The following is a 251348-nucleotide window of genomic DNA, read 5'->3' as shown; positions in this document are numbered from 1 at the left end:
AACTGTTGCTTCCTGATCTGCATACAGGTTTCTCAAGAGGCAGGTCAGGTGGTCTGGTATTCCCATCTCTTGAAGAATTTTCCACAGTTTATTGTAATCCACACAGTCAAAGGCTTTGGTGTAGTCAATAAAGCAGAAATAAATGTTTTTCTGGAGCTCTCTTGCTTTGTCCATGATCCAGCGGATGTTGGCAATTTGATCTCTGGTTCCTCTGCCTTTTCTAAAACCAGCTTGAACATCAGGAAGTTCACGGCTCACATATTGCTGAAACCTGGCATTTTTTTAAAGAATTTTGAGCATTACTTTACTAGCATGTGAGATGAGTGCAACTGTGTGGTAGTTTGAGCATTCTTTGGCATTGCCTTTCTTTGTGATTGGAATGAAAACTGACCTTTTCCAGTCCTGTGGCCACTGCTGAGTTTTCCAAATTTGCTGGCATATTGAGTGCAGCACTTTCACAGCATCATCTCTTAGGATTTGAAATAGCTCAACTGGAATTGCATGACCTCCACTAGCTTTGTTCGTAGTGATGCTTCCTAAGGCCCACTTGACTTCACATTCCAGGATGTCTGGTTCCAGGTGAGTGATCACACCTTCATGATTATCTGGGTTGTGAAGATCTTTTTTGTGCAGTTCTTCTGTGTATTCTTGCCACCTCTTAATATCTTCTGCTTCTGTTAGGTCCATACCATTTCTGTCCTTTACTGAGCCCATCTTTGCATGAAATGTTCCCTTGGAATCTCTAATTTTCTTGAAGAGATCTCTAGTCTTTTCCATTCTATTGTTTTCCTCTACTTCTTTGCATTGATGGCTGAGGAAGGCATTCAGATGCTTATATCTTTCCCTTTCTACATCATACAAAGTATCTTACACATTTATGTTTTGTTATTTTGTTTCATTTTTTAATTTTCTGCTTTTTGGCTTAACAACAGGCTTTGGCTTCCCCTCAGCTTTTTTGAAATATAATTGATAAATAAAATTGTATATATTTAAAGTGTATAGCAAGCTGAATTTACATATGTAGACTTTCCAAAGTGATTACTACAGTCCAGTGTATTAACATATCCATCACCTCACATAGTTGCCTTTTTTCTATTTTTAACAATAGATCTTAAAGATCATTTCAGATCAATGCAAAGATCTACGTCTTTCATTGAACAGCTGAGAATGTTCTGTATTCCACTGTATTTGGGATACCCTACAAAGCATTTAACTGTCTGCCACTGATGGAGTTTCTATTCTTTGTTCTAAACAACACTGCAGTGATTATCCTTGTACATTCATCTTTTCCCCCTTGTTGTGTCAAGAGGAAGGTGCAGTTTCAGTTTTGATAGGCACTGCCAGCTTGTCTCCTGCAGATGGTGACTTTTACAATAGCCAGTTATTTCTCTAATCAAGAAACAGACAGTAATCTGTGGTGCCAGCTCTCTAGAAGTTTGTATTTGATGAAACCAAGGAAATTAGTTTATTTTTCCAAGACAGCCAGCTTGGGCCATCATTATTTCAAACAGCAAAGTGGTTTAGAGTCCAGATGTTGGGAGACACACTGCCTGGTTTTAAATCCCAGCTCTGTCATTTAATGAGTCTGACTTCAGGCAAGGTGACTTAAATTCTCCATACTTAAGTCTCCTCATCTATCAAATGGGAATATAATAATCCTGTCTACTTCGTAGGGTGACTGCAGGGTTTGTCAAGCAACCTCAGCGCTACTGACATTTAGGGCTGGATACTTCTCTGGTTGAGGCTGTCCTGTGCATTGTAGGGTGTTTAGCAACATCCCTGGTCACTACCCACAAGATGCCAGTAGCATTTCCCCTTCAATTGTTATATCCAAAAGTACCAGTGTCCTCTAGGGGGTGAAGCAAAATTCTCCCCTTCCAATGAGAATCAATGGATCGCTGTGAGGATTAAGTAAGTTACTGTATAGAAAGAACCTAGGACGGAGCTGGGACATGGTATTTTGCTATAGAAGGGACCACATTTATTAGCATTATTATCATTCTCAAGCCCTAGCTTACCTTATGGAAAAGAAATGATTTTGAAAATATGGGGGCTTACGGAAGACAGTTAGTATCTGTTCTACTTCCAAATGGGAATCCAAGTCCCTCTTCTAAGATCATAGGTCAGCAATGTCAGTATTTATTATAGTTTGATCCCTCTAGGATTCCACTGTAGGGCTCACTGTATCCTGTAGCAAACTAAGACGACTGCATGCTAATGGCCAGCTCAGCTGTCACCTGTGCTGCACGCATCCATTTTAAATCCCCTCCTGCATTCTCCAAATGGTGCATACCTCACATCTTTCGCCTTCCATAAATCTGTGGCCCCTGAAATAACAGGCTGTCCATGAAATTCACCTCCCCAAAGGAGGGCAAATGAAAAGAAAAAGGAAGAACCAGAAAAAACCAAAGGCTGAGTTTCTTTAAATGTCTGGCTCTGCATAGCACAAGCATTTCCAGTGAAAAATAAAGAATTCTTTCTTCTGTGTCTATTTCAGCTGGCATCCAGCTCTTGCCTTGTGAATAATGTCACTGCATCATTATTCTGTCCCACAAGGTAAAACAAAACGAGCAACTTAACAAGCAAAAGTGTGCTTGTGTGGAGGAAATGGCTCATTTAAAAGCTTTTCAAATAATGTTGCTGTGTTCCCTACTATTTTGTCACACCCCTCTGTTTTTTCATACCTATGGGAAAGTCATTACTTTGCACACAAGGTGTGTAAATAATGCCCTCCTGGAAGCATCACACCACACACTTTTTCCTTTTTTAATTGCCTTTAGCCTTTTGGGATTCCTGGAGTGTCTACAAATAGATTAGCCTCTAAGAATTCTGAGTAACCATGGTTAGGAAAAAACACTTGTTTAATTAGCCATGGTCCTATTTTTGAAATTACATCTGCTCTTCTTTTCCTTTTTTTTTTTTAAATGAGGGTTGGTCTATGCAAAAACTTGAAGAGGATGGATTTTGGGGATGCACATTAGTTTTGATTTGAATTAATCTTCCTGCTTTTGAAAGTGAAATCAAGAGTATTGAGTGAATAATGTATCATCATACATTAAACATGTTCAAATGAAGAGAGCTGAAAAGAAATGATTGCAGGGAAATGAATTGCTGGAAATACTGGATCATCTGATGTGTGCTGCTATACTGAGTGATCACAAATCACTCTTCTCATTTCTGCTTTGCATGGCTACATCACTTTTTCATCTCCAAATCCTCAGACTTGATTAATCATTGCTATGTTGAAAATTAAAGGGCCATGTGGCTCACTGAAGGGTCACTGAAAATCAGAAAGCAAGTATAGAATCCACAGGACTAGAGTCCCAAGTTTGAAAGTCTTTATGGTTTTCACTTGGTACTTCTTTCATTTCTTTTAAAATTCTGTATTTATTTGGCTGCATCAGGTCTTAGTTGTGTCATGTGGGCTCTCTAGCTGTGGCACGTGGGCTCAGTAGCCCTGAGGCATGTGGGATCTTAGTTACCCCACTAGGGACTGAACATGTGTTCCCTGCACTTCAAGGTGGATTCTTAACCATTGGACCACCAGGGAAGTCCCCTTCTTTCATTTCTGAAATAGTGGTTGAAATGGCCACAGCTATTTTTGAAATATTTGAGCAATATTTCTCTATACCTGAACTCTTTCAGGACGACATTCTTCATTGTCTTTGATGACAGCTCCTCAATGACACTTGTTGGTTTTGTTTAAATAGCTGCCTGAAAATCATCTGGGGAGGGAGAAACATTTAAAAATTCAACTTCTACTGGATATACTACTAGTTCCTGACTTCAGCATTTGTCTGTAAAGAATTCTGAATGCACATGGAAATCACAGGAAATGAGAAATGTACTTTTTTCCTGGGGGGGGCGCGGTTCATGTGTATCAGTTAGCTATTGCTGCATAATAAATTATCGAAAAACTTAGTGACTTAAACAACAAAAGAGTTAAAGGAGTCTGGTACAGTTTAACTGAGTGTCTCAAGCACAGGGTTTCTAACAATGTCTAATAAGGTAGACTGACCAGGGCTACAGTCATATCAAGGCTTGACTGGAGGATGATCCTCTTCCAATCTCACTCACAAGGCATGTTGGTGGCCATGAGGTTCTCCCTGTGGCTGGAGCCATCAGTTCCCTGCCATGTAGGCCTCTCCATAGGGCAGTTCACAACATGGCAGCTAGCCTTCTTCAAAGTAAGTGAAAGTGGGCAATCCAATACAAAAGCCACAGTTTTTGTAACCTAATCTTAGCACTGAAAAGCCATAATTTTTCTCCAACTTTTTGTTAGAAGGAAGCCACTAATCTCCTTCATATTCAAGTGAAGGGGATTTTGCAGGGTCTGAATACCAGGAATACATGATCATAGGGGGTCACCTTTACAGCTGCCTGCCACACTATTTTATCTTTTTTCTCCCCCAAGATTAGTTCTCAGACCAGGGATCAAACCCAAGTCCCCTGCAGTGGAAGCATGGAGTCCTTACCACTGGACCACCAGAGAAGTCCCACATACCATTTTGTCTTAAGGTGGATTATCCTGGCATTTTCTTCTAAAGCTAAAGCCCTCTGACATCACAGTTGTTGTTAAATCACCATGTCTTCAGAGATCCAGAATTCAAAGGGTTTGCAATAAGCGCTAGTCCTTCATTTTAGATGGTGAGCCTCCTTCCACAAAGAAAAAATAGTAAATTGTGTAGAACACAATCAACAATAGAGGCTCCCTTGGTTTCTATTTTAATATAAAAGCAGAAATTTAAAAAAAACTTTTTTTGGCCTAGTCTCATGGCTTTTAGGATCTAAGTTCCTTAGGATCTCAGTTCCTCGACCAGGAATTGAACCCAGGCCATGGCAGAGAAAGCCCGGAATTCTAACCATTAGGCTACCGGGGAACTCCCAAGAAATCAAATTTTAATGATGAACTCTCAAACACTGCAGACGTGGATGTAAAATGGCACAGTCACTCTGGGGAAGAGTTTGACAGTTACCTTAAAAAAAAAAAATTAAAAAATTTAAATTTATTATATCACCCAACATTCCATTACTAGGCATCTGCTCAAGAGAAGTAAAAACATATGTCCACAAGAAGACATATGCTTACAATTGTTCATAGTAGCATCATTTATAATAGCCCCAAACTTGAATCAAAATGTCCACCAACTGGTGAGTAGATACACAAAATGTGGTACAGTCATCCTTCAGTATCCTCAGGAGATTGGTTCCAGGAACCATATGGGTATCAAAACCCAAGCATGCTCAAGTCCCCTATATAAAATGGTGTGGTATTTGCATATAACCTATAATATAGACTTCTGATTTTAAATCACCTCTTGATTACTTGTAATACCTAATACAACGTGAATGTTAAGGCAATAGTTGCCGGAGTTGGCCAATTCAAGTTTTGCTTTTTGGAACTTTCAGGCGTTAAAAAAAATTTTTTTTTTCTGGTTGGAGGGGGGATTCCCTAGCAATCCAATGGTAAGGGCTTGGCCCTTTCACTGCCAGGGCCTGGTCAGGGAACTAAGATCCCACAAGCCACATGGCACAGCCAAAAAGACAAAACAAAACCTGTAAAAAAAAAAAAAATTTCTTTCAATCCATGGTTGGTTGAATCCAAGGATGCATGGATCCCGTGGATATGCAGGGCCAACTGTATATCCATATAATGGAATACGACTCAGTGATAATAAAGAATAAAAACGCTGACATGCTATGACATAGCTAAGCCTCAAAAACATTGTCAAGTGAAAGAAGGCAAAAAACACTTTCTGTAAAATTCCCTTTATATGAAATGTACACAGTAAATAAAGACAGAAAGTAGATTAGTGGCTGCTTGTGCTGAGAATGGGAACCAGGAGTACCCCGGGGAGATAGAAATGCTCCAAAATTAACTGTGACGGTGGTATAACTGTGTAAATTACTGAGAATCACTGAATTGTCGAATTTCATAGTATATAAATCACACTTCAATAAAAGCATTAAAATATAGTTTCAATAATAATAGAAGAAAACCTGAGCTTTCTCGGCATAAATGAAATCAAGTTCAGCTACCTCAGCTTCAGGTCTTCTTATTCCGCTTTTTATTTTGCTCCCACATGTCTGGAATTTGGTCCTAACATTGAATTTTGGGAGCTTGGTCTCAGATATGGCTAACTGTCAAATCATTAAACCAGAGAAAGTTGACTGTATTTTAATTATGGTCTCTCCCCCTCCCCCACAATCTGGCTTTTTAGTCTGTTTCCTTTGGCTTAATTTTTAAAGGATTTTGCAACTGTTGGTTTAAAAGAATGCTCTTTCCTCTCTCAACCTCCTTTTTATCTCAGATGGAAGATAAAATTGATATCCCACTTTTCACGTTTGCAGAATAGGATAACCACTTTTGCCCCACCTACGAGATTAATTTCAATTTGGCTACTGGAAGTTCATGGCTTAATCATTTTCTAAATTTTTAAAAATATCTTTACCTTTATCTGACAATTCTGGAAGACTGGGGTAAACTTTCGTGTTTCTTCCCTACCATTTCCTGAAGTAATTTCAGTTCTTAAAAAACTGAAAAGCTTTTAGTCACTCTCCCCTAAAAGTTATCTGCTTCCAGTTTAATTGAAACACATTAAAAAACATCAAATAAATAAATAAATAAATAAACAAAAAGAAAGAAAAGAAACAGGGACTATTGTGCTGGCTACCAGGCTAAGTTAAAGTAAAACTTCTAAAGGGGCCAAGGTCTAAAGTTCGCACATTCTTGTGAGGTCTGTTCTGTCTACACCGAAGGAGACCCCATTATCCATAGCTCTACCAATCATGTACAATTTCCTTTTGAGTCTCATGAATGAGGAAAAAGAAGTTCAAGTGAGGGAAACTGGGTTCAAATGAAGGTCAGATACCCAAGAGAGTTTTCTGGTTAGTGTTGCTGGGGTTGAAAAAGTGGGGAAAAGGTAACCAGATGTGGGTGTCCCCGGGAGGTTGTTCGATTCCAACCGTGTAGGTCTTGGCAAGGAAAGACAGGACGGCCTGTCTTTGACACCTGGCTGACACAGTGAGAGCCTACCGTGTGTGAGGTGCCGGGGATACAAAGAAAACTATGGCATGCTTGTGTTCAAGCTGATTTATATGTAGCAAGACAGTCTCGTCCTAAAGACACTCGCAGTCCATTTTCGAAGTTGCATCAGGTGGGGCCAAACACGGATTTTCCTAGCAGTCTAAGAACGTTGAAGGCTTGAGGGGGGCGGGGCAGAAACGCTTCGCTTCGGTCTTCTACACTAGGCCCGCCCTTCAGGCGAAGACAGACACGCCCTCTCCGAAGGGCAGACCCGCCTCGAGGAGGGCGGATCCGGGTAGGGCCGGCGGTCGGGGCCTCACCCGACCCCCGCGAACGCGACCCAGCGCGGCGCCCGCTCCTCACGTGTCCCTCCCGGCCCCGGGGCCGCCTCACGTTCTGCTTCCGCCCGACCCTTCCGACTTCCGGTAAAGAGTCCCCACTCCATACCTCCGCGCCCACCCGGCATCGCCACGCGGCACCTCTGTGCCCGACCCCCGATGCGCCCGACGGCCGCAGCTCCTCGGGGCCCCGCGGTGGCTATCGAGCCTCGTCGCTTCGCTGCGGCCAGGTGGCCTGGGCGGCGCTCGCTCCCGCGGCCGGCGCGGCGGGGCGGCGGCGGCGGGGCTCCGGGACCGTATCCATCCGCCGCCCCTCCCCCGCCCGGCCCCGGCCCCCCTCCCTCCGGGCAGCGCTCGCCTCCCTCCTCCTCAGACTGTTTTGGTAGCAACGGCGGCGCGGCCCGGCCCGGCTCCCGGCGACTTCTCGGTTTCGGCGGGCCTCCCCGCCCGTTCGTCGTCCTTCTTCTCCCCCTCGCTGGCCCGGGCGCCCCCCCGGCCGCGCCAACCCGCGCCTCCCCGCTCGGCGCCCGCGCGTCCCCGCCGCGCTCCGGCGTCTCCTCGGCGCGCCCGGCTCCCGGCTGTCCCCACCCGGCGTGCGGGCCGGTGTATGGGCCCCTCACCATGTCGCTGAAGCCTCAGCAGCAACAGCAGCAGCAGCAGCCGCCAATGCCCGCGGCCGCCAATGCCCGCAAGCCTGGCGGCGGCGGCGGCGGCCTTCTCACGTCGCCGGCCGCCGCGCCGTCCTCAGTCTCGTCGTCCTCGGCCGCGGCTTCCTCCTCCTCCTCCTCAGTGGCGGCGGCTAGCGCAGGCGGCGGGCGGCCGGGCCTGGGCAGGTGGGTGTCGCGCCTCAGCCGCCTCGGCTCGGGGCCTGGACGAGCTCGGGCCTGACGTCCCCTCCCCCGCGGCCCGCACCGCGGTCCCCGCCCCGTGACCGGCGGGACTAGGGGCCTGCAGTGGGGGTGGGGCTCCCGTCTAGAGCCTGGGGGGGTGGGTCGGGTGAGTGGGCGCCGCGGGATCCCTCTGGGAATGGCGATGTCTCTTGCAGCATCCCCACCCCCCTCCGCCAAACGGTCAAGATGGAAGGACTGGGCAGCCTCCCCCTCTCCATTTAAGTGTTTGGGAGGGGTTCACAGGTCTCGGCGATTGTCAGCCCTTGATCACCTTCTTTAAGGCTCCTCCGCCCCCAACGGGGGGATGCCTGGGGACAGCTTCCATCCCCTTTAAATGTTAACATGGAAGGGTCTTTAGGTTATCTGCCGAAACTTGCCAACTCCCCCGTTTGGGAATAACGAGGGAGGGGGAAAGTTAGGGCAGCATCGTCCCCCCCCCCCAAGCCCCCTGCCTGTTAAAGGGGCAGCCGCGGGCTTATCTGGAATATCATTAGGGTCTGTCCAGTCTTCTCATCCACCCGCTTCCCTGCCCAGGGAGAGATCGAAGGACCGGGTTGAGGTGAGTGGACAGGGAACCTCCTCACCCCTCCCCATTTAAGTCTAAGGCGGCGGCCCGGGGCTCCAGAGCTGCTCTGAAATTGTGGGGCTCAGTGCAGTCTCCCGCAGCGTCCCGTCCTCCCCCACCTAAGGAAGCGGTGGGGAGTGTCCGGCCCCCTCCAGGCCTCCCTCCTTCCCCCGCAAGGCCTCTCCCGCGCGGGTGGTGGCTGAGCCGCATTGCTGTTCTGAGGCCGCGAAGAAGGCCCCTTTGAATAGTGGTGGGCGAGGGCTGGACTGAGGACCGAGGGGGTGGTGGTGGTGGCGGCGGCAGGGCGCGGGCACGCTGTGTATTTTTCCTCAACCCTTGCCCCAATTTATAAATTTCAAGAGGAGAGCAATCGCAGCAGGAGATACGGTGGGGTTCCGGAAGGCAGAAATGCGGGTGTTTACTTGCTTGGTTTTCCCCACTCCCCACCATGACCCAGGTTTGTGGTACAGACTGAGGGCTCAGCGTTGTCTCAGTGACGTGGGTCTGGCTCTGGAGGGGGTGTGTGTGTATGTGGGGGGGTTGTCAGTTCGTATTTCACGAACTACGAAAATGCTTAGTGTTCAAACGGAGTAGCAAATGTCAATAGACTCCATTCCATTGTGGCCAGTGTCCTTAATTTGGGGAGTGCCGCCAGAGCTCACCAAGGGCACGCAAGTCCATTTCCCCGTGCCCCATCCATGTTGCCGGCACTGCCATGCTTCCCTTAGGCCTAGGCGGGGTTGGCAGGCTCGGATAAGGGCCCTCCTTAGATCTCCTGGCTTTAGAAGGTGAGATAAGGGGATTTTTTCATGCAGAGTTTTCTTTTTGAAAAAAGGTTTTTAGCAGTCGATTTCCAAACAATTTTCATTTGTGGCAGAAGTTATCCATCAAGATGATTCGGAGTTGATTTTTTAAGGAATTCTGCCTCCATGGCGGGGCAATCGGGAACATTGATTGACTTGCTTTCTACCCTACCCACCACCCGTCCTCCCAGTTTCTCCTTTGAAGCATCTACAGATGCTTCCTGTCAAAACTAGTTCAGAAAAGTGGGGGGGAATGCTTATTTTCCCAGTTCTGTCCGTGTAGGGTTCTGTAACTTCAGTTCCCCATTTTCCGTGGCATCAATAGAGAGAAAAAAAAAAAGGAAAAAATTTAAACATAATTTTTATAAAAAAGGGTGCACTGTTTTTTCCTTCTTGGGATCAGATAGGAATCTGGGGATTTCCCTGGTGGTCCAGTGGTTAAGACTTAACCTTCCAGTGCAGGGGGTGCAGGCTCCATCCCTGGTTGGGGAGCTAAGATCCCACATGCCTTGGGGCCAAAAAAACCAAAACATAAAACAGAAGCAATGTTGTAACCAATTCAATAAAGACTTTAAAAATGATCCACATCAAAAATCTTAAAAAAAAAAAGGAATCTGGCAGATGTATTCAACTTGTTCAAATAATTAAAAATTAAAACTTAGTTTGCATATGCTTTCTTAGGCTTAAAAATTATAACTGTTTGTTCAAGAGTGGCTTGAGTGATCAAAACTATTTGGAATGTTTTCCTACCACAGATCGTTTTTTGTTCCTTGAGACTTTATAAACATTTAAGATTTAGAATCTTGTTTTAAGTTTTTTTATTTGAGGCATGAATAGTAGCCCTTATTTTTCGTTGATAAATGTGTGATGTTTCATTTAATGAGTTGAATTCATATAGTGTGAAATTTTGTTCCTTTACATGTTTAATGTCCTTGTAGAATTCCTTTCAAATTTGAATCACTGTTACTCATGTCTTTGTAAACTAATAACAGTTTCTAAAGTTTCTTCAGTTACACTTGGGTGTATCAGCAGTTAATGTGTTTCTGGGACCAAAGGTGAATTTTAAAAAAAAAATGCAGCCTTGGGTTTGATATGTTTAGAGACAATAAAATATTCTTGAAAGTCTAGAAATTCACGTCTGCTTTAAATAGTACTACATTTCATCATATTTGACCTTTTTTTCTGTTGTAAATAGTGGATTTTCGTGGCTTTCAAAAATTCTTTGTCATATGTTTTAAAGGTGGCTGTTTTCTCTTAGAAAGTTTGGTTATAATTTTACCTTAATCCAATTCTTATTTTTGCCACTTTGATTTTTATATAGTTTTAGTAATTGTATATGTTATTTTGTATTCAGCTCTTTTCTTCTTTAACACCACATTATGAATTTTCTTAAATTTTTCTTAACCATTCTGTTGTGGGGATTTGGTCTTCCACATTTTTTGCTATTGTAGATAGTGGTGCAGTAAGCATCTTTTTATTAACAGCTTTTTCTCTTGGTCTAAGTATTTTCTTAGAGAAGGTTCCCAGGAGTGGTTTTACTGGGTCAAAGGGCTTCAAGATTTTATGCTTGGTAGTGCCATAATTCTCTTCAGAAGACTTGTGTGTTCAAGAGGTGGCTCTTTTATAGAATGGTTTCTTTGTAGGTTGTTGAACTTTGGGGGATTTTCAAGGGAAAAGTTGGATTTACTGTCAAGTGCATACACAATTTAGTGCTTTTGTTATCTGTTTATCTTGGAATTCAGTGTCTCTGAGGATTTAATAATGCATGTGAAAATGTCTTGAAAATTGTTAATACTCATGAGGACACATGGTATAACTATTGGGCTGATGATTCTCATTAGAGGAATGACAGTCTTGAGGACCTTATTCTAAAACTTTCGTATTTTTTGGTTAACCTTCCTCATTCATCTCAAAGTATTTTTTAATCAGCTGCTAGTTTATGATTGAAATATTTTTGGTAACTTTTTTTAAATTTCATAATACTTTTGGGAATTATCACTAGTTAAACCTTATCTCTTTCTGTTCCACATTCCCTTCCCCAGTTTTAAAAAAGAAATGTGTGTGTGTGTATGTACATAGATATAGATATGAGTTTACAGTCCTATTACTGTATTCCAGACTCTAAAAAACGGGCTTCCACGTTGGCTCAGTAGGTAAAGAATCTGCTTGCAATGCTAGGAGACAGGAGACAGTGGATTTGATCCCTGAGTTGGAAAGATCCCCTGAAGGAGGAAATGGCAACCCTCTTCAGTATTCTTGCCTGGGAAATCCCATGGACAGTGGAGTCTGGCGGGCTACAATCCATGGGGTCACAAAGAGTCGAACATGGCCGAGCACTTACACGTTATTAGAATTTCTTTGGATACAGGATTAAGTGTAAGTGAAAATTTTCAGTAATTTTCAGTTTAGGACCTGCTTACTGCTGCTTTCTCTTAAGGCATTGTGATTTAGAAATTATGCTGCAGTTCATTGTAATTATTTATCATGTTTCCTTTTAAATATTGGTGAGATTTTCATGTCTTTAAATTTCTTATATAAGAGCCTAAAGAAAACTGCATTCATTCAATACATAGATTCATTGAAAATCTGTGTACAGTAGAGATGTAGGTGCTTGGGATATTTATAAAAGAAAAGATAGCTCTCTGCCATTGTTTACTTCTTTGAGTCGCTAAGTCGTGTCCAACTCTTGCGACCCCATAGCCTGTAGCCAGACTCCTGTCCGTGGGGTTTCCAAGCCTGGAAAACTGGAATGGGTTGCCATTTCCTTCTCCAGAGAGTATTCCCCACCTAGGGATCGTACCCTTGTCTTCATCTCTTGCACTGGTAGGCAGCTTCTTTACCACTGAGCCACCTAGGAAACCCTTTTACATTCTGATGTGGCATATTAAGGGAGTGTGGGGGAAGAGAACGGGTTGCAATTTTAAATGGATCAGGGGAGGCCTTGTTGAAGAGATAACGTTTAAACAAAGTTTTGAAGGTGTGGTAGTTAGCCATTTGCTTTTAATCAAGATTAACTAATCATATGGCCCCAATTATAGTTTATAAGGTTTAAACTGCATCATCCTTTGCTAATTCATTCTTTTATGGGGATATTGATGGTAGTCAAATTTGAAATTAATCCAGAGATAATATAGATGGCTGTTAAATGAGGTACGTTTTTGTTTTTTAGTTGGCTTTTTAATTTTACCTTATCAGTTTAATTTTCATTTTAAATATCTAGAGAAAAATACACTTAAAATTTTTTTTATTGATAGTATCACTGACTCAATGTATATGAATTTGAGCAAACTGCAGGAGATAGTAGAGGACAGAGCTGCAGTCCATGGGGTCGCTAAGAGTGGGACATGATTGAGTGACTGAACAATAGCAAGTTGATTTACAGTGTTGTGTTAGTTTCAGGAGTACAAATACACTTTTTAAGATTTGGCAAAAACCTACAACAAATGGGTTATCTTTGACAAAGGTAAAAGTAAGACTATAGTTGCTTACACATTTTGCATTCTGAAAAGTCAACACAGTGCATGCTATCGGTCACGGTGCTTCTCTTTTGGTTAAATGTAAATTTGTATTTTCTCTGTTTCTCTAATTAGAGAGACAGTTATACTTTTACACAGGGGATGTTAACTCATATCATAGCTATTTAATAGACATATGTTTCAACTTAAGGGAGTTTTTTTTTTCTAAGTTGTTACAGCTGTGTTAGCACTTATTTTCATCATTGCAGAGTGTGCTTTTATACCTTGAAAAGGATTTTTAAGCTTTCATAAAATTTTTTCCCCTAGAATTGTAATTTTCTATTTTGATGAGATAGTAATAGTATTTTGATACCATATTAAAGGTTTAAGCCTAAAGAAAACCCTGTCTTTGTATCTATTTTAAATGATTGTGACTTTGATGGAGATACAGTTTATTAACAGGTCTACCTGCTACTGTATCTTTTTAATTGAAAGTACTTGCTTTTTTTTTTTAATATATCTGGGTCATCTATGACTGTTAACCATACCATTTTAAGAGGTCCAGACAGTGATCTTTTAAGGAAGACTGTCATTAAGAGTAGATTGCACGTTCCTCTTGAAGTCTTTTTGCCTCCTAAGATGTTAGACTTCAAAAATAAGGATATATTCATCAGAAAATTTACTCATCAGTGAACATGAAGCTGGTATCAAGCTTTTGAAAGGTTGTAGCACCTAAGTCTAGAATTTGTAATGTAGACATTTTTGATACCATAATCTTTGCTGACATTATTTATGATTAGAAATACGTTGAGCTGTATCTTAATTATTTTTATGTATCCTTAAAGTATAATTTTCTACTAAAAATTTTTCTTATATATATATTGCACACACACATATTGCTTTAGGGCATTCAAACATGCAGAATGTGGTCCGCACTGCTTACAGTATAGATGAGAGATGTACTTAAACCATTGTCCAAATCAGATTTTCTCTTGAAATTGAGAAAGTCCTTGTGTATTTCCTCATTTGTATTTGAAAGTTCTATTGTTTATAAGTTGAAAAACTGTGTTTTTAAAAAAGTGCATTTTAAACATTTAATTGTAGAAGAGTACAGAGGATTTTTTTAAAAAGTCCAAATTCATTTATTTAGCATTAAAAAAAAATTTTTAAACACTATTTATTTATTTAGTTGGCTGTGCCAGGTCTTAGTTGCAATATATGGGATCTAGTTCCTTGACCAGATATTGAACCCAGGCCCCCTGCATTGGAAGCATGGAGTCTTAGCCACTGGACCCCAGGGAATCCCCCCAAATTCCCTTAAATTAAAATCTCTCACAATCTTTTCTTTGAGATAACCACTGTTAGAAATTTGGTGTATGTCTTTTCAGACTTTGTGAAAACTGTTTTGGAATCAAGAGTATATATTGTCTTTGTCAATATTTTTTTCCCTAAAACAAGATTTTAGAGCATAACAAAATAACAGAGTATCTTGTCTTAGAAGGGAAGAAATTTTAACCTTTGAGAGGTTAGGGCACTTGCCCAGAGCAAAAAATTTGTAGAATTTTGTTACATCTCCTTCATTTTCAATAAGTGCTGCTGCTGCTGCTAAATCACTTCAGTCGTGTCCGACTCTGTGTGACCCCATAGATGGCAGCCCACCAGGCTCCACCGTCCCTGGGATTCTCCAGGCAAGAACACTGGAGTGGCTTGCCATTTCCTTCTCCAATGCATGAAAGTGAAAAGTGAAAGGGAAGTCGCTAGTCGTGTCCGAATCTTAGCGACCCCATGGACTGCAGCCTACCAGGCTCCTCCATCCATGGATTTTCCAGGCAAGAGTACTGGAGTGGGGTGCCATCGCCTTCTCCGTTAATAAGTGCAGACAGAGACATAAACAAGATCATGCTGCCTCTCAGGATATGTTTTGTAACCTCGATCTTGGCTCGATGAAATAGAAGGTCTGTTTGCTCATCTTTTTAAAAAAATACGTGATTCTGTATATATGTGGTGTAAAATCTGCTTAAATGTTAAATCCTTTGTTTTGTTATTTTTAGTAGTATAGTATTGTTACAAATCTGGGTTGTTGATGAAAATTTACCACAACTGTTAATCTTAGGCTTTATTTGCTTAAAATTATTTGCAGTTGTATTCATGTGAAAATTTGAAATTCCTTTTAATTTAAAATAATTCTTACGTAGTTTACTTATACTTTAAGCCTTGAAGTTGAGTCAAGTTGCTATAAAATATCAGTTGCATGCCATGATTAGTAGTTAGCAGCATTTAGGGAACTGGATAAAATGGCATGCTATATTGGACTCTTTGTAATTCTCATCAGTTTTGTGGTGCATGGCTTATTTTTACTGAGTTTCAGAACTTCAGAATGTTGTCCTCTTGAAAGTGTTACCTTGAGAGAAAGACTATCTACAAGTGTTGTCAATGTCAAATTTTTTGATTGCCACTTTGTTCATATTGCCTTTTATAAGTCGTATGTTAAAAAATATTCTTAGAGGTAATCTTTGTAAATAATCTAGAGTAATCCTGATTATAGTCTTAGTTTTTAAAAAAGAAAAGTCTTGTTTTGAATTAAATTGTACATTCTTCTTTTGGAGCTCATAAACATTTTTTGTGGACCTTGGGTAGTAACTATTTTCATTCCAAAACACACTTGAAAATAAGGTAGAGAAAAGACTTAAGGTCTTTATGTTGAACCTTGTGCCGATTACAGAAAGGGGAGCACTTCAGGGCGTCTTCTCACTTCATACATGGTTCTGCTTTGCTTGTTCTTTTTATATATATATTTACGTGTATGTGTGTATAGTTTTGTTTATTTTTGGCTGTGCTGGGTCTTCATTGCTAAACACAGGCTTTCTCTAGTTGTGGCCAGCAGGGGCTGCTCGCTAGTTACTGTGCAAGGGTTTCTCATTGCAGTGGCTTCTGCAGAGCACTGGCTGTAGAGCTCTCAGGCTCAGTAGTTGTGGCACGTGGGTATATATGTCCTGCAGCATGTGGAATCTTCCAAACTAGGAGTTGAACCTGTTTCCCCTGCATTGGCACGTGGATTCTTAACCACTGGCCCATTAGCCAAGTCCCTTAGCTTGCTTTTTTGATTTACAGATTGCCAGCAAGTAAAATGTTTTAGGGGCAAACATTGGTAGCAATGAGAAGTAATAATAGTATGATAGGAAGTTAAGAGATGGGAAAATAATAAAAAAAACAGACACAAGACCTCAAAAGTTTATTACCATCATGGGTGTTTTGACTATAAATTGGTAACTCCATACTTTTGTACACCCCAGAGGCATTACTATTTTATGGCATAATGTAGTTAATTGATGTGCTCCTAATGGTGACTCATAAGACAAGGTTAAATTGTTTTTCATCTTTGAAAGGAGTATTTCAAACTGTAGGTGATGAACACTTAGTAAGTTGTAAGATCACTTTAGTGGGTCATGACAGGCCTTTTAGAAACATTTTTTTAAAGTGCAGTGCACTATAGTATCTTATTCTAAGGGTGAGAATTGTTTTAAGGAACTTATTTCAATTACTGTATATATACTGTGTTACAATTTAAACTGTAATTTTTCATTAGTGTAGTCAAAGTCACTGATTTAGAGGCACTGAGATACAGTAAAAGGATTGAGAAAGGGTTTTGCCGTTAATATATACACTAAAGTTGCCAGATTTAGCAGTTAAACTTGCATTTTTATTTTTTAAAAAACAGTTGATTTACAATGTTGTGTTAGTTTGAGGTGTACAGCAAACTGATTCAGGCATGTGTATTCTTTTTCAGATTTTTTTCCCCTCATAGATTATTATAGAATATTGAGAATAGTCCTCTGTGCTGTACAGTAGGCCCTTGTTGGTTATCTAGTTTATATATAATGGTGTGTGTGTGTCAGTCCCAAACTTCTAGTTTATACCCCCCCAACTGGAATTTCTGATAAACAACCACTAATTTTTTTGTATAAATAGATCGAAAATTGCATGGAACAAAATTATTTATTACCTGAAATCCAAATTTAACTGTGTATCTTTTATCTGATAACCCTAATCTGGACTAGAATTGGAGTTCATCCCCTCGTGACTAAAATTGAAGTTCTGAAGACCGCAACTTCATTTTGTTCATGATTGTGTAGTAGTCTTCTGAACCATGATTGACACTTAAGTGGTCAGATGGTTGAGTGACCGAATCGGCAAGTTACTCTCAGGCTGTTTCTGTACTTATTAAAGTGGGAAAGAATACCTTCCTTAAAAAGTGAGATTCTGCATTTTATATATTAAGCTTGTCAGTATTTTATGCTTTTTGGGTCACTCCCATGCATTTGTGGGATTTTTATTTCTGTGACCAGGAGTCAAACCTGGGTCCTTGGCAGTGAAAGCATAAAGCCCTAACCATTAATAAGCCAGGTAATTCCCTCAGTATTTTAGAATTACACAGATTTGGAGTTGGAAGTGACTCTGGTGAGTTTTTAGTTTTCATTCTCTTTACTGTTGAAGAAATTAAGGCCACAGACATTATTTGCGAATATTCTCTCATCATTGGCTGCATAACTGACTGTAGAATCTTTTTCCCTCTTCTCTGTATTAATAATATGTTTCTTAAGAATTGTTTTCAAAATTTGATACTAATTTAGTATTCTAAGGAGAAATCTACCTATCTAGAAAAAGTTTCTGTATGTGTTCCAATTAGACTTTGCTATTTTTTGTTTTCTGACATATAAGTGGCAAAGTGTCTCTTTAGTCCTTTTAACTTAGGAACTGGAATCCAAAGTGAAGTTCCTCTGTTTCCACCGGGCATGCTTTTCCTTTCTTGATCCTTAATCTGGCTGGCAAATAGGTTTCACTTTGTCTGTTAATTGTGATTGATAGGTGTATTGTTTGGAGGATTCTGAGATTTCATTTGGCTTTAGAGAAGAGATGTAGATAGACAAAGGGGGTGGATTGAGTCTTTTTATCATGGTCACCAGAGGGTATTTGCTGACTGTAGCTTAGTAAACTTCCTAATTGGTTACTTCATGGCCAGATACTTCCCACATACTCCACAGCCATGAGAAATCTCTGTCACCACCTCAAAAAAAAAAAAAAAAAACCCTCTCCTAAACATCTTTAATTGTGTACTGTTTCTGTTAAGAAACTTTTAATGGCTCTCATTTCTAGCTGAATCAAATCCAGACTGTTAATGAATAATATGTTAGTCAAGTCCCTCCACAGATTGGGGATACTGTATTCTCTAGAATAAATCAAGTTGTGTCAGTCTAGTTATCTTGTCCTCCTAAGCATAGGTTTTTGAAGGCTTAGCCCAGATTCTCTTTTGCATGGTGTTTCACCATATTTGCCCTAGGAAAATGGGATTCTTCCTGTGCCCCTGTAGCTTTTGACAAGTTTCGTTCCTGTGGTATTCAGTGTATGGTGTCTTTTTATTGTTATTTATTTGGCTGCATCAAGTCTTAGTTGTGGCACTTGTGCTCCAGAGTATGTGGGCTCAGTATTTGTGGCTTGAAGGCTTCATAATGTTCCATGGCATTATGTTCCCCTACCAGAGGTGGAACCCATAACCCTTGCATTTCAAGGCAGATTCTTAACGACTGGACTACCAGGGACATACCATATACAGTGTCTTGTATTTAAGTGTAGCAGCTCCTCCACTTGGCAGGCTTTCTCCTTAGGATGATCTCTGAAACAGAAGCAGAGCTACACCGCAGAACAAAAGTGGGTTCATCCCACCAATAGAGGGCCTTTTTTTTTTTTTTTTCCATTTTGGGGAGGGGAATGGGTTTATGGTCAGTGACCCTTGTCATTTTAAACTTCTCTGTGTTTATTGTGTTTGAGCTTAGTTTGTTGTTGTTAAAGTTGTCATTTTCAGAGAGAGCAGCAGCAGTGAGGATTGATAGCTCCAGTCAGAAGAAAGCACTTAATTATGATAGAAATGAGAGATTTTAAAAAATAAGTAGTAGGAAATGATAGCTTGGGATGAGACGAATTATTCTGAAGGACAGAGAGCAGAAAGTACCATGCTTATTGAGTCAGTAATAATCAGCTAAAGTTAAAGAGAATTAGTGGATGAAATGGAAAAACTTGGAAGTTTGCAGGGAGTAGTGTTAATTTGGGAGAAGGCTAAAGTAGTTAAAATGCTATTGCTGAAATTTTTGTAGACTTACAGTGATACAGGTTCACAGTTCTGAATAAAGAGTCTAAAGCATTTCTAGTGATAACAGAAAAGATTATTAAGCGATTGTCTTTTGGGAAAAGATGCCAAATAGAATGTTCATATATTGGGTCTTTAAGTGTTTAAATTTTCTCCTGTCCATTTTGGACTTAGGATCACAGGGATATGCAGAAGAAATTTTTAAAATTTCATTGCTCAGTGTGCTGTGGTTTAGCTTAAATTGCTAGACAGTTATTGTAGTAAATTGTGTTTTAATTAGACATACTGAAATACAATTTACAAAAAATAAAGTTCACCCTTTTTAGTGTGGAGAGGAAAATGGCAACCCACTCCAGTATTCTTGCCTGGAGAATCCCATGGATGGAGGAGCCTGGTGGGCTACCTTTCATGGGGTCACAAAGAGTCAGACACGACTGACTGACTGACTCTAACACTTTTTAGTGAATAGTTCTTGAGTTTTGAAAAACATAGTCATAAAACTACCACCACAATCATAGTATCAGCCCATAAAGTTTTCCTTCTTTTCAGTCAGTCCCCTTCCTCCAAACCTGGCAATCACTGATCTATTTCCTAACATTTTGAAAGTGAAAGTCATTCAGTCCTGTCCAACTCTTTGTGACCCCATGGACTATACAGTCCATGGAATTCTCCAGGCCAGAAGACTGGAGTGAGTGTCTTTCCCTTCTCTAGGGGATCTTTCCAACCCAGGGATCGAGCCCAGGTCTCCCGCATTGCGGGTGGATTCTTTGCCAGCTGAGCCACAAAATTTTGTCTTTATACAGCCTTTTATGATTGCCTTCTCTCATGTAACAAAATACTTTGAGATTCATGTTACTGCATGTAACAGTTTCTACCTTGTTGAGTAGTATTCTGTTGTGTGCAAATACAATGGTTGTTGATCAAATGACAGACTTTTAAATTGTTAGCAGTTTTGGCTATTATGAAAAAAGCTGCTGTGAATATGTACAGGTTTTGTGTGGTCATAACAATTTTATTTCTCTTGATTAAATACATAGAAATGGTAAGTTGTATAGCAAATGTTTATTTAATTTTGAAAGTAATTGCAAAACTTCTAAAGTAACTGATTTTTTTTTTAGGATTTTCATTTGTAAAGTTCATTTTTGGCTGTGCTGGGTCTTTATTGCCACACACATGTTTTCTTTAGTTGCAGCAAGTGGGGCTACTCTCTAGTTACAGTGCATGGGCTTCTCATTGCAGTGACTTCTTGTTGCAGAGCACATGCTCTAGACCATGGGCTCAGTAGTTGTGGTGCACGGGCTTAGTTGCCCATGGCATGTGGCATTTTTCTGGACCAGGGATTGAACCAGTGTCCCTTTCATTGGCAGGTGAATTCTTAACCACTGGACCAACAAGATAGTCCTAGTAACTGATTTCTAATTTCTCTAATTTCTTGGCAACGCTTGGTATTGTTGTTCAGTTGCTAAGTTGTGTCTTGACTGTTTGTGACTCCATGGACTGTAGTGCACCAGGCTCCTGAGTCCATGGAATTTCCCAGGCAAAAACTGAAGCAGGTTGCCATTTCCTTCTCTAGAGGATCTTCCTGATCAAGGGATTGAACCCAAGTCTCCTGCATTGGCGGGCAGATTCTTTACTACTGAGTAACCAGGGAAGCCCAACACTTGTTAGGCTGGTTTTTAATTTCAGTTATTCTGGTGGCTATGTAGTGATATTTCATTGTGGTTTGACTCCATTTCCTTATGCCTAATGATATTGAACATCTTTTCATGTGCCATTTGTTTATTATCTTTGGTGACAAGAAACTGTTTGGGATCTAACTTGTTTGAAAGAAGAGGAACTTCTGTATTGCGTTGTCTGCCTTGTGGATTTAGAGCATCCTGAAGACAGGGACAAGTGCTTTGTACTACTGTGTATACACAGTAAGTGGTAGATTATTTATTGACGCTATGAATATTGGTTTCATTATTAAGCAGATGAGTTTACCCTACCAAGGAAAAGTTGTCATCTCAAATGGAACATGGCATCTGTTTTATAGGCAAACCATAACTTTCTGAGTACCTTGTGTTTGCTTGGTTCTGGGGAGTACAGTGGTAAATAAGCTAGACGCGGTCTCTCCCTTCCTGGAGCTTATATACTGTTATTAAGGGAAACAGGGCAGAAAGTTCAAACCTTTGATTCCCCACAATATGTTTGAGTTGCTAATGCTTACTTAATATGCTTCTGCTGCTGCTAAGTTGCTTCAGTCGTGTCCAACTCTCTGCGATCCCATAGATGGCAGCCCACCAGGCTCCCCTGTCCCTGGGATTCTCCAGGCAAGAACACTGGAGTGGATATCTAATAAAATATTGGAAGGAAGTCTTTCAGATGAAGGGAGAAAAGGCTTACTGCTTTTTCAGAAGATTGGCCCTCTTAGTAGCATTCTGGTATGTTGCTAAGGGTCTTATTCCTTTTAATGCTTTTGGGATAGCCACTGATGAGTAACAGAAATCACTATGTTTGGGAAGCCTCCTGGTCTAAGCTTGTGAAAGCCGACTAGGGTCGTAATTGAAAGGGAGAGGAAAATGAGCTTCCTGTTCTGCTGGGGCATATACATACCTTTTATATATATATATAAGGTATGCACTTTTTTTTCCTCATTTGATTATCGCACAATCCTGTTAGATAATCTGTTGGGCCTTCCCATTTTACCTGTGAGGAAGCTAAGGCCCAGAGAAGCTAAGTGACCTGTTTTAACTTAGCTAGAAAGTGGCAGAGACGGAATGACTTAACTATTGTTTACTTTAGGATCTCTGAAAAAGTATATGCAAGTGAGAATAGGAGAAAACTGGTGATGAATTTAAGGAATGTTACAATTAGTTTCTTATTTTAACTGACCAGGAATTGCGTCACTAGCTTCACTGAGTGAAGGAATGTACATAAACAACCTCCTTGGGATGAAAAGTGGAAAAGAAAATGACGAATTTACATTTGTGACAGATAAGGAATTTAGTTGTTCATAATCTGTAAATGTTACATAGGAAGTCTATATATTTTTAACTCAGTCTAAAAGGTTAGAGAATAAATGAGAATTCCTATTTATTATAACGCTTTTTTCCCTCTGTAAAACATGTTAGAAAAAACCAGCATTTGTGAGCCAAATGGAAGCCATTTTTCTGAAGGAAAAAGTCTATAGATATGTGTATATGATGTAAAAACAGTTTGTGGAGTGCTTTCTATTTATATAATGATAGTTAGCATTTGTTTCGTGCCTATTGGGTTTCAGGAACCGTGCCAAGTGCATTACTTATATATCCTTTAATCCTTAGAACAGCCCAGCCTGTCATGTTGGTAGTACCATATCCACTTTACAGGAAATGGTGGTTCAGATAAATTAAGGAACTTGTCCAGGGTCAAGGGCTAGGAAGTGATAAAGCTGAGATTCTAACCCTATAAGACTTCAGAGCTTTTGCTTTTAATAACTGTGCCCCACTCCTTCTAGTTCAGCTCTATGATAAAATAAAAGCAGATAAAAATCAATGAAGAAAGCAATTTATTCATTATTAGCCATAAAATGGCTTCAATTAAGCATGCCTCAGTCCTAGCAGTTCTCTTAATAAATGAATCTGATAAGCTCAAGATTTTTATTTTAAAATTTGAAAGCAGTGTTATAAATGGTGGTGCTTTCTGCATCTGCCTATTTTGTAATTGATAGTTGTTATCCATAATTAATTTGAACTCAGTAGTACTGTACTCTTGTGGGTTAAGAAGGCATTTTTGACTTGATCTAAGAATTCCAATACCACTTATGTTTCTGTAGGAGAATTAGAGTGCTAGGACCAATTTCTCTACTCTGTCTTAGTCAAACTGGATACTGCATAGCCCTGAGGCTAGAAGGACACACTGAGTGAAACTTCAGCAGCACATATTAGTCCTTCAGAAAGAAGGGATTGAATAGTTGAAGAAATGATTCCTCTGTTCCGTGGCTTTTAGAGAAGTTTCTGGCTATGGTACAGTTATTTCTGTGGGCCAGATAATCATTTTAGCTATCATATATTTTATTTGTGTTGTAGCACATTAATTTTTCACACCTGTTTAACCTAGCCTTCCTTTTGCTATTAGATTTAAACTCTATTTTTGTTGGGCCAACCGTCTGTTCAAAAATCATCCTATTCCCAAGCCTGAGGTCCTCTTCACTCTCAAAACTTGCCATAATCTAACCCAGGGGTTGGCAGACATCTGTAAAAAGGCAAATAATAAATATTTTGGGCCTACAGGCCTCAAACCATCTTTTTCGCATATTCTTTTTTTTTTTTTTTTTAACGTTTTTAAATGTAAAAAGCATTCTTAGCTCTGGGCCATGTAAAAACAGACCACAGAACCATGGACATTTGCCAATCCCATTTTATCTTTCTGTCATGTTTTTCATTAACTCTTCAGAACATGCTGCTGCTACTAAGTCGCTTCAGTCGTGTCCAACTCTGTGTGACCCCATAGATGGCAGCCCACCAGGCTCCGCCATCCCTGGGATTCTCCAGGCAAGAACACTGGAGTGGGTTGCCATTTCCTTCTCCAGTGCATGGAAGTGAAAAGTGAAAGGGAAGTCGCTAGTCGTGTCCGAATCTTAGCGACCCCATGGACTGCAGCCTACCAGGCTCCTCCATCCGTGGGATTTTCCAGGCAAGAGTACTGGAGTAGGGTGCCATCGCCTTCTCCACTTCAGAACATGACCTCCATTTAATCATCATGGTCTCCTTTTCTCATTGCCTCTGCAAGTATCAAGCTCAGCCTCTACTCTCTGCCTGCTCTTCTATCACTATTCTCCTTTTCCACATCTTTATACTTAGCCTCTAAGATCCGGTTCACATGTTCCATGAAACTAATTCTCATTTATTTTATCAACTCCTGCAGAACTTTGCTTGTCCTATATATATTAGCTTTCTTATTTGAAAACATGTTCCATGTTTTACCATAGTAGCTTGCTGTAAACTATAAGAATGAAAAGATTCACATTTCTCCTGAGACTGTTTTCTGGTAAATGCCTAAAGTAACACTGTTTCTTTTCACAAGTCAGTGTTCTGCTCCTCCTCCAAATCTGAATTTTAGAATTGGAAGCTTGCATTTGAGATCATCATGACGCATCCTCTTTGTTTTACACAGGAACAAGAATTTTAAAATGGCTTGTCCAGAGTTGCACACTATTTATTTGGCACCCAAGGTCTTTTCTTACTTAGTGACTTACAGCAGGTTATTTCACTTGTGCTTGAGTTTCTTCCTCTGTGAAATGGGAGTGATGACGATTAAATGAATTACATGTGAAAAATACTTAAGTCAATGCCTGGCATGTGGTAAGTGCTTAGTAATTTTTAGCTGTTACTATTAATGTGTTTGGAAATCAGTAAAAACGACTTGAACAACTGAATGCCGAAACTGCTTGTTAATGGGTTTAGGGTAATACTATTAATATAATAGTAGGAGAAGGCAATGGCACCCCACTCCAGTACTCTTGCCTGGAAAATCCCATGGATGGAGGAGCCTGGTAGGCTGCAGTCCATGAGGTCGCTAAGAGTCGGACACGACTGAGTGACTTCAGTTTCACTTCTCACTTTCATGCATTGGAGAAGGAAATGGCAGGCCACTCCAGTGTTCTTGCCTGGAGAATCCCAGAGATGGGGGAGCCTGGTGGGCTGCCGTCTACAGGGTCTCACAGAGTCGGACACGACTGAAGCAACTTAGCAGCAGCAGCAGCAGACACAGATTAACATTTCATTGAGCTGGTATGCATACTATTGATTACTTCATTAAAAGTTTGAAGCTATCAGACTGGAATAGTTAAACAATGAATGAGCAGCTCTGCTTCCAGGTTACCCAGTGAGTGTAGTTGGGAATGGCAGGCATGTAGGGAGTGTAAACTGGTAGCACTGAGAAGCGAGTGAATGACTGCTTTGGGTGTTCAGTTCAGTCACTCAGCCGTGTCCGACTCTTTGCGACCCCATGAACCGCAGCATGCCAGGCCTCCCTGTCCATCACCAACTCCTGGAGCTTACTCAAAACTCAGGTCCATCGAGTCGGTGATGCCATCCATCCATCTCATCCTCTGTTGTCCTCTTCTCCTCCCACCTTCAATCTTTACCAGCATCAGAGTCTTTTCCAGTGAGTCAGTTCTTTGCATCATATGGCCAAAGTATTGGAGTTTTAGCTTCAGCATCAGTCCTTCCAATGAACATTCAGGACTGATTTCCTTTAGGATGGACTGGTTGGATCTCCTTGCTGTCCACTGGACTCTGAAGAGTCTTCTCCAACACCACAGTTCAAAAGCATCATTTCTTTGGCATTCATCTTTCTTTATAGTCCAGCTCTTAAATCCATACATGACTACTGGGTGAGTAGTGAAGAAAAAACCTTTAAAAAGCAGTGAGGGTTGAGATGGATCTTGAAGAATGATAAGCAATTTCCAGTAAGGCCGTGGAAGAGAAGAGGAAGTTCTAGGCAGGGAAAAGTTTGTGCCAAAGTACAGAGATGCTTATAAACATGATTGTTGGCTGAAAAATTTGGTTCACAGTGTGAAAGAATTGGAGGAGATTAAGTATTAAAGCAGAGAAGGCAATGGCACCCCACTCCAGTACTCTTGCCTGGAAAATCCCATGGACGAAGGAGCCTGGTAGGCTGCAGTCCATGGGGTCGCTAAGTGTCGGACACGACTGAGCGACTTCACTTTGACTTTTCACTTTCATGCATTGGAGAAGGAAATGGCAACCCACTCCAGTATTCTTGCCTGGAGAATCCCAGAGATTGGGGAGCCCCGTGGGCTGCCGTCTGTGGGGTCGCACAGAGTTGGACACAACTGAAGTGACTTAGCAGTAGCAGCAAGTAGTAAAGCATGGAACAGATTTGAAAGTCTTTGTAGTCAGAGAAGAAATGAAGTGAGCTTGAAATAAGTGCTAATTAGAATTTTTTTAATGAGAATTTTTTAAAAGAAAATTTCAACATATATAAAAGGAACAATTTAAGACCCTACAGTTATCAGTGAATGGCTCATTTTGTTTCCCGTTACTCCCTTCCCCGTTATCACTTGTCTTTTGAAAGGGATTAAAGTTGTTCTGAGGCCCCAGGAAAGATAAATGACCAATGGGTAAAACCGTTGGGAGAGAGACTTGAGTTCAGTATAAGGAAGCACTCCTGGTATACGTCAGAGGGAATGGATGCTTTGGAAAGTAGATAACACCTACTCCTGGAGAAGCTCAAAGAAAGGACTGCATTGTCCAATATGGCAGCCACTATCTACATATGGCTATTAACATTAAAGTTTTTTAGTGTGTCCTGCATTTTAAATTTAATTAATTTTCGGCCATACCAGACAGCATGCAGGATCTTGATTCTCCAACCAGGGATCAAACTCATGCTCCCTGCAGTGGAAATGCTGTGCACAGTCTTAACCACTGGACTGCCAGTGTTATGTCCTGCTGTTTACATTTAGAATTAAGTTAATTAAAATGTAAGAAAAATCAGCTTCTCAGTCACACTAGCCTTATTTCAAGTGCTCAGTTGCCATATGTGCCTAGTCGCTATTGGGCAGCATAGATATAGAAGTTTTTTTTTAAATTCATTGTAGAAAGTTCTGTTGGACAGCACTGAACTTGAACCCCCAGGATTCCATTTTATCCAAGATATGTGTAACTTTTGGAGTATCTAGGCCATATCTAATTGTGCATGGCTTTGTGGCCAAGCCTTCCTCTGAGTAAAACTAATATGAGGTAAATAATTGTATTCAGTTCAGTTGCTCAGTCATGTCCGACTCTTCGCGACCCCGTGACCCGCAGCACGCCAGGTCTCCCTATCACCAACTCCCAGAGTTCACCCAAACCCATGTCCATTGTGTTGGTGATGCCATCCAACCATCTTATCCTCTATCGTCCCCTTCTTCTGCCCTCAATCTTTCCCAGCATCAGGCTCTTTTCAAATGAGTCAGCTCTCTGCATTTCTCAGCATCAGTCCTTCCAGTGAGTATTCAGGACTGATTTCCTTTAGGATGGACTGGTTGGATCTCCTTGCAGTCCAAGGGACTCTCAAGAGTCTTCTCCAACACCACAGTTCAAAAACATCAGTTCTTCGGTGCTCAGCTTTCTTTATAGTCCAACTCTCACCCGTACATGACTACTGGAAAAACCATAGCCTTGACTAGATGGACCTTTGTTGGCAAAGTAATGTCTCTGATTTTTATTTATTTGTTTATTTTATCCCAGTCCCCCCATCTCTGCTTTTTAATATACTGTCTAGGTTGGTCATAACTTTCCTTCCAAGGAGCAAGCGTCTTAATTTCATGGCTGCTGTCACCATCTGCAGTGATTTTGGAGCCCAGAAAAATAAAGTCTCTCACTGTTTCCACTGTTTCCCCATCTATTTGCCATGAAGTGATGGGACCAGATGCCATGATCTTTGTTTTCTCAATGTTGAGCTTTAAGCCAACATTTTCACTCTCTTCTTTCACTTTCATCAAGAGGCTTTTTAGTTCTTCGCTTTCTGCCATAAGAGTGGTGTCATCTGTATATCTGAGGTTATTGATATTTCTCCCGGCAATCTTGATTCCAGCTGGTGCTTCCTCCAGCCCAGCGTTTCTCATGTTGTACTCTGCATATAAGTTAAATAACCAGGTTGACAATATACAGCCTTGAAAGTGAAAGTGAAGTCGCTCAGTCGTGTCCGACTCTTGGTGACCCCGTGGACTGTAGCCCACCAAGCTCCTCCGTCCATGGGATTCTCCAGGCAAGAATACTGGAGTGGGTTGCCATTTCCTTCTCCAGGGGACCTTCCTGACCGAGGGACTGAACCCAGGTCTCCTGCATTGCAGGCAGATGCTTTAACCTCTGAGCCACCAGCCTTGACTTACTCCTTTTCCTATTTGGAACCAGTGTTTGTTCCATGTCCAGTTCTAACCGTTGCTTCCTGACCCGCATACAGGTTTCTCAAGAGGCAGGTCAGGTGGTCTGGTATTCCCATCTCTTGAAGAATTTTCCACAATTTATTGTGATCCACACAGTCAAAGGCTTTGGCATAGTCAATAAAGCAGAAATAGATGTTTTTCTGGAACTCTTTTGCTTTTTCCATTATCCAGCGGATGTTGGCTAATTTGATCTCTGATTCCTCTGCCTTTTCTAAGACCAGCTTGAACATCTGGAAGTTCATGGTTCATGTATTGCTGAAGCCTGGCTTGGAGAATTTTGAGCATTACTTTACTAGTGTGTGAGATGAGTGCAGTTGTGTGGTAGTTTGAGCATTCTTTGGCATTACCTTTCTTTGGGATTGGAATGAAAACTGACCTTTTCCAGTCCTGTGGCCACTGCTGAGTTTTCCAAATTTGCTGGCATATTGAGTGCAGCACTTTCACAGCATCATCTTTTAGGATTTGAAATAGCTCGACTGAAATTCCATCACCTCCACTAACTTTGTTCGTAGTGATGCTTCCTAAGGCCCACCTGACTTCTCATTCCAGGTTGTCTGGCTCTAGGTGGGTATGAGTGATCACACCTTCATGATTATCTGGGTTGTGAAGATCTTTTCTGTACAGTTCTTCTGTGTATTCTTGCCACCTCTTCTTAATATCTTCTGCTGCTTTTAGGTTCATACCATTTCTATCCTTTATTGAGCCCATCTTTGCATGAAATGTTCCCTTGGAATCTCTAATTTTCTTGAAGAGATCTCTAGTCTTTCCCATTCTATAATTGTATTAAGTAATAATTATTAAGAGGTTAGTAATGTGCCAGGCATTGTTCTTAAGCCAGGCTGTTTATATGGAATATCATTTTCACAACCTTGTGAGAAGATACTATTTTATAAGACCATACTATTTTTAGCACCATTTTGTAGATTCCGAAGTTAAGATACAAAGAGCTGAAGTCAAAAGGTTAAGCTTACAGAGCTGGAAAGTGATAGGGCCAGAATTTGAACCCAAGCAGTTTGCAGCAAGCTGAAATAAGTTCTTGTGGGAATAGTTCTTGAAGCATTGATCTAGATGATCTCATGGGTGAGTTAATCTGGCAGTTGTTCTATTTGAATTTAGAGTTGCTAGCCTCCTCAGTTTGCTAAAAACAGAGAGAGAGAAAAAGAATAATCTCATAGATACAGAGAGGAGATTGATGATAGTCGTAGGCAAGTGATGGGAGAAATATATATATATATTTTTAATTTTATTTAAACCTTTTGTGATTAGGTTATTAATGTATTTTGAGTTAGCCTTGCCAAGCTCTCTTACTTCTAGTAGGGTATTTTTGGGTAAATTCTTTGCGTAAATAGCCATGTTGTCATTTATTAATGACAGTTTCCCTTCTTTCTATCCAAACATTGTGCCCCTTTTTTTTTTTTAAACATTGTGCCTTTTATTTCTTTTTCTTGCTTTATTGCATAAGTTAGAATCTCCAATTCGAGTGTCTCATCACCTTAATTTTCTTTTACAGTTTGTTCAAATGAGAGTTCACAAGTTGTTTACTATGACTCGTCTGTTTTAATCTACAGTTTCATTACAAAGTCCTTATCTTTCTGAAACTTGCTCAGTGTTTTCAAACGTACATTAGTAAAATACCTTTTTTTAAAAATAGATAAATCACCTTCAATTGAATTACATTGTAAAGCCTAAAAATAAACGAGAGCAACAATACTTTCATGACATTTCTCAATTGTGTACGTTAAACTTTCGTGAAAAGTAGTGCTATTAAGTTTCTTGTAGAAGAACTAATTTGTGTGAAACAGCAGTAGACTTCATTTTTAAATTGCAATTATTGACATAGCAGCCATATTTTTCGGTTCAGAGGTCAGCAGATTTTGCTTGTAATGACCCAGACCTTTTGCGATTTTATGAGCCATATAATTTCTCTATTGCATATTGTTCTTGGCTTTTTTGTTTGTTTGTTTTTTCCCTTAAACTCTTCAAAAACTTAAAACCATGTTTACTCAAAAAGCCCAAACAAGAACAAATTGTGGGCTATAGTTCGCTGATATTTGATTAAAGAATTATTACAGATGGTTCCTGACTGAGGATGGTGTGAAAGCAGTAAGCATTCAATAGAAACCCTACTTTGAATTTTGATCTTTTCCCAGGTTACCTTTATATGGTAAAATACTCTCTCATGGTGTTGGTCAGTGGCAGTGAGCTGAGCTCCTAGTCAGCCAGACAATTACAAGTGGTAAGAACTTACAATCATTCTGTACCCATAGAATCACTCTGGTTTTCACTTTCAGGGCAGTGTTCAGTAAGTTACATGAGATGTTCAATACTATTATAAAATAGGCTTTGTGGTAGATGATTGAGCCCCACTGTAGACTAATGTAAATGCTCTGAGTACCTTTAAGGTGGGCTAGGTATATACATGTATTTTTGACTTTCACCTTATATAGCAGGTTTATCAGGACATAATCTCATCATAAATTGGGGGAAGATCTTTACTTTGAAAGCTTTCATGTTCATTTTTTTTCTTTCTTTTTTGACTGGGCTTATTTAATTCACAAAATACTTATTGTATGTATCGTATATGAGGCACAGTTCCTCTGTGCTGATTTTGGTAGATGGTACAAGGATGGACAAGATCCTGTTTGCCAGTATTGGTTATTCCAGTTTAATTTCATCGAAGAGCTCCTGGCCAAGGGCATAAGTGGGTGTTGAAATCTAGTAGTTTCTTTGCTATATGATATGCCTTTTGGGACTACATTTGTTTCTGATACCTCTTAATTTTTACAAAGGCATTGTCTACTGACTGCACGGTTTTTTCTAGTGTGGGACTGTGACTTCCTGGAGGAGGCATCATTTTCTGGTCTGCACAAAAACACCATGTTGTCAAATAGATGGCAATTAGATGGGGAAAATGTAGAAACGGTAACAGATTTTATTTTCTTGGCTTCAAAATCACTATGGACAGTGACTGCAGCCATGAAATTAACAAATGCTTGCTCCTTAGAAGAAAAGCTATGACAAACCTAGATAGCATAAAGAAGAGACATCTTTGCCAACAAAGGTCCTTATAGTCAGAGCTATGGTTTTTCTGAATGTACGAATGTGAGAGTTGGACCATAAAGAAGGCTGTGTGCCAAAGAATTGACACTTTCGAAGTATGGTGCAGGAGAAGATTCTTGAGAGTCCCTTGGACAGCAGGGGGATCAAACCAGTCAGTCCTTAAGGAAATCAAACCTGAATATTCAATGAAAGGACTGATACTGAAGCTCCAACACTCTGGCCACCTGATATGAACAGCTGACTTATTGGAAAAGACAGTGGCCCTGGGAAAGATTGAGGGCTGGAGAAGAGGGTGACAGAGAACGAGATTGTTGGACAGTATCGCCAACTCATTGGACATGAGTTTGAGCAAACTTTGGGAGATAGTGAAGGACAGGAAAGCCTGGAGTGCTGCAGTCCATGGGGTTGCAGAGGATCAGAAATGACTTAGTGACTGAACAACCACCACCACCGTATTGTCAGGTGATGGCCCTGAGTTGGTGGGCATATGATAGGTTCCCTATTAACTACGATTATGATAGTTAACATAATGATTGTGATAAATTTCAGTCTAGCAAAGAGAGCACTGTTTGTTTGATTGGATGACATAAATCTAAGAAAGATTTCTTGAAAAGGTAACATTTAAGGCTAGGCAAGTATTTTTTATTACAGAAATGTACAGACACTTTGGACACTAAAGTAGAAGTTAATAAATAGCTCATAGTTAATAATTTTTAAAAATTTGTTATAAATAAAAGTTACAGTTATACAAAGAATTCTTCTATATCCTTCATCTGTATTCCTCAAGTAGCATCTCATTCCACTTTTTCGTTTTCTGTTGTTAAAATTAATGTATAAATATGTATTTGAGTGAGTAAAGTCCCTCAGTCGTGTCCAACTCTTTGTGACCCCGTGGACTGTAGCCCACCAGGCTCCTCCGCCCATGGGATTCTCCAGGCAAGAATACTGGAGTGGGTTGCCATTTCCTTCTCCAGGGGATCTTCCCGACCCAGGGATCGAACTCAGGTCTCCTGCATTGCAGGCAGACGCTTTAACCTCTGAGCCACCAGGGAAGCCAAAATATGTATTTAATGTAAAATTTAAATAATTTTATTAAACATGAGAGACATGGTGCCCCTTAGTTCTGAATACTTGAGTGTATATCCTAATAACAAGGATATTCTTAGAAAATTACAGTACAGTTGTCAAAATAAGGGAATTAATATTGGGCCAAATTATTATCTCTTGACCTTATTCAGATAGTACTAGTTGGTTTTGTATTATTCTTTACAGCTCCCCTGACCCCCTGCACTCCAAAAGAAAGCTGATCTAAGAACTAATCCAGGATTATATGTTACATTCAATTGTCATGCCTTGTTGGTCTCCTTTAATGTGGTATAGTTCCTTAGTCTTTCATGATTTGACAGTTTGAGTATTACAGGTTATTTTGTGAAGTGTCTCTCCATTAGGGTTTGTTTTAGATTTCCTCATGATTAGATTCAGATTATATACATTTTTGGCAAAGATATTGCAGAAGTGATACATGTATTCTCATTGCCTGAGAGGAGGTGCATGATGTATGTTTGTCTCATTGCTCATACTGTTAACTGTAATCACTTGATGATGCTGGGTTCCTTTTCTATAAAGTTATTTTTCACTTTATCATTAATCAGTATCTTGTGATGAGTTACTTTGTGACTTTGTAAATATCCTGTTTCTATTGATACTTTATTAAACTAGCATCCATTGGTGATTTCGGCCTGAAACAGTTACTACTATGGTGGTTACTAAATAGTATCCAATTCCATCATTGCTTCTACATTTATTAGTTGGAATTGGGTTGTCAGGTTGATTGTATGACAAGGAGAATGGAACATGATACACACTTTCTAGGTGAAGGAGCAAGGCTCTGGATCAGGTTTATACAGATAATTTCTGTTAAGAGTTCATCTCCATTGGCTATCAAATTCATAGATACAGAAGGGGCTGTGGGAAAGTTGGAATTGGAAGCAAATGCTTAATATGCATAGGTATAAATACGTTGAAAATGAAAAGACATAGCATGCAAACAAGAAAGCAAGAGTGGCTATACTAATATTAGACAACATAGATGTTAAAAAGTTACTAAAAAGGGACTTTTTATAATCATAAAAAGGTCAATCCAACAGGAAGAAAAAAGAGTCATTCCTCCAGGACTCTGTGTACCCTTTTCACATGAAGTCCTGGAGGAATGACTCTTTCTTCTTCCTGTTGGATGTCTTATTTTTCATGTTGTCAAGAGTCATTCATGTTATAGAATGTATCAGAACTTCATTTGAATAATATTCCATTGTATGGGTGATAGCATACTGTGTTTACCCATTTATCAGTGGACATTTGATTTTTTCCCACCCTGAACTGCCATACTATTTTCCACAATAGCTGCACAATTTTGCATTCCCACAAGCAGTGTACAAGGGTTTCAGTTCCTCCTCATTTTTGTCAACACTTGTTATTTTCTTGGTTTTGTGGGTTTTTATTTTTTTGGCTTGGTTATTTATAATAGTCATTGTAGTGGGAGTGAAGAGGTAGCTCATTGTGGTTTTCATTTGAATTTTCCTAATTAATGGTGAGGTTTAGCATCTTTTCATGAGCTTATTGGCCAACGTATAAATTTCTTTGGAGACGTTTTTTGATGTAGAATTATAGGAGTTCTCTATGTAGTTTAGATATTAACCCCTTATGAGATATATGCAAGTATTTTTTATTATTCTGTGGATTCTCTTTTTATGCTGATACTGTTTTTTGCCCAAGTTTTTAATTTTGATGAAATCCTTTATAGATATAGATATATATATTTAAATGTTGAATGCCTTTGATGTCACAGTTAATAAATTATTGCCAAATTCAAGGCCATAAAGATGTTCCCTTTGTCTTTTTCTGAGAGTTTCATAGTTTTAGCTTTTAAATTTAGGTCTTTGGCCCATTTCTTAGTTCATTTTTATAATATGGTGTAAGGTAAAGTTTCATCTTTTTTTGCATGTGAGTATCTAGTTTTTCCAGCATCTTGATCCCCTTGTTAAAGATCAGTTGCCCATAAACATGAAGGTTTGTTTCGCTGCTCTCTATTCTATGCCATTGATTTTTCTGGCTGTCCTTAATGCCAGTACCATACTATTTTGATTTCTTTAGTTATGTGATAAGTTTTGAAAATTATTTATATAGCTGGGGCTTTACAATATTGTTTGTTTCTGCTGTACACCATTGTGAATCAACTGTAAGTATACATATATCCCCTACCTCTTGAACCTCCCTCCCACACCCCTAACCCCACCTGTCTAGGTTGTCACAGAGCACTGAGCTGAGCTCCCTGTGTTGTAGAGCAGCTTCCCACTAGCTGTTTTACATGCAGGCGAATTCTTAACCACTGGACCACGAGGAAAATCTCTGTAATAAATTTTGAAATTGGGAAGACACATTTTGCTTTTCATTTTGTGTATCTTTAAATGTGTAATAATTTTTCCTCTACATTGTTTTTTCTTGACATGCCAAAGTGTCATCTGTTGAGTCAAATTTACCACATTCTGGATTTAACTGACTTGTAACCTCATGGTATAAGTTAATTTACTGTACTACCCAGTGGTCTCTGTAAATTGGAAGATCTATACCCTTGATTGCATCCAGACTCCCTTTGTGTCATGTCAGAAGACTTTTTTAATTTAAGGAAATTTTGAAAAGTAAAAAGAATGATATAATGAACCCCTGCATACCACTGTACCTGGCTTTAGCAGTTATCAACTCATGCCAGTCTTGTTTCATTTTTAACCCTGTTTCCTCCCTACTATATTATTTTGAAGCAATATAAGCTCTTTATTATTATTTTGTATATTTATATTTATTTGGTATTTTGATTCACATTTTAACCTTATGTTCAATGAAAATTTAAAATCCTGGATATTATTGATTTGCGAAATCTGATCTGTTGCATTAATACTTACATTTAGAACTAAAATATCTTGGTTGAGTTTTTTTTTAGATTCTTTTTTTTTTTCTATATGAAATATTAGAATGCTTGTCCTGAAATACCAAAGGAAAAAAAACTAAAAGTCAACCATAATCTGAGTGGATTCAAAAAGAAAAAAACAAGAGTGAATGTGGGCTTTTTATCGGGTTCAGAGAATGCTGCTGTTGTTTGCTAACATCCCCTTTGGGTGTCCAGCCATCTGGTAGAGCAGTGGAAATCAGTAGTTTCTATACTTTTATACCACTATATACCACTGTGAGTCTTTGATTATTTTCCTGTTGACCAGTTTGTTCTACTGAGTAAACTGGATTGTTCAACAGTTGCTCTTTATTAGTCAAAAATATAACTGTGTGTACTCAATTTTTTTAAAAAGTGTGATTTCTGTCACGGAATTTTATGTTTTAAACTCTTTTAAGTAGCCTTGTGGGTACACTGCATGAATTTAAGGGCACTTAATTGGTGTCATTTGTTTAAATCTTTTAACTGTAGCATCTCAGCAACCACTAGGATAAGATAAAATGGTAATACTTAGACATTTTATAGCCTTTGACTACCGACTACAAATAAACAGAAAAACATAATACATTTAGATGGCTTTTGAAAGATTCAGAGATTGGACTAGGCTTTATTGTCAAGTTAATTTTTTGTGATACAATTTCAGAGAAGGAGCATAACCTAGAAATGCAAAGTCTATACTTGGGATCACCTGGTTTAAATATCTGCTCTGTTGCTCATAAACTAGATGACTTTGGTCAAGACATTTAGCTACTGTTTCCATTTACTCACCTGTAAAGTAGGGGTGAGAGATTTGACGTGGTGCTTACTATATACTGTCTGGTTTGTAGTAAGTTTTATAAATGATGAATTATTGGTCAAATTCCTTAGACTTTAGGACTTTATCTGTGTTGTGTGAGAGGCAGAAATGATAAAAATGGAAGTAATCTCAGGTGATTTGGTCAAAGACATTATTTTCTAGATGGGAAAAGGTAGATGAAAGTTAGAAACAAAACCAGCTGACCTCAGAGTACTAGTAAGTCCTGCTTTTCTGGGAATTTTCACCATTCATACTGCTAGGCTTTTTCACCTGAATTGTGCTGCTTTGAATGTTTTTAAGTTTGTGGTTTTGAGTGTTGTGATTATTTTATTAGAATGAGATTCTAATACTGTTCCTCAAGAGTAATGTTTATGAGCTTATAACATTTTACTTTATTTATTTTTTTAGTCATAATAGAGGGGCTAATTTTTTCCATTGGAGCAAGCCTTACAGTAAACTTTGTTCTCTAACTTGATAATAGACTCCACATTACTGGCAATCACTTGACAACTGACATAGGTGTACTGCATTGTTTCAGAGGGAGTGGTTTGGCAGGGAGAGTGGTTTGGTTTGCCATATAGTTCCTAACAGGAGCACTTAGTATTTAAAATGAAAATGCTTTGAATGATTTAACTTAGTTTCAAATGTTTTTCTGCAGTTGTAAACACAGTACCTACTTTAAGAGGTGAGGGGAACATGGAGGTATCTTGCTGTTATTAGTCAAGTATGTCAGTTAAATTGGGAATCTAATCTGTATTTTGCTCCTGAGTAGTTTTTTATTACAAGAGTGATTGGTTAACTTTTGGAGAGGCGATTATTGTTTTTGGTATTGGTTATTTCTGTAAGTAGGTTGTTTTAATTTTTACTTTATTTACTTGATTTTGATGATGGTCACATTCTTTCCTCCTTCCTCCCTCCTCTGACCCATACCTGTTGCAGCCCTCTGAGCCTGGAAAGCACAGCAAGCGTCATGCTTAGGTAGCCCTTATACTTCACATTGGATGATCCTCCCCACAGATAGTGTATTTTTTTTTGGATGGGATTATAAGGTATTTTAAATTTGAAAAAATATTTTAGCTTGCTTAGCTTGTTGAATTTCATAAGTATTTAATCTTTTCAGAGGCCGAAACAGTAGCAAAGGACTGCCTCAATCCACGGTGAGTAATTTCAGTGTTACTTGTTTGGAAAAATTGGTAACAGAAATGTGATTTCTAAATCCCACAGATGAAAAGCCAAGACACCCCCCCCAAATTGCCTTATATCTCAGATAACCTTTATAGATTAGTACTGCTTAGCATAAGATTATTAGGTATAACTGTTTTATGATGATGTGTAAAATGCAGAACTATTGCAAATAGTATTTTGATTTTTCATACTTAATAATAACTCATTTGTTTTACAAATGACTAAAGGCAAATAAAAATGATTAATGAGATGAATGGAACACTAGGACCACAGTTGGCAAAACTTTGGGGTTTTGATTTTGAAATAATGTGCTGTCTTTTATTTCTTTCATTTTTCTCGTTTGGAAAATGGTTTTAGATGTTGAAACTTTATCAGTGAAGTTAAGCTAGGCACAAAGGCCAGAAGATGTAGGTTCCACAAAATGCAAGAAATAAATGAGAAGCTGTCACTAATTTTTGAGACTTTGCCTTTCTTATACATAGATTTTCTTTAGAATCAGGACACATGCTTATGTGGTATGTAATAAGAAGTGATGTGGTTTATTAGACCTTAGAGCAGTATCATTGATTGAGATGTACTAAGAGAAAAGATAGTCAAGGGTCTTCTACAGAGATTCCCCCTCCACCTCTATTTATTTAATAAGGTATATTTAACCCTATTTAGTATACAGTTCTTTGAGTTTTGATGTATACATTGTGTAACCACCACCACGGTCGAGATAATGGAACAGTCCTGTTACTTCCAGAAATCCCTCATGCCACTTTGTAGTGATCCCTACTCTTAAGTCATCGATCTGTCTTCTGTTCTGTGACTTTGTCTTTCTTCATATATGGAAGTCCAATTTTGCTTTTTTTTAAAAATGTCATAGATAGTTAGAGTATTGTTAATTGGCATGATTGATTTCACCTTTGAGAATTTATACATTGTAAGGAGGAAAAGATTACAGTAAGCCAAATCTTCCTTTAATGGTATGAGGTATAAACCTAACTAAACATTTTGTAACAGAAGTAGTATTAACTGTAATATATATACAGAGATAAATAATGAGTGCCAATAATGTTTTTTCTTAATATTACAGATTTCTTTTGATGGAATCTATGCAAATATGAGGATGGTTCATATTCTTACATCAGTTGTTGTAAGTTTTCAGAGTATTGGGGAGAAACTGCCTTGTGAGTGGAATAAAATAATTTCTTGAAGTTAAATGTGAATGAATGATAAACGTAACATTTCTTAGATCATGTTTAATCAGGATGATGTAGAAAACAAATTAGGACTCAATTCAAGTCATTGTAACTCACTGTAAAAGCGATCTTGTTAAGTCTGCTGTGTACAAAATAATATTACTAGTTGATTGTCTTTAGTGCATTATTTTGTTATTTAATAGGCTAGAGTCAAAAATAGTAAATTTCCCAGTTTAAACTTATACTGCAGACTGAGCAGGACCTCCTAAAGAATTTTGAGAATTAAGTGTATTGTTAATGTTTTAAAATTTTTTATTCTGTCATTGATTACCTAATATATTGAATGAAGCTATAAAAAGTAGAATGAAAGGAGTTATTTCCATGACTGCATAGCACACTGTTTCTTTGATAAATTAATTATGTGTTTTTAGGGATCCAAATGTGAAGTACAAGTGAAAAACGGAGGTATATATGAAGGAGTTTTTAAAACATACAGTCCTAAGGTAATTTTTACTTTTTTAAAAAATAATGTAAAACCCTGAGAATCAGCAACTGGTGTGTATGTTTCCATGTGTCCGTTAGTTTCTGATTTAGCAATTTATAGTTATGAGACAGTGTGTTTGTCACATTTTCATGCTTAGTACATTACCTTTAATGCACTTCTTAAAACCACTTTGAATGACTTTACTCTTTGGTTTCAAGTACTGATTACTTTATAGACAGATTTGTATAATCAGAACAACTTCTTGCTCTTCGTGCTTATTAAAATATTTTGGCCTTTGCAAGCATTATGGACTAGAAGAGGGATCCTAGTGGTTTATTATTTTCCTCTTTACTACTGTTGTGCTTAAGGCAAACCATGGAAGCAAAGACCAACTTTTAGATGAGAGAATTTTTAAATTGGAATAATAGGTCATATTACTGAGAAAACAGTATGATTATAAGGATCTCTTGAGATAATTTTTTACCAAAGGCATATAAGAAATAGTACCTTGATGTGCAAAGGAATTCCTGTTGGGTTTTATTTTATAAATGTTTTAATTTTTTTTTTTTTTTCCTCCTTAGTGTGATCTGGTACTTGATGCTGCACATGAGAAAAGTACAGAATCCAGTTCGGGGCCAAAACGTGAAGAAATAATGGAGAGTATTTTGTTCAAGTGTTCAGACTTTGTTGTGGTGCAGTTTAAAGATATGGACTCCAGTTATGCAAGAAGAGGTGAGTTTTGATTTCCTAAATATGCTTCATAGTTTATTAGATTTATTCAAGAAAAGATTCTACATTGATTGCAGAATTTTCCTTTTTCTCTTTTTATTTTTAAAAAGAAATAAGGCGAATGGGAATTTAAATGCACTTTTGCTGGAAAATATTTAAAACTTCAGAGGAATATTCCTTGGTACTTTGGATAATGAAGATTTGTATTCTATTAAAAACAAGTTTGTGAAGAATTTTCTGAAGTTTTACTGTCAATAATGCTAATAGTACTCAACTAAAAATTTCTTGTCCTGTTTGACTTAAATGTTTAGCTTATGTATTTTTCATTTTATAATGTTTATAAATAAGAAGAAAATGTGGGAATTGCTATCACTCATTTGGAGAGCATACTCTGTAATACTGAGTGTTCAATAACACATTGAAAGGCTCTCTTGGGCGATTTTGAAACTGGTTCTAAAATTCTTAAATGATTTTTTGTTGGGGAGAGCAGCGGTGGCATTCAAATTTTGTAGTCATCTCTGTTGCAGCTTATAACAATTTTTTATTTTCATCATTCAGTCTATACCAACTGTTTTCATGGTTGCACTGATACTTCTACACTGTTATTTGGAAATTACAAGCCACCAGAAAGTTAAAGCCTTTCTCTTGGACCTCTTAATAAGGTTCTCAGCTTTAGTTATTTATAGATTGCTTTTTCAGAAACAAGCTGCTCTAGGTACTATGAAACTGCTTTTGCATTGTTGATGAAAGCACTGTGCTCTGATCTTGTATCTTCTTATATTGTGTCTTTGATTCACAACTCTGAAGAGTCCTTCAGTGCAAACAAGTCTTTCTGGGTTTTTTGGCCGCTAACGCCATGTGGGATCTTAGTTGCCCAACACTGGAAGTGCAGAGTCCTAACCATTGGACCACCAGGGAAGTACCAAGTCTTTTTTAGTAATTGCCTTTGGAGTTCATCTTACTTATGCCTAGGAGCACAAAATTATTTATACTTAAACTATTGAAATATTTCACTGTTTTAAATTTAAAAATTGAATTGGATCGTAAGTCAAAAGGAAAAATAAAATTTTAGTTGAGTGTAGCACTCAGCACTGTGGGAAAAAAGTATTGGCTACAACGGCAACAGATGTCCCCTGATCTGTTGGGTACCAGGCCATTTAGCTTGAAGCCATTCATAACATGCTTTGTTATTATTCTTAAAGAGAATTGACATTTCCTGGTTTGAAAGGATAAATACTACTTGAAGACATTTATGTCCCATTCACTGATCCTTGTAAAAGTTAGTCTTTAAATTTTTATTATTTTGTTTATTATTTTATTATGCCTTTATTTCTCACGTAAACTGTGTTCATTGTGGAAAGCCAAGAAAATCCAAATCAGAGCAATAGCTTTGATAGTGTTCAGTACATTCATTAGGGGATGCATGTATTTTACTATATACATAATAGTTTACTTGATGAGAAAATTGAGTACTGGAGTAATTTTAGGTATTTTATTTAAGGACTGTAGGAGTTTAGTGAATTATACAATTGTGTCCAGTGTTCTGAAAATAGTATCAAGTCATGTATTTAGGATTTCAGGATATTTAGGATTTCAGTTCTCTTAGTCCTGATTCTTAGCACTATCCTGGCAGAAGTTGCATCTATAAAAGTATTGTTTTGGAGATTCTAATTCTATAGAGAAAACTTTAAAAATAATTAATTGGCATGATTTATTGTTGTTGTTCAGTTGCTAAGTCGTGTCCAACTCTTTGCGACCCCCATGGACTACAGCACGCCAGGCTTCCCTGTCTTTCACTATCTCCCTGAGTTTGCTCAAACTCATGTCAATTGAGTCATTGATGCCATCCAACCATGTCATCTTCTGTTGCCCCCTTCTCCTCTTGCCCTCAATATTTGCCAATATCAGGGTCTTTTCCAGTGAGTCAGTTCTTTGATCAGGTGGCCAAAGTATTGGAGCTTCAACATTAGTCCTTCCAATGAATATTCAGGGTTAATTTCCTTTAGGATTGACTGGTTTGATCTCCTTGCAGTCCAAGGGACTCTCAAGAGTCTTCTCCAACACCACAGTTCAAAAGCATCAATTCTTCGGCGCTCAGCCTTCTTTGTGGTCCAACTCTCAAATCCATACGTGACTACTGGAAAAACCTTAGCATTCACTATATAGACCTTTGTTGGCAAAGTGATGTCTCTGCTTTTTAATACACTGTCTAGTTTTGTCATAGCTATTCTTCCAAGGAGCAAGTGTCTTTTAATTTTGTGGCTGCAGTCACCATCCACGTTGATCTTGGAGCCCAAGAAAATGAAATCTGACACTATTTCCACATTTTCCCCATCTATTTGCCATGAAGTGATAGGACTGGATGCCATGATCTTACTTTTTTGAATGCTGGGTTTTAGGCCAGCTTTTTTGCTCTCCTCTTTCACTGTAATCAAGAGGTTCTTTAGTTCCTCTTCACTTTTCTGCCATTAAAGTGGTATCATCTGTGTATCTTAGGTTGTTGATATTTCTCCTGGCAATATTTTTCCAGCTTGTGATTCATCCAGCCTGGGATTTCACATGATATACTCTGCATATAAGTTAAATGATGATTTATTAATTAGGAAAATTAAGTCATTTAGTACTGCTTTTAGATTAACATTATTTGTGTTAAACACATACTCAGATTTCTAATCTCCTTGAGTAAAGGAAGGTAGGATGTAACCAGTGATTCTTAGTGTTGGTTTCACATTCTAGTCACCCATGGGTTTAAAAAAATACCTAGTTTTCACTTTTAGAGATCATGATTTCATGATATTTAGCCTGGGTGAGGCTCTGAATGTTTGATTCTGAGGTGTAGTTGGGCATGTGAGCCATGAATTTCATGTGATAAGATCCTAGGAATGGCTGTGTTCTGGAGATCTTGAGGATTTGTACTCTTTCCTTACCTCACAGTGTCTCAGAATTGTACAGTATCTTGAAAAGTCCCAGTTGGTATCAGTTTGATACCACTTTTCTGCATTTTAAATGGGTAGATGGTTGAGGTTTTTTTTTTGTTTTTTTTTTAGAAATAATAGAAATGAATAAGTCATAAGAACAAAGCTAGTATTACATTGTAGCTTCCTAAAAGAAGAGGGAGATTTATTTCCTTTGTGAGTTTTTATCTTGTAATAAATAGTACTGTCAAAATCTTAAATTGGCAATATATAACTAAAATTCAAGTGCCAATTCTATGTATTAGACTCTATGCTAAAGTATTTTATGTTCATTTTTTCATCTAATCATATCATAGCTTCTTTCTGAAGTGGGTATGATTATTTATCCACATGTTGTAGGTGAGGGAACTGAGACATGAATTTAATTAACTTGATGAAATGAGGACACAGACCCAAGTGCTATCTAACCCCAAGTCATGTTCTTAAACATTGTCCTATAGTGACATAAATTGTGTGTGTAATTTATTGTTTAGCTGAGCTGAATCAGAATTAATCTGAATTTACCTTAAAGAGTTTCTCCACAAACAAAACCGAGAGTGGGGGAAAAAAAACCTCAGGCAGTATAAATATGCACATTATTATACTGTTTGAAAATTCTTTTCATTTTAAAATCTTTGCCTTTATTTTTGGGGAAACTTTTTAAATTAGTAAGATGCGTGTGGCTTTTAAGTTTTTAATGCTAACTACATTGATTTTAATAAGGTTTAAGAGTTGTCTTTCATACATATGTTCAAGTGAATAATAGGCCTAGCAGTAATTGATATCTTAGGGTATAGTGAATAAGTTTCATCTGATCTCTTGAATGTTGTATATATACCAGTTTGATTTATGGGCAAAAGGAAGAACAACTTTGATCTTGTAGGCTGTTCCTTTTGTACAAGCATAACTAGAAGAGACCATCAAATTATCACTGGAGAATTAATGTGTGTTTTATGTGAATTCCAGTGCAGACACATCCTGGGATGCTCTCATTTTCCTCTTCTCATTTTGCATCTATTTTTAACGCATTCAGTTGCCTTTGTATATGTCTACCTTGGAATTGGCATATTATTACTACTTTTTACATGGTTTTCCTGTCTTTTTCCAATATCTCTTTCTCATCTCTTTTTTCCCTCTTCTTGTCTTACAGTTCCTTTATTCTTTTTTTTTTTTTTTTTTTTTTTAATACCCTAACTCAACTGTATTTTAGTTCTATGGCTTCTCTTCTACTTCCTTATTCCATTCTCATTTCCTTTGTACTGTTCTCAGCCTGTAGAACAGGGATCAGCAGACTTAAGGCTTATGGCCATATCAACTCATCAATAAATAACGTTTTATTGAAACACGGTTATGCCTATTCAGTCATGCATTGTCTCTGGCTGCTTTAATGCTGCATTGATAAAGTTGAATAATTGTATTAGAGACTATATGACTTTGAAAACTAAAAAAAAAAATTTACCGTCTGCCCCTTTATAGGAAAAGTTTGCCAAGTCTAAAACCTAGATCATTTTCTCTACTGCATTTCAGCTGTTACGGTTATTCAAAAATACATATTGTACTGGCTTCAGCGAAATAAGAATGTATTTTGTAGTTAGTAACACTCATCCTTTGACTCTCATCTAGTACTGTGTAATTTCACATGATTTCTTATGTCAGGTTAGATTTAGTCTTAAGAATGACTTTTGCTTGCCAGCTCCTTTGTTACAATAAGTAAAAAATAATAAATGAGAAAATTGGTTATCTTGAATTCTTCTAATTACTATTCTGTATTCCTTTCTTACCCAAACTTCTTGACTCTCATTTTCTGCTGACTCTGCTTCCCATAGTTGTCTTTTTTTTTTTTAACCATTTATTTGGTTGTGTCCAATTTTAGTTGCAGCACATGGGCCCTTTCGTTGTGGTACATGGGCTTCTCTCTAGTTGGGGCATATGGGCTCAGTAGTTGCAGTGTTTTGGCCTTAGTTGCCTGAAGCATGTGAAATCTTAGTTCCTTGACTGGGAATTAAACCTGGGCTATGGCATTGAAAATGCCAAATCCTGACCACTGGACCACTAGGGAATTCCTGTGTTGTTTGCTCACTGTTCTTAGCACATGTAGTCACTTATATACTCTCATAATATCAGCTACCAACCACATACAAACCTCCTCTCGAGTGTCTCCACATCATTTCCCTTATACTGTGTTGTGTTATATTAAGATGTTTCTGTCTCCTCCATTATGCTTTGAGTTCCTTGTGTATTGTATGTTTTTTATCCTTGATGTCTAGTATAGTGTTCTGTCACACAGTATGGTCTCAATATAAATGTCTTTTGAATAAATGAAATTAGAGCCTTCACATACTTTTAAAGAAGCACTGTTTCATGCAAAGAACAGGAAATGTATAAATAGTCTTAATGTCTACAGCCAGGCAACGAATACTTTTTATGCTCTGAAATGTATTCATTGCTTTGCTAATTGCTATAGACAGTACAAAGAAATTCATATTCTTGGTTCCTTTTGAGAACTTAGGGATGCTGTATATGTTTACACAGAGACTTTTACATTTAATTCTGTATTATTTCCTAGGAAATTCATGTGCTCCATGTTAAGAAGCTCTGCTCTAGGCATTTTTAGAGTTAGATACCAAAGCATGTGAGAATTCAGGAAAAGTGGAAAGTTGATAATCAAAGTTTTATTTAAAATTAGAGAACACTTAAAAATAGTATAATAGGTTTTAATGTGTATTGGGACATAGAAAAATGCTTTCAAATATACTAAAACCTTTGATTTTTTACCCTAAAGTGTGCTACACAGCCAGTCGAAGTCCTTGGACAAGCATCACTCTCTACAGATGACTGGGGTAGGAGGTAGGCTGTGGAGTTGCCTGCAGGGGTTTCCTAGTCAGATTGGCAGTGCTTTTCTTGTGGCTCTCAGTCACGCTTCTCAGCACCTCATCCTGGCTGAGATCAGACATTCTCACATCTGTGTGGCTACAGCCAATTTTCAGGCAACAGGGCTTTTTCTTCCTTTTGTGCTTAGACTCAATCATGCCAACAATGGCTTCTTCTTCGTAGGTGTGCCCACGTGTTTTATTTTTCACTGGTTTCTTCATTTCCAAGTGTGTAGATGGGGCAGATGAAGTTGGTCTGACTTTGGGTCACAGTTATATCTTCATCAGCTCCTTCTGTGCCATCATCCTGTCTGCTTGAAGACCATATTGCTTCTTTAGTTCTTTCAGCTGATGTTTAAATTGTACAGATTTTTCATTATTTTGAAAGTCTACATCAGATTTCTTATTCTATAAAGCCAAAAACAACTTCACTAATAAATTTAGATTGGATTTTTTTCTGGACATTCTTTTACATGGTTTATTGTACGGCCTTTAAATAATGGTTTAGTTCCCGATTCATCATTGCAAATTCAACCATTGCTTTATACATACTGTACTCACTTCTCACTTAAGTATAAGTTTCCATGAGATCCAAAGGAACGCTAGAAGCTATCCTTTCCAAAGCTGATGCAGGATTGAAAGTTTTTCAAGGAGGAGAGTGCAGATTCTCCACTCCTGAAGGATATAAAACCAGTTGAACCTGAACTTGAAGTGGAACTACCCCTGCATCTTGAAAGTATTACCTGGCTGCCCAGTGTAGCTCCATCTGGCTGTACTTGGACTTCCCACACCCACACCCCAACTCCATCCTTAATTCCCTTCTCATGTCAGAAAGTTGAAATTGGTGGCATTAAATCCCAAATAAAGTTCAGAGACATAAAGACTTGTGTCTGTTGTAGTAGTTGGAGTAATTCGGGTTGTGAATGGGTGATGAGAGAACAGTGAGAAATAAAATTGTCTGGATTATTTTATTCTGGTGTTGCACTCTTCTGTTTTCATGTGATTATCCTATGTGTCTGATAGGATGAGGTCCTCTGAATAACAGTGGAATCTTTTCTGAAGTGCATGACATTAGGAATGCCACATCAGTCTCAGGAAGAGGCAGGTCCCAGAGCAGCGTATAGCCTGCAAAGCCTTAGATTCTGAGGAATCTAAATGTGTTTCAGGTTCATTCATGTCTGGCACGCCAGTGTGGTTGGCAGGCCACAGCCTTGCAGCTGAGTAGGCATCTTGGAGCAAGGAGTGCAGGAGGTTCTGTAGCTGAGCAGCAGCTGTTAACATTGGACAGGCAGGCAGGCAGCTCTAACACTGGGCAAGTGATGGGGGTTGACAGCCTGCCTTTTTGGCGGAAGGAGGATAGGCCCTGTGGTGGGTAGGCAGGTGGGGTGATAGAGGCAAGTGTTCTTATGGCTGTCTAGGAAGCTGATTGTCTTGGGCCTATGGCCATTGGCAGTAGGGTTTTTTTTGTTTTTAAGGAAGTAGGTTTTCTAAGTCAGTCCATGTTCTAATAGTCTTCTGTTAAAACTGTACCATTATAAGGTTTACTGCCTCAGCCTTGCTGTAGGCAAGTTAGAGAAGGATGTATGTCCATGCTGGGCCCAAGTAATAAATGGAAATGAATCAGCATTTACTGAGGCCAATATGGAGGTGGTACAGAGATTGAGATTTAAAAAAACATGTATAGTGGAACAGGTGATGGAAAACTTAACACATAGGGTAGTTTGAGGTACATAATAGGGAAGTATTGCATGTTATTTCTTTGTATGTCTTTGGAGCATACACACAGTATCTGCTGTATTCTTCGTGTTTATAACTCTTCTATATTCCTTGAAAAGCACCTACATACTGTTCTCCGTAGTGGCTGCACCAGTTACATTCCCAGCAACTGTGTAGGAGGGCTCCCTTTTCTGCACACCCTCTCCAGCATTTTTTATTGGTAGACTTTTTGATGATGGCCGATCTGACCAGTGTGAGGCGATTGCTCATTATAGTTTTGATTTGCATTTCTCTAGTAGTTAGTGATGTTCAGCGTCTTTGCATGCCTATTGACCTTCTGTATGTCTTCTTTGGGAAAATGCCTATTATGGTCTCCTGCCCATTTTCTGTTTGGTTATTTGTTTTTTTGATACTAAGTTGTGTTGAGCTACTTGTATATTTTGGAAATGCAGCCCTTGTCAATCTCATTGCAAATTTCTCCCTTCCTGTGGGTTGTCTTTTCATTCTGCTTGTGGTTTCCTTTGCTGTGCAAAAACTTAAAGGTTTGATTAGGTTCCATTTGTTTATTTTGGCTTTTATTTATATTGCCTTGGGAGACTTAAGAAAAACGTTGCTACGATTTATGTTAGAATGTTTTGCCTGTGTTCTTTTCTAGGAGTTTTATGATGTTATGTCTTACATTTAGTTTTTGAGCCATTTTGAGTTTAATTTTGTACATGGTGTGAGGGAGTGTTCTAACTTCATTGATTTACATGCAGCTGTCCAGCTTTCCCAATACCACTTGCTGAGGAGACCAGCTTTTCTTTGTTGTATAGTCTTGCCTCCTTTGTTGAAGATTAATTAACTATAGATGTGTGGATTTATTTCTGAGTTCTCTATCATGTTCCATGAATTTATATGTCTCTTATTTGTGGCAGCAATCTCCTAGTAGGTAATTCAAACAAGTCCAGGACATTTTCAGGAAGACCATTTACTTGATAGTATTGTGTGTAAGGCTAGAATACCCAGTTACTGTATGGTTTTAGTTTTGTTTTTTGTCTTGACCTGTACAGTCTCAATGGAGTCTTATGAATAGCAAATATATTAAAACTAGTAATAAAGCCAGGCAATGAAAGAATATGGATGAATTGTCTCCACCTTTAATTTCCGTTCCATCTGACTGTAAATAGAAATTGATTGCTTTTTTTTTACCTAGATCAGACGTCACAAAGAGTTTTATATATCTGCCAAGGACACAGAATGGTGTTTGTATAGATGTTTAAGAATTGGAATTAGCTTTTGCTTAACCTATTTCCAAACACTTTTGTTACAGGCTTAAGAGTTAGTTGTTGTAAAAAGACTACTGTATTCCCTAATAGTATTGGAAATACAGTTCCCACATTTTGTTTTTTAATTCTTGAATATTTCTGAATTTACGTGGGATTTTTTTCTGCTACATTTTCTACAAAAGCCCTTTCTTTCCCTTTTCCTTTATCTTTAACTTTTGAGATGAAAACAGTACCTTTTATTTTTAAAAACTGCTCAAACAGAATTAGATCATTTCATTCTTTTGGACGGCACAGACTAAAGGTTCTGTTCACCCCTCAGAATGGAGTTCTGAACCAGGACTAATGCGGAAGCTGAAAATAAAGTGTTCACCTCTGGATATCACTGCACCAAGTGTACCTTTCTATTGAGGTTTTTGTTAGAATTTATCTTCTCTCTTTTGGAGATAGTGTTATCTCTAATTGACTTTTATCAATTAGAAATGTAACATTCTGTGGGATCTAACACTTTATTTTTTTAAATACAGCAAGCCTCACAAAGTTGCCTTCCATTTTTCCCTTGTTCTTCTGTAAGTTACATTAACCTGGGTTTGCTGTAGAATTTGGTGTGCATTTGGTCCTATGGAGTCTTGACTAATGATCTTCATTCAGATCTTTCAAAGGAATCTGGTTTGTAGGTTTAAATTTTTTTTCCCTAATAACTTGGTTGATACTTTGAAGTTAGATATCCTCAGTTCAACTTAATTTAGCTAATTTAATGTTTTAAGAAAATTACTTTTCAAATTTAAATTCCTAATTATAGTGCCTTTTATGTTATATAGTGGGCCTAATAAAACTGGGAGAAGGCAATGGCACCCCACTCCAGTACTCTTGCCTGGAGAATCCCATGGATGGAGGAGCTTGGTAGGCTACAGTCCATGGGGTCGCTAAGAGTCGGACACGACTGAGCGACTTCACTTTGACTTTTCACTTTCATGCATTGGAGAAGGAAATGGCAACCCACTCCAGTATTCTTGCCTAGAGAATCCGAGGGACGGGGGAGCCTGGTGGGCTGCCGTCTATGGGGTCACAGAGTCGGACACGACTGAAGCAACTTTGCAGCAGCAGCAGCAGTAAAACTGAGATGAAATATTTTATCTTAAAAATATTTTGCCAGAGTTTTAACTAGGGAATCCCAATTTTTTCATGTCACAAGCAGTTTATTAGTAGGGAAAATAAGAAATACTACTTATTCATTTATGGCTACACTGAACAGCATGTGGGATCTTAGTTCCCCAACCAGGGATTGATCCCATGCCCCTTACAGTAGAAGCCAGAGTCTTAACCACTGGACCACCAGGGAAGTCACCAGAACTTAATATTTAGTAGGATGTATTTTCCCTCAGGGATATTTATCTCATTTTATCATAGTATGATAAAATTTAATAATTCATTTTGTATAGGAAGAATATGAGGTTTCTTCATTATTGATGCAGTCTGGTGCAAGCTGGTGCTGCCTAAATGAGCTACTGGGTCCAAGTGCTTTATTCAGACTTGTGTATATTGTATATTGTATTGTATACCAAGTATATTGCAATATCTAAAGGATTTGTATCGTTGTTTATTGTGGAAGCCCTGTTGTCCTGTGCATGTTCTGAATGGTGTACTGATTGAGATGTCTGTCCTATTTTTAGTCATATTCTAGGCTTTTCTGTTGGTCTCCTTCAGAGGAACAGAAACATAAATTAATTTGCAAATTATATTTTTAACAAGAACAGAACTTTGGTATTTGCTTTTCTGCATCAGTTTATTCTTTCCAGACTTTGGTCAAAGGGGTATCTGGGTCAGATCTCAGAAAAGAACAAAAGAAAATGCTTTGGGTGGTTTGGTTTGATTTTAACTAGAAAACCATAGAATCTCTTTTAAGATTTTTAACTTTTTTGCACAAGGAGTGATGTTTGGACTGAAAATAAAAACTCTTAACTTGATATAGTTTACTTTTCCTTGGAGGTGCTTGTTGCTCAGGAAGGAACTTTTTCAGGGGGTTACTGTGTTTCTTCAGTTCAGTTCAGTTCAGTTCAGTCACTCAGTCGTGTCTGACTCTTTGCGACCCCATGAATCGCAGCACGCCAGGCCTCCCTGTCCATCACCAACTCCCGGAATTCACTCAGACTCATGTCCATCGAGTCCGTGATGCCATCCAGCCATCTCATCCTCGGTCGTCCCCTTCTCCTCCTGCCCCCAATCCCTCCCAGCGTCAGAGTCTTTTCCAATGAGTCAACTCTTCGCATGAGGTGGCCAAAGTACTGGAGTTTCATCTTTAGCATCATTCCTTCCAAAGAAATCCCAGGGCTGATCTCCTTCAGAATGGACTGGTTGGATCTCCTTGCAGTCCAAGGGACTCTCAAGAGTCTTCTCCAACATCACAGTTCAAAAGCATCAATTCTTTGGTGCTCAGCCTTCTTCACAGTCCAACTCTCACATCCATACATGACCACAGGAAAAACCATAGCCTTGACTAGATGGACCTTAGTCGGCAAGGTAATGTCTCTGCTTTTGAATATACTATCTAGGTTGGTCATAGCTCGTTAATGCTGCTTTTCCTCTCCTGTATTTGCACTTTTGAAGCTGATATCTTTGAGCTCTCTTGCCTACTTAAGCTATTCTGATAGTCTCCACCTAGGTTCTCTTGGTAAGGCTTTGTCGTTTCTTCTTCCTTGAGTGGTGAATTTTCTTTGAGTTATAGGACTCAGAAACTTTTTATGAAGATCACAGTCAAAATAACTATTGCTCTAGGCTATATAATTTTGTTGTCAGACATCTCATCCTGTGTTAAAAAATCTACAGTAACCACTGTTGCTTATAGAAGAAAGTTGAGATGCCATACCTTGGCATTCAGGGCCGTCTTCAATGAAACTTTTCCTTTTCAACCTCACCTCTCATTCCCCAGTATTAATTTGCTTCTTGACCTAAGTGGCATTTTCTGCATGCTGCTGCTAAGTTGCTTCAGTCATGTCTGACTCTGTGCGACCCCATAGACGGCAGCCCACCCGGCTCCCCTGTCCCTCAGATTCTCCAGGCAAGAACACTGGAGTGGGTTGCCATTTCCTTCTCCAATGCATGGAAGTGAAAAGTGAAAGTGAAGTCGCTTAGTCGTGTCTGACTCTTAGCAACCCCATGGACTGCAGCCCACCAGGCCCTCCGTCCATGGGATTTTCCAGGCAAGAGTACTGGAGTGGGGTGCCATTGCCTTCTCTTTCTGTATGCTAGCCATTTATATCTTCATCTTTGAGCTCAGTTATCTCACTGCTGGATTTATTCTCCACTCTGAATACCTTTCTTCCTAACTAGAATTTTAGATACTTCTTCAAGACCAAGCTCAAATCTCCTTTCCTCTTTGGAGTCTTCCGTGACCTTTCCTGCTCACTGTGGTTGTCTTTTTTATTGCCTATGGCAGTGACTTCTATACTTTTAATTTTATTTTCAGCACAGAGTAGTTTACTCCCCCCTGTTCCCAAGGAAATCTCATGCTGAGTCCCACTTACAAAGTAATGGTCGGGGAGGGGATTGAGAGTTTACGCTAGAATCTTACTTATTCAGCTTTTGCTGTCTGCTGAGATACCTGTAAGAAATTGGATTTCATGGAGCACAGTTGGAGAATCAGTTGTCTTACATCATGTATTGAATACTCAGCTTTACAAAGTAGTGTATTTTGTCTCTCTCAAAGCATTATAACTTTCTGGAGTTTAGAAATCATGTTTATAGAACCTAGGGATGTGTATGCCCTGTTGTATCTTAGCATAATGCCTTACAGATCCATAATAGGTATTCAACATATGCTTATTCTTTCAACTGATATTTTTAAAGTTTTATATATTTTTATATACGCTACACCCAAACCAGGGAAAAACTAGTAGGTTTTGTTTTTCTTACATAGACATTAACTGGTAACTATCATTCATTTCCAGGAAACTCAAGAAAGCAGTTATTCCTAGCCAAACTAAAAGCAACTTTCCTATAACATAACATATTCAGAGTATATTTTTCTGACAAAACGTTACTTCTAGTAGGCATTTTAATACCCTTTTGAAATACAGAAAACAAAATCCCAAGTTTTTCTTTGAAAACAAGGCCCAGATGATTCTGGTACAAGTGAGAAAAGTTAGAAGCACAGGTGAAGGAGTAAAGTATTAAAACATGCATGTGGGCTATTTTGAAAGTCTTTTAAAATAATTAAGTTGCATTAGTTGCTGTATATGTTAGAAATGTATACATACTTGAATATAAATATCAATGTATGTAATGTTGATTTTTTTTTTTAATTGTATCTGTGAAGAATAGTATGAAATCAACTTTGGTTCAATTTGAAATCACATGATTAAAAGGTACCACACCTTAGAGATTCACAAATTTTTGTGTTAACCAGGGTAAAAATGAAGCCCTTTCTACTTTCGGGTCACAAAACTCATTTTCCTTGTTCAAGTGCCCTGGAGGCAAAGATATAATTAGGTAGTTCTCAGTTTGGAAAAATGACATTCTGTTCTACCAAGGTAAGAAATTATTTTAAGAATTATTCAGAATTTTGAATAAAATGCAGGGTGCAGGTTTTTGGCCTATTGTTCTTAGTTAATTTTGCTGTATCAGTCCATCCTGTTCTGTGGAATGTTGTTAGGCGTTTGCTTGCCAGTGTGTTCACCTATATTGTTACGTCTCCATCTTATAGAAAGTCATGGTTTTGTCACTGTTGGCTTTTATTTTATTTGCACAAAAGACTTGTGTCCTGTGGCATGTGGGATCTTAGTTCCCAACCAGAGATGGAACATGCACACCCTGCAGTGGAAGTGCGGTGTCCTAATCACTGAGCTGTCAGGGAAGTCCCTCCGAAGATTAAAGCTTTTAAAGACAGGTGTTTGATTGAGAATTTTAGCTGCTGAGACAAGAACAGATCATAAGCATGGAAGCCTCTGTTGTCTGTTTGAGGTTGAGGGGATGGGAAGGGTGCTGCAGAGACAGATCCTAGTTTCCTGTCCTGACCCTATTGCGTGTGAAGTCAGGATGGACTTGTGTTTTGTTTCGAATGTTTTATAGTATTAGTTCTTCCTGATTCATTCTCTCCTTACGTTTCTTTTTAAAGTTTAGATTTAACTGACCTCAGTGGATTTAACTTCAAAGACTTGAATTTTGTAGTTCTTTAATTCCTGTCACATGGTATATCAAATAAACCACTTCCAGCATTTTAATTGGGCTTCCCTGGTGGTGCAGAGGTTAAAGCATCTGCCTGCAATGTGGGAGACCTGGGTTCGATCCCTGGGTCGGGAATATCCCCTGGAGAAGGAAATGGAAACCCACTCCAGTATTCTTACCTGGAGAATCCTATGGACGGAGGAGCTTGGTGGGCTACAGTCCACAGGTCGCATAGAGTCGAACACAACTGAGTGACTTCACTTTCACTTTCAACATTTTAATTGTTAAATAGTTCTGCTTAATAGGCCCAAAATTATGATTAGAAAATAGTTGTGGATATTCAGAATGACATTATCCACTTCTGCATTTTTGTCTGATTTATAGGCAAGTGCTGTTGTGTGATTTATTCTGTAATATAACTTGATATTTAGAACAGAGGGGTATATACACTTGGAATGCGTTTACGTTTCACATAGTTTTGTGACTTAGACCCTTATATCTTCAGATATTAGTTTGCAAGTGCTAGATTTTGAAAAATTTATTTTCAGGTTGATCATTTGGAACAGAACACTATTCCTGTGAAAATTTAGCTCTGTTCCTTAAATACTGTTTATTTCCATCTTATTTTCGCAACCTGCTTTCATGACTTTGTCACCACTCGTAACTGCTTCTCTTCCAAAATCTACTACTCTTGACTATGGCCACCTTCACATTTACACCTACTTCTTTTTTTCTTGCCCCTCACAAGGTTCTCTGACCCTTCCCTGGCCTTCTATTTTTAAACTCTCTACTCCTTTAATTAGGAAAAGGAATGTGACTGGGAAGATATAGGGATGTAGAGTTTCTAGCTCTTGCCAGAGCTTAGGCTCTGCCAGACCCTTTTCTAACCTGTTTCTGCAACCTGATGACTACCCCCTGCAGTTCCTTACTCTGTGTACCTCATTTCCTTTATCCACAGCAGAATACTTTTTTTTCCCCCCTGCTTTTAAGAACACATAGCCAGTGTTCTTAACCTGGTTCCATGGATTCCCCATGGTTCACGAAGATTCAGAGCATTCATGACCTTGGATAGAAAAAAATACTACATCTTTATTTTCATTAAATTTTTATTGAAATTTAGTGTTTCCTTCCATTATTAATGTAGACAACAAACCACTGCATTATCTGTGACTTCAGCACCTATAGAATTCAGTTAATTTCATACCATTTGTATAGATTTGAATATTTTTATGCTTATTACTTCTAAAATTATAGTAGGTATTAGATTTGCTGTTAGATCTGTTTAACGCATCAGTAAAGAAGCATATATATTAACTGTGGCACAGATTGGGTTTTTCAGATTTGGTAACTGCATTTCATTATATTCCATTACGACCCCATGGACTGTAGCCTGCCAGCCGCCTCTGTCAATGGGGATTCTCCAAGCAAGAATACTGGAGTGGGTTGCCATGCCCTCCTCCGGAGGATCTTCCCAACTCAGGGATCAAACCCAGGTCTCCCACATTGCAGGCGGGTTCTTTACCATCTTAGCCATCAGGGAAACATCATTATAATTGGTCTCCTGTAGTTTTCTATGTCTTTTTTGCATTTATATTTGTAAGCTCCCCTGTATGCTGACGGGGTCCATAGATCAAAGAATAAAGGTTAAGAATTCACTAATCTAGAGACTCCCTGGGTCCCATTTCTCTGTAATCTTCTCTTTTTTCTCTCTCTTGCCTAGGACAATGCCTCGACTTGTCCCCTTGCTTTTGTTGTTCTGTTCCACACACCTTGAGCCCTTAGTTTGTTCACTATGCCCATCTTTTCTGTTTATACTTTTCTTTAATACTGTGTTTTTTAATAGCTGTATAATAAAATTCATGATTTAGTGTATATTCATAGTATAAACACTCATACAGAACAGAAGAGTATAAAACAAAAATGTAATCTTCTTCTGGCCTCAAATTCCATTTCCCCTGGGGAAACCCTTGGATTTGTGTACAGTTCAGAAAAATATTACTTTTTATGTTACTCTAGTCTGTATTGAGCCTCCAAGATGGTCAGTGGTAAAGAATCCACCTGCCAATGCAGCACATGTAGGAGATGTGGGTTCGATCCCTGGGTCAAGAAGATCCCCTGGAGAAGGAAATGGCAGCCCACTCCAGTATTCTTGTCTGGAAAATTTGTGGACAGAGAAGCCTGGTGGGCTACAGTCTATGGCGTCGCAAAGAGTTGGACACGACTTAGGACAAATGCATGCTGATCTGTATTAGAATGCCTTTTGAAGTGAAAGTGAAAGTGTCGGTTGCTCAGACGTGTCCAACTCTCTGGTCTCTTAGTTGCTAGCATAGCACCCACTGTAACTGATGCTCTGTTGTGTATAGATTGGTCCATATAAAACTCATGGTATATGATGAGAAAATGTGTTTTTAAAGTCATTGAAAAAGGTCACAGTATTAATAATTGATCTATTGGAACAATATCATTGAAATGTTTTTAATCTGGAATTTTAGTGTTTGAAGAAAACCAGATTTAATTGAGAGATGACATGAGTAGCTGAGGATTTTGGTGAAGGCTTCTCTGAAAGCACATTTGAGGGCTTCTGATGTGAAGTCTGATAATGGTTTTTTAATTTCATCTAGTTTTATGTCATTTTGTAGTTTTAGTCAATTTAAATTTATTTTTGTTAACTTACAATAAGTGTTACTTTTTCGCTACTTTTCTGGCCATTTAAAAAAATTCTCAGGCAGCTTTGATTTTTCAGAGTCATAATTGACTGAGATAGAGGGAAAAAGTTGAGCAGAGCTCATTCCTGGGCATGGGACTGAGGAATAGAGGCTGCACATTGGTTGAGACATTTCTTTCTGATCACCACCAGGTGGCACCACTGGCTCAGAAAAAGAAGGGAATATTTGGAGGCAGGGACAGTATTAGCCTTTTCTATCTCCCCTTTCCCTAAATTGGATGCCATCAGGCAGGGAATGAAGCACATCTTTGTCATCTTTTATTATCTCATCTGATCCCTTTTATTCTTTTATTTTTATGCCTGTAGTTCTTTCAGAAACAGGTTAACATTTTTCTCACAGACACATTGTCTGGCATCTTGCTTTTTTAATGCTTTTGCTTCTTACCATAGAGGATAATGGGAAATTAATACACTATGATTTTATGGCATTGCAAAATTTGCATAATTGTAATTAAATTATAGCTAATTGATTTTTTGAATTTTGCAGAAATCCTAGCACTAACATTGTACTGTTTCATACCAACAGTGGTTCTTTTCAAAAATCCAAATGCAGCTATTAATAAAATAACTATTCAGGACTTAACAGTAGTGGATATTGGTAAGAATATAGAATGAATACCCAGGTCTGGCCTCCTTCTAACTAATGATAGAATGTTGACCTGAAATACAGTGTTTATTAATATGACCAGGCTTTCTCCTGCCGTCTTGACACTATAGCCTCATTTTGCTGATTCTCCATCTTACACACATCTTTCCCTAAAATATTTACTCATGTTTATACAGAGACTTTTTCTTTGGGAGAAATGTTTGAATCAAGGAATATCATTCCTTACCAATACAAACATACTTTTGTGTTTTCCCTCCCACACCTTTTCTGTCCTGAAAGAAAAATGGGATGCTAAGAACCACTGTGTGAACAGTTAATTCATTTATAAGGTTGATTTAAGATAAAAATCTAGCATTTTTTTAAAGATAGGTAGTTTAATAATGGTCTCTTAATACAGCCTAAATTGTAATTAGCAGAGTAAAACTTGGTTCAGTGAAGTTTTTAGACTCTTGCTTTTTCACATTGGTTCCCTCTTCAAGGATCCTTTGTGGTTTTGTTTAAAATAATACCAATAGAAGTATATTTAAGCTGTTTGTATCGTATATTTCATTTTTTCAATTTCAGGACTGCTGACTCAGTCCTTAGTCTTTTCTAAATACTTTGACACACACACACACACACCCTGCAATAACAATAAGTCCATTTATGTGGATCTGTTTCTGCTTCTTTTTTTTTTTTTAACCTTTTGTGGTTCTGGGTTTTAATTTCTAGAATAAAAAGGTATTGTCTTTAATTCTGGGTTTCCATCTGAGTAAACGCCTTATTTATTTAAATATATGCTTTTCAACGACTAGTGTGATTAAAACATTAACAGGCTCTTAAATGAGAATTAATCCCCTTGCTGCTTGTATGACTGATTCGTGATTTTTACATAGTCTTAGTTTTCTGTTCTAATTTTGTGAGAATTAAAATAGGGAATTTCAGCCACCTATTGTTAGTTATTGTTTGATGTTTTTCTTGGAGCATTTCACATTCTTGAAAATACTCTAAGGCAAAATTAATTTTACCAAGAATTTGTGTAACTTTAAGGTGACATAAAGTAGAACTTCAAATTTGTAGGGTCTTTCAGTGACTTACAGCTGAGGATGGTATTGTGAAAATAATATCAGTCTGTTAGAACTCCTAAGAGAACTTTCCCAAAATGCAGTCATCTTCCATTGAGTGCTGATCCTACTCTCAGCTGAGACCCGCTGCTTTGGGAATCCCCCTTGGTGCGCTCTTGGCTTGTATAACTGCTAGCAGCAGAAGCCATGCTGCCTGATAGGGCTGGTAGCTAAGCCCATATGTGCAATTATGCTTTTATTCTCTAGTGTGCGTGAACACACACCCACATGCACTTATCCACCCCTAGTTTGAGATGAGAGGAGATAAAACTAGCTAGACTTAGAGTGCCATGCGGCTCAAGTTTCTTATTTCACTGTTGCCGTGCCCATTGGGTAGCCAGTGACATTTATAGAAACAGTACCAAATCAAAAATCCCCCTGGAATTGTCTCTTTTGAAGAAGACATGAGTGTTGATTTTTTTGACTGGCTGTGCCCGAGTACTGGCTCCCAGAAGTATTACTCCACAGCCTTGTGGTGGGGGATACCCTTTAGGCCCAGACATCTAAATGTAAGCTTGTATCTCCAAAGCATTTTCTAACGCTGTCATTGCCCAAGTAGGCTTTTATTTAGCTGAGTCCTGACTTTGAACTGGAGAAACATTTTCTTTGCTGGACAGCAGCCATGGGATAGATAGATCCTGCCAGTGAGCATACAGATGCCATAGCATGCTGCTCTCAAAAGCTAGTGCTCCTCAGTAACATTAGCAGAAGAGGAGAGAGGATAGATAGATTAGGTGAGAGAGTGCTGATAGAAAGTCTTGGTAGGCCTTTTTGAGGACAGGTAACACAGTAGGGCCTGAACTTTGTAACAGAGTGGCTATGGGGAAATAGGGTTCTGTGTGGAGATGGGTCACTTAAAATGACTTTCGTTATTAATGGCAAGGGTATGTTAGAATATTGACCCCTGCATGTAGACATGGAGTTGGAAAGTTAAAAGATCTGCATATGTTTGGCTGCAGCAGCTCTGAGTGCATATCTAATTAATGTGTCAATTAAACATGAGAGATCTTGTTTTAGATGAATTCGTAGAAAATTTCTGGATCAATTCTGAAACACAAACTAATAATACTTTAATATACTTAAATATATTTTTATGACTTTTGTGAATACATTATAACACTTCATGTGGCTTAAAATTATATGTATAAAACATACCTTCCTCCAGTAGTCATCTACAGTGCCACTTACTGAATCAAGTTAAGTGTTTTGAACATAAAAGCATTAGAAGCATTACACAGCTGAAAGCATACTGTTAATGAATGCTATTTTTTCTGTATTATAAAGTCACTTTTCATAATAATTTTTTAGCATTTTTGTTGATAATTCATGTGTGTATTCTTGTAGCTCAGTGTCTGGTTGTATGATCTTTCATCCAAAACCATCCTTTGCAGATGCTTTTACTGACTCTGCTATCAGTGCTAAAGTGAATGGTGAACACAAAGAGAAGGACCTGGAGCCCTGGGATGCAGGTGAACTCACTACCAATGACGAACTGGAGGCTTTGGAAAATGATGTTGTAAGCAAAATCTTTTCAATTAGTAACAGTATGGTCCTGTGATACAGTATGACATCCTGTCACTTGGTTTTAAGTATGTTGTTGTGACTGTATTTAAATTAGCTGTTTTATTGTGTAGAAACTTCACCCTAGGTAGTATATACAGAAAAATGTTTCTTGGGGAGGCATATGAACTATTTGTATGTCTTTAAAGTGAATCCTAATATAAACAACTTAAAAATTTAGATTAGAAACCATGGGAAACTAGAAATGCCTGCATATTTAGTTTTGAATGCCCTGCAGAATAGGGCAGTCTGAGGAAAAGGGTAACTTGTTTGTTGTCTTTACCAAGAAGTGATGTAAAAGTGTGACTTTCAGGATTCTTGTCTGTCAAAGAGGTATTCATTATTAAGCTATATCATTAGGTTACATTAGAATTACAGCAAAAAGTAAGTTTCTTTATCTTAAAATTAGGAGAAAAAGGCTACTTCCAAAAGCCTCTTGACATATTATTTTTACTTTTCCCATAACACATCATTTGTAAATCAACGCTTAATAATGACTTTGTCATTAGGATTCTTTAAATTCTGTTTCTAAACGCTGGAGATACAAGCAAAGTGTCTTGCCAAAAATTAGTATTTAGGCAATAAAATTTGAATGAGATGAATCTTTCATTGAATCTTACAGGGAAATCTTATTTAACAAACCTGTGTTTGATGTTAAAGTCATTGTCCAGTTGTAAAACTGGAAATTCATAGACAACATACAATAGTTTCCAAACTTTTCAAACAACCACATATAAGTTAATGTGAAGTTTCTCAGGTTTGTGTAGCACGTCACCTCTGGAGGATAAAGAGAAGCAGGCATTCTCTGTCTCTTTTTTTAAAATTGATAGTGAAGCAGTTGAATTGATAGACACCTTCTAGAGCACATTCTGGCGATGTTTTCAAAATTTAAAACTTACAGTTTGGTTCAGCAATTCTGTCTCTGTGAATGTATTCATAAGACATTCAAATAATATTAGGATGTTTTTCACATCATTTTTTTCTAATAGTGAAAAATAGGAAATATCCTAACTGTCCATCAGTAGGACATGGGTGATTTATTATACCTCCATTCAGTTGAAGTAATATATGTCCGCTTGAAAGAAAGGTGTTCTGGGAAGATACCTAAAACTTATTAAAACAAAAAGCAAGCTTTAGAATAAGAAGATCCTATTTGAATGTCTATAAAAGAGAGCTGATGATAATAATCACATTCTTACATATGCACGAAGAGTGTCTGGAATTATGCCCAAGAAGTTGTTAATGGTGGTTGTCTGTACACACTGGGATTGGCAGTTTTGCTTTTCACTGGATATGTTTCTGCACACTTAAAATTTTTTACATGGAGCATATACTAAAAGAGCATGTTTCTATAGGTAACTCATTTCCTGCTCCCATATATTAGGTTGAAGTAGTTGATAGAGTGGTAGATTTGTATTACAGTTCTATCTGAAGTAGCACAGAAGGAGCCACAGTTGATGGGTGATCTTAGAGTCAAGCTTTTGTCCTGAAATTGCCATCGACATTGCTCAGATGATGCTGTGCTCTCTGCTGACATGGATGATGATTATGTGCTGTATTTTACCGCTTTTTAGCAATTGGACCTGATGATCAGTTCACTCAAAGAGGTTTCAGGTAAAATACCTTGTAGAAAGATCACTGTAAGGAGTAGGAAAAGGAGAGAACCCTGATCTGAGACTCATATTTTATGAAGTAGCTAAAATGTTCTGAACTTATAACATCTCAAATAACTGTTTCAAACACAGTTGAACCTTGAACAACACAGGTTTCACCCATGCTGGTCCATTTATACACCTAGGTTTTGCAATAGTAAATACTGTAGTACTGCACGATTCAAGGTTGGTTGAATCTACAGGTTTTGCACTTGTGCAGGGAGTTGGTACACCTGACACCCCACCCCCCAAATCGTTCAAAGTTGAGCTGTATTTACCAACTTGTAGGAGCTGATGTGTAGAAGAGAAGTTTTTCCTTAAGACATTTTTAAAGCAAATTTTTGCCTATTTTTTACTTTTGCTAGGTTTTGCTTGAATAGTATGATAGATAATTGTTAATGTAGATCTTGATTATAACTGCTTTAAAGACAAATACTTTATTATTTTGAAAAATGAGTTTTGTTCTCTTCTAGTCTAATGGATGGGATCCCAACGATATGTTTCGATATAATGAAGAAAATTATGGTGTAGTGTCTACATACGATAGCAGTCTGTCTTCATATACGTAAGTTTTTAAAGCTTGCTTTTGTTTTAGTGCATTTGCCTTTGATTTTCATTAGCTTAAATTATGTTGAATAAATGTTTCTGTTGGACTTTCATTTTTAACTTGTTTTATTTTTTAATATTTATTTATTTGGCTGCTCAAGGTCTTAGTTGCAGCAATTGGGATCTAGTTCCCTGACCAGGGATCGAACCCAGGCCGCCTGCTTTGGGAGCATGGAGTCTTAGCCACTGGACCACTAGTGAAGTCTTCTGTTGGATTTTAAGTTAAACAATTACGTGACTAAATTATTGTTACTTCTTACACTGATAAATTCCCATTAAAATAGGGATTAAATGTAGCTTATTTATACTCTGATTTTTTGTTCTAAATAAATTTTATTTTTGCACTGTAAAAACTAAATTGACAAATGCAGAGGTTATGGGGAAATAGGTAATTTAACCAGTTTTGGAAATGTTATATTACTGTAAGGAAAAAGTAATAGGAAAATTCAAATTTTGATTTATAAGTAGATGACTATAGCTCTTTACAGTTTTTACCAGCATTTTAAACTAAATGTCTTAATAGTTGCTTGTGACAGATATGTAAACTGTTACTTTAAAATGCACACTTTGCTTTTTCTTTTCATTGTTTCAGGGTGCCCTTAGAAAGGGATAACTCAGAAGAATTTTTAAAACGAGAAGCAAGGGCAAACCAGTTAGCAGAAGAAATTGAATCAAGTGCCCAGTATAAAGCCCGGGTGGCCCTGGAAAATGATGATAGGAGTGAAGAAGAAAAATACACAGCAGTTCAGAGAAATTCCAGTGAACGTGAGGGCCACAACATAAACACTAGGTATTTAAAGGAAATCATGATGCAGTATTTTGGATACACAACTCAAGGTCTGTGTGAGAAGGTGTATTATTACTATTATATTTCATCTTCCTTTAACTTAGCTTAGGTAGAGAATGCAAATGGAGTTGGTTTCAGGTTCTGTTAGTGAAAAGATTATAGTAATCTTGGAAAATAGTTTTTGAACATCACCTCCGTGGAGCCAAGTGGTGGATATACAGTGACGAGCAAGCCAAGGTCTGGAAGAGCTTGTTAAAGAAAAATGAGCAGGTTGGGGGAGGGATGCATATAACATAATTACAGTTCAGTATGATTTCCTAGTTTAGAGGTGTGATCAGAGTACTAGGAATATGCAAGGGAAAAGGAACAAGCGTAACCTTGTGGGATCAGAGTATATCTAACAGATGAGGTGATGTTTTATGATAGGATAGTAGATCTCTCTGTCATTCAGAGAAGCATAAAATAGGAATTCCTTGCATGGTGAAGACAGGTGAAAGAACTTGTCCAATTCAGGAAAAACCTTGTTTCATATGTCTGGAATACAGGGTGTATGTTGACATTGCAGTGGTAGTAGCTGGTGATAGGAACCAAGGGAGTGAGACTCTGTGTGTGTCATGTTAAAGAGCACCTTATAGGCAGGGTATGGGATGAACCAACTCTGGTGACATTGAGAACTGGCTGAGACATAGAGGCCAGTTATTGCATTGAAATAGTTCAAGTGTGAGAATGAGACCAGGACCAGTGATAGAAAGGTTAGAAAAACCAGGGGTGATCCTGAGTTTATTTGATAACCAAGCAGATTGGTGGTTGTACCAGTATTGGAGACAGAAAACACCAAGCAAGCTTGAGGGGAGATACAGTGAGTCCATTTGTGCAGTTTATTGTGTTCGAAGGGCTCACAGATCTTTCATGAATTTATTCGTAAATACATGTTGTGAGAACCACCTGCTATATACCTGGTAGAATAAGATACACATTCTGTCTTAAAGGCACTTGTAGTTTAGGAATCGTGATTTGAATTAAAGTGTTCAGTGAGAGATACTCAGACTGTGAGGCTGACAGTGTGGATTTGGGGGATCAGTGTGAAAACCATGAAAAGCTAATGAACAGCCACAAAGAGAAGAGATCGCAGAGAAAACCATGGAAGAAGAGTTCCAAGAAGACAGATGATGACTGATAGAGACAGCCATAAAGAGATCAAGTAGGACAAGAATGAATGAATACATGTTTGTTTTATTTTGTCCTTAGGGGGAAAATCTGAGGGAAAAGAAAGGCCAGACCTAGAGCTTAAAAGAATAAGGGTGTCTGGAAGTGAGGCCATTTGGTTTGTTTAACCTCTTAATAACAAGCGTTCCCTTCTCCCTAAATTGCTTTTAGATATGTTTCGTTGGTCTGGTATCTATTAGGATAAAATGATTTAGAGGATCTCTCATTTCTAGGGAAAATAAATATATTCCTCCTGGACAAAGAAATAGAGAAGTCATATCCTGGGGAAGTGGGCGACAGAATTCACCACGTATGGGCCAGCCTGGATCGGGCTCCATGCCATCAAGATCCACCTCTCACACTTCAGATTTCAACCCGAATTCTGGTTCAGACCAAAGAGTAGTTAATGGAGGCAAGTATTTTGACCAAATTTGTCAATCTCATTGATCAAATATATAATTTTCTGAATATTTACACTTTTACATAGTTGATAAGAGGATGCATACCTTTTAATGATTTCTGTGGAGTAGTTTTCAGTAAATATTTAAAATTTGCCTTTGTGGATATCAAATTAGTAAAATTGTAAAAATTAGTATGTTGTTGGCATATACGGAATTTTATGAAATACTCATGTATTAAGGTAACATGCTAAATTTAACCAAAGACATTCACTTGGCCAAAAACAAAAAAACACTCCACATATAAAGAAATTGGAAACTGGGTAGGTTCTCAATTTTAAAAACACTGGATGATAAAATTATTTAGACATAGTTTACATGGAAAATCCAAATCCGTGTGAAATGCTCAATGCTCAGTGGTTAATATAAATTCATTTTTATGAACTGTTTGTTTATATATTTATATTCTGCTTACTTCAAGAGGATTTGAGGTGCCTTGCAGTATAAGACATGGCCAACAGTCAATGTGAAGATGGTGGGGAAAAAGTGCTTAAAAAAATAAAAACTCAGTATAAAGGCAGATATTGTAGTTTAGCTTAACTAAAATACGCAAACTTGTATCTTTAGTAGAAAGATTTTTTTTTTTTTTCCTATTCTCCCTCCAAATCTAGGTTAAATATGGCTCATGGGTCATAGCTCTCTCATACAAGTCAGGGATACTGGAAACAGCAGTACCATAGACTGTATGGAACTATGATAATTAAAATATTGATGGTGTATTAGATACTAACCTGGGGGGAACAGTGGGCATTCAATTTTAGGTATTTACGTTTGGAAAGATAGACAAATAGAGAACACTAAGTTTCCAATTTCATTTGTTTTCATTGAGTCTTTCTCCAGAATTCCTCTCCAAATGAACACTCTTGAGTATTTTCTATACTTTGTATTGGGGTGAGATTTCTTTGCTCACTGAGTAAAGAATTTTAGTTGTTTGTGAACAGAATTTTCAAAGTAAAAAACCTGAAAGGGGCTGGGAAATGTATGATACTCAAGTGTGTGGAACCCTATGGAGAGGAGACCTGGACTGTTTCCTAAGATTAAGGTAAGTGATGTCATGTTACATGTTAGCTGTATTTTGACCTGTGGATATCCCTCAGTGTCAGTTTATTTGGTGATGACTGCTTTGTAGTTGGAATGTTTATTATGCAGTCTCTTAAATAAATGTTTAACTGCATAAGTTATTTAGAAGATCCCCCTTCTTTTTCTAACTTGATAAGGTTAAAATATGTTTTTTGAAAAGGCAGTGAATATTAATCTGTCACTCCTGTGACTCTGGAAAATAGTAGAAGTAATGTTCTACTTAAATGTGCCTATTTAATGTGATTTCAAACTCAACCTTATATTCAGGTATAGACTAGATGAAAACCACAGTTTTAAGAAACTAGCATTTTTAATGGGATTATAATAGCTGTTGTTTCAAAAGATAAAACTTCAAATGAGAAATAATCTTATCCCTGAGTTTTGTGATTTATTGTGTGAAATTACCTAGTGTATGTTATTCTCCTTTTAACAATTGATTTTCCAAAAAAGAGTTATAGAAGCAGGTGAATAGGCGAAGTCTTAACTGTCTTCTTCAATAGTATGTGTAGATCCTAATTAACCCTTTGGGAACGTGTATTCATTTAAACAGACTTAATTTTAAGGAGGTTAAAGTAAAAGGTGAATTTATGTCAGTTAAGTTATGCTAAAACTTACCACAAATCAAATGACTGTCCTCAAAGGGTTAAAATGTACAAGAAATCATTTTTGTCATTTTACTTTTTTTTTCTGTTTACTTTTTTCCCTCATTTTTTTCTTTAGTTTTTATACTTTCCTTCATATCATTTGTTCTGTCAGGTGTTCCCTGGCCATCGCCTTGCCCATCTCCTTCCTCTCGCCCACCTTCTCGCTACCAGTCAGGTCCCAACTCTCTTCCACCTCGGGCAGCCACCCCTACACGGCCGCCCTCCAGGCCCCCCTCGCGGCCATCCAGACCCCCGTCTCACCCCTCTGCTCATGGTTCTCCAGCTCCTGTCTCTACTATGCCTAAACGCATGTCTTCAGAAGGTACAATACCACAATTTGTTCATGTTTTTGTTTGTCTTTGTTTAACTCCTATGTGAGTTTATAATTACAAAATAGTTTCCTCTTCATTATTTAATAACCTATAATTTCTGTGTTTTAACTTTAGTTTATTAAAACTATTTCTATTAACCTTTTGTTTATTAGAAATTTGATAAATGCTGTGTGAAGCTATGAACTATCCTGAATTGTGAGAATGGGGGTTTGTCTCTGCCTGGTAATGATGCTCTTTTACAGCCCAGGGCCTTCTCCCTCCCACTTTACAGTGTATACAGTGGTTAATGGTAAACAGTGAACCTTCTTCATACTAGTGAGTCTGCCTGTTGACCTTAGGTAGGAGTGGTGGCTTAGTGGTCCTTTTTGAGAGGGACATTGCATATGGCTGCCTTGGTGTGTTTACCCTTAAATTAAAATACAGAGTTTGATTTTGTGTTTGGGATTTTTTTAAATTAGTTTTATAATATTTTGTCGTGAAAGTCTTTAGAGGAGATTCTTAATCTAAGATAAAATTGTTATTGTAGAAAACAGTGTATGAATCTTTAGGGGTTTTTTGTTTTGTTTTTGTTTACCCTGTCAAAAGAAAAAAAAAAGAATAAAATCCTGTAATTCTCATTCATTGTAATTACAGTTGGTATTACTTATATTGAGACTAATACAGCTTTCTGGCAGAAAATGCTTCCCTGGAGAAAACTGTATTGGCTGCTTTTTTAATAAATTGTTGCCATCCAGGCAGCGAGGTCATGTGATCTTAACTAAAGCAGCTAACCTTGAACAACATGTTACGCTGATTTTCAAGGTGACTTCCTTACTCAAGTGCCTATGATGGTGGCCTGTAAATGAGTTAAATTCTGTTGACATATTTTGTTGTGGTCTGTTGTTTGTGTAAGTGATGTTCATATCATGAGAACGTGTTAGATAAAAGTCATTAGTGAATGTGAGCTTGTTCACCACTGTTAGATGTACAGATTCACATAAAAGTTTACCTTTTGCATGTTCAGGGAAGCTACATTATTCAGTTTTTCTTTTTAACTAATTTGAATTAGTGTTTTCTAGTCATGTAGTTAGGTAACACTGAAGCATTTTTAAAATGTGAACCTCAAAATAAAACTATGAAATATAATGGTTTTCTGTGTTTAGAATAAATTTTCTCTCTATAAGTATTTCACATGTTGCCAAAGACTGAACTTTTTAAAGTTAGTTTGATTTCATTGAGCTGTGTCAGCCATCTTTCTTGGTCTTTTCCTGTAAAAGGATGTAAAAAATATGTATGAATATTTAAATACTCAGTTGTTAATTCATCTTCAATATAAATTATATCTCCAGTTAAAAATTATATAACATTAGCACTCTTTGCAAGACTGTGCTCATGATTGTATTCCTACTGAGGACACAAATTAATATGACATCCTAAAGAGTTTGGCAAGGGACTTACCTGATGGCCCAGTGGTTAAGACTCTGGTTTCCACTGCAGGGGGTACAGGTTCGATCCCTGGTCAAGAAACTAAGATCTCACACGGCAACGTAGCATGGGCAAAAAAAAAAGGGTGAGGAGCATTGGCTTTGGCATTAAGATCGAGTTTGCCAAGTGTCACCACTGTCAAGTTTCTGTCGTAAGAGTCATTGTATTCACTGTTTTCACCTGGCACTTTTGCTTCAATGCATAGTAGACTTCTTTATAAATAGAAATCACCAATGTGACAGAATTGACTGATGTGGGATTTTGATGATTCATATAGTGCAAATTTCTTCCCCAGATGTAAATTACTGTAGTATACAAGCCAATGCCTTAGCCGTAGAATTTTCAGTTCACAGCCTGTTTAGTCTGAGGCACTCTACAGGTGAGGACTGTTTTTTTTTTTTTCTTTTTAACTGCTACAAAGGTGTATCAAAGTAGTTTTTTGTTTAATAATTTTTTTCCTAGTCTTAGAAGTAATACAGCAAATTTGAGGGAGAAAGCTAAAAGTGTATGTTAAAAATTTATTTCATCATATAGCTATAACTTTATTAACATTTTGTTATACTTATTTTTATATACCTACAAATAATGGATATAGATTAAACAGATTGCTAAGATCTTTGAAGAGCTGTGACATCTTATTGTTTGATTTCTTACCACCAACTGCATCCTTCCCTTTTTTAAAAAATAAAAGAGAACAAAATAAAATTTATTTATAAAATTTTATGGCATTCCACAAAATAATTCTGAAAAAGTATGGCCAAAAATATGTATGGTGCTTATTTTCTTTTTTTAAACCAAGAATGAATGAAAGAGAAAGTGGGAGAATGTGTGTGTGTGTGTGAGGGAAAGGGAGGAAGGGAAAGAGAAAGAATGGGCTGTGTGTATTTAGCAGAAAAGTAGTACTGATGGACATTGTGGCATTTATGTGATGTTCACTGTTCCTTTCTTAGGGCCTCCACGGATGTCCCCAAAGGCCCAGCGACACCCTCGAAATCACAGAGTTTCTGCTGGGAGGGGTTCCATTTCCAGTGGCCTAGAATTTGTATCCCATACCCCACCAAGTGAAGCAGCTGCTCCTCCAACAGCAAGGACCAGTCCTGCAGGGGGCACATGGTCATCAGTGGTCAGCGGAGGTAGGTGACACTTGGCTTGGAGCGTAATAACAGTGTTCATTTTGTTACTCTACTGGATGTGAAAAGGGCTGAGCTTGAGCTCTATGTGAGGAAGTCTATGTGTATAAAAAACAGTGGAGTAACCAGGAATTGAGAAAATTATTTTTATTTTGGCCTCTACCAGTTATTCACCGTATGTTAAGGGCAAATCATGTGATCATCCTGAATTTCAGTTTTCTCAGTGAGTAAAGTAATTTTTCCCTAGTCTATTGTCTGATTTTAGGTGAGATTCATATGGGGTTCATAAATATGAATATACTTTATAGTTTTATAAAGTTCCACTCAAATGGAAGGCAAATATAGTACATAACAACGTTTGGAGGAATCATATTTCATGTCTTCTTAGCAGCCTTGTTCATTGATTCTTTCATAAACATTTATTAATATTTTGGGCTTACAGTGCTATGTATTTCTTTCCTCTGCTCCCCATTCTCTCCATACATTTTTGTTGAGATATCCTACTTTATGCCAGGCAATATTCTGGGCCTGGGTCCTGTAGGTTTCTTTAGTATCTATATATGGCACTAATTCCTGACCATATTTCACTTTTAAGGAATAACAAACACAGGAGCCCAAATTTTATGTGATTAGCCCAAAGAATGTGCTGATGGAAGCTATGAAAGTGTAAAAAATATACTTTGACAGGATCTTAGAATTAGGTTAAAACTGCTTTTGCTACTTAATGTATTGCTTCCATGATAACTAGAGTTTGAGCATGTAATGATTGCGGTCTTTTTGGTCATAAACTATGTTAATCAATGCATGGGACTTTTAAAAGAATAAAGTCTTCAAGCTTAAACAAAAATATACCCAACTCCATTAAATATCTTTAGTTGATACACATTGCTCACCTTCATATATAATTTTAGGTTTAAGTTTACTGTAAATTCCTTTGAGTTTTCTATTTTCTTCTTTGGAAATGATTAACAAAAAATAGAATTTCTAAAATATTTATTTCTTCAGTGTATCATTATTTGATATTACTCAGGTGACCCGGAAATGAATTTTGAAAGTAACAGCATTATAGAAGTGAAAGAGTAAAATCACAATTGTTAAGAGATACACACAAAATGGTGTTAGAGGTTTACTCTATACTAATTAGAAAAAAGATAGTTGTTAAGTAATACTTTCTTCCATGATCCTTTTGACATAAAAAAGTAGAGAACCACTAAAGTGAAATAAATTGAACCATTTTCTATAGATCTTTGGAATATGAATAGGTTTGTAATGAAATATAAAACCTGTTAGATACTTATTTCGAAGTCATTGAATATGAACCCCACCTTGGATTATCTCTCAGCTAAAGTGAGTTCCTGATTTCCTTAGTTACTGCAACGTGAATTTTGATGTGTTAAGAAGGAGTATATAGGATTGGCTGCAAACTGCTAAAAGATGTTCAAGTTTATTATTTGAAGAAGGAACAAAGAAGAACTTCTTAGGGATCCCCACAACACCTGCCTGCTTTAAAGAGACAGTCTCACTTTTTAGTAGCGAGTGTTGTTATTTTTATCCTAAAAAGTAGCATTTTTCCTGCCTTAGAAATCCAGTTTCTAAATTAATTTAAAATGCTTTGTTTTAAAATTAATATATTTAGTTAGAAAACTACTGTTGGACATAGGTATTAGTAATAATTGCTTTCATTTTTGAGATATTTGTTGTTTCCATCATCACCTCTATTCCTGAGACTTTGGAAAAGAAAACAGAATGATGGGATAAAGAGTAATTGGGGGAGGAGGTCAGATAGAACTATTTTACTTAGATCTTCAGAGACACTGTTTTGAGGTGACATTTAGCTTGAGAATATAATGGGTAACTTTTCTCTTTCTTGTAGTTCCAAGATTATCCCCTAAAACTCACAGACCCAGGTCTCCCAGACAGAATAGTATTGGAAATACTCCTAGTGGGCCAGTTCTTGCTTCTCCCCAAGCTGGTATTATCCCAGCTGAAGCTGTTGCTATGCCTGTACCAGCTGCATCTCCTACACCTGCCAGTCCTGCATCCAACAGAGCTGTTACCCCATCTCTTGAGGGTATGTAAGAAAGGGCTTCCAGATCCACAGTGTCTTTTATGAAGTTGTGTGTTAGAGGTTTAACAGTTTACAAAAAATGTCTGTGTTGTTTTATTCTTAGGTATGTATTTGAGGGTGACTTCCTGGTAGCTCAGTGGGAAAGAACCCGCCTGTCAGTGCAGGAGATATTGGTTTGATCCCTGGATTGGGAAGATTCCCCTGGAGAAGGAAATGGCAACCCACTTCAGTATTCTCGCCTGAAGAATCCCTTGGATGGAGGAGCCTGGCAGGCTGGGATCCATGGGGTCCCAAAAGAGTCAGACATGACTTAGCAACTAAACAAGAACAACAATGTATTTGAGAGCACATTTTAAATTTTATGTAAATGAAGTTAGTTGTTTAAGTAATACTACTAATCTCATCTGTTATTCTTAAATGTGTGTTGTTAAGATAGTTTACATTCTTGGGTAGTAAATATCAGTATAAATATGTTCATTTTTCATATGTCTGCAAAGTTAGAAAGCCTCTATTTAAATGGAAATGTTCTTTTGTAAAAACATAGGCTCAAAATTGTTGAATATTTTCTCATTTTACTTTTATAGCTTTTATCTAACTTTGAGTTTTTATAAAATATAATTTTCTAGCTAAAGATTCCAGGCTTCAAGATCAGAGGCAAAACTCTCCTGCAGGGAATAAAGAAAATATGAAGCCGAATGAGACATCATCGAGCTTCTCAAAAGCTGAAAATAAAGGTTAGAGCTTTAAAAAGTCTTTAGAAATAAGAGAGAATATGTCTTAATCTCATGCCCAGTATTGAGTATTTTTTGGTCAATACTTTTTCTTAGGATTGTACATATTTAAATGTGTAATTTAACATGTCAAAATCCATAATTAATATGTTGAGTTTTTAATTATTTTAATAGAATTTATTTTCATTTCTAGCATCCTATCCTAAAAGAATTTTAAGTTAGATCCAGATTTATTTCTAATCTTCAGCTTAAAATTATTTTAGATCTAACACTTCCTTAATTTTGTAGGTATATCACCAATTGTTTCTGAACATAGAAAACAGATTGATGATTTAAAGAAATTTAAGAATGATTTTAGGGTAAGTATAGTATTTACTAATGAATTAGAATTTAAAAAAATTTTTTTAATGTACTAAAAAATGCATTTTATATACACCCAGAATAATCAAACCATGTTTATAGAAAGCTAAACATTCTCATAGTTGTCTTTGCCTATGCTTTATGTGAGGTAATTACAGTCATGAGACTTGATAAGAACAACAGATACTAAATGAAAGAGAATGTACTTCTGATGTTGGAAGTCAACATATTATTTGCTACTCATTTGATTATATTATTTGATGACAGTAGAACAAGGCTAAGGCATTAGGGCTCCAAAATCACTGCAGATGGTGACTGCAGCCATGAAATTAAAAGACGCTTACTCCTTGGAAGGAAAGTTATGACCAACCTAGATAGCATATTCAAAAGCAGAGACATTACTTTGCCGACTAAGGTCCATCTAGTCAAGGCTATGGTTTTTCCAGTGGTCATGTATGGATGTGAGAGTTGGACTGTGAAGAAAGCTGAGTGCCGAAGAATTGATGCTTTTGAACTGTGGTGTTGGAGAAGACTCTTGAGAGTCCCTTGGACTGCAAGGAGATCCAACCAGTCCATTCTGAAGGAGATCAGCCCTGGGATTTCTTTGGAAGGAATGATGCTAAAGCTGAAACTCCAGTACTTTGGCCACCTCATGCGAAGAGTTGACTCACTGGAAAAGACTCTGATGCTGGGAGGGATTGGGGGCAAGAGGAGAAGGGGACGACCGAGGATGAGATGGCTGGATGGCATCACGGACTCGATGGACGTGAGTCTGAGTGAACTCTGGGAGATGGTGATGGACAGGGAGGCCTGGCGTGCTGCCATTCATGGGGTCGCAAAGAGTTGGACACGACTGAGCAACTGAACTGAACTGAAGGCATTATCTGATGTGACAGGTAGAAGATGTATTGGACCCTCGTTGCAGACTTACACTCGTGCACAAATGGATTGTGATAGACATTTTTCTACAGTATCATTTCTCTGTGACTGTTCATTCTTTTGCCTAGCATTTACTATAACATACTGTGCATATCAAGGTATATTTTGAGACCAAATCAAGAAATCATCCTGAAACATCACTTTAATGGGGAAAAATCTGATTAACTCAGCCCCCCCCCCTTTTGTTTTCAGAGGCTGATAAAAGTTGAATGGATCAAAGGCAAAATTAGCCTTTTCCTTGCCTGTGTTCTGGCTTCCTAAAAATTTAAGTTTTTGCCAGTAGCATCATTCTTAACTTCTTGGCACCATTCAAAATATTAAATTTAAATACTACTTCATACTTGTAACACATTTATTCTACTTTAATGCTCTTAACAGTTGTGAATTTAATTTTTTAAGCTGTGGTTAATGTATGGACACAATACAAAGAAAAATGACTGACTGCCCAAATGCCCACTACCAGCTTGATATGTCAAGCACTCCAACAACACTCTCCTGTGTAGTTGCCCTCCTCAGCTGCATCTCCTACTTAGTGAAGGGTTTCTTTCCTTGCAGTTCTTTACACTGCATGTGAATACATCCCTAAACCACAGATGGTATTATTTTGTTTAATCTTCAGTTTGATATAAATGTTATGTCCTTGCCCATTTACTTTTATTTCGCCAGTTTTTTTTTACAGTCAATCGTTCATTCTCTTCTTATAGTACACTTGCATAATTTATTACGTTATGAAGGAAAGAAAATTTTTACTTTGAAATATATGAGATAGTACTTTTTTTTAACAGTTTTATTAAAGTATAACTTATATATCATACAATTTATCCATTTAAAGTATACAGTTTAGTGGGTTTTAGTATATTCACACAGTTTATACAACCATCACATAAGCCCTTAGCAGTCAGTGCTCATTTGCTTTCAAACACTTCTGCCCGCTCCCACGCCTGTACCCCCCAGTAACCACTGATCTACTTTTTCTTCATGGATTGCCTCTTCTGGACATTTCATGTGTGTGGAACCATGCAATAAGTGGCCTTTTGTGAGTGGCTTTTTCACTTACCATCATGTTTTCAAGATTCGTCCATGTAGCCTATGTTAGTACTTCAATACCATTGTGTGGCTAGATCATATTTTATTTATTCATTTATCATCAGTTGATGCATCTTTGGGTTCTTTTTGACTATAGTGAATAATGCTGCTGTGAATATTAGTATACAGTTTTTGTGTGACCATATGTTTTCATTTCTCCTGAGTATATACCCTAAGAGTGGAATTTCTGTTTTGTCTGGTACCTCTGTCCTTCACCTTTTGAGGAAAACTTGATTCTTCGCCAGAGCAACGGCACTATGTTACATTCCCACCAGCAGTATATGAGGGTTCCTGTTTCTCCACATCTTTACCAGCACTTGTTACTATTTGTTGTTTTGATTGTGGTTTTGACTTGCATTTTTCTGACAGCTGATGCTGTTGAGCATCTTTTTATATACATGTTGATTGCTCATTTGTATGTCTTCTTTGGAGAAATGTTTATTCAGATCTTTGCCCATTTTAAAAATTGAGTTATCTTTTTATTGAATTGTGAAAGTTCTCTGTTTATTCTGTGTACCAGTCTTGCATCAAATGTGGGGTTTGCAATTTCTTCCTTTCTGTGGGTTGTCTGTTCACTTTCTTGATAATGACCCTTGAAGCACAAAATTTATAATTTTGATGAAGTCCAATACATCTTGGTTTTTTCTTCTGTTCCTTGTGCTTTTGTTGTCATATCTAATAAACCATTACCTAATCCATAGTCATAAAGATTTACTGTTGTTTTCTTCTAAGAGTGACAATTAGAGCTGTGATCCATTTTGAGTTAATTTTTTAGTTGAGGTGTAGCTGATTTACAGTGTTGTGTTAGTTTCAGGTGTATACCAAAGTGGTTCAGTTACATGTGTGTGTGTATTCTTTTTTGGATTCTTTTCCATCGTAGGTTATTACTTGATATTGAATGTAGGTCCCTGTGCCATACAGTAGTTCCATGTTTTTTTGTATTTCATTTTGGTAGCATTGTATCTATTAATCTCAAACTCCTCATATATCCCCACCCTTCCCCTTTTATAACAATGAGTTGTTTTCTGTGAGTTTATTTCTGTAATATAAGTATGTTTGTTTGCCTCATTTTTTTATATTCCATGTCATATATTTACCTTTCTCTGTCTGACTTACTTCACTTAGTATGATAATCTCTGAGTCCAGCCATGTTGCAAATAATACAAATGACATATTCTTTTTTTATGGCTGATTGTGTGTGTATACACAGCACACATCTTTATCCATTCACGTGCTGATATATATATCTAGGTTGCTTATGTGTCACGGTTATTGTAAATAGTGCTGCTGATGAACGTTGAAGTGTACATATCTTTTCGCATTAGAGTTTTTATCTTTTCTGGATGTGTCACGGTTATTGTAAATAGTGCTGCTGATGAACGTTGAAGTGTACATATCTTTTTGCATTAGAGTTTTTATCTTTTCTGGATACATACCCAGGAGTAGGATTGCTGGTTCATATCATAACTCAGTTTTGGTTTTTTTAAGCATCCTCCATACTGTTCTCCATAGTGGCAGCACCAATTTATATTTTGAGTGATTTTTAAAACATAGTGTTGAACTATGTGTTGAACAATTCATAGTGTTGAACAAATTCAGTCTTTTACCAATGGATATCACTTGTCCCAGCACCATCTTTTGAAGAGACATTGAATTGAATTGACTTTGCACCTTTGCTGAAAATCATTTAACCACAAAGTTGGGAGTGTATAATTATACTCACTTCTCCTGCATAGATCTTTCTATGTCTGTCCTTTTTGCCAATACCATACCGTCTATATTAGTGTATTTTTTAAAGTTTATTGTTTCTTCATTTAATAGAACACATTTTGGCTCTTCATATTATCAGTTCACAACTTTCTGTAAACCTTTAATACTTGACTCTCTGAAGTTCTGTGTAGTTGCAGCCTTAGAACTTATTTCTTTGAGACTTCTCAATATTTTGGGGGACCTGAAAATTCAAAAGCATTATTAAGTCTCTTATAAATAACTGTCTAGTCTATAAGTGAAGACTAGAAAGCAAAGAAATGATTGTAAAAGAATGTTTGAGGATGGGCTTTATAATTATCTTTAGATAAAGGAATGTTATTAGTTTAAATATTATTTCCTATGTATCAGAGACTGTTCTAAGAGCTTATGTAATAAATCCTTTATTGTCATCACTTTGAAGAAGGTTCTATGTGTTTCTGAAATGTGTATATCAGGAAACTGAGGCAAAGATAAATTAATTTACCCCCATGTCACATGGCTAGTAAGATAGGGCTGACCATCTGTATGTTTCATCCTCTAGCAGTGGTTTGGACAGTAGCTAATGCATTCTGTGTACTGCAGTGTTCAGTGAATGAATCATCATAGCCACTCTCATGGTGTGCACATGGCCGTAAACTGTGATGGTTCACAAAATCTGTGGTCTTTCACTCAGACAGAAGTAGGAGTATCCTGCAGTTCTGGGGTCCCCCTACTCAGCCATCAAGAAGTTCTAATATAGCTCTGTGCAGGGTGCTGATAGCTTTATTTGTATAAAAGAATTGCTAGTAATTCAATTTGTTACAGCTTAATGGTGTGGATTTTGGAGATAAGTATATGATCTATGTCCTCAGTGTTATCTAGATTCCCCTGAGCCCAAATGGGATAATTGTAGAACCTACTTCATAGTGTTCTTGTGAGAATTAGTGAGATATTGCCTATAAACTGTTTTAATACCATTCTTGATTCATATTATATACTCAGTAAATATTAATTATTACAAAAATATAGATAAACCAAAGTTATACTGGAAACCATGGGTTTTTTTCTGAGTCACATAATTTTAGTTTTCCCGTAAAATACCCATTGTCCAAAGCAATCTACAGATTCATTGCAATCCTATCAAAATTCCAATGGATTTTTTTCACAGAAATAACACAAAAGTAGAATTTGTATGGAACCACAAAAGACCCTGAATAAACAAAGCAATCTCAAGAAAAAACAAGCTAGAAGTATCACACTCTCTGATTTCAAACTATATTGCAAACGTATAGCCTCTGCAAAACATTAAGTACCTATATTGTGACTTAAATTCTGACTGTGTCCAAATGTTATCACTTTCTGCCTTCAACTACTTGAGGCTCTGTAACTATATCAGTGATACAGTGAAACTTGAGAAGTCCCTGAGATGTGTGGTACTGCTTGCCAGGATACCAAGGCTCCCAGTAGTGAGATTTTGATGATGGTCTGCCTTTCTTGAGGCTCAGGAGATAGTTTGTCTCTCTCTAGTCTTGCAGCCTCTTTTTCTGTGCAGTTGCTCTTTAGCTTATTCTTACTGCCTTGGGCTGTTGCTTGGATTTATTCTCATTTCCACCATTGATGCCTAATGATTCCCTTTTTCTTCTCTTTCCCTTCAACTATTCCTGTTTTCTTTCTTCTATGGAGTAAGGCATCTTAAGTCATTATCAGACAGTAGTAGCATTGCTTGCTTCTAGTCTGCAAACTTAAAAACCCCATCACTTATGTTACCAATGTGTTTGTCTTCGGCTCTTCTTGTTGGTGCTTCTGTTTTGTGGTTTCCTATACCTTATAGGTTATAAAGTCTTAACTGACCTGCATGTCTAGTCACATCTCCCTCTGAATCCACTTACTTCAGAATTTCCAACCCACCTCTTCTCAAGGTCAAGCCCAGGTCTTAGTTCAACATGCATAACAGTCTCTCTACACCCTTACTCAGCTTCCTCCAGTTCATTTTCCACAGGGCTGCTACACTCATCTTTGTGAACTGTAAATCTTGCTTAAAATTTTTCAGTGACTTCTCATTATCCTGAGAATTAAAAGCTAGAATCCTGAGCATAGCTTTCAAGTCCTTTTATCATCTTATTCCTCTTGGGTGAGTTTATCATTTCTTGACTCACTTTGTGTCCATTCTTGCTCCAGTTACCAGTACTTTGCTATTTCACCCAGGGCCATCTTTTCCCTTTCCTTTGGGTCTTTAAACGTGCAGTTTCTTTTCTTTTACTTAGTGTATTACTCCCTTTTCGAAACTCTCCCCAAACCCCCAATATCTTTGACACTTTAAATGACATTTTCGTTGAGAAGCCTTCTCTTTCCATGAGTTGCTTTTTCCTCTGGAATCCCCATTTACAATAGTTGGTTAGTGTCTGATCTCATCCAGATGGAAAGCTTTGGGAGGATAGGAACTATTTTATATTTCCATTCCCAGCACACACAATTTCTGACACATGGTATGCACTCAATACAAAGTTTTCAGGCTAGGACATTTGAGTGCTTACATTACTATAGTTAGATTGTATAGACATTTCATTATTGTTGCCTTATAATGAAAACATTACTTGTAAAGTATGAACAAAGCGTTACTCAGAATATTTCATGCTTACAAATACTAGTTTGTGCTCATGGGAAAAAATGATTACTAGAGTTATTTAAAATATTTAAGTATAATTATTTCCTTTATTTAGTTACAGCCAAGTTCTACTTCTGAATCTATGGATCAGCTGCTAAACAAAAATAGAGAGGGAGAAAAATCAAGAGATTTGATCAAAGACAAAATTGAACCAAATGCTAAGGATTCTTTCATTGAAAATAGCAGCAACTGCACCAGTGGCAGCAGCAAGCCGAGCAGCCCCAGCATTTCCCCTTCAGTCCTCAGTAACACGGAGCACAAGAGGGGACCTGAGGTCACATCCCAAGGGGTTCAGACTTCCAGTCCAGGATGTAAACAAGAGAAAGAAGATAAAGAAGAGAAGAAAGACGCAGCTGAGTGAGTAAACCTGGAATTTAGCACACCCTTTTGCTTCGCTTTTCCTTAAAGTGTCCAAGACCTTCCAACTCCAGAATGTATCTAGACTTTTAGACTGCTTTATATGTAGCCCTCAACTTAAATACAACTGGTCTTAACAAATGACATTTTAAGTCAGTTAGGTCACTGCACCCTATACTCTTCCCTCCTCCCATGTTTTTCCATCCCTTGGCAAAAAAAAAAAAAAAAAAAATGCATAAATTAAGAATGGCTAATTTATAAATGTACAGGGAGTTGAAAAATTACTGGCTTTCGAACTGATATCCCCTGTATGCTAGTCAGTACCCACCTCCTTGCTGTGCTGCTAGAGCTAAGAACTGCCACTGCCAAGAAGAGAGAAAATTTTGGTGCCCCTTATCAATTAAGTGGGGCTTTTGTGGGCCAGTCTTATTTGTTCTGCATTCCCTACAACACTGTTAAACAGCTGAACTTTTGGAATTCAGCTTGTTGATATGTCAGGGAGCACTTATTCTTGATTTGAGGCAAAAGTTTTTATTACAGTCATGATTTTTCCCAAGATACTTTATAGGAAACACTGTCACAGAAAAAAATTACTACATGCTAGAGACTTGATATATTAAGGATGGCTTTTAAATATATTTTATAAGGGGCAGTAGTCTTCGGGTTGTTTTTGTTGGTTGCTTTTGAGAGAAGCTTTGCATATTTCACTTTTTAAAAAATTGTCCTTTTTTGACTAGCAATTATCAGATTAAGCAGTGGAAAGCATGTATGTGTGTGTTTTAAGGCAGAGAATGATCTTCTAGTGAGAATTACTTAAGTTTAGCAGTTTTTTAAAAACTGTCAGGTATAAAAGACTTTAGTAGCATAAGTTCCATGCAGATTTCACTGGCCTTTATTTTTTTCTGGTGTAGGCAAGTGAGGAAATCAACGTTGAATCCCAATGCAAAGGAGTTCAACCCTCGTTCCTTTTCTCAGGTAAGTTTTCTCTCTCTCTTTGAAGTAAATCTAGTCTCTTAAAAAAAAAATCAGTAGTAGTAATACTTCTTTTCCCATACCTGCCATCTAAATTCAGTTACAGTATGCTGAAACAACTTCTAGTTAAAGTTCCTTTTTCTTATGTGGTAATTAATGTATATTTTTGAACTACAAGAAAAAAGTCCTAGTTTTATCATCAATTAATAATGTGGTCTAAGGCAAATTTTTTAATCTTTCTGACTCAGAATTTAAAGATGGTTGGTCTGCTAGGCTCTCAGGTTCATAGATATACTGTTAATATTTTCCTGACTTTGAAAGATGTTTTTAAAAGTATTTTTTAATTTTTAAAAACACTTTTTTCCAGTTCTTAAAGATATCACTGCTATTTTTAATAGCATTGTTGATTAATTGATATAACATTTACATTAACTTTCTACCAAGTATTTCTTTTTTTATTTGAAACACTTGCAGGTTTATTTTCTGTGAGATAACTTTCATTAAGAGATACTAATTAACAGTGAGTAAAACTGAGACAGATGGGGGAAACCAGTCCTCAGATTCTAGTAATAGTTACCTTTTCACCTTAAGATAGTTGATTTTTGTTTTTGTAGCCAAAGCCTTCTACCACCCCAACTTCGCCTCGTCCTCAAGCACAACCTAGCCCATCTATGGTGGGTCATCAGCAGCCAACTCCAGTTTATACTCAGCCTGTTTGTTTTGCACCAAATATGATGTATCCAGTCCCCGTGAGCCCGGGCGTGCAAGTAAGTCATAGAATTTGACTTGTTCATTTATCCTCTGTAAGTTATTTATGTTTGACACCAAGTATTCTGTAGGTGCACAGTGACTTGCAGTGATGGTATAACAGAGATATTTAAAAGTGGAGCCATGAGACTTCCCTGGGGGTCCACTGGTTAGACCTCTGTGCTTCCACTGTAAGGACCTGGGTTTGATCCCTGGTCGGGGAACTAAGGCACTTCTCTAGTGGCTCAGATGGTAAAAAATCCTCCTGCAGTGAGGGAGACCAGGGTTCAATCCCTGGGTTGGGAAGATCCCCTGGAGGAGGGTATGGCAGCCCACTCTAGTATTCTTGCCTAGAGAATCCCCATGGACAGAGGAGCCTGGCAGGCTGCAGTCCGTGGGGTCGCCAAGAGTCAGACATGACTGAGCGACTAAGCACACACACAGGGAACTAAAATCCCACATGCTGTGTGGTGAGTCACCCTCTCCCCCCCATCCCCGCAATTTTTCTCTAAAAAGTGGAGGCATGCAGTATGGTATATTGTTGATATAAGGACCTAAATATGAAAATGTTTTCTGGTCGGAAAGATGATTTAGATTTACTGTAGTTTGGATTTGTCCTTTTAGCTGTGGGTGTGATTTTATCTTTTTAATGACTGCTAAGAATCAGGAAACTTTAGAGCTAGCTCTCTAGCAATATACAATTAGGAGAGAGTGGTAAGATACATTCCTAATATCTTGAGAGCTTAATCTTCATTTTCTTTTTATTTCCTTAAGCCTCTATATCCTATACCTATGACGCCCATGCCAGTCAATCAAGCCAAGACATATAGAGCAGGTAAAGGTGAGAATAATCCTGCCTGTGTTTGCTTGTAGTCTGCATGCTGCATGAATAAAATAACTCATTTTATAATGAGTAAATATCTGTGGTTCAGTTTTGACTTTTCATAAAACTTCATTCACTTTTGGATGTTCAGCGTTACTTAACATCAGGTATTTAAATAGATTTTTATGAACAAAAACGGGAGGAGAAATACTCACGAGTCGTCAAGATCCTCTTCACAAAAAATAATTGAATTTTGAAATATTCAGTGTTAAATTTGTAAAGATGGTTTGCTGAATTAACTCTTTGCTCACATTCTTATACAATATGTAATTTCTCCAAAAAATTTAAAATTTCTTTGTGAGCAGAGATGGCTCACTTCAGAAATTGTCAAAATGCTATTAGAGAAATGTTTCTTCATCTTTAAAATGAGAGTGTTGCAATCTAGTACTCTGTGTTTGTGCAGAAGAGACTTCATTGAAAAAAAACACATACTTATCTTAAAAGGAATGTTGAAAAAATTAAAGGGTTCCTCCTTTTGCCATTTAGGTAATTAAGAGCAGTCGTTTCTATCATTTTATTGAGAATAGAAAGTAGAATGGTTTGTATAATAAAATCACTTCTCAGTGCCCAGTAATTACCTCCATCACAAAAATTTCACTTTTTTTTCCCCATTATAGTTTATTGCAAGAGACTAACTTTGGTTCCCTATGCTATGTAGTAGGGCATTGTTGTTTGTTTATTTAATATATAGTAGTTTGTATCTGCCAGTCCCAAGCCCCTAATTTATTCTGCCATCTCCACCACTCTACCACCTCTTTACTCTTCAGTAGTCATAAGTTTGTTTTCTGTCTGAATCTGTTTGTTTTATAGATAAGTTCATTTGTGTCGTTATGTTAGACTCTCATACATGATATCATAAATGTCCTTTTCTGACTTCACTGTTAGTTTGATAATCTCTAGACTCATCCATGTTACCACAAATAGCATTATTTCATTCTTTTTTTATAGCTGAGTAGTATTCTATTGCATATGCATCACATTTTCTTTATCCATTTACTCTTTATCAAAACACTCTTTATCCATCTGTTCATGGACATTTAAGTTACTTCTGAGACTTCCCTGGCTATACATTGGTTTAAAACTTGTGCTTTCACTACCACGACTCTGGGTTCAGTCCCTGGTTGGGGAACTAAGATTCCACATGCCATGCACATGGCGTGCCCAGATAGATAGGTGGTAAGTAGCTTTTGTTTTCCCTTCTTAATAAAATGCTGCAGTGAACATTGGGGTACATGTATCTTTTTGAATTAGAGTTTTCTTCAGATATATGCCCAAGAGTGGGACTGTTGGGTCATTTGGTAACTTTAAAATTTTTCACTTCTTAATAAGCTTTCCTCAGTGTTTGAAGCAATTGCAGTTTTGTGCATGTTAGTAATTAAAACTCTTTTTATTTTTTTATTTTTTATTTTTTAAAAGGCTTAAAATGTATTTTAATAAGTTCATGTTGCATTATTTCATTTCTCAGAAAAACTTCAAAGGTATTAGGGACAAATCAAACATGGTACACCAATAAAAAATGCACAGCATAACTAACTACCTAAGATAGGCAAAGCTAAGAGCTACCGTCTGACATTCAGCATACAGCAACCCTGTTCTCAAGATTGTACTAGGCCTATCAAGAAAAGCTGTGAATGGCAACATCACAGACACAAAAGGGCCATTTTTGGGTTGTCCTTACCCAAGAAAAAGATGGAGGCAAGTTTAACAGAAGATTTTTTAAAGATACACTAAATGAAAATCTCTAAGAGAAAATGTCTTCCTTGGGACATGAAAGGGTAATATATGGGACATAACAGAACCGTATGTATGTTGTCTGTGACCTCTGTGGACATGTGCCTGAATTCCCACCTGGGAGTGATTGGAACAGTGGGGCCAAGGTCATTGGGGGATGTTTGGTTTTTGTGGTATATGTGGCAGGATCTCTGGGGTAAGACAGTGCACTAAGTCGTGTCCAACTCTTGTGACCCCATGGACTGTAGCCTGCCAGGCTCCTCTGTCTACAGGATTCTCCAGGCAAGAATACTGGAGTGGGTTGCCATTTCCTTCTCCAAAAACTCTGTTTTTAAAAAAGAACATGTAAGAGGGGAAATTGCCTGGTGGTCCCTTGCTTAATTAGGACTTGGCGCTTTCAGTGGCAGGGCCTGGGTTCAGTCTCTGGCTTGGGAACTGAGATCTGGCAAGCCTCACAAAGCAGCCAAAAAAAACAGAATATATGATATCCTATGTCTTTCCTTTAGAACACTGAAACCTATTGGAAGAATTCTACCTTAGATCATTTAAAGTTATCTTGTGGGATAATCTTATTCTGAGGGCCTGCTGTTTCATTTCTACATACTTTGGGTGTATCATATTTAAAATATGGATATTTTTATTAGGTAGCCAGAGTGCTGTTATCACACTTTATAAAAATAAACTAATTCTTTTTTATCATCTAATAACCATCATAATAAGATTACCCTGATTGAGACAGGAATATATTTTTATAGTTGGCTTGTTTTGAGTGTGGATCAAAATAAGATCTTCACATTATTACATTTGTTATATGTCTTTGTTTTCCCCTATTTTTACCCCTGCTCTTGCTTTGTGATAGAAATTGATTGTTACGTAGTATATCATATATTCTAGATTTGTCTCTTCTTGTGATGTCATTGATTACATTCAGGTGTAAATTTTATGGGAAGTGATAAGAATACGTGATAGACTGGGCATACACACTGAGGAAACCAGAATTGAAAGAGACACGTGTACCCCAGTGTTCATTGCAGCACTGTTTATAACAGCCAGGACATGGAAGCACCCTAGATGTTGTCCATCAGCAGATGAATGGATAAGAAAGCTGTGGTACATATACACAATGGAGTATTACTCAGCCATTAAAAAGAATACATTTGAATCAGTTCTAATGAAGTGTATGAAACTGGAGCCTATTATACAGAGTGAAGTAAGCCAGAAAGGAAAACACCAATACCGTATACTAACGCATATATATGGAATTTAGAAAGATGGTAACGATAACCCTGTATATGAGACAGCAAAAGAGATACAGATGTATAGAATAGTCTTTTGGACTCTGTGGGATAGGGAGAGGGTGGGATGATTTGGGAGAATGGCATTGAAACATGTATAATATCATATGTGAAACTAGTCACCAGTCCAGGTTTGATGCAGGATACAGGATGCTTGGGGCTGGTACACTGGGATGATCCAGAAGGATGGTACGGGGGGGGGGGGGGTGTTGTTCAGGATGGGGAACACGTGTACACCCTTGGCGGATTCATGTTGCTGTATGGCAAAATCAATACAATCTTGTAAAGTAATTAGCCTCCAATTAAAATAAATTTATATTTTTTTAAAAAGAATACTTCATTTTTTAAAAAAGAATAGATATTTGTGAGTGCTCTTATGTTGGATCATTTAAGAGGTACAGTATCTGGTCCTACTTGGAATTATGGTAAGATTTATTAAAGGCTCAAGTGGTGATAGCCTGGTCCTCCCCTCTCCAATTGTAAAGTTTTCTGTCAAATCTGTCATTGTATTTATTGATGATTGGTACTTAACAGCATCTTTTCATTAGGGCTCTGTGTTGTCATGTCCAACTCTTTGTGACCCTATGGACTATAGCTCCTCTGTCCATGGTGTTTTCCAGACAAAGATACTGGAGTGGGTTGCCATGCCCTCCTCCAGGGAATCTTCCTGACCCAGGGATTGAACCTGCAGTTCTTAGGTCTCCTTTATTGGCAGATGGGCTTTTTATCACTAGTGCCATCTGAGAAGCCTCTTCATTAGGGCTGTGGTTCTCAAATTCTAGTGTACATTAGAATCACTTGGAGAGTTTGTTTAAAAAAAAAAAAAACACAAGTTGCTTGGCCCTATCCCCAGAATTTCCAGTTCAGTAGATTTGGGGCATAGCCTGGTAATTTACTTTTCTAGTGCAATTTATTAAAAAAACAAAAACACAATTCCCCAGTGATCCTGTTGGTACAGGACCATACTTTGGAAAGCACTTTAATTAAGAGTTTGAAAACAGTGATTTCTGAATTTCTAGCATTGCTTCTCCACTTACTAGCTAGAATCATTCAGTAAGGGACTTCTTTTTAACCAGGACTGTTTGGGTATCTTGAAATAGTTTGTACAGAAAAGTTATGAATACAGGTAAAATTTTATATATTGTTAATATACATATTATATATATTATATCATATATATTCTTGTATAATTTTATATATATCCATTGTATTTCAATTAAGTTTTTTTTTTTCTCTTCTCATTGTCCCATCTTTGATCAATGATAATCGCTTTACATTGGCTCCTGTCTCCTTTTGGTACTACTTATTTGTCTCTGATAACTTCCTTTCTGCTATGAGTAAGATGTCTCAGGCTAATCTTCTAACACTAGACCTGGATCAGTAATCCTGCAAGCAACTCTCATTCTCTTTGCTGGGAAATAGTGTTTAGAAACCATTTTCTGTTCATTGGGTATGCTCATTGCTATTGAATTAATAGTATCTGTATTTTAACAAATTATCACAAAGCTTAGCTGCCTAAAACAGCAAACATATTTTATTTCACATGGTTTCTGAATGTCAGCAATCTAGGAGCCTCTTAACTAGGTGGTTCTTCCTTAGAGTCTCAAGCAGTTGCAAAAAGATGTTGGCTAGAGCAGGAGTTATCTAACCCAGAGGTGGTGGATCTGCTTCCAGATTCAGAGCTGTTGGCAGGATAGTTCTGGTCAGAAAATGTCAGCTGGCTTTTCCCATAATGAGAAGCAACCTAAATGGAAGCTACAGTTTGTTTTACAATCTAACCTTTGAAGTAACCTAGCTTCATTTCTGTCATTTGCTTTGATTATGTGGAGCAAATCTGGTACATGTGGAAGGGACTGTATTAATACAAGGGTGTGGAAACCAAGAGGCAGAATCACTGGGGGCCATCTTAGAGCCTGGCTTATTTACATTTTCCTATAATGTGTATAAGATGTTTTCAGAATATTTGTGGTCTAACTGTTGCTCTACAAGATAAAATTTAAGATTTCTTTCGTATCTCACTAAGAATTCTTGTAAGTGTCAGTTTTCAGAGTCAGAAATTGCTACCCATGATACTTCGAAAATGCCATTTTCTGTAGTCACTGTTAGGTAAACAATTGGACACCTAGGTAGGTTAACCTGATTGAACTTGTTAACATTTGTAATGATAATTTTTTTATTGTTTTAATTTTATTTTTTACGTGTGGAATATTTATTTTCAAAGTGAAAATTACATAAAAAGATTGTTTAGAAAAGTCTTGTTTTCATCCCAGTCTCTTACTTTGTACTTTCCCTCATCACTTCCATCCCATTAAGTGAATTGTCCCCTCCACCATTAGCAGCTGATGATTTAAAATTAATTTCTGTTTATCCTTACAGTATCTAGTTTTACAGTTGTTTCCTTGCAGATGTTCTGTTTTTAAAAAATAGCTCTATTTGGATTGTTGACCTCTCGTTTATATAGTTGACCTTTGAACAACTCAGGGGTTAAGGGTACTGACCCTCTGTGCAGTCAGAAACTGAATATAGTTTATAGTCAGTCCTACGTGTTCATAGTTACAAATCATCCAACAGTGGATGGTTTAGTGCTGTAGTATTTACTATGGGAAAAAAAATCTGTGTAAGTGGACCCACACAGTTCAAACTTGTATTTTTCAAGGGTCAACTGTAATTCGAAAGCCATAAAATTCATCTCCTTGAAGTATATACAGTTTAGTGGTTTTTAAGATATTCTCAGAGCTGTCCAATCATCACCAGTCAATTTTAAAACATTTTTATCACTCCAGAAAGAAACCCCTTATCCTTTAGTAACTATTTTCCTCCCACGCCATGCATGTACACACTCATATCCTAGACATGCTAATACACTTTTCTCTATAGATTGCCTGTTCTGGATATTTCATGTGAATGAAATCATATTATATGGAGTCTTTTGTGACTGGCTTCTTTCATTTAGCATGTTTTCAATGTTCATCCATGTTGGAACATCTATCACTATACACTTCATTTCTTTTTATAGATGTATAGATACTAGTAACATTTCACTTACCCATTCATTAGTTGATGATTCTTTGGATTGTTCCACTTTTTGATTATTACGAGTGATGCTGAACATTGTACAGTTTGTATGTGGACTTAGGTTTTCATTTCTCTCAGAGTGGAATTACTGTGTTCACAGTGTGCTACACTGTTTTCCAAAGTGACTATACCACTTTTTATTCCTGCCAGTAGTATTGTTATTGTCTGTTATAATCCTCGTGGTTATAAAATAGTACTTCATTATGGTTTTGATTAGTATTTCCCTAGTGACTGATCATGTTGAGCATCTTTTCATTGACCATTTGCATACTGTCTCTAGAGAATTGTTTATTCAGATAATTTAATTAAAACTAGGTCAAATATTTGCCTGTTAATCACTGACCTGTAAGAGTTTTCTATATATTCTATATATAGATCTTCTATCAGATATAAGATTTACAGATATTTTCTCCATTTTATGGTTTTTGTTATTTTTTACTTGATGGTGGGCTTTGCAGCACAGAAGTTTTTAATTGTGGTGGAACCTCAGTTTATTTGTATTTTGGATTGTCACTTTTGCTTTTGGTGTCATACTAAGAAACCATTTCCTGACTCAAGATCACAGAGATTTACCATGATTCCTTTTAAGTAAGAGTTCATTTTTAACATTTAGGTTAGTGATGCATTCTGAGGTAATTTTTCAGATGGCACTAGTGGTAAAGAATCCACCTGCCAATGCAGGTAGACATAAGAGATGTGGGTTTAATCCCTGGGTCACAAAGATCCACTGGACAAGGAAATGGCAGTCTGCTCCAGTTTTCTTGCCTGGAAAATCCCTTGGACAGAGGAGGCTGAAGGGCTACAGTCCATGGGGTTACACAGAGTTGGGTACAGCTGAAGCAACTGAGCAAGCACGCACGCATAAGGACAGAGTCCACATTCATTCTTGCCTGTGTATATCCAGTTATCCTGGCACCATTGTCTGAAAAGTGTTTTTTCCTCATTAAATTGTCTGGGCATCTTTGTTGACATTTACTTTTCTTCCCTCGTATGCAAAGTGAAGTACACTATATGTACCGTACTGCACCCATGGGGGTTTTTGTTTGAAGACGTCGTATTGTATTTCCTAGAAATTACCATGTATTACTGTATCAAGATTTTCCTTAGACCTTTTTAAAAAAAAATTTTGTATATTTATTTGGCTGTATTGGGTCTTAGTTGCAGTGGGCAGCCTCTTTATTGCCCTGCAGCTTGTGGGATCTTAGTTTGCAGGCAAGGGATTGAACCCATGTCTCCTGCATTGCAAGGCAGATTCCTAACTGCTGGACCACCAGGGAAGTCCCTCCTTAACACTTTTTTTTTTGGCCGAGGCATATGGGATCTTAATTCCCAAACAGGGATATTCTGATTCATTTGGAAATTGCCTTATATACAGTATAAGGTATGGATCCAGTTTATCTTGTTCCAAATAGCTCTCCAAAATTTTTAACCAGTTTTGTTATTCTATAGTTTACATACAATAAAATGTCTTTAAGTGTACTTTTTGATGAAAACTACTCCAGTACCACCCACTCCAGGCAGCCACTGATCTACTTTCTCTTACTATATTAGATTTGACTTTTCTAGACATTTTTTAGTAAGTAGAATCGTGTGTTGTGTTTTTGTGTGTCTAGCTGATTTGAGAATATTTCATATTGTCATCTGCATCATTTTGTTCCTTTTTATTGCTGAATAGCATTCCATTTTTATGATTATACCATGATTGGTTTACCCATTACCAGTTCATGGGTATTTGGATTATTTTCCGTCTTTGGTTGTTCTCATAAAGCTTTTAAGAGCATTTGTGAACTAATGTTTGTGTGAACATTTGCTTTCATTTCTCTGGGTTAAATATCTAGAATTAGAGTTGTTTAGTTGTATGGTAAGTGCAATTTTAAATTAATAAGAAACTGATAAATTGTTTTCCAAAGTGGTTGTGTCATTTTATATTTCAGCTGATCAGCCATGAATGAGCATTATGGTTACTCTACATCCTTGCCAACTTTGGTATTGTTTGTTTTTTTAATTTTAGCCTGTCTAGTGGATCTGTTACCTCATTGTGATTTTAATGTGCATTTCTTTGATGATTACTGATTTTTTTTTTAAGAAATTTTATTAATTTATTTGGCTACCTTGGGTCTTAGTTGCAGCACATGGGATCTTCATTTACTCATGCAGGATCTTTCATTGTAGACTCCCTAGTCGGAGTGTACCAGCTCAGTGGTGGTTGTGTACGGGCTTAGTTGCTTCACGACATACGGGATCTTTGTTCCCTGACTGGAGATCAAACCTATGTCCCCTGCGTTGCATTACCTATACATTTGTAATCATTGCTTTAGCTGCATCCCTAAAACTTGATGTGTTATATTTTCATATTTCATTCAGAATATTTTCTGTCTTATGATTTCTTTATCCAAAGGGCTTTAAATCTTAGTAATGTGTTTGTAATCTCCAAATATTTGGTTATTTAGGATGTATTGCTATTTCTGTTTATTTTTTCATTCCATTAAGATCAGAAAACAGACTGCTACGGAATGCCATTTTCATCCTATATTAAGTATCCATGTATAGCTAAATCTGTATCTGGATTTTCTCTTCCATTCGGTTAAATTGTCTGTCTTTAGATAGACTACTTTCCCACCCATCCACTACCAATACTGATTTTTTTTCCTCAAGTGTTTTTGACTTTTCTTTCAGTTATTTTTCCATATGAACTTGATATTCGTTGACTACTAAAAAATCAGTTGACTTTTAAAAAACCTTTTTATTGAGAATTTCAAACATATACATATAAGCAGTTTGAATAGTACATCAGTGTAAAAGTACTCATCACTCAGCTTTTGTTTCATCTACAACACCTCTCCCCCGCCTCAGATTGTTTTGAAGCATATCCTTGATACACTATTTTATTTGTAAGTATTATAATTCTTAAAGAGTCTTGTAAAAACAAACATAAAACACTACAGTTCTCCAAAAGTATCCCAGTTTTTAGCACCCAGAAACTTGTTATCCTCTGCACATCTGCCTGCTGTAGTCTCATTTCCATATTAAAGTCCTTTTCTAATGCCAAAAAAAGCCAAAAAAACTACAATGCCATTATTATACCAGAAAGAGTTAACCAGGAGTTCCCTAATATCCTCAAATTTCTGTGGCTATTGTTAAAATACACATTTTTTACAGTTAATTTGTTCCAGTTAGGATTCAAGTGAGGTTTGTAAGTTGCATTTGTTTTTCATGTTTAAGCCATTTTTAAAGTTATTTTATGTTGTAAATTTTTATTACAAAAATTTAGACAAGTTTTGTTCATTTATACCCTTACACTGTTAGCCTAGGTACCATCGTCATTTCATTAATCAATACTTTTGTATGTATCTTTAAGAGTTGTGGACTATTTCTTTTTTTAAACCATAGTTAAGGTACCATTCAGTTCAGTTCAGTCGCTCAGTCATGTCCTACTCTTTGCGACCCCATGAATCGCAGCACGCCAGGCCTCCCTGTCCATCACCAACTCCCAGAGTTCACTCATACTCAACATCCATCGAGTCCATGATGCCATCCAGCCATCTCATCCTCGGTCTGTCCCCTTCTTCTCCTGCCCCCCCAGCATCAGAGTCTTTTCCAGTGAGTCAACTCTTCGCATGAGGTGGCCAAAGTACTGGAGCTTCAGCTTTAGCATCATTCCTTCCAAAGAAATCCCAGGGTTGATCTCCTTCAGAATGGACTGGTTGGATCTCCTTGCAGTCCAAGGGACTCTCAAGAGTCTTCTCCAACACCACAGTTCAAAACCATCAGTTCTTCGGCGCTCAGCCTTCTTCACAGTCCAACTCTCACATCCATACATGACCACAGGAAAAACCATAGCCTTGACTAGATGGACCTTAGTCGGCAAAGTAATGTCTCTGCTTTTGAATATACTATCTAGGTTGGTCATAACTTTTCTTCCAAGGAGTAAGCGTCTTTTAATTTCATGGCTGCAGTCACCATCTGCAGTGATTTTGGAGCCCCCCAAAATAAAGTCTGCCACTGTTTCCACTGTTTCCCCATCTATTTCCCATGAAGTGATGGGACCAGATGCCATGATCTTCGTTTTCTGAATGTTGAGCTTTAAGCCAACATTTTCACTCTCCTTTTTCACTTTCATCAAGAGGCTTTTTAGCTCTTCACTTTCTTCCGTAAGGGTGGTGTCATCTGCATATCTGAAGTTATTGATATTTCTCTCGGCAGTCTTGATTCCAGCTTGTGCTTACCAGCCCAGCGTTTCTCATGATATACTCTGCATATAAGTTAAATAAGCAGGGTGACAATATACAGCCTTGACGTACTCCTTTTCCTATTTGGAACCAATCTGTTGTTGCGTATCCATTTCTAACTGTTGCTTCCTGACCTGCATACAGATTTCTCAAGAGGCAGGTTAGGTGCTCTGGTATTCCCATCTCTTTCAGAATTTTCCACAGTTTATTGTGATCCACACAGTCAAAGGCTTTGGCATAGTCCTAAAATAAATTATAAATTATTTCTTGCCATCAAATATCTAAGCACATTTTTCTTACTGCCTTAAAATTTTTTCTTAATAGTTGGCTTGTTGAGCCACAATCCAAAATCCACACTTTTCATTTGATTGCTGCTGCTAAGCTGCTAAGTCACTTCAGTCGTGTCCGACTCTGTGTGACCCCAGAGATGGCAGCCCACCAGGCTCCCCCTTCCCTTGGATTCTCCAGGCAAGAACACTGGAGTGGGTTACCATTTCCTTCTCCAATGCATGAAAGTGAAAAGTGAAAGGGAAGTCGCTCAGTCGTGTCCGACTCCTAGCGACCCCATGGACTGCAGCCTACCAGGCTCCCCCGTCCATGGGATTTTCCAGGCAAGACTGGAGTGGGGTGCCACTGCCTTCTCCGTCATTTGATTGCTATCTCTCTCTTAATATTAACTCTTTTTATTTATAGTTTGCCCCTCAGGTTTTCCCCTTTACATCTTATTTAATTCCAATTTGTTTGGCCTGCATTCTTTTCCACCATCTGAACTTCATAGATTGGATCCCTGTGGTATTGGTTAAAGTGATCCTCTGTCTCCTGTAGGTCTCTGATAGTATATAAATAAGAAAGACTTGTTAAGTTTAGGTTGTATTTTTTTAAATTTAACATGGAATGTTTCATAGATAGTGTTTGTAGTTTTATTAGAAGTCAGTGTCTGATCTCCTTTTTTTTCTTTCTTGGATAGTAGGAGTAACTTGGCTGCCTTATATATCTAGGATAACATTTCATACCAGCTCTTCTCTGTTTCTTTTAGCAGCACTGGCAGTGACTGTCTAGCGCTAGATTCATTATTTCACTAAGGATTGCAAAATGATGACATTCTCATTCTGTCATCTCTCTGTCAGTTGTTAACTAGACTATTTCTATAAAGAAAAATTTTTACCTTGTTAAGCTATTTGGTTACCATGAAGTACAGCTTGTAAAAGAAAGGTTACTAAACTACCCATATTTCAAAGCAATTCTCAAAATAATGAGTTGGTTTCCTATTATCTCCGTGACCGATGAGGGTCTGTTGTTCTGTTAGTATGAACTTCTGGATGTTAACATTAAGTTTGCCAGTTGGCATTTTCATTAGAACCACATTAAATTTATAAATATATTCTTTAGACATTAACTTAGGGGAGGATTGTTATCTTGTCTTCTTATCCACAAACAAATTATGCCTTTCTGCTTGTTTAAATCTGTTTCTCTGTCTTCAGTAGTGTTTTTTTCAGTTTTTGCCTCAGGTAGTTTCTTTTTTTTTTATTGTTAATGTAAACTGGGTTCATCTTTCCATTGTATCTTCTAAGTAGTTACTCATGAAGTAAATTTATGAAGTGTGGTATATGAAGGCTCTTGGCTGTCTTTATGTTAACTTTATATCCTGCTACTTTACTCCGTCAAATAACATGGAAAATTAAGGACTTGCTTCTGAAACACAGCCATAGATCATATAGGGCATATCTTTCCTTCATGATAGTAGTATCTTTTTGCACAAAACGACCTCTTTGTCTTCTTGGTGCATGATGCAGTTCTCATTTTTGCATCCTGTGAGAAAAATTGGGTTTTGTTTGAAAATATGCTGAAGTCAGGAACATTTGGGGAGATATTCTTGGTGGGGTTGGGGGGTGGTTAAATAGGGTGGGATCTGAGTATTATAGAATGTTGATTGGCGTCCTTGGCCTCTACCTATTAGATACTGGTAGCGTCCTCTCCTTCCTTAACTGTGAGAACCGAAAATGTCTCCAGACATTGCCAAATGCCCCTTGGAAGGCAAAATTATTCCCAGTTGAAAACCACTGACAAAAGGAAATGGCTAAAGTATGGCTGATCTAAACTGTGGTTTAAGATGAAGGTAGATTCAAACTGTAGGGAGTGGGACACGACCATAAAACCAGGTCTGTCTCTGTATAGATTTAAGATTGTATTCATTGTTTTTATAGTTAGAATTTTTCTTTTAGAAATCCATAAAGTTGACTAGCTTTTGGAAAAAAAAAAAGTGAGAATTATAAATATAAAAAGAAATACACAAACTTTCATTGGATATTTGAGTTTGGGATGGTTTTTCTTTCTTAAAGGATATGCTTTTTCAATATGAGGGAACCTCAAGATTGAATTCAGAAAAATATTAGCTAGTTTCCTCTGTTTTCAGGCTTGCTTTTCTAACCAGATAATAAGTGTATATAACCAGCTTTCCTACATACCAGCAACAGTCAAATGTTTAGCAAAAATTTCAGGTGTTTTTAAAAAAATTTATCTCTACCTTAGCAATTTGTTCTGATGATTTTGTGAACATAATGAAATTACACATTCTTTGTGTCCTGTGGAATTGGTGGTTTACAGCTTTTTCCCTTGAGTGATTTAGTTAACATAGCACCATAAACCCATCACAGGCAACAGTCAGTGCTATAATAAACATGTGAGAAAAAGGTACACAGAGCATGTAGCTAGCTGTTTTGTAGGGAACTGGGAAAGACATTACAGAGATGGCAGTTGACCTAAACTGTTAATGAGAGCTTTGATGGGGCAAGAGCTCTTATTATAAGAGCTTTATAGGCAAGAGCTCTTACTTAGAAACCTGCAACATGATAGCGTGTGAATACTATAGGAATGAGCAAGAATTTAGTGGTGGAAAACTTTTAAAGATGGAGTTAAGATTAGTGTTGGGTCTCTTTTCACTTATTTTGTTATATTTTTGTTTTTCTTTGAGTAAAATCCAATGCCCTTCTCTAGCCATGGCATAATTTAGTGTATCAAACAGGGATGATCTGAGAAGTAATGTGGGAAATGTTTCATCGTGCGGTAAGAGTCCGGTAGTTATAGGGACTTGATCAACTCTGGGGGTCATAGCAGAGTGTCTCTCTGAGAATGTGGCTTTCAAGCTGACCCCTCGAGGACAAGTAAAAATTTTCCAACCTGGCAGTAGGGAATTGGGGATTGAGGCTGAGGAATAGCATAGATGATAGGAAAACAGCCCATAGTGACAGAAGAGGGGTGGGTGTGGAATAGCATGGCATTTGAGAGACAGGCAGAAGTGTCAAATCGTGCAGAGCCTTATGGACCAGTTCATGTATTTTATGCTAAGGAGATGCTGTTTTCTAATATTACATCGTTTTTTCCTGCAGTACCAAATATGCCCCAACAACGGCAAGACCAACACCATCAAAGTACCATGATGCACCCAGCCTCAGCAGCAGGTCCACCAATTGTGGCCACCCCACCAGCTTATTCCACACAATATGTCGCCTACAGTCCTCAGCAGTTTCCAAATCAGCCTCTTGTTCAGCATGTGCCACATTATCAGTCTCAAGTAAGCCTGATATGACCTAATAACTCTTAACTGTTGTTCCATTTAAGTAAGTTTCAGTGTGATAAAAGGGTTTTCCTTACATTTTGTGTTATGTGCTATGGTGGGGGTAGACAGCTAAGGATTTGGGGGCCCCTTTTAACAGAAAGGTGCTGATCAGTATAGGTGTTTCAAAGAAAATAACCAAAAACAAACTGATTTAGAATTTTCTAAATTCTGTATTTAGAATTTAGAAGTTCGGGAAACCTGCAAACCATGAAGTTAAGACATAACTAAAATCTACTTGATTATATCCGCTAACTTTAATGTTTTTTCTTAATTTTTTATTTGAACACAGCATCCTCATGTCTATAGTCCTGTAATACAGGGTAATGCTAGAATGATGGCACCACCAACACATGCCCAGCCTGGTTTAGTGTCCTCTTCAGCAACTCAGTACGGGGCTCATGAGCAGACACATGCGATGTATGGTAGGAAACACTTTTTGTTTTTTCTCAGTGTGTGTCTTAATGTGTTTTAAACTTCTGTTTAAGAATAACTCTGCCTTTTATGACATTGAGGGTCAAGAATCTTAAAAAAAGAAGAATCTGTTTCTCTCTAACCTAGTCTGTAAGTCTTGGCAAATCATTTCTGCTTCTGTTCTTGAAATTTCTCTTTAACTAAAAATGTAATAATGTGTGTAACAGAAAGCATCTTTTGTAGAGAAAGGTATCTTCCTTCTCTTCCTCATCAGTAACATCATTTGGTATACTCTTCCTAAGGCATGCAGGAAGGATTTTCCGTAATGAAAGCACTCTCTAGCAAGAAAACATTCTCCCTCACTCTTTACTCTGGGGGCCACTGACATTGCATATTTTTGATTGCTATTTGTTATAATACTACTGTGTTTCTTCATTATGCTGTATTTTAAGTGGTCAAAATTGTGTAATACTAGATCTGCTTTAGACAGAGTCATACTGTAAGTGTAATCAGTATGCAATGATAAAAGTATTCTATATAAAATTAAACCATATATATAAGACTACGAAGCTAAAATTGCCGTTTTGTGGCCAGAGAACTTTGTACAAGTTAACTTTGCAGCTGTCTAAAGTACTAAAATAATACCATTTTCAATGTTGAGAATTTAAAATAAAATTCCCACCTTATATTTTGTAGTATAGAATTAATGAGTTGTCTCATATTTTTCAAAATGCACCTTTAATTATTAATAGTACCAGTTTTATTGAGATCTGAATTTTGTTTTGAACTTTTCTGAGAACTCCTTTACTGTCATTTAAGTTTTCCCACTGGGATTTCAGTTTGTTTTGGAGTGGGAAAAGAGAAATTTAAATTTATTTGCACAGTTGAAAAGACAACCCCTATGAGAATGAAGTTAATATTACATGCAGTTGCATGGACCTTTTCTTTTTAAAACCTCTTTAAAAAATAAAATAAAATAAAATAAATAAAACCTCTTTAAACTTTCTGAATGACTAAGAATGTAAAGACTTTCAGTTTTTTTAACTTTAGATTACAGTTTATAACATTTTGTAGTTTAATAGGAATAGGACTCAGGCAGCAACAACCATTCTTCTTGTCACCCGGAACTCACTTCTAATGTTTACTTTTTCGAGGCATGCTCCTTTCCCACTGGTTCACTAATCATAGAAATTTTACGTGACTTTTTTTTTAATATAAAATACTTGCCGGATCTTACTTTTCCACACTTAAAATCTTTTATTGTTGATTATACTCATTTAAATTTAAATGATGTGCTTGCAACATTTTGAAAACCTTTCAAGAAACCCATCCATAATTTAATTGAAAGGTTGACAGACTAATTTGGTTTATGATTTTAGTTATGATCTTCTGTCATTGGGTTGTCTTAACCAGAACTAATTATGTGTGAAAAGCCATCACTGATTTATCATACTAAGTTTTACACAGTTTAGATATATTTCAACAATTTTCCAGTTTGCTAAAGTCTTAGGTGAAAAGTTCATAATGATTGTTTATACATACATTCCTGAATATATCATGATATAACAAGTGGAAAAAAACATTCCTTTCTTCCCATTTTCTGGCATACTCCCTTTGGAATAAGATCTGAAACTTTTGAGCTAAAATTTCCATTGCTTTTAGAGAATAGCTGTTTGTGTGCCCATGCCTTTTGAGATACTGTAGTAATACTATTGAGCAGAATCTTCCTCTTCAGTGTATTCACTCACGACCAGCATCTGGCTTTGTCTTTTGAATGGATATTCATTGGCTTGAAACAGCCAGTATAGTACAATAAATACTGTATTTGAGGCACTAATGGTTTTATAACTACTTTCCAAAATATTTCCATTTGAAAAGCAATTGGTCTCAGACCGTGAAGTCCATTCAGGTGTGGGTAAACAGAAAAATACTGCAAAGAAACAAAATACTAGACCTAATGTCCAGTGAAACTTAGAACGAACTAGTCATCAAAGCTGCTTCTTTGATGCCAGGAGAAAGTTGGCTCAACCATATCTGAATAACTCTCCTATGATTCACACAGATTGAGTTTTATTGATGTCTGTTGATGAGAGTAGGCTAGGGGCAAAGCGGCACATAGATTCGGTATGATTATTTTTGGTTCTCTTTTGGACACTTCATAGGCTGAAGACACCAGGAAATGAATTATTTTGTTATTTACTGCAATAAACCATAATTTAATCTGCTGTAGCAAGTTTATTAATTCGTCCGTGATTTATTTTAGATCTTACAGATTTTTAAGACTTTAAACTTTTACAAATTTTTGTACATTTTCTTTTGTCTGTAAAGAATACAGATTTTTAAGTACATTGTTTTAAACTGTAAGATAAAATTTGCATAGAAATGCTAATTTTATACTCATTTCTCTTAAACAGTTTATATTTTATATTCCAAAAGGAACTAGATATTTTTAGTATGGATTATTTTTTAAGCTACATCCTATCTAGATTTTTTTTTTTAATGCAAACAAAAAATATGCACCGAGATGTTAATGACAGTTGTTATATTACCTTTTTATCGTTTATTAATCATTATGGTTATAGCAAAAGCCTTTGAGAATAGAAATGACTGCAAAATGAAAGGCTGGTTATTGTTTTAAAATTTTAGGGGATATTTACTATAAGTATGCCAACAAATCCTTGAACATTTATTTAAGGTACTAGGAGAAATGTATTCTAAGTTTGTTGACCTTGTATTCTTTCTAGCTATCTTAGGAGAGACTTTGATCACAAACTTCATCTCTTTGACCTTAATTTCACTTTCATCATTGCGTCTGCCCTCTTCCTCCAAATAAGTTACTTTTTGTTTCCTTAACATCTAGTCTTAAAATTCATCTGATTTTGTTTCATTCATCTTGTTTTGTTTTCCCTTTTAGAAATAGTAATAATGAAACTTTCTCTGCTAACTAAAGCCATCAGGAAGAGTTAAATCCAAAATCTTTTTCTTTGGGTTTATTTTTGGTAGTTTAATGCAGATAAATTCGAAAGTACAGTAGGCGAAAATACGTAAAGTACACCTGTTAATCTTCTTCCTTACAACCTCCTGTTAACGTTTTGGTGCGTATGTTTCCAAGTGTACTTATGCACCCACACACACCCCTTTATGTAGACAGTTTAATAAGAAATGATATCATACTTTTGTTTAATATTAATATTACTATGTTTCTCAATTTTTGGATCCATTACCAGATGCCTAGTAAACACCTTACAGAACAAGATGTAAGGTGACATTTCTGTTAGTAATGATTTGCAAAATTGGACTAGTCTTTTGAATGAAACTTGGTAAATATTGTTTTATATTGGTATATTTTTTATATTAGAGTTGTTCAATGGAATGCAATGTTGGTCTTTTTATTAGATAATTACTTTATTCCTTTCATTTAAGCAAATGAGCAAGTGGAACTCGACAGCCCAATACAGAAGAAAAGTGTCTTTCGCTTCAGCTCTATCTTACTTAATTTTGTAGTAATGTTTAAAGTGCTTGTCATCTCTTATAAGAAAAATGAATTATGCATGAATACAAAAAGAAATTACTAAATATGTCAACCTTTCCAGAAAATTAGGAAAATGCACACCTTAAAAGGCTAATTAACCTTTCTATTTCCTAAATTCAGCATGTCCCAAATTACCATACAACAAGGAGACAAGCCCTTCTTTCTACTTTGCCAGTGAGTTGGGTTTTTTATACTAATTTTAATTTGAACAGTAAAACACTTTTTAAAGAATACATGTTAAGGGAGTAGACTTGTTGAGCAATCTTTTCCTTGTGCCAGACAAAATCATTAAAAATAGATATATTTGAAAATAATTCAGAGTTTTTAAAAAGGAAGTAAACCCAGCTTAAGAAAGCTGGAGTTAATTTAAAAATTGACTTGTTTCAGAAATAAATTTTTGCATACCAAGCAAATATGTGACTGTTTTGGACTGCTTAATACATTCCTTGTTCAGAGAAAATTTTCCTGAACAGCCTTTTCTCATAGCAAAGCAAAACAAGCCACAAGTGTAAAATATACAATTTTTAAAAAATATATATCCTGGTAAGAAAAAACTTATTCTTACAAGGATTTTTATTTGAGTAGGGTTGAAATACTAGGGGAGAAGCGTTCCTGTATTTTCAATCTTTGCATGACTACAGGTTTAAAATATTCAGGTAGCAGACACCTCACGGATGTCTTGAGCTTAAGCAGGAAAACATGACCTAGCAGCCACCAGAGATTACGTTGGGTAACACCAGCCTCTCTCAGCAGTGGAAAGGTAGATGATTGCTCTTAAATGGAGAAAGTCTGAGCAGGGATTTTCTTTGGAAATGAACTTGGAAGGTTTGTTTTCTCTATTTGTAGGGAAATCTTAAGGCTTATTCATGGACTTTTGGTATTTGGATGGGGAAGTCACTAACTTGCAGAACCGGATGATAGCATAGTATGTGGTCACTTTATGTGAAATACTGTTTTCTCAAGACTATTAAGGATTAAAATGTTATCATAGAGACTAAATTTTAAATTATTTTGGAATAACTGAATGTCTGAATATACTAGGTGGCAAATTTTAAAAAGCATTGAGAAAACATTTTGACATTAATTGTGCCTTGGTATCCAAAAATAAGTGTGTACATATTATTTATTTGGTGCTAGGAAATGTTAACAAATTTAATCCTTTAATAGATGCTCTTTAAAAAGGAGTCTTGCTGTGTATATAACTATTGAAGAGGAATTCTGTATGTGGTATAGTATATAAAAGACAGTGTCAGTAATTCTATTAATGTACTCAGTTTGAGGTCTCAAATGTAGTTATCCTCACCATCTTACTGTCTCTGTTAGTAGATTTCGAGTCAGTTTCCTGGTAAGTAGCTAAAAGCTTAATCATCACACCTAAGCATTAACTGCCTTAGCACAAGTTTCCCTAAAAGAGAATATCAGTATTTTTTAAAAGAAACTAATAGCGGGGCTGCAGTTTGTAATTTAATTTGCTGCTTTATACCCCACCTCCTTCTAAATAAGCTTTTTGCCCTGTTTTTTTGGTCTAGTTGCCTTTTATTCCCCTTTTAAAAAGTTTTCAACTTTCCTTCACTTCTTTGCTTCTGAGTTTACCATCAAAACTAAAAGTTGGGAGATTTTGTTTCATTTTTGAAGTTTTGCCGTGCTGGTGATCTCTCATGACTTGTGCATCCAAGGCCAAAAATGAGAAAACCTAGTTAGAAATTAAATGCATAGCTCTGTGGACTCAGTTGGCTTCGGTAGGATCAGTTATGGCTTAGAAAACTTTTTGGACTATGGTTGTCTGGTGGAGAGCTAAATCAGAGTTTTTAAGAAAAACTTTATTTTTAACCTCTCTGGAATCTTTAGCTAATGAGTATGTATAATAATAACAGTTAAATGATAGATTTAGTTTAAGAAAGCCCAGAATTTTCTGCCTTTCACTCTCCACTTTTCCCTTTCCCTAATTCTCTTATTTTCCTCATTTACTCTAACTTGGTTCCTTTCTCTCTCTCTCTCTCTCCGCCCCCCCACCCCAACCCCAACCCCTCCTCCTCTTTTAAAAATTTCCCTTCTACCCTAGCTGTGTTTGTTACTTTCTTAAGTGAGCTTTCAAGGAACCAAAGTATATTTTTGTTCTTACTATTAAACTCTATTTTCTACATTTTCCCCAATTAGCTACTCAGTTTTCATATTTGAAGGAGAAAAGAATTCCTGGATAAGGTACTTGCTTAGCAAGCATCTTTTCAAAAAGATGATAAACAGAGGAAGATATTTCTAATCAGACATGCTTACATTTTATTTCCAGCCTATGATGTCTGTTTAAATCTGCTTATTCTTATAATGCATTGTAGTTTATTGATGTTTAGATAGGGAGAAGATGGGGTTTTTTAAGCATGCAGCTCGGACTACTTGAAGTATTTGTGCTGTGAATGTAAATGAGATATAGATAGCCTTTCAGTATTGGCAAATAAATCCAGAGGTGCCTGTTAAAAATGCATGATAAAAAATACTTCTGTCTTTATTTTTCTCAAAGTAATTTCAAGGTTTTAACATTTTCTAATTGGTGGATAATTAATTATGAGACTTCATGGGCATAATTATTCTTTGTAATGGCCATTCTTTTTTTTTTTTTTTTTTTTAATGTGTGAAAATCAAATAGCACCCAGCTAGAGTTGGTTGATGTTACTTTTTATTTTCTTATTACTTTGCTTACAGGGTAATTAGAAAGGAAAGTTAAATTTTCAGTACAAAAATTTCTTGAATAAATCTGTTTAAATAAGTAGAAACTCTATGCGATTCTGTAGTCTATCTCTATGAAACTTTATAAATAAGAATTTGGATTCAGGAATTGCTTTCCAGTTTAAGATTTACAAGAGCAGAGGTTCAAAATTTATGTCAAGTCTTTTAGACAAGTGCCTAGACAATTTGTGGGGATCTGCAAGTTAATTTAAATGATGATGAATGCCTTTTAATAAGCCAATGAAGTAGGAAAAAAGACAGTATTATCATGGGATTGTGAAACCCAAGAAAGCTGTTAGTACATTATTTTTTTCCACCTCCCAGGTAACAGTCACTGACTTGTTAAAAAAAAACACCCAGAGAATATGTTGCTAGTTTTTCTGTTAATATGTTCCAATGTATGTTGACTGTTATAGTTAGGGGATTTTCCCAGTGTATAAACAGAAGTGCTTTGTTGAATCTAATCTAGATGTTAATTTAGTATATACTCCACCAGCTGTTAGCTGTGGATGCACAGGTGATCCTAGCGCTGGCTCTTTGCCTCTCCTTCTCTCTTTAAAGGGTACCTATGCAGTTGGTAGCCCCTGGCCCTACAATGTCAAGTGTTACAGAATTGTTTCATGTGCCTAACCTTCTGCATAACATTTATGTGGGATTCACCCAGAGCCATCTCTGCTGGTGACTCTCAGCAGCTGGCCTGCTAGACTACTGCAGCCAGGGTGCCTGATCCCAAGGGTGCTTGCTTCTCCCTATCAGTCCCCTGCGTGTAACATCATATGAAGAACGTGAGGAAGTATTTTGAAATTGTTTCTGTGTATGGGCATAGCTTCTCCGGGATTTCAGGATTGATTTGAGAGAAGGCTGGAAGTCACACATTGACTTCTAAGAGGTATGTCTCGGGAAGACTGTCCTCAACTCATAGCCACATCATGGTTAGATTTGTATCAGGGTGCTATATTAATAGTCACTGGAAGCAGTGAACCCGTCTTGTGCTTTTGATTCTCAGATTGCTGTATTGGGATGACATGAACAAATATCTGATCTCCCTGTTTTGTGTCAACGTATGGTCAGTGCTGACAGTTATAAAGAATTGGCTTTGCATTCTTACCTTTAATGAACACATTTTTACTTAAACTAAACCATCATATTTCCTTTGAAGTTACCCTAACTAGTAAAAATTTTTTCTAAAGGCTGTGATGCTTAGAAGGGAGTTTGGTTTTCCTAAATACATAGTTTAGGTAATCCTAAACTATAAAACAAAGATGAGAGATCTTGAGCGGGGAGGCCCAGGGAACAAAATGAGGAGCAAAGTGGCTTCTGTAATCAGCTGAGAGACATTGTGGTCATTTGGCCCTGAAGATAGAGCCCTGACCTTGCCACACACCTTATCCAGCCCCTTACTGCAGCCTTGATACCATCTGGGCCCATAGGACACTGCGCCAGCTCCAGGGCAGTAGCATGGTGAGGTTAGCCAGATGATGGCCTTGAGCTACAGTGTGTGTGTGTGTGTGTGTATGAGATAGAGAGAGATTGAATTATTTCTGTCTGTGCTTTTAAGTTGCTTTTTCAGGAAAACCTAGTGACTGTTATAAAAGTAAATTTAAACTGATTAGATTTTGATACAGTATGTTATTTGAATAAAATGCTAGTCTGATTGGTAAGCAGTAACTTGACTTTTTTTTTTTTTTTTTTTCCAAGAAGTGGATGGATTAAATGGAGTCAAATATAGAGATGGGTTAGGCATTGAGCATCAAGAAAGCTGTTGATGAGGCATAGAAGAGCAATGAAGACCACCACACACGTCAATTATACACACTCCTTTTTATTTCACTTTAGTTTCCACTGGCTCCCTTGCTCAGCAGTATGCGCACCCTAATGCTACCCTGCACCCACATACTCCACATCCTCAGCCTTCAGCTACGCCCACCGGACAGCAGCAAAGCCAACATGGTGGGAGCCATCCCGCACCCAGTCCTGTTCAGGTAAGACGCTCGGGGGCCTCCACCAGAATTGCTGCATCCTTCTGCTTACTGAGTGTTTTTCCCAGTGCCAGGCGAGATGCTAGGCACCACGTGACCAAAACACCTAGCAGCCCTGCCTCACCTAGGAGCCAGCGTATAGCTCTGCAGGCTGTGCCCCCAGGTTTAATCACTTTAAGGTACATACTGAGAATAAGGTGGTTGGGTAAGTTTTGAAAACTTTACCAATATAGAAAAATCTAACATAAAGTAAGGAATTTGCTTGGAACTTTTTAAAACTCTCATTTCTAATGTTTATGTGATACGATTTTGTTTGTTTGTTTTCCTGTTAGTTTCTTTAGTCGTGCTTTTTAAGAAGGCACTTAAGGAGCTCTTTGGCATCTGGAGCTCTTTGCTCCAGTTCCCTGGAGCAGTACTCTTGGTTCCCACTGCTTGGTTGAGGGCTTGCAGTCTGATAATCAGGCTTGTATCCCAGAAAAGAATGTCTCTTAATCTGTACTCTTTGCTGTCACTTTGCAGCACCATCAGCACCAGGCCGCCCAGGCTCTCCATCTGGCCAGTCCACAGCAGCAGTCTGCCATTTACCACGCGGGGCTTGCGCCAACCCCACCTTCCATGACACCTGCCTCCAATACACAGTCTCCACAGAACAGTTTCCCAGCAGCACAGCAGACCGTCTTTACCATTCATCCTTCTCATGTTCAGCCGGCTTACACCAATCCACCCCACATGGCCCATGTACCTCAGGTAAACCTGCTTTAGCCAACTTTTTGTGAAGACCGAGTAGGATATGAAAGTTATCAGATAAGCAGCAAAGAGCCAGATGCTCTTCAAGCTAGGAACCCCTGTGTGTGATGCCATCTGCTTGTCTCTTCTTTCCCACTCAAATACATGTGATCTGGCCTTAAATGAATGTTTGTGTGGTTTTGTAATGGAATCAGTGAAGTTGCTGATTGGTCAGTCTTTTGACATTTCCCAACTGAGGCCTTAAAAATACCTTTGACTCTGGAATGCAACCTAGTTCTTTCCTTACTGTGTCTGCATTGCTCTGTTTGTTTATATAGCTTTCTCGTTGCTATATATACACGTATATGTACACATATTCCCCCCACACCCCTCACACACACACACACACAGGGCTGGCAAAGAAGATGGGGATTTCACAAATTCTCAACTCTGAGATGACTGCCCTGGGACTGTCCACTTGAATGTTAGTCACCTGAGTTCCTCAGAAATCTCTCCATTTGTTTCCCTGGATATTCCTAAATCTGCTTTGACCATACGTTGTACTTCTTGAAAGGGCTTGGCCTTGTACATTGGTGCTGTGTGATTTGAAGCTGAAAGCGCCCAGGTGTTCCTATTTTTCTTAAAGAGCAGATCTGGAAGCACTTGGGGCTCACCTCTAGCGTAAGTTTCTAAAGGTTGAAAGGTGTGTTTGCTGCTGACTAAAGTCCAATGCGATCCAGGGCCAATTTGAACTGTCTTAATGAGGAGAAGGAGCACTGAAGTTGGACTTTTAACTCTGTCCTTTGAGGCCCTCCCTGGGGCTGTTAAGGGTGGATCGGCTGTATTTGATGTCTCTTTTATGCTGCTTTCATAACAGAACTCTCTTAGGCAGGTCTCAGCTTAAACTGCCTCACTGAACTCCGTTTCATGTCAAGCAGTGCACCCCTGAGGCTCTGGCGTGGTGGGGCTGGAGATGCTGCTCTGTTGGAGCTAACTCTCAGAAGGCGACCTTATAACTAGAGTTCCACAGCTCTGAGAAGTCTGGGCATCCTCCCCAGCAAACGGGCAGGTTCTGTAGTGTGGTGCACTGCAGTGGATGAGTTGCTTTTGATGGTGGGGAGGGGAGCTGGTTTGGTCAAGTGTGGGACAGCATGGTTTGGCTGAATCAGGAGCTTCATGAGACCGGGGGCCGGTAGATGTCTAGCCGAGGCTGGTAGCTAAGTAGTTATGTGAATTTATATGTAAGTTGGGGTTCTTAACACCTCACTTTTGTGTTTTTGTGCTGAAAGAACAAAAAGGTTAACATCTGCAGGGAAGTCCAGATGTGCCCTGGGTCTACTTGAACGTGTTAGAGTCAAAACAGGGTTTCCTTCAAGGCTTATCATGGTCTAGAACAGTGCACAGTATTGGAGGAGGAATTGAGGACTCATCCTCCTCGCTCTGCAAATCCTTGCAGAGCTGAGGTCCAGCTCTTTGGGCTAAAACCTTTCCAGCTTGACAGGGAGATGTGGTTGAACTCACTATCACTTGATACAGGGAGACTGGGTTGGCCCAGATGATTTCAGATTACCCCTCCCCACCTCACTGGAGCCATTCACTGCAGCTCCTCCTGCTGCTGCCTTATCGGCGGATCTTTCAGCAGAGCAAAGGGGCCTGAGAGTCTTTCTCACTGCCTTGACTCATTCTTCACAGAGGTGTGCTGATGAGCAGGGGAGGAGCAAAGAGAATATAGAACAGGAGTTAACAGTTCCCACTTATAATGTAATAATCTGCTTTCTTACCTGAAAGGAATGATTCAGGCCCCACATAGAAGCCAGAGTCTAGAAGCATCATTGCATGTAGCCTCCTATTAGTCTGAGAAAGCTGCACTTGGATCAGGGATCTTCTTACCTTTGTGAAGACCTTGCCCCATACATAGAATCCAGTCATCAGAAATGCTGAAGCCTAGGACATGGCAGCCCTGACTTTTACCAAGGCTTGTTGGTTGCCTGCCCCCTCAGCCTTGCAGAATCTGCCAAAAGGTGAAGTGTGTCTATAGGTCCACTAGGGAATGTCCCCAGAGGAAAGAAAGGGCCCTGAGGGCCCACTGTTGCCCTTTCCTGAGAGCCCCAACCCAGTGAAAGGAACACAGTTGACATGTTGTTTAAGCTGGAGATGTTGCCTGTATGCGTAAAAGAGCTCTCTGTTTCAGGCTCATGTACAGTCAGGAATGGTTCCTTCTCATCCAACTGCCCATGCGCCAATGATGCTAATGACGACACAGCCACCCGGCGGTCCCCAGGCCGCCCTCGCTCAAAGTGCACTACAGCCCATTCCAGTCTCGACAACAGCGCATTTCCCTTATATGACGCACCCTTCAGGTGAGGCGTGTGTGTGCAGGGGCCGCCGGGCACCCCAAAGCATTCTGCTCGCACAGGTCGAATGGCAGGCAGGGCCAGCGCTTCAAGCCCCGCATCCAAGAACTAGCAAGACCCGTCAGAGTGTGCACAGTAGGGACTGTGATGATCAGTTCAGTGTCAGGGCCTGAGGCTTCCGGGAGCCTAGGCTGTGTGTGTTCTGATGGTATACAGGATCTGGCTTGATGAGAAGCAGCAGCAGCATTCTGTGTAGCTGATGCATGCTTAGGACTCAGTTGGCCTTCCTTGTTACGCTAGGCTGGACAGGGCAGTGTTTTCCTTCCTGAGTCCCAACAGTCTGACATGTGGGGGGTTACCACCATGGCAGAGTTTGACTGTAGCTCTGGAGACTACTACTGATGAGAAAGTGCTGTGTATGGATTGGTTCTGAGTATAGAATTAGCTCCAGTCTATGCCCTGACAGGGAGAGAATGCCCGTGATTGTGTGTTAGTACTTGATGGCGGCCATGGCGAGATCTCACAGTCTAACCTGTTACTCTGAAAGCAGCACTGGTGCTTGGCTATTATTTGGGGAGGGGATATGTTAAGGCCTTTTTTGTACCCCATGAACAACAACTCTTCTGGGAGTTTTATCTGAAATGGTTTTATGTCTGACTGGTCTGTTTCTACCCACCCACCTGCCTCTCCCCATTTTGGTACAGATGCTGGGGCGGGGGGGGTGGGAAGGGTACAGAGTAAATTAAATTTTGAGTCTTGTTCAGCTAGCACAAGGATAGCTTACAGTCATGTGCTGCAGAAACAGTAGGCTAATGTGTAAGTGTTGCCAGTTTTCTGTTTAAATATTCACTTTTCTTTTTTACAGTACAAGCCCACCACCAACAGCAGTTGTAAGGCTGCCCTGGAGGAACCGAAAGGCCAAATTCCCTCCTCCCTTCTACTGCTTCTACCAACTGGAAGCACAGAAAACTAGAATTTCATTATTTTGTTTTGAAAAAATATATGTTGATTTCTTGTAACATCCAATAGGAATGCTAACAGTTCACTTGCAGTGGAAGATATTTGGACCGAGTAGAGGCATTTAGGAACTTGTGGGCTGTTCCATAATTCCATATGCTGTTTCCGAGTCCCGCAAGTACCCCAGCTCTGCTTGCTGAAACTGGAAGTTATTTATTTTTTAATGACCCTTGAAAGTCATGAACACATCAGCTAGCAAAAGAAGTAACAAGAGTGATTCTTGCTGCTATTACCGCTAAAAAAAAAAATCAAGACTTGGAACGCCCTTTTACTAAACTTGACAAAGTTTCAGTAAATTCTTACCGTCAAACTGACGGATTATTATTTATAAATCAAGTTTGATGAAGTAATCACTGTCTGCAGTGGTTCAACTTTTAAGTTAAGGGAAAAACTTTTACTTTGTAGATAATATAAAATAAAAACTTAAAAAAAATTAAAAAATAAAAAAAGTTTTAAAAACTGATACCAAGTTAATGTGTGTTTGTATGAGCTATTTCCATTATAGGATACTGAGTATCAGGGCAGGAGGGCTGACTGCTTTCTTAATACCCTTGAAGGTTAGCTGTCAAATGATTTTTCTTCTTCACCTTTAGTTCTGGTTCAAGGTATCTCTAGAAAAAAGACAAGACTGAGAGATGTTCTCTGTGGTGGCTAGAGGTCTGCTTCAGAAGGAGGAAGGCTGGCCAGAGTTGGGCAGCACCGAAGGTCCCCGTCCTCAGCCTGACGTTGATTCTGTAAGCTTCCTTTTTAATATCTCCGGAACCCAGATAAGTCAGAGGTTGTCCTGATTCAGGCATCTGTGTTTTACCAGTAGGGGGCAGGAGACACACACTCAGAGTTGTAATAAAGGAATCCAGAGGGCTGAAAGGATGCAGCAATGTACAAGATAAACCAAGCATTTGTTAGGGGTCTTGGTTTTGTGGGAGGAGGATAAACTGGAAAAATACCTATTTTTCAGAGATTGTAGTCATAATAGAACCTTTAAATACTGCAGTTAACTAATCAAGATTCCAAAACCTTTGTTTTAATTCACATGTAGCAATTTGTACATTATAGCAAAATTTGTATTCAAGAATAAGTTACTTATACAGTACATAAACAATACATAAAAATTTGCCAAATAGACCTTCTGCCTATAATGATACAAGATGAATCCATTCTCTGTTGTCATTACAATGTGCTGTTTATTCCAGCTAAACACTGGGTGTCAGATGTGTCCTTGTTAAGAGGCAGTGGATAATAAACTATCAAGTTCCTCTAGCTTGTAGGAGATGTTAGCACTCACATGATATTTGTGATAACAGACTTAGCCCTGAATAACAGCATGAAGAAATCTCAGGCAACCCTTAGGGAAGAGTTCAAGGCCTTGATTTTAGGTTAAGAAACTGTTATGTAAAAATAGTGTTCTCTGGCTTAAGATTTTAATGATTTGCTATTCCTTTTTCCTACACGGTCCAGAAATGATCAAAGGCAGAAGATTTATACCAGATAAAGCCATATGGATTGCTGGTCTAAAATTCAAGGCAGGTTAGTTGACTTAATTCTTTGGTGCTGGTGACTGTTAGTTTGTAAAAGTTCATTAACATCAGGTAAAGGAAGTGATGGTGCTGGGAGCAGTCAGGTCATCCTTGTCATCTGTCATTAGAGATAACCAAAAGGCTGGTGATACTCAGTGTCCGTTTGGCACTCAGAGCCTGGCTCTCAGCAGAGGCTGCTGCCTTGGCCTCTTGCCGGCAGCAGTGGTTACATTGGGGCTGGAAAGAGGGTGGTGGAATGCGCTCTGACTGCGGTGGGCTGGCTGCAGCTATCAGGGTTGCTGCCTCACGGCCTGTGAGGGCATCACGCCCTGGGCCCCACTGCTCCCCCTTGCCCCAGCTCAACCTGCTCTAGCGGAAAGGAAAGGCATTGGCTTAGTGTCACTTCTTCCTAGGCCACAAGGGGCCTTTTTGTTGGAATGTATTTGAACTGTCCGGGTAACTCAGACATGTTTAGTCAAGAAATGTTTTTTCTTGAACATTTTACACTGAAGCTGTTGGAAGTGGTGACTATGTCACAGATTCTGAGCTTGTACTTTGCAGCCAGTCAGTCAGAGCTGCGAGCTTGCTGGGCCTGGCTAGCCTCTTGGCATTACCTGAGACTTGTATGTTGAGCGGCTGTTAGGAAGTAAGTGCCCCAGGCTTGTAGATATCATATCTCTACATTTACCCTCCTGGTCTGTGCTTTGCTTAGCATTCATTACTCAGTAATGCTTGATGTGTAGAAAATGTGGCCCTTAGAAATGGACCACAACTATAGATCAGGATTGGATATACGTGACCATCTGTGAAACCACCCAGGAGGGTTAGTTTTATATAGATTTTTTGAGAGATCTTAGTTCCCTAACAAGAGATTGAACCCATGCGCCCAGCAGTGAAAGTCCGGAGTCCTAGCCACTGGACTGCCAGGAGTGTTGGTTTTAAAAGTAGTGAAGCGAGGTGACTGCTTACCTCCCTGCCCCTCCTAAAGTCTGACCTCCTGGAGTACAGAGAATGGCTGGAACAGACACACCCCTCACCCCAGATAAGGCAGGCAGTAGTTAGTCTAGGCCAAGGTTTAATTTTAGCCTTTGATTGATATATCTGTAAATGTTAAGCTGTGCTAATAAAACTCCCAGTTTCCTAGAAGCCACTTGGGTGAGCCTGGCAGCTATTCTGAATGGCTCTGCTGGCACCAGAAGCAGCTGACTCTGCTAGGTCACTGCCTCCCTTGTTTCTGAGCCTCTGCATGAAAGTTGTGGGAGGAGCTAGACCCCTATGAATTGTGTCACTTGTGAAAGGCAAGTACAGATGGAGATTCGACTGTAGGACCTCTGGGGATGGTAGAGGTTATGGGTGCCTGTGTATCCATGCACACATAGTCTTCATCAGATGAAGCAGTGGTCACTGCTGGAACAGAACACTGATTGTGGGCTATTAAAGGAGTTTCTCATTAGCTGTGGCACCAGCTTCCTAGCTTCCATTTTGGCTCAAGAATGAGCCTAAAACCTTGTGGAATAATTTAATAAGCCTTTAGATGCTTGGAGGCTCTAAGCCAGCCCTGTTGGTGAAAGATTTACTAGAAAGGGCCCAGCAGCCCTTTTCTTCCTTGCCCCTCCCTCACCCCAGTTTAACTTGCACCATAAAGCCTACTGTAAACCAGAATTCAGTTTTTTATTCATAAGGCACCAGGGTGGAACTGTTCCTGGCCACCCTCCTCTTTCAATAATTGCCTGGAATTTCCTTAAAAGAGTGACACACTTCACTTCTCTACATTTAGGAAGGACAGTATCTCCTCAGCAACAGGTGACTGTCCTGACAATGTAACAGACAAGGAAGCCAGGCATACTGGCTTGAACCAGGAACCTGGTCAGTAGGTTTGCATAGCTGTCTCTGACTATAAAAATTGTGTGGGTATTAGTTCAAACAGTGCAATGAAATAAGCAATGGTTTAATTTTGAAACCTGAATTCTTTGAAAAATTCATCTGAGGTAAAAATGTTTAAAATCATTTTTGACCTTTAGCTTGTCCATCTGCCAGAACTTTGTCCTAAAGCTGAAGAGTCGAAGCAGGGTAGGTGTGGTCACCTGTGGCTTGGGTACAGCAGATCTACCACATGGACTAAAGCTATAGTGGGAAAAACCATGGGAGAATCCAGGGCTTGTTAGTGTTTTGGGCTTCCTGATGGGCCCCCCTCCCCAAGTAGAAAGTCTGTCAGCTGGGACAGACAGTGTCAGTGAAAAAGAGAACAAGTTTCCACTGCCAACTCCGGCCCTCCCCGTCCCCCTGCCACCTCTCAAGAGTGATGGGGCCTGGTCCTAGGGACATCCGCGAATAACAACTACGTTTGTAAACAATAAGGAGAAAGCCAGGTAAGAATGGAACGTATAGGAGGCCCTTTAACAGGCCTAATAGAAGGGTCACATCCAAACTGGAATGAGCAGTTAGTGTCCCTTGAATCTCTCTCTGGAAGGAAGGAAAGAAAGTTACATTCACAAGTTCACATCTCTGCTTGCTTGTGCTCCTCCGGGCAGTGTGAGGCCCATCAGAGAGGCGTGTACTGATTGTCTATGGCCCGTAGGCGGCTCCGGGATGAGGAGTCCATTTCGTAGTCCGACTCCCGGGCTCGACTGGCGGGGTCGGGCTCCAGGTGCCGCAGGCTGTTGGCCAGTTCCTCGGGCGAAGGCACCAGGTGGAAGATCTGCTCTGGGGGAGAGGATCGGCCTGGAAGACCCTCTGGGCCAAGCCCCCGTGGACAGCCAGAAGCGCTAAGGTGGGGAAGGCCCCGCTCTGAATCCCAGCGAGAGAGGGAGAAAGGGAACAGAACAGTGCTGGAGGGACCTGGGGGACAAGTGACCGAGAGAGAGACCACACCGTCAGCCTTATCAGGGTGGAGGCAGGTGCTGGAAGGACACAGCAGGAGGTCTTGGTCCCCACCCCCTTTATCAAGGGGCATCAGGGTCACACCTGGTGGCTGGGAGACGACGACCACGTAGCTGGACAGCCGGACGTCACAGGCAGCCCCGCACTCAAGGGGGATGGGCGAGCGCTGGAAGTGGTGGAGCATGTCCACAACGGAGGGGAAATGGAGGTGCTGCACTCGGCACTGGCCCCGCTCGGTCAGCGACAGGCGCAGGTGCTACAGGAAAGGAAGAAAGTAGGCTCAGGCCCTGGCCCCCTCGGGGCCTTTCACTTGGCCAGGGCACAGCCCCAGCTGCCTTGCCCAGTACCTTGGCAATGCCCTGGAAGTTGAACGTGAGCACATACTCCCCGCGCCGCGTCTCGCTCTGTCGCACCAGGAATACTCCGTGAGCATCAGGACCTTGCAGCTGGACCAGCTGAGCTGCCTTCACCCGGGAGATGGGACCGTGGAACCAGGGGTAGCAGGACAGGAAGTGATCTGTTTTCTGGCAGGCTGGATCTAGCAGCACCCCAGGAGAAGCACCTGGCAGAGAAGGAGATGGGTGATGGTGACCCTCTGTGGGCGCTTTATGCCCTGGGCTGGGTCCCGATGTACTGGAGGACAGAGGCCCTGACCCCTTACCTTGGTTCAAGGAATCTGTGCTTCCCCTTGGAGAGTCAGCCGTGCCAGGTTCTGTGGCTGAGGGAAAGTGCGGCTCTGGGTCTGTGGTCTCAAGTCTGCAAGAGAAGATGGGGGTTAAGGACTGGGTAGCTCAGGAGCAACAGGAAAAGCTGTGTCAAGATGGAGCCCTTGGGTCTCACCCTTGGCCTGTGCATGCCCGGAGCTCAGCCATCCATGAATTCAGCTGCTGTTCATCTCCCACCTCAAAGATGATGTCTGTCCGGTCCTTCACCTGGCAGGAAGGAAGGGACAGCTGTGTACAATTTCTGAGGTCTCTGTCTGTTCCCCACATGTTTGGAAAGCTGCCACTCACCTTTAGCACAAAGGTGTACAGGTTGTCAGGCATCTCAAGACGTGTGCATCGCCGGATCTCCTGGATACTGGAGCAGGCTGCTTGTAGCTTGGACTTTGAACTCTAGGAGACCAATGCAGACATTCAGGGCCTGTCCCTGATGGCCCTTCACCCACCCAGGCCTCTGCTCTTTTCTGCAGTCTCCCCAGGGGCCTAGCTTGCTCAGTGGGCACCCTGATCCTGGAGTAGGTTCTAGCATTCTTCGTAGCAGAAACCTGCAGGGGATCCTCTGCCTGTAACCACAGCACTATCTCCCCCACCCAGACACAGACACTGAGCTTCCCAGCACCCAACGGGGCCTGACGGCCAGTCTTTGCTTCACCTTGATCTGTGGACATTCTAGCTCTGACCCATTTGTTGGCTAACACCTGTTTCTCTTCCCACTGGTGGAGCAAAACCGCCCCCAACCCATTCTGGCCAGTCACAGTCACTGCTGATCATCTCATCACAGCAAACCCAGAAGGGGAAGGTGAGGGTATCCCAACCCAAGTTCCCTCCATGGTGCTGGCTGACCGTGCCAAGGTCCCAGGCCTTTCACATTGCCTTTAGCTCCTCTCCTCCCCTCCACTGGCTCCCCACCAGGATGGACCTCTCCCAGCCCAACAGCAGCCCAGGAAGCAGATATCATCACCACATCTTAAAAAGAAGCAACTCAAATTTTGGAGATAGTAATTTACCTGAGGAAGCAGAGATCAGGTTGTGAACCCCCATTCAAAGCATACACCTGACTACTCTGTTCTGCCTCCAAGTCTCAGGACGAGGCGCAGGTGAGGTGGCATGGTGGCAGTTGGCAGAGTAGCTTAGCTATGGGCTTTTGGGGCTCTTTTGCCAGTGTGGCCAAAGGAACACAGCCTGGCATGGCTGGCCCTAGTTACAGCCAACCAGAAAACTGCAGGCCCCAGAAGTTGTCCATGACATTCAACACACATGGGGTTCAGAATGGGTGGGTGATGACCCCCTACTCTTTAGTCATCAAAAGGGTCCTGACTGAACCTGGCTGACCCTACAGATGTCTGTTCCCAGGGCCCAGGAGCTCTCATCACTTTCTCAGAAGGGAGAGCACCCCTCCACTTCCTCCTGTGATAAAATGGCTAAGATTGTTTCCCTAGAGTCATCACATGATCAGTGGTGGCTTTCAGCAGAGGCCTGAGGAAGATAAGATGTGGGGAAGGGGCAGCTGAGACCCAACTGTGCCCTCCTCCCTTCAGTAGCTGTTTTAAGAAGAGACAGTGAGGTGCGCCTGAAAATAACCACTGCTGTTGCTGTTGCTAAGTTGCTTCAGTCGTGTCCGACTCTGTGCGACCCCGTAGAAGGTAGCCTGCCAGGCTCTCCCGTCCCTGGGATTCTCCAGGCAAGAACACTGGAGTGGGTTGCCATTTCCTTCTCCAATGCATGAATGTGGAAAGTGAAAGTGAAGTCGCTCAGTCGTGTCTGACTTTTAGCGACCCCATGGACTGCAGTCCACCAGGCTCCTCCATCCATGGGATTTTCAAGCCAAGAGTACTGGAGTGGGGTGCCATCGCCTTCTCCGGAAAATAACCACAACCCCCACCAAACCAGGGCTTCCCTGGTGGCTCAGGTGGTACAGAGCCCACTTGCCAGTGCAGGACATGCAAGAGACCTTGGGTTTGAACTCGGGGTCAGGAAGATCCCCTGGAGAAGGAAACGGCAACCCGCTCCACTATTCTTGCCTGGGAAATCCCATGGACAGAGGAGCCTAGTGGGCTACATACAGTCTACGAGGTTGCAAAGAGTTGGATACAACTAGTTATGCGCGCGTGCACACACTGTCAAGCCATCACTGGGTAAGGAGGAGGAAACGGGCAGAAACAAAGGTGAGTTCTAGGCATCGCATCCAAGCTGTGCCCAGACGGGTATGCCAGAGTGGTGCCAGAGTCCATCCCAAAGCCATACACTCAACTGAGCTTCAGATAAACAGGCGCCAGGGCAGAAGGATGGTGAGTGCAAGACTGGGCAGCCTGTTAGGAGAGAGGCTCTTCCTGGTCCAGGCCCACACCCAGCAGGTCTTGGAGCTGCCAGTCCTGCCCTGGTGGTTGGACACAGCAGTCCGGGAAAGAGAACTGGGAGTGCACTCTGAGAAGCTGCACAACTAGTAAATCCCAGCCTAAGTGACCACCAGCCAGGGCATTGTCACCCTTCCAGTTCCTCTTGGATGTCCCCTACTACCCAGTTCCTCAGCCAGGGAGCTCCACCCAGCTCCCACATGGACACTGGACATGCCAGAGGACAGGGAAGCAGGGCCCCCATATCCCCAGCAGCACACTCAAGTCAGCCAGCCTCTCCATGTCTGCTTCCTGGCTACAGAATAGGTTAGTACAGAGGGCTCCTTCCTGCGCCTGCATGTGTGGTTGGCCCTGCGTGGCTCTGGATCCGCAGGATCACCGGGAGGAAGTAGACCACGCCAAGAAGGGAATGGGCCTTGTCTCCTTTTCAGTTCCGCCCTGGGCCCTGCCCCCAGCATTAGTGCCAAGATTAACTGGCAGAGCCATGGGTTTCACTCTGAATGTGGGGCCCTCAGTGCCAGCTCCACCCTCAGCAGCTGAGCAACTGCTGACCTGACAGGCAGTGGTGAAGAGAGGATTCCCCCTCTTCAGCCACGGCCAATCCTCGCTGCACAGGTGATGGTGAAACTTGGCCCAGGTCCCCTCCGCCTGCTGGCTGAGCCCAACACGCATTCTTTGGTCCCTTCTCTTCGGCCCAGAGTCATACAACTCTAGAGACTGAGCCAGGGGCTGAACCCAGCCTGCCCAGTGTCCACCTACCTACTGTGCTGCCTGGTGGGGTTGGGGGGTGGGGGGGACAGGAACTCTGCCCAGATTGGAGGAGCAATTTCTCCCATGGCAGGAGTGGGGTGTGGGGCGTTTGGGCCTTGAATCTGGCTGGAGGGAATGAGAGCTGTGATGGGAAACAGATCTGGTCTCTCTGGAGGCCTTGCTTTCCCCTCGGCCTGCTGCCACTCCCTGCGCTTGGGTGCGTAAGGCCATCCAGAGTGCTCCAAGGCGCCTGCTTGCACCCTGCTGTGCCCCATCCTCGTTCACACTCACAGGATCCCAGCAGGGACGAAGTACACACAGTATCATCCAGCTTCTGCTCTAGAAGGGGACAGATAGCCGATGGGCAGGACACATGGGTATGGAGGCAGTGAGCCTCTCAGGTGCCGAGAGGTCCTGGGCCAAGGCCCTGAGGTAGGGAGGCACAGGCACGCATGCCGTGCAGGGGTCCCTGTGGGGCTGAAGTAGTCAGTTTATTCTGAGGTGGGGCTGTGGAGGTGGGCAGCTGCCTATGTGGGTCTGGCACTCACATTAAATACTCGGGCAGAAGCCAGCCACCCAGGTGGGCCAGACACAGCTCTTAACCCATCTCTTCCATGGGAAATGGAGGGGGGGCAGGGGTGAAGACAACATCCAAACAGTAAAGAGCCTGGCACAGGGGACCCCAGGGTGTGGGCATGCCGTATCCTCACAGTGGCCTTATTCCACCCATGCTAGGGGGGTCTTTATTCTTCCAGAGAAAGCCTTCAGGAGAGACACCAGCCTCTTAGCAGTCTTTTCTCTCCCAGGGCTTTAGGACCCTCACTCCTCTCCTGTAAAGAGCAACCATGGGACAGGAGGTAGGACGCAATATACAGCTGAAGGTCAAGGTTCAAGCCCCATTCCTCTGCCACAGCACTCAACGCCCTCGAGTTAGCAACCCCATGGCCTGGAGCCAAGATGGGACAAGCCCCAGCTCTACCACCTACATGTGGAATCTTGGGCATGGCAGTGACTGCAACCTCAGTGTCCTCTCTGGTGATATGCGGACAGTAAGCAAGATCTTGCTGACCTCCAGGCAGAGGACAGTGGGTCTTTGCTGGGGGCCTGAAAACAAAGGCTTGGAGGAAATTCTAGATCCATTCAGAAAACTAAGATCATGGCATCTGGTCCCATCACTTCATGGCAAATAGATGGGGAAACAGTGACAGACTTTATTTTCTTGGGCTCCAAAATCATTGCAGATGGTGACTGCAGCCATGAAATTAAAAGATGCTTGCTCCTTGGAAGGAAAGTTACAACCAACCTAGAAAGCGTATTAAAAAGCAGAGACATTACTTTGCCAACAAAGGTCCGTCTAGTTAAGGCTGTGGTTTTTCCAATAGTCATGTATGGATGTGAAAGTTGGATTATAAAGAAAGCTGAGTGCTAAAGAATTGATGCTTTTGAACTGTGGTGTTGGAGAAGACTTTTGAGAGTCCCTTGGACTGCAAGGAGATCCAACCAGTCCATCCTAAAGGAAATCAGTCCTGAATATTCATTGGAAGGACTGATGCTGAAGCTGAAACTCCAATACTTTGGCTACCTCATGCGAATAATTGACTCATCTGAAAAGACCCTGATGCTGGGAAGGATTGAAGGCAGGAGGAGAAGGGGATGACGGAGGATGAGATGGTTGAGTGGCATCACCAACTCAATGGACATGAATTTGAGTGAACTCTGGGAGTTGGTGATGGACAGGAAGGCCTGGCGTGCTGCGATTCATGGGTTTGCAAAGAGTCGGACACAACTGAGTGACTGAACCTAAGTCATGGATAACCGAGTTCCCCCTCCTCAGGCAAGAGCCCAGAACGGATGCTGCTTGGACCAATGGATGAACAAATGGATAAAACAACATTCTGAGAAAGGCTTAATCACCTCTTACTGTATCCAAACAGTCTTAGCAAACAAACAAACAAAAAAACAGAAAATGTCCTGTCTTATTTGGATTCCAGGGATACCCAAAATGGGAATGCAGACAACCACTAGAACACAGACCTGAGTTTCACTTGCCACAGATTTGTACCTGAGCTTCCTAGCAGCCAGTGCAAAGAGGCATTCTCCAAGAAAAGGCAGCCACTTATGCATAGATCCCATGCACAGCAGCCATTAAAGGCTCTGAGAAGAGCTGCTGCTGCTGCGTTGCTTCAGTCGTGTCCGAGAAGACCTGAAGCAGAGAAACCTGAATCCATGTGTTCCCCACCCAGTGGCCACCAAGTATCTGGCTCAGAAACCTGTCGGGTCTGCACAACCACTGCAAGCAACTTCCCCATCCTGGGTTTTTGGAATTAGACGTTCCTGGCCTTCAGTCCCAACTCTGCCTCAGCCTCCATGGACAAGTGACTTGCCTCTCCTGGCCTGAGTCTCCACTTTTGTAAAGTGAGCTAACGGTGCCCTCTCTACCCTCCAAGAAGATGTGGCAGTACCATGTGTATGGGCACTATGGGGGCGGGGAGGTGGGGGGAAGATATGTAAAGGTCCCAGGGGATGTCACAGGGCGGGGATGAGCACAGGGTCTTGGGAAGTCAGTCTTAGGAATACCTGGTCTGCTCAGAAGCAAACCGCTCTCCTGAGGAAACTCAGCTTTCATGGCTGTCCCCACACCGAGTCTGAGCCTGAGGCAGCCTCCCTGCTCCCTTCCCATCTCGTGCCTTCCACAGGGCACAGTCACGGGCTTTAAACGTTTGCTGAGTGCTCTGCAGAGTGGAGAACGGGGAAGGGAAAGACACTGGAGGCCAAGAGTATGGCAGGAGCCAACAGCCAGGGACCAGTAAGTGCAGCCATATCCACAAGACAGCAGGGGAGTTGTCTGTGGCAAGCAGCAGTACCAATAGGCCCCTTCACTCCACCCTTTAATGAGCACCTCCTGTGTGCCAGGCACTGGGGCCTGGTCTGTCTAGCCAGGACATTTGAACTGTTGAATTCACAGGTCTGCACCATTTCCAGAAATTGCAAATATTGCAGAAAAGAGCATCATCTTGAGGAATGGAGGTACCAGGACCAAGGAAATCGGAAGGCCACCACTCCAGGGTGGATCTCCCGTGATCCTCTGAGAGCACCATGCTCTGAGCCGCCTGTCTTGTTGGAGGAACATGGTGGGCGCCTCCCCTGATGCCCCCAACGTGGCTGTTTATTCTCCACTTCACAAATGAGCAGCCAAGGCTAAGAGAGCCTCCTACATTACAGCCAGTGGGCCTGGATCCTTGTGGAGGTCGGCCTGGGATCCGTGTTTACCCTGGGTGCATGTGAAACAGCATCTTTAGGGGGAAGGCTGGGCAAGGAGCCGCACCTCCTCCCCAGGCACAAGAGATGGGAAGGGCAGGGAACACAGCCCACCCCACAGAACACACAGTGCTGGACCCTGGGGCCAAGGGCTTGAGAACCAGCTGGCCTGGATTCCAGTCCTAAGCAGTTCGTAGCGGGGATGGGGGAGAGGGCTCTGGATTCCAGTCATAAGCAGCTCCTGGGAGCAAAGCAGGGGCGCTCACAGGGAGACCCACTAAAGTGAGGCATCAAAAAAAGGTAGTGTCTAGAACCCTGAGAGACGGGCGGCATGAAAACTGAGTTGCTGTGCAGCAGTCCTATCAGCGCTCCTCCCAGACACATCCCGAATCCAATGACTTCTCATCCCCCTCCTCTGCTCAAAACTCTTGCCGAGGCTTCCCTGGTGGTCAGTGGCTAACATTCTGCACTCCCAGTGCAGAGGGCCCAGGTTCGATCCCTGGTCTAGGAACTAGGTCCCACGTGGCTGCAAACAAGTATCACACACTGGCAGTGAAGACCATCACATACCCCATGCGCTGTTACTATGACTGGGCACTGCCTGCCTGCAGAGAGAAAGTTTAAAAAAGGGACTTCCCTGTTGCTCCAGGACTAGGAGTCCATGCTTCCAATGCAGGGGCCCTGGGTTTGATTCCTGGTTAGGGAACTAGATCCCATATGCTGCAACTAAGAGCTAGTGCAGTTATATATATTTTTTAAAAAAACCTGTGGGCCCCACCTTGCTGGTCCTCACCATGGCCCATGAGATACTGCCGGACCTTGTTCCTGTTAACTCCTTAACCTCACCTACCCTCCCTCTTTCTCACCCCGTTCAGCCACACTGGCCTCCACTCTGCCTTCAATGTACCAAGCATGCTCCCACCGTGGGGCCTTTGCACCTGCTGTGCTCTCCGTCTGAAAGGCAGTTTTCCTGCATCTTTACGGATCGGCTCTTCTTGGATGCAGGTCTCAGCTCAAGGATTGCTGCCTCGGGAAGGCCTCTGACTACTGTATCCAGACACACGCAGTCACCGCCCCAGAACCCCCTTCACTTCACTTCCTCCACCGCCTTATCCACCTGTGAAATGTGCTCTGGGAGACCTGGTCTTGTCACATCCCCAGGATTGAGCGCAGGGTTGAGAGGTTGTAGATGTTCGACTTTAGCCCTCAACAAATATTCATCACAGGCCCCTTGTCTGCCAAGTATCATGTGTGTTAGGATCAGTAGGCACAGGATACAGCCCCCAACGCAGACCCCCACCCTCTCGAGGACTCTAGGGAAATGACAGGGACTCAGCGAGGCAAGGATGCAGGACACAAGTTGGGCCTCCAGGGCCTTGAGCCAGCTCAGGGAGAGCCCTGGCTGAGAGGAAGACCCTGGACGCCTCACGGAACACGGATCAAGCCAACGATACAGATGGAGGACTGGGAGCCCTCACTGGCAAAATGCAGTTGTCCCCAGCCATGGCGAGGAGCCAAGTGGAGCTGGGGCTCAGACCCTCGTCTATGTAGTCCCCGAGCCCACAACCCCGCTGTCATCCAGCTCACACACCACCAGGCCTGACCCAAACTGCTGGTCTCAGCAGGAGAAAACCTTCCCTCCTTCAGGGAACCTTCTCTGATCGCTACGTTGTGGTCCGTGCAACTCCTGTGCCTCTCCCGCAGCACGGGTCTTATCAGACCAGGCCATAATTTCCTGGTGGTGCCGCTGCCCCCACCATCTGACTGGGAGTTCCTCTAGGGGTGGGGACAGGGCACCAAGCCTCGTTTCCAGCTGGGGCCCAGCACCAGGTCCAGCCTGGAGGAGCTCGAGAGAGAGTGGCAGATCAATGGGTGAAGGTAGATGCCTGGGGCCCCAGCCCTCAGACGTCTGGGAAGCAAAGGCAGATGTGGAGGTGTGGTGAGTTATCTCACCCCCCTGTTCCCCTGCTGCCTTGGGGGCAAACTGAAGGCAATGAGCTCAACAAATGTTTAGCTGAACTACAGGGCGCAGGTCATTTCCTTCCTCCGTCCCCAACCGGGGGGACACAGACACACACACATACCCTTTGAATGCTTGCTTCCAGCCACTTTTTCTCCATGTGACCCTGAGCAAATCACTTCACTTGTCTGTGCTTTTGTTTCCTCATCTGTAAAATGGAGACAGTGATGAGGCGCATGCCTAGGGCTTCTGTATGTGCAACCTGTCAGTTGCCTGGAGTACACAGGAATCTCCCAGGTCTCCTCCTTGGTCTGGCCCTGTTGTCTCAAGCTTCCGTCTCCCCATAAGAGAGCAGGAAAGGGATGGGAGATGCTTCTATGAAAGCCACAAAGATCAAGTCGGCTTCCCCTTTCTGGCAAGTGAGAGCCCACCAGTGCCAGAGGCAGAGCTTTTCCCGAGCCGGCACTGACATAGGGAGATGCCCCCCACCAATATAACAACCCTGCCCAGAGTCCCCACCTCCCCTGGGCAGGTGGCACCCTTAGATCACACCCTTAGTGACCAAGCATGAGTGTGGGGGCCTGTGCCCCCTCTACTTCTGGACCTGGAGAGGCCCCAAGAAGGCCCTGTAGGAGGGGTAACTAGCTAGAGATGTTGGGAAAGACATGAGCTGGAAAGTGAAAGTGAAGTCGCTCAGTTGTGTCCGACTCTTTGTGACCCCATGGCCGGTAGCCTACCAGGCTTCTTGGTTCGTGGGATTTTCCAGGCAAGAATACTGGAGTGGGTTACCATTTCCTTCTCCAGGAGATCTTCCTGACCCAGGGATTAAACCCAGGTCTCCAGCATTGTAGGCAGATGCTTTACCGTCTAAGCCACCAGGAAACATGGGCTGGAGGCTTGTCTAAAGCCCCACCTGCAGTGAGCTCCCCTGCAAGCCTGTAAGGTCCCCTCCACATGTCAGAAATGCAGACTCACAGTGACACAGACATAAAGCCCCCTCTCAGAGAGATGGAGACCATCCCACACACAGAATCACAGTGACAGGGACACAAAGCCCCTCTCAGATGCTGGAGCAACCTGCCTCCCAGAGATGGAGATCCCCATGGAGAGAGAGTGCTCCCCCCACCAAATATGCACAGAACCAGTCTGGGATCCCCCTGACAGCCATCCAAACCCTGAGATGCGGCTGTCCGGCTTCATACTGAGAGGCCAACTGTGGAGATGCACTTCTACTCTTCGGCTAGCCTTGGGGAACCACCCAGGATTGGTGGTAAGGGAGTGGCCTGTGGCTGAAGAGAGCCCACTCCTGGAAGTCACCCTCCCCACACCCACTCATGGGCATGGATGCACTAGGGAACCAAGGTGCTTATGGACCTATGGGCATCTCACCAGCTGACCTTGCCTGCCTCTCCCTCAGGGTGACAGCGGTCCACCCATGACCTGGCCTGGGGAGGCCTGTCCTGGGATGGGGCCTTGCAGAGGTGGGAACAGAGGGGCCAGCGCCACACCGTCACAAGCCAGGCTGCGGGCTGCACCTTTCCTCTGCACAGGGCACCACTCCTGGCCAAAATTTCCAGCAGAGTAGAACCAACCCCTTTCCAGACCGTGGAGCTGCTCAGTGGCTAGCCTGCGTCAGCTCCCCTCTGTCAGTTTCCTGCTGGAGGACAGAGCAGGGTCTCTGGGAGTACCAAGCTGGCACCCAGGCCTGGGCCCACTGGGGGCCCCGTCAGAAGCCCCCTGCACCCCGCCCCTTGCCGGCTGCAAACCAGCTGCCACCAGCCCATGCACTGAGCAACCACTTCCTGCTCCGAGCATCCCTCCAGGATTCCTCCCTGCCCTACATGGCTGTGGAGCCGCAAAAGCCCTGCACCCTGTCCCCATCCACCTTCACGCCGACTGTCTTCCTCACGCAGTGCCCCTCTGGCCGCCACAAGGCCAGGACACCCGGGCCTGGAACACTGGGCTGTGTCAGCCCCCAGACAAAGGGGAAGCCGTGGCTCCCAGAGGCCCCACCACCCCTCCAAGCCCCGAGCAGGAGGGTCCCGCCTGGCGTGCCACCAGGCACTGCCCCAGGTCTTCCCACTGCATGGGAGGGTGTGCTCTATGTTCTTGGGAAAGCAGAGGGGACCCAGAGTTGGCTGGCCACCCCTCAAGGCCTTCTGTGCTGTGCCCGCCTCCCAACCCCGTGGTGGAGCCAGCTAGGTGGGGGAAGCCCCTTACCCCAGCAGCACAGCCCTCAGCTGCACCCTGGGGCCCCTGTCAGCTCTACGCCTGGCGAAGGTGGAAAAAGATGTGGTTAAGCAACAAATAACCTCTGTCACCGGCCTCCGATAGGGGCATGCACTGGAGGGAGGGGGGCTCGTCACCACCAAGATCCCCAAAAGCCCCGGACGGTGGCTACCGCCTGCCTTCGAAGAATGATGATTCAGAATAAGAGGTGAAAGCGAGGACCTCTGGGGCTCAAGGGGGCTGTAGGGCTGCCGGGGAGGCTCAGAGTCAGCTGAGCAGAGCCTCAGGCAAGGCTGACGGGGAACCAGGGCGCCAGCCAGGAGCCCCAGAGTCGGCGGGGCCCACTGAGGCCGCAGTCTCCACCCTTCCCAGCTCAGTCTGCCAAGAGTTCTTGTCACTATCCTCAGCCCCTGTTCAGTGATATGCCTTGACACACAGCATCTCACTGACACCAAAAAACAACAGGAAATTGCACCAGCCACAAAGAATAAAAGCCAGTTGGATTAAATAATTAAATGTGAAACATAAAACCGAGACAAAAGTGGAAGAAAAGAACCTGAGTAATTATCTGATCCCAGCCCTAAGCACAAAAAGCAAAGAACAAAATCATGAAGGAAAAAAATCAACCGTATGTCACTGCCCAGACTTAAAAACCTTCATAGTCTGAGAAGCTCAGAACCAGTTGAAAAGTCAAATAGCAAAGGAAATATTTGCAGTGTATGATAGCACCAGGGTCCATGTAAAGAGCTCCTGCAGGTTAGCAGGGAAGAGGCAGGCAGTGCAAGAGAGGCACACACAGAGTTAATGGCCTGTAAGTCACAGAAACCCAAGAAACATAAGAGACAGTCAAAATCCGCAGGGACAGAAAGCAGGGTTAATGGCTGCTAAGGGCTGGGGAGCAACACTAACAGGTACTGGGTTTCTGAGTGAGGTGATGAAACGAGGTGATGCAATGTTCTGGAATTAAGACAGTGATGATGGCTGCATACACAGTGAATATGCTAAAAACAACGAATTGCACTGTAACATGGTGAATTTTATGTCATGTGAAGTATATCTCAAAGTTTTTTAAAAAGAGAAATGGTCCATCCATTCATAATCAGGACAAGATAACCACTTCACCTGGTAGTTGGCAAACATTTTAAAAATAAGCACCACTGTTTGAAGATATTTAAATGAGTAAAGCTTTTCTAGAAGGCTCTTTGGAAAGGATGTATCAGAAGCATTAGAAATAGCTCATGAGCACATGAAAAGATGCTCAACCTCATTAGCCTTCAGGGAAATGTAAATCAAAACCATTCAACTATTCAAAACCATTGTAGGATGGCTACAATCAAAAACAGCTGTAGTAAAAAGTGTCGGTGAGGATGTGAAGAAGTTAGAACCTTCAAACATTACTGGTGGGAATATAAAATGGTGCAGTACTCTGGAAAACAGTTTAGCAGCTCCTCAAAATGTTTAAAGGGAGTTACATTTGGTCCAACAATTCTACTCGGTACATACCCAGGGAAAAAAAGAAATATATCCACACAAAAACTTAACTCACAAATGTCTGCAGCAGCACTTTTCATAATCACCCGAAAGTGAAGACAACCTAATGTCCATCCACTGAGAAATAGATATACAAAATGCCATCTAGCCATACAATGGAAAATCACTGGGCAATAAAAAGGAACAATATACTGACTCGAGCTCCAACATGGACAAGCCTTGAACACATGCTGCTGAGTGAAAGACGACAGTCATGAAAGACCACACACTGTCTGGTTCCATGTACATGAAAAGAACAGACTAAGCCAACCTAGGGAGACAGAGGAGACAAGTGACTACCTGGGGCCGGGGGAGCGGAGGGATGAGGAGTGATTGCTGATGGCTACAAGGTGTCTTTTTGAGATGAGTGGTGGTGAGATGAGAAAGTGGCCTTTAAACCATGGAGACAGTTGTACAACCCTGTATATATACTAAAAACCACTGTACCCTTTTAAACAGGTTAATTTTATAATCTGTAAACTATATCTCAATAAAGCTTTAAGAGAAAACACATGAGAAGCGCTCCTGAAGCCTACCAGCCAGCACTTCCCCTCTAGGAACGTAGCCTAAGGAAGTAATCAGAGATGGGCAGCAAGACTGATGTACAAGACGTTTGTCACAAGGGTATCTACTTGAGCAAAAAAATTAGAAATGGTTGAAACAGGAGTCTGGATAATCACAGATAAATATATCATGGCCTATGTAAATGAAATATTGTGCAGCCATTAAGACATTCTTTAAAATTTCTTAAGAAAACATAAAAATGTTCCAGACATGTTAAGTGAAAAAAAAAAAGAGGATGAGTGTGTCAGTCCCATGAGGGCTTGGGGTTTTGTCCAAAAGTTTCTGCCTGTTTCCAGCATGCTGGGCACACAGAAGGGGCTCCCTCTATAACTACTGAATGAAGAATTAGTGAATGCTGATGGAGCTGCAATTTTGGGGAAAAGTTCAAGAAAGAAATACAAGAGAGGACAGAGACATCGACTGGGATTGAGATGCTCGTTTTCTCTGGGTAGTTGGGTCATGGGTGGTTTTTCGGTGACTGTTCTGTCATTTCTGCCCTGAGCTTTACTAATTGAAAAAACAAAACCAGAAACACCAGGAACTCAAACGTGGGGGCCCTCGGTAAGGTAGACAGTTTCCTAGATTACATGGAGATCTGAAGAGAGACACGGTCTGTCCTCCCGTTCCAGACGGTTCCCTGGAGAGAGGTTCTGTCTCCGTGCTGTGGGACTTCAGACTGGACCGCAGTCAGGATTCGCATCCGGCCCGGGAAGGGGGGGGGGGGGCAGACACAGGGAGGGAGGACCCGGAGGCCAGGTCTCGCCGTGCTGGCCCCCGCCCCTATCCGCCGTCATCCACTGGTTCCAGAGACTGAGCAGTCAGTGGGGTCCACGGCCCGAGGACAACGGTGGCCTCCACCCCAGCTCGGAGGGGAGAGAGAAAAAGGGGTGTGGGCCCCAGAAAGGAAGCTGAGGTGGCCCCTCCTGCCTTGGGGAAGGAAGCTACCCCGCCCCCACCCCAGTGAGGGCCAGCGCTCAGAACCAGAGATCTCTGCTCTGCATTTTGGTTTCCTTTTCCATTCACAAAGAAGTGGGTGGGGGATTTCCAGCAGGCCCAACTGGCTATCCGTGCTGTCCGCTTTGCCCAGGGAGAGCCACTGGGAGTGGCAGCCAGGTAGTGGCCTATCCCAGGGAGGGCCTCTGGGGACCCAGCTCGGGGGTCTGTGACTTCCCATGCAGGAAGCCTCTTCCGCTGCCCCTCAGGGAGGAAACACCTCACACCTCGTGCCAGGCCCTCCAGGAGCCAGGTTTTGACTCAATCACCCAGCGAGGGCAGGACTGACATCCCATTCTCCAGAATGGGAAACCAAAGCCAAAACAGGCCAGGTTTTCAGCCCAAAGCCATATAACAAGGACGCAAGAGCCATGATCTGAACCCAAGCCTGTCCATGTGCCCTGCCCACTGGCCACCAAGTCCAGAGCACAGACTCCACGGTTCTGCCTCTCCACACACGGCCCCCCAACAAAGGAAAACCAAAGAGCAACTTCCAAGAAGCTGGCAACAGCCACAGGCCAGAGGAGCAAGGGGATGGGGGGATGATAAATGACTGTCATTCGCCGCCCTCCCCTTGATGGATTCAGGGGCACTTTCCAGTCTCGGGATTCACAGAATTTGAGCTGAAAGGAAGCACACCGATACCATCTGCCCGTGGTTTCAGCGTGGTCGGGGGTTTCTTCTAAGCGGCAAAGTACTTTTCAAAAAACGATGTTACACAAAACCCCAATAAGGGGCAGACAGGGCGGCTGTGTGTGCGGTTGGGGGCCCCACAGGAGCCCTGCCTACCACCACCCCTTCCTTCCTTCCCCCACCAGCCCTGGAAGGCCCGGATCAAGCCCCTTGGTTGCCCATTTCACAGCTCAGAGAGGCACGGGGAATCACCTGGGTCACAGCAGCCCCGGCAGAGAGAGGACAGAAACCCCATCTCACCCAGAAGCCTTTGACACCTGGTCCTCCTGGGAAGGTGGGACTGGGGATGCACTCGCCTTCTACACGCCTGTCTCCCCAGGGATCATCGGGTTCTGTCTGGGCCCACGAGGGTCTGCTGGGCTGCAGTGGGCGGTCTCTGTGCCTGTTAGGGGGTCGACACAAGCCCTGACCTTGGCAGGCCCACAGCAGACTGCATTCTTGCTCTTCCACCTGCCAGCTGTGTGCCTTCGGGCAAGTCTCTCTACCTCTCCATGCCTGTTTCCTCTTAAGAGACAGTGTCCTCTCTGTCCCCACCTTCCAGTGTTTGTGGTGGTTGCATGGGATGTGTCGAATGCAGCGCCCACTGTGCTGAAAGTGACTAGTAACAAGTAGCAGCTGCAGCAGCTAAGCCTGGCTGAGACCCCCTGCATGGGGCCGGCTCTCGCCGCCATGGGGACAGCGGTTGGTTCACCTATCACTGCTGTGGGTGCCGCCACTCAGCTCTTTGTACTTGAGGAAAATGAGGCACCGAGAGGGCCAAGTGCCCTTCCCGAGGCTGCGCAGTGCAGAAAGGCAGGGACGGGACTCGGGCCCAGGTCTGTCCGAGCCACCAGGAGGCTGCCCCTCCCGCCCGCATGGCCGCTTCCTGCCCAGCCCTCCTCTTCCTCCTCGCACTCCTGCCTCCGAGAGGAAACCGCCGGCCCCCGGCGGACGTCCCTCTCTCTCTGCTTCCTCTTTCCCACACTCGGGCACGGGCTCTGGGCTCAGCCCCCAGGGTCCAGTGGTGGCTCCTTCTGCATCTTGGGGCCTCAGTTTCCCCACCCGGGAGGCAGGCACAGCGGAGTCAGGGGAGTTTGAGGGGCTAGTTGGGCTATGCCCTCACCCCCAGGCTGCGCTCAGACTCAGCCCCTTCATCATCTAGGCTGCTCGCCAGGAGCACCGACTGCTCCCAGCCAGGTCCCCCGCCCACCCAGTCAGCACCTGCAGGATCCACAGCTCATGACACGTATGGGCGCCAGGACCACCCCCATTTTACAGATGAGGAAACTGAGGCCCTATCACTTAGCTCAGAAGCAGCAGAGGAGGAACGACTCTGAACCACACTGCCCGACGGCCCCCAGCCACCCTAAGGACCAGTCGGTCCAGCCACTGCCAACTGACCCACTTCCTCTTGGGGCTATGAGGGCTGGCAGTGCAGGAGGGAGCTCAGGGCTGTGGGCCAAATCCCCTAGGATCCCCCACCTCCTTCCTCAACCGCTTCTCTGGGCTGAGCAGCAAAGGCCAACAGCAGGGCACGCTGTGCAACAGGGACCCAGGGGAGTCCAGGCCTCAATGTGCCCAGCTGTAAATTGGTGGCACTGGACAAGATGGCCATGGGGAACCTTTTCAGGTCTGAGAACTCAAAACAGACCCCCCCCCCACCCCACCACCCCCACCCACCCAGGTAGGGCCCCTGGCTAAACACTACCAGCTCCACCACCCATGATAACAGTAAATCCTCTGGAGACTCATTGGGCACCAGGTGCAGCCCAAATGCCCAATTCCCATCCCGTCTCCAAAGCTCTGAGCTGTGCGGCTGTGGACGAGTCACCTCCCCTCTCCTGAACTCAACTCCCCCATCTGTGATATCGGGGTATCGCTGCAGCCCCCTCACAGGGCTGCTGTGAGGGGTAAATGAAGCCCAGACAGTTAAGTGCTTAGTATATAACAAGTGCCAAACAGATGCTGCCTAAAAGGGCATTTTTCAACAGCACCTACTATTAACAGAAGTCCATCAGTACTCCCACAGTACAGATGAGAGAAACTGAGGCTCAGCCCTCAGACCGGGCAAAGCTGGCCAGATTCTGAGACCCCCTCAGCCAAACCAGGCCTGGACATGTGGGGAAACTGAGACTGGAAACAGCAAAGGGCTGGCCCTCAGGCCATGGCCCACCCAGATGGGCTCCACTGAAAATGGATCCCAGCTCCTAGGAGAGCCCTGGCCCCCAGGCTAGCCAACCCCAACCCCTGTAATTGCTCCCTGACCTTGGGACCCACCCCTCACCCCAGTCAGGCTCTCCCTCCGCAGGGGCCAGGCTGGGGTGCACTCTGAGTGAGCCTGGCCCAGCACTGCCAAATCCACCAATTCGTATGAGAAACCAGAAGTTGGGCTCTTATAGGAAACCTCTCCATTTTACGGTTTGTAAATACTGGCAATCAATCCATCTTTCTTGTTTGTAACTGCCGAGCAGGATGGCACATCTTAGGCCTGGCCTGGCCAGGAGCTGGTGCTCTGCACCCCATGGCTGGAGGGGGGCCGTTCAACAGTGTGGCAGGGGGCTCAGGAGTAGGGACCCTTGGGAATAAGGTTCAGATCTCCTTAGCAGCATGATCCTGAGTTTCTTTGCCTCTCCCAGCCTTGGTTTTCCCACCTGTCAAATGGGCCGATAAGCTTGACCTCATGGAAGGACTTGAGGGTCAAGTGTTTAGGGCAATTCCTGGTGAGTAGTAATGTTTACTTAAGGAAACATACTGCTTCCTCAGCAACCCCCAGCCTGAGCTCAGAGATGCCTAAGGGGAGGGAGATGCCACAGAACAAGAGGATCTTCTAGGAGAAGAATCATGCCACATTCTCCCAGACACCGGAAGACCACAGGCAGCCCCAGAGGGTTTCTCTAGCCCATTCCCACTGCTGAGCAAGTGTCACACCCGCCTCTGACCCTAAATCCTTCACATGCTCCCACTGCTCTCAGTGTGAAACCTAAAATCCTCACAGTGCTCCCTCAGGCCCCGCCCAACCCAGCCTGGTCACCTTTCCAGCCTCACCCCTCCTTCTGCCCGCTACTCCAGCCCCTGGCTGCCTGGCTGTTCCTCCAAGTCTCCTGGTTCATGCCCATCCGAGGGCCTTCCCACTTGCCATTTCCTCAGCATGGGACTCCTTTACCCAATCTTCCAGGAGTGGCACCTTCAATCATCCCAGATGTCACTTCCTGCCAAGGGGCCTCTGATGACCACCCCCCAGGGACAATCCCCAGCCTCCCCTGAGGGCTGGCACACAGAAGGAAGGGTTGTCCGGCGCCACCCCCCCCCACCTGCAGTGATGCTACTGAAACTAGACTTTGGACTTTGGGAATGAACTACGCTTGTCTCCTCCCACCCCCTCTGAATGTCCACTGCAGCAGCCTGTGGCCTCCGCTTACACACCGCCTGTAATGGCTGGCTCCCTCCCACCACAGCCCTCACGGTGACCCTTGAGCCCTGGCTGCTGCTATCACGCCTACTTTACAGACAACTAGACTGAGGCTGTGAGTGGAGAATCCACGGGCCCAGGGTCAGGGGCACTGGTCAGAGGCGGAGCTCTGACCCAACTCCAGGGGATGCACACCCATGAACTGCCGGCCACCTGGCCTCAGACTTCCGGGGGGAAAGGGGGGTGCACGCCCTGAGTGATGTCCCTGGGCAGTGCCCTCTCTCAGTTCTTGTCCTCCAAGCCTCTTCCGCCTGAGCACCATCCAAGTGACAGGGCTCAGGTGTGAATCCAGAGCTCAAGCCTTTGCTGTCACACCCTCCTTTGCCTTTCTTGACTTTTTTTCAGCTGCCCTGGCATGTGAGATCTCAGTTCACCTGCCAGAGATGGAAGCCGTGCCCTCTGCACTGGAACCACAGAGTCTTAACCATTGGACCATCAGGGAAGTCACTGCCTTTGTTTAAAGTTGCTCCCATAGGGGTAGGGTGGTGGGGAGGACAAAGAGGCTCAAGAGGGAGCTGATATATGTATAATTATGGCCGATTTGTGTTGTGGTATGGCAGAGAGCAAGACAACATTGTAAAACAACTTTCTTCCAATTAAAAAATAAATCAAGAAGTTGCTCCCATAGACAACTCCAGGGTCAGAGGTCAAGGCTGCCCACTAGGCAGGCACACTCAAGACTTCTCGTCTAGGTATCTTCAGCCTAGACTGGATGCTCCAAGTCACTCCAGGAAACATTCAGAAGAGCCCCAGGCTGTTCTAATCCCGAAGGGAAGCTGTCAGCAGCGGACAGAGCTAGAACCTGCTCAGACACCCTGTGGAGGGGGTGGGAGATGCCCCACCAGGGCTTCTTACTTTGTGGGGGACACCCCAGATCACATAGCAACTACCAAGCCTATGAAAGAGGCCCAGGTGGCCTGGGGGGAGGGGCGAGCCCAGGGACCCAGCTGCCACCCCCAGGTCCATTTCTCCGGGGCCAGACACCACTTCTGAGCCCTAAGGACTCTGACAGGTGCTCTGACCCTGGGCTCCTGAAGAACAGGAGCCTTGATCGTGCATCCCAGCCAGACACCGAGGGCCCAAAGCAGTAAATAAATCTGCACTGACTTATTACCAAATAATAAGTCCCCAAATCATTTCACTACCACGACAACCACAACAACCAGAAACACCAAGCCTTCCCTGTGCTGGGCGCTCAGCAGAGGCGCCCTCCCAGGTAACACAACAGCCACGCAAAGTGCGAACTCTGAGCAGCTCAGCTCGATGGAGGAGGAAGCTGAGGCCCAGAGAGGTGACAGCACCTGCCTAAGGATCTGCAGCTGAGAATGAAGCTAATTCATTGCTTGAACTTGGGTCTGCCTGACTCTTGGCGCTGGGTTTTCTAAGACGGTTTAAGCAGCAGCAGTTCTTAAAAGTTTTACAGGGAATCGCACGTTATCATGCAGGTAAGACCATGTATCTGGGATGTTATTTGCTTTTCATGGTGTCAGAGCCTTGAGACTTTTTAAAACAATGAGTAAAAGTTTTCATCTGCACTTTCCAACGGCTTCATGTTACATTTGGAATAAAATACTAACTCTTCACAGGACCTCCTCCCCCGCAAGCCATCTTCCCCTTCTGTGACCCCACCACGTTTCCGTGCTTCTTTCTTAAAAACATGCAAAATGCTTTCCCATCTCTGTGCCTTTTCCCTAGGCTGTTCCTGAAACCCAGCGATTCTTATCTCAGTAAGATCTTAGTTCAGGGACTTCCCCGATGGGCCAATGGTTAAGAGTCTGCCTGCTAATGCAGGGGATGTGGGTTCAATCCCTGGTCTGTGAACCAAGATCCCACACGCCACAGGACAACTAACCCCGCACACCACAACTACTGACACCATGCGCTCTGGAGTCTGAGTGCCTCAACCAGAGAGGCCCACTCACTGTAACAAAGACCCAGTGCAGCCAAAAAAAAGGTCTCAGTTCAAAAGTCACCTCCTCAGTGGCAGCCCAGTGGTTAGGACTCCATGCTTCCGCTAACGAGGGTGCAGGGGTTCAATCTCTGGTTGTGGAACTAAGATTCCCACAAGCCTCACAGCACAGTTGGGGGAAAAAAAAAAAGTTACCTCAAGATTCACAGTTAAACTTTGGTGATTAAGACAGTGTGGTGTTGGCATAAGGACAGACACACAGGCCAATGGAACGGAAGGTCCAGAAGCACACAGATGGACGCTAGGTTCAGGCTGACAGTAGCATCACATGCGATCCAGTGGGAAAAAGAGGGCCACATCAGCATGCAGCGCCAGAATCTGAAGAGCTGTGACCCCTACCTCACACCGTAACTCAGGATGGATCTTGTGAAGGCCTGTCAAGATGATTCGGCCCAACAATCAAGCTTTTAGAAGACAAGACAAGAAAGATCTTCATGACCCTTGGCAGGCAAAGATTCCCTTAATGGGACAGGAAAAGCACTAACCATAAACGAAAGCAATCGATAAACTTTAGCCTACATTAAAATCAAGAACTTAGGTTCACAAAAGGATTTCATTAAGAGAGTAAAAAGATAAGCACAGTGCAGAAGATATACGGACAAAGAAAGTGCCTTTGGGTATATAAAAACTATAAATCAGTAAGAAACAGACAGACAACTCAATAAAAATGACACACTTGAAAAAAGAGCCAGTCCCAACGGCCAATAAACACATGATAAGGTGCTTAATTTCATGGGTCATCAGGGAAATACAAATTAAAGCCGCAATTTGAGATACCAGTATACATCCATTGAAGAGAAGAAAAAAAGACTCATACACTGCTGATGCGGATGCAAAACTGTGCTGTCAATTTGGAAAAAAATTTAGAAGTTTCTTACAAAGTTAAACCTGCACTTACCATATGACCTAGCACTTCTAGGAATCTACCAAAGGGAAATGGAAGCATATGTCCAGACAAAGACCTCAGAATAAATTTCATTACGGCATGATTTGTAAAAGTCCCAAAGCAGAAACAATCCAAATATCCACCAATCGGTAAACGGATAAACAAACTGAAGGACATCCATACAACAGACTGGATTTACTCCACCATAAAAAGAAACAAACTCTAGTGCATCCAAGAGCATGAACAAATGTCTAGAACATACTGGGTGAAAGAAGCCAGACATAAAAATCAATGTATTGTGCAATTCCAGTCTTCCTAGGTTGCCCTAGTGGTAAAGAACCCGCCTGCCAAGGCAGGTTAGATGTAACAGATGTGGGTTCTATCCCTGGGTCAGAAAGATCCCCTGGAGGAGAGCATGGCAACCCACTCCAGTGTTCCTGCCTAGAGAATCCCATGGGTAGAGCCTGGCAGGCTGCAGTCCACGGAGTCCCACAGAGTCAGACACAACTGAAGCGACTTAGCATGCACACAGACTGTGCGATTCCATTTATATGAAGGTCAAAAGAGAGAAATGCAATCCATAGGGGCATAAGTCAATGTGGGGGGGGGGTTGCTGATGTGGAAGAGGTGTGAGGGAGCCCCCCAGGGCACTGGGCCACTGGGTGTACAAACACAGAGATCCTTCTGAGGTTTCAGACGCACTTCATACGGCTCAGCATATGAGTATGACTCCACAGTGAAGTTTAAAAAGGAAAGGTACTTCGTACAAGCGGCTTCCTTGACAACATCCCATCCCACCCCCCAAATTAGGACCTCCTCCCAGAGGTTCCATTTCTTTCTTTCAGAACACAAGATACAATTTATAATTCCAAGTTCACTGGTCATTTTACTCCTTCAATAGCCCTACCAGGACACCAGCTTCCCCAGCAACTAGTGCTGAGCAGTTGCTTAACAAGGATTTTTTGAATGAATGAGTAATTGTTGGTCTCCTCCACCCAGACGGTGACCCCCCCAGGGCTGGGATCTGCTTTGCTCACTCTCTAGACTAAGAGCCTAGGACATAACAGAACCACAAAGAGAAGGGAATTTAAAGGCCACGGGATCCCATCAGCTTGACACATCTGGTCACAGATGCAGTCCTGCAGGTGTCCAGACGACAACGACCCTTCAGCCTCAACTGCACCACTGGAATTGTGTCCCAAAAGACAAAAAAAAAAACCTAAACTTCAAAGAAAGTAAGACATTCACAAAGCATGGAAGTCCTCTAAGGAATTCCACCACAGTTTTTAACTCCTTAGGAGAAATCCTATTTGTCAGGGTCAAGCTGGGTCAGGCTTTTCAAGGACCCTGACCCAGGCTGCCACCGGCCCACATGATGCCCATCTATGGTGTCCCTGGATATTCTATAAAATCCCTGACCAGTGCTGCTGGAACCATTCATCATAGCCAAGAGGTGCCTAACGACACATGACGACTACATCGAACTTGGTGTCCTGAGGTAGAAAAGGGACCTCAGGGGAAAACCAGGGGAGTCCAAAGGACCCTCAGGGTCCAGTTAACAGTCATGTTCCAACGTGCATTCCTTAATTATACGACGAATGTGCACGGCACTGTAACAAAGAAACACGAAGCAAAACTGAGTGTGGCGTCTAAGGGAGCTCTGTACCATCTAAAAATGGGAAATGATTCTGAGGGAACAGTTCACTTTGTAAAAGTCCCCTGGACACTCTGCGGCTACCTGCTGGGAAAGTGTCACCACCTGGAGCCACGTGCGCGGGGTCTTACCTTGGGCGGGTCGAAGAGCTCGAGCAGGCGGTCTGCGCCGTCGGGGCCCGCGCGCCGCAGCGCCAGCCGCCCCCGCTGCCAGCGCGCCCCGCTGTCCATGGAGGCCTCGTCGGCCAGGCTGTACCGCAGCGTCGCCTCCTTGAGGGCCTCGGGCGGCGGCTCCCGGGCCAGGCTCCAGGGCAGGAGCTTCCTGGCCAGGCCGGGCCTGGCCGGGGCCTCGCCGGCCTCCCCGTTGGTGGCGACGGGGCCCGCGGGCAGCTCGCCGGCCGAGCGGTGGCGGAAGATGTGGCGCAGGCTGTGGCGCAGGTGCTGGAACGAGCAGGTGGCGGCTGGCCGCGGCGGGGCCAGCTCCTCGGAGCTGCGGGCCTTGGGCAGGCCGGGGGCGGGGGCGGCGGGGCTGGCGCCCGGCTCGGCGGGGGTCGCCTCGGCCTTGGCCGGGGACCCGCGGCCCGTCTCACGGTAGTCGCGCGCGGGGGCGGCGGGGGCGGCCCGGGGTGCCGGCGGCCCGGGCGCCCGGCCCTCGCGCACTTCGCGGCAGAAGTAGCGCTGGAAGAGGTCGGTGAACTGCAGCGACACGAGCTCGGCGCGCAGCGGCGCGTGGTGCGGGTGCTCGCGGGCGAAGAGCCAGTACTGCCGGGCCAGCTCCCGGGCCGCGGCCACCGCGTGCAGCTCGCAGAACTCGCTCCAGCCCCGCGGGGACGGGGCGGCCGCCGCCGAGGTGGAGGCTGAGGACGCAGACGAGGCCGAGGAGGACTGCAGGGTGGGCCCGTTCATGGCGGAGACCGAGGTGGAGCGGCCAGGCTGAAAGACACGGTGGGGAGTGCGCGACAGAGGAGGGAGTGGACGGCTGGGCAGACCACCACAATACCACCGCCAGAGATGCTGGTCACCAGGCACTACCTCAAAAAGCGAAAATTTCCTTAATACTCAGTGCTGGTGAAGATGAGCACACCCCTACAATGTTGCCGGTACTAGGGGAGTACACCCTTTTGGGCCGGCAGCTTGGGAGGATCATTTTCAGACCTAGTAATTCCCCTTGTAAGTATTCAAGAGAAACAGTTTCCCACCTGAGCAGAGAGACATGTACAGGACAATCCCCTTCCAGGTGTTTCCTGCCCCAACATTTATAATAGGGAAAAAGTGCTGTGTTTAATTGCTCAGTCTTGTGAGACTCTTTGCAACCCCATGGATTGCAGCCTGCCTGTCTCCTCTGTCCATGGGATTTCTGAGGCAAGAATACTGGAATGGGTTGCCATTCCCTTCTCCAGGGGATCTTCCTAACCCAGGGATCAAACCCAGGTGTCCCACATCACAGGCTGATTCTTTACTGTTTGAGCCAGGGGAAAGGTAAATTCAACCTAAGGGCTTCCTAGGTGGCTCAGTGGTCAAGAATCCTCCTTCCAGTGCAGCAGTTGGGAAGATCCTCTGGAGAAAAAATGGCAACCCACTCCAATATTCTTGTCTGGGAAATCCCATGGACAGATGAGCCTGGTACGCTACAGTCTATGGAGTCGCAAAGAGTCGCACACGACTGAGCGACTAAACAAAGAATACAACCTAAATGCCTGTCAGTCAGAGACTGGTGAAACAAACTGATACATCTGCAGGCCAGAATGTGCTACAGCATATTCCAAAAGGAAGAAGATCTATGCTACCATCTTGGGAAGTCTCCAGGGCACAGCATTAAGGGAAAAAGCAAACCACTGAGCAATACAAACCATTCATGATCCCATGTATACATTTACATGAATATAAAGCAAAACTACAAATTCTTATGTGTACATAAATGTATTTAAGTGATGGGCAAGAAAGATGTGGCTGGAGCAAACCCATGCAGCAATAGTAGTGACCTGTGGGAAAGAGTCAGAAGTTGGGGTGCAAGAGGGGAAGTAACCAAGGAAGATTTACTTGTCTCTAGAAAATCTGGTTAAGAACATGGCGCCTGGAGCCTAGATTCAAATCCCACTGCTTACGAGTTGTTACCCTGGTTTGTGATGTCTTTCTGCCTTGCTTGCCCCATCTGCAAAATGGGGACCATGTTGCACCTACCTCATAATAGTGTTATGAGGATTCACTGAATTAAATGGAAAGGCTTTGGAACCTAAGGAAAGCCTAGTAAGTCTTGTAATCAATGTTACAATAAGAGTGTATTACTGGTGTCAATAAAAATAAACATAAAAAGATAAAAAGGAATAAATTAACAAGACTCATAAGGGGTACAAAGGTACTTCCTGCTCTGATGGGGGAATGTTGCGACAGGTGACCCTTGCCTGTTCATCGCAACTGGGGCTCCAACACAATCGAAGTGCAGAAGCCCCCTACCCTCTGCTGTCCACGGTGCTGAACCCTGGCCCTCTCTCGTTACCATCAGCACTGTCCTTCCTTCCAACCGAGCCAGGTTGGGCCTGGGCCCCTGCTGAGGACCACATACTCATGGATGCCTACTCACCCCACCCTAATATTACTGAGGACTTACTGTGTGCCTGGCACTGTGCTAGGCCCTAGGGATACAGGAGCAAACCAGACAGACAGAAATTCCTGCTCTCCTGGAGCTACATTATACACAAACACACAAAAGTACTGGCTGTACTCTCATCAGATCTCACTGAACCCTAGTTTCTTCATCTGTCAAATGGGGAGCAGCACAGTATCCACCTTCTAAGACCTTGAAAGGAGTCCTTGTAAGGGGACTCAAGGTGAGACTCTGAACCTAGAAACTGGGGTTCTTTCTGCCCCACCCCATTCTACATCTCCAGGTCCTGGTCGTGACCCTGCAGCTGATCACAGCAGCATAGCCCAGAAGGCATGGAGTGGGTGCCACTGCTTCAGCTGGGAGGGTGCTGTGCACGCACTTGACGACATTGCACATTACAGGGCCCTCGGCAGCTACACAGTAGGCACTTTGTACAGTGGGCAGAAGGGAAGGAAGAGGGGCCACATGTATCCTTGGCCACCACACTCCAAGAAAACCACCCTGTCGCTGAAGGAGAGGGTTTTACCTGAAAGTATGGATGACCTCTCCTTGGCTAACCCCTTGGCCACCCCACACCTTGACACAGCACTGTGCTCACAGGTTGGGGAACCAGATTCCAGACCCGAGAGCCTGTCCCATCCACGAGACCCTGTGTGCTCGGCCCTCACACTGGCTGCTGCTGCTGGGCCACTGCATCAGGTGTCCCTGCGCTCTGCCTGCTCCCAAGCTGCTTCCAGTCTTACTCAGAAGCCTTCCTTGAGCTCACTGGTGACTGAGTCCTGAACCTGTCTTTCAGCACACGTGCTCTCAATTACTGTGATTATTTAATGAGTGACTCTCCCCGCCACCAGACTGTGAACTCCACAATGCCAGGAGCCACTTCCAGCTCCAACCCCAAGTCCTAGCATGCAGCAGGAGCCCAATAAACACCTGCCGAATGAATGAAGGTAGGAATACAGGAAGCTGGCTGGATTTGCAACCTCTGGCTCCTCCAGCAGGTGTGTGGTGGCCAGCATTCACTGATGAGCACTTCTTGCTGGGCCAACCCGCTGCCTGGGCACCCAGGCCTGTCTCTTTGTCTGGAACACCTGACCCTGTCTGCCCCTGTATATCAGAAACCTGAAGCCCAGTTGCAGGACCAACCCTGGGAAGAGCCTTCTCGAACAGCTGTGTCCACTGGAAGCTCCCTCACCACTCAGGCAGGGGCCAGTAGCCCTCCTCACTGGGCCCCCTACTCCAGTTCCCCACAGGAAGAGTGGTGTGTACTCAGTACTTGCTAAACATCAGGCATTTTTCTAACTGCTTTTGCAAGACATTAACTTTCCCAGGCTTAACAACAGCACTAGCAGGTAGGGTCAATAATTGCTCCCATTTTACAGGTGGTTAAACTGAAGCACAGAGCTCCCGTGGCTAGCAATCAATGCAAACCCCACACAGAAGCCCCCCACAAAACACCTGATCAGTGCCTAAATGCACACCACAAGGAAGACTTACTGCCCAGTGAATGATTATCCAGAGGAGAAGAAAAAAGGCCTCACTCAGGTCTTCCTGGTGGTTCAGACAGTAAAGCGTCTGCCTACAATGCGGGAGACCCAGGTTCGATCCCTGGGTCGGGAAGATCCCCTGGAAAAGGAAATGGCAACCCACTCAAGTACTCTTGCCTGGAAAATCCCATGGACGGAGGAGCCTGCTAGGCTACAGTCCATGGGGTCGCAGACTCGGACATGACTGAGTGACTTCACTCACTCAGGTCCTGCTGGAGTCAGGAGGCCTCAGCGACTCTGAACAAGAGGTTGGAAAATAGCCACAGGGTGAAATTTTTAAAAACAACAATAAATGACGCTATTTCACGCTATGTGCCCTGCTCTGTGCTAAATACTTTGCATTTTTTCACTTGTTTATTCCCCATCGGCAGGGGCAGTCCCAGCATTATGCCCATTTGATGGATGAGAAAGCCAAGGTGGGGGAGGAATGGTCTGTCCAGGGTCACAAGGCGCATGAGGGGCACAGCTGGGATTAAAAGCCTGTTCAGTTGCTGGGAGCACCAGCTATAGTGAGCAATACTGCTCACCGTCCACCTCCCTCAGCATCTGCCCCCAGCAGCCAAGGGCCACGGCACTCTGGCCCACTCCATGGGGCATGTCAGAACAGCCAACTCCAGAAATGCTAAAGTTGCATGAAGTAGTGAATTCCCAGGGTTGAGGCGGGCTGCTGTTTGACAGTCATACTCTTACGATCATGCCCCTGACCTTCATGGACTGACAAAAAAAGGCTGAGGGGCTTCAAGAAACCCACAATGAGCCACAAATGAGCTCTCCACGGTGGAGATACCAACCAAATCTGGGTTCACATCCTCATTCTGTCACTTCCTCACTGTGTGCTGCAGAAGAGAGGGCTCCCCTCCCCATCTGTAAAATGGGTTCATGTTTTTCTCTGGACATTCACTAGGAGCATTCTAAGAACTGATATCTGTGGGGTCCTCGGCACAGGGCTCAAGAAACAAGTGGCTGCTGCTGTTATTATTGTTCGAAAAGAGGGGTGCCAGCTCCAGAGAATGTCAGACCCGCCTGCTGTAAGAAGCCACAGGCAGAGTCTCACAGGCTTCACTGGCTGGGCCAGGAAGGGGGCAGGGCAGGGGGGGTGGGTCACGGGAGTCTGAACACAAGGCCTTCTCAGGGGAGAAGCATTGCTTAGGCTAGCTCCGGCAGGAGCTCTGGGCAGGAAGCCACCAGCCAGAGCACTCAGCTGTGGCCTGTGTTGGGGAGGGGGCCACGCCTGGGAGCTTTCCTGGCCAGGGCAGGCAGCCAGGCCACAGGAAGGTGGTCCCCTCTTTGGGCCCTGGCCCAAGAGGTAGCATTTACTGAGTGTTTACTATGTGCCAGACACAGAGGAAGAGCAACTGATCAGATCATGCCAACCCTGGGAACAGGGCCTAGAAGCTCTTGGCAGGAAAAGCAACTACTAATCACCTGTGGGTTCCCAGGAGCCCCCCAGGCTTCAGCTAGCAGGTATGAGGAGAGGGGTCTTTGGGGCATTTTTTTCCCCTCCAATCCCCTCCACACCCATGGGAACATCTGGGAATCTGGGCAACCAAAGGGATGAATAGCCATCACAGAGGGACTGCAAGTCCAGGGCGTCCCTCCCACCTCCTCATCCAGGGCTTTGAGGACAGGGAGTTCTGCTGGATAAGGAAGTAGGGGTCCAAGATCTCCCCAAATTCCCCAGCAGGGTAAGGGACAGGGATGAGGCAACAAGAAGAGAGATCGGATTGCATCCTGGCGCCCCACCCCCCAATTCCCCACTGCACACCCACAGAGGTGGGGGCAGCTACCTCTGTGCCCATCCTGGGGCTCATGTCATGGGGGAGAGGAGGTGGGTCTGCCTTTCAGGCCCCCAAGTTTAAAACAAGAGTGTCCACAGCATCCCTGCTAAGGGCAACCTGGTGAGGTTAGCCAGTGCTTGGCGGGGACCCCTTGTTCAGGCAGATAGCAATGCATCCTACACCAAGCCTCAGGACCCCAGAGACTGAGGCTCAAAAGCCTCTCCTCTGTCCAATCACCCCGGGTAATAATGGAATCCGGGGAAGCTAGTATTTCCTGCTTCATTATCAGGCCCAGGTGTAGAGAAGGCCCTTACCCACCTGTGGGAATTTCACCTGCCAAGGCTCAGGGAGAATATTTTAAATTGTGTCAAGTGAACTTAAAATGAGCCAGTTCAGAGCCTCCGTCCGCACCCAGGTCTACAACTCACAGATGTTTGGGCAGGATGTCTTACACCTTCTGAGGAAGACACCTCCTCCAAGGAGCCCTCCAGGTTCATTCCAGGCTGCTAGAAGCATTTCTGCCTTTCCTGCCTGCAGCACCGACTTTCTTCAGGAGCCCAGATCCCCCCATTCAAAAGGCCCAGAGAGTTGAGGGGATTCCAACACACGGCCTGGCAGGAGGCCCACTGCCCTTTCACACCACTCATGCTGGGTCAGACTGTGGAGGAACCTATGGGAGGTTCAGAGCAGAGGTTCTGGGGCCCTAGGGAGGCTGAGAAGTGGGGTCTCTCCTAGACCACTGGGCAGCCAGGGAGCCCTGAGGTACTCTCTCTGGGGTCACCGAGTGCCCAAGGACATTTATCACACCAGCGCAGTCTGCCAGAACAGGAAACGTCCTCTGGCTTCCTCTGCCCCAACCCCCGCCTGACACCCCGGCCAACAGCCCAGCTAGGCTTCGGGAGGTGGGGAGAGCCAGGCCCATCCCCCGCCCCCAAGAATAGGCAGAACTCTCTAAGCCACCCCCATCCCAGGACAGGACTTCTTCCTTCCTGGGTGGAGGAGAAATGGCAGGGCAGCCTGTCAGCTCCACATGTCCCAAGGCCCCCAGACAGTGTTGTCTCTTCAGGATATCAGGACGGGAGCTCTCAAGCCCTCCCGCTCCTGTGCGCCTCTCCCCACATTCATCACCCTCTCTGGGACTCTCCTCCAGTGACATGACAGGAGTGCCAGCTCTCAAAGGACCGATTTTGTGCCAAAGGCCCTTTTTTGTGTCCACCTCCCTTAATCGCATTTCCAGGCCCCCAGCCCCTCAAGGCCACAGCCGCCCCCTCAGGCGCCCTGTGAGTCTGCTCCTGACGAGCAGGGCACAGACTTCCTCCCTCCCAGGCCTCCCTGGGGACATGCAGGGCAGTGGCAGGCTCTCCCCCCCTACACCCCAGCCAGCGGGGTGGGGGCCCACATCCGGGCAGGCCCCCAGGGGCTCCATTGCCTGGTTCATGAGGAAGCCTGCAGCCCGGCCCCTCTAGCCGACCCCTGACAGGGTGGCGTGGGAGGAAAAATCTTCCAGCCATCTGCTCAGCTGCTGGCTTTCCGGACAGGGCGGAGCCGGGGGACGCCAGGAGGACTTGCTCTCCTGGGGAAGTGCCCCTTGCCCCTGTGGTCAGGAAGGATGCTGGACTGAGCGGCCCAGGGGTGACCATTGGGACCCCAGAGTCCCCACCGAAGAATGCTGGTTGTTCAGGTTTCTGGGCCCAAGTCAGTGGGTGTCCAGCTGTGGTTTGGACCTGCCCAGTCCCCAAGGGACCTCAGGCCCCGGAAGCCAGGGAGCTGGGGCACAGGGCTCCTGGGTCCAATTAGGCCTGACTCAGCCCATGACCCTAGCTGAGTCACTTCCCCTGGGCAGCCTGCTGGCCTCAGTTTCCTCAGGGAGGGCGGGCAGCTGGGAACAGGGTCTATCTGGGAACAAGCCAACTTGTATTACACCTCTGGACTCTGAGACAGGCTTCTTTCGTCTGCCAGATGGAAGGAACTTCCTGTTCTGCTCTGCCAAAGATGCTGACCACCCCACGGCCCCCAGGGACCATTTTCCCAGGAAACCTGGCAATTAAGTGCCAGTCTCCCTCTCAGGCATTAACAGCAGTAGCTCTTATTAAGCACTGACTGCATGCCAGGCACTGTGCCTGCCTCTTCTCAAAACAACCCTATTAGTGCTCTCATTCATAGACGAGGAAATCCACAGCTCAGAGAGGTTAAGGAACAAGCCCAAGGTCACACAGCCACAGCAATTATACTCAACACAATGAGAGTCCCTACTCTCTGCCAGGCTCATACCCTTCACATATGAACTCACATATAGGATCATATACCCGAGAGAAGCTGGAACCCCCATTGGGCAGTTGAGGTCCAGAGAGGTCAGGTAACTTGTCCAAGGCTTCACAGCTAGAAGCTGGCAAAGCTCAGATTTGGTTCCAAAACCCATGCTGCTACTGGAAGAAGCAAGAACTGAACAGAGAAGTCCTCTCATTTGAATAACAACAACAATAACAACAACAGTGTCCATTATTAATTGAGTGCCAAGGCCAGCACTGAGTGCCCTATGTGCTCTGTCTCTCCCACTCAGGGTGGGCAGTGCGGGAGAAGGGCAGCTGGAAGGTCCCTCCAAGTGCCTCCAACACTGCCCTCTGCCCTCGAGGAAGCTCCGTCCAAGAGGCGGCACAGCCGGACCCAGACACCCAACGGCGCCTACAGGCTGAACCCCTGCAGGGACCCCCAGCACTTGCCGGGCCCAGGCTACTGCTGTATTGCAGTAGTTCTACAGGAACGAATTTGTGTTAGAAAGTTCCCTTTACTGGAGAAGGCTCAAGCCCAGGATTCAAAAGAATGGGGGAAGGGAAGGAGGAGGAGAACAAGGCACACACAGCAAGATAACAACAATCTCTTCCTTATTACTATTCTTCCTCCTGACCAAGCCATTCTAAACACTTCATGAATTCACTCATTTATGGTTCCAATGACCCTAAAGAAGTAGGTAGTAATATCACACCCATTTGACAGATGAAGAAACTGAGGTGGGGCCATAGAGCCGGGATTCACCAACATCTCACCCTGTCCAGGAACTCCAGAATTCTCCTCCCAGAACTCAGGAAACCCCAGAGCTGCTCGCGCAGGTGGTGCTCAAGGGATGCTGATGAACAAACATTCCACAGCCAGTAACAATAACTCTAATGATGGTAATGAGGAAAATCACCACCACCTGTAATTGAACCTTTCCATGCCAGGCTCATTATATGCCTACCACAAACCTATTATTACCTCATTTCACACAGGAGGAAACCAAGGCTCACAAGTGTCACTTGCCCATGCCCTCGGCTGGGAAAAAGCAGGGGGGGGTATGGAACCTAAGCTTCCACGACCCTCCTCTGTCACTGCGGAGCCCCTGAAGGAACTCAGACGCCAGAAGCTGATTCTTTAGGCCAGCCCCTTCCCAGCTGGCTCCTCCACGGCCCACAGAGACTCACACGAGTTCTAGGAATGTTCACCCTTTGGCTCCAAAGGATTTTCCCTCCCAGAGGGGGGTTGTGGGAAAAAGCCCAGAAAAAGTATATTAAAAACCCATCCAACTTCCCCAACGGGCCCTGGCCTCTCATCTGCTGACCCCAGTCTGACAAAGGGTCTCAGTCCGCTCTCCCCCGACTACAGCTGGGTCTCTGGGCCCCAGGGGTCCTTCAGGGCTGTTTCCGTTCTGGCAGCCAGGTCAGTGATGGGAAATTCAGACACAACTCGCACCCACAACTCTGGAGATGCATGTGCCCACCGCCCTGGCAGGGGCCCTAGGGATTGGACTGTAAATGGGAACGGACTGGCTGCCCCAGCTGAGCAGGGCAGCTGCTGGGTGTCGGAGGAAGCTCATCTCCCAAGGCAGATCTCTGCCCCTCCTGCTCCCAAAGCTGGTTCTTGGCCATCCAGACTTGGTTTTGCCAGGCCCTCTGTTCAGAAACCCCCCTCCTAGAGCCCAATTTCACTTCCTCCCACTCAGTCCGGCCTGGCCATTCCCCTCCCTAGAGGCCTCCAGCTGCAAGCAGTGAACTCCTTACCTACATCATTGTGGCCCGGGAATGGGGAAGAGAAACAGGAGAATGAGGAAACTCAAGGAAAAAAAGTGGAATGGCAGGCAGGCCCCCCTCCCCAGTTCCTCAAATGCAGTCCCCACTGTCCCAAAAACCCCCAGGAACAGAATGAGGGAAGGGAGGGGATTTCTGCACCAGGCATTAAGGGCCTCTGAAATACCTTCCAGCCCTGCTGACCTATTACGCCAATGACTTGTGTCCCTGTTTATTTTGGGTGGAAGGATTCCCCTGCAGCCCCAATGTCCAGGGTGGGAAGGTACCAGTCCAAAGAGAACTAAGCTCTGAAAGCCCTAACCCTTTTGAACCCCCTGATTCTGCAGCATGGGGGCGCCTGGGCCACCTCATCTCCCTAAGGCAGAGAATGGGGAGAGGGGTTTCTGGAATGCTGGGGGTGGGGGGTGGTGAGTGCTATCCTCTTAGCCACATGGCCTGGCCTGGGAGAGTAGGGAGAGGCCTGTGCCCCACTCCAAGAGGACGCTTCCATTCTCACGGGCTCAGTTTGACTACTTTCACTTTCAAGGTACTAAAGCGGTGACCCCCAAGCCCTCCTTTCCAGGCACAAGTTGACTGGCTAGGCTACAATAAGAGGCAGCTGGGAGTATTAGCCAAACCCTCTCCCAGCGCCTCCCCCACTGCCTCAGCTACCCCCACTACATCCCCAACACGTGTGTGGGTGTCGGCTGAGAGGGTGTCGCAGGAGCTGGGGAACGGTCACCCCTGAATACCCCCACCTGAGTGAGCAGCAGGACAATATTTTAGGCAGTTGCGGGAGTGCGCAGACACTGGGCAGAATGGGACACGGGGCCTCCCCGTCCCCCAATGAAGCCCTCCCAGCCCCGGAGGAGGGGAGCGCTGGGAAAGGCGTGCTTACCTGAGAGAGAGGGGGTCCGGGCCCGGCCGGCCCATGGCGTCGCGCGCCCCCGGCCCCCCGAAATCCCGAGGGGGCGGGCGGGCCCCCGCCCCGGGCGCGTTCTCTCCCGCGCGCCGGCTCCTGGCTCGCGGCTCGCTCGAGCGGGGCTCAGGCAGGAAACCCGGGCTCGGAAAATGGCCAGCGCCTCATCATTTCCGCCGCCAGCGCTTGACAGTTGCGGGAGGATGCGCCTCCGGGCCGGCACCGGGGAAACTTTGCTGTCTCCGACGTCGCCACCGCGGGCCGCGACAGTCCAGGCGGGCGGCCGGGCGGAGGCGGTGGCCCGAGCCCATGCCGCCCCTCGCCGTTATGTAAAGAGGAACCGGCTGTGCTAGCGGAGCCCGGCGGGGGAGGGCGGCTACGAGAGGGGCGGGGCCGGGGAGGGGCCTGGCCACGCGAAGCCCCGCCCCCGGCCCGCCCGCGAGCCGGACTCGGCCGAAGGCGGAGGGGGGAGGGAAAAGCGGGGCTCGAGGGGCGGGGATGACCCATGCCCCGCCCACCAGCCCGATTTCTCCGCAACTGACCCAGTCCTGGGGTCTCAATCTCAAGCCCGGAGAGGCGGGCCCTTGTGAAACCACGCCCACAGCTCGCCCACCCGATGGCGTATCGCACAGCCTAAAGCAGGGAACGAACGGCAGAAGAGGCGGGGCAACCCTGGCCCCACCCAGGGAGCGCCAGCGACCACCACGAGAGCCTCCACGCCGTGGGGGCGGGGTCGGATGAAGGAAAGGCGGGGTCTGAAGGCGGGGCCAGGCCAAGGCTCCTGGCCTTGAGGGGGCGCGACCCTGCCGACTCCCTCCCGCCGGGCCTTATCTGCGCGCGCCGGGCCGGTCAGTGCAATAGCGACCGCAGCTTTCATCATCACCCGGGGAAGGATCCCAACCCCGCCCAGCCCCGACTATCCGCAACTCTACTGAGCCGACCCCCCATAGCGCCACCCTCAGCTCTACCCCTGTCGTAACCAGTGGCCCTGTAGACGGGCCTCTATGGGCCCATCCATTTCCCAACTCCAGGAGGGCATCCTTCTGCAGGAAGCCTTCCTGAATCGCTGGCTCCCATGGCCTCTGGGCCTCCCTTTCTGCTCTCCCCGGGGCTACTTTCATTTTATCTGAGCCATAGGTGGGGTGAGGTTCACAGTAGGGTCCGCACTAGCCTGAAGGGGAGCACACATCCAGCCAGCCCTTCCTAACACATGGGAAGGAGGGGAGAGAGGAACGTCTGCTCTTCTCTCCCTCCCACAACAGGAAACAAGTCGCTCACACCCCCAGTTTGCAGGGGCCACATGGACTCTTTCCAGACAACACACTCTTCCATTCCCCTGCCTCCCCCTCTTACTAACCTTGGGCAAATGACTTCACTTCTCCACACCTCAATTTCCTCATCTATGAAATGGAAATAATAAGAGTACCCATAACCCAGGGTTGTTTTGAGGATTAAATGAGTTAATGCATTAAAGCACTTAGCAAGGGGCTTTGCCCAAGGGGAAACACTGCTAGTGTTTGTTCAACAATCAGGCCTGAGTCCTGCCGTTGGTGCTACAGGAAGGGGTTCCCCCAGAAGATGGGGATTTCCAGATTTCACCAGATGGCGGAAGGGGGCCTGTCTGCTGTAGGATCCTTAGAGTTCAATAACCTTGAAGGAACTGGCCACAGACATGTGCTTTCCATAAATATGTATGTCAGGCATTGTTCAGAGTGCTGGGGACACAGCACTGAATGAGACAGACAAATATCCCTGCCTTCATGGGCATCCCTTGTCCTCAGCTGACATTCTGGTGAGGGGCTGTAGAACATAAATAAATAGAAAGTGGGATAATGTATTATGAAGATGACAAAGCAGTAACAGGATGGAGAGTGCTTCCCAGGCTCTCTGAGACTGGACGCCTGGAGGACCTTCTGCTGCTAAGTCACTTCAGTCGTGTCCAACTCTGTGTGACTCCATAGACGGCAGCCCACTAGGCTCCTCTGTCCCTGGGATTCTCCAGGCAAGAATACTAAGGAACTAATATTTGGAATGAGACCACCCCTCTCCTCCACCTCACAACAAGAAGGATCCAGGCATGATAAAGAACAGTAAGTAGAAAGATCCTGATGCGGGAATAAACGATGTATTCAAGGGAAGTCAAGAAAGCAGTGGTGATGCCTGGACTGACAGATAGGACGAGATGAGGGCAGCCCATCACATGGAGAATTAAAGGTCCTGGTGGCAGGTCTGGGAATTATCCTGGGAGCAATAGAGCCATGGAGAGTTTTGCACAGAAGGACCTGTTGCATTTGAGCTGCAAAGTTTGCAGCTGGCAACCCATAAGGAGGTGCCCCAGTGATGTTCACACAGCAGCTGATGATGTGGGACAGAGGGAGTAAGTCATCAGGGAAGCCTAACCCGATCACCCCATATTATTATCTCTTTCTTACATCTGGGGAGACTGAGATCCACAGAGAGCAATTACTTGCCTGCAGTCACACAGCTGCCAGGTGGTGCCAACAGAGCAGCCAGGTACACAGCAGTTGTCAAATGGTTGCTGAAATCTGCCAGCCACAAGCACTTTCCCTCTCACGGCAGCTTTGCTGACTTAAATGGAGACTTGTGGTTCTTCCCCTTTTTAATCACAGTGCAAGCCTTCCCTCGCGCCAGATTTCTCTGAGGCCCCAAGTGGTTTCCTTTTTCGTTTAATTTCTTCTCGCCACGCGTCCCCTCCAGAGTCCAGTTTCTTGTTTCAGGGCTCTCCGCGGTTGAGACTTCTCACTTCGTTTTTGTTTTTCCTTAGAAAGGCAAAGGGTTTTCAGCGAATACTCCTCCACCGCCTTGCCCTAGATTTCAGAGCATCACAGCTTAGAGCAGCGATTTCATCTTCTCCGCGGGCAAGCTGGCCAGCCTAGGCCCCTCCCACTTCACAGGTCACTGGGGCCCAAAGGGAGTAAGAGGTTTATAACAAGCAAAGCGGTCTTGGGGGAGCCGACAGCCCTTCCTTCTGACAGTGAAAAATGCTGAGCAGGAGCGCACCTACTGCCTGCCAAGTTTCGGGGCTCGGATACTCTCAGGATTAATAAGAGTAACAAAAGAGTAGTCGATAACTATTAGTAAATACTTAATCGGACCACTGATAATGATATTAACAACTGATATTAATAACAAAATTTAACCAGTACGGGGTTAATAATAAAAGGATCGATAACAATAAATATAACAATGTAATAACAGTTATGAAGTCTAGCTAATAATAATAATACACAGTTAACTATTATAAGATTAATTGCAAATATAAAATAGCAATAAGATATTAGTAGTAATAATAAATATAATAATAACAGGTCTAGGATTAATAGTATTAATGGTAGCTTATAGTAATAACAATAATAATAATAATGGGGGAGCTTCCCTGGTGGCTCAGTGTTAAAGAATCTGCTTGTCAATGCAAGAGACACCCATTAGATCCCTGATCTGGGAAGACTCCACATGCCATGGAGCAACCAATCCCATGAGCCACAACTCCTGAGCCTGTGCTCTAGAGCCCGGAACTGCAACTACTGAGCCGGCCGTGCTCCAGAGCCGGTCTGTGCTCCACAGCGTGAGAAACCACCGCAATGAAAAGCCTCTGCACTGCAACTAGAGAGGAGCCTCGCTCTCCAGGACCAGAAAAAAACTCGCGCTCAACAAAGACCCAGAAATAAATAAACGAAATTATAAAGAAAATAATGGTGATAGGATTCATAATAATAAACATAAAACAATAGGATAGTAATAAGATTAATAATAAATGTAATATAATATTGTCATGTTAACAGTTCTAGGACTAACAACCACTTAATAAGTAGATTACATGTTAATAATAAGTATAAAGATAATAGGCTAGAATTAATAGGTATAACTATACATAACATACTATAATTATAATAACTAATGATCTAGGATTAATTATAACATGATTAACAAGTTTTTTGTTTGTTTGTTTTTTAGTTCTAACAGTTTATTGCTACCAAGCCGTCTCTCTCCACCCTCCTCATGCACGTGTGCCCTGTCATGTAACTCCATGGACTGCAGCCTGCCAGGCTCCTTGGTCCATGGACTTTTCCAGGCAAGAATACTGGAGTGGGTTGCCATTTCCTTCTCCCATGATTAACAGCTTTTGAGGCTTGTTTCATGCCACGTATTGTTCTCTACCAGTGCCAACAAATGGAACTTTCTGTGGTGATGGAAATGTTTTATCTGTGCTGTCCAGTATGGTCGCCACATGAGGCTACTACTCAGTACCTGAAATGTGGCTAGTGTCGCTGAAGAAATGAATCGGTAACTTTATTTAATGTTAATGAATTAACTGCAAGGACATCCAACCAGTCAATGCTAAAGGAAATCAGTCCTGAACAGTCATTGGAAGGACTGATGCCGAAGCTGAAGCTCCAATACTTTGGCCACCTGATCCAAAGTACTGACTCATTAGAAAAGACCCTGATGCTGGGAAAGATTGAAGGCAGGAGGAGGAGAAGGGGATGACAGAGGATGAGATGGTTGGGTGGAATCATCGACTCTATGGAAATAAGTCTGAGCAAGCTTCGGGAGTTGGTGATGGACAGGGAAGTCTGGCGTGCTGCAGTCCATGGGGTCGCAGAGGTGGACATAACTGAGCGACTGAACTGAACTGAATGAATTAAAGTTTAAATAGCCACACGTGATGAGTGGCTACTGTACTAGCTCTGAATGTTTCACATATCTTAACTCTCACATTAGCCCTCGGGTAAGTACTGTTATTATTATTATCTCTAGTTTATGATGAAGAAACTGAAGCACTGAAAAGTTAAATCATTGACCCTCATCAGAGTTTCTCCCCACTTCTAGGGCAGGAAGCCATTGTTTGGGGGAAGCCCAAAATTAAGAATAAAGGCTCTAGGGGGTCACTCAGAGAGGTTTAGAATTTAGAGTTCAGCATCTGCTTAGCTGTGGGATCACTTAGCCTCTAAGCCTCAGTTTCTTCATCTGTAAAATGGGAACAATTACAGGGCTGATTTCATTAGGTTGTGGGGGAGAATTTGACACATTAAGAGCTTGAGAGATTGGCTGGCACTTCCACATAGCATGTGCTCAATGTGCTGGGCTGTGTTTAGTTGCTCAGTCGTGTCTGACTTTTTGTGATCCCATGGACTGCCATGCTCCTCTGTCCATGGGGATTCTCTAGGCAAGAATACTCAGATGGGTTGCCATGTCCTCCTCCAGGGGATCTTCCCAACCCAGGGACCAAACCCAGGTTTCCCTCATTGCAGGCGGATTCTTTACCAGCTGAGCCACCAGGGAAGCCCAGGAATACTGGAGTGGGTAGCCTATACCTTCTCCAGGGTATCTTCCCAACCCAGGAATCGAACCAGGGTCTCCTGCATTGCAGGTGGATTCTTTACCAGCTGAGCTACCAAGGAAGCCCAATAGTGTTGATTATAATCTATAATGGCATGTAAGTCAAATGTCCCTCACAGATTATGAAGAGTGGCGGCCACAGAGATAAGCCCTGTAAGTGACAGACCCTCACATCCAATTTACACATGAGATCACTGAAGTTTGAGAGTCAAGACTGTTGCCCAGCCTTGGTGTAAACATCTGTAAAACATGCTTCTGCAGAACTGTCCCCTTCCTACTGAGCACAAAGTCTGAGCTGCAGAGGGGGAAGAGACCGGAGTGGCTGGCTGCTCCCTAGTTGGGTAGTGACTGGTGCAATTGCCTGAATGTATATATGCCCCCACTTTCAGGCTGAAACCCTAACCTCCCCCAAGGAAATTGTGTCAGGAGGTGGGGCCTTTAGAGGTGATTAGACCTGGAGAGCAAAGACCATATGAATGGGATCAGTGCCCCTGTAAAGAGACCCAGCAGAGAGCCATCTCTGCTTCTGCCATGTGAGCTTACAGCTAGAAAACACCATTTTTGAAGCAGAAACCTGTCTCTCACCAGTCACTAGAAATAAGTGATTGTAGTTTATAAGGCACTCAATTTATGGTATCTTGTTATAGCAGCCTGAACAGAGAACACTGGTAGCAAGAAGTGGGGTTCTGCTGTAACCAATATCTAAAAATGTGCAAGCAGCTTTGGAACTGGGTGGTTGGTAGATACTGAAAGAGCTCGGCAGGTGCATGCTAGGAAAAGCCTACACTGCCTGTGAACCCACCATTAAGGGCGATTCTGATGAGGACCCAGAAAGAAAAGAAGTTTGCTGCAGAGACCCATCCAAGTCACTGGAAGAATGACCCTCAGGCATTTTAGAGCTCATCAGGGCTGTCCTCTCATCACAGGCCCAGAGGGCGAGGGATTGGGTGGGAGGAGGATTTCAGAGGAGGGGCCCCCCCGGCAGGACTCTGCTCTCCACACGAGGTTGGTGGATCCGTGCCGCTCCACAGGGCTCTAGCAGCCACACTCCAACCCGCCAAGCTGTGTGTGTGGTGGGTGGGAGTTGTGGAGGGGGCATGACTGCCTCTACCAGGACATCAGAGTAGCTGCAGGAGCACCATCCAGCCAGAGGGCCACCAGGCAGGTAGAGCCACCTGCGTGAGGTTCCAGGCCAGGAGCATCTGGCAAAGCTATGGGAGCAACACAGAGTTTTGGGGCCCAGCTCCTGCCCAGCAAAGCTTTCAGGGGCAAGAAAGCCACCCTGTGCGTCCAGAAGGCATCCCTCCCCAAGCATACAGACCCAGGATGCCTGGAAGGTAGAGTATCTAGCCAAAGAGGATTATTTTGGAGCCTTCAGGTTTTGGACTTGTTGGGGACCTTTCTTTCCTATTTTGCCCTTTTGGAATGGGAGTGTCTGTCCTGTGCCTGTCTCACCACTGTATCTTTTTAAATATTTATTTGTTAATTTATTTGGCTATACCAACTCTTATTTGTGGCATGTGGGATCTATTAATAGTTCCCTGACCAGGGATTGAACCCATGCACCATGCATTGGGAGAACAAAGTCTTAACCACTGGACCGCCAGGGAAGTCCCCAGCACTGTATCTTGAAAACACATAACAGGTTTGATTTCATAGCTGGAAAGGAACTTGCCTCAAAATGAATTGTACTTCAAGGTTCACTCATAATGTTTAGGTGAGACTTTGGGCTATAGACTTTTGGGTTGATGTTGGAAGGAGTTAAGACTTTGGGAGCTCTTGAACACATTTTACATGTGTGAAGGACATGCATTTTGGGAAACCAGTAGAATGCAATGGACTGAATGTTCATGTCCCTCCAAAATTGACTAAGAAAGCTGGTGCTGGAGTTCGCCAGGTCTGGGTTTTCATCTCAGCACTACTGTGTTACCTCTAGCAAGAGATTCTCATTTTCTGAGCCTCAGTCTCCCCATTCTGTAAAATGGGTATAATAGTAGTGGGTAAAGGAAGAACTGTACAAAAAAGAGCTTCACGAACCAGATAATCATGATGGTGTGATCACTCACCTAGAGCCAGACATCCTGGAAGGTGAAGTCAGGTAGGCCTTAGAAAGCATCACTATGAACAAAGCTAGTGGAGGTGATGGAATTCCAGTTGAGCTATTTCAAATCCCGAAAGATGATGCTGTGAAAGTGCTGCACTCAATATGCCAGCAAATTTGGAAAACTCAGCCGTGGCCACAGGACTGGAAAAGGTCAGTTTTCATTCCAATCCCAAAGAAAGGCAATGCCAAAGAATGCTCAAACTACCGCACAATTGCACTCATCTCACATGCTAGTAAAGTAATGCTCAAAATTCTCCAAGCCAGGCTTCAGCAGTACGTGAACCATGAACTTCCAGATGTTCAAGCTGGCTTTAGAAAAGGCAGAGGAACCAGAGATCAAATTGCCAGCATCCACTGGATCACTGAAAAAGCAAGAGAGTTCCAGAAAAACATCTATTTCTGCTTCATTGACTATGCCAAAGCCTTTGACTGTGCGGATCACAATAAACTGTGGAAAATTCTTCAAGAGATGGGAATACCAGACCGCCTGACCTGCCTCTTGAGAAATCTGTATGCAGGTCAGAAAGCAACAAACCGGACATGGAACAACAGACTGGTTCCAAATAGGAAAAGGAGTCCGTCAAGGCTGCATATGGTTACCCTGCTTATTTAACTTCTATGCAGAGTACATCATGAGAAACGCTGGGCTGGAAGAAGCACAAGCTGGAACCATAATTGCCGGGAGAAATATCAAAAAGCTCAGATATGCAGATGACATCACCCTTATGGCAGAAAGTGAAGAAGAACTCAAAAGCCTCTTGATGAAAGTGAAAGAGGAGAGTGAAAAAGTTGGCTTCAAGCTCAACATTCAGAAAATGAAGATCATGGCATCTGGTCCCATCACTTCATGGGAAATAGATGGGGAAACAGTGGAAACAGTGGCAGACTTTATTTTGGGGGGCTCCAAAATCACTGCAGATGGTGACTGCAGCCATGAAATTAAAAGACGCTTATTCTTTGGAAGGAAAGTTATGACCAACCTAGATAGCATATTCAAAAGCAGAGACATTACCTTGCCAACAAAGGTCCGTCTAGTCAAGGCTATGGTTTTTCCAGTGGTCATATATGAATGTGAGAGTTGGACTGTGAAGAAAGCTGAGTGCTGAAGAATTCATGGTTTTGAACTGTGGTGTTGGAGAAGACTCTTGAGAGTCCCTTGGACTGCAAGGAGATCCAACCAGTCCATCCTAAAGAAGATCAGTCCTGGGTGTTCATTGGAAGGACTGATGATGAAGCTGAAACTCCAATACTTTGGCTACCTTGTGAGAAAAGTTGACTCACTGGAAAAGACCCTGATGCTGGGAGGGTTTGGGGGCAGGAGGAAAAGGGGACAACAGAGGATGAGATGGCTAGATGGCATCACCGACTCGATGGACTTGAGTTTGAGTGAACTTTGGGAGTTGGTGATGGACAGGGAGGCCTGGCGTGCTGCAATTCATGGGGTTGCAAAGAGTCGGACACGACTGAGCAACTGAACTGAACTGAACTGAACTGACTGAAAAGAAAGTTAAGTTATGTAGGGAGTTTTAGTCCCTAGTGGGCACCCAGTGAATGCTCTGTATCTGATTGTTATCGAAGGATAACTGGACCACACTGAGCTCCTCATTGTTCCTCAAATATACCATCATGTTGCCACTTCAGAGCCTCTGCACTGGCTATTTCCTCTGCCCAGAATGTCCTTCTACCAGATGTTTTCATCCCTCAATTCATTCACTCCCTGGAGGTTCCTGCCCACCGAACCTAGGACAGGCCCCTCCCCACTGCTCTCATGCTCTGTCTCTGCCCTGCTTCTTTCTCTTCCAGCACCTCATGAGGCCTCTCAATCAGCTTTACTGGCTGGCCCACATGGTGAGGAACTGAGGCCTCCTGCCAAGAGCCAGGAAAACACAGAGACCCCCAGGCAACAGCCATGTGAGTACACCATTTTGGAGATAGATCCTCCCACCCCAAGTCAAGCCTTCACATGAAGGGAGCTCAACCCCCTGTTTTGACTATAATCTCATGAAAGATCCTGAGCCAGACACACTTGGCTAAACGGCTCTGAAATTCTTATAATCATATGAAATAATACATGTTTACCATTTCAAGCCACTAAGTTGGGGAGTAGTTTAATACATAGCAATAGTAAACTAATACAGAGCTCAAGACAGCTCTAGGGTTGTCCAACCACCATGATCCCCACCCATCAGTGTCCAGCTGACACTGGGAGGTTCAGGAAAGGGTATCCCTGGCCAGAAAAGAATTATGCAACTGGCTTCTTCCTCTTTCCTCCTGGGCTGTCAGAACACAGGGCTAGATTCCTGAGCTGGGGTCTAATCTGCTGAGCCCAGGTGCCTGATGCCATCTACACCCTCTGCTTCCTTCCCAAAGATTTAGTTCCCTTTTCAGTCCTCCCAGTGCCTTCCAGACTAAGACTGCTCCAAGTCCTTGCCTAAAAAAAGGATGATCAGTTTTTATAATCTGGACTCCATTTCCGGAAATGCGTGTCCAGCTGAGACCATCACAGGCAATATTTTATCCCTCCACCCCCCTCCCCACTGTGAATGGTGTGCTATGAATTTCCCTATTTTTCAGATGATGAATCTGAGGCATAAGGCAGAGAAAAAAAAAAAAAAAGCCACACAACTGGCAAGTGATTGAAGCATCTGGACTAGACTCAGGGCTATCTGATTGCAGAACCTTAACTGCCTGTACTACCCAAGTAATAATAACAGTGACAGTAAAAACAGAATCAACTGTTATGACAGCATTGTGTGCCAGGCACCATTTTGAAGGCTTTCTATGAACTGAACGATTGACTCTTCCCAGCAAACCGTATGGAGAGAATGTTGTTTCCCTCCCTCGGACAGAGGTGAGACTGAGGGATGGAGAGGCGCAGGACCCTAGCCGGTAAGTGGCCCTGCACTGATTGACACTCAGGCTGCAGAATTCAGACCGTGACCAAAATCGTCAGCGCTGGCTGTGCGACCCACGTCCACCCCAAGGGTCCCCAGCCCAGCCCAGCCCAGCCCAGCCCAGCCCAGCCCAGCCCAGGGAGTTGTAAGCCGCCCCCTCTTCCGCCCGGGGAATCTGGTTTCTGAGGGGAAGTGACTCAGTGGCCTGAGGCCCCGCAGATAATTATTCACTTCCAATCCCGGTAATTAAAGGCCCTAATGGCTCCGCAGAGGACTTACAACCTAGTTACTCCAGCGATCCCCACCCCTGCCCGGGGATCAGCGTGGGGCGCCGGAACTTCCCCGGCGCGAGCTTGGCGGGAATCCCAGGCTGCGGCCCGGCGGGCAGCAGCGCGTTTGCGCGAGGCTCTGGCGCCCCCTGGTGGCCTGGATGGTGGCGGGCGCGCCGCAGTCCACCTCCTGCAGCCCTCCTCCCAAGAGTCGCTCTTGGATTCCCCCCAAGCCTTCCCAGAAGCCTCCCAGGCCGCAGATTTGATGCCTCCAATCCACAGTCAAATGGCCACGAAGGTCTAGAGCACGGGTGTGGGGCATAGTTTAATTTGTGGCTTCTTCCTTTAGTGCTGGGTCACTCTGGGCAAGTGACTTGTGCTCACTGAGCCTCCGTTTCCTCAAATCTGTAAAATACAAATCAAGCATGAACCTACCTCACAGGATTGTATTGAAAACTAAGTAAAATAATTAATGTAGATGTTCCTGCCACACAATAGGTGCTCAATCTATGCAATTATTATTACTATCATTCATTTCCAAGGCACAAGCCTGATTACGTGTCATGCTTGTGTCCTGCTCTAAACCCTCCATGGCTCCTATTAGCTTCTGAATACAATTCAAGCACCTCAGCCTGACGTCCCAAGCCCTTTCTCATTCCTGACGACCTCCTCTCACCATGACATCTATCAAACTCCAGACTCTCTGGCCGCACCAGACTTTTCTCTGTCCCCTGCTTCATGCTTTCAGACCTTTGCCCGTACATTCTCACTGCCTACCATTCCCTTCCCTTTCCTCTGCTTGGCAAACTCACATATATATATGTCCTTCAAAATCACCTGAAACAAACAAACCCCCCAAAGAGAATCCCCTGGTGCCTTCCATTCAGGGGGCATGGGTTCCATTCCTAGCTGGGGAATTAAGATGCTGCATGCTGCATGATGTGGCCAAAACAAAAACAAACCAAAGGAAACCACCTGAAATGTGACCTCTGTCTGAAGTTAACTCCGGTTCCCTGGGACACTGCGACTTCTGGCCTCCCTTTGGCTTCCTCTGTATCAAGCCTCTGAGACAGAGAAGTCTTGTCAGTTAGGGTGCAATCTCATTCATTTGTCTCTGTACCTTCCAGGCTTGGAGCTCCTGGGGCGTGAGGCTGGTGTTTTGCTTATCTCTGAAACTCTGGCTTGCAGCTCTGACCTACCAGGCATTAGGCACTTGAAGCATGGTCTGAGATAAACAATAGGTATGTCATGATCATCAGTGGATGGTGGTTGATTCCAAAGCACAGACTTTTGATGGGAGCCTTGGTTCTGTTACCTTCACGCTTGCTTGATCTCTCTAAGCCTCAGTTTCCTCATCTGCAAAATGTACTTGTGACGATTCAGTGAAATTCTGTGTGTAAAGAGCTTAACACAGGACACTCAACGATGCTGATTATTATTAGCTAAACCTGTCTCAGTCCTTCCTTTACCCTGAGGAGTAGATGACGGAGAACAGCTTAATAGTCTCCTCCCCTATCTGTTAATACATTAAAAGTAGCACCAACATATTAACTAAAGTATGAAGTGAAAGTGAAAGTCATTCAATTGTGTCTGACTCTTTGCGACCCCATGGACAGTCCATGGGATTCTCCAGGCTGGAGTAGTGGGTAGCCTTTCTCACCTTCAGGGGATCTTCCCAACCCAGGTCTCCTGCGTTGCATGTGGGTTCTTTACCAGCTGAGCCGTCAGGGAAGACCAAGAGTACTGGAATGGGTAGCCTATCCCTTCTCCAGAGAATCTTCCCAACCTAGGAATCGAACTGGAGTCTCCTGCATTGCAGGCGAATTCTTTACCAGCTGAGCTACCGGGGGAAGCAATTATACTCCAATATAAAATAAATCAATTAAAAATAAATTTAGAAAAGGAATGAAGTACTGATGCATGCTACAGTGTGGACGACCCGTGAAGCAATATGCTGAGTGAGAGAAGCCAGACAGAAAGGATCACACTGTGATTCTATCTGGACATGATTCCATTTACATGAACTATCCAGAGTAGGTAAATCCACAGAGACAGAACACAGACTCCATGGTTGCCAGGGCCTGGGAGAAGAGAGAACTTGGAGAGCAACTGCTAATGGGTACTAATAGGTCTGGGTCTCCTTTTGGGGTGATGAGAATGTTCTGGAACTAGATATAGAGGTGGTGGTTGCACCTCACCAAATGGACTAAGTGCCACCGTGCCGTGTGCTGTGCTGAGTCGCTCAGTCGTGTCCGACTCTTTGCGACCCCATGGGCTGTAGCCCACCAGGCTCCTCTCTCCATGGGGCTTCTCCAGGCAAGAATACTGCAGTGGGTTGCCCTGCCCTCCTCCAGGGGGTCTTCCCAACCCAGGGATCAAACTCAGGTCTCCTGCACTGCAGGCAGATTCTTCACTGTCTGAGCCAGCAGGGAAGCCCAAGTGCCACTGAGTTGTACTTTAAGGTGGTTAATTTTATGCTATGTGAATTTCATCTCAATTAAAAAACAAACAAACAAACAAACAAAAAACGGTTAGCTAAAGGAGTGAGGAGTTGAAGGGAATTTGGAAATGGGCTCTTTCCTTCTCCTGTCCTGCACCCAGGCTGGTTTTTACCCCAAAATGGGCTGCTCAAGGCTTCCCACCCAAGTTGCATTCCTACCCCTGACCTGGCAGAAGCTGGGGACGGTCCCACAGAGGGTCTACAAGAGTGTGGGCCACTGCACACCGGCAGATCAGCCAGGCTGGCTCCGTGATCACGGTCAATGTGCGGGACGTAGCCAGCATCTGGTAAGTGAGCCTGGCCTCAGGGTGAGCCTAAAGGAGCCCTAGGAAGGTTGTCCAGCAGGGATGCTAGGCTCAAAAGTGGCCACAAGGCAAGCAGGTCCTCTCTGGGGTGTAAGACCTTGAGATACACAGAGAGGAGCAGAAAATGGCTAGCGGGCAGGAGGAAAAGGGAGTCCAAAAGTAGGAGTAACCTTGAAGGCCTAGACTGCTGGCTAAGGAGGCTGCAGTGTCCTCTGCTACGAGGGCTCTCAGGACCATTTACCGTCCAGATTGAAAAGGGTTGTCTCTGGAGCCTCAGGCGGCTGCGTCACTTCCCTTCAGCATCTGGCACTGGGCTGGGGGTGCCTGAGTGGAGTGCCTCAGGCTATTCCCCTGGCCAAGAGCTGGACTCCGGGGCTAGCGGCCTGGGGCCTCTAGTCTCTGCCCTGTTTGCTGGCCGTATGACCTCAGGCAGGTTACTTCACTGCTCTGAGGCAACAGGAGCCAAAGGGCTGAGGAGAGGAGGCACTGAGATCAGAAGAGGAGAGAGCTATACTTTGAGACATAGAAGCAGGAAGCTGAGGGCAGAGGGGTGTAGAGAGCAGCTGAGCCTCATATTTCCATTTTCCCCAAGCTGGTCTCCCTTCATTGCTGAGATGGTTTCCTATGATTGCCTTCAGCATGGCTGCCCGACCTCCCCTTGTCACAGTAAAATCAGGTCCTTGCAATCTTGGCTCAAGATGTTCCCTGGGGCTGAGCTTTCTCTCCTGTCTCTAATGACTGGTGCAAGGACAGACAGGTCAACCCACGAGCCCAGTGAAAATCAGTTTCAGGTTTGTGTAGAACGGTCTGATAAGAGAATGACTTTTTCTATTCATCTGGAGCTGTGAGGACAGAGGTTCAGAGCTTTCAGGCATTACATTGCCCGAGAATGAATCTACTCAGAGGAGAGCCAAACCCAGAGACTGGGAGAAACTGAAGCCTGACAATAATGGCTTTGCACCTAGAGCCAGCCATACCTGAAAGCAATTACTCTTAGGCTTCTCAGCCACGTGTCAGTTAATTCTGTCTTTGGTTGAAACCTGTTTGTGTGCAGTTTTTAGCCAGTTGGCAACTAAGAGAGTCCTGCCATACACCTGTTTGTCCTCCAGATACATATATCATCCATAGGTCCCTCATGGGCCACCCATGCCTGAAATAGTTACTAGGATATGGTCCTGGGTTGTTTGGAGCACCAGAACATTTCCTATACACCTATTTCCCCAAAGACCCTATATTTTGATTTCCTTACCCCAAATGACACATTTCCTAGATAAGGACTTGGTTCTGTTTTAAGATTTTCTATTACTCAAAGATGTTTGAACTGCCAAGCAAAACTTGTGAGCAGAAGAAGATAATACCTAATAGTTATTAAGCACTTACTACAGAATAGTACTGTTCTAAGAGCTTTATATTATTACCCAGAGGGGCAGCAAGGCATAGACTCCAATTCCAGACTGCCTGAATTAAAATCCACTTGTTTGCTGTGTTAATTCAGGCAAGCTATTTCATCTTACTTTTAAAATTTGTAAAATGGGGATGGTAAAACTGTTCCTACTTCTTAGCATTTTCATCAGAAGCAAAACAGACAGCAAGTGCTTAGTAAACATTAGCTAGTATTCTTGAAATCCCTCATAACACCTTATAAGATGGGTCACTGTTATTTCTTCTGGTTTACCGATGAGGAAACCAAGGCACAGAGAGGTGAAGTGAGTTGCTAAAGGTCACACAGCTTGAAAATGGCAGAGTGGAGATTGGAATCCACTTGTGAACATTAACTCCGTTAACTTCTGGCTCAAAGCATGGTTGCAAATTGCTTTATGAGTCAGGCCAGTGCAAGGCCTCCCCCTACACTTCTGTAGTCCTGGATGTGGCTCGGGGACCATAGTTGTCAGCGCCCCTCCCTTCAGCCGCACCTGACCAGACAATATATATAAATATACACATCTAACTGGAGAAGAAAATGGCAACCCACTCCAGTATTCTTGCCTGCAAAATCCCATGAGGAGCCTGGCAGGGCTACAGTCCATGGGGTTGCAGAGTAAGACACGACTGAGCGATTAACACGCACATGTCAAAGGCAGTCATTTGGGTATTCTAGGAGGCGGTGTGATTTATATCTTAGAAGGGGCTATCAGTCTGTGTTTTGCTAAGGCAGTACTGGGACAGGCTTCTTTGAACTTGAACCGGAGATGATGGGGTGGTTAGGAATATGGGTTTTAGAATCCAATAGGCTTGGGTTGTAGTCTCAGCTCTGCCCCTTCCTATTGACCATAAGCACGTCACTCCCCTCTCTGAGCCTTGGTTTGAAGATTGTGCAAAAGGAACGTGGCCCTGGGCCAGAATGCAGTACATCTTAGTTATTAATAAGGAACAGGGGAAACGCAGAGAAGGTTTAAAATGCTTCTTGGGAGAAAGCATTCAGGAACGGGGGGATCTGTTTGGGGAGGGTGGGGTGAGAAGCCCCATCAATGATAGAGGGGAAAAAGAGTTGGTGATGTCACCTTTTAAGGCAGGGCTCTCAAATCCTCCCTTTGACTCCAGGGAATGAACTGGCAAGAACGCCTGGGTCGGGACTTCCCTGGTGGTCCAGTAGTGAAGGATCTGCCTTGCAGTGCAGGGAACACGGGTTTAATTCCTGATCGGAGAGCTAAGAGCCCACGTGCCGTGGAGCAGCTGAGTCTGCGCACTGCAACTGCTGACCCCTGTGCCACAACTAGGGTCCTCGCACCACAAGGAAAGGTCCCAAGTGACACAACTAGGACCTGAGGCAGCCAAGTCAATAAATATATAGACGTTAGAAAAAAGAAAAAGAACTCCCAGGTCTCCATGCCTTTGGCAAAGCTGGACCATACTCAGGACCCAGGCTCCAGGCTGGCAGGACACAGGTTTTGTCCCAACAGAGGAGTGGGGCAGTTCCTGAAGTCAGAGGATCATGGCCCTTTCCATCATTCCCCCTCCTCTGTGATCATCCCAGCATGTGGTCTGGGCCAGCATGTTTGTGGTGGAAAACAATTTCAGTTCCTTCTTGGGGCTGGCTGGTCCTGCCCGTTTCTAGGGTGGGGCAGTCAGTGTGGAAGGAAACTCTGCCTCAGACCCCAACTTGGACCACTGTCTTCCCTTACTGGTGGCGAAGTAGGGGATCAGCAGAAAGGGTTGGGACCCCAGATATGGATGCAAGATGCTGGGTGCTATGGGCACCTGTCTGGGAGGACTGGTTCAGGCTGAGCCACGTTCTGGTCACCCAGCACCTTTTCTGTGCCAAACGCTGTGTCGGGAGGTCGAGGTGCAGCCATGAACAAAGCAGACAAAATTCTGAGACAGAATCTTCTCTTGTTGGGGGTGGGTGGGAAGGGAGATCACAGTTTACACAGAGCCATCAAACCCAGGTGCCCTACCTGCAGTTGGCGTCCCCTGGTTCTTCTATTCTTCCACCTCCTGTGCTTTCTCACCTCACCTCCTTTCCTCAGCCTCCTGAGAAAAGCCCGCAGGCTTCCCTAGTCTCACCTCTCCTCTCGCTTTCTCTTTGCTCTAGCCACACTGTCCTCCTTGATATGGTTTTTGTTTTGCTTCTGAGCCTTTGCATTTGCTGTTCCCTCTGCCAGGAACGGTGTTCCCTCTGGATATCTGCATGGCTTGTGCCCTTACTTTCCTCGGGTCTTTACTCAAAACACCTTCTCCAGGAGGTTTCCCCTGCCTAATTGAAATGGCAACTCCACCATCCTCATTCACAATTCATACGCTCTTCCCTCACTTCATTTTCCCCTTGGGTCCTAACCTTACCTAATGTACTATACAAATGTTGCTTTATCTCTTCTCCTCTCTGGCAAGGGAGGGCAGGAGCCCTTGTCTGGCATTTTCAAAAGACAATTTATTGAGATGAAATTCACATGACATGAAAGGAACCCTTTTAAAGTGAACAATTCAGTGGCATTTAATATGTTCATCATGTTGTGCAACCATCACCTCTGACTCCAAAAATTTTCATTGGCCCCGAATAAAACTCTGCACCCACTAAGCAGTCAATTCCCATTCTCCCCTGCCCCTAGCCCCCGGCAACCACCCCTCTGCATTCTTTTTCTATGGACGTATCTTGCTGGATAGTTCATACAAATGAAATCACACAGTATATTCACTCAGCATCATGTTTTTAAGATTCATCCACACTGAAGCAAATGCATCAGTACTCCATTCCTTTTTAACAGCTGTGTAACATTCCACTGTATGGGTGTACCATGTCTCATTTATTTACTCATCTGTTGATGGACATTTGAGTTGTTTCCCACTTTTGGCTACTGTGAACAGTGCTGCTATGAACATGTACTTGTGTCTTTTTAAGTTGTATCCCTGGAGCCTCAGAAAAAGTAGTGCTCAGTAAATATTGGTTGAAAGAGTGACTGGAGGAAGCAAAGGCTTTGGACCAAGCAGGGTGGTGTTGGGGTGGTCATATGCCCTCCCAGAAGGGGCAAGGGCTGGGTGAAGAACTGAAGCATTAGCCCTGGAAGGGGACCAGCACACGCAAAGGCCTAGAGCGGGATGCATTCTGGGAACAGGGGAAGCAGATGGCGGGTGTTGAGGGAGTGGGAACAGGAAACTGCGCATGAGGAGGCTGTGGGGGAGGCAGAGACCAGGACTCCAGGACCTTGTCATTCTCAGACGGGGGTCTGGACTCCCTCCTGAGGCAGTGGAGAGCCATGGAAAGGCTCTGAGCAGTGAAGTGCCACGACTTGATTTGACTTGAGTTTTATTCAATACTACAATCCCTCAATGGGGAATGGATTCAGGGGGCATGGAGGTTGGAGTGACAGAAGGGAGACCCGAGATAGGGCCACTGCCCACATCCTGGTGAGAGAGAGATGATGGTGGCTTTGGAAGGGGAAGTGGTGGCCGAGAAGGAGAAGTGATGGACTTGAGACATGGTTTTCAGGTAAAATCACCAGGATTAGTTACGGTAGCCACAGCCCAGTTCTGGTCCTTAAATTCCCCTTTCCAGTTCTTCTGAATCACTGTCCCTATTCATAGTAAGCAAAAGGTGGAGACAACCTAATGTGTGTTATGGATGAAAGGGTAAACCAAAAGTGGGACATCCATGCAATGGAATACTGTTCAGTCCTAAAGAAGTGAAGTACTGATAAACACAGCAATGTAGTAAGCAAAAGATGAAAACATGATGCTGACTGAAAGAAGCCAGGCACAAAAGGCCGCATACTGTATGACTCCAATTATATGAGATATCCAGAATAGGTAAATCCATAAGGACAGAAAGAAAGTAGATTGATGGATGCCAGGGCCTGGGAGCAGCAGGGAATGGGCAGTGACTGCTAATGGGTGTAGAGTTGTACTTTGGAGGGACAGAAGTGTTTTGGAACTAGGTACATGTGGTGGTTGCACAAAATGTGAACGTATCTAATGGCACTGAATTGTTCACTTTACTTTTTTGCTGGCGACTTTAAATTTGCGAGCTGTATCTTTTTTTCATCTTCAGCTTTGTTGAAGTACAATTGGCAAATAAAATTGTAAGATAATTAAAGTACACATTGTGATGATATAAAATACATAGACATCATGGAAGGATTCCTCCCATCTCATTAACTAACACGTCCATCACCTCCCATATTTGTATATGTATACTGTGTGTGAGAGAGCATTTAAATTCTACTCAGTAAATTTCAGTCATACAATAGTGTTATCAAGTAGTCACCATGTTATACATTATGTTCACTTTAAAATGCCTAATTTTTTAAATGAGAATTTCACCTCAATTAAAAAAATAAAATGATAAAGATTCTTAAAAAAAAAAAAAAAAAGCCAGGCTTTTGCTCTCAGATTTCTGCCTTTTTTCCCATGTCAACCCTTGACATCAGCATAAGAGGATCTGAGAGCCAAGATTCACAGACTTCTGGGAAATTTTCCCCACACTAAGGCCCAAATGCCCATGTACCTGACATTTTCCTTATCTGGTGAATATCCAGATTTGGGGAAATTCCAGTTTGCTTTTCCTGACCAAAAAATTATGGCACCATCAGGTACAGCTGGATCCAGGGGTTCAGATAATATCAGATATCATCATGTATCTGTTTTCCCTTGTGCCATGGGTCTCAGGCCCTACTTTTCTCTGCCGTGGCTTCACTATCAGGCAGGCTTTAGAATTCAACCACTTATCTCCACCTCCACTGCCCCTTCTCTGCTCTTAGCTACTATCATCACTCACCCGGCCTGCTGCAAATCTCCTGCCTGGTCAGCTGACCTCCATCCTTGCTCCCAACAGCTCATTCTCCCCATGATGTGTGCATGCACGCTCAGTCATGTCCGACTCTTTGCAACCCCATGGACTGTAGCCCACCAGGCTCCTCTGTCCATGGGATTTCCCAGGCAAGAATACTGGAGTGGGTTGTCATTTCCTACTCCAGGGGATCTTCCTGACCCAGGAATCAAACCCATGTCTCTTGAGTCTCCTGCATTGGCAGGTGGATTCTTTACAACTGTGCCACCTGGGAAACCCATTCTCCCCAAAGCAGCTAGGAATTGTGTTGAACCTAAGAGAAAGATCATGTCCTTCCTCTGCTCAAAACCCTCCCATGGCTCTCCTCCATTCCTCTTAGAGTAAAAGCAAAATCATTTTCATGATCCAAAGAGACCTGAAGGAAGTGAGAGTTGGAGTGATGTTCTACAAATATTCTCAGATGGTCCTACCTCCAGGGCCTTTGCACTTGCTCTTTCCTCTGCCTGGGACACCTTCAGAGAAGCTTTCCCTGACAATCTTGTTTAAGTTGCACTCACAGTCTTTCCAGACCACTACCATGGCTTACAGTCTTTCTAGAGAGAATCACTTCTAGATCTTGTTTGTTGATTGACTTGGAACAGCACCTGGCACAGTGCCTGGGCACACACAGGCACTTAGTGAGAAGCTGCAGAGCGAATAGCTCATCCTGGTCTATCCTGTTTCTCTCCCGCTCTCAGGCTAGGACTGGACAGTGATTGAAGCCCATATGGTGGGGAGGAGGTAGCAAGGGCAGGAAGTACCGAGAGCTCTAGGGAAGCGGAACTGTGTTACTTTGGATGGAACAAAAGGAACAGCAATTCCTATTCGTTGAGAGCATCTGCTCTGTGCCAAGCACTTGATATACTATGACTGTCTTTACTGGACGGATGAGGAAGCAGAGGGCTAGAGAAGTATATGGATTTCTCTAAGGCCTCACAGTGATTAAACGTGACTTACTGCAGATGGCGACTGCAGCCATGAAATTAAAAGACGCGTACTCCTTGGAAGAAAAGTCATGACCAACCTAGATAGCATATTGAAAAGCAGAGACATTACTTTGCCGACTAAGGTCCGTCTAGTCAAGGCTATGGTTTTTCCAGTAGTCATGTATGGATGTGAGAGTTGGACTGTGAAGAAGGCTGGGCACCGAAGAATTGATGCTTTTGAACTGTGGTGTTGGAGAAGACTCTTGAGAGTCCCTTGGACTGCAAGGAGATCCAACCAGTCCATTCTGAAGGAGATCAGCCCTGGGATTTCTTTGGAAGGAATGATGCTAAAGCTGAAACTCCAGTACTTTGGCCACCTCATGAGAAGAGTTGACTCATTGGAAAAGACTTTGATGCCGGGAGGGATTGGGGGCAAGAGGAGAAGGGGACGACAGAAGATGAGATGGCTGGATGGCATCACTGACTCGATGGACGTGAGTCTGAGTGAACTCCGGGAGTTGGTGATGGACAGGGAGGCCTGGCGTGCTGCGATTCATGGGGTCGCAAAGAGTCGGGCACGACTGAGCGACTGAAATGAACTGAACTGAACTGAACTGATGGGGACTTGAACCCACGGCTGCCTAACTCCAGAACTTTTCTTCTTCACCTGGGGCCAGGGGTAGGGGTGTCACTCATCCTGTCTATATAGCATAGTCCTATATTGACTGTCCTGACGCCTGAAATGTTCTATTCAACTTTTTTTTTTTTTTCAATAAATTAAATCACACGTTTTCGGCAGGGTTATTTTCCAAATGTAGCTGAGCGTTAAATTTGCTACCCAAGGAGGAGTTTGAACACTCAAGCCTAGAGCTTTATTTAGCAAACGGTCCCGCGCAAGACCCCGAGGCTTTTTCCAGAGCAATCCGCCGCCCCCTTGTACCTAAGTCCTGGAAGCGCGTTGAGTCTCCGGGTTCTAACCTTCTACCCGGAATAGGACACTGGGAATTCTTAACCCAGTTGCTGTTCCTTTAAGAGTGGTTCCGGGGGCGGGCCCACAGGGCGTGGCGAATCCGGGGGTGTGTGCCGGATCCGGGTGTCCAATCCCGGCGCGAGGGAAGAAAGCGGGGGCGGGTCCGGCACGGGAAGGTTGGGAAGGGTTAAGAGGAGCTTTGGGTCGCGGACGGTCCGGTTGCCTCCCCCTCCTTCTGTCGGATCTGCGCTCTCCCGCGGCTGCGCCGGCTCGGCAGCCCGGGAGACAAAGCACCGCCGCGGCCGCCGCCACAACCGAGCGGGTCCCGGGCCATGGCCCGGCCGCCCCCTGGCTCCACGCCTCCGGTCCCGCCGCTGCTGCCATCGCCCTAGGCCGTGCCGCGAGGTAAGGCCGGCCTGGCGCGGAGGGAAACTTGGGCCGGATCTGCAAGGGACGCGGGACAGGGCTCGGGCCGCCGTGGGCCTCGGGTTCCCCCAGGCAGTCTGGAGAGACCTCTGCTGTGGATCTGTCCTTTTGAGATTCCAAGCCAGCGGTAATTTTCCCGTCAGGAACTCCAGCTGCTGGGGCGAACTTGGCCGGTGACCCTCCAGCCCCATAAAAGACCTCGGCCGCTGAGGCAACTCTGCGGGCTAGAGAGCTAGACTTGGCTCCCGCATTCTGCCACCGACCTCACCCAGGGCTCAGGCTGTCTTTTAAGGAACACACCACACACACAAGGAGAGGGGGCAACTAGGAGCAATGGCCTGGGATGGTGGTCCTGGCATCCTTGCGGCCCCTGCCCAGGGCAGCGCTCGACAGACAGTTCTTCACCACATGTTTTTCTGCCCGTACCTGCCACACCCTCTCCAGCATGTCCACTGCTGGCAGTTGGATCCAACCCCAGGACCTGGCTTCTTTACTTGAAATGAGTGGCAAAAAAAAAAAAATGCCATGCCTCAGTTTCCTCAGACTCCTGGGTTCTGGGCGATCTGTGTCCTTGGAGACTGAGAGCTAATTATTTGCCCTTGGGATAGCTTCTGACTGTGTGCTCACTACCTGCTCAGCATTTTGCAAGCTGTCTCTTCAAAATTAATATTTTCAATTCCGAGAGGGATGGCTGTTAATGTACTCATTTTATACACGAGGCTGTGTTTGTTCTCAAAGCCCATGAAGCCTGGATTGGAGAAGGTGTGGGGACCAGAGGGGCTGGGATGGTCCCCTCTAGCTTCCTGCATGGCCCGGGACTGTTGAACCAGCAGCAGTGCCCGCAGCGGACTCTGAACTTCTTGGAAAACTGCACGAGTGTGAGGAGATAAACTGGGGACCAGGCCCTCCCAGAGGCTGGAGCTTGTGCCCCTGCTGTTTCCCCTCACTTCCTTCCTGGCTGGGCTGGAGGAGGCAAGGCCATGGGCAGAGAGGGGTCCTGTGTTGGCTGGTGACCTTGGGCTCAGGGTTGGAGGGGGAAGGGGGCAGCTGCTGAGTGTGAAGGAAATTGCTCTTCATTTGGCCTTAATGGTTGGTGAGACTCTCCCGCCTTGGGCTGGCTGCCCAGAGCATGCCATTCTATGCACAGAATTGTACCTTTGGGCAAGTTATTTAAGCTCTCTGTGTCTCAGCTCCCACATCTGTGAATGTGGGATGAGGAAAAGACTCCTCTTGGGGCCATTGAGAGGTTTAAGTAGATAATTGCTTGACTCATTCTATAGGTCTTTGAGCACCAACTACGTGCCAGGCACTGGAATTCCGACAAAGATCTTTGTCCTCCTAGAGCAGGCAAAAATGACCCAGGTAATTTCAGGCTGGGGTGTGGGAGAGTGATGTGGGGGTGGGGGGTAGTTCTCTTGTGTACAGATACCTTCTCCTCCGTGAGGAGGTGATGCTCAAGCTGAAACTTGGCCATCTGAAGATAAGGGAAAGGCCCTCTACCTGTTCCAGGTAGAGGGAACAGCCAGGGCAAAAGCCGTGAGATGGGAATATGCCTGGTGTGTTTGTGGAACAGCAAGGAGGCCAAGGTGGCTGGAGAGAGGGAGAAAGAGAGGGAAAGGGAACCTGGAAGACCTGGAGAAGAATGGATTTTATAATGAGACAGGGAGGGAGCCATGGGTGGGTTTAGAGTGGGGGAGGGGTGTGATTGGGCTTAGTTTATAGGATCCCTCCGTAAGGCCAGGGGCGGGGCCTAGGAAGAAGTTAAGATCTTACGCTGCTGCTGCTGCTGCTGCTGCTAAGTCGCTTCAGTCGTGTCCGACTTTGTGCGACCCTAGACGGCAGCCTACCAGGTTCCCCTGTCCCCGGGATTCTCCAGGCAAAAACACTGGAGTGGGTTGCCATTTCCTTCTCCAATGCATGAAAGTGAAAAGTGAGAGTGAAGTCTCTCAGTCGTGCCTGACTCTTAGCGACCCTATGGACTGCAGCCTTCCAGGCTCCTCCACCCAAGGGATTTTCCGGGCAAGAGTACTGGAGTGGGGTGCTAGTGCCTTCTCTGGATCTTACCCTGAAGAACACCAATAAGGAACAGGCATCGGTGGAGGCAGGGAGACCAATGAAGAGGCTACTGTAGCTGTCCAGGCAAGCCACGATGGTGGGGGTGCGGGGGAGCTAGAATGGGACATGGCAGCGAGCAGAGATAAGGAGGCTCCTGATTTGGAAGAGGGTGGAGGGGGGATCAAGGTGACCTGATGAGTGACCAGATGTGGAGGTGGGGGGAATCCAAGAGCCTTTCACCAAGACAGCACCGAGGGAAGCACTTGGGGAGGCTGAGAAGAACATCACCAGCTACCAGAGCTTGGCACGTACTGTGCCTGGCACTGTGCTCAGCGCTTCTACATAGCCACTGTGTCATCGTCTCAACAACCCTGACTTAGGTGCTGTTATTCCATCTTACAGATGCGGAAACGGAGGCCCAGAGGGGCTTAAAGCTCGCCCAGGGTCACATAAGTCAGACACTCCAGAGCTGACATTTGAACCCAAAGAAGAGCAAGTCAAGACCAGAACTGGGCAGAGAACAGGGAAGAGAGCTGTGGCCTGAGAGGTAGGAGGGAAATGGGGTGAGTACGGTGGGTGGTTCCTGTGTGAAATGGGGCTGGGGTCCACATGGGCCTTGCTGGGGAGTTGGGAGGAATCCCTGCCACTTTGCAGAGAAAGAAACTGAAGCTCAAGAGAAGGGAGGCCTAAGTCAGAAGGCACATAGCTCAGGGAGGCAGAGCAGAGATTAAACACCTTGAGTATTCAGGGGCTGTGGCCTTGGTCAGATCAACTACTAGGTTGGGACAGGCTGATAATCAGCACTAGATCATGGCTCATGTTGCCTCTTCCAGGAAGCCCTTCTTGACTGTGTAGGCTGGTGAGATGAGGTGGATTGGGGATGGAGCAACTGCCTCCTCTGCCCTGGGTGAGGTCGCCTGTCTGGGCCCCACTGTAGCTGGCTACTCCGGCTGAGCCAGAGGAGAGAGAGCCTCCTTTCCGGGAAAGCCTCATTCCTCCAGGACCTGAGTAAGGCACTGCCCACTGGGGAACAAACATTAACTGAGCACCTACTGCACTCCAGCGACTTTATATACTTTGCTTCTTGAACAATGTGGCCACTGTCCCTCGTAGAGGGAGGTTTTGAAGCAGGAGCGCAAGATGGATTTGTAGCGTGGCCATGGAAAACCCCAAGGGAGGGTGTAGCCACACTGGAGACTCATGCCACCTAAGTCCTACCTGGCCATCATATACTCCTTGGTGGGGAGTAGTAAAATCACTGTGGCCAAGTGCAGAGAGTTCGATTCCTCTGCTGCAAATGGGTGCACAGTGCTCTCCCTCCAGCCTCTCTCACTTGTAAGAGTGAACCAAGTCCTGGGCCCTTTGTCTGGATTTTGTAACAATCTTTTTTGCCACTCTGCATCCCCTGCCTCTCCCCTTCCTCACTCTGCTCCAGCCTCACCAACAACCTCAAGCACACTAGCAGCTTCCTACCTCAGGGCGTTTGCACTTGCTGTTCCCTCTGCCTGGCATGTCCCAGGGGCTCAGTCCCTCACCTCCTTCAGGCCTCTGCTCAAATGTCACCTTTTCAGTACAGCTTTTCTTTTAAAATCAAACACTCCTCTTGTCCTTAATACTTCTGAGCTCCCCTCCCTGTCTTATATTTTCCACACCACTTAAGCCCATTTGTTAATTGTCTACTCTCTTCACCTGCCACTAGCATATCAGCACCAGGAGGGTAGCGACCCTCTCTGTCTTGTTTACTGCTCTATACCTATGCCTAATGCCTAGAACAGTGCCTGGCACACAGTAGGTGCTTAATAAATGTTTGATGAATGAAGTCCCTACTGTCCTCTGAAATAGATTCTGTTCACATCCCTATTTCATGGAAGAGCAAATCAAAGCTGACATCAGCAGAGATGGAATCTGACCCCAAAAGGTCAGCTGGCCTGGTACCCAGGGGTGATAGAATTAGCAGTGCCTGAAACTGAGGCCTGGGTTTGGATTTCAGTTCTGGGCCCAACTTGCTTTGTTGCCTTGGGCCAGTGGACTAACCTGTCTGTACTTTGTTTCCCCACCTGGCAAATGGGTAGGGCTAGTCCGGCCACCTGAAGTTTGTTTAGAGATTAAATGAATTCATATATATAAAATGCCCTAAGAATCCTCACCATCATTTGGGGGAGGTAGGATGGCGGGAGAGTTGACCAGCCTGACTTCTGGGGCCAGTCAGACCTGGGTTCGAGTCCACTTTCTGCTCCTGAAGAGCTGTGTGAGCCGGGCAGGCCGCGTCTGCTCTTTGAGCCTGAGTTTCCTCATCTGTGAAATCGGGGGTGGGCGGGGGTGGTGGTGGTGGTGAGTGCTGTGGCAGCCAGGGTTGTGTGAGGTCACCCGAGGCAGCGGCCGCATGAGTAACTGCTGCCCTGGTGTGGGGACAACAGGTCCCGAGCGCGCGCCATGAAGCTGAACGAGCGCAGCCTGGCCTTCTACGCCACCTGCGACACCCCGGCCGACAACACGGGCTTCCTGTACAAGAAGGGCGGCCGGCACGCGGCCTACCACCGCCGCTGGTTCGTGCTGCGCGGCAACATGCTCTTCTACTTCGAGGACGCGGCCAGCCGCGAGCCCGTGGGCGTCATCATCCTGGAGGGCTGCACCGTGGAGCTGGTGGAGGCCGCCGAGGAGTTCGCCTTCGCCGTGCGCTTCGCCGGGTCGCGGGCCCGCACCTACGTGCTGGCGGCCGAGAGCCAGGCCGCCATGGAGGGCTGGGTGAAGGCGCTGTCGCGGGCCAGCTTCGACTACCTGCGGCTGGTGGTGCGCGAGCTGGAGCAGCAGCTGGCGGCCGTGCGCGCGGGCGGCGGCCCACCCCCGGCCCACCGGCCCCGCGCGCTCCCGGCGCTCCCGTCCAAGGAGAACGGCTGTGCCGTCTGGAGCGCCGAGGCCCCCGCCGCCTCCGCCCCTGTCAGGGCCAACCCCGGCTCCCGGCCCGGCCCCGAGCCCCCGCCACTGCCGCCCCGCCGGCGGGCCTCGGCGCCCAACGGGCCTCTAGATTCCGCCTCCTTCGCCCAGCTACACGAGTGGTACGGACAGGAGGTCAGGGCGCTGAGGAGCCAGTGGCTCAGCAGCCAGGCCCAGCCCTGAGAAGCTGGGGGACCTGGTCATGAGGGAAATCGCCATCGGGGTCAGCCCTGAGGTCCCTGCCGGGTCAGGCGCCCAGAAGATGCCAGCTTCTGAGGGATGCTTTGGGACCTCTGTATTTCAGAGAGAGCCTAGCCTTGAGGAGGCCACCGTGCCCAATTCTCAGGAGGATCCAGGCCCTAGATGATCCTCAAGCAGCCAGAGAGCTGGTTTTGTGGGAGCTGTAGCCCCAAACCCAGCCCAGCAGGCGCGTTGTTCACCTGTCCTGAATCACGGAGCAGAGGTTTGTTGCTGACGACAGGCCTTGGCAGGGGCGACTGGGACCTGCGAGGCTCCATGGGCTGGAAGGCACATGAGCAGTCAGCACTGCTCCACACTGGGCCCCACATGGTCGGGAGGCCGGGCTGTGCTACACCACACCTGCGCCTGACCTCCTTTTCCTCCAAGGCCTGCTGGAGGAGCTGCCTGGCTCCCAGCCATCTTCCTGCCTCCATAAGCAGCAGGTGCAGAAAGGCAGCACCAGTGTGGGTTTTCATGTATGACCCGCACCGGGCTTCTGGCCTGGAGTGAGGCCCAGGCAGGACTATTCCTGGAGCCTCAGCCAGGCCTTGGGGTGATGCCCCAGGGCAGTAGACCCTCTGGCCTTGGGCCATGTCTGTGTGCCTGTGGCAGCTCTCACCCTCTCCCAACACTCCTTAACCACATCCTCTGTCTTCTCCCGGAGCCAGCTCTCCAACCCCTGGCCTGGGGTGGTGCCTCACAGGAGCCCGTCTGACCTTGTCCAGCCCTGGACCAGGCAGCTGTGGCCTGAGCTGACTTCCCAGCAGGTGCTTCTGGCGAGGAGGGGCCATGAGCTGACTCAGCCCAGAAAGGGTCCAGATGCCAATCTGATAGGGGCAAAGCAGCAGCTGCCAAACCATGTCTGGCTTCCAGAACCCTCTCCCACCATCACAGCCTGTCTCCGTGCTCCACTCAGCCCCACTCTCACCCAGCAGTATTCTGAGGGAGACCAGGTCTTGCTTTGCCTCGCGCCCAACTTCTGGTTTTACTGTTATTCACTCACCACAGTGGCTATTCTTTATCCAGGGAGAATCTCTGGGGGCTGGGACACCCCTGGCCCTCAAGCTGGGTCATATTTACAGTCCTCAGTGCCTCAAAGCCAGGACCCCCTGAGGACACCTCCGCCCTAATCTTTATTTCCCCAGAGGCTCCCTCTTGGTGACACTGACTCGGCCCTTGGCCCCTTTCCTCTGCCTTTGGAGATCTTGGGGCTTGGAAAAGAATGGGCGCTGTCTGTGTGTCTGCAATCACCAGCTCGCTGCTGGCTCAGCTGACTGGAGTTTCAGTTTTAATTTACTTTTTAATACTTCAGGGTGTCTTTTTCTCTCCTAGCAACAAAGTTTGGTATTTTCACTGTTTTTGTTTCTTGTTGGCTGGTGAAGGGATAGGGTGCCCTGGTTCTGGGCTTGGCTAGTGGCGGTGGAGGGTAGGTGGCACTGCCCCAGGGGGAGGGGTGGGCAAGGAGCCTTGGCTGAGGACAAAGGAACCTCAAGAATCTCACCTGGCTCTTTGCCTTCTCCCTGGCAAGCCCTGCTCACCTACAAGTGCCTCTGGGGGTCTTGGTATGCTTCCCATCCCCTCTTCCCCAAGTCTTGAATGGTGGGCGGGGTTGGCAGCTCTAGTCTATAGGCTCTGGGGTCTCAGGAGGTGTTAGGAACTGTTAGGTGCCCATGTCCTGGCCAGACCCAGCTGGTGTGGTGAGGCGTTGGCCCCAGTCCTGGTGTAGGTTTACAAGCTCTAAAGGTACAATCTCCCCACCACCACCCCCAAAGCCCAACATGGGGTCAGGCTGCCTCCAGAGTTGGGCAGGGGAGAGATATCAAGCATCCTGGGAGAGGGAAATAGAGGCTAAAATGAAATAAAAAGTTTATCAAGTCATGTCTGGTGGTATCATTTTCTTTTTTTTTTGCCCCATCTAAACCCTGGATTGACTGGCCTGGCAGAGCCAGGAGCAAGTACAAGAGAAGTGGCGAGTGTGTGCTGAGTGCTCCCTGGCTGATGCTCTGTCAGGAACATTCTTACCACCTCTTATGGCAGATACTGGCTCCCTTTTACAGGTGAGGAAACTGGCTCAGAGAGATTAAGAAATCAGCCAGGTTCACACAGCTCAAAAGTATCAGAGAAGGGATATAAACCTCCAGAAGCCTGTGGAAGAAGACAAGAGTCTTTGAGAGGAACATGAGGCAATGGAGTCCCCAAGTTCCTTTTCAGAGGGGAAGGCAGAAGAAGGCAGGGGGTAAGGTGAGGTTTAGAAAGAGGGTCAACTGTGGGCTGAAGGCCTGACAACTGGGAGGGAGCCACACCTGGCTATCCTCACTGATCAGGGCCCAGAGGGAGGAGGATTCTGGCACCAGTGCTAATTCAGAGGGAAATAGCCCGTGACTGACCAGTGATGTCTGCTGTGAACAAAGGGCGGATGGCGGCCCGGTTTATGCTGTGTATCTGTATCTGTTATCTGTATGGTTGCTGGGCTGATGGGGGATTCACAGATGGGAAGGGGCTGGCCCAAGGTCATCCAGCATGATAGACTAGCCCTTAGGTCCTTTTAACATGGATTCAGAGCTGGGTCACATGCCTCTTGACAGTCTGGAAAAATCACGTGCACCCAGGAAAATGTGGCTTAGGATGAGTAACCTGCAGTCCTCGGTCTGCAGAGCAAGTTCTAAGAACGAGAAAGATACTAAGGTCAGGGAATTATGCTACTCATGAGCATCCAGGATGTGCTGAGCAATTCCTTCCTGGTACCACAGCTGACAGATGGGGGCTGAGTCAGGATGCTGCCTGTGGCATTTGTGACCACAGCCACTGCAGGGCTTGGGACACAGAATGGAGGAAACAGCAGGAGAGACGGCTCCAAGAGGGAGGGTCCCAGGGAGGGAAGCCCTCACCTGCAGGCTTCTTAGGAACATTTCCATGGAGCCAATGAGAGTGGAAGGGGCGACAAGTCACTCAGTGTCCACCTGCTAACCATGTTTCCTTTTGACTCAGGGGAGTTGTGCATGGCATGTGCCTAAGGAAGACCACAACATCCCAGGACCGTGGCAAAGTTGAGGAAGTCGTCTTCATTGCAACAGTCTTTGGGGGATATTGTATGTGTTCAGAAGGAATATTCTGAGAAGCTGCTTGGGGGCAGAGGATGAGAACCTTAAGGAGGGCAATCAGGTCAGAAGTTATGGCTCCCTGCCCAACATCCATCCACCCTAAATGATTAGTCAAATTCTCTCAGTTGGGCTGCTCCCATTTGATTTGCAGGCACTGGCTAAACTTGACCTGCTAAAGAATGGCTGTGTGTTGGGGCGGTAGGTGAAATGAGTGAAGAGGGCCAAAGGTATGGTGATGGATGACAATTAGATTTGTGGTGGTGATCACTTTTCGTGTATATAGATGTTAAAGAATGGCTGTGTGACCCCATTTTGGCCAAAGAGATGTGAGTGGAAGGGTGTTCTTGCTTCTAAAAAGACAAAGAGCTCTGGGAGTAAGCTATGTCTGAAACCTGGAGCCGTGGCAGCCATCTTGTGATCATGAACTAGGTCACGTTAAGGAAAAGATGCTCTGCTGAGTTTAGTGCACATTGAAAATAGCCCTGAAGCACTGAATCATGGACCCAAGAACCTGCCCTTTTTCTAGAAGTCGTCTTGTTTGAGGTAATAAATGTTTAAAACTTTGGGAGAGGGGCTTTTTCGTTATTTGTAGTCAGAGGCTTCCTAATGGATAGCTTGAGTGATCACAGCTTCTCCTTTTAAGGAGCATGGCTCTGGGTAGCCAGCCCCAGAAAAGATGTTGTCAGCTCACTGGGGTGAAGGTTATGGCTAGAGTGGGATTCTCTGGGAGAGGAAAAGGGCCACTTTTCCTCCTCATCCTTTCCCTGGATGCCTTTTATCTCTCCTCTTCCAAGTGAACAAATACAGAATGAATAGTCCTTCCCTCCCCCCACTTCTGGCCCAGTATCTTTTATCTTCCTTAACAGGGCTGTTTTGTCTCGTCTCTGGCTAGATCTGGAGCCAACTGTCCAGTGCCCGCCCCCCCAGCACCCCTCCCCAGATCACCTTGCGCAAAGTTTGTTAAAGACCCTGCTACTCATCCCAATTTCTAAGATGGCAGCATCCAAAATAATACTCCCACAGCGGTACAACGAGAGACTGCTTAAGTCCATCTGCAGGTTGCATTTTCTGATCAAGACTTTAAAGGTGAGTCCACGAACTATTTTTTACTTAGGGTTTCAAAACGGATGCCCACTCCTGCCAGAGGGCTCAGCGCTGCCTGGGCTCGGTCTGCCTGGGCTTGGGGCCACGGCTGCGTCTGTTCTGGCCAGGTGCAGCTCTGATAGCACCTGGGCTGCTGCCACTGCCCCCTCGTCATTGTCCAGGGCCTCTGTTGCCATTGTTTCTCCAGTGATGGGGCCAAGGAATGGTGGGGCAGTGCACTCAGGCCCCCAAAACTGCAGCTCCTTAGAGAGCAGGGACAGGTCTGCCTCCCATGTACCCCTGAGGCCTGGCAAGTGCCCGGCACACATACGTCCAAAATTGCCTCCCAGGACTTCCTTGGTGGTCCAGTGGTTAAGGATCAGTCCTGCAATGCAGAGGATGCAGGTTCGATCCCTGGCCAGGGAACTAAGATCCCACATGCTTTGGGGCAACTGCAACTAGAAGTCTGGGCACCACAACTAGAAAGCACACGTGTGGCAATGAAGACCCAGCACAGTTAAAAAAAAAAATATTGCTTCCCATGCCCATTCAGCTCATGTGATCCTGACTACAGCTGCTTGAGCAGGAGTTGGTCCTGAGACACCAGCTGAACCAATCAGGTCCTAGGAATTTTGAATAGGTGGGTATGACAGACCAAACTGGATATGAGGTGGCCTTAGGCAGAGAACAGAATGGCTCAAGATTAGCGTCCTGAAACCTGGCTGAATCTCTTGCCTCTGAATTTCTTCCCAAGGTTTACTCTGGATCTTCCCAATAAACTGCACACCTTTAAGTGGATCATGATTTCTTTCAACTCAACAGTTACTGACTACGCCCTGACACCCAGCATCTTGTAGGGCCTGACACACAAAATGAATTAGAACTGCCTCCCATTTACTAAGATCTATGATGTCTGAGTCAACTGGGCGGTGGCGGGGGGGCGGAGGATGTGGGTGTGTTTCCTTAAAATGCAGATTCCTGGGCCCTGGCTACAGGAATTTGGGGTCAGGAGGTTGCAGCTGGACCTAAGAATCTGCACTTTGAGTAGGAAACAAGGGATTTTAGAACCACAGCTTAAGAAATGTTCATTTGATCGTCAAAGAAACTTATAAGGCAGGATGGTAGGCAGCCTCTCTGATGGCCCCTGTTGATCCTTGTCTCCTGGGGTCCACACCCTTGTGAAGTCCCTTTCTACAATGAATAATGGCAAACCTGTGTAGCTGAGAGGATACTATGGAAGCGACAGTGGGGCTTCCAAGTCTAGGTTGTAATAGGAGACACTCCAACCTCTGCCTGGCTCACTCTCAGCTGGCATGTTGTGAGGGCACTCAAGCAGCCCCTGGAAAGGGCCACTTGCAGAGGAACTGCAGTGCCCAAGCGAGGGCTAGCACCTGTTCACTCACCATCTGAGTGCACCTTCTTGCAAGTGGATCCTCTAGCCCCAGAACAGCCTTCAGATGACTGCAGCCATCTGAAGCTTTAAATGTAACCTCAGGAGAGACCAAGGAGCCAAAACCACCCAGTGAAGCCACTCCCAAATTCCTGACCCACAGAGACTGGGAGATAAATGTTTATTATTTTAAGCCACTAAGTTTTGGTTGTTAGTAAGAGACAACAGAGGAGATTGGACACCTTCAGGGTGGTATGGCCATAGACAGACTGGTTCCAAATAGGAAAAGGAGTACGTCAAGGCTGTATATTGTCACTCTGCTTATTTAACTTACATGCAGAGTACATCATGAGAAACACTGGGCCGGAAGAAGCACAAGCTGGAACCAAGATTGCCGGGAGAAATATCAATAACCTCAGATATGCGGATGACACCACCCTTATGGCAGAAAGTGAAGAGGAACTAAAAGCCTCTTGATGAAAGTGAAAGTGGAGAGTGAAAAAGTTGGCTTAAAGCTCAACATTCAGAAAATGAAGATCATGGCATCTGGTCCCATCACTTCATGGGAAATAGATGGGGAAACAGTGGAAACAGTGGCAGACTTTATTTTGGGGGGCCCCAAAATCACTGCAGATGGTGACTGCAGCCATGAAATTAAAAGACACTTACTCCTTGGAAGAAAAGTTATGACCAACCTAGATAGCATATTGAAAAGCAGAGACATTACTTTGCCGACTAAGGTCCGTCTAGTCAAGGCTATGGTTTTTCCAGTGGTCATGTATGGATGTGAGAGTCCCTTGGACTGCAAGGAGATCCAACCAGTCCATTCTGAAGGAGATCAACCCTGGGATTTCTTTGGAGGGAATGATGCTAAAGCTGAAACTCCAGTACTTTGGCCACCTCATGTGAAGAGTTGACTCACTGGAAAAGACTCTGATGCTGGGAGGGATTGGGGGCAGGAGGAGGAGGGGACGACCGAGGATGAGATGGCTGGATGGCATCACGGACTCGATGGACGTGAGTCTGAGTGAACTCCGGGAGTTGGTGATGGACAGGGAGGCCTGGCGTGCTGCGATTCATGGGGTCGCAAAGAGTTGGACACGACTGAGCGACTGAACTGAACTGAAGAGACAACAAATACAGGTAGATACTATTATGATCCTGTCCATTTTGCAGATAAGGAAACTGAGTCATTAAAGGGTCCTCAGGTCACCTAATAATAGAGTTTAATCCAGGCGAGGATGATTTCAAAGCCATTGCTTTTTTATCAATAACTATACCCTAGGGCTTCCCTGGTGGCTCAGACGGTAAAGTGTCTGCCTGCAGTGCAGGAGACCCGGTTCGATCCCTGGGTTGGGAAGATCCCCTGGAGAAGGAAATGGCAACCCACTCCAGTACTCTTGCCTGGAAAATTCCGTGGACTGAGGAGCCTGGTAGGCTACAGTCTATGGGGTTGCAAAGAGTCGGACAGGACTGAGCGACTTCACTTTCACTTTCATACCCTAGGGGGCTGGAGAATGTCACAGACCATTAAAGAGATTAACTGTTTTACCCCTTCCACTATTGGCCAAGGGTGGTTCCTACTGCTCCAGGGTTTGGAGGGGTGGCTCTACCCTCTGGGTACCTGCGAAGCAGCACACACTCAATACCTGAGCTGTGGAACTCTTGGCCTTGAGAGTGATTTCTAGAAAAGTCATGCCAACTGCATGGGCCAAACAACCAGGTACAGTCTGGCTTTCTCATTCACCAGGAGGTGATGGGAAGTGGGGCTGCTGGCCCAACGGAGCAGCTCAACCAGGAGGAACAGGAGGTGGGAAGAGGAAGATGAAGTGGGAAACAAGGGCTGCAGAAACCTGAGGTCAGGCTGGCACTGGGAGTGGGCCCTGCCATCTGGAAGTGCAAGTCTGACTATAGCACCGCCTCATACTGCCCACGGCTCCTCAGTACCCTCAAGAGAAAGGCCTATTTCCCAGCATGCCCCGGGGGGCTTCAAGATCTTACCTTGTCCCTCTTCCTCTCTCCATCCTCACCTCAAATTCCAGCCTCCTTTGCTTTTGTTTCCCATATCCCCTGTCCCATGTCTTGCCAGCTATTCCTTCTGCCCGCCTCTTATGCTTCTCTTCCAACTCCAGTTGTCTTTCAGGGGTCAGCTGAGATGCCTCCTCCAGGAAGCCTTCCTGGACCCCACTACTCATGCTCTCATGGTGTTCCCACCATTTAAGCACTAAGCACACAGCAGGTACTCAATCCAAACTTATTACCTGAATGAACTGTCACCAAACCGCCCCCCAGCTCAACTCTCTCCTCTCCCCTGTCCCCTGATCTAAACCTGCCTCTGCCTGCAAGGCCTTCTCTGCCCTCTCATTTCTCCCTGGTCTCTCCACTCCTGCTTTCCCATGGTCCTTAGTTCAGAATTCCACATTCTGTGTTTTTGCTGAATTTTCCACTCCAGATGGGTAGCAACTGCAGATATAGTGTCCACACCAAAGCTAATTGTCTGGAGGGAGCTCTAGTTCCCAGACCCCAAGGGCACCTACTCCCACAGGCTCTCAGGTCACTTGTGTGTGTGTCATCAGATGAGGCTTCCCCCTCCACCCTGCCCCCTTCTCCACCCCTGCTGCCACACTGTGGGGATTTCTGCCTTCTGACCTCCAGAGCTACAAACAAAGTGTCCACGGGGCCTGTCCTTCGCTTTAGTTCAGAGCAATTAATTATCCTAACCAAGGGGGAGGTCACTAATCATTTAATTCTCCCTGCAAGGATGTGTGGAAAAACTGGGGTGATCAGAAGGTTTCCAGACAAAGAGGAAAAGTCTGTCTTGGGATGCCACGTGCCCTTGCCTCCTGGGTGAGTAATATTCAGTGCTACTTTGGAAACTCACCTGACATTACTGGTTGAGGAAAATAACAAACCTCCTGCAGCTTGACGCATAGAGACTCACCATCACGGGGTGAAGGAACCCAACCCCCGCTCATGAAAACAGTAAGTAGTACTGAGCCCTTACGTGCCACGCACTGTCTTATGCGCGTTACACGCATCGTTATTTCTGATAATGACCTTTTGAGTTGGCTGCTGTGATACCCCCATTTTACAGATGAGGAGACTGAGGCCCTAGTTATACAGCTAGGACACAGGCACTGCTGTGTTGGTGACCAGGGAGCCCCTTGTGGTATTTTTTCATCAGGAAGCCGGATCTCCTGCCACTCACACACTCCACTGAGGTGGGCACAGCTGGTATACTGACTGGTCTCAGGGCCATGGCCTGTGGCCTCCAAATGGGGCAGGGCACAGTCTTGGCTCCTCAGATCTAGACCCAGCATCTAACCAGCTTCCACCTGTTGCAATGAGTGGAAAGTGGATTCCAGTCCTTCCATCTTCCTCTGTTGGAGCCCACAGCATAGTCACCAGCCGAGATGTCCACTGGGCCCAGGCAGCTGGCACAGGTACAGACAGAGGCAAACCATGCTCACGTGTCCTAACAGGGGCAGCCATTCCTCAACTAGCTGTTGTCATATTGGAACCTCGGCCCAGTAACCGCGAGTTTTAATGGAATTAGAACATTCTTTAACACTATACACAAAGATAAACTCAAAATGGATCAAAGACCTAAGTGTAAGACCAGACACTATAAAACTCTTAAGAGAAGACATAGGCAGAACACTCTGACATAAATTACAGCAATATCTTTTTTGAATTTTCTCCTAGAGTAATGGAAATAAAAACAAAAATAAACAAATGGGACCTAATTAAACTCAAAAGCTTTTGCATAACAAAGGAAACCATAAACAAAACGAAAAGATAACCCACAGGAGGAAATATCTGTGAACAAGGGATTAATTTCCAAAATTTACAAACAGCTCATACAATTCAGTATCAGAAAAACAAACAACCCAGTCAAAAAATAGGCAGAAGACCTAAGTAGATATTTCTCCAAAGAAGACATACAGATGGCCAACAGGCACATGAAAAGATACTCAATGTCACTAATTATTGGGAAAATGCAAATCAAAACTACAAGGAGATATCACCTCACACCAGTCAGAATGGCCATCATCAAAAAGTCTACAAACAATAAATGCTGCAGAGAGTGTGGAGAAAAGGGAACCTTCCTACACTCTTGGTGAGAATGTAAACTGGTGCAGCCACTATGAAGAACGGTATGGAGATTCCTTAAGAAACTAAAAAACAGAGCTTCCACATTATCCAGCAATCCCACTCCTGGGCATATATCTAGAGAAAACATGGTTCAAATGGGTACAAGCACTCCAGTGTTTGTTGCAATGCTGTTTACAATAGCCAAGACATGGGAACAACCTAAATGTCCAACAGATGACTAGATAAAGAAACTGTGGCGCATATATACAATGAAATATTACTCATCCATAAAAAGGAATGAAATGATGCCATTTGCAGCAACATGCACAGACCTGGAGATTATTATGCTAAACGAAGCAAGCCAGACAGAGAAAGACATGTGTCACTTATATGCAGAATCTAAAAAAATGATATAATTGAACTTATTTACCAAACAGAGACATACAGACTTAGCGAATGAACTTATGATTACCAGAGGGGAAGGGAGCGGGGAGAGAGACTGGGAGTTTGGGACTGAATGTACACACTGCTATATTTAAAACAGGTAACCAACAAGAACCTACTGAATAGCATGGGGAACTCTGCTCAATACTCCTTAATAACCTAAGTGGGAAGAAAATTTGAAAAAGAATAGACACATGTATACTGATTTTGCTGTGCACCTAAAAATAACACAACACTGTTAATCAGCTACACCCCAGTATTACATGAAAATTTAAAAAGAACATATACATACAAAAAAAAAAATCATGGTTTTTACCTGACAAGCCCTCATATTTTAATGGTGGCAAATGAGTGTTAAAAACGAGTTTTTAAAAATACCATTTTGTAAAACATGCAAGGGCAGATTTGACCCCCAATCTGCAGCCCCAACTCCAGAATAAAGCAAACAGGACACCCAGACATTATTATACAATTCTGTATTGAGTGATGCGTTTATTACAGAACGTGTTCCTTTTTTTTTTTAATTTAAACGAAGTCCATCACTCTCTCATAGAAACGGTTTCGCGGGGTTTTGTTCTGTCTGCCGTTACAGGACGTGAACCTGATAAAGTGGTTCACAGGTCTGCTAGCTTTAAGCACAACAGGATTCTCCACGTTCAAAAGGCTATATGCTAAGTGCTGAACCAAATCCCGTCACATAAAAGCCAGATTTAGTCCTTTAAGAACTGCAGTCTGCGTGTAAGCCTGGAGTTCAGTGTTGTGTGGCTTTCAACAGTAAAAAGTGGTGTGTCTCCCACGACTGCCTTAGTTGGGGACAGGGCAGTGGTGGCTAAAAGGAGATGTTTTCATTTGTTCCAGATTTGATTACTCTGAAAATTGGTCACTGTTTCCTATTGTCAAAATATAAAAATACCTTCATCTGGATAAAAATGTATACAGTGGAAAACTCTTCAATGCATAGCCTGGGTGTATGGAAAAGGAGGTTTTCCAGCAGGGTCTGCGTTGTTCTTTATGACTGGTGTGGAGACTGCTGCCTGGGCTGGGTGCATGAGAGTTGAGATTTCTGAACGGCCCTCACCTGATCCCTTCTGCTCACTGGAATTTGCCGGCCTGGGTTTCAAGATATTTGCTGCATCCTTGAAATCCTTGTCAGCCATCTCTCCCTCTGGTACTGGGTTGGCACCGTGACAACCACCTTTTCATTGTCATTCTGGATGGAGCTGATATGGCTGCTGTGATAGCCCCATTTTAGAGACGGGGAGACTGAGACCCTAGTTATACAGCTAGGACAGGGGCGCTGCTGTGTTGGTGACAATATGGGGACTGGTCCATCCAGATTGGGAGTTCTCCCCCTAAGAACCAAGATGATAAAGACGCTGGAGGGAGGGCTTCTCTGCGTGGGGGTGCTGAGTCTTTGTTCTCAAAAAGGTCAGGTGTTAGAAGACAGGAGGCTGGACTTGGAGACTGGGATGTGGTGGGCATGCTGCAGTGAATTCAAACCTTTGAGCTCCATTCCGCACAAACTTGGAGGTGCAGATGCTTTCCAGAAAGCACCAGGGTCAACTTGAGAAGGAAGATGATGAGAGGGGAGTTGGGGGTCTCTAGTCTGATGAATCTATTTTTTGGTGTGGGGTGCTGAGCTGGATGCTTGTGGGATGACCAACACTGTGATTTTCTTAAAACAAAAGGAGGGGAAGATGGCAGCCACAGTCTTGCTCTGGAAAGCCAGTAGGGAAACTTCCTGTGCTATGGCCACGATTCAGGTTGAGGAATGGCGTCACTCTGGTTGAAGCACCAGCCTCTAAACTCTCACCCTCGTACCAGGCTTTCCAAAGGATCTGGAAGCACGTCTTGCCTTACAGGTGGATGAGATGGAGATCCTGCTGTGGTCCACAGGTTCCTGATGAGAGGGAGTGTAAGCAGTTTGTTTTGTACCATGTTACAGCTCAGAGAGGATGGTTGGCCACAGCCCACTTCTCTACATTTACAACAGCACAGGACATTCTGAGTTATCAAGGTTGCAAGACAGACCACCAGAATGAAACACACCCTCACGGCATCGAAGTTTTCCTTTAGAGTCTTTTGGACTTTCTCTTTTCAACATGGTTTCTGAAAGGGCAGTAGCAATGTTTTGTCGTCTCACAGACAGACATGGAAAAAAAAAAAGCAAATCGCAGTTCAAAGGTTATCTAAATTTTGGTCAGTCTTATAGTGTTTTGTGATGGCTTTGAACAATTGTCTCCTTTTAATCTCATCTAGTGGCAAAAAAACGACACAACTTCAGTGTATTCTTCGCAACAGTTGTGACAGCATCCTGATTTTATAACTCTCTGTTAATATCAAAACAGCATTAGCTGGGAATAAATTCCAAAGGATCCTTTATTAAAATATCTAAAAGTGGTCTATAAATATTTATTTTTCTAAAAGAGTTTGGAGCTTCCAAGTGAAAATGTGGCTCCACTTTGCTTCTGCGTCTGGTAGAGAGGCCAGCAGGGAGAAGATGGTGCTCCCTGGAGCAGGGGGAGCTGTAAAGAGGCTGCAGGGGCTCCGGCCCTACCTGCTCACTCATGACTTTGTAGAGCTCGGATTACAACAGCAACGGAAAACGGCGGGACCGTAATGCTGCTGTCCACGCGGTGATGGCTGCGCGAGCGCCTCCCTTCCGGGGCCCTGTCCTGTCTGGGGGAGTCGATGGCCACCGGGTGCGCCCCTCGCCTCCACCTTCAGAACTCCCACTCCAGGGCCTCCTCCCGATTGGCAGCCCTCTCCAGCCGGTAGATGATGCTGTTCAGGTTGGCCATCTTCTCGTGCCGCCGCTGCAAGTTGGGGTTCACCTTGGTGCTGGGGTGCAAGGCCCCGGCTGTGTCGGCGGTGGGGCTGGCACTCAGCACCTTGGCAGGGAGGGTGCTGGGTGGGGATGGGGAGATGGGGGCTGAGGAGGAAGGGACCGGCGACACGGACATCATGAGGCCCGGAGAGGAGGCGGCTGAGGGCGAGTTCAGCGACACCTCCAGGCTGCAGCGGGAGGACTCTGAGGCTGATTTAAAGCTTAGGGGGTCCGGGTGTAGCCGCTCCCTGCCCTCACTCTCAGGGAGGGGGTGCAGGGAGGGGCAAGCTGGGGTGGTCCCGCCTGGGAGGAGGAGCCCTGGGGCTGCTCTGGGGAGTCCGTCGTCACCCAGAGGGTCAGGATGCACCTCTCGGGGGGAGCCTTGGCCTTTGTCCGGCTCCTTTGAGTCCTGGCTGTCGGCTTGTTCCTCAGCCTCCTCAGTCTGTTCCTGCTTAATCCTTACTGGAGTCTTGTCCTGGGAGGTCAGGTGGGTGACGCTCTCCTCGGGAGCCTCCTGAAGCTTTAGTTCCTTCATCGTAGGCTTCTGGTCCTCAGCCTCCGAGTCGGGGCTCTGTGGGGTGGGGTCTGGGTGGCAGTGGCCCGGTGGCAGGATGCCAGGACCCCCACTGGGGTCGAGGTCTGGTTCCTCTTGGGTCCCCTCCACCAACATCTCCCGGCGCATCCGGGACCTGGGGCAGAGATGGTGGTAAGCAAGGTGCTGGAGGGGACAGCTAGCCCTGGAGTCAAATCCAGTGAGTGGCCCTGTGACCCCACCCACTTCCCTGGGGGGGCTCATAAGCTTCCTCACATGCAGCATCCTAGTAAGCCCTCTCAGCAACCCCAAATGGTGGGCTATCATCATCCCCACTTCACAGGAGGAAACAAGGCTCAGAGATGCTGGGTGATATGCCCCAGTTTCACGGCTAGTAAGTGGCAGAACCAGGACTTGAACTCAGGACTGTTGGATTCCAAAGCTCACAGTCTAGACCTGTGCCGTCTAGTGCAGCAGCCACTGGTCACACACAGCTCTCTCATTGTTAACAGTTGTTATACTGACTGCATGTTGAAATGGTTGCATTTGTAAATGTGTTAGTTGCTCAGTTGTGCCCGACTCTTTGCGACCCCATGGACTGCAGCCCTCCGGCTTCCTGTGTCCATGAGATTTTCCAGGCAAGGATACTGGAGTGGGTTGCCATTTCCTTCTCCAGGGGATCTTCCCAAACCAGGGATTGAATCTGGGTCTCCTGTACTGCAGGCAGATTCTTTCCCGACTGAGCTACAAGGGAAGCCCTGCATTTGTATATACTGGGCTAAATAAAATATGAGTGTGTGCTTAGTCGTGTCTGACTCTTTGCGACCCTAGGGACTGTAGCCCGCTAGGCTCCTCTGACCATGGGATTCTCTAGGCAAGAATACTGGATTGGATACTATTACATTAACTTCATCTCTTTTTGTTTAGTTTTATTTTTTAATTTTTCTTCAATGTGGCTACTAGAAAATTTTATATATGTGGCTTTCGTTGTATTTCTATTGGACAGTGGTGCTCTAGAGCATTTCTCAAAGTCAAAAGCAGAGAATAACTTGTCTAGGTCACCAAGGCACAGAGGCAGAGCTGGGCCCAGAACCTGGGCACACTGAATTCCAGTCCAGAACCCACCGTCTCTTCACTTCAGTGGCCTCCCTTTTGTCAGAGGGAAATGTGGTCTCATTTATTATGTTTTAGGGCAGGAAAGGCTAGGATGGGTTTAACTTCATTAATTATTTCCCTAATAGCACGAGGTCCAGAGAGGTCAAGTCAGTCGTCCAAGATCATAGAGCGATAGGACTTTTTAAGTATCTTCAATGCTGTATCCTTCTTTAATTGATGACATCATATATTATATTAATATTATTTAATAATAATAAAGTACATGTTACTGATATAAAATAAATTTATAAATTTCAATGATAAAGATCGTAATGGTTAGTGCTTATCACATGCCAGATGCTGGACCAAGCACTTTTTGCAGATTATTTATCTTTCATAATGACCTTATTCAGGGGAGACTAGTCTCATGCCCACCACCAAAGACGACAAGGCTCAGGGAGGCACAGAGACTGCTGTGGTCACATAGCCGGCACTCAGTGCACTTGGGCCTGCACCCAGCTGTCTGCCTGCACTCTCCTCCCTGCCCAGCTCGGGCATGCAGCCCCATCCCAGGATCCTGAGCCTGGAGGGACTATCAGCGGTGATCTGGTTCACTTTCGTCTCTCAGTTCCTATCCTTCCACAAAGGTGGCCTTGCCCACCTCTCAGGAGACCCTGTCTTCTCCTTTAGTTCCCTCTAGAGGGAAGAGTTGGTTGGGACCGGGGGAGTGCTGGGTGTTTTGGGGATGGCTCACTTGCCTGAAGCTTTATCATTAGAACTTCCAAACTGTGGATCAAATATAAATATCTCGCTAATAGTCATTTATACCATAGTAAAAATTAGTCTTTTTCTTCAATTCTTGACTCCCTAATCTATAGCAGGTCCTTCCAAGTAATTTTTTCCCAAAACATCCTATTGTTCACTTTTCCCAGAGCTGACTGCAGTGTGTAATGATACATTACTATAAGAACTCATTTAATAGTGACCATCCCTGCTGGTCTGTGAGAGATGCCAAGGACTTTACCTCATTCTCTTTGGTACTTGGGACAGAGTAGATGCTCAATAATCATTTACTAAATGAAGCAATGTATTCTATAATTATAGCTCTTTGAGAGTGGTTTTTTTGGGGAGTGGAATTCTCTCTACTCCTTCAAAGCCCAGCTGAAATGCCACCTCTCTATCTAAATTTTCCCTAGGTAGAATTCCCTTTTCCCTTAGTTCCTTATTCCTTCTTGTTTTCACAGCATTTATTAGGTTGTCATGAAATTATCTGGTTTGTGATTTTAAACTCTCTAAGAGCAAGGATGCTGGCTTTGAACCCCTGTATCTCCCAACCCTGGCTCGCCGTGCATACATGACAAATATTAACTGAAATGAATATGCTGGATTATAATGGAGGGACACGTTCCTGTGGGAAACAAGAGGGGAGAGAATGTCTGGAAGGGAAGGAGGGTGTGAGGCTTTAAGGACCTATATCATCTGCCGTTTGGCAGGTTCTGGGTCTGAGCAAGATATAAGCAATATTTTACAATGTGTTTATGCCTGTAGTTTTTCATTTGATCCTCAATTCATTCAAAGCATTATGGGGTAAATTTTAAGTTCCTTATCTGTAAAATAGGGATGAGACTCAGAAAGGTACAGTGATTTGCCCAATAACACACAGCCGAGGTGGGATTTGAACTCGGGTCTGTGTGATGCCCATGCCTGGGTTGTGGAGAGAGATTTCAGGTGTTCTACCCTTCTAGGCTCCTTCCTCCTCTTCTCTCAGGGATCAAGAGACTCTCCTCTCTGGCACCACAGGGGCATCAGAGACATTTCTTGCTCAGGAGGCTTGGTGGGGAGCGCCTTAGAGGGATGGCCCTTGAAATCACATCAAGCCTTCTCTTCAGGGTTCTCAGGAAGTCCTTTTGTGGTCTCCTTGGGAACCGTGTACCCAGTCAGTGCCCCGAGGCAGCCCTGGGACTAAATTCCCAGGCAGCCCAGCCCCCTGCAGGTCAGTTGCTCAGGAGATGAGGGATTGGTGAGTGGGAGGAGGCACCACTTTTGTTAGGGATCACCCACTCCCGGAGGTGGGTGGAGCTTGAGGGGCTGCCACAAGGGTTTCCTTTGACCTCAGGAGGGGGAAAGGCCAGGAGCCCCAAACCAGGGCACTGACACGAGACTCAGTGGGTAGTTAGGGCACCTCAGGCCTGTGCCCCAAACACAATCCCCTGTCCCTCTGTGGAGGCAGACGCAGAGCAAGCTGGTGAAGTCACAATAAAGATAGCGACGACAGTGATGTCAACACCTACCACCTCCTACGTGCCAGGTTATTTTCCGTGAGTATGTTAGCCACATCGAATCCTCAAGGCAACTCTATGAAGTAGATCCCATTATAAGTCTCATTTTATGGGTTAGAAGATCGAGGCTCTGGGAGGCGAAGTCACTTGCCCAGGCCGCACAAGATGAAAACTGTCCAGCTGGAATTTATATCCAAGTTTGCCTATGTTATAAAGCTAAACACCTAGAAATATGGCCACCTCGTTTCCCAGAGGCCATGATGGGCTGCCTCCAGGCCCTGGGATGAGGAAGCAGGAGGTGCCGGCTGAGCCCCCGCCCACCCTCCCAGGGGCCACCAGGCACCCTGCTCCCCATCCCTACCTGTAGTTGTGGAACCAGTTGATGACGGTGTTGGTCTTGAGGTTGAGCTGGAAGGAGAGGAGTTCAATGGTCTGCTGGGAGGGGTAGGGCTCCAGCTGGTAGGCCTTCCTCAGCGCCTCCTTCTCTTCGGGGGCCAGCACCACTCGGGGCTTCTTGATCTGCAGGAGGCTCAGGTCTTGGGGCTGCAGGCAGGGGCTGGGGCACTCGGAGCGGGTGGCTGGAGACTCACTGTCTGAGCCAGTGCTGATGAGACCGTACCTGCGCTTCAGGTAGGCTGGGGCGGGGGAGGGAGGGAGGGAGGGAGGGCTGAGAGGGGCCAACTAGAGGCTCCCCTGAACCGAGGAGGGGTCTCGGGCTGAACTGAGCACCAGCCAGCCGTCCTCAGAGCCCCTGCACCCCAAACGTGGGGACCCCGGCCCGGCCTCAGCCTTTTCTCCTTCCACGCCCTCCTCGTGAGACGGGAGATGCTCGCCTGCCCACACCTGGTCATTAACACGCTAACTGTTAACATGTGTGGAGGGCTGCCCTCACAGACAGGAAGTGCTCAAAAGAAGGGGTTCTGCAGCATTCTCAATCGTCAGAAGTGTCCCTCTATTTCACCAGTGTTTTGGAGGGCAGGGGGAAGACAGTGTTAAGATTTTTCTCTCCTGTTTTCACAGGTTCTTCTGGAGCCGTCTGTGGAGTCTGTGGGTTCGGTGCGGAAGTGGTACAGATGCAGAAAGTGGCGCAGAGTCTTTCGCCCTTGGCCCCTGCCAGGCTCCAGGACATTAATTTTAAATGAACGTAGTAATTGCATGATGCATCTCAGCCTCAAATCATCAAAATGTGTGTGCGCTGGGGGGGAAGCCCACCCCCGAATGGAGGAAGTAAGGTATTGGGTCCCATTTAATCCTCACCCCAGTGCCCTGAGGTAGACGCTATGACTCTTACTTTCAGATGAAGTGGAATGAGACACAGAGAAGGGAAGTAACTTGCCCAAGATCACACAGCCAGCAAGCGGCAGGACAAGTTCCCAACTGTGCAGCTGTCTGATGCCAACAGCCAGATGGCCCTGCCCCATGATCCACTTATAGCCTGGCTTGACCCTGGGCCCTCGTCATGACTTAGTGCCCCAGCTGACAACTTTCCAACTCCTCAAATCTTATCTCCCCACTGGATTTTGAGCTTTCTTAGACCCAGGAATCCCTTACACACAAAGCATGGGACTGGCTGGGCCACAAAGCGGGTGCTCAGTGCCAGTTCAATTTTTCAGGGAGATAAAATCCTATCAGACAATGTAAGAACCTGCGATTTCTTGTCTGGTCCTGTAAGGGGAGAGTTATCATTTGCTGGGTTAATTCTGTGCTTTGTTGCGTAGAATCCAGGTGATGGGCAAAGGGGGTAATAGGACTCTGATGCAGAGGATGGAGAGATCAGAGAGAGAGGGGGCTTGGGGAATATGCAGGAGACCCTGGAGTGGCTATGGGTTTGTGGAAGGATGCTGAGAGAGACGGTGTATTGGAACTTTCAGGGGAAAAGTATTAAACATTTTAATGGCTTACGTTCTGTGGAATGGCTATTTCTTGCAGCCTACACTAGGCTAAGACTGGACCACTGGGACCCTGGGTTTGTTTGGGTTAGAACCAGATACGGTTCCAATGGGAAAACCTGAGGCCAGACCCAGAGTTCCCAGGGCTTACCTTTCTTCTCCAGCTTCTTCATGTCTCTCAGCTTCTCCACGTTGTGGGGGTCGTTGAGCCACAGCTGCATGCGCACAAAGGGCTCCCGGCCCTTGAGGCTCAGCTTGTGCCAGGGTTTGGGTCGAGAGAGAAGGTCAGACACAGAGCCCTGGGTCAGCCCTAGGATGCTCTCCCCGAAGAGCCGCTGCCCTGGGGACAGGGGAGGAGGGGGACGACCTGTTACCCCAGGCTGGGCACACGTGCTCCCGGGAGAGACAAGGGACAGGCAGAAACCAGGGAATGTCTCCACTAACTCAGCAGGGAGGACCAGACACATTGGGGGACCCATGCCTGTGTGCATCTGGGGAACCTTCTGTAAAACAGGAGGTAGGGGCAGGCAGATAGCTACCAAACAAAAATGCTGTCATGATTTAGACGTTATTCACTCCTAGGGGATCCCTGACATTGTCTGCAAACTTTATGTGCACAAATAAGTATCACCTTGTCAGAGAGTAATTTGACAGATTCTATCAAAATTTCAATGTGCAAACCCTCTGATCCAGCAATTCCACTGCCTGGGATTTCTCCTCTAGTTGTGCTTGCCCAAGGGCACAAAGACGCATGTGGATGTGATTTCAGAGGCAGCAGGAAATTGGGAACAAGCAAAATGCTCATCAGCTGCATAAAAAATATGGGGCATCCATGGCCTGAAGAATTTTGCAAGTGACAAAGACTGCAGGTGGGCTATTCATTCTAAGGCAGAAGAGGGTCCGCTGTAGAACAGTGTTAGTTTTTAAAAAGCAAGTGGAAGGATAGCCTGTGTGTAATTTCATCTATCTAGAAAAAAGAAGAGAAGAAACTAGGTGAGCATACAATCTTGTATGTGTTCAGAAAATCTCAAAGATACAGAAAAACTTTGGTGTATGACTGGGAGGTTAGGGGACATTTTATTTGTTTAAATTTTAACTTTTTTTTCCTGTATTGTTTGGCATTTTCAAATAGTGATATCTTATTTTTATTATAGAAATTGTAGTAAAAAGTTGGGGTTTGTGTGCATGACTTGACTCCCATCTGAGATGTGGAGGAGTTTGTAATTCAAAAAATTAAAGAATCCAGATTTCTCCCTTGGGCCTCCAGCATTGGATGAGGACTGAGTTAGAATCTTACTGGGATTCTCCAAGTCCTCCTGGAAGGAAGTTTTGAAAGTTGTGGGCTAAGAACTTTAGGAGGACAGCATACTGACCTCCCTGCTGTCCACTCTAGAGACCCAGTTCAGAGTCAGATGCCTCCCAGGGGGCCCTGGGTGGCCCAGGGCTGAGCAGCACTTGCAGAAGGGACCCAGTACCTAGGATCTCACCATGGCTCTTTCCTTAAGGCAAGGGGGGGCCAAGCAGGGCAAGAGGCAGCATCCCTGACTCCCGGTACCCTGTACCTAGGTTGTTGTCTGTGAGGACCTCTTTGACCCTCTTGGTGATGGAGTACGTGTCCAGCTCGGGGGACATGGCCACAATCTCCTGGATGCCCCCTGTGGTCTGGCTGCCCGAGTAAATCTTCCCACTCAGTGATGAGCTGGAGCGTCCCTCTGGCTGCTGGTTCTCCTTGCTGCTCTCCAGTGTCAGACTCAGGGGCTCCTGGGAGCTCTTCTCCGGTGGCTCCGTGGGACTAGGGGGTGGGGATGGCGAGGACCTTGGTTCAGTGGGACTGACTGTGGGCCGCAGAGAGACAGAGAAGGCAGTTACTCAATCTGGCATAGACATGCATGGTTTGGGCAGGCTTATTTGTTACAGCCAAGAGTTGGCAACAACCCATTTTGCAACTACCACAGTAAAATCTCAGGCCGGGACCATCCTGGCTGTGAAAACCAGTAGATGAAAGTTGGAGGAGGAAAAAGATATCCATATAGTCCCAAAGTATCTCCCCACAGGATACTTATTAAGTACAAAGGGAAAAACAGTAACTTTATAAGTACAGCTGTCTGCCAACACCACCTCAATCTGGTGATTGAAGTTAGCACCTCCAATCACAGGCCAAATCAACAGCTGGTGACTCCCGATACGAGGGACTGAGAAGGACAGAGCAACATTTCTGGGATATTCCTGCCCGAAGTGCACAGCTTGAATCTAACCACAAGGAAACATGAGACAAAGCTGAACTGAGCATCTCTCTATAACATAACTGGCTTCCAGTTTTCACAAACGTCAAAACTAAAAAACTTTAGAGAGAGGCAGAACTGTCCAAATTGAAAGAGACTAAAGAGACATGATGACTAAATACAAGTGATCCTGAATTTGACCTGGACAGGGGAAGATAAAATTATATAAAGGTGATTATTGGGACAACTGAAGAAACTTGGAATATAGATGGTGGGTTACATAGCAGTATTGTATTATTGTAAAATTTCTCATTCTTAGTAAATAATTTTGAAACGGGACATGATATCTTCAATTAATCTCTTAAATGGTTGAGAGAAAAAGCACAAATATGGCAAAATTAGCAACTGGTGAATCGGTATGTAGGATATTGAAAGTTGGTTGTTCTATTGCTTCAACTCTTTGGTAAGTTAGAAATTACATCAAAATTAAAAGTTAAGAGAAAAAAAAAAAAGGACTTGGCAATGACTGACAAGTCCAACTGCCAGAGTTAGCTAAGTAAAATACAGTGAGTCCCCACGGCAATCAATAATAATGTAATAAAAAGATGCATATAAGATGAGTAAGTTCTGGGATTCGATACACAGCATGGTGACTGTAGTTAACAATCCTATTTTATATATATACTTGACAGTTGCTGTGAGAGTACAGCTTTAATAGTCTCACTATAACAAAATGGTAATTACCTTAAAAAATAAAACCACATTTTTCGTAAGACATTTTGTGTACATATATGTTAGAAAATGGAGAAGGCAATGGCACCCCACTCCAGTACTCTTGCCGGGAAAATCCCATGGATGGAGGACCCTGGTGGGCTGCAGTCCATGGGGTCGCTAAGAGTCGGACACGACTGAGTGACTTCACTTTCCCTTTTCACTTTCATGCATTGGAGAAGGAAATGGCAAGCCACTCCAGTGTTCTTGCCTGGAGAATTCTAGAGATGGGGGAGCCTGGTGGGCTGCCATCTATGGGGTCGCACAGAGTCGGACATGACTGAAGCGACTTAGCAGCAGCAGCAGCATGTTAGAAAACCACTTTTTAGAAGATATCTTAGGTAGGGTGACTTTACTGAACCTCAGTTCCTGAATCTGTTAAATGGGGCCATAATACAAGCAGTGCTATACTTGCAACTACCCTGCTCAGGGCCATAAAGAGGACTCCATGAGATAATGGGGGTCACCTCCTGAGGAATCAAGAGTCACCCACTCACTGGACTTTCCAGTGTGAGCTGAGCCGCTGGACAGTCCGGGGAGGGCAGGGGACACGCCTGAGGAGGTGTCCCTAGTGGGGAGGGGCGTGTTTAGAAATTCCTGTGCTGGTCCACAGGGCACCTTCCAGTGAAGTGGAAAAAGGTACTTCTTCCTCGACGTATTTAACTGGATGGTAAGGTGGCCACTGCCCCCACCCCACCACTCCCGCTCAGTCTAGGCACTCTGGCGCCACCTAGAGGTCAGTCTGGCTGAGGGAAGGATGAAAGCGGAGCCGGGACCCTTTCAGGGCAGCAGTGGGGAGGGGCAGGGGAAGGGAGACCTGGGCAGCGAAGCCACTGCCCAGACTGGAAGAGTGAGGGCTCTGGGTGGTTCGGGGCCCCATCTGTACTCACCTTGGGAGGCGCTGGGCTGCTGGCCCACGGCCTGGCCAAGCTGGTCCGAGAGCCACAGCTGCATGCGGATAAAGGGCTCCCGACCCTTCTGCGTCAGCTTGCTCCACGGCTTCGGCCGGGACAGCATGTCGCTCACGCTGCCCTGTGACAGGCCCAGCACCTGGGGAGGGGCAGGGCGGGAAGGCTGGGTCAGCAGGTCCTGGCCAAACCCTCCACCTCTCTTCCCCAGACCCTTAGGGCCCGCTGCTCACTCCTGTTCCAAGAGGAGAGGGCTGCCTTCAAGTGATCTTCACTCTCCATATGCCTGCTGTGTGCCTATGCTGTGCCCTCCACCTGCAGTGCCCTTCCAGAGTTCTTTACAGTCCATGGAATTCTCCAGGCCAGAATCCTGGAGTGGGTAGCCTTTCCCTTCTCCAAGGGGTCTTCCCAACCCAGGGATTGAACCCGCATTGCAGGCGGATTCTTTGCCAGCTGAGCCACAAGGGAAGTCCATCTAAAAATCCTACTTGGAAGACCCCTTAAGTGCCTCCTCTTCCAGGAAGCCTTCCTGTGTTGCATTTCCTATTCCTCCAAGCTGGGCTGAGCCTTAACACTTAAGTGCAATGGACCATGGGAGGGATGGAGGTTACTGGAGGAGATGGGTAGGTGGCTATTACCTAACCAGATGGAAGCTTTCCACAGCTTTAAAAACCGCAGAACTGAATGCCAGCCTTGTCCCTGGCTCCCCTTTCCCCACTGCCCAGGAGCAGGAAAAAGGGCTTTTGGGGTCACTCAGATCTGGGTCTGAATCCTGCTTCTGCTCAGTTCTTGCTCACATACACACACTCACACACACCCTTCTTTCCAGGCCATGGACACAGCAAAGGCGTCCTCGCTCCCCAGGCTCCCTGAACCTCCGGGGCAAACCCCACCATCTTCACCTTCTCCCCGAAGATCCTCTGGCAGATTCCGTTCTTGGCCAGCTTCTCCTTGACCTGGCGCGTCAGCTCCAGGGTGTCCACCTCGCGGTACATGTAGAGCTCGTATTGCTCGGGGGTCAGGGGCGGCACGGTGGGCTTCAGCGTGCGGGGCACGTAGGCTGGGTAGTAGGCCAGCCGTCCGCCGCCGCCCCCTTCAGGGCCGCCCCCCTCGGCCTTGAGCTCGCCCACCCTGGGGGGCTCGTCCTCGCTCCCGGCTGCTTCGTCCTCGGGGACTGCGGGGGCCTCATCCCCACGGGGCCAGGCCCGCCCATTGGGCTGGCCGGAGTAGCTGGAGGAGGAGGAGAGTGAGGGAGAGACAGAGGCGTAGGGGCGGCTGAGCAGGCCACGGTCCGAGGCCCAGTGGTGGTCGAAATAGCCGGCGTCGCCGATCTCTGACTTGACCTTCCGGATGATGCTCTGCACGAAGGCGGCCGGGGACAGGACCGTGAGGGAGGTCTGCGTGCCGCTGCTGCTCGTCCCCCCGCTGCCGACACCGCTGTCCTCCTGCTTGACGAGCGTCGGGGCCCCATTCTGGCTCACGGCGGCCAGTGAGGGCCGCTCTGGGGGCGAGGGAGGCACCGAGCGGCCCCGGGCGCCGGCCTCCATCTCCAGCAGGGCCTGCTGCTGCGCTTGCATCTCGCGGCGTGCTTGCTCCAGAATGTTCTTGATGGCGTCTTCCGAGGTGGTGCTGGCGGGGGCTGTGCCGTTGGTGATGCTCAATGGGGCTGCTGAGTTCTTGGGCTCGCCTGTGGGAAAGGGGACAGGGAGGCTGGAGGCCCGTGGACAGGGCATGGCTTGATGGACAAAGACGTTCACAGAACAGAATTTATACCAGAGACATGTTGGGGGCAAACGTCTGCATCTGGGGATAAAATCCAGGTGGACACTGAGATTTTAGCTTATGCAGAAAAAGTGTTCATGGGGATACTGTAACGTTAGAAGAAGACTTGCTTTTACACATGCTGTGATCCACCTATGCAAATTAAAGCAAGTCCCAGAAGGGGACACACAGTATAACCTGCTTTCCATTGAGCGGCAGAGCAAGCCAAATAAGCAATACATTACTTGGTGAAAATTCTACAAGTGGTCAACACAAAGGAACAGCAGGACCGTGCTTCCCGCTGCTCTTAGTGGCCTTTCCTACACTGGGGTCTCTCCCCAACCCTGGACCAACCTAGATCAACACAGCCCTTCCTTTACTATCTCCCTGTGCAGTCTGCACCCTGGTGGATCCTCATAGCTCCATTAAAAATAATTTCTATTGCTTTGCCAATTAAAAAGCAATAGAGCAATGGAATACTATTCAGTCATAAAAGGAAGGAAGCACTGATACCATATGGAGGAAACTTGAAAACATTATGTGAAGTGAAAGAAGCCAGGCACAAGAGGCCACCTATTGGACAGTTTCCATTCATATGAAATATCCAGAACAAGGAGAGCTACAGACACAGAAAACAGACTGGGGCCTCCCTGGGGCTCAGGGGAGGTGAGGTGTGGGGAGTGATTGCTAATGGGCACAGTGTTTCCTTTTAGGGGTGATAAAGATGTTTGGGAACTAGACAGAGACAGTGGCTGCAAAACATTGTGAAGCCACTAAACGCCACTGAATTATTCACTCTAAAATGGTTAGATTCATGTTCTGTGAATTTTACCTCAAAAAACAAAACAAAACGGACATCCCTGGTGGTAAAGTGGGTAAGAATCCGCCTGCCAATGCGGGGAACACGGGTTTGAACCCTGGTCTGGGAAGACTCCAGATGCCGTGGGGCAATGAAGCCCGAGTGCCACAATTACTGAGCCCGAGCACCCTCGAGCCTGTGCTCCGCAACAAGAGAAGCCACTGCAACGGAGAGCAGCCCCTGCTCACCACCACTAGAGAAAGCCCACGCAAAGCAACAGAGAGCGAGCATGGCCAAAAAATCCCCCTGTTAAAAAAAAAAAAGTAATACATGTCTATCTGGAGAGCTAACAATGCACAAAAACTTAAGATGAAAATGAAAATCCCCTCTGATCTTTCCCCCCAGTGGTAATCATATGAAATTTTCCCAGGTTTTCCCTTCCAATCTGTTTTCTAACTACATGCATGGGATGGTCACACTTGATACGTGGCAGTGTGGCCTGGCTTGCTCCCACTTAGTATCAACATGAGTGTTTTTCCCTACGATTTGAAGTTCTTCTATCTTTAATGGCTGCATATGCCACTGAAGAAATACTCTCCGCTTCAGTTACCCAGCCCCCCATTGCTGGACACTTAGGTTTCTACTTTGTCACTGTTGGAAACAATAAAGAGATAGCTTGTATATACATTTTTGTTCCCACTCTGAATATTTCCTTTGATCCCCAAAAGCAGAGCTCCCAGGTCAGTGTCAGCCATATTCACTTCCTTCCCAGAGGGATGCTAACTGCTCTCTGCTTAATCTTCACTTCTGTGAGGGACATCGGGGGGTATCCTGGCACTCTTCCTCTTGCTGAACTTTTCACAGACCCTAAATGGAAACCTCTTGCCTGGGCCACTGGAGCAAAGGTTTCCCTCTGTGATGTCTTTTTAATTTCTTTGCTACCTTGATGCAGACCTCCCAGTGGGAGAGCACTGCGCAGGGAGTCAGGAGGCCCGTGTTCTCCTCTGGTCTCCGAATAACTGTGAGTATGTCCCCTCTCTTTGGCCTCAGTTTTCTGTTTAGTGGAAGAGTTAGACGAGACTGTTGCTCATGGTTCTTTTCACCCCAGTACTGCGTCTCATCTACATGTGTAACCTCTGTCCAGCACACAGTAGGCATTTAATGTTTACTGAATGCCTGCCTCGCTTTTGCTACCAGAATTGACCAAGAAGACATAACTAAGTGTGTACACAGTCGGGGCTCAGCAGATTATCTGGGTGGGGCACAGCAGGATCCCAGCAGGGTTAATCTCTCTCTGTCCTTTCCAGGAACCAGGAAAAAGAGGGTCCATGGGAAATTCGTGGCTTCCAGCAGCAGACTTGGGAATAGGGACACTTGCCCCACGTTACCACCAGGGGGGAGCAGATACTGTAAAGCGGAGTGGGAGTGCTGGAGCTGGCATCCAGTTCTGAGTCAGCTGTGTCTCCACTGGCTGTACTACACTATCCTGGGTGCAGGGATGTGATAGGTGATAGATCCCTGGTTGCAAGAATCCCCCACCGGTTGACAGCCACATCAGCAGAGTCATTTGTAACATGAATAAATGCAACAGTGGAGACACAGTGATCATGTAATGAGGACGGCTAACTTTCCAGGGACACCTTCTACATACTAGACCCCAGCTGAGTGCTTGCCGCACCTGATGTCATTTGATCCTCACACAGCCTTGAGATTTAAAGATGAGAAAATGAAGGCACAGAGAGGCTAAGTAATTTGCCAGAGGTCACACTGTTTAATAAATAGCTGAGGCAAAATTGGCAGCCAAGGCACTCAGGCTCCATTGCACCGAACAATACAGGTCATTATGGGGGGTCCGAGGAGGGGTGGATTCCAATCCACCAGGATGGGGCTGGGGGCTTCCTGGAGGAGATGAGTTCTGAGATGAGTTGTCAAGTAGGAGCAGGAGCCGGAGAGAAAGGTGGCTGGGGTGCAGATGGCCTTAGGGGCACAGAAACAGGAGTGAGGGTGGTCATGAGCAAAAACAGTTCATATGAGAGGCATGGAGGGGTCAGGAGGAGTCTGAAGACTATTCTAGGGCCGGGAGCCCTTGTTGGGGAATTAGGATTTTATCCTGAGGGTAATGGGGGGCCATGGAAGGATTTCAAATAGTGACATGAATATGTGGTCCTCTTGAAGGATCCCTGTGGCTTCAGGTCTTTGGTCAAATCCTGACCTTAGAGTTTTGTTAGCAAGAAAAAAGATGGCAAATGATTTGGGGTAAGGCAGTGAAGAATGTCTGCTTACCACTCCTTCCAAAAAAGCTGAAATACTTTTTCCCCCAAATATATAGTGGAATATAAAATATAACAAAAATTTTCTATAGCTGAAGAATGAATCTAGTTAAAGAGGTTTCTAGGGACTTCCTTGGTGGTTTGGTGGCTTAGATTCCACATTCTAAATGCAGAGGACCCAGGTTTGATCCCTGGTGCTGGGGGAAGGGATAGTTAGGGAGTTTGGATGGACATATACACACAGTTATATTTAAAATAGATAACTAACAAGGATCTACTGTATAGCATAGGGAACTCTGCTCAATGTTATGTGGCAGCCTGAATGGGAGGAGAGTTTGGGGAAGAATGGAAATATGTATATGTATATGTATGACGGAGTCCCTTTGCTGTTCACCTGGAACTATCACAACACTTATTCAGCTATACCCCAATACAAAATAAAAAGTTTTTAAAAAAGAGTAAATATTAAAACAAACAAAGAAACAAACAAAACCAGTCCCATGTGCCACAACGAAGACCTGGTTCAGCCAAATAATAAATAAATAAATATTTTTTAAATTAGTGAAGGTGGTAAATTAAAAAAAAAAAGGTTTCTCAGTTGCAGAACTTCTCAGAGCCTTTAACAATTTCAATTGGTGTTTTTTAAAATACTGACTACTTGCCAGGTACTGTATCAGTTGCTTTATTTCTATCTTATTAAGTCCTTATAATAACTCTGCTGCTGCTGCTGCTGCTAAGTCGCTTCAGTCGTGTCCGACTCTGTGCGACCCCATAGACGGCAGCCCACCAGGCTCCCCGGTCCCTGGGATTCTCCAGGCAAGAACACTGGAGTGTGTTGCCATTTCCTTCTCCAATGCATGAAAGTGAAAAGTGAAAGCGAAGTCACTCAGTCGCGCCCGACTCTTAGCGCCCACCAGGCTCCTCCATCCATGGGATTTTCCAGGCAAGAATACTGGAGTGGGGTGCCATTGCCTTCTCCGTAATTTCACTTAACTGTAGTTAAATGGCTTATAGCTCCCATACCGGATAATGGATCTGGTACTTTCCAGGCCTAGATCTCACTTGGCTGCAGGTTGTGAAAAAGGAAAACAGGTTTAGACCTGCTTGGAATCCCCTCTGGGGTGGACACAGCCTCGCCTCCTGCTCAGGACAGGCCCTGGAGGCCTCGGGCCTCACCTGCTGTGGCCACACTCACCCCCCTTCTGTGACTCGATCTCCTTCTTGGCCTGCTCTAGGATGCTCTTGATGGCGTCATCCGAGCCGGTCTCTGGCGTGCGGATTCTTGGGGTGATACTGCCTGGGGGAGGAAAGGAGGTGTCTGTTGTGGGGACCTGCATGTTGGGGGTCAGTCCCTGGTGCTGGGCAGGGTGACAGGCTGGTGTCTTCCTCCCAGGGCTGGGAGAGTGAGAGCTAGATGGTGAGTCTGTGTGACAAACTGTGGACCCACAAGAGATTTCAGCTTGAAATAACAACAAAACCCAATGAGGGCAGGCACCATCAAAGTGAACAATTATCTTGGGACTTTCTTGGTGGTCCCATGGTTAAGACTCTGTGCTCCCACTGCAGAGGATGCAGGTTCAATCACTGGTGGGGGAACGAACATCCCACATGCCCCAAGGTGTGGCCAAAAAAAAGGAAAGAAAAGAAAATAGCTAACAATTCTCAAGGAGTTATTACACGCTTTATGCCGATTTAACTCTCTTTAGGAGCCTGACAGATGGGGAAACTCAGGCATAGAGCAGCTAGAGAGAGCTGCCTGAGGTCACTAAGCAGATGAATGGCAGAGCTGGACACAAACTCAGGTGTCTGTGGAGTCAAAACCTGGGGCCTTCACATGGATTACTCTAAACACTGAGTCTGTCAAGGTTGGGGGGGGTCACCCCGGTCATCTTATGCATGGGTAAACTGAGGCTTGGAAGTGCTTACGGGGTATCTGCCAAGGCAACCCCAGGGGCCCGGCCTTTCCCCACCATTATCAGGCTGAACTGCACTGCAGCTGCAGCCAGCTGCATGGGACAGGGGGCCCCAGGAGGGAGGGATTGAGGATGGTTTCCCTTATTTTACAGAGGTGGGAAACTGAGGCACAGAGAGGCAAAGTCATTTGCCCCAGGTCACCCAGCTGGGAGGTGGCAGACTCAGGCTCTGAACCGTGAGCCGTGTTCTCAGCCCTCAGCAGCCCCACGCCCCGGGGCTGGCCCGGGGAGACGGCTCGGAGGACGGGCCCTCGGCCAGCACCCACCTCGCTGCCGCACCTGGATGGTCCTCAGGGCCAGCACGTTCTGCTCATCCGACAGGAAGTGCTTCATCTTGATGAAGGGCTCCTTGCCCTTCACCGTGAGCTTGCGCCAGGGCTTGGGCCGGGCCAGGATCTCGCTGACTGAGCCCTGGGACAGCCCCAGCACGTAGTGGCCGAACACCCGCTGCCCGATGTTGTGTTTGAGCAGCTGCTCCTTCACCTGGAAGGCAATCTCCGCCGTGTCCAGCTGCTCCTCCTCTGCTCCAGCCCCTGCCGTGGCCACGCTGCCCCCGGCCCCCTCTGCTGGCTCAGGACCCCCGGGCGGCTCAGGGCCAGGGGCTGGGGTAGCAGGGGCCGTGGGGGGCTTGGCGCCATAGAAGGCTGGGGGGAACACTAGCAGGCCTCCCGCTTCCCCCTTGAAGGCAGTCGGGGCCATCATGTGCTTGGACAGCAGCGTGTCCCCTGTCAGTCTCTCCGCTGAGGCCAGGCTGGGGAAGGGGGACAGTGAGAAAGTCCGAGGGCCATCGGGGCCCAGGCTGGGGCCCAGCAAGGGCTGCCCTGGGCTGGGGGACAGGGGGTCTTCGGGCCCTGGTGGTGGTGGGAGCTGTGGAGGGGACGGGTAGGACTGCTCCGTGCCCAGAGAGTCCTTGATGGAATCATCCTCCGAAGGGTCCTCCTCTAGAACACCGAGACAGACAGACAGACAGAGGAAGAGAGGAGAGACAGACAGAAAGACAGAGAAGTAGATAGTGATGGGAAGAGAGACACAGAGAAACAGAGATAGGGAGACAGACAGATGGAGAGAAACAACATGGGAGAAGACAGAGATAGGCAGAGACAGAGTGAAAGGCAAAGCGACAGAGGTTCAGAGAGAGAGAGGGAGGCAGAGAGACACACAAAAAGGGAGAGATTTGGAAGGAGAGGAAGCGGACAGAGGGCGGGGGGGAGGGGAGAAGTGCTATAGGCGTCCGACAGCGTGAGCGACACCGGTGTTTCTGCCGCACACGCCCCGCCCCCTTCCCTAGTCCCCGTTCTGCAAGGCCTGGGCCAGATTCCAGTTCTGGGGTGACCCTCCCACCGCCAAGCGCATGAACCACGCACCTGTTACGGGCCCAGCGCTTTGCCCGGGAGGGTTGATTCCCATCCCAGAGCAGGACAGCCCACTTCCTAAGTGCTTGCCCCGTGCGGCTTGTCTATGTGTTTGCATCTACCCTCACAGCACCTACTAGGGCCGGTATCTGCCCATTTCACAGAGGAGGAAATGGAGACAGCACATACATGTGGCTGAGCCACATGGCTGAAAGGTCATGAGGCCACTGTGTGGGGAGAAGGGGCGATCTGGGGGAGACAGGCCTTTCCCAGCAGTCTGCAGTAAGGGTTGGTGTGAACGCCCTGTGACCTCTCCCTGCTGCTCACGAAGGCTGGGGCATGAGGGATTCCTCTGGGGACCTTGGGAGGGCCTGAGTGAGCTGGCTGTCTCCATGTGTCCCACCTTAGGGGACAGTCGCCCGCTGGCTTAGCCATGGACGGCCACCAGCTCAGCCCCAGGCACGCAGCAGGCGCTCAATCAACATGCCTGCCTTTTACCCATCATCTTGCTGCCCTTTGTGTTAAAGGCAGTGGTCTGAGGGCGTGGAGGAGGCCGGAGACCCACGGGCAGCTCCCACCCCAGCCCCTTAGCCCCAAGAGCATCCTGCTTCCCCTACCAGGGCTGGCCAAAAGACCAGGCTTTTCCAGGAGGAATTTCTGCGCAGGGAAGAAGGCCTCCTTTGCCAGGAGCAGTGAGTCTTCGGGCTTGGCCATGCCCTGAGGAGACAAGAAGCAGGGCTGAGAGGGCATGGCTGGCGCAGAGCTCTTGAGGGCAGCCTGCCCGGTAGGGACGGTGGTGGGGACTCTCACCTGGGGGAGGCTGCAGGTGTTGGAGGCCAGTTTCATGGCTTTCAGGATGCTGCCAGAGAAAGTACAGACAGAGCATGAGGCCAGCCAGGTCCTCAGGCCGGGGCGAGGCCTCGTGAGAGGCACGCCACCTGCTCCTCTTCCCGGAGAGCACCCATCCCACCCCTGGGTCTCACACAGCATGGGACTCAGTGGACAACAGGCCCGAAGCAGCGGCTTGTGAAATGGTCTACTCCCCCTGGAGGGGTGCAGCCTGAGCTGGTCTGATTAAGGCATCACCCCCTGCCCCACAGTGGCTCAGCTGGTAAAGAATCTGCCTGCAATGCAGGAGACCCGGGTTCTATCCCTGGGTCGGGAAGATCCCCTGGAGAAGGAGATGGCAACCCACTCCAGTATTCTTGCTTGGAGAATCCCATGGACAGAGGAGCCTGGTGGGCTATGTAGTCCATGGGGTTTCGAAGAGTTGGACACAACTGTGCAACTAACTTCCACTTTCACTCCTCCCCCTGCTCCACCTCCGCCCTGCAATAGCAACAACAAGGCTGTTTCCCCACAGGCAGCTCTTGATGACCACGGACTGGGCATGATAGCCAGGGTGCCAGTGGACAGGAGACAGGGTACCACAAAGCGGGATCTGGTGGAAGGGAGGAAGCTGATGAGCTCTGCTGAGGGCCCCTGGCAATCTTCCCAGGCAGCCTCCTGCCAGGGAAGAGGGCCTGGCAGTGTCGGCGGGGGGGGCCCACCCAACACAATACCTCAGCTCTGTTTTAATTTCTTCATAGTCAGACTGCGCCTGGAGCTTCTCTTCTAGCTTCTAGAAGATCAAACAAAGATGGGGGAGGCTGGTCCATGTCCTTCTGCTGGGGGATGCCCTCCCTGTCTCCCGCCTGCCCGCCTCCTCCCGCGAGACCTACCTCGATGGCCTCAGACTTGGCGGTGAGCTGCCGCTCCAGGTCTGCAATCTGGTGGGCGGAGGTCTCCTCCAGCTCCTGCAGGGAGCTCTGGAGACGCTGCACATCCCTCAGCAGCCGCAGGATCTCCCGGTCCTTGGAGGCCAGGGCAGCCTCCAGCCGAGGGCCCGAGCACAGCGTGAAGTTCACCTTATCCTGGGCACAAAGAGGGGCTTGGAGGGGCCAGGAGGGGTGGGGCAGGGGGCTGCAGGACTGCTGTGCTCCCCCAGAGTGATTCAGTCCCCCCCACCCCAAATCAGGCCCTTCCCACTTCTGAGCCTTTGCCTAGCTGGTCCCACATGCCTGTATGTCTGTCCCTCTCTTCTTGAAATGAAATTAGGAGGAAGAAGTACTGCTCAGAGGACGGGGTTTGGAGGAAGGTATGTCTAAGCAGCAATGAAGTTCAAGAACAAGTTAGTGATTTGGAAGACTGCTTGGCAGCATCTATTGAACATCCATCAAGGTGCTGCATTCAGTATGTCAGCTAGTCTGGAAGACCCAGCAGTGGCCACAGGACTGGAAAAGGTCAACCCTCATCCCAATTCCCAAGAAGGGTAGCACTAAAGAATGTGCTAACCACTGGACAACTGCACGCATCTCCCATGCTAGAAGGTCACGCTTAAAATCTTGCATGCTAGGATTCAGCATTATGCAAACCAAGAACTTCCAGATGTCCAAGCTGGAAGGAAGGGGAACCAGAGATCAAATTGCCAACATACGCTGGATCACAGAGAAAGCTAGGGCGTTCCAGAGAAACATCCAACTCTGCTTCATCAACTATGCCAAAGCCGTTGACTGTGTGGCTCATAATAAAATGTGGAAAGCTCTTAAAGAGATGAGAATACCAGATTACCTTATCTGTCTCCTGAGAAACCTGTATGTGGGTCAAGAAGCAACAAGTAGAACCCTGTATGGAACAACTGATTGGTTCAAGATCAAGAAAGGAGTACGACAGGGCTATCTGCTGTCACCCTGTTTGTTTAATCTATATGCTGAGCAGATCACGAGAAATGTTAGGCTGGATGAGTTACAAGCTAGAATCCAGATAGATGGGAGAAACATCAACAACCTCATATATGCAGATGATACCACTCTAATGACAGAAAGCAAAGAGGAACTAAGCCTCTTGTTGAGGGTGAAGGAGGAGAGAGAAGAGCTGGCTTAAAACTGAATATTAAAAAAACTAAGATCATGGCATCTGGCCCCATTACTTCATGGCAAATAGAAGGGGAAAGGGTGCAAATAGTGACAGATTTTCTTTTCTTGAGCTCTAAAATCACTGTGGTGGTGACTGCAGCCATGCAATCAGAAGACGTTTGCTTCTTGGCAGGAAAGCTATGACAAACCTAGACAGTGTGTTGAAAACCAGAGACATCACTCCGCCGACAAAGGTCCGTATAGTGAAGGCTATGATCCTCCCAGTGGGCACGTACAGTTGTGATAGGTGGACCATAAAGAAGGCAGAGCACCGAGAGAGAACTGATGCCTTCGAACTGTGGTGCTGGAGAAGACTCCTGAGAGTTCCCTGGACTGCAAGGAGATCAAACCAGTCAATCTTAAGGGAAATCACCCCTGAATACTCATTGGAAGGACTGATGCTGAAGCTGAAACTCCAGTATTTTGGTCATCTGAAGCAAACAGCTGACTCACTGAAAAAGCCCCTGGTGCTGGGAAAGATTGAGGACAGGAGAAGAGGGCGTCAGAGGATGAGACAGCTGGATGGCATTACTGAAGCAATGGACATGAACTTGGGCAAACTTAGGGAGACGGCGAGGGACAGGGAGGCCGGGCATGCTGCAGCACAAGGGGTCGCAAAGAGTCAGACACGATGGGGCAACCAACAACAACCAAGCTACTACAGGTGAACATATGGTGCCCTAAGTCCCGGCGCTTTCAGTCACTGGAACACATGCAGGAGAAACGCAGGGACTTGTGCACCAAGCCAGCGGACACGCGTGTTCACAGCAGCCTTCTCTGCAACAGCACCAAACTGGAAACCCCCAGAAAATGGACGGACAGGTTGTGGAATACTCAGACAATGGAACACTCGACAGCAACAGAAATGAATAATCTACGCGACTTGTAACACAGCATGGATAACTCTCCCAGCTACAACATGGACCCAAAGAAGCCAGATACCGAAGTGTGTGTGTGATTCTATTAAGGTCAGGTATCAACACCCATCATTTAAAAGTGGCCATCTCAATTTCTAAATACACAGAGCTTTTAAAAAGTCTCTGATATTAATTTCTCATTTTGCTATCCATTTCTCATTTAAATGCTTTCTTCTCTGCCATCACCCTCTGTGTTTTTTCAGTCTTTTAATTTTACTGAGGCTTTCAATGGCTAAGTCAAAGATCTCTCTTGATAAATGTCACATTGCACTTGAAAATATGAGGGTTATTTTCAAATACCTTTTGATATTGATTTCTAACATAATGCCACAGTGATAAGAGAACAGACTCTGTATGATTTCAATACCTTTAGATGATGAAATTTTTGCACTTTATGTCCCTGGATATTTTCCTGTGTCTCTTGGTTTATAGTCTACAGGAACTTGAATTTGTATCCTGCTGTTGTGTGAAAACTGTATAATTCTTAAGTATGTTGTATTGGTTAATAGTGCTTTTCAGGTCTACTGTTTGCTTCCACTTTCCGCTTTCATTCTATCAATGTTTGAGAGTTTGATATTGAAACTCTAACTAAAAATCTTAATTCATCTACTTAAAAAAAAACTCATATATAGTGGAGCTATATGTAACTTTGTCTTGTATTTTCCAAGTCTCCTGTCAATGTTATCATACTATCATAATTTAAAAATTAAAAAAGAAAGAAGATTTCCGAAGGAAAAAAAATATCAGGTTTCAAAACAGGCAAAACCCATGTGTGCTGTCTGGAGAGGAGCTCCCCCGGGGAAGGGGCACCTGGATGGGGGCACAAGGGAGGCTTCCAGGTGCTGAAATGTTTTACTTGTTGATCTGGATGCTGGTTAAAGGGTGTGTTAAAATTTGAAAAATTCCAAATGCTGTATACACTTATGCACATTTTCCCTTGTGGATGTTATACTTCAATAAAACATTTGTTAAAAAGGAATAAAAAACAGAAGTAGTCACTTGGATGAGGAATTGGTAGTGATAGGGTGTTCCTGGCCGTAGAACAGCACAGACAAAAGTTTGGGTTTCTAAATTAGGCCCAGGTCCCACCCCAGGGGGGGACGTTCCCAGGGGAACCACAGGATTAGACCTGAGAGCTTGCACCCACGAGTCACATTAGGGTGGTTCCTTCCTCACCCTAATCTGCCACCAGCACCAAGCCCCATGGCCTCTCTGCTGCTGTTGCCAAGTCACTTCAGTTGTGTCCGACTCTGTGCGACCCCAGAGACAGCAGCCCACCAGGCTCCCCCGTCCCTGGGATTCTCCAGGCAAGAACACTGGAGTGGGTTGCCATTTCCTTCTCCAATGCATGAAAGTGAAAAGTGAAAGGGAAGTCGCTCAGTCATGTCCAACTCCTAGAGACCCCATGGACTGCAGCCTACCAGGCTCCTCTGTCCATGGGATTTTCCAGGCAAGAGCACTGGAGTCGGTTGCCATTGCCTTCTCCCATGGCCTCTCCAGGTTTTAAGAAATGGCCATGGATGAAGATAAAGAGGTTTCTGTTTGAGAGGACCTGAAGTCAGGCTGTCCTTGAGCTCAGTTACAAATGAATCTAAGCAGCATTACAAAGGAGGAAAAAAAAAAAACAACCGACCACTACCAACCCCAGCTATTCTTCCATGGAGATAAATGCCAATTAAAACAGGAAGCGGATGCCATTAACACATTAAATTAATTAGCATTGAGCGCCACTGTTGTGCTCAGAAAAGCTCACCCCCCCAAACCAGCAAAGTTTCCCGTGGTTGATTAGCACAGGCATTTGCTGGGTTCCACGGGGGTTAATTAAGAACCATTGGCAAATTCTCTATGAGGCGTCCTCATGAGCTTTCTCTCGCTCTCAGTCTCTCTGGAGTTCACTCTCTGGGTCGTGCAGACATCAAGCATGCTGATAACACACACACTGCCTCCTGGGACACGGGTACAGGCGGACACACCTATGGACACAGCACGCACTGACACGTGCCGGCGGGGGCGCTCACGTGGACAAGCACACACACCCGGAAATATGCAGGGGACACATCGTCATCACACACAGAGACATGTGTGTGCTCAGACGCCACATGCTCTCATGGGCAGAAATACCCTGGACATTCCCCAAACACACTACTAATAACATCGCATGAACTAGTTACTGAGCATAGATGATAAACCAAATGCCATGTAATCCTCTCAAAACCCTACAAAGCAGATCTTATTTGTACGGATGAGGAAACTCAGCAGTCAGATTAAAGATAGTTATTTGCCCAGAGGTCACAGACACACACACACATACACAGTAACACTTGTTCAGACAGACTCATTCAAATACCTAAATAGAAAGATACAGACACACAGGTCTGTGTATCAGGGTGTCAGGTGAAATGAAAATTCTGTGGCCTCTTCAGGATCATGGATGGAGACTGCAAATCACCCTGGAGCAGATCTGTTTTTATGGAAGCAATCATGAATTACATGAGCTGGACCATAAAGAAGGCTGAATGCCGAAGAATTGATGCTTTTGAAACGTGGTGCTGGAGAAGACTCTCGAAAGTTCCTTGGACTGCAGGGAGATCAAACCAGTCAATCCTAAAGGAAATCAACCCTGAATACTCATTGGAAGGATTGATGCTGAAGCTCCAATACTTTGGCCACTGATGTGAAGAGCCAACTCATTGGAAAAGTCCCTGATGCTGGGAAGGATTGAGGGAGGAGGAGAAGGGGGCTACAGAGGATGAGATGGTTGGATGGCATCACCGATTCTGTGGACATGAACCTGGGAAAACTCTGGGAGATGGTGAGGGACAGGGAAGTCTGGTGTGCTGCAGTCCATGGGGTCACAAAGAATCAGACACAATTTGGTGATTCAACAACATTAACAACATGAATCTTATTCCTTGATAAGCAGGAATCTGGAAAGAAGGAGGACCAATTTGCATAAAGAAGTCAGGCTTTCTGAGAGAGGAACAATGAAGATTCTTATTATATGACAGAAGGGTAGGTCAGGGTGGTGTTGATTAAAATCCCTTGGCAGGAAATGTCCCCAGGACGTTAAAGGGGCACCAACTTAAGAGGAATGAGAAAGATGCCCTAACTGGCTTAACATAGGAATCTCAAGGTTGATGACAATAGACTGATTCTTTGTAACATGCGGCTGGTTGGGAGACCTTGTCAGAATCACCCTGATATGAGTGTCCACCTCACATCTTGGTATGTGGCCCCACACATCCACGAAGCCGGTTGAGACCGGGTGGCGGCGGAGGCGGGGGGGTCAACAGCGACACCTGGTGGCGGCCATCTAAACTGCACTGCTGCTCTACTGATCAAACTCCTACCATGCTCCAGCTGGGCCTCTGGCATAAGAATGATCCTCTCTGACCTGACTAAACTCCAAAGTAGATGGACCCAAGCTATACAAAGCTTGAGCTTGAAAAAAAGAGCTGTGGCTGTGATTGACCCTCAGCAGGCGAAGCAAGTCATAGCATTGATAATTATATTTAACTACACACTGACTTTGGTAATAAAGATGTTATGCCCACTGTATGCAACAAACAGGCCCAGACCCATTCATGTGCACAATTTCATGAAGATGCACACAGTCCACCCACAAAATGTCACCCACATATTCCAACCCACAAACACGGCCTTTCCCAACTTCTCCCTTTGGCTCTGCCACCATCCTTACCCCACTGGGTCCCTGAGGAGAGCAGCAGGCCAGGCGGATGGAGCTGTTGACGGAGGCGAGTTGTTCCCGAAGACTTTCCACCTCCCGCTGGGCAGCCTCAGCTCGCTGGGGAGGAAATTGGGGCAGGTGTGGTTAAGAGGTGAGGGGGGCCGCACTGGATCCCACCCTGGCCCTCCACTGCTCTCCTGCACCTGGGGACAGCTGGGAAGGCAGGTCTGAGGACCTGGGGTCCTACTTTCTGAGTCCTGGGCCTCTGAGTTGGCTCTGGGTTCCCCTGCTGTGTTTGGGACTCCAGGTGGAGCTAAAACGTTCCCACTTCACTAGGGCAGGAAGGGAGGTACAGTCTTGATGAGCTGGCAAGTTTTCGCATGTTCCCAGGCCACTTCTGTCTGCCAAGTAAACTTCAGGCTAGGCTAGTCAAAAGGCCAGAGCTTGTCCCCAGTTCCTGTGCCATACGTTGTCTGCAGAAGTTGGCTCCAAAGCCCACAAGCTGTTGCAGGTCCCTGGGCAAGTTACTTCCCCTCTCTGGGTCTCAGTTTTCCTTCTGTGAAATAGAGGGCATGAAATACAGCTACTGTGGAGGAGCATTGAAATTCATCTAAAAATCAGTATGCCACAGCTGACTAAACTGAATCTTAACTCTTCAAAAATTTATAAGAAAAAAGCCTGGAAGGAAGCTTTCAAATGTTAACAATGTGGACTTGTGGCCTGGAAAGACATCTATACTTTGTCTCTTTCTGGTTGTGTGACCTTGGGTGAGAAATTTCGTATCCTTGGCCTCAGTTTCCCTGTCTGCAAAATGGGGATGATAAGAGCAACTGCCTCATAAGTCTGTTCTGCAAGTAAGTGATGTGGTAAAATACGATTCATTAGGTATGGCACCTTGATGCCTGACACATACAAATATGTCAGTAACTGGATTCCTTTACTAACAACAACAAGGTGGATGGGATCTTGAAGTGCTATTAAAATGAAAAGAGCTACAGCTGTGTTTTGACTCCCAGCTGGTGACGCAGGTCAAGTGATTAAGTTTAACTTATACACTGATCGCAACAATCAGTATGCTGTGCCCACTATATGTGCAGAGACTCACACACATTTATGCACACGTTTTGTTGATTTATCTTTAAAATGATTTGTTTATTTATGGTATCCTGCCTTGTTTCAAAAATAGTTCGAGTTAAGAGTTAGCTTTGTTTGGGGAAAGGATTTGGGTGTGTGTGGGGTCGTAGAGAAAACATTTTTATGTTTCCACATAGTTAGGGCTTTCTGAGTAAATGGGACTGAGACCTGAGATCTGGGCTAAAAGACAAGCCTTGTAAATATCAATACATGACGGATCAGCTAGTGAGAACGCCAAAGATTCACCTCCTGGGAGATGCCTGTTGACATTTCAAGGAGGCAAGAGACCCAGACCATGAAGACATCCTCTGGGTTGTAAAGATGAATTTAAAGTTACTAGTCTTATCTTCCCCCGGAGAGAAGTATTTACATTCCAAATGCTAGAAACCCAGGATACTTGCCCTTCTGTTCATCAAGATACTTGAGAGCAGATTTCTCTCCCTTTCTCAGAAGGTCCCTCTCCTATACAACCACCCAGATTCATATTTAGGGGGGTTCCTTGCCTACAGCACAAACCCCGGTACCTGCAGGATATCTGGTTCTTGACTCATCACCCCAGGGGAACAGCTGGGGAAAACTGGCATGGTTTTTACTATGCAAGTAATAATGACCTGTTCCAGAATCCTCTTGCTCACATTTAAGATAGTATTAATAAATACAGATATTAAAGACTAACACGGTGACGTGCCCTTTTTTCTCAATACTCTATAATGAGCAGGTTTTGTTTTATACTCAAAAAAAGAAACATTATCAAAAATGCTTCCTATTCAGACTGCTCTAAGGTCTCTCTTCTTAAGCCTGTTTGGCAGAAATCCAAAAGTTTGATGCCACATGGTGCTGGTGAGGCTATGAGAAAACAGCCTCTCTCATCTTGCTGAAGGGGGTGTAAACTGGTGAACCCATGGAAGGCAGTTTGGCCACATCTGCCAAACTATAAGCACCTGGCTCTTCCACCCAACAGCTCCACTTCTAGGTACTTGCCCTGTGTAGTGGCTTGGGTATGTATGCAATGACATCTGTACAAGGTTATTCCCTGCAGTATTAAGGATGATGGTTAAAATACTGGAAATACCACCAAAAGGGTATGAGTTAGATCAGAGGTCGGCAAAATGCAGCCTGCTGCCTGTTTATGTAAATAAAGTTTTATTGGAACACAGCCACACCCATTCACTTCCACATTGTCTATGCTGTCACTCTACCATGGCAAAGTTTTGAATAGTTTTGACAGCGACTTGCAAGGCTGAAATATACTCTCAGGTCCTTTACAGAAAGTTTGCCTTCCCCTGGGTTAGTTGATGACGTGTTCGTGTAGTATAAAATGACGCAGCTGTGAAACAGGAGGAACTGCCTTATACACGGATCCAAAACGAGCTCTAAGATACATACACAGCAAAGGCAAGGTTCCAAAGGGTGCACCTGGTAACTATTGTTTCTGTTTAAAAAGGGGTAAAAGTAGATATTCATGGGCTTGTGAATGCCTCTCTGGGAGGAGACCCCAGACATGGTAACGGAGGCTGCTGAGGGGAGGGGGTCTGGGGGTGAGTTCAGGGAGGGGAGATGGAGTTTCCAGGCTATGCCCTCATGGAGCTTTTTCAGTTTTGAACTAAGTAAATGGATTACCTACTTAAAAAATCAACCTAAAAAATGTTATTCTTTCCCAACTTTCCTCTAGGAGGGAGCACCCCATCCTTGGGCCCCCACAGACATGCATCTGAGCCTTTGCCTCCGCCGTGCCCTCTTCCATTCCTCGGGAGGGCAGCACCTGGGCTTTAGAACCCAGCTCAGGGTGCCCCTCCTAGGAGGCCTCCCTCCACCACCCCCAGGGAGATGACCACCTGCCCTGTCACACTGCTGACCCCTCCTGGCCACGGCTCTGGCTGCTTGTGTCGCAGGGCGCTGGGGAAGAGGTGTGGTGGGCCCGCGGGACTCCAGACTGAACCCGCATGGCCAGGTCCTCCTCCTTTCAAAGTCCCGCCCAACCCAGCCCCCCAGATGGCAACACATCTGAAGCCAGAGGGAGGCAGGATGTGGGAACCCCATTTATAAATGCAAAAACCGAGACTCAGAGAGGCTGAGGGACTTCCAGGGATCCGGGCTGGGATGAGGATGTGGGAGCTCCAGGGAAGGTTGGGGGCCACCCAGCGCTCAGCTGGTGGTCGAGTGAGGAGGCTGGCGGAGACCCCCAGGTCGGGACAGAGAGGGAGAAGCAGCCCCAGGCTGGCCCCTTGTCACTGCCCCTGGCTCTGCGGAACATGGCTCCTCACTTAGTCCGGCTGGGGGAGGCCCGTGTCCCAGCTTAGCCTGGGGATGGGCTTGGACCCCTGGTCCCTGCTCTGCCTTTCTCCCGCAGGGAGGGGCGCTCGCCTTGCTCTGCAGGCTGCTTCTTGGCCTTTGCCGGGGCTGCCCTGTGCCTGGAATCCATCCTCTGCAAGCTCCAGTTACTCATCAGGTCTCAGCTCAATGACCCTTTCTCTGGGATGTCTTCCCCGTCCCGAGTCTCACTGCTGCCTGCATCACCCCATTTCTGAGCGTTCTGTCTGTCTGGGAACTCAGGGGCTGGGTCTTCTGACATCTCCTACAGGATGTAGTTCAACGAATACTGACTGAACTCAGCTCCCTCCCCTCCGCCCAGCCCGGGATTCCCCCCACCCTGGGTCAGTGAGCCCCGGCAAACGTCTCCTCACCTGATTAGCTTTCTCCAGGTTGGTCATGATCAGGCCGACTTCATCTGCCCTGAGACAGAAAGATGAGGCCCTGAGGAAGGGATTCTGGCAGGTGCCAGGGCCCCTGCCCTTCCTGAAACTCCCCAGCCCCTGCCAACCCAAGGGTCTTGCGATGGAGGCTGTGAGGAGGCTGCCTTCCATCCTTCCTACTGAAGAGGTCAGGCTGTGGGGAAATGAAAACGGGGCCTTAGCACTGGGCCCCTTCCAGGCAGCCTGACCCCTCATCCCCCACGGGGGTCCACCCTCTGATGCTGTCACTGAACTACACCTCCAGCCTGTGGTTCTGTTGAGGCCTTCCTCAAGAGGACAGGGCTTGACCTTTATTTCTGTTTATTTAAGACTTTTTTTTTCATGTGGACCGTTTTTAAAGTCTTTGTTGAATTTGTCACAGCGCTGCTGCTGTTTTATGTTGTTGTTTTTTGACAGTGGGCCATGTGGAATCTTAGCTCCCTGACCAGGGATTGAACCCACAACCCTGCAATGAGAGGCGAAGTCTTAACCGCTGGACCGCCAGGGAAGTCCCCAGGTCCTGAGCTGTAAACCCAGCTGCAGTGTCCTGGGGGGCCTCCCTCAACTCCCCTCATTCACTTTGCTGCCTCCCCACACCTCTGGGTTGGCAGGGCCTAGAGGATCAGGACAGGCCTTATCCACCTCGGTTGCCCCCTCCGTGTAGCGTGGGGTAGGGGGTGGTCTGCGGGGAACATGTGGTGACTAAAAGTCCCACTCGTGATTCACGCATGTTCTGCTTCAGGCCTCTTTTTGGCACAAGCTTTCCCACTGCCCAGAGTACCTTTCCCAGCTTTCGTCACGTGCCCATCGCCTTCTCGTTTCTGAGGTCTCGCTCTGAATGTCATCTCCTCAGAGAAGTCCTCCCTGACTACCCTGGGTAACAGGACCCCCCTCTCCCCGTCATTCTCTCTTGCTGCTCTCCCGGTTTTTCCCTTCATCGCATTTACTATGTGCCCCCGACAGTGTCAGGCATACAGTAAGTGCTCAGCAGTGTCTGCACGTGAAAGAATTTATTCCTATACATCAGCTAGTATCTGTCTCTTCTCCTTGACTGAGGACACGGCCATGTTCTGATGTTTCCTCCAGGGACCCAGCACAGCAGCGGGTAAACAGTAGGTGCTAAATATTTGTGTTTGAGGATTAAGGGATATCTTAGAGCCCGAAGAAACGTTGAGTCCAGAATAACTGAAGATGACACTCGGCCCTGGGGGTTGGATTGTGAGGTTGGGGAGTGGGGACGGCGCCGGGAGGATGGGACAAGAAGCCTCTGGGCGGTCGAGTGGGCTGAGCTGGCAACCCAGAGTGTCCTTTATAGTCCGTGGTGCGTGGATGGCACCACGAACGAACGGCTGGTGAGCAGCTGTGTGCGAGTGTGGAACACAGGGTGTGGAATGAGTGCCTCAGGAAAGAATCAGAGGGAGGAGAGTCAGGAGGAGGAGGCAGGTCTGGGAGGGTCAGGGGGAGGGGCACACACTCACTTACTTGGATGCTGCCTCTTCGTCATATTTCCGCCGCAGCTCCAGCAGCTCCGTCTGCGTGGCCTTTAACGCTGAGAAAAATTAGAGAGCCAGGGTGAGGTCCTCCGTCCCCAGGGAGGTGGAACTCTCTCCCTTTCTGCAGAGCCCAGAAGGCGGAATGAGGCTTGGGGTAGTGAGCCAAGATTTTCCTCTCGGAACTGGCGACAGTTAGTGAGTTTCCTGCTCCCACAAGGGCTTCAAGCTGGTGAGAGGGCTGTGGAGTGGCCAGGGAACGGAGGGCAGATGCTATCGTTCTCAGGAAGTCCATGAAGCTCAGGGGACCCAGGTAAGTGGAGGGGGTGGCTGGTCCCAGAACCCGGGGTATGAGCCCCTAACACGTTGAGGTCCCTCCAGGACCTAGGTGGGGCCATCCTTCCATGAGCTCACCCACCCTGAGGTCCTGCCTGGAAGTGAGGGGGACAAGGATGAACAACAAAATCAATAGGTACATGCATGATAAATAAGGATTTCTCACAGAATTCCAGATTTCTGATTTCTTGAGGAGAGCGGAAGGGACTGGCCGTATTGGGCAGTGCCTGGCTGAGACTCAGCAGTGGCCGCCTCTTTAGATGAGGCCTGGGTTCTCCAGTTTGACCCAGACCCCTCGCCTCCTCCCTACTGCACTCTCTGATCCAGCTGGCCTGGGTGCTTGTCCAGCCCCAGTGGGCACTGCATTTGCCGCCCCTGATTTAATACTATCTCAAACCCTCTCTCCATAGTAGTATGACCCCTGGAATTGGAGCTCCAATCCCCGGGGGGTAATGCAGGTCTTTCCTCTCCCTTCCCAAACGCCTTTCTGGCCCTCTGAGTCTTTAGTGTCCTTGCCCCTCCTCTTCCCACTGGCCCTCCTGGACTGACGGGCTGGGGTGATGTGCGGGCAGGGGACACGTGCACGATACACACCTGAGTGTAGGACCTTGATCTTCTCCTCGGCTTCCCCCAGTCTGGCTGCCAAAGTGATCTGTACTTCTTGAAGGCCCCTGTGAAAACACCTGGCGTGTGGACCAGCCCCTCCGGGCTTCCTACGCCCTCACCCACTCCCTGTACTCTGCACCTGGGGCTTTTTAATGAGTCCTTAGACACGACACGCAGGCACCTGGCTGCCCTGCTCTTTTGCTGACAGTGTGGCCTCCATTAGAGCTGATGCCCAGTTAAGCTTCCAGTGACTCTGCCTCTCTGGCCCTCAGTTTCTTCATCTATAAAATGGGGTTTGTCGCAGTGAGAAGCCCAAGCACCACCGTGAAGAGTAGCCCCCACTCGCTGCAACCAGAGAAAGCCGGTGCAAAGCAACAAACATCCAACATGGCCAAAAATAAATAAATAATAAAAATGAGGTTTGTGCTGGAGTCTGCCTCAGTGGGTACTATAAGGCACGTTCAGCGTGGTGCCCGGCCCTCAGAATTCCCCCAGTACCACTGTTTACTGTTACTGTCCCCTGGAGAGGCAATTTTTTCCCTTTCTGTGGCAGGAGTTTGGGAAGCCCTGCCAGCCCACTGTGGCCTAACTCAGGTGTGAGGCAAGCATCTCAGCAGAGAAAGAAGACCTCTCACTGAGCTGGGGGAGGGATTATGCAAAGCCTGAGCCTTACCTTATTCTGGTTCAGTGACTCCAGGGAAGGGGCCTTGTTTACCCTGATCTTATCCTGCCCTCTCCTCTCCTTGCCATTCAAACACATCAGGCATGTTCCTGCCTCAGGACCTTTACACTGACTGTTCCTTGCCCCATATGCCTGCAAGACTCCCTCAACTCCTTAGGGCTTTGCTCACTCTATTCTATAGGAAACCAACCCTGAATATTCATCAGAAGGACTGATGTTGAAGCTGAAGCTCCAATACTTTTGCCACCTGATGCGATAGCTGATTCATTGGAAAAGACCCTGATGCTGGGAAAGACAGTGGGGAGAAGGGGGCAGCAGAGGGTGAGATGGTTGGATGGCACTGCCAAATCAATGTATGTGAATTTGAGCAAATTTTGCAAGATAGTGAAAGATAGAGAAGCCTGGTGTGCTGCGGTCCATGGGGTCGCAGAAAGTTGGATCTTCTCAGTGAGACTTCCTCTAACAGCTTCTCAGTGAGACTTCCTCTAACGCTCTATTGAACACTTCAGCCCGTCTTGTCTGCTCCCTCTTCTGTTTTTCTGTTGTCACAACCTTTCTCATCTAGTACACTACTTATTTATCTTTTTTGTGTCTTCCTCATGAGGAAGTAAAGTCCAGGAGGGCAGAGAGTTTTGTCCATTTTGTTCACAGCTGTTCCCGAGAACAGTGCCTGGCACACAGCAGGTGGTTCCATAAATATGGGGGATGTTCCCTAGAACAGTGCCTGGCACACAGCAGGTGGTTCCATAAATATGGGGGATGAAGAAATAAGTGAATAACAGAAAAGATATATGGAATGATCATCATGAAACTGTCCCAGAGAGGCCCTAAGAATGCATGTTTTATCAACACTGCACTAACTGTAAAGGCAAATGCTTACTGACATGTGCTGTGTGAACACTGAGCTAAGCATTCAGAGGGGCCATTTCACTTCATTCATTCTCAGGGCAGACTAGGAGTTGATATGGCCTGTGACAGTCAGTATTATATGTCCATTTGGCTGGGCTATAGTACCCAGTTATGCAGTCACACACTAATACAAGTATTGCTGTGAAGGGATTCTGTAGATGGAGTTAACATCTACAATCAGTTGATGTTAAGTAAAGGAAGCTATTTGCAATAACAGGGGTGGGCCTCATCTAGTCAGTTGAAGGTCTTAACATTTTTTTTTTTTTGATTAAAAATAATTTGGGCATGCTGCCCAGCATGTGGGATCTTAGATTTAGTTCCCCAACCAAGGATCAAAACTGTGCCCCATGCAGTTGAAGCTCAGAATCTTAACCACTGGACTGCCAGGGAAATCCCCCTTTAAAAATTTTTAAAATTATTGTTGTTGTTGTTGTTGTTGACAGTCTTAACAAAACTGAAGAAGAAATTCTGTCTCAAGATGGCAGCCAGCGCTGACTTCTACCTGACAGTTTCCAGCCTGCTGGCCAGCTCTACCAATTCAGACTTGCTAGCTTCAATCATGTGAGTTAGGTAGGTCCTGGAAAAACAACTCTTAATTAAAAAAAAAAATCCTACTGGTTCTGTTTCTCTGGGGAACCATGACTAACATACCACCATTAGCCCCATTTTTCAGATGGGGAAACTGCGGCTCAGTGAGGCGACGTGACCGGCCCAGGGCAGGTCACTGAGCTGCTGACACATGGTGTGAACCCAGGCTGGCGTCTTCATCTTCAGACTGCATCTGGATTCCCCACGGGCCCTGGCAGGGGTGACTTTCCAGGCCCCCTCTCCCAGACAGATGGAGCAGCATGGGCCCGCCCGTCCTTCCCAACTCACTTTTGTTTCTCTGCCTCATTTCTCTGCAGCAAAGTTTCTGTCAGGAGGGCTTTGCTGGGAATGCCTGGGAGGCGGCTCGCCTCGGTCAGCGTGGGCCCGGCTGGTGACGTCCCCTCTCTCTGCTCTGAAGGAAGAAGAAGAGGGAAAACTGCCCATTGCTGAGAGCGGCATGACGACCAGAGCCGCTTTCTGCAAACCAGCTCGATCAATGGTTCTGGGAGGAGAATCAATTACCCAAACAGCACTGGAGACAGCACAGCTGTCAGACCTGCTGTCACCATGGTTGGCTGGGTTGCAGCCTTGGCGAACACCTGCATAAGAGAGTCAGACTCCCATCGTGTGGGCCCTGGGCGGCACACCCAGAGGTTCCTTTGCCCTCTCAGACCTGTCCCTGCCTCCTTGGCCTTCTGTATGATTAAAAAAAATCATGGTAAAATACACATAAAAGTCACCATTTTAACCATTTTAAAATACACAATTTAGCGACATGTAGTATAGTCAAAAATACTGTGCAATCATTATCAGTAATTCCAGGACGCTGTCATCACCCCAAAATGAAACTTCTCCCCATTAAGCAGATACTCCTCACTCCCTTCCCCGGCTGACAATTTTCTGCTTTCTGTTGCTATGGATTTGTGTATTTTGGATGTCTCCTATCACTAGAATCATAGCCTATGTCCTTTTGTGACTTGATTCTTTCACTCAACATGTCTTCGAGCTTCATTCCTTTTTTATGGCCGGATAATATTCCATTTTATGGATATATCATATTTTGTTTTTTTTCCATTCATCCACTGCTGGGCACTGAGATTATTTCTATCATTTGGCTACTGTGAACAGTGCTTCTATAAACATTTGTGTACAAGTTTTGTCTGAGCACTTGTTTTCAGTTTTTTAGGGTATATCCTAGGAGTGGAATGGTGGGGTCACAGGGGAACTCCAGATTTAACCTACTGAGGACCTGCCACACTGCTTTCCCTTCCCCATGATTGATGGCACATACTCAGATGTTCAGTCATTACCCCTCACCTGCAGGTGCCCTGGGGCAGGGCCCACATCAGGTCCATCTTTGTGAATGCCATGGGGGCTCATTTGGAGATCAGTGTGTGCCTTTGGCACTAAATTCATGGAGAGAGACATGCCCAGGGGCCAGCTATCGAGGGTGAGTGGCTCAAGAGCCCCAAAATTTGGTCTCCCAACCACGGGTCCGCGTGACTCAGTTAAATTCTGTCCTGGTTATAAAGTTTCTATTGTGAGCCTGGCACAGGAGGGTGAGTGTAGAGCTGGGTGGTTTGTAGAGTGAGTCCCCTGAGAGGCTGGCAGAGAGGTCAGCTCATAAGACACACATAACACGTGTACACACATGGTCTGGGAATGTTCCAGATGTGGAGGCCACAGCAGTGAACAGAAAAGCAAGGTTTGACCATCATGATGCAGAATAATAAGGGTCCTCAAGAAGAAACACAGCCCAGGTCCAAGGTCAAGCTTTTTGTTCTGAATCCCTACTTGGCTACATGCTGCTTCTGTGACTCAAGTTTCCCCATCTGTAAAATGGGGCCAGTGAGCTGCTGTGTGAAAAGCACACCACACAGAGCAAATGCTCTCAAGAGGCAATTTCCACAACTTCTATTAATATTATTCTTATAGAAGGACGTTCAGACCGCAGAGGAAGCGGTGATGGCTTTGCTGGGGAACCTCAGGGGCTTCATAGAGGCATACATATGAGCAGGGGTTGAAGAACTGCCAAGTCCTGGCTTGTCAGGGTAGCTGGAAGGGTATTCCAGGTGCAGGACCAGAGCTGTCAAAATGCTGTTACTTTAGTCACTGTAAGTCTTCCCCAGAAGACCCTGCCTAGGGCCAGGCTTGCAGCAGGTGCTCACTAGGCAATGTGGGGGAGAAGGGTGAAGGGAGGATGTTGAGAAATGGGGGAGTGTGAACGTGGTTGTTTCCTGAAAAGTGACTCTGTGTCATGCTTCCGTTTGACGGGCCTCAGCCCATTTTTTCTTCACTACATGCCAAATCTGGCTCGCTACCTGTTTTGTCAATAAAGTTTTACTAGAATAAAGTCATGCCCCCAAATTAATATGTAGTAATTCACATATTATCTACAGCTGCTTTCACCCAGTGTTACGTAGTTGTGACAGAAACTGCATGACCTGCAACATCCAAGATAATTCCTTTCTAGCCCTTTTCAGAAAAAGCTTACAGACCTGAGGTAAACCCTATTCATTCATTCCTTAGACAAGAAGCCTTTAACTCGAATCTTCCCCAATTCTTTGCTTAATTTTTTTCCCAAAGACTTTTCACCAACTGACATACTATATATTTTGCTAATTTATTTGTTGACAATCAGTTCCTCCCTCTAGAAGGTCAACATGATGAGGGCAGAGATTTTTCTGTTTTATTTCTGGCTGGGTCCCTAGTGCCTACCACAGTGCCTGGCATGCAGGTCAATGAACACCCAAGACTGGGATGGTTACCAATGGCTTTCACCTGCTACTATTTGCTCTCCCTATGGAGACTTCCTACCTTACATCTTACCCTCCAGAGGTAATCACCATGCTGAATTTTGTTCATCATTCTCTTGCTTTTAAACATTTTATCACAACATATGTACACCTAGAGACTATATTACTTGTCTCATTTGGAGCTGAGACAGTGTTGGCTCCTACACCCTTCCCCCACCTCCTGGGCACAGACTACATTTCCCAGCCTCCTTTGCAGCAGAGTATAGCCACGTGACTGAGCTTTGGCCAATGGGATGTGGCCAAGGTGATGCTTGCCTCTCCGAGGTCTGGACCCCACAAATTTCAGTGTGATCCTCCACATTCTTTCTCTGCCTCTTGATCAGATGTCAAACATGCACTTGTGACTGTGGATGTTGAATGTTGACGACCACAACCTGGGTCCCTGAATGACTGTGTGGACCATCCCCTGAAAGTTCTCCTCTCTGCAAATACATTAAGCCTCTGAAATTTGGGGTCAGCCTGTTTCAGCAGAAGTGTACTTTAACCCATCCCACTTCTAAAATGATAAAGTTGAGTTCCCTGCCCCTCTTCCCCCCACAGGGGTGGCAGAGTTTGGCTGCCAAAGAGTCACAGCCCATTTGCTTTTTATGGACATTCTGTGAGAGCCTTATCAGTACCTTTGGTGCCGACGAGCTCAGCGTGTCTCTTCCACGAAGCGTGGAGCTCTCGCCGCGGGGGCCCACTGGGGTCGAAGCTGGGGGGCTGCAGTCTGTCGTCTGGGCTGCGTGCCACCTCAAACACAGGCACGGGGTCTGCACAGAGAAAGGACAGTGGTAGGGGGAGCTCTGCGGGCCAGGAAGCTTATGTGGGAGGAACCATCCATCGGAGTTGTCCGGAATCTCTCTGCTGGCTTATGGGAGCATTGTGCACTTTCTGCTTTATGAGGGAGCAGAGCTTCTCCAGGCACCTGCTCTGGAGAGCCTGTGCTGTTCCCATGGGTGTGGATGTCCTGCCCAGCTGAGAATAATAACAATTGTTACAATAACTGCATTCTGGTGATTCTAAATGCCATCGGTGGTGGCCATGAGATGGCGTCTTGCACACCTCCAACCAGAGGGAGCGTCACTTAGCAAGGACCCCAGCAGGCACGCTCTGAAATTCATCAGTACAAGTGCTTCCTTCTCAGGGAACTTCCCAGATAAGGCAGTGAGGATGGGGGCAGACCTGCTTGGGGGATAAGGAACTGCTCTGAGGACCAGGCCACGACCTCACTCAGGACTTCCTTCCTTAGGCTTTCTCCCAGTTCCCCACTTCTCCTCACCCTCTCCCTATTTTCCTTCACCCAAGGTTCCCTAATAGCATCCTTGCACATATAATCCTTGCAGTGCTTTTCAACGGATCTGGGCCAACACACCACCTTTTGTGAACACTTACGGTTGATTAAATGATTTTTTTTCCTGGGGACCAAATATAAAGCTGGATATAAGATATCTCCAAATGTCCCAACAGCAAAAAAAAAATTGAGGACTGCAGGTCTTTCCACCTGGAATTCTGTCCCTATTGCTGGCAGCTAGCAAGCACTTCCTCTTCCTTCAGATCTAGAATCCAACCACCTCTTCTTTCAGCAGCTCTCCACTTGGGGCAGGTGGTTGGTGGAGCATCTTCCAGGTTACAAAGCCAGTCCTTGGGAACCAATCCCATGACGCACCAGCATCCCCTGGAGGATGGCTTAGATCTAACTTGTTTTCACAGATGAGGAAACTAAGGCTCAGAGAAGCAGCGATTTGCTGAAGCGTGGAGGAGAGACTCAAGTCTGGGTCTCTTTCTCTAATGCCATAAAAACTTCCTGTCCCGGTGCTCTGGATATTTCAACCCCAATAGCCAGGTGTAGGAAGGGGCTTCCCTGGTGGCTCAGGGGTAAAGAACATGACTGCTAAGGCAGGAGACGTGGGTTCAATCCCTGGGCTGAGAAAATCCCCTGGAGAAGGAAGTGGCAACCCACTCCAATACTCTTGCCTGGAAAATCCCATGGAGAGTGTAGCCTGGCATGCTAGAGACCATGAGGTCACAAAAGGGTCGGACACAGCTTATTGACTAAACAACAACAACAGCCACGCGTAGGTAGGTATTCATGGGGCCCCAAGAAAGCCGGGGCCTCTTCACTTCAGGCCGAGGGGCCTGGTCTGTTCCACAAGTTTTTCTAATGCCCAAGAGCCCTCTCTCTTTCTGGTTCCTCCTCTGGGATCTCCCACTAGCATCTGCTTGGCTGCTACTCTCTGCTGGTGTGGACCCTGGAGTCAGACATCCCTGGCCCAAATCTAATCCACACTTGCTTCTCAGGATTGCTGTGTGACCTTGGTAAGTGGCGCTGCCTCTCTGTGCCTCACCACAAAAACACCAACCTCATGAGCCTGTGATGAAGATTCATGTAAAGTCGTCAACATGGTGCCTGGCCCTTGGTCAGCTCAGAACACATGGAAGCCCTTGCTATTTTCCCTGCCCTTCTGAGTGCCAACAATACTGACCTTCTTCTCTCAGTCCCTCATATGCACCTTCCCATCCCAGAGGCTTTGTACAGCCAGGAGCCTTCTGCCCTCCTCTGTCCTTTTCAGCTAGTTGATGCTTACTTGTCTTAGCAATTCAAATGCCAGGTCTTCCAGGAAGGCTTCCCTGACCAGTTAGCTGGTTTTCTGGTATGTGCCCTCCCAGCTGTCTGCACCTTTCTTTCACAGCAGTCGCTGCACTTCCAATTTTCAATGATTTACAAGTGTACCCAGTGAATACCCGCTGGACTGCAAACTCCACACAAGGCAGGGCTGGGACTGCATCTCCTTTTGCTCCACTGGACCCCTTGTGGGTGAATGACACCTGACCCACAGTCCAACCCAATAAATATCTGCTGATGGAAGAAATGGGGTAGAGCCTATACTTGGGGGCCTTCAGGTCCGACTGGAACAAGGCCACCTCTGCATTTTCTCCCTCTCCTCCTGCCTGTCTGTTGAGGTGGTGGGAGGCTTGGACAATGGGCGTTTGTGTCGAGGTAAGCAGGTGCACGGGAACGCCGCTGCCGTCTTTCCTCTGTCAGCACTCCCCCCACGCCCCGTCATTAGGCAGGGCCTGCTCAGCGGGGTATGCCATTATGTCTCCCCGGGCTGATGTAATTATACATTGACATAATTAACCCAGCAAGCGCATTAGGCAGGCCAGCTAAAAATTCATCTATAATTATTTGTTGTGTGCATGCTAATGAGTCCATCTGCACTGCCTTTGTACAACACGGACAAATTAATTTACAAGTCTGGATTTTTTAATAAGTTCAAGGAAACGCTTCCTATTGTGTCCTGGTTTTTGAGAAAAGAAGAAACAGGCGACAAGCGCTTGCCAGGGTCAGGGAGGTTAGATAAACACAGAGGCTGCAGCTCGGGAGCGGACATGGAGGGCTTGCTCTGGTTCCAGGAGGTGGAACAGATCCAGCTCATGGCTCAGGGGCTGGCTGGCCAGGAGCCTGTCCAAGCCAAAAGACTCCGCTCGGGTGAGAAGGGATGTCATTTACCTCATTTCCAGGGATCAGAAATGGAGGTTTGTTCTGCTCGGAGGCCCTGTGGTCTTTCTTTGTTGCCCGATACTCTCTGTCCAGGGGAAGCTGACCTCAGGTGACCCCAGAGAGGCTAGAGGAGTGGGGGGGGGCAGTGATACCCTACAGGGCCAGCAGGTTCCCGGGCTCCATCTCTTTGGCTTCATTTGCCCGTACAGGGTAGGAAAAAAGTGTAAGTGAAAGTTAATCGCTCAGTTGTGTCTGACTCTTTGCGACCCCATGGACTGTAGCCAGCCAGGTTCCTCTGTCCATGGGATTCTCTGGGCAAGAATACTGGGTGACGACACTCTCAGAACCCAAAGTCCAGCACTGGTCTTGAGCCTCAGTGTTCCCACTAAAAAGTGGGAAAAGGAAACAGTTTCTGCCTCTCAGAAGTTACTACTGGGAAGACTGAAAATGATTATTGGGAGAGGCAGCGTGATTTAAGGACTGCTGGTGTCAGCTCCAGCTCCAGACTGGCCACGTGACCTTTGGACAGTCAGGTAACCTCTTTAAGCCTCTATTTTCTGACCTGTACGATGGTATTGCAAGGACTGGATGAGAGAACAAGATTTTCACAGTGCCAGGTGGAGACTAGGGCTGGACACAGAGCAGGCTGGTGTTATTATCCTGAGAGGGGCAGCGTACAAGCCCCGCGGTGTTCCGGCAGCGGCGGTCTGTGGCCAAACTCCAGGAGACTCAGGACATGGCGAGGCTGCATATACTCTCGTCAGTGTCTGGGACACTCAGAGTCCAGCAGTCCTGCTTTGAACTCCACTCAGGGACTGAAGGGCTCCAGCTTAGAAAGAGTCACCCAAGGAGGGACAATTTGTCCATTGTCCAACCTCCCCACCCCACAACCCCAGAGCAGAGTGGGGAAAAGTAGAGTCCCGTGACTTCCCTAAAGTCTGAAAGTGAGCGGGTGGTAGGGCCACGATGGGCCTTTGGGCCTCTTCTTCCCACACTATGCTTCCCCTGGATCCCAGATTGGAGAGAGAAAGTGAGGGGAGGTTCAAATGACGGCCAAAGTCAGGCAGTGGCTGAGTCCTAACAGCCAGACCACTTTACATGGATTAGAATTCATTCCATCTTCACCACAACACTGTTAGGTAGGGCTGTTGTGTTCCTAGTCCACAGATGGGGAAACAGAGGCATGGTGTGGGGCCGGGGGGAGCATATGGAAATCACTTCCCCAAGGTGAGGCCTGATAAAGGTAGCTGCTGCTATTTCCATTTTTTTAGACAAGGAAATGAAGGCCCGGAGAGGAGATTCTATGTGCCTAAGAACGTTAGCTCAGAAGTGGCAGGGGTGGAGTCTGAACCAGAGAGCCTGGTGACTCTCGGCAGTGGACCAAGCTGCCCCGAGGTGCGGCCTGGTGGATCATCAGGCCGGAAGCACGACACTGAGAGCTCTGTTCTTGGCCTTGCCACCGGCTGGCTGGGGGACCTGGGACAAAGCATCTGACTTCTCTGAGCTCCACCTTCAAGTCTCTCTGATGAGTCGACCCCAGGCACACGCTCAGTCAGCACCGGATCAGCAGATAGGGGGCAAGGTCCTGCTAAGTGAGTGCTTTTGGCCTTGGGCCTATTCCTTGGAGCTGGGATGCTCAGGGTGATTAATAAACAGCTTTCCAGATGAACTTGACACTCGAGGTTTGGATGTTGCGACTCCTCCAAATCCCCACAGCCTCTCAAGATAAAAGAGGGAGGGGGACAGGCTGACGGTCAAATCCTGGCTGTGGCAGCCTCAGGGAAAGTCACATAGGTCCGCTGAGCCTCAGTTTCACCGTCAGTAAAATGGGGCTAATAACGGGACCTACCACAGAGGGCCGTGCAGGGATGCATGAGCACGCTGAGCTTCTGGGACAGTGCCTGACCCCTAACAGACTCTAAGTGTTGCCCTAATTCTTATGCCTTGTGGCAGTGTGGGATCAGAGCAAAGCATCAGCCTACTAAGATGCAGAAGGAATCTGCAAGCCAGGAAAAGAGCTCTCACCAGAAACCAGCCCTGCTGGCACCTCGATCTTAAGACTTCCAGCCTCCAGAACGGAGTAATAAAACCTTGTTTCAGTCACCTGGTTTGTGGTGTTTTCTTACAGCAGCCTGAGCAGACTAGTGTATCCTGCTTTGGGGCTCCCATTAGCTTGGCTATAGACTGTTTTGAAATCTGCATTGTGGTGTGAGATTCCTCCCACCAACCCTCCTTCCTCTCCCCTCCCTTCCCAGGTGTCAGACCAGCATTGCCATCTGAGGGCTCTCCTGGCCTTCTCCTCTCCCTCTCCTTCATCCTTCCCAGGCATCTTCCCCCCAAAACCTCTTGTACATCTAATGCCATCTTGGCATCTGTATGCTTCCAGAGGACCCAAACCAACATGTGATTACTCTTTCACCGCTCAGAGACCTCAGTGTCCTGGTCTGTAAAATGGGGATAGTCACAGTGCCTCCCCTGTGAGGTTACAGCCAGAGTCCAGAGTCTGTGGGTATGGAGCCCATGCTTAGGTACTGCTTTATGCCACAGTGGTGAGTCTGAAGTGGGTGCAGCTCACTTGAGGGAGACCTATGAGTCCATGCACCTGCTTCACTCAGCAAGTTGAGCATCTCTTTGAGGGGGGTACAGTAGTGGCCTTGTCTCTGTGTAGTTTAAGTTCCAGTCAGATAATATGGATGGGGATGGACTATATCTTCAGAGCATTAGGAAGTGACAAGTTCTAATTTGCCTTCTTGAAAGGCTCATCCAAGTTGCTGTGTGAAAAAATGGGCTGTAGAGGGAGCCAGACTGGAGACTGCTGCAACAGTCCAGGCAGCGAGACGCTGGGACCAGGACGGAGGCAGGAGAGGCAGGGTGGAGTGCTCAGACTCAAGAGATAGACAGGAAGAACTGATGCGGTGTGGTGCTCTAGGCTGAACAGTGTTCCCCCAAATTCATGTCCATTCAGAACTTGTGAATGTGACTTTATTTAGAAACTGGGTCTGGGACTCCTCTGGTGGGTCCAGCAGCTGAGATTTTGCGTTCCTGGAGTGTGTGTGTGGTGGGTACCCAGGTTTGATCCCTGATCAGGGATCTAGATCCCACAGGCTACAACTACAAGTTCGCATGCTTCGAGAAGACTAAAGATCCCCCAGGCTGCAACTGAGATCCAGTGCAGCCCAATTAAAAAAAAAAAAAAAGAAAGAAACAGGGTCTTCGCAGATGAAATCAAGTTAAGATGTGGTCAACTGGATTAGGGCTGACTAATCCAGTGACCAGTGTCTTTACAAAAAGAGAGGACACAGAGAGGTGACACGCAGGGAAGGCCCTGAAGACAGAGGCGGAGACTGAAATGACGGGTCTGCGGGTCAAGGAGTGCCCAGGCTGGCTGGGGGAGAGGACTGGAACCTGTTCTCCCTGCGTGCCTTCGAAAGGAACCAACCCTGCCAGCATCTTGATTTTGGGCTTCTGGGCTCCAAAACTGAGAGAATAAATCTCCACTGCTTTAAACCATCCAGTCTATGGGTAGTCCCAGAAAATGAAGGCACTGTGTGTGCCCTGGAGGCCCAAAGTCCAAAATCAAGGGGTCGGCAGAGCCACACTTTCCTGATCTGCTCCACACTTTCTCCTAGCTTCTGGTGTTGCTGGCAAGCTGGGGTGTTTTCTCGGTTTGTAGTGGCATCACTTCAATCTCTGCCTGTCATCAGCTGGTCCTCTTCTCTATGTCTCTCTCCTCTTTCTGTGAGGACAGCAGTCACACTGCCCTTACGAGAAGAGAGAGGGGAGCCTGGCGGGCCACAGTCCATAGGGTTGCAAAGAGTCAACACGACTGCAGTGACTGAGCACGCACGCCTGCCCACTGGATTAGGGGCTCACCCTAAGGGCCTTCCCTTAGCATGCTCACATCTGCAAAGCCTCTAGTTCCAAATAAGGTCACGTTCACAGGCATCACGGGTTAGGACTTCAGTGTACCTTTTAGGGGCACACAATTCAATCCATAACACATGGTAACTGGCTGCTGGATACCAGCTGTGAGAGAGCAGGACTAAGGAGCTGCTAGACTCCAAGTTTCCTCGGAAGGAAATTCTTACTCAAGCCTAACCTACTCCCCTCCTGGTGCACCCATTTCACCAGCCTTCCAGGAAGACAAGCTGCTTCATAAGAGGACGTAAGAGCGCTGACCTCCGATTCTCTTGCACGTGTGTCCTCTCCCATTGCTGAGAAACTGGGCTGTGGGTTGAGTGTGGTCCCTGCTCTGGAAACTGCACAGCAACGGTGATCACTTCTCTCCCCAGGCATATTCCACTCTTGATTTCCTCTCTATAGAGTTCTACACTTTACAGCATGTGAGTGAACTCACTTCTTCCCAATGCCCCTATCTGGGAAGATATCCACGGATGCCTGAGCTACTGGGGATTAAGTTAGGGAAGAAAAAAAAAATTTCCCAGCATTCAGATGACTGGAAGATTCTGCCAAGTTACGCACAGGTGAAATGCTCAGCCGGGGGAGCCAGCACGTCCAAGGGCTTCCTGCTTACTTTGTCCGAGTGGTATGAGCTGATGCATCAGCTGTACGTCACTGGCTGCTCTTACAAAGTGAAAGAGAGAGAAATAACAGCAGCAAATCTTAAATATGTTGGGAAGAGGTTTCCCAGAGAGCCTAATAGTCACAGGGGCCTGGGGGCATTCAGTTTTCACTCCTCACCACCTCCTTTCTCCTTGGGCCCACACGGTAGGTGCTCAATAAATGTGACTTGTTTGAAGCCTCCAAATCAGAGGTCATTTGTTATAGCAGCAGGAGGAAACTAATACAGTCCCTAATCCAGCCACTGATTCATCAGTTTGCTTTTACTGAGCACCTACTACGTATCAGATACCATCTCTTTAGCTGCCTGATATTTCCTGAGCATCTACTCAGTGCCAGGGAAGTTTCTGAGCCCTGAAGACAGCAGTAAGTAAGGGGAAATTCCTGCCTTCCTGGGGCTGACATTCTAGAGAGGGGAGACAAAGAACAGGCAAATTAAAGGCTCTATGGGGGCTGAGAAGGAAACAGAGCAGGGTCAGGAGAGAGCTTGGCCTGAGCTGTGCCCCTCCCCCTGGGGGGAGAATGTTAATTGAGGCAGCAGGTCAGGGAAGGCTTTGTGAAGGTTGTGGCATCTGAGCAGAGCCCTGAGGGAAATGAGGAAGCCAGCAGGGGCCCGAGAGAGAAACACCGGGAGAAACAGCCCCCATCACACCAAGAAAGGGTGGCAGACCGTCCTGCCCAATCCCCTCCCAAGTTACTGTCCCACAAACACAACTTAGCCTCATCCTCACAGCAACGGACCCATTTTACAGATGAAGACGTGGGGCTCGGAGAGGCTGGCGATGCCTGGGCAATTCTCGGTGCCAGCTTCACTTCTCCACCCTGTAGGCTGTTCTGGGTGCTGGTGGGTGGTGACTGGGTTCAGAGCAGGCTAGTTTCTGGTCTTTGTCCCCGCAACTCTAGCAACCATTCATTCTGGAGCAGACGGGGCACCCAAATCCAGGAAGCTGGGGTAAAGAGTAGATGAGATGACCACCAAGCATCTTGAGCCAAAAGCTCCAGGGAATTGACATTTCTTCACCCCCCGCAATGTGCCCTGACAAATGCCAGGTACTTTGCATGTATTTATATCTCATTTAATCATCAAAACAACCATAGGAGACATCGCTATCATCCCCACTTCCAAGATGAGAAAACTGCAGCTCAGAAAAGGGAAGCCTCTTGTTGAAAAAGGTGGAGCTGGATTTGAACGTCATGTGGCCCAAGAGCCAGATGCTGGGGTCCTCATGTTACGACTTCAGCTGCATCCACCTGCCCCCCTGAAGATTACCAATTTGACACTTGTCCTTATGTGATTCAATGTTTTTAATTTAAATGTATTTTAAAGGAATATGTATCTCACTATTGTAAATAGATCATTGAATTCTATATTATAAACAAGGAGCTTTTACCCATAAAAATAAATACAAAGGAAAAACCGAGGGTGCTGTTAATTCTAGTTATATCCCCATTGCCTGCTCAAGACCTGGAGCTTGAAGCTAGCTCTTCCATGGTTAAAATGAAAGATTCCCAGGTTCTGTAGGCATTTAAGATGTTTTGCACCCGACTGACTTTATCTAGAAGGAAGTAGAAAGGTGATACCTGGTATGCAATGTGTTCACAGTTTATGCTGTGCCAGCTACATTGTGACTGCGCCCCATGTCGGGTGACTCTGCTTGGGGAAGCGCTGGGTCCCGCTGACCCCTCGTCTCCAAAGCGACCTGTGCTGCTCCTCCTCCCGGGTCTGGCAAGTCTCCTATCTTAGTGTCAGATGTGACAGAACATCCCCACAGCACCTCGTCTGGAGTCTGGGAGCCCAGGTTGCTGCCGAGCTCAGCACTTCCGCTGAAAACCTTTCAGCAGAGACACGAGGCTGCCCAGGGCCCTGAGCGGGACTTCATTTCCCCCACTTCACTCTTGCAACATACCATGTCGATACATAGACAAGGGTAGTGGCAGCAAGAATCAAACGGCTTTAGATTCAACCTGAATAAAAAAAGCCCCAAACAGGGGACCCCAAATCAGAAGGGTCTGACTACAAATCCTTTGGATTAATTGAGCACGTTGGCAGACACAGAAGATCAAATATGAACCATCCGAGGTGGCAGGTCCTGACGGGCAGGAGGGGAGGGGGAGCGTCGTTGAGAAGCAGCGTGCCTTTGTCTTACAGCCATCAGCTTGCTCTTTATGCATAAACTGCTTAATAAAATGACTAATTCATTTTGGGTACATTGGATCTAAACCCCTAGAGAATACTGCCAGTAGATTTATAATATTTTAATCCCACACCAGGCTTTCCAAAGCCAGTGTAGCAGGAGATGAACAGAATACCCTCTATTCCATCTTCTACCACTAGCTGATGCTGTTGGTGTTTTTTTTTTTTAAGGTCTACGGGGTTGTGGGGGGAGAACGGTGAACCTAGGAATCTCATTCCTCCCACTGTGTCCATCTGAAGGAAAGTGGCATTGAGAGCTTCCTTAGGAAACGGGAGCTGCAAAGGCTGCCCGAGAGGCTGTTTAGAAACATGTACATGCAGAAGTATGCGTGTGCCCCTCCAAAGTCTCTCTGAGACAGAAGCCTTCTCCCATCTCGGCCCCGGCTCCAGGTGCCCGTGTGGGCGGGAGGCTCAGGCTACCAACGGAGGCAGTGAGCCTCCCTTTGATCCTTTAATCCCAACTTTTTGACAGCAGATGGGTTGCCCAGCCCTTGTATGCAAATGGAGGCCGGGTGTCCCACCACCCTTTTTCCCCTCCACCGCCGGGGCCGGCTGCTTCGAGGTCTCCTGGCTTGAGCATGGACAGAGGGGGCTGGAGTGGGTCTTCCTTCTCGGCGCTGGTAGGTGATGTGATAGTAACACCATGGGCAACAGCAACAGCAGCCACTGGTCTCCTGAGCATTTACTCTGTGCTAGACACCCAGCTTAGGAATGCCCACGCTTCACCTTGCTTAATCCTCCCAGAGGCACCAGGAGGTAAGTGTGCATTTCCAGAGAAGAAAACAGAGGCGCAGAGAGGTAGAGCTACTCACTCAAAGGCTACCCAGCCAGGGAGCAGCAGAGCTGGGACTCAGACTCATGTCCATTGTAAGAAAAATAGGGTTTCCACAGACTGGGCTGCACAGAAAGTTCCAGGAAGGCAGGCACAGTGTTTTATTTAGCATCTTGGCCCTGGTGCTGGGGAGAGTACCTGGCAAACAGCGGGAGCTCAGTGTTTGCAGAATGAATCGCACAGGGCCACTCCTCTGAGCCAGGCACTGTGTTAAGCATCCTCTATCCCCACTGAATTCACCCAGTGGGCCCACAATGAGGTGAGAGCACCTGTATTTCACAAGTGGGGAAACTGAGGATCGGAGGAGTCAGGTGTGATATAGGATACAAGATGGCAGACTGGGGAGTGCCCCGACTCAGTGAGAGGGTGCTGCAGCATGGAGTCCTGTGAGTGCCCCTCCTGGCATTCTGCCCCCTGAAATTAAGAGCTCTGTGACTCAATGCAAGTACAATACCAGCCTCTGGAGCCCTGGGAAGACCAGGCATACTTGTCTGTGAGGTTTAACCATCTTCCTCCAGCTGATGCACCTGCACTTCTGCAAGGGGCCCACCCTCTCAGCCTAGAACTTCTCAACCTACAGGCAGCAGAGACCATTAGCTGTTTTTCACTCTCTCTGGATGTCAAATCTCTAATGGTTTTGTCCCAATTCCTTCAATTTTTGGGGGGGTTGCGCAGTGCGGCATGTGGGATCTCAGTTCCCCAGCCAGGGATCGAACTCCTGCCTCCCTGTATTGGGAGCAGGAGTCTTAACTACTGGACCGCCAGGAAATCCCTTAGCCCTTTCAATTTTAAAGTTAATCCTGCATCCGCGTTTGGAGTCAGGGATGAAGATTCAGTGTTCACTACCTGTCTGCTGTGTGACCCTGGGCAAGTGGCTTGACCCTTCTGAGCCTGCACTGTTTCGGCTGCACAGGCAGGCCGAAGGCAGGATGGCAATACGTACCTCCACGGGGGCAGTCGGAACAAGTGAACTCCTTTCTGTAAGGGGCTGAGTGCCCTGCCTGACACAGAAGAAGCACCCAAGAAACCAACCCGCAAGAAGGGTAGCTCATCATTTAAAACCAAATCCAAAGGCCGCTCTCCCTGCAGCATCCCTCCTGGCCTTCCCACCTTTTCCTGCTGGATTTCGCTGTCTGTCTTGGGGTCACATGGTCCCTGCTGGACTCTGAGGGCAGGGTAGGACTTGGGTTTGAGTTTCCACAGGGCTCAGCACACAGTAGATGCTCAGAGAATGAGCTGATGAAAAGCCACAGCTGAAACTCCTGTCATCTCTTCTGAAAGGGCACAGCCATTCCCTGAGTGCCCACTGGGTACCAGCATCACGCTGGATGCTCTCCCCTAATCATCTTTCAACCCTTAGCTGTCAGGGGTAGTGAGAGTAAGACGGGAGGCCAGGGCAGGGGGCACTCCTGGCAGAAGAAATGGCAGAAAACAAGGGTGGGGGACAATGCCTTCTGAAGTTAAGTATCATCTTTGGGAAAAATCTGTCATCATTAAACTTTGCATTTTTTATGGGTTAAATAATCTTTTATGTTACCTGTCTGTGCTCCCTTGACCCCTAGAGGACCAACTGGGCAGATGTATGTACTGGGAGGAAGGGAAGGAGGTGAGGGCTGCCAGAGACAATGAGGGCTCTCTTGTTACATTAAAATCTATTTTGCCTTTATCTGCGAAGGTGGCTTATCCACTAGATGGCAGTAGAGTTAGCCATTTGGGATAGACACAATGCTAAATTCTTAACCTCCCTCACTACTTTCATCAACATCTATTTCAGATGCTTCAAAGATTCAAATTTCTAAAAATTCAGATCACAAAAGTACTTTAAAAACTATATAACCTTCAGGCAAGAAGATTTTTTTTAAAAATATGACAATAAATCAAGAAGCCATAAAGCAAAGGTCTGGTAAGATTTCCTGCTTTCTGCAAATATTTTTTGAATGCCTATGATGTACCATATACAAGAGACATTGTGAACAAAGTTAAGAAACAAAAGGCAAACTAGGGGAGAAGCTATGAGACACGTTTACCAGGACAAAGGCTAATATCCCTAATACACAAAGAGTGTCCACAAATCAATAAGAAAATGATTTCTCTGTTAGAAAAATGGGCTAAGTATATGCAAACCAGTGATTCATAAAAGAATAAATATGAGTGGTTCATAACATATGAAAAGATATTTAGTGTAACTAAGAAATTAAAGAGTACAAAATAAATCAACCAGAAGAAAAAAGAATTCTTAGTCTTTCTGACTATTCCTGGGTTTGTGGTCAATATGTGGATACATGTTCCTTCCCAAGTTTTCTTTCTCACCCTCAGAACTACAGCATAGTACCAATATGCCATGCATTCCCAAGAACCCCAAATGCCCAGTGTTGGGGATGAGGTTCAGTAAATTATAATATAGCCATGCAAGAGACTATTACACAAGATGAACCAAAGTTACTCAGAATTTGTAATCACACAGGGAAATACAGATGCTTGTAGTGAGTGAAAGGAATCAGAACTGAAAATGGTACATGCAGAATGAATGACCATTTTGAAAAAGTACATGGGGAAAAGATCAGATAGAAAAACAATAAAGCATTACCACTGCTTTTCTAGTAGGCAGTTTCCCCTGCCTCCCTTCTATTTTGTGTATTTTTGAAATTTGACACTAGGCATATGCAACTTTTACAACTGCAGAGAAAAATTTGAAGATCTTAAACATTGGAAAGTATTTTCCTACTGCACATTCATTAACTCTGTTCCCTAAATCTCTCACCCCACATCCTTGACAACTGACAGAGCTGAATGAAATCCACAGCCAATGCATGTGACGTGTGTAACTTATACCCTGATGTTAGCTTTGCAGTGGGCTGCTGATTATCAAACCCTGCCAAATGCTTTCATGCATAGGTACAGGATCCTCGCAGTGACGGATTAGCAGGTTCTATTATCCCTCGGCTAAACACACAGAAACCAGAGCACAGAGAAGTTCAGGTCCCTCCCCAAGGTCACACAGCTCAAAAACACCAAGCTGAGAGTCCCACCCCACCGTGTCCGATGCTACAATCTCCATCACCTAAGCTGTCCAGCCTTGCCTCTTAAAAGAAGGAGCAGAGAGATAAACGTGTGCCAGGAGTTGCCATTTCCTGCAACAGTCTAAAAAATACCAAAGTAAAGCCAGAGGAAAAAAAAAATTGGGAGGAGCACTCACCTCTCTTATCTCCTCAGCTGTGTTCCTCTGCCTGCCCTCTTATTCCCTCTTTCCTTGTTTTCATTTAAATTTTTTCCCTTTTTTTCACTGTTAACTAATCACTCAGTAAGTTAGCTCTCTCTGAAGCTTGGGTCGGTACCTAGTGACTATGAGCGCGATAAAGAAAGCAGCCGTCACCGGTACAGAAGTCAGAAAGGTTTAAATCAAATCATCCTCCACAACAATGACATTAATTATGCTTTTAACACGTTTTACTGCTTTTTTTTCTCACTTCACGCCACATCTGTGTGAACAATATCCAAAAGATTTACGGTTTTCTTTCGTAATTACAGACATACAGGCTGCACACTTATCAAAATACTTGCTGAGCAATCACGCTATATCGCATTCTCTGCCAAAGATTTGTGTTGGCAGCAGTCACTCAAAACAAAAATGTTGAATCAGGACTTGTGTGGCTTGGTGGCGGGGGCTGGGGGAGGGGGAGGAGGAAGTATTTCGACAAATAATTTGCCTGTCAAGAAATATAAAAACAGGAGAGTGTGCATCCTGGCAAATTTTCCAGGAGTGTTATTTTTATGGAGGGGGTTGGGGCGGGGTGTGTGTGGCGGGGACAGTGAGCAGGGAAGCTCTGAGCACCAACAACACATCTGACATTTGGTTCTTGTGTCTGAGGATAAAATTTAATGAGAACAAAAATATGTCTTCCTAATTCCCCTAAGAAATCATTAAAACATTTTGTTATTCTTAAATGTCTTGAAAATGAATTAGAGCCCTGAAGGGGCTGTTCCTACGGTATGTCTCCATCAGTTAAGGCTCCTTCGCTCTGACTCGGTGACAGCTGGGGAGGTACGTTTGCCCCCCCCCTCCCCCGCCCCCGCCCCTCCATTTCTGGGGAGTAGAGTTGCAAAGTCAGACACGTGGAGTCAGCACCAGGCTTGGAACGACCCTTTGGGGAGAGGGGCAAGAGGGCACAAGAACCTTCCAGGAAGTTCCAGGCCAATCTGGGGAGCTCCCACAGTCCCTGATTGGCACTGCGGTTCTGGACTCGTGTGTTAACAGACATACTTCCAGAAAGATGAGGGCCCCATCGTGAACCCCAGAAACGAGGCTTTTTTTCCAAGGGGGGATGTAAGCCCCTCCTTACCCCAAATACTCCCCTGGATTTGAGACAACAGGCTATTTGCATGATGGTCCGTTCACCTCTGCCACCAGAATGCAAGTTCCCTGAGGGCGGGGCCTGTGTCTGCCTCGGTAGACTCACGGCCACGTTTCCAGTGTCATGGTCCCTGCACACAGCAGGCACTCAATAAATGCCATCTGAGTAGGTGAACACGTGACAAGCAGAAAGCACTAGTTGAAAAATGTACCTTTTCATTTAAATAGCTCTTTCCCCTTTTTCTGTGTCTGAATCTTTTTTCTAATTCAATCAACAAACAATTACTAGGTGGTTACTGTGTATCGGATTCCGAGTACACAGATTTAGTATAATTCAGTCCCAGGCTTAGAGAATTTCACTTGTCGGAGGGACACACAGGTGATGACAACAATTAACACTTAGCAAGTGCCTCCGTGTGCCATGCACGTGGAAGCCTCCCAATGACTGAATGAGGCAGGCTCTGATAAATTTCTCTCAATTTATAGAAGAGAAGTGTGAAGCTCCGAGGTGAGTTAATTCGTCTACAGGGAACCAGTGAGAAAGTGGTATAGGCAGGACTTGAACTGGAATCTGAACCTGGAAACACAAGCCGTCTCAGTGCTGCCCCCTGGTGCTACATAAGAGGTACTACGAGGCACAGTGGCGTAGTTGCGCGTGTGGATTTGTGGGATAACGGTTATCTTTGGAGTGTGGATTTGTGGAAGGTATCTTTGAAGTCCATACTGGTCATCCTCCAACATCATTCACCACTGAGACTGTGCAACCCAAAGGAAAGAGTGGGAAATAAGACGGTGTCATTTTCCAAAATTTTTTCCTAGACAGTTCTGATAAGGGTAGAGACATCATAAGCAAAACGGCTGCAAGGAATGCGACAGCCTCTTGGACTCTCCGCCGTGTGCCTGCTGTGGTTCTGAGTAAGGGAGACAATGACCGGGGCTGCAGACACAGCTGCCCTGGCCTCAAGCCACGGGGGGTCAGGTCCCTGTAGGGGGAGGCACAGAGCCTGGAGGGCTGTGCTGTCTGGTTTCAGCCACTCTTGCCACCCAAGCATTCTGATTGAGAAAACCAGTGTGGCCAGGCTGCCTTCCTGCGGGTGCAGGAGCAGGGCGGCACAGGGCACTGGAGAAGAGTGAGTTGAGTACAGGTGCCATTGCAGTGGGCTGAATGGTGACTCCAAGATAAACATCTACATCTTAATGCCTGGAACCTGCAAATGTGACCTTTTGGGGGAAGAAAGGTCGTTTGCAAATGTAATTAAATTAAGGATTTCAAGGTGTGACCATCCTGGATTCTCTCTGGGTGTGTTTGTGTGTGTGTGTTCAGTCACTTAGTCACGTCCAACTCTTTGCAACCCTATGGACTGTAGCCCACCAGGCTCCTCTGTCCATGCAATCTTCCAGGCCAGAGTACTGGAGTGGCTTGCCTTTTCCCCTAAATCCAATGACCAGTCTTATAAGAGAACGGAGAGGGGGATTTGGGATAGAGACACACCGGGAAGAAGGCTGTATGAACATAAAGGCCAAGACTAGAGTGATGCGGCCACAAGCCAAGGGACACCTGGAGCCACCGGAAGCTGGAAGGCCAGGAAGGATCCTCCCCTAGAGCCTTCAGAGGGAGCACAGCCAGGCCCACACACCTTGTTTTCAGATTTCTGACCTCCAGAACTGAGAGAGAATAAGAATCTGTTGTTTTAAGCCCCTGGTTTGTGGCAGTTTGTTCCAGGAACAATGGGAAACTAGCATAGCCTCTCACGAGTATTCAAGTTGTGACACAGAACAGATGTTCTGGAAACAGTTTCTGTATGTGCCCAGAGCTGAGTCGTCCCATCTCTCCCTGCCTTGAGGCATCGGTGCCAGGGTGACTGAGACTGGCCTGGCCTGTTCCCTCGGGGCTCGTAGCGTGTAGAGGGTGGAGCCGGTGTGACTTCTATACCCGGCCGGTGCTTCTCTGTGGTACGTTCCCAGATCTCCTGGGGAGTCTGCCAAATGCAGAGGCTTCAGTCGCCCGAGGTTCTGTATTTGTAATCAGCTCCAGGCGAAGCAAATGCTGCTGGCCCCGGGCCACACTTGGAGTAGAACAGGCTAGAAGACTTTCAGAGGGAAGCGTCACATCACTGTTGCTGTATTTAGTTTCCTGGGGCCACCATAACAAAGCTCCACTGACTAAGGTGGCTTAAAGCCACAGAAGTTTACTCTCTCAGCTCTGGAGGCCAGAAGTCCAAAATCAAGGTGCTGTCAGGGCTGTGCTCCTGAAGGCTCCGGTGGAGGCTGCTTCCTGGACTCTTCCAGCTCCTGGTGGTCTCATGCCTTGGCTGACAATTGCATCACTCCAACCTCTGCGCTGTCTTTACATGGCCCTCCTCTCTGCGTCTGTGTTCCTAAAACTCCCTTTCTTCTTCTTATAAGGAGACCCATCATCAGATTTAGGGTCTCCCTAAGTCCAGGATGTCTCATCTCAAGATCTGTAACTAATGACATCTGCAGAGACCCTGCTTCCAAATAAGGTCACACTGCGAGGTTCAGAGTGGACAAACATTTGAGGAGGACACTATTTACACCACCCCAGTTGCCGAAGACAGATGGAATGAGATTTTCCCATCCCCATCACAGAGGTCTCACAAACGACCTTGGCATCAACTATGAATGACTTTGCCTTCTCCATGGCTCAGCCTAGAGTGGGACCTCACCTTCTTCTTCATAAACCCCCAGCCCCAACCACCCCTGACGTCACTAATTCCTGCAGCTGTGTGGAGTACTGGGAATGGATTAGAGTGGCTGTCTGGGTGGAGAGGGTTAGCAGAGTAGGGTCATCTTCCAGCTCCACCATTATTAAGCAAGTCACTACACTCTGGGTTCCCATTTCTAGGTCAATAAATGAAAAAGTTGCAGAGGATGGGCCATTTTAAAAACGGGAAACTGTCTGCAGAAGTATATCTACATATGCAGGGACACAGGTGAAGGTTCTCCAGTTGATCAAATCTCTGCAATCCACACCCAGATCAAAAAACATATCTAGTGCCCAAAGGCCCCTTCCAGGAACTATCGCCCCATCCAAGAAAAACCACTCTCTTGATTTCTCACAGTGTGAGTGCCTTTTTTTTAGGTGAAATTCGGTGATGCAAAATTTACCATGTTTAAGTGAGCCATGCAGTGCCAGTTACTACATTCATGATGTTGGTCAACTACTTCCTCTATCTAGTCTGAGAACACTTTTATCCCCCTAAAAGGAAACCTTATACCCTTTAAGCACTCAGTCCCCATTCTCTCCTCCCTTCAGACTGCTGACCACTAATCTGATTTCTGTCTCTACAGATTTGCCTATTTTGGATACTTCATATAAATGGAATCATAAACTATGTGACCTTTTGTATCTGGCTTCATTCACTCAGCATTGTATTTTTAAGGTTCATCCACACTGTGGCATGTGTCTGCGACTCATCCCTTTGGATGGCTAAATAATATTCCACTGGATGAGTAAACCACTTTGACGTAGACCCCAGTTTGATTCATTCATTCACTGATGGACACCTGGCTTGTCTCCCTCTTCAGCCACTGTGAATAGCGCTGCCATTAATTTTTGCCTGTCTTCATCTTTTATGTAAATAGGGTCATACAGTATGTGCTGTGTGGGTTTGGCTTTGGCTGAACATCAAGTTTTTGAGGTTGGCCATGCCATGTTGGTGGAAACATCTGCAGTCTTTCCTCCAGCGCCCTCTGCTGCCAGGGAGCACTGGGCGCCTCGTGCTCTTGGTGGGAAGTGGATGGGGGCTCTGGTGGTTAAGACCCTCGGCTCCTCAAGAAGACCCGGGTGGGAGAACTCACTAGGAGCTCCCCAAAGCTCCCCGGCTGTTGTTGGAAGGCAGTGTGGTAAGGCAGACAAGTCAGGTGGGGACACACGACACCAGACTGGGTGTGGACGCCCTCAGTCTCCACAACTCCTACCCATGGCAGGGCCTGGCCTTGCCCCGGAGTCTTGGCCTGTCCCCGGAACCCACTGAGAGAAGGCCCCTGTGTAACAGTCCTCATGGCAGTCTCTTTTTGTTTTTATTCAATTATGGAGCCCAAGCAAGTCTTACCTGGTGCTTCAATTAATTGCTTGTAAACACTCAGGAAAGCGGCTTCGGCCTCCTGACTTCTCTTACTAAGAGCCACCACCTTTGGAAACAACAAGAGAAAGAATCACGTGTGACCAAGGCATCGGAGTCTATAAGCAAATGTGATCATTCTCCACATGCGCAAACATGGGACTGAGGGCAGGAAGAAGGGGAAGAAGGTTCCAAGTACGGAGGAGAAAGTCTGCGTTCAAGTCCCAGCTCCACTGCATCTGCTGTGTGACGCTGGGCAAGTCACTGCCCCCCTCTGATCCTCAGTTTCCTCATCTGTAACATGGGGTAAATAACAGAAACTACTTGCCAGGCCGGCTATGAGGGTTAAATGAAGCTGTATATAAGTACTTCGCACAGGGCCTGGCACACACTAGGTCATTAACAGCTCTTACTATTATTACTGTTATTAACAGGTAATGTTGGAGATTCAAATATGACACATCTTATGGGAAAGAGGGACACATCTGGGGCATATTTCTTGACACTGCTAATTAAAGAGAAACTGTCGACTCTCTAGTAAGATACCAGTTTCAACAAAAGTTGAGTGACAGTTATGTCAAACAGATCCTAGCATACCAAAGGTGCTCAATAAATGCTACCTGACTGATGAACACACCGATGACTGGATGACCCGTGGCGAGGAGCTTCTTTCATGTACTTGTTCTCTTGCTTATGGGCGTTGTTTTTGTCCTGCCAGTGAGACTCCATAAGGTGTATTTCTGGGGCTTAGCATCATCTCCTCCCTCCTTTCCTGGCTGTGAATTCTGAGCTCTGGCCTCTCAGCTAACCTGGTGCTGGCTCCTGGTGGACAGTCCCCTCGGGATAGTCCTGGGGCTCCCTGGCATACTGCTGGGCTGAGCTCCTGGCGCCCGCAGGCCAGCATCCCTATCTCCTCGAGGACACACCAGGCTGGGCATCGCCCTTTGGACTGGAACGGAGCTTTATTCTCCCGACACTGACGTACCTCTCCCTCTGGTGCCAACTTCCTAACTGATGAATCTGTCAGAGCACCGATTTGTTAATGCCCTCTTTCAGAGCTGGGCTTTTCCTACGAATCCCAGTGATGCCATCTGGGGGAGTGTCTGTTACTGAATTCCTCCCCTCCGAGTGAGCTTCTCTCATAGTTCAGCTGGTAAAGAATCCATCTGCAATGCAGGAGACCCCAGTTCGATTCCTGGGTTGGGAAGATCTGCTGGAGAAGGGATAGGCTACCCACTCCAGTATTCTGACCTGGAGAACTCCACAGACTGTACAGTCCATGGGGTCTCAAAGAGTTGGGCAGGACAGAGCAACTTTCACTCACAAGTGAGCTCTGTGAGCGTGTGGTCTGGTGCACAGAAGGGCTCCACATAATTAGTTGAGTTAACAAATGCAAGTGGGTGGCAGAGACTCTAGGCGCTGTCTGTGACATGGAGAAATGTCAGGGGCCAATTCTGAGACAGTCTGCTCAGAGGTGACCGACCAAGGCACAGGTCCTGGAGCCAGGCTGCTGGGTCCACATCCCAGCTCCACCACTTATTATCTGCCCTTGATCAAGGGGATTACATCAATTCCTGTGCTTCTACTTCCCTATCTGTAAAATGGGGATAATAAGAGGACAGCCTCCCTCAAAGTTCTGCTAGAAGATCAAGTGAATTAGCACAATGTAAAGGTGGCTGCAAAATTTCTGGCATGCATTAAGCCCCGCAGGCATGTCTCCTCTTGGTATGATCAACCCCGTCCTTCTTGTCTCTTATGGGCACAGGTTCTGCCCAGTGCCGCACGATCACCTTCACCTGTGTTCATCTTTCCTTAGGTGTGAGAATAAGGCTCGCCTCCTCACACAGTGGTATATACTCTGGGAAGAATTTGAAAACCACAGTGGTCTCTCTACAGCTTCCAGTATGGCATGAGCCTCATGTGGGTACCACGCCCTGGAAATGTGGCGAGTCCATACCCAGACGTATTGTGAGTGCAAAATATGCATTGGATTTTGGACATAGTTCAAAAAAAGAGACTGTACGATCGCTATCAGCTATCCTTATGTTGATTGCATGCTGAAGTGATAAATTTAGGGACATGCTGGGTTAAACAAAATATATTATTAAAATTCATTTCACCTGTTTCCTTTTACTTTTTAAAATGTAGGTTTTAGAAAATGTAAAAGTACATCTGTGGATCATATTATATTTCTATTGGACAGCACAGCTGGAAGGTTTTACAAGGTCCACTGAGAGTTTGTTATTTAAGAGAGGTGGAGAGAAATGTATGGTGGATGTTGAGCAAGTGATTTTATAAAGGTCAGTTACAAAAGCTCTTTAAGCTCTCCTGTTATTCTGAGAACAGTCTCTGATCACTTACCTTCCAGAATGAATGACAATCTCTCATTCATTCAACAAGCATTTCCTGGGCACCCACTATGTGCCATGCACTGTGAACTGAGAGCTCAGTGACGAATAGTGCAGCCTCCAGGCCCTCCCTCATGGGACTCACGGTTCAGCGGGAAGACCAACATCAAAGCAGATTCCCCAGATAATTCATTAATTACATGTACTAAACACTTCAAAGGAAAAGCACAGGGGTCTTGAGAGTGTGTAAGTGTGGTGAGACCGACCCAGTTTGATGGGTGGAAGGAACATCAGGAATTCTCTCTCCATTAGGGGAAGCTGGTGATGGACAGAACGAATGTTCTAGAATCTAGGCAAAGGGAAGGTTTTCATTCTTGCTAAGATGTACAAGGCACAGGACATCTTGGGACAAAAAGGAACACAGGAGGAGGTGAGACAAATGCTGGGGTCTCCAGAGTAATGCGAGGAGGGAGCAACTAATTCAGAGTTTGGAGGGACACCCCTGATGCCCAAATAACAATCATCATCATAATAATATGATATTCAGAGTTTACCAGGTACCATGTGCGCATGCTCAGTCAGTCGTGTCCGACTCTTTGCAACCCCAGGGACTGTAGCCCGCCAGGCTCCTCTGTCCATGGGGATTCCCAGGCAAGAATACTGGAGTGGGCTGCCATGACCTTCTCCACAGAATCTTCACACCCAGGGATCTAACCTGCATCCCCTGCACTGGCAGGAAGATTCTTTACCGTGAAGCACCTGGCAAGCCCACCATGTACCACAGGCTCTTACTATTCATAATCATCTCTCTCCATGGACACACTAATCACTGGAGGCAGCTTCTGTCATTATCTCCATTGTACAGATGAGGAAACCAAGGCTCAGTGAGGTTAAGTATCTTTCCCAAGGTCACCCAGTAAGTGAATGGCAGAGTGAGATTCACACTAGGTCCGGTGGCTGAAATTACTATTCTGAATCCAGAGGTGGGCCCCTTTTTCTTGGACAGAAAAACCACCCCAGCCAGTGGAGACAGTCACTTGGGCCCCATTTGGATGCTGATGCCTTGAGATGCCACCTATGGCTGTACCAGTTCAGGGACTGCTGTGCTGCTGACTGGGGTCCAAGAAAAGCCCTGAGAAACAAAAGCAACTCATCTCCAGAACCCTAGATAGAGAATCATCAAAGATCAGTCAGCAGAAAGTCTGAATGCTTCATTTCATGGTTGTCTGTGCTAAGCAAGTATAGTAGCTGGAGCTTGGGGCAAAGCATAAGAATGCTCTATTGAGGGATTTTGCTGGTGGTCCAGTGGCTAAGACTCCACACTCACATTTTAGTAATGTGCTGCTGAAGCAAGCCCTAAGACTTCACACTCCCAAGGTAGGAGGCCTGGGTTTGATCCCTGGACATGGAACTAGGTCCCATGTACCGCAACTAAAGTTCTTGCGTGTTGCAACTAAAACCTGGTGCAACTAAATAAATAAATATTTTTTTAAAAGTTCTATTGACTTTCCTTGGACTGCAAGGAGATCAAACCTGTCAATCCTAAAGGAAATCAATTCTGAATATTCATTAGAAGGACTGGTACTTTGAAACAACAGAATACTGATTATAATACATTAGAATACTGATACTTTGATACATTAGCAGCTCCAATACTTTGTCTACCTGATGCAAAGAGCTGACTCATTAGAAAGACCCTGATGCTGGGAAAGACTGAGGGCAGGAGGAGAAGGGGATGACAGAGGATGAGATAGTTGGATGGCATCATTAACTCAATGGACATAAGTTTGAGCAAACTCTGGGTGATAGAGAAAGACAGGGAAGCCTGGTATGCTGCAGTTCATGGGGTAGCAAAGAGATGGACATGACTGAGCAACTGAACAACAAAACTGACTTCTAAAAAGGAATTCAGGGCAGAAGTAGAGGCAAGTGCCAGAAGATTCTGTATTATTTCCTGGTCCATGCCCCATAGCACCAAGATCCCCTGGAAGGGGCATGGCAACCCACTTCAGTATTCTTGCCTGGAGAATCCCATGGATAGAGCCTGGTGGATATGGCCCACAGGGCTGCAAAGAATCGGACACGACTAAGCATCACAGCATACAAACCCATAGCACGCTCTACTGTCCATTCATGGTGCATATCAGTTGTGTACTGGTTATCTGTGCAACTGTCTCCTTACAATGTCAGCCTGCCCCACAAAAGCTATGCTGTTCAACACAGTAAGCATTAGCCCACGTGGCCAGTGAGCCCTTGAAATGTGACTATTCAAACTCAGACAGGCTGTATGTGTAAAATACTGGATTTCTAGGTTTTAGAATGAAAAAAAAAGAATGTAAAATATCTCAGTAATTTTTATATTGATTTCATGTTGAAATGATAATATTGTAGATGTACAGGTGCACTCAGTTGCTCAGTCGTGTCCAATTTTTTGCAACCCTATGGACTGTAGCCTGCCAGGCTCTTCTGTCCATGGGATTATCCCGGTGAGGAATACTGGAGTGCGTTGTCATTTCCTACTCTAGGGGATCCTCCTGATCTCCTGCATTATCAGGCAGATTCTTCACCACTGGGTCACCGAAGAAGCCCAATATTGTGGACTTTTTGTTTTTGTTCAGTCGCTAAGTTGTGTCCAACTCTTTGTGACCCCATGGACTGCAGCATGGCAGACTTCCCTGCCTTTCATTGTCTCCTAGTGTTTGCTTAAATTCACATCCATTGAGTTGATGATGCTATCTACCCATCTCATCTTCTGTTGTCCCCTTATCTTTTTGCCTTCAATCTTTCTCAGCATCAGGATCTTTTCCAAAGAGTGGGCTCTCTGGATCAGGTGGACAAAGTATTGGAGCTTCAGCATCAATCCTTCCAATGACTATTCAGGACTGATTTCCTTTAGGATTGACTGGTTTGATCTCCCTGCAGTTCAAGGGATTCTCAAGAGTCTTCAACACCAGTTTAAAAGCATCAATTTTTCAGTGCTCAGCCTTCTTTATGATCCAACCTTCACATCCATACATGACTACTGGAAAAACCATAGCTTTGACTATATGGACCTTTGTTGGCAAAGTGATGTCTCTGCTTTTTAATATGCTGTCCTGGTTTGTCATAGTTTTCCTTCCAAGGAGCAAGCAATACTGTGGACATGTTGGGTCAAATAGAATATACTATTAAAGTTGAACTCACCTATTTCTTTTTACTTTTCAAAATGTAGCTACAAGAAAAATTTAAATTACTTATGTGGCTTGCATTCTACTTTTTACTGGACAGCGTTGTTTTAGATTAAAGGTTAGAAAACCTATGACCCTTGGGCCAAATGTGACCCTTCATCTGTTTAAATAAAGTTTTATTGGAACACAGCTACAACCATTATGACCGACTGTAGCTACAGACACCGAGACGGTCACCATTTAGCTGCTTTACTGCTACAGTGGTGGAGCTGCATAATTGTGACAGAGACTCTGGCTACAACACTGAAATTATTTGCTCTCTGGCCCTTAATAGAAAATATTTGCGGATACCTGTTTTAGAGGTTCACCTAATGGCTGGACAATACACTCAAAAGCAGAGATCAAAAACCATCCTGGAATGGCACTAACTTTGAGTTAGTTTAAATTTAGGGCCTCCCATAGTAAATATGACTCTTGAAGACAGTAATCATTTGGAAGTTCTGCCTCATCCAGTCTGGTTTTTTACAGTTATGACCCTAACTGTTTCTAGAAGGCCAGGTCTGATGGTATCAGAGTCTGATCAGATGCAAAGCCCAATGTCATGAAGAATCTCTTGGCCTCAGTTTGTTCATCTACCAAGTGGGAAGAATAATCTCCATTTGCCTAAGAGACTGTTGGGGGAGGAATGGGCTAACACATGGCAAAGAGTACCATGGAAAATGGGAAAAAAAAGCTTTCTAATAAAGCAAATAATTCTTTTTCCAACCATACAAGATATCTTTTCCAAGAGCTGCAACTCTAATGCATTTCACCCACATGCCGAGAACAGGTGAGCTCAGCATAAATAAAAGGCCACATGCTTCTGCCTCATGGCTGGGTCCCATCATGCAGAAGGGCAGGAGGAAAGGGTCCAGAAGGACAGATCTGGCTTGTGACAGGCAGATCTCTGAAGGCCATGTGGGGGAGGAAGAGGAGGAGGACGAGGTGGCGGCCAGCTACAGACACCAAGAAGGTCACCATCAGAAAGAGCTCAGCATCTTCTGATGAAGCAGGCGGCATTCACACCACCTGATGAAATAGAAGGGGTGAAAATGTGTTTGGTCCCGGGTCTGGAAGTAACAGGTGTAGAACTGATTAAGCCAGAGAAGCAAAAGCCTGTTCTAGCTGCCGAGCACTTGTCTGTCAGGTGGCTAAAAAACGGCAAGTTTGGGGACCCCCGAGGCTGTGCTTTCATGAGCCGTCTGAGACGGCAGTGACATCTACTGGCTACTGAGAACAGCTCCATGCCGAGCTGGTCACAATGAACAGTCAGAGTTCCCAGAAAGTGAACCATTATTCCGTGTCCAGTGCCTTCTCTTTGGAATCTTTGCAGACAGCCCTGAGATGTGAGCACAGTTACTGCTCCCACTCTACAGAGGAAGAAACTGAGGTTCGGGGCAGCCAAGTCACTTGGCCAAGGTGGAAAGAACTAGTTATTGATGGGGCTGGTATCCACGCCCAGCATCCTCTCATTCCAGGGCCCAGAACTGCAACTAGAAACCATTGTTTCTCAAAGGGTGTTGCATAGCGCCCTGGGTGTGAAAACAGGGACATGTGACCAAGCCTAGACCCACCTGCTTTCTCTGTGGACTGTGCAAAGCCACTAGCACACTGGATGCTCTGACAAGAGCTGCAGGAGAAAGAGTTCTTCAGCTTGGCTTAGCCCAGTACTTTCCCAAACACATTTGGTCTCGGAACATTTGCAGCAGAGAATAAACCTAGAAACTAGGGTTCTGTTAAAACACACTGTGATAACAGCTGCCCTCTACCCCTGGGTCCTGGGCTCTGGGGACGGTGGGCCGTGGTGGTTCTGAGAGACAGAGGGAATCTGATGCTGCAGGAATTCTGGAGGAAGCTGATGAGTGACGGGCAGGCGAGAGGTGAGTATTCAGAGGGTCTCAGAGTCAGTGCCTTTGAGGAGGAGGCAGAGGAAGATCTGAGGAGGAAAGGCGTCAGCCCAGGGTAGGGGAGAGGTGGGTGGGAGCATGTCCTTTAACACCCTCAGAGGCCTGGTTCTCCTTCTGGGGAGTGAGGATCTAGGGGCACGTGGCGAGCAAAGAAGAGCAAGAATAATGAGGGGAAGGGACTTCACTGGTGGTCCAATGGTCAAGAATCTGCCTTGCAACGCAGCAGATATGGGTTTGATTCCTGGTCAGGGAAGTAAGATCCCACATGCTGTGGAGCAACTAAGCCTGTTACTGAGCCCCAAACCGCAATGAGAGAGTCTGTGAACGACAACGATAAAAGACACTGCGTGCCGCAACAAAGATCAAAGATCCGGCATGTTGCAACCAAGACTCAATGCAGCCACATAAAGAAATAAATAAAAATAGATAAAAAAGGAAGACTGAGGGCAGACAAGGAGAAAGTGGGCACAGAGAGTCAGGATATGCAAAGAGTGAGGGGCACAGAGAGCTGGGGGTTCACAGACACTGCGGGGAGCAGACAGGAGGAGGGTTCACGGAGGGTAACGGAGGCGCAGACATGGAAGCAGATGGAAGGAGGGCTCAGAGTGAAAGGGGGAGGGGTGTGGAGCACAGTGCAGGGAGCACAGAGAAAGATGGAGGAGGGATTGTGGGCCGTGCAGAGGAGCGGGAGGAAACCTTGGCCACCACGAGGCTGTGGCGGGACTGGCTCAGATGTGCAAGAGGGGAAGGGGCTCGTGCTGAGTGCTCAGGGGCTGCTGCAGGGTCTGGGGGAGGTGATGGTCCAGGCCCAGGGTGAGGCTGGAGAGGGGAGAAAAGAACTGACTGAAGAGACGATTAGGAGGTAAAATCCTGATCCAGGACACAGTGGGGGCTGAAGGTAGGGAGGCGCGTGGGGATGTACTTAGCCAAGAGCAAGGAGTAGACTCAGGGAGGCACACCACGAGAGCAGTCTACAACCAGGTGAAGATCTTCTTGGGTGTTGAGAGAAATACATGTATTTTGGACTGTAAAGATTCCAGCCCAAGATGAGAAGGCGCACATC

At 45.3% G+C, this 251348-nt stretch overlaps 4 protein-coding genes and 1 pseudogene across 19 annotated transcripts in view; 2 read left to right on the top strand and 3 right to left on the bottom strand.

Annotated features, from left to right (window-relative positions):
* Positions 1-7862: 7862 nt before the first annotated feature.
* ATXN2 (ataxin 2) lies at positions 7863-118402 on the top strand. Of its 13 annotated transcripts, none has more exons than XM_040250626.1 (27): positions 7863-8198; positions 37114-37150; positions 38257-38316; positions 38794-38865; positions 39428-39578; positions 59370-59494; positions 61664-61755; positions 62389-62586; positions 64023-64201; positions 66084-66293; positions 68718-68900; positions 70771-70968; positions 71592-71699; positions 71985-72055; positions 78530-78831; positions 79743-79806; positions 80418-80570; positions 81325-81385; positions 95150-95334; positions 95669-95801; positions 99443-99496; positions 103880-104025; positions 104542-104769; positions 106940-107108; positions 107968-108853; positions 109578-109646; positions 117149-118402. In XM_040250626.1, the coding sequence occupies exons 1-25, from the start codon at positions 7987-7989 to the stop codon at positions 107994-107996; spliced, it is 3420 nt and encodes a 1139-aa protein (XP_040106560.1). In that variant the 5' UTR covers positions 7863-7986; the 3' UTR covers positions 107997-108853; positions 109578-109646; positions 117149-118402. The 13 variants fall into 13 exon arrangements, with proteins under 13 accessions (XP_040106560.1, XP_040106568.1, XP_040106571.1 ...); XM_040250634.1 differs by having other exon boundaries at positions 81325-81391; XM_040250639.1 differs by lacking the exon at positions 7863-8198 and adding an exon at positions 8439-9277 and having other exon boundaries at positions 81325-81391.
* On the bottom strand, positions 45355-58127 carry LOC120871620 (annotated as a pseudogene).
* SH2B3 (SH2B adaptor protein 3) lies at positions 109122-146742 on the bottom strand. 3 transcript variants are annotated; one of them, XM_040250671.1, is made up of 8 exons: positions 146391-146742; positions 135658-136458; positions 113530-113631; positions 113357-113448; positions 113178-113272; positions 112864-113078; positions 112601-112772; positions 109122-112474 (listed from the first exon to the last, which is right to left on the bottom strand). In XM_040250671.1, the coding sequence occupies exons 2-8, from the start codon at positions 136429-136431 to the stop codon at positions 112179-112181; spliced, it is 1746 nt and encodes a 581-aa protein (XP_040106605.1). In that variant the 5' UTR covers positions 136432-136458; positions 146391-146742; the 3' UTR covers positions 109122-112178. The 3 variants fall into 3 exon arrangements, with proteins under 3 accessions (XP_040106605.1, XP_040106603.1, XP_040106604.1); XM_040250669.1 differs by having other exon boundaries at positions 109122-112772; XM_040250670.1 differs by having other exon boundaries at positions 109122-112772; positions 135658-136553; positions 146391-146727.
* A 21422-nt stretch (positions 146743-168164) lies between these two features.
* PHETA1 (PH domain containing endocytic trafficking adaptor 1) lies at positions 168165-175530 on the top strand. Of its 2 annotated transcripts, XM_040250749.1 has the most exons (4): positions 168165-168404; positions 169706-169787; positions 170883-171027; positions 172898-175530. In XM_040250749.1, the coding sequence occupies exon 4, from the start codon at positions 172914-172916 to the stop codon at positions 173595-173597; it is 684 nt and encodes a 227-aa protein (XP_040106683.1). In that variant the 5' UTR covers positions 168165-168404; positions 169706-169787; positions 170883-171027; positions 172898-172913; the 3' UTR covers positions 173598-175530. The 2 variants fall into 2 exon arrangements, with proteins under 2 accessions (XP_040106683.1, XP_040106684.1); XM_040250750.1 differs by lacking the exon at positions 169706-169787 and having other exon boundaries at positions 168185-168404.
* Positions 175531-184228: 8698 nt separating this feature from the next.
* Positions 184229-251348, bottom strand: part of CUX2 (cut like homeobox 2) — a 277314-nt gene continuing 210194 nt past the window's right edge. Inside the window, exons 4-22 of the mRNA XM_040250610.1 lie at positions 242816-242894; positions 223915-224049; positions 220770-220893; positions 218291-218367; positions 217353-217419; positions 215823-215871; positions 212017-212121; positions 206167-206358; positions 206008-206066; positions 205256-205304; positions 205063-205162; positions 203360-204034; positions 202316-202417; positions 197193-197977; positions 196273-196432; positions 193952-194224; positions 192541-192729; positions 190862-191135; positions 184229-187283 (exon numbers count right to left, since the gene is read on the bottom strand). Of these exons, the coding sequence (XP_040106544.1) occupies positions 186491-187283; positions 190862-191135; positions 192541-192729; positions 193952-194224; positions 196273-196432; positions 197193-197977; positions 202316-202417; positions 203360-204034; positions 205063-205162; positions 205256-205304; positions 206008-206066; positions 206167-206358; positions 212017-212121; positions 215823-215871; positions 217353-217419; positions 218291-218367; positions 220770-220893; positions 223915-224049; positions 242816-242894 (4287 nt within the window). The 3' untranslated portion in view covers positions 184229-186490. The remainder of the gene's footprint in view (positions 187284-190861; positions 191136-192540; positions 192730-193951; positions 194225-196272; positions 196433-197192; positions 197978-202315; positions 202418-203359; positions 204035-205062; positions 205163-205255; positions 205305-206007; positions 206067-206166; positions 206359-212016; positions 212122-215822; positions 215872-217352; positions 217420-218290; positions 218368-220769; positions 220894-223914; positions 224050-242815; positions 242895-251348) is intronic.

Source organism: Oryx dammah, unplaced genomic scaffold (genome assembly GCF_014754425.2).
Source record: "Oryx dammah isolate SB20612 unplaced genomic scaffold, SCBI_Odam_1.1 HiC_scaffold_12, whole genome shotgun sequence".
Lineage (NCBI taxonomy): Eukaryota > Metazoa > Chordata > Mammalia > Artiodactyla > Bovidae > Oryx > Oryx dammah.
This window is presented reverse-complemented; position numbering and strand designations above follow the sequence as displayed.

What these genes read in the sequence shown, in the direction of transcription:
- PHETA1 (XM_040250749.1), top strand. Translation starts at nt 172,914, where the DNA reads ATGAAGCTGAACGAGCGCAGCCTGGCCTTCTACGCCACCTGCGACACC.
- SH2B3 (XM_040250669.1), bottom strand. Translation starts at nt 136,431, where the DNA reads ATGAACGGGCCCACCCTGCAGTCCTCCTCGGCCTCGTCTGCGTCCTCA. An exon ending in AGCTCTTCGACCCGCCCAAG is followed by an intron (nt 113,632 to 135,657) that starts GTAAGACCCCGC and finishes TTGGTCTCCTAG; the next exon opens with AGTTCAAAGTCCAAGCTACA. An exon ending in CACAGATTCCTTGAACCAAG is followed by an intron (nt 113,079 to 113,177) that starts GTAAGGGGTCAG and finishes CTTCTCTGCCAG; the next exon opens with GTGCTTCTCCTGGGGTGCTG.
- ATXN2 (XM_040250634.1), top strand. Translation starts at nt 7,987, where the DNA reads ATGTCGCTGAAGCCTCAGCAGCAACAGCAGCAGCAGCAGCCGCCAATG. An exon ending in GTCATCAGTGGTCAGCGGAG is followed by an intron (nt 68,901 to 70,770) that starts GTAGGTGACACT and finishes TCTTTCTTGTAG; the next exon opens with TTCCAAGATTATCCCCTAAA. An exon ending in CCGCACCCAGTCCTGTTCAG is followed by an intron (nt 104,026 to 104,541) that starts GTAAGACGCTCG and finishes GTCACTTTGCAG; the next exon opens with CACCATCAGCACCAGGCCGC.